Source organism: Trichosurus vulpecula, chromosome 4, assembly GCF_011100635.1.
Source record: "Trichosurus vulpecula isolate mTriVul1 chromosome 4, mTriVul1.pri, whole genome shotgun sequence".
NCBI lineage: Eukaryota > Metazoa > Chordata > Mammalia > Diprotodontia > Phalangeridae > Trichosurus > Trichosurus vulpecula.
Window position 1 is genome coordinate 68,967,147 of NC_050576.1, and position 288,358 is coordinate 69,255,504.

General features: G+C 40.8%; 1 protein-coding gene and 1 pseudogene across 1 annotated transcript; one reads left to right on the forward strand and one right to left on the reverse strand.

Annotated features, from left to right (window-relative positions):
• Nucleotides 1–4,537: 4,537 nt before the first annotated feature.
• LOC118845475 lies at nucleotides 4,538–4,929 on the forward strand (annotated as a pseudogene).
• Nucleotides 4,930–38,725: 33,796 nt separating this feature from the next.
• On the reverse strand, nucleotides 38,726–146,716 carry TNR (tenascin R). The gene is given in 23 exon segments (XM_036757525.1): nucleotides 38,726–40,697; nucleotides 41,885–42,048; nucleotides 48,117–48,278; nucleotides 49,703–49,799; nucleotides 51,803–51,954; nucleotides 73,531–73,663; nucleotides 74,306–74,436; nucleotides 77,224–77,245; nucleotides 77,247–77,326; nucleotides 77,329–77,368; nucleotides 78,045–78,184; nucleotides 86,472–86,618; nucleotides 87,917–88,036; nucleotides 89,898–90,167; nucleotides 91,272–91,535; nucleotides 93,044–93,133; nucleotides 116,283–116,468; nucleotides 122,099–122,368; nucleotides 127,989–128,139; nucleotides 132,056–132,171; nucleotides 138,284–138,547; nucleotides 143,458–143,934; nucleotides 146,218–146,716. Coding segments are annotated over 23 exon segments (4,095 nt in total). The 3' UTR covers nucleotides 38,726–40,577.
• Nucleotides 146,717–288,358: the final 141,642 nt, after the last annotated feature.

Sequence of the window (288,358 nt, forward strand, 5' to 3'; positions counted from 1 at the left end):
ATCCTCTTTGACATCTCTCATCTTTTCTGCAGTAATAATATAAGAAATGTTATCAATTGCTTTGCTAAAAATCTAGATAACTATATCTACAGCATTACCTTATCACCTTCACTCAGCTCTGCTCCCTTCTCCCAAATGGCATCTTCCTCCAGGAGACCTTCCCCAATGCTGCTCATTTTCTAATGTCTTCCCACTTGATATTGACTTGTATTTCCTTTGTGCTTCTGTTGTACATAGGTGGGTAAATGTTCTTTTCCTCAAAAGAAAATACACTCCTTGAGGGTAGGGACTATTGACTTTTTTTCCTTCTTTGTATCCCCGGCTCCTAGCTCAGTATATGCCACATAGTAGGCACTTAATAAAGATTTATTGACTGATTATTTGATTGAGCTACTAGTTTATAAACCTGCCAAAAAAGGAAAGATGGTTACTTTGTTGTGACATGTTCTTGGTGAAACCATGCCAGCCCTCTGTGATCCCTGCTTCTTTTTCTAGATATATGTTAATCATCTTTGAAATAAAAAACTCTAGAATTTTATCAGAAATTGATGTAAACTTTGGGGGCCTATTGTTTACATACTCCATTCTCTTTTAAATCGAAGCCTCTTATCACCCAATTCTATCCTCTCCTTTTCTTTATGTTCTTTAAAATAGACATTTATTAAAATGTTTATTTCAATAAATTTAAATTTCAATAAATATTAGTTTATTCCCTGCCAATCCCCCCATAGGAAAAAAAAAGGAAAAACAAAACCCTTTTGACAAATATGCATAGTCCATTGATCTAAATTCCCACTAGCCAATGTTCAAAAATGTATCTAATTCTGCGTATTTAGTCTGTCACTTCTCTGTCTGTAGGCTTACCTCATTCTTTATCATTGGTCTCTTGGGATCGTGGTTGGTTATTGCATTCATCAGAGTACTTAAGTTTTTAAAGGTTATTCAAAATTGTTGGGGAAAATAAAAACAAACAATTTTGCACTCTGGCAGAAATTAGGTTTGGACCAATGTCTCATATTACGGGAAATCTGAGCTATAAATAGCCATATGAAAAAAATGCTCCAAATCACTAATAATTAGGGAAATGAAAATTAAAGCAATTCTGAGGCCCTACCTAATATCCATCAGATTGGCAAAGTTGACAAGAAAGAAAAATGACAAATGTTACCGAAGCTGTGGGAAAATAGGCATATTTACACATTATTGGTGGAGCTGTCAGCCTGTCTAGCCATCCTGGAAAGCAATTTAGATCTATTCCCTAAAAATTACTAAGTTGTGCATACCCTTTGATTCAGGGATAAGCATACCAAGCCTATATCCTAAAGAGATCAAAGATAAAGGGAAAGGACCTGTAGGTACAAATATATTTGTAGCAGCAAAGCTGTAGAAATGAAGAGAGTGCCCATTAATCGGGGAACGACCGAACACAATATGAATATTATGGAATAGTATTGAACCATGAAAAGATGAAATGGATAGTTTCAGAGAATCCTGAAAAGACTTACATAAATTGATACAAAATAAGCAGAACCAGGAGAATAATTTATTTTTTACCTTTATTTTCTTTCAAATGCCACTGATGGTGACTCAGCAACCAAGTCTTAGAATTCTTTCAGTTAACTGGTAGGTCGTTCATCTGGCTTAGAGTGAATGCCAATGGTACCTGTTTCTCTTTGGAACAGCAACCCTGAGGGTCTTCCCCTCCCAGCTTGACTTGTTTTTTCTTCTTTGTAATTACCATATTTCCCCACGTATAAGACACTTCCACATATGAGACACACCTTAATTTTGGGGCCTGAAATTTGAAAAAAATGATGTATTACATAAAGTTATTGAACTCATTTTATTCATCATAAAATTCATACAACTCCTCACCACTGTCAAAACTCCCATCCATAAGCTTGTCCTCATCTGTGTTTGATGACAAATCACTGTCTTCATGTATTGCCTCATCCTCAGTTCCCAGCAGTGAGTGGTCCCGTTTAATCTATAATCTTCCTTTTTGTCCTCAATTAAGCTAAAACTAAGACATTCCCTCTTATTGTCCTTAGCTTTCCTCACCAACTCCTGCTTTAGCATCCCCAATTCCATTCTTATAGGAACATGCCTCACTTTTTTATTCGTCCTCTGTTACCTGCCCTTATTTCTATCTTTTCCACATCTTTTTAAAACCTAAATTATCTGGCGAGTTCTCTGGGCATCCACATTAATCTGATTACACAACTCCCTTTCGCCTCATCTCCATGTTTTTCTATGTATCTTCAGAGTGTCTTCCTTGAGAACTTCTCATCCTTCCTTGGCAAACTCCTCCCTTAGTTACCTGGCTATCCTTTCTCTGACAGCTTTGAAATCTGTTCCTTCAAAATCTAGGTTACGTGTCAGATTATATATATAGCTTTCTTCTTGTTGACTATAAATTTGCAGAGTGACTGTTTACCTCCCCTTAAGAATTCCCGGTATTTCCTCTTCATTGGTGAGATTCATAACCAAAATTTCTCCTTGTAGATTCCTCTAATTTTTTAAGGAAGTGTGTTAGATATTCTATTTTTTTGTAATGTGAATATCCTTCTTTCTTCCCCTTCTCTCCTGCTATATCATGCCTTGGTGCCAGGCTTATGAACTGTGCCCAGAACTCATCTATTTCATCTTTTGGATCATTTTAATAATAAACATCGATGACAAAATACCTTCTGTGTCTGCTTCCATTTATCTTCACCTAAATGCTCTGCACTGTACTTCCATACTCTGATTCCTGAAATTCATGAGTTATCTTCTATAATAGGCAGCCGGATGATGCAGTGAATAGAACACGACGTGGAGTCAAGAAAAACTGAGTTCAAATCCAGCCTCAGACACTTACTAGTTCTGTTACTCTATTTGCCTCAGTTCTTCATTTGCAAAATGAGCTAGAGAAGGAAATGGCAAAACCCTCCAGTATCTTTGCCAAGAAAACCCCGAAAGGGGTCATGAAGAGTAGGACACAACTGAAAATGACTGAACATCAACAACCTTCTTAGTATACAATGCTATTCCATCTCTCCCCCTGCCCTCAGCTACCCCCTTTTACTTATTATGTTTCTTTTGAGTAAAATATGCTTTTCCAGAGTCCTATTCCACTGACATGTCTCGTCACTATTTGTACTTCAGTATGAAGTCAAATAGGCCTACTTAATCTTAAGATGTCTAGCTCATCGTACAATTTACCCATACTTTGTGCATTTGTGTATAGACATCTGAGGTTGTGGGTTTTGTTACTGTCTCTTTTCTTGGATTTTTTTTTGTCTTATGAATTTTTGGGTATCTCAATTGCTACTTTTTTCTTTCTTCATTATAGCTACTGTCTAAGGTATCCAGTTTCATATCTATCTATCTATCTATCTATCTATCTGTCTGTCTATCTATCTATCTATCTATCTATCTATCTATCTGTCTGTCTTTCTACCTATGTGTGTGTATATAGATATATACATACAAAGTTTTCTCCTTTTCCCCTTTCTTTTTAGTTTAACATCCTTGTCATTAGGTTTGTGAGACTGCGGGCTAATATAATCTTACCAGTCCTTATTAGTATATTCATCCCTGGCCATCAGCCTTTCATGCCTCTGTTTTAAGCTGTGGTCCAGAAATCCAAATTCTGTGCTCTGTCACCAACTTTTTATCTAGCCATTCACTTTCCAAATCTTCCCTTCTCTGCTAAATTCCATGCTTTTGAGAGTACCACTTATGAAAACACCACCTGTGCCCCTGTGGACTTCAGTTTCTTTCCCAAGTCTCTTTAGTCTTTAACAATGCTTTTTCAGTTCCTTCTGACATTATCATGTATACCCATATGACTTACAAATGCGTGGCAGTCATCATTTTGTCACATCTTAGAAGGTTCTCTGTTATGTCTTGGAAAATACATTCCTTGGGAAGATAGCAAATTGGTCTGTTGTTGCTTCTTAGTGGCAAAAGAGTTGCCTTAGTCCCTCTCCATGAGCAGTCACTAACAACCATTGTCTCTTCTTTCTCTGACTCTTACTGGATGGGTTTTCACTTGACAGGACTGATACATCTGTATTATTGTCACTTGGAAGACAGGTGCCTGTTTCCTTGAAGCACCCACCTTTCTCCTCTTCGTGAAGTACCTCAAATGTCTTTCTTACCTCAAAGCATTCAGTGACCCTTCCTACCTTTTCTCACTTTGTAGTACTCTTCTACCTTTCCACCTCCCACTTCAGGTCAGGATTACTCTCTGCTTCTTGATATTCTTCTTTTTTTCCACTTTGAAGCTGTTTTGTTCCTACTGAATGCCTCTCCCATCCCCCATCCCCCTCCCCATTCCTCAAGTAACACTTCATGATTTGAAGAGTGGAATAGTGCTTTTCAAGCCAAAAAACAAAATGGTGGAAGAGATGAAAGGACAGAGCAGCTGAAAGTCAGGAGGACATGGATTTAGTTCCTACCTCAAGCATTTACTAGTTGTGGGACCCTAGGTAAGTCATTGAATCTCTCTGCGGTTTAGTCTCCTAGTCTGTGAAAAGAAGGATTGGAGAAAAGTGGGAAGATGGCACCCAAGGGGAAGGGCAGCTTTAGCAAAGGAGGGAAAGGAGGATCAGCTTCTGGGAGTGAGAATGCAGATAAGGAGGCTCAGGGTCCCAAAGGTGGTAGAAATGCAGTAAAGGTCCCATACATTCTGTGTGAAAAGCATGGCAGAGTCACGGAGGCCATAGAAAAACTCAAATTTGGAATGAGATTCAATGAAGTTGCCTCTTAGTACAGTGAAGATAAAGCCTGGCAAGGGGTGAGATTTGGACTGGATGACAAGAGGGTCTGTGGTAGACAGCATTTGCCTTGCCTGTCAGTGGCCTGGACAAGTCTATGCACACAGATCCTCCAGTGAAAACCAAATTTGGGTTCCATGTTATCATGGTTGAAGGGAAAAAATAAACTGTGATAAATGAATTGATTATAAAAAAAAGGGTTGGATTCCTTGACCTCTAATGCCCCTTCTATCTCTAAATCTCTGATCCTATAGACTTGGGGTTCACTGCATGAATCCCAGGGACATTGACATAGTGAGACTCCTGTACATGAGTCGAGGTGGTATATGGTATTTCCAAATATTTATGAAAATGATTTCCTTTTCCCCCTTCTCCTGGGGCAGAGTTGGGAATCTAGGATTGAGATGGCAAAGTCCAGGAGGAAAGAGGGCATTAAAAGGGCATGCTGAGCCAAAGGAGGCTCTCCTGTGAGTTTCTATCTGCTGAATTGGGAAGTGAAGGCCTGACTTCAAACCCTGCCTCAGATACTGACTGCAGGACCCTGGGGAAGTCAGCACTTACACTCTCAGCCTCAATTTCCTCACTTGTAAAATGGGGATTAATAATACCACATATCTCACAGGGTTGTCATATTAAGTGAGATAATATATGCAAAGCACAAATATTGGCTACTCTTCTTCTCTCCTTCCTCAAAATTTCCTAATAGCACTTAGTTCTCTCTTGCATCCCTATAACATCCAACTCTAGCTAACTTACCTTATAGTATACTCATTTGTGTATATGCTGCTTCCCTTTCCACTTCCCCTGCAAAATAGAAGCTCCCTGAGAACACAGGTCATGATATTTGTTATTTTTGCATCCCTAATGCCTTGAATTTAGTAATCTGCTTAATAAATATCTGTTGCTTTGTTTGTTTCGGTATTTTTGGCAACTTCGAAGCAAAGATGGAAGTCGGCCGGGGAGGAAGAGATGGGGTGTGTCATTACCCAGGAAACCTGTACAAAGAGGGTGGTGTCGAGATCCCTTGCTGTCTCCTTTTCCCTTGTTTGTGTTAATGAGTGTTCAGGTGTTTCTTTCAGGAATTATAAGCCTTAATCAATCAATCAACAGGCATTTAGTCAACCTGTTATGTTCCAGGCAGGGGTGGGGAACCTGCAGCCTGGAATCCAAACTTCTAGGTCCTCAAGTGTGACCCTTTTTGGATTCCATCAAAGGGCTGCCCTTGAGGCTGCAGGTTCCCCACTGCTGTGTTAGGCTCTAGGGGCATAAATGTAAAAGTGAGAGTCCCTGACCTCAAGGAACTTCCATTAAGTTATCTAGGGGACAGAATGTTCATAGACAAATAAATATAAGATAAAAGGAGAATGAATAGGTTTGTTTGGGAACTCCAGTGGCCTTTTTCTAATACTCCAGTTATTCAAGAAAAATATTGCAAAGGAACATCTCCCTTCCAGCCTAATGAACCTTAAATAGACTTTCTATATATGCCTAGGGAGGAGAGAGCTCCCTCAGACCTTGTACTGTATAAATACTTATTGTAAGGGCTGCTTTGGTGGTCACTATGCCTATACTTTCCTTCCTTCCCAAGGGAAGCCCAGTGTAGCCTCCAGTAGCAAAGAGATAGGGCAGGAGATTGGAGAGTATTCCGGGCGAAAATGGGCTGATGGTTCTTGACAGAAAATATGAATTTTGTGGTTTTGATGCACAAGCCACCTGGGAAGAGAATCTCATTACTGTTTATTGTAGCAGCCCAGGAGAGGAGAAGCATTTGGCTTGGACTGCGTAATGAAGAAAAGTCACCCGCAGGATCAGCACTTGGCTGGGCTCCAGCTCTGAGTCTGCTGTTCTTTATGGAAGGTCAAGAAGGGAAGACACTGGGCTGGCGGAAGGCTGCCTGGAGTGAGATTTCGAAATTGGTCTTTCTCCTCTGGAGGCTTGGCTTCAAATCTAATTAGCTAACTAATGACAGTAAATGATCGTAATTAATTGATGAATGCTAAAGTGGTTTGACTGTACAAAAGCACTGAATAAAGCCTTGAGTGCAATGAAAGGCTAGTCTAACTTTGATGACCAGCTTAATGTGAGGCCCTTATCTAGGGCCTTGGTGAGTTTTCTACTGCTGAATGCCTGGGGCTGTAGACTTTTCTGGGGGAGCTGGAATGCTAAGTGTGGGCTCTGTTTTCTCAAAGTCTCTTTCCTTGCTTTCTGGGCATAAGCCCTTCTCTCCTAACCAGGAGAGACACACTGGAGACAATGGGCTTTGGAGGGCATTACTGAGGGTTTGCTGGTAGGTTTTCAGAATTTTTAGCTTGATTGTCCTCATAAATCACAAAGATCATAGAATTTAGATCTAGAAGGATCATTAGTGAACAAATTCAATCAAACTGTCCTCTAGCATAGAGCTTGAGATTTGAACCTAAGGCTCTCTTGGCCCCAAGATTCCCTATTCTTTCCGCAGTGCCATGTTAATGGCATGCTCATTTGTACTTATCTGTACCACCGAAAGTGGGTAGTAATCATCAGGCTGGACTTCAGTTGGGAGGCCCTTCATCATATCTTGGCTACATGTCTCCGATGATGTCAACAATTAGTCAAAAAGCCTTTATTTAGGACTTAATAGGTGCCAGTCACTAAGTACTGGGAAAACAAAGAAAGAGCAAAACATGCCCTGTTTCTCAAGGAACTTATGTTCTAATGGGGGAGGCAACACATATAATATTATGTTATGTTATGTTATATGTTATGTTATACCCCACTATACCACATTACATTACATATATTATATTATATTAATTAAAAGGTATAAGCAAAATCCACACAGAATAGGTGGAAGGTAGTCTTAGAAGGGAAGGCATCCCTAGCTGAGGAGGCTGGGAAAGGCCTTCTGCAGGAGGTTATGCTGGAACTGTTGAAGGAATCCAGGGATTCTGAGAGGCAGAGATGAAGAAGGATTATGTCCCACGATTTGGGGACAAAGGCCAGTTTAAAGGATTGGAGATAGGAGACAGTGTTATGAGTGATGAATGGCAAGTGAGTCAGAATGGTAGGACAGGAAGCAGCAGTGGATAGAGCATTGGGCTTGGAGACCTGAGTTTAAATCCAGTCTCAGACATTTACTAGCTGTGTGACTCTGGGCAAGTCACTTAACTGCAGTTTGCCTCAGTTTCTTCAAATGTAAAATGGGGATGATAATAATACCTCCCCTACCTCCCAAGGTCATCATGAATTTCAAATGAGATAATATTTGTAAAAAGTGCTTAACATGGTGCCTGGCACATAGTAGGTGCCATGTAATGCTTATTCTTTCCTTCCATAGAATGCATGAAAAAGGAGAAATGTGTAAGATTGGAAAGTCTGAAAGGAGTCAGATTGTGAAGAGTTTAAATTCCAAAGAGAGGAGATGACATTTGATCTAAGAGATCATAGGAAGCCACTGGAGTTTGTTGAGTAGAGGGGTGACACCATTAGACTTGAACAGTAAGAAAATTGCCTTGTTAGCTGTGGAGAGCATGGATTGGAATGAGAAGACATTTAAGTCAAGGAGGCAGGACACTATTGTAACGGTCCAAGTGAGAGGTGGTGAAGTATGATCTAGGATAGGAGTCATCTGAATGAAGAGAAGGGGACATATAGAGATGATGTGAAGGTAAAAATGACAAGATTTGGCAGCTGATTGAATATGTATTACTAATACAAAATTAAGAAGCTGAAAACTTAGGTCACTTAAGATCATGGAGTACTTCTAGTGTTTACTGAAAAATCTTAGCACATTCCATCAGTTGGTGAAAACTTTGATTAGAACAGAAATCCTTGGGGTGCATCTGTTAAGTAATGGATTTCTGATCTCATCAAAGCTGGTACTTCCTCCAGGGATGTAAATCACAGCATTTATGCCTGCCTATTTTGTGTTACTTTTGTCCACATCAGTCCTCCAGATTGGAACCACCCAACCAACTAAGGAGCTTTCCTCTAGGCCTCTTAACATTGCATGGATTCCAGTGGGGCACATAGGCCATGCAGCTCTTACCTCTCAGTCTCTTCTTTTCCCGACCAGACATACTTTTATTCCATCATGAGACCAGGAACCTCATCATTCAGCCAGATCACCTCACCTTTAGTATTCACACCTCATCACTATCTTCTGCTTGGAGGGTAGAATGGGGAGTTCCTCCCCAAACTTCCTTTTAAGGAGGGCTCCAAGGCTCTCCCCAGGAAGCCAGCCACACTCCTTTGGATTTCTCCATCATATCCCAGAGCTGGATGCCTTCCCTTCCTCCTCCCTGCCCTTTACAACTTTTCAGCTTCCTTTCATCTATGTCTTCCCCCCATTAGATTGTAAGCACTTTGAGGGAAAGGACTGTCTTTCTTTTTCACATTTGAATCCCCAATGCTTGGCATATAGTAGGCACTTAATAAATGTCTATCACTTGACTGACTCACTCCATGATCAGCCCATCTTTTTCCCTCTTTATGATCATGTATCTCACATTTTTCTGCTTCTCCTGAGCAATTCCTTCGTTATATTGTGTTGTGGACAGCACCTATCCACCAGGAGCCTTTTCATTGTGCCTTTGGTGACCCTTGACTTGGATTCTTTCAAGAATGTGGCATTCCTTTCAAGAAATCCTCTGAATTCTTGAAGCATGGTAGTATCCCCCAAAACTGAGAAATAATTCTTTCACCAAGCAAGGGCCCCTCATGTCAGTAAAAGATCCATCTTAGGTGGATCCTTGCAGACTGACTTATTATATATGCCCCAGAAACTCCGGCTCCTCTTTCTCAAATGAGTACTTTAACTTGGCAAATAGCTTATCTGTAGGCATTAATAATAGTTGCCATTTAAATACATAGGGTTTCAAGGTTTGCAAAATGCTTCTCATGCATCTTCTCATTCAAGCCTGGAGATGTCAGATAAAGGAGCTGGGAGTATTTAGCCTGGGAAGAGAAGACTCAGGGGGCACATGATGGCTGGCTTCAAGTGTTTAAAGGGCTATTGTGGGGAAGAGGGGATAGATTTGTTCCCTTTCACCCTAGAGGGTAGAAGTCAGAGTCAGGGTTAGAAAATTTAAAGATGTGAATTTCAAGTTGATGTTAGGGGAAAAAATTGTCATAATAATTAGAGTTGTCTAGAAATGGAATAAGTAACTTAGAAGGCAGTGGGTTTCCACTCTGTTGAGTAGAGGCAGAATGACCACTCTTCGGGTAGGGGTTCCTTTTAAATATGGCTTCCACTAGATGGCTGACTCAGTCTCTTACAACTTTGAAATTCTAGGAATCATAGAGGTGCCGTGGATAGGGGACTGAGTGATTTGGAGTCAGAAAGACCTGAGTTCAAATACTGCCTGGGACACTTACTAGCCTTATGGTCCTGAGAAAGTCACTCAAGCCCTCTCAGTCCCAATTTCCTCATCTTTAAGGTCGGGGAGAGGACAGCTAGATGGCATAGTGGATACTGTGCTGGACCTGGAGTCAGGAAGACTCATCTTCATGAATTAAAATCTGACTTCAGATACTTCCTAGCTGCGTGACCCTGGGCAAGTCACTTACCACTGTTTGCCTCAGTTTCCTCATCTGTAAAATGAGCTGGAGACAGAAATGGCAAACCACACCAGTATCTTTGCCAAGAAAACACCAAATGGGCTTGTAAAGAGACATACATGACTGAAAACAACTGAACAACAACCACAAAGTGGGAGAAAGTGGTTCTCCTCTCTTCCCAGAATTATGGTGAGAATTAGATTGTACTTGCAAGCTGCTTTACAAACCTTATAGCACTATATAAAGGCTAGCTAAGACTCCTGCAGATATTTTTATCTCCATCTTGCAGATCAGGAACTGTTGTCTTCAAAAGGTTAAAAGACCTACCCAGGGTCACATAGGTAGTATGTGAATCCAGGCCTCACTCTCTTGCACACCCAGCCCTTTTCACTATCTCATGCTACCTTTCAGCAGGTGCTAGAGGATAGCCCAGATCAATCTCAGGAGATGAATATGTCATGATCAACCTTTCTCCTGTTGAACATGCCCTGAAATACCAGCGAACCTTTGAAAAACTTTAGGATGCTCCACTCACAGAGTTCACCTGGATACTTAATCTTTGTGTGATCATGAATGAATCACTCAACCTTTCAGGGTCTCAGTTTCTTTACCTGCAAAAAGAGGATGATGATATCGTACCAGAGAATCAGTGCAGCATATAAGTAGAGAACTGATCTTGAAGGCAGGAAAGAGGCAACTTTATCTCAGAGTTGGACTATGGGGGACAGAGAAGCCAGAATGCAGAATCTTAGAGCTGAAAGGGGCTCAGAGGCCATTTGGTCCAGCCTGTTCCTGGGAAGAGATCCTCTCTACAACATTCCTATCAAGTGATCATGAGACCTCTGCTTGAGGTCCTCTCCTTCGGGTAAATCGACTACTTCCTGAGTTACAAAACATATTTCTAGTTCACCAAGAGGCAGACAGCAGAGCCTTTCACAAAAATAAGGCTCATTCCCATTTCCAAGGAGGATCTCAGCTTCAGCACACCAATAATGGCAACCATAAAAGGTTTTCTTCCTTTAGGAAGTCTATGGGAATAACCTCCCCAAAGTATTGGATATTTATTACTTCTAAGCATACATCTGCTACATCTGTGTGCATCTGAGAGTGAGAACAGAACCTTCCTCAAGGCCCACTAATGGCTGTATTATGCAAAGCCAGCATGTGTGTGTCAGGAGCAGATCATATGTATGCTGGTTACCTTCCTGATATACATATTTCCCTGCTCATTCTACCAACCCTGTTTTGTTTGGAAAGTAGGTATTGCATGGTGAATATAGCACTGGATGAAAGGTCATCAGACCTGAAGTTGATTTCTACCCCAGATATCTACAGGTTGTGCAATTCTAAACCTATCTTTCAGAACCTTAGCTTCCTCATCTGGAAAACAGGTGACAGTAATATGGCATTAGCAAGTCAGTGCGGCAGAATGCTTAGAGACCTGTCTTGGAAAAAGGAAGCATTGGCTCCCAGTTCTGCTTCTGACACATGCTGGCCATGTGACCTCATTGCTCAATGTGCTAGATGACTCTTAGTCTAAGTTGACGAGAAGGTGCCACCTTGTATTGGTGTAGAGGGTGTTTCCTCACCCAAGAATATATTGTGTCAGTGAAATCTCAGGTCCAATGCAGGTTCATGCATACGACATGGAAGTTCCTAGCACATTCCAAGCACAGAAGATTCCAGAAAGGAAAGGGATGGGAGATAATCTGGAGCAGAGGTAATCTATACTGAGAAAGACTAGGCCCCTGTACTCAGAAAGGTTTTCTAGTCTATCATTGTTGTTCAGTCATTTCAACTCTTCTTAACTTCATTTGAGATTTTCTTGACAAAGATGTGGTAGAGGTTTGCTATTTTCTGTAAATTATCATTTACAGGTGAGGAAACTGAATCAAACAAGATTAAGTGATTTGCTCAGGGTCACATGGCTAGTAAGCATTTGAAGGCAGATTTGAACTCAGGAAGATGAGCCTTCCTGAGTCTGCTCCATCCACTGCACCCCCTACCTGCTTAGTCAATCATACTGCTCAGTTTTTATGGGATGAAGTTCATCCTTTTCAGAAAACCATCATTCTAATGTCTGAAGCCATGGCCCAGAAAACCAAACCCTAATTATAAAGACACACACACACACACACACACACACGCACACACACACACACACACACACACACACACGCACACACACACACGCACGCACACACACACACAAAACTATCTACATAGCTAGTACTCAATTATCCTACTTTTTCTTCCAAAGTTTCAACCTTCAACTGCCAGAAAAGTTGAAAACACTTCCCATGTCCCCGCTTCCTTTAGTTTCCTACCTAGAACTTTAAAGCTCATGAAAATACTTCCCAAATTTCTTTTGATGCTATCATCTGTCTCCCTATGAATCAGCAGAAGTGGGCAGTGGTCATTGTGTTTGCTCTGCTTTGGCAGGCTCTACGACATGTCTGAAGCTTTGCCAGGCTCTCTGCCACAAGTTTTAAAAAAAAAAACCAAGACAAAACAAAACAGAAAAACACCGTGGGAGGGAGAACAGGTGGTATAAATCAGTCCCTGAAGATATGAAAGAAAGCACGACACGGGTGTCTCATCACCTAGCCAGATTGGCCAAGTAGGGAAAAGCGATGTCAGTTTCAGGATATAATAGGAATCTGCTTTTTTTTTTAAATTGCTTTTAGCTCCCTACTTCTTACAGTAGTGTTATCTCATGAGTCTTTCCAGAACAATGGGCAGGCCATGTCCTCTCCATCTGCAGCCATCAAGTGGTAATTATTTAATTCATTTTTCCCCCTGAATAACTCTGTAAATTAATTGAATGGTAGGAGCAATAGAACACTGAGGGGAGAAATAGAACATATTCGGTATGCTTAAATGGAGTGAATAGGACCTAAGTGCTGAATTAGTCACAGCCAGACTAGCTTTGTGAAAGGTGGTGGTGCAATCTAGTAGAAAGAACATTATTGAATTGGAGGTCAGTGAGCCAGGGTTCTAGGATCATGTATTGAAAGCTGGAAGGGATCTCAGAGGCCCTTTAATTCAGCCCATTTATTTTACAGATGGAGAAACTGAGGCAGCAGAGGTTAAATACCTTTGAGGCTACAGGGGGAGTATTTGAGATGGGATTTCAGCTCAGGTCCTCTGATTTGAGACTTTTGCTTTTTCCAATGACCCCACTCTGCTTCTGGGTGACCTTAGGCAAAACCTTTCCCTTCTCTAAGACTTAGTTTCTCTACCTGCAAAATGTGGGGGTTGGACTTTTGTTGTTATTTGGTTATTTTTAGTTGTGTTCAACTCTTCGTGACCCCATTTGGGGTTTTCTTGGCAAAGATACTGGAGCAGTTTGCCATTTCCTTCTCCAGCTCATTTTACAGATGAGGAAACTGAGGAAAACAGGGTTAAATGGCTTGCCCAGGGTCACACAGCTAGTAAGTGTCTGAGGCTGGATTTGAAACGAGGGAGATGAGTCTTCCTGACTCCAGCCGGGGCACTCTATCCACTGGACTAGATAACTTCTAAGGTCTCTTCCAGCTCAAATATTCCATAAGTCTATGTCAAAGGCCAGACTTGGAGATTAAGCATTTATTATGCCCCTACTACATGCCAAGCACTCTGAAAGGTGCTAGAGATACTAAGAAAACAATAGTCTTGGCCTTCAAGGGGCTGATATTCTGCTGCAAAGACAGAAAAATAAATATAAAATATAGACAGAACAAATAGAAAGTAATTTTTGGTGAGAGGGCTAAGAACTGGGGGTGTACGGAAATGCTTCTTTTCTGAGGTAGCTCTTGTGCTGCGTGTTGAAAGAAGCTGGGCAGAGGTGAGGATGGAGAGCGCTCCAACCCCATGGGGGACAGAAGAAGTCCATAGAAAGTTCTATACAGGGAACATCAATTAGGCCAGTGTGTCCGGAACACAGTGTGTGTGAGGGGGAGTAATATGAAATCTATTTGGAAAGATAAGTTGGAGTCAAATTGTGAAAGGCTGTGAGTGCCAAACAAAAAAGTTTGTAATTTTATCCTAGGACCAATAGGAAGGTTGGGAAGCTTTTGAGCAGGTTATTGACATGGGGAGCAGCCTGTGTTTTTGGGAATATCATTGTTTAGGAACAACAGCTTTTTGGAGGATGGATTGAGGTGGGGTGAAACTGAGGCAAGAGAACCAATTAAGAGAGTGACGTGAGAGTCCAAGTGAGAGGTGAAGGAGGCCTGATCTCCAGCAGTGAAAGGGTGAGACACTGTGGAAGTGGAATCAACCAAATGTTGAAACTGATTCAATAGAATAGACGGAGAAGTAAGCAGGGAGAAAGAAGAGGAAGGAAGGCAGGGAAGGGACTTTTCAGAGCTTTTAAACTTGAACTGTAACCTACAATGGGGCAGCAAGGGGCTTTGGTCATTACATCTGAGAGTTTAGGTATTGGCCTAGTTTTAATATATCTCATTGTCCCATTAACTTCTGTTTGGTCCACTCTAATTTTCGGAGTCTGTTGCTCGGGTAAGGTTTTGTTCTTATGCTAAACTATTAATTCTTTTTCCAGTCTTCCCTTCATTTGCCATTTCCCTCTCCAGTTCATTTTACAGATGAGGAAACTGAGGCAAACAGGGTAAAGTGACATGAATATGGATCCTTTCCAGGTGACCCCTATATTTCTTGTTTAGGCTTGTTCAGAGATCTGGAGGTTCCCTTCGCATTTCTTCTCCAACGCCTGTCTCTCTGTCTCTGTCTCTCTCTCTAACTCTCTGTCTCAGTCTCTCCCTCTCTGTCTTTCTCTCTCTCTCTGTCTGTCTCTTTATCTAACTCTCTGTCTTTCTCTCCCTAACTCTGTCTCTAACTCTCTGCCTCTGTCTGTCTGTCTGTCTCTTTAACTCTCTCTGTCTCTCTGTCTCTCTCTCCCTCTCTGTCTCGGTCTCTCTCTCCTTTCTCCTTCTCCTTCCTCTTCTGTCTCTTTCTGTCTCTCCTATCTCCTTGTCCTTTCTCCTCTCTCTCTCTCTCATTCCATCTATATAAATGTTAACTCTAAAAGAATTCTTCATTTATTTCTTGTAGAAATTCTATTTGATCTTATGGTCAAGCTGTGCTTTTCTTAAAGGCTTTCCTTATGAGATGATCCTAACGTTAACAATCCTTCCTTATGAGACTGCATTCTAGAGTTACCATCTACTGTTTATTCTTGGGCATTCATGGCATCATAATAGATCATTAGCTATTTTCTTCACTCCTTCTTCTAGCTTTATTCCCTAGATTGGGACTTGGCATTAAGGTTAGGTTCTGTACATTTTTTGCAAATTTGTAGTCCTGGCCAGTTTTATCTGGGATCTTGCCACTCAGGTATTGAGTGCCAGGTTCTTCAAGGCTCATGGGAGTATTTTGAGTCAGGGAAAAGCAACTTTCAATGGGCCCTATGCAGTCTAAGTGTATGTACTTATCACTATGGAGAAGCTAGGTGGCACAACAGATAGATCACTGTCCTGTAGTTAGGAAGGCCTGAGTTCAAATTCAGCCTGAGACTAGCTGTGTGACCCTGGGCAAGTCACTTTACCCTGTTTGCCTCAGTTTCCTCATCTGTAAAATGAACTGGAGAGGGAAATGGCAAACCACTCCAGTATCTTTGTTGAGAAAACCCCAAATGGGATCACTTATAGTCAGACACAACAGCAACTTATCCATACCTTCCTGTTCTTTCCAGGATCCAGACGCCAGTTTGGATCTAGACAACATAGGTGCAGACTTGATTGCGGGTGGCACTCCAGTAGACAGTAATTGGCCCCAGACCCTGTCAGCTACCAGAAAGACTTTATAAATTCGGAACGACCATGTTGCTGGTCTATCCCTGTTTGGGGTTAGGGGCTGAGTTGCAGTCAACTATGGGGACAGAGGAGGTTGTCGAACTAATTCTGTTCTGGGCCAGCTTCCTTGGGATGAATATGGATCCTTTCCAGGTGACCCCTATATTTCTTGTTTAGGCTTGTTCAGAGATCTGGAGGTTCCATCCATGATCTTGCCCCTCTCAAAGCCCCTCTGGGAAACCCCATATTGTTGGCGCTGGTTCTGCCCCAGTCCCAGGACTACGTCTTTAACCCACTCTGGGAGACTACTTGCTGCTGGTCCAACCCTGTTTAGCCCTGAAGGTTGAGTCTGCAATCCAGCCCACCCTTGTCCCTGGTCACTTGACTATGGTTTGAATTTGACACCTTGTTCTTGAAAAATGACATGCTGATGATTTGTCTCCTCCCTAGTGGTTGGGAAATACACTAGTCTTGTATCTTTGTTGTAATAGTGGTGGTGGTGGTGACTGATGATGATGGTGATGGTGTGTGTGTGTGTGTGTGTGTGTGTGTGTGTGTGATGGGAGGTGCTACTTTCTTCTATTCTGCCATCTTGTCTGGTCTCCTGAGTTAGAGTGTTGGAATAAAATAAATTTGTGACTTGGGGTAAGTGGGTGTATTTTGTTTCTCAGAAATTCTCTTGCACTATAGTCATTTAAACTGTACAAAAGTGCCCACGTGTGCCGGACTAGAGTAAACAAGAAGGAGGAAATGAAACATAGCTCAAGGAACTGGGGTTGTGTAGCCTGGAGAAGATATGATAGCTGTCATCGAGTTTTGGGAGGGATATTGTGTGTCAGACAGATGAGACTGTTCTGCTTGGCCCTAGAGGGCGGAATGAGGATGAATGGGTGGAAGTTGTAGCAAAACAAACATTAACTCACTGAAAGAAAGATTCCCTGGCATGAGAGGTGACCAATAGTAGGTTGTGCTTCTTTGGGAGGTGATGATTTCCTTATTACTGGAGGTCTTTAGGCAGAGGCAGAGATGTTTTAGAAGGGCTTTCTGTTGGACTAGATGTCTTCTGAGATCCCTTCTCCCTCTGAGAGTCCATGATGGAGAGAGCAGGAGAAATCCAGGGATGTAACTTTTTTTTTTTTTTGAGGGAGGAAAGCAGGGCAATTGGGGTTAGGTGACTTGCCCAAGATCACACAGCTAATAAGAATGTTAATTGTCTGAGGCTGGATTTGAACTCAGGTCCTCCTGACTCCGGGGTCGGTGCTCTGCTCACTATGCTGCAGGGATGTGGCTTTTGGTAGGAAACATCCACTCCTTTTCATCCTCTCCATATTCCCCACTTACCCTTCATTAGATGACTCTATGTCTCAAGGTAACTGGCAAAAGAAACCTAGAGTCACCTATTGAAGGGTAAGCTTGAGAACCCTGGGCCTAAGATAAGTAGCCCCTGTTTGGTAAAAAAAAAAAAAAAAGGCTCAGAATACTGAGCCCTGCTCACACGTGTGTCCTGGACAAACTAACAGGACTGAAGGAGGTTGCCTGAATTTGCAATTAGGGCTAGGGGCCAGGTTTCCTTTTTCCTCTTATCACTGCAACAGATTCAATTGACTATTATTTCCAGTTCACCAAAAAGCCAACCCAACCTCTCATTCATTCTTCTACAATACTAGGAGGTAGAGGTGGGGATTGGTCCTACGTCCTGTGGCCCCTGGCATTCCTGGGGCAGCATAGTAACTGAACACAGCTGTCCATCCTACAAGATTTTAGTGACTCAGTTCCCTGGAAGGATAATCCTACAGCCCATTATCCACAGAGGGAAAAAGCAGCAAAATTAGTCAATGCAGCATTTGTCATTCAAATGAACACGCTGTGTCCCTTTTGCTCCCAATTATGGCCTGCATGGAAAGGTCAGGAGGTTTTGGGAGAAATGGAAAGCAATCAACCCTGAGGAAAGAAAAACAAAGGTGTGTTCTCAGACCAGGCACTGTTGCATGAGAACGACATATATGTGTGTGTGTGTGTGTGTGTGTGTGTGTATGTATATATATGTATATATGGATCTGTGTGTTTATAAATATATATGTATGTATATATGTGTGTGCATGTGTATATGCATATATATGTATATATGTGTGTTTATAAATATATATGTATATATACGTATATACACACACTTATATACGTATGTGTGCATTTCACTTTATTTTTTACTAACTACTTGAGTTGACTGTTACAAACACAGCCTTTCCTGATGGATATCCATATCCTGCCTGTGCTTCAAGGTTCCAGAAGTTACAGTATGGTGTCCCATTAGTCAACAGTGATAGTCCAGGCAAAGGCTAATGTCATTGTGGTTGGTAATCAGGAGTGTTTGTTGATGGAGATAAAACAACAGTCTAAGAAAGGCGGAGAGTCAAACTGGCAGATGGCCGGCCAGGCTGATCCCTCTTCCCTCGTCTGCCGAATTCTTCGCTGCCCTTCAAAGCCCAGCTCAAATACCCTTGCTGGGACCTGCCCTCATCCTTTCTACAGGTAATGAGTAGCTTTCACCCTCCAACCTTCGCTTTCTAACTTTCCAATGCACTTAACATATAATATTATATTTATTATAGTTATCTTCTTGGTCAGGATCTTATCCGTTTATTCTAGTTCTGACCCTTTTTTGCATCACAGACTCCTTTGGCAATTTTGGTCAAGCCTCAGAATAAAGCTTTTAAATCCATAAAGTAAACTACATATGATTATGAAGGAAACCAATGATACCGATATTGAGATACAAAAATATTTTTTAAAAAGTTCACATACCCCAGGCTAAGATCCCTTGCTATTAGATGGTAAGAACCATAAGAGCATATGTTGCATATGTATTTTTTGGGAGGAGGGAGGAGTAGTCCAGTTTGGGAAGAAGTATCTAGATGTGTGATTTTTATCAGGATAGGGAACTCCTAGTATAGAATTTCCCTTTGCTAATACAGATCAGGAAAGACTTCTGAAATATATGGTGTTTGTGAATCACCTTGTGGCTCTGAGAGTTTAAATGACTTGCTTAATCATGCTCACATAACCGGTTTATGCCAGAGACAGAATTTGAACCCTGGCTTCCAGTATCTGAGTATGGTTCTCTAACTACTAGATCATCCTACCTCTTGTACCTTGTGCTAGCATTTATGTGGACTTTTAAAGTTTGCATCTATTTGTTATCTTGTATGAGCCTCACAATAACAACCCTGTGCTGGGAGGTAAGAATTTTTATTTTTCACACTTTACAAATGAGAAAATGGAGCCTGAGAGAGGTTAAGTGACTTCTCCAGGGTCACACAGCTAGTAAGTACCTGAGGCAGGATTCCAACTCAAGTCTTCTTGACTCTAGGTCTAGCGCTCTGTGAATCGTGGCACCACCAGCTCTACTCATTGAAGCTTTGTATTTCCTTCGGCTCCAATCACAGACCTTTACACACAAGTCAACTCAACAAACGTAATTGCCTATCATGCGTCAGGCACTGTGTTAAGGGCTGGGGATACAAAGAAAAGCAGAAACAGCTCACAATCTAACGGAGGGGACAATATGTACACAACTGTGGACAATTAACAACGGATATCTTTTCCGTAGTGCTTTAAGGATTGAAATTTTTTTTAACAAATAATCTCTCATTTTTATCCACATAATCTTAGGAGACAATTGCTATTATTATCCCCATTTTATACATGAGGAAACTGAGGTTAAGTGACTCTGCCAGGGACACACAGCTAGTAAGTTTTTAGGACACATTTGAACTCAGGTCTTCCTAACTCCAACTCTAGCGTTCTATCCACTGCGCCACCTAGTGGCCTCTTCATATATATAGGATAAATTGGAAATAATCTTAGAGGGAAGGCAGAAGATGGGATTTTAGCTGAGACCTGAAGACAGTGAACACAGGTGATGGAGGCGAGGAGGGAGAGAATTCCAGGCCAGTGAAAACACAGAATCTGGAGATGGTATGTCATGCTACAGCCACCGAGGAGACCAGTGTCATGGATCAGAGAGTATGTGAAGACAAGCAGAGTCTGAGAAGGGGCTGGGTTATGAGGGGCTTTAAAGCCAAACAGAGGATTTTTATTTGATCCTGGAGGTCTTAGTGAACCCCTGGAGTTTATTTGAATAGAGGGGTGATATAGTCAGACCTGAGGTTTGGGAAGAGCACATTGATAGCAGATGAAGGATGGACTTCAGTGGGAAGAACCTTAAAGCAGAGGGATCAGCACACAGTAGACAGCTGACAAATGTTCATTGTGTTATATTTTTGTGGGTCAGTAATGCAGTCTTTGTATATGAAAGATGAAGTATTATTTCGTGCTTACTCAGATTTAGCTGGCAACAGGAGGACATCAGATGTCCCAGTGTAGAGATCCTGGTGAGCCCCCATTTCTAATTTCGTGTATTTGTTATATAATGATGACAACAAAGTGAACTTTCTCCTCCAAGTCCCCTTTGAAAAACTTCAGGGTCATTATTATGTCAGATACCTGGAAAGAATCTCCATTTTTTATAGGATGCTCAGTCAGTGGTAAATGCCTGTCACAAAAGTTCACATTTTGAAAAGAACATATTTCCTTTCTTTTGCGTCTAGCTTATTCTTCCTTGTGTGTACATCTCTGATCAATTCAATTCATTGTTCAGAACCCTTCCATGGCTCTGATGCTTACAGAACAAAGTCCAATCTCCTTATCCTACCATTCAAGGCCTTCCAAAATCTAATTTCAATTGACCTTTCCAGCCTTATTTCACATGGTTCCCTTTCATGACTGAAATACTCATTGGGGACCTCAGGATTGAGGGCCAAGAGGAACGAGAGCAGCCCAAATAGAAACGAAGCTGCTCTGGTTTCTCTGAAATGAAGAAGGACTCTGTGAATCCCCCTCCACTTACAACATATGTGATGTCATGGTGAAACAGTCTGTAGATTAGAATGAGCTTTCAGATAATTTTCCCAAATACTTTAGCTTAGGAAGGGAAATTTTGCTTTGCCTAAACAAATGAATGAATAAGAAATTAAAGAAGCCAACAGAAAGGCAAATAAATAGATAAAATTGTTGTTGTTGAGTTGTTTTTCAGTTGGAATGGACTTTTCACCACTCCATTTGGGATATTCTTCGCAAAGATACTAGAGTGGTTTGCCATTGCCTTCCCTAGCTCATTTTACAGATGAGGAAACTGAGGCAAACAGGGTTAAATCACTTGCCCAGGGTCACACAGCTAGTCTGAGGCCAGATTTGAACTGAGGAAGATGAGTCTTCCTGACTCTAGGCCCCACACTCTATCCACTGAGCCGCCTAACTGCCAGATAGATAAATAGATAGATAAACCAAACAATTTTGCATTGATCTGTCCATTTCTCAGAATCCCCTGTCAAAGTAATAAGAACTCGGTCTGAGCAGCTCCACTCCTCAGTTCCCTTCAGACACAGATGTTCTCTTTTCATTGAGTTTATGGGAAAAAGACAGCTAGAAGACCTGGGGTTTCTTTTCCTTCTATTCTCTGCTTTCCTTTGGGCTCACCCTGATTTCTTGTAGGCTTTGAGCCCAGGTTTATTTTTGTTATTCAGTCTAAAATGGTTCCTTTGGTGCCTGAAGGAGTCAATCAATCTCTAAGCACCTGTAGCCTGCAAAATCAGCTACCACTTTGGTTTCCAAGAAGGGCTTTTCTTGGTCTTTGTGGGTCTCTACTGTAAGGACAGAATTACTTTGGGCAGGAAAACCACAGTTAAATCATTCTTGAGGTGTTTGGAACATTCTTGGGCACCTGGCGCAGCCCATGTGACATTGCAAAAGTGAAAACAAACTTACTTGATGAACCATAAATCTGCCTACACCACCTGTTGTGACAGTCAGGTGGGAAGGAGGTAGGGTGTGAGTTTGTGATGGTTTCTGTTCCTTTTCTTTAAAAAAAAAATCAGATCAGAGGTTGAACATGCAGCTTCCAGATGACCCCTATGTTTCATTGTAGCTCTAAGGTTCTAAGCTATTTTTGCAGGGCCTGGTGGGCAGCTCTTGGGGTTTCCACCACCTGCTGCTGCCTACGCCTTTGTGGTCCAAGTCAAACAGTAGGCCCTTTGTCCCTTCTCATTTCTCTCCCTCTCATCCTCCTTAGCACCCCTGGCTTGTTTCAAGAATGACCTCAAATACCACTTCCTACAGGAGGCCATTGCTGGTCCCAGCAGATGCCAAAGCTTTCTCCTCAAAAGTTACCTTTCATCTGTTTACTATGTATCTTGTATTTTACCATCTATTTACACGCCACCCCCTCCATTAGAATGTAAGTGCCTTGAGGGCAGGAATTGTCTTTGCTTCTCTTTGTATCCCCTGTGCTTAGCACGCACCTTATAAATGCATAATAAGTGCTTGTTAATTGACCGATTACTACAAATTGTGCCCATAGGATCACAGCTCTAAAACTGGAAAGGACCTTAGAGGGCCATCACATCCAACCCACCCATTTTAGCAATGGCGAATCGAAGGACCCCCTGAGAGATTTAGACTTGCCCACGGTCATACAGATCTAGGAGGGTCAAAAGGCCGTTAGGTCAACCCTGTTGTAAGAGTATTGAGTGAGGATGGTTGGGAGGTGGTAGAGTGTTTGTAGGAGAGGTCGTGAGGGAGAGGAAGGGAGCAATTTTCTTCTTCCTCATGGACAGCTTGTCTTTTGTTTTGTTGCTTGTGAGAAGAGGTCCCAGGGGACCAAGAGGTGTGGTATGAGCTAAGTTCCTTTTTCTATCTGTGAAAGTAAGGCTGGTAAGTACAGAAAAAACAAACCAACAAATCAAATCAAAACCAACCCCCGCCCAAACCCCAAACAAGGAAACCTGACAGGCCCCCAACAACGATGCAGGGTTCTCACAACGGAAATGCTTTTCCCCTTGTAGTCCTATTGAAGTCAACGGTGGTCCTTCTACCTCCTCCCTCACCCCAGGTGAAATATGCCTTAGGTTAGACTAGAGTTCTTGGAGAGGCTCTGGAATCTGGGCTTGGGGCAGGGTACCCTCTGGACCTGATCTACCCTACTGGGGCTGGACTAGAACCAGACTGCAGTTAATTATACTAATAATATTTAGACAACACTTTAAGGTTTACAAATCGCTTTACAATCATCTCACTTGATCCACTACAATCCTATGATGTAAGTGTTATTATTATCCCCATTCTGCAGATGAGAAAACTGAGCCAAACAGAGATTAAAGTGACTTGGCCAAAGTCACACGGCTACTAAGAATCTGAGGCTGAATTTGAACTGACTCCAGGCCAACCATTCTCTTCACCATGCCACTTAGCTGTCACTTATTAAACGCAACACTTGACATATCTCATTAGATCACCATGACAACCCTATTAGGTAGATTCTATTATTAGAGAATATTGGGAAAATTGAGGCTGAGAGGGGCTATGTGACCTACCATCAACAGCCAGTAAGTATCTAAGGCAGGATTTGAACTCAGGACTTCCTGACGGTCGATATTCTCTATTCATTGCACTGCCCTGCAGTTTCACACTTGTACCACCTAGCTGTTCTTGGAAGTATATGTGTTTGTGTCTTTAATGTTGGGAGGCTGAGTAGTGGGATGAAGTTCAATTTGTGCTGCTTTAATTGGCTCATGGATTTTTCACAAACCTTGGTTCCTTTTCCCAGCTCAGTTCCCTCTCTAGCTTCACCCAGAAGGCTTAAATATGAGGTTGGCTCTAGGCAAAATATTTCAAGATCCACAAAATTTAATTTCGCTATTCATTTTTTTCTTTTCTTGTCCCTTCTCCCTCTTTTCTTCAGGCATGTATTTTTTATTTTTAAAATTTATTTAAATTTGTTTTTTTTTAAGTATTTCAAAGGATTACCACCTTACCTTCACTTTTGGAATGGAATTTAGAAATCCAAGGAGGGGGAAGCAAAAATCTAGAGAGCTAAAAGATTTGTCTAAGGTCATGTAACTCCCAGGTACCTCTCAAGTATTACCTTCGGTCTATAGCACTTTATCTAATATGCTGCCCCTTGTGGTATGGAAGTTAGGGAGTCTTCTCCAAAGGGAATTCCTCCTTCATTTGGACTTTGACCAGAAAATCCTCCAAGAAAGTAGCAAAGATCTTTGATGAGTGTGTGTTCGCTATTTTCTGCCTCTCTATATTTGTAGAGGATTGTCGAAAGTTATTTCCGCAGTTGTCTCAAGGAATCTTATATGAGATTGTACAAACCTTACATAATCTTAGAACTCTCCTTAGGCTTTGCTGGGCTTCCCAACTTTTCATCAGCATGATTCCCAACCACTTCATAGAGAACACGGGGCATAGAAGGGTTAGAATCAGAATGTGGCTCTACTGCTGTGGATGAGGATATAGATCGCTACAGAAATTCTGGCAGATTTTCACATTTGCCATCTGTTTCATTTCACATCTACTTTTTGTCTTCTTCTGGGTTTCATCCTTCAGTTGTCTTTATATCATTTAGCTCAGTGGGATCTCACCCAAAGCTTTCTACAGGCTAATTTTCTATTCCTTTTCTTTTTGTTGTTTTGTGAAATGACGATCTATTATCTTTCTCTGTCATGTTTTGTAAATGAGCTTATTTTGTAAAATGAACTTTCCCATGGCTTTTGTGTCTTTTTGCTTGACAAAGAAATTGTCCAGCATTTGCTGCCTGAGGCCATTTCTGGAATCTTCCTCATTGTGATTCTTTTATTTCTTTTTACATTGGATAAACTTTTATTCTTTGCTGATTATCACATTCTACACACAGTAGTTGTTCCAAATTTTATCTTCTCTCCTTAAGCTTCCTATATCACACACACACACACACACACACACACACACACATACACACACACACACATATACCCTTCTAGCTCTCAGTGGACAGTAATGCTCCTTCTATTTTAATGCAAAAAGAGAAGCCAGTACTCTCTCCATTCTACTACCAGCTGTCTTTGTGTGGAGACTGTATAATAGGTCCTCATCACTTCTTGTTTGGACTTTTACAAAAGCCTTTTAATTAGACTCTTGGCTTCTGGTCTCTATTCCAATCCATTCTTCACATAGCTGCCAAAATAGTAATTTTCCTATTTTACCATGTCACTACCCTTCTAAAAATCCTTTAGAGGCTCCATCTTATCTATAAGATAAAATATAAATGTCATAGTCTAGAACTCTTCTGTCTGGATTCCAATGATTTTTCCAGGTTTATTTTGATTTGTAGCCCAATTAGATTCTAAGGAACCGTAACATAATCCTCAGTCTCACAACCAAGTCAGGTCCCAGAGATTCTCTGAGGTCATTGGCTTGGGTCACTATTAATGTCCTTTCTCTTTCCTCCTACCTCCTTCCAAAATATTATAGTTGAGAATCATTGGGTCAGCCAGCCTTAAGTAGTTTTTAGAAAGGTGTAGTTACTAAGGTGGTATAGCAAGAATATTTGGTATAAAACATCCTCCCAAAAGTCTACAACACACTGTTCCACAAGTACATATGTAATCCAGGGGGAAGTGGGCTCAAGCTTAGAAAGCATGTATACCAAAAGGGGAACTCACAACTCCTGGTCACTGGAATTCCTCTCATTTGTGGGGTGCTTAAGGCATTTCTCTTAAGTATAGTCAATCTACATCCGTGTGTCCTTGGTTTCTCAGATCAGTCGGTCTGAGTTTGTGGATGGTGTATTGATGGGAAGATGGAAAATCCATCAAAATCATATGGAAGCTTCAAAACTCACTGGGGCAAAGGAGTGGGGAGAAGGAGACCCAGATTGTAGCTAGAGCTGAGGCCTCTCCTTCCCCCCCTAAGCATTTTCTTCTTAGAGATGTTAGCTCTAAATGTTTGAGTAAATCTGGTTCTAACTTGCTTATTCATTTATAGGTGATCCCCGAGGTGTGGCTGAGTTACCTCCTCTCCAAACACAATTTTTGGGCAATATTAGCCCAGTTTGATGGATGTTTTTTGAACTTAGTCTAAAGCCATTGGTTGATTGGGATGTGTTCATACTTAGTTATAGTATCAAGCCTAAAATACTGGGATGGTTTTGAAAAACAGTTACAAAAACCATTCTCATCCCCATATTCTATATTCCAACCCAATTAGCCTAAGCATTGTTACTTAATATTATCCTTCATTCTCTTGAATCACTGCCTCCAGGCAGGACATCCTCAATGCCTCCCTCTACATCTTCACTATTTAAATTCTTCTCTTCCTTTAGGTATTTTCTGTTCACCTGCTTCCTCTTTCTAGGAATGCCCCCCCAATTCCTTTAATTGAAAGTCACCTTTCTGAACTCAAATTTTCTCATAATATTTTGGTGTGGTCTCTCCTTCGATGTTACCCTATTTTTACCTTATGCCATCCTTCTTTGTATACGTGCCGTGTCTCCCTTGTTAGACCATAAACCTTTTAAGAGCAGGGACTGTCAGTTTGCATCTTTGTTCCCAGGGCCTTGCATCCAGTAGTCATGTTATAAATACATGTTGAATTGAACTTAAAGGTACTATCCCTGGAGGAAGGAGCCCTAGTAACATTATGCCCCTTGAGAAGGCTTTTTTAGTTATGTGAAGTGACCTTTCACTCAGTGTTTCAAATGTGCCCCATTATTATTTACCTTAAGACATGGCATGCAATATCCTAACTTCTTGATCTATTTCAGCTTATATTTTTCCATGATTTGCAATGCCAGTCATGAGGCAGCTAGGTGGCACAGTAGATAGAGTGCTGGGCTAGGAGACACGAAGACCTGAGTTAAAATCCCACCTCAGAATCCTTACTAGCTGTATGACCCTGGGCAAGTCATTTAACCCTTTTCTTGCCTCAGTTTCCTCTAAAATATAGGTATAAAAACAGCACCAACCTCAAAGGGTTGTTATGAGGTTCAAATGAGATAATATTTATAAAAAAATGCCACATGCTATATATAATGCTATTTTATTATTATTAACCTTTTAGTATTAATGGAATCAATTACTGTTATTATTAATAATTTAATAGCAATAATATTAACACTACACTATGATATTATTAGTTTATTATTAATCATTAATAGTATTATTAACCTATGAGTATTAACCTCTTTCTTCCATCCCATCCCTAATACCTCACAAAAAATGGCTAGCATTAAAGATTTACAAAGAAATATATCTACTATCTTGTTTGATCCTAATAATGACCCTAAGAGCTAGGTACTATTATTTGCCTCATTTTTTACTGATGAAGAAACTGGGACGGGTTAAGTGGCTTGCCTGGAGTCACAGAGCTAGTTAAGTTTCTGAGGCAGGATTTGAACTCAGGCCTTCCTGAATCCAAGCTCAGCCCTCTCTCCACTATGCCACCTAGCCATCTTCTGAAATGAGGGATTTTGCTTATTACATTTTTAGAAACTTTAATGTGAGGGTTCCAATGGGTGTAACAAGGGAATAGAAAGTGGAAAGGGTAAGATCAATGGGAGAGTAAAATAAGAAAACAAGAAAGAGTAAATCTCTTGGGGGCAGGGACAATATCACAATGAAGCTGAACAAAAGGGGGTTACCCTTTTTTGATTGGTAGGGAAAAATCAAGACTCTTAAGATCCTAAGTGAGTTTTTCAAAGTCATAGAACTAATCAGTGACAACTTAGACATCTTTGCCTTTCTAGAGATAGCGCAGCACCTTCTAGGTTTAAAATGCTCAGCAAACCATGATCAGTAATTGTGCTAATGTTGATAAGTACAGAAGTAAGGAAAAGGGTGAGTTTGCTTCTGGTAACACAGCCAAGTGACAATGATTTTGGACTTTTGTTCATAAAATTAGAAAGATGTCTAATTCTTATTTCTCTTATATCCTTACAACCTTGAGGATCTTCCCTTCCCAGATTGATGTTTTTTTTTGAGTAAGTGAGAGAGACCTTTTTTTTTTTTTTTGCCTGACTTCTTATCTAGCTTTAAGAGAGCGATCTACAGTTGTCTTGCTCTATATCTGGCCACTGGACCCAGATGACTCCAGAGAAAAAAGTGAGGCTGGTGACCTTGTACAGCCCTCCCTCACTTAAACCCAGTTCACTTGCATGTCATGACACCTCCTTCCTGATGTCATGGTCCTCTTTGAGAACGAAGGACAAACAACAATCCTTATTTCACGGATGAGGAACCTGAGGCTCTGAGAGGTTGACTTGTTCACGGTCAGCCAGGTGACCTTGGGGCAGAGCTGAGATTTGAACCAAGGTCTTCTTACCTAATGTAATAGGCTGCATCCAATTTCAAGCTGCCACATAACAGTAGTATCCTATTACTGATTGGCAGTAGAAATCACTGTTTGAATCTGTGACTGGTCATTATGGGTCACCTATTTATAGCAATCTCAGCAAAGAGATGGGCACTTTGTTTAGATTTTTTTCGGTAGTTGCACTGACTACTAATGCTGGGAACATTTTTCTTGCTTAATAAACCACTTTTAATTTTACCCGCGGTGGTTCTTGGCTCCCACAATGCAGCAACAATTAAATCTGTGTTCAGATGGCTTGTAAATGCACCCAGAGGTGTTATGCAGTGGGCAAACTACACAGACATAAGTAAGAACAGAAAGTTAGCATTTAGCTATCTCAAGGATAAACAATATTCACCGAGGTTCTCTTTTAACACTATGAAATCTCTTAGATTCTCCACTTTTATTGAGAGAATTGCTTCTGCTCCTGGAGCTATGCTTGGCTTTGACAGGCCAACTTTGAACTAATCCTGCTTGTTTTGGGGGAGGGGGAGAGCCCGCTGTATGTCACCACGTGTGTTTCCTCTCCCCCAACCCTGCCAAATTTCATGCAGTGTAACTCAAGCCTCCCTTAATCCTATCCAAGCATTCTCCTTCCATTTGTTATAGGGACTAATTAGAACTGGCTTCCTAGATTGGCTCACCCAAATCAGGTCCAAGGAATGTGACTGATTTGTTAAAGTTTCCCTCTTTGGATGCCTTGGAAATTGGTTCATTTGGGAAAGGGTGTGAAGCAGAGGGCTTGAGAAGGCAAGAAAGACCAAGTGTTCCTCTCTGCTCCTTTTTTGGGGGAGGGTAACATCCTTTCTTGTAACAGCTGTTCCTTTTCCTTTCTTCCTCTGCATGCTTCCACAGTGTTAAGAGATCTGGGAGGGCCCAAGAATAATAAATTCCTCATTTGTGGTTTATTAACAACTGCGCCTTCCTCCCGGCCATCCATCCATTTCTCTTCCTTAACAAGAGGCAGTGACAGCAAAATCTGGTCCTCTTAATTTTGGGTTCTAGGATATCTTGCCTGTTGAGAGCTTTGTCTACCACTCTTTCCTCATGCTGGCCGTTGAGAACCCATGATGATCTGGCATCTATGTTTCTTTTTGGTCTTAAGCTTTGTTCTCCCTATCCTTTTCTTGAGATGATTAATTTTTGGTTGGAGTATAAATAGCCCTCTTGGAGGTTAAGGTGAGTATTGTGGCATGGTGGATCAATTCTGTCCTTAAGGACATCTTCAGTCATGCCATCCATACTTGCCTTACTCTAGCCATCATCCCTGTTCCCTCCTCACATGAGGACTGCCTCTGCTCCTGGAGCTATCTTGGGCTTTAGTGGTCCAGCTTTGGTCTTATCTTGCTTGGTTGGGGTAGTGGAGACTCCCCTGCTCATTGAGACATCTTCAGCCATGCCACCACATGCCTTGCTCTCACCTTTTCAATTCCCTAACTACCTTTTACATATTATCTTCCTTCATTAGAAGGTGAGTTCCTTGAGGGTAGAGACAATTTAGTTGCTTTCACTTGTATCCTCAGAGCTTAAAATAATGCCTGTTCACATAATTTGCAGTTAGTACTCAGCGAATGCTCTCTCCTTTCTGTCTATGTTTCTCTTTCTCCCTGTGTCTGTCTGTCTGTTTCTCTGTACACAGAGAGGTAAAATTTCCTACAAAAGTTTCCCAAGGGAAACATTTAAGTTTGAAAAACAAACAGATCTATGAGGAGAGAAAAAAAAATAGGTTTTTACATGTTAGAGAGGGGAAAGATGTTCTCCAGTTTTCACATGGGGTTGGGGGCTTTAGGTCTAAGGTTCACATAGTGAGCTTGCTGTGAGAAACCAGTGGACCTGGAATCCATGATCTAAGGCTTTGGCCCCAGCGGGTCAATGCTAAAGCAAGGCAACAAAACTCAGCTCCAAGGAGAAAGCATTATTCAGTGGAAAATCATTGGCTGTGATGTAAGAGATCTTGGGTTCAAATTTCTTCTGTAACAATATCTGTGTGACCTTGGGAGAGTCACTTAACCTCACTGTCCCTCAGTTCCTCATCTGTAACATGAAGGTTTTTGGATTAGATGACCCCTAAATTCTTTAACTCCAGGACTCTCCTTTGAACCAAAGCAAAGGAAGTTGGGTAGGTAAAAGTATTCTCTGTCATTACCGATAGATGGCACTCGAATCCTGGAGATCAGTTTACTGCTGGATCTGGGGAATAAGGGAGAATGTGTGCGGTAAAGTGTCAGCCTGCACTATGAGACCTACTTAAAGTCAACAGTTTAGCTGATAGTGGGAGGGACAGCTTGATCATCAGTGTGGGTAAAGCTGATAGATTAAAAAAAACTATCAACAAAATTCCAAAGAAAATGACCCCCAAAGTGCAGAAATAAAGTTGGTCACAAATGTAATGGATGAGTGGGGGTGGGGCAAAGAAGAACAATGGCAAAGCCAGGGGAAAAACAGATTGAAGATTCATACAGAATGAATTTTGGCAGGAGGAAATTATAAGTCAAAAACAAGAGGTGAGACACCGAACAGAGAGGCAACACGGAGAGATCACTTGGCCCCGATGTGGGTCAAACACAAATAGGAGAAGACTGCCCATCCTTCCCCCTCTAATCCAGAAGACACAAATCAGTCCTTCAGAATCTTTTATTAACGTATAGAAAATGCATTAAAAAAGGAACTATACAGAGGCTAAGAGCAATCAGGACTAAAAATACTAGTTAACAATGGTTAACAAGCGTAGATCCCATTCTCTGAGCTACATTTCCATGGAAGGGTTGGGAGGCTGGTTTTTCTTTTCCTCCTTTTTTGTTCTCATTTTTTATTTTATTTTAGTTCATCAAAATATCCATTGATCTGAGGAGTCCACATCTCCTCCTCTTCCTTGTTCCTTCCTGCCCTTCTTTCTTTTAAGTAAAGACTGTCTCAGCATACTGTAGCTACAAAGTCAGTAAGTTGTTTTGGTTATTGTTTGTTTCTTGAAAAGGATGATAAAAGTTAAAACCCTAAACTCAAAAGTGAAGGATTCTGGGGCTCTGGTGTCTTGATGTTTATCTTCCTGGGACAGTAAAGTAAAGGACAGTATAGGTTTTGATTGCCCTGAATTCAGAGCAAATGACTCCTTCCCAGATATAACACCATGCTTGAGGCCTCTGGGTTTTGCAAGCCATTTGAGAATAAGGTAGTAGAATTCATGGGTGTGAATGACATAACGTGGGAGCTTAAAGGCTAAGTAGAGAACTCACCACTACATTTTGAATCCTATATTCCTAAGAATGGTCTGTTATCTAAGACTGGGCTTGATTGGGGGGAGGAGGAGGGTATGGCTCCAGGAAAGGGAGAGCTAAGGGGAGTAGGGGGAGGGAAGAGGTAAAGTATGACATGATTTCTCTAGTTAGACTTTATACTGAAAAAATAGAGTCTTTCAATGGCATGATTGGTACAGAGGTAGCCCTAGTTTTTACTCTCCATCACACTCCTTTGGGAGATTTAAAAAAATATTTTTTATAGTTTATAAAGGGCAAAGGGATATGATCTTTCATAGCCCATCCTCACTGTTCCCAAAGTAGGCCCACATAAGCTGAGGATGAAGATAATCATACCACTTCTGAGCTGGACCTGCCCCACCAAGAGCATCAGTGAAAAGAATTAAGTGAGAGATGAAAGGAAAGAGAACTCTTGCCTAAAAGAATTAAGAAAACTTCCCCATGGTCTGCATTCCCCATTAGTGCTCCACTTCTTTAAGTGGGAAGTCCTTTTTCTGGGGGCAAGATAGGCGGTTAATTATCTAAGAGGACAGAGGAGATGATTTCTGTATCTAATCCCTCTCAGTTCTCCATGATTCTCTGCCCCTCTCCCCTGACCCTACCCTTACCACGTGTGGACTTGGACATTTTCTTAATACTTAGGAGTGATTGTCAGGGTCTACAAAAGTTACTGGTGAGAACAGACCCCCAGGCTTACTGGTGGAGACAGAGTAGAAGGTTCTTTGAGATGACATTGGGAGATGTTAAGATGGTGGCCATTTGATTCAATTGATGCCAAGAGAATATATTCTTTGCTTTGGAAAAGGCTGATTTGGGAGTTAGAGAATCTGTTCCTTACTCTATCACTATATGGGCATCGGACAAGTAATTTTCCTTCTCTGGACTTTGTTTTCCTCATCTGTAGAATGGAGGGGGTTGACCCACATTAACTGATTTCTCTAATTTTGTTTCCAGTCATAAAGTCCTATGAATCCATGGATTTTTATAAAGAATCTCTAGACCTCTATGGTTTTCCTATCAGATATTTCTAAAATAGTGAAACACAAGTAGACATTTCTGAGAAAACGAAAATGGCGAAGTCATGTCAAAGATTGACTCTGGGAGCTACTGAGTCAGTGATTTGCTGGTGTTAATCATTTATTTGTTGGATGTGCATGTGGATCTCTGGAGCTATTTAAGGATTCTCAGATATCTTGTGTGTGTATTTCTTTTCCTCAAAAATAGCCATCTACTGAAACTCCTATATGACTGTAATTTTTCTTTGAACAAGACCTGTGATTTCACTGTGATAGAGAAGTCCTGGAGAGGAAACTCCTTCTGCCTGTGCAGGTCCCTATCCATTCTTCATCTTCTAATCTTTGATAATTGCTTGGAGGGCACAGAGATGTTAAATGCGCTGTCCAGGGTCATACAACCAGTATGGTTTAGAGATGGAGCTTGAACCCCAGACTCCCTGACTCCAAGCTTTTCCCTCTAATCATATTGCCATACTACCTCTTTGTAAACATGAATCCGATCTATTAATAGTAAACCATGGGGGAGAACCCAAGAAAATCTATGTTTAGCATCCACTGGGCTAGAGAGTGAGAGTTAGATTTATCTGAAATGGAAGCCTAGCATGTCATCAGTCAGGCCCAACCTCATGGCCCAAACAATCAAGAACTGTTTCAATTACCTTAAGCAAAGAGAAAGACTTTGTCAAAGGAACAAGAGCAGTGTTATTCAAGAGGTTATGCAATAAGCCACAATAACCTGGGGGAGGTTTTTACGTCTAGAGAGAATATGATGCTGCTCAAAGACTGTGATCTACTCAAGGACATTTGGACAGTTAGATGGGACAGATTTGATGAAGTCGCATGTTGGTTAGGGGTAGGGGAGGGGGGAATTTTAGAGAAGTAGATTGGAAACACTAAAGATAAGAGCTAGGTTTGTGTCTATCAGTAAGGGAAAGATGGGGTACTAGACAAGACTGATTGAGCTTGAAAATAGTTATTTCTTTTAAAATTTCCCCATAGAAAGAAAAATAGAGATGACAAGGCATTCTAAAGTAGGGTCTAGAGAGGAACACTGTGGGTGATTACCTCCACAGCTCTGCCACATGAATTCTGCACAACATTGGACAACCTCCTTTGATTCAGTTTCATCAGATTTAAAGTAAATAGTCTGTGGGACATTAGTATGGCACTTAAGGCTTATTCACTAATTAAAAGAATGAGGAGAGCAATTGATTTAGGATTTTAGGAATCATTTGATCTAACCCCTCATTTTGCAGATGAGGACCAGATAGGTGGAGGGACTTGTCCAAGGTCACACAGCTTATAAGCAGCAGGGCCAGAATTCAAAGTCAGGGTCTCTGATTCCAAATCTGGTATTCCTTCCATTTCTTTTTCTTCTTTCCTTCCTTTTTTCATGTGTGTGTGGGGAGGCTACTGGGGTTAAGTGACTTGCCCATGGTCACACAGCTAGTAAGTGTGAGACCAGATTTGAACTTAGGTCCTCCTGACTCCAGGGCTGGTGCGCTATACGCTGTGCCACCTAGCTGCCCCTTACTCCTCCTATTTCACACCTGAAGGCAAAAGGTGGTGAGCTAGCTGCTGACCCTGTGATTATAAATTCTATGCTCTTGACTCTTCCAGGGAGGGGGAAAGAAGAGCAGTTGATGGATGTATGCCACTAATGCTGCAGAGTAATTTTAATATGTAGATGTCTGTAGAAAGCCAGCTTTGGCTTTACATCTATTCACCAGCTTCTCATCTTTCAACTGTTCTTCAAATGTTTGAAGAACAAAGAAAGACAGAGGGGGAAAAGAGTCATGTAAGCAAATCCAGTGTGGATGAAATTAGAGTGAACCATAGCTATTTCCTGAAATAGCCTACATCAATGTCTTTGCTTGAAGCATGGTGAAGTTTTTCTTCTCTTTGGGGGAGAGTTATTTTTTTTTAAATTTCATTTGTTCTTTGAGCTTGTGTGGGTAAAGCAATGCTAAGACACATCAGTAACTATTGATGGGAATCTCATTTACATCTATATGAGGCTGGATTGTAGAGGAAATAAATGTTGCAGGAAAAAATATAGCTAGAAAGCTAGCCATAGGGCTCTTATAAAGGGGCCATGGAGACCCTACAATGTGAGCAAAATACAATAGTCTTAAATCTCTTCCAGTGCCTAGCATACAGCTCTATCCCGCACCCCCAGCTATGATTTATTTCATTGGTTTGAGGAACTCCTGGTATGAAAACTCCCTCCAAGGATACACATTAACAATTCAACTTTAACTTAAATTCTTAGAGTTTCCTGGGGCACTGAGAGGTGAAGTAACTTGCCTACAGCCATGTATCTAGTGAGCATCAGAGGAAAGCCTTGAACTTAGGTCTCCCTGACTCCTGGGCCAATCATCTATCTTCTATACTATGCTACTTCCCTTTGCACATAATAGGTATTTAATAAATGGTTAATGAATGAATGAATGGAGGCACTGAAATATGTACAAAAGGACCCTTTAATATGGTACTAAATACTTTAAATCATGGCCACCAGAATTCTGTAGTATGGCCATGTAAACCCTACAATATCGCCATAAGGCTCTTCCAGAACCTAGGACAGTTCCTTGCACATAGAATACAGGTTGAAACTACACTTGTGATTGCATTGGTATGGAGAGCTGCCAGGTATGGAAACTGACTCTTTCAGTGCAGGAAGGCCTCTTCTCTGGAACTTACAGTCCTAGAGTTTTCTAGAGCACTGAGGGTTAAGTGACTTGTCCCAGATCACATAGCCAGCACATGTCAAAGACAGGGCTTGAACTCGGGTCTTTCTGATTTTGAGGTCAACTCTATCTACTATACCACACTGCTTTTCTCAGATTCAGCATCCTGGGTACTAAATAAATAAATCAAGTGCTTACTGTTGTTCTAATAAGCAGGGTGCTAGTGATGCAGTAGTGGAAAAAAATCACTGGATTTGGAGTCAGAAGACTTGGTTTCAATGTTTGATCTGTTTCATCTTGGGTAAGACACTTAACCTCTCTTTATCTCAATATCCTCATCTCTAAAACAGGAATAGTAATACTTTCACTAGCCTCCTCCCTGGGATGCTATGTTCAGTCAAATGAGTTATTTGTGAAAGTGTTTATAAGCCTTAAAGCACTACATAGCTATTACCTGTTTTGATAAGCACAAACTTTTCAGCCGTGCTTGCTGATTGTATAGTTCCCCACAGAATACCATAAAATAGTTTTGTCCATGACCTGTGGGTACAATCAGTGTTAAATCCCTAAGAGCAAGAAACTTATTACAATTAATGGCACTATGGGTCATATGAGGTTGGATTTGGGTATTGGGGTATTGGGAACCTTGAGTGAAAAGCAGAAGAATCCCTGGTTCACAGAAGACCAGCTCAATCCCCTGAGATTCTGAAGCTGGTCATGCAGCTCAGTCAAACTAAGGCAAGGAATGGTGGAGGGTCATAGAATGTGAGAGTTGGAGAAGATCTGAGAGATCATTAAATCTAGTTCCAACACTTAAGAGGTGAAGAAAAAGGGTTTCCATGGGCTTATACAAACTGAGCTGGATTTTTTAGGCTTTGAGGATTCCCTATCAAGTTTCTAAAGAAGCCCCACCAAATGCTGATGGGAAGAAGCCCTTTTTGAGGGTGGGGATAAATCAAAGGGATTGAGAATTAGCAAGGTACCCACAATACATAAACAAACCCCGAAAAGTTCCCTAGTGTGCAGAGGAGCTCATTTTCAGGATGGGAGTTCTGCCTTCTTTCCCCTTTCTATTAGAGGCTAATTAGGGGCTTCTGGTACAATTGACTTCATATCCCAACCATTTTTTTTTCTCACCGTGGTTCCCATGTGTGGGATGTAGAGAACAAAGACAAAGCTGCATTACACAGTGGGAGTGATTGAAACATCTCCATTTTGGAGCAGTTAGCTAAGATCTATCGAAATCCTAAAATAGACCTGGCCCAAAGGGCATGGGTCCTTGTGCATGAAGTCACTGCTCTTTTCATGGACTGGATTTGAAAAAAATGGGACCATGATTAATTGGTTTTGTGTCCAGTGCCATGGAGGTAATTGTTCATGTGGCTTCTGCAAGTTATGCCTGTCTTTCAATAACTATTTTAAATTTGGATAGAACCTGTTAGTTTCCAAGTACAATGGGGGTACCAGAGTTTAAAAGCCCTTCCTACTTGCTTCTTCAGTATGATAGTGGATTGGCTCATAGGATCCTAGATCTAGAGCTAGAAAGGACCTCAGAGGCTAACTAATTCAATCCCCTCATTTTTATAGATAAGAAACTGAGGCCTATGGGGATTCAATGACTCACTTTGTGTGTGTCACTCAGGTAGTATCGGGGGTAGGATTTGAACCCAGGGCTTCTTCATATTAGAGCCAGTGCTCTTTTCACTGTACCATGTAGATTCCTACATCCCTCAGGATATTTCCCTCTTTCTCCATGTCTCAAGCTCTATTTTGTTGCTCCTTATCAAGGAATATTTATTGGCTTTCAAAATCTCTCTCTTTCTAGGTTGGCTGGAATCCAAGCCCCATTATTGCTCTTCAAAGATTCCAATGGATAGCTGGATAAAGCCAGCCTCAACTTGTGACTACATCTAGGTAGCACATCACTCTCAAAGTCTGGAGGAGAAACCCCATTGCTTCTTAGTCTTTGATTTCTCCCCTTGTGCTGTATTTGTTTTTACAGCACTGTCTCTCTACCTGTCATTAGCACCTGTCCGGTCTTGGAATGAGAATATAGCAAATTGGCAACCCTATTTTCCTAACTATTTAGTCTTTATCTGTTTATAAGAAAATTAAGACTCATTTATGTTTATTGATGTGGAGGTTAAATCAGTTCCATAACTCTGTCTCCAAAGTCAGAGTCATGTAATTCTGTAGGGGTTATAGCTGTCACATTGGTAGGTGGCCAAGGCATAATGGCAAAACACTAGTTTGGAGATCTGGGTGAAATCCTCATGTCTATCACTTCCTACCTGTGAGATCTTGAGTCAGTCACATAACCTCTCTTTGCCTCAGTATTTTCATTTGTTAAGGTGAGGGGGTTGGACCACTAAGGTCCACTTCAGCTCTAACATCTGCCAATGTCTTCTATGTCCTTTGTAAACAGTTGGAGTCCCTGGTACTGAGTAGAGCCTGAAGCAGGAGATTAGGGCATTTTAGTGGTTGATGAGCATGTTCTGGGATAAGCATGTGTTTATGAAGGCGGGTGATGAGGTAGTCAGTGTGTTTTACGATGCTATACTAGACATTTATATATTAGCACTGAGGGATAAATGGGAAAGGATGACAAAGTTCTTTAAAGGAAGGTAAACTATGGTCCCATTGTAAAGAATAACATAAGACTTTTGCAATTACTCAAAGGAAAACTATCAAATGATTATAGTGTGGTTCTATTCGTGCTATTTCTACAGCAATCTCGCTAGGTGACTCAATTCAACTGAATAGCAGGATGCTGTTCTTAGGGAACTTTCTAGACTTAAGTCTACATTCCTAACACAAGCTGATTGGGGTAAATAAATCATTTCTTTTCAGTGCTTCAGCCTTGATTCTCACCGCCCAGGCCTATAATGGACATGACCTTAAGAAATATATGAAAGAGTTAAAGTTACTTTGTTTCCTTGCTAATCGACATGACTGGTCACTAGATGGATTCATGCCTTACTTGTCAGGATCTTTCCTGAAGTCCTGTTCTCTGTCTTTGGCTCTGAGATTCACATGTGACTCCTGATTTTTACTTTTTTTTGTAAGGGAAGCATCTTTTAAAATTTTCCAATTCTTCTAAAATGGGTCATCTCTCCTATGCCAATTTCTATCCTGCCAACATCTGTAGTTCTTCCTACTGTTTTGGCCCACATACCAACCAACTTAACAGAACAGGTAGATTGGTATCATGGAATGTACACTATCTTGGGAGTTTTTGGAGACCTGGGTTATAATTCTGGCTCTGTCCCCCAATCAGATATCTAAGCTTTGGAAAATCGTTCAACATCTCTGGGCCTGTTTGCTACTCTATAAAATGAAAGTATTGAACTGGATGACCACTAAAGTCTCTTCCTGAAGAAGCTCTTTTTAAGAAAATGTACATACATATATATGTATGTGTGTATATGTGTATGTATATATATGATGGGTTGTTTGTTCATTTTTTACTAGCTTTCTGTGGAGCCTATGCTGAATTCAAGTTGGAAAGTACTAGCCTCATTTTCAGTACTGGGTGTGCCAAGGTCTTAAGAGGCACGTTAAAGGGGCCCAGGGCTCAGATTGTCACCTCACTGTATCCAAACAACAGTTTTACTTCCCCCTCAAAGAAGACACGTGTTGGGAGACATGCTAGCTAGACCCAAGGGATTGCTGTTCCTTTCTAATGACTTCATGAGCAAATTTTTAGCTCTCAGACTCAAACAGTGAATGTTGGGAAGGGTCCCAAAGTCTCTGATGTAGATCAAGCCCTAGGTGTGCAGAAAATGGAGGTGGTCAATGGACTATCACCATGAACTGAAAAAAGGAGGGAGAGAGCTGGGGAGCTGCACAAAGATCTTAGCAGCTTGTATAGAATGTAGTTGACATCTACTTTTAAAGTAGAAAAAGCTTCCAAAATAGCCACTGTGACTCCCTGTCCTCTTAGGCTTAAAAAAAGAAATCAAATGGTGATGGTGAAGATACAGCATCTAATAAAATGGGAGGTAGGCACAGTTCTCTCCTCTTCACCTTTGGATTTCTAGATGTAATTTACTCTGGCACTTTTCATTTTTCCTATCCTAAGTAAATAATAAAGGAAGGTGGAGGAAAGTTTCTCTTGAGTTCATCGACTAATGGGGTCACTCCATCCCCACCGGGACCAAGAGTCTACCACTGCTACCCCATACTGGTTGATGGAATAGCTGCCTGGTTATTCAGCAGGATTACTTTGACTTTAACTGGTTCACCCATAGTTTAGTGATATTGACTGAATACAAGACTGTGGTAGTGGGCAATTCCTCAAAAAAAAAAAGGATCAAGCATTGAGGAAACACAGGTACATGTTTTCTGTACTTACTCTGAGGAATGGAATCTCCTTATTGGTGGGGATCATATCTTACATTTTTGTTATATTGCCCAGGGCTCACAGCATGGTGCTGAGCATGTAATAGATACTCCATAGAGAATTGTCGATTGGTTGAGTTGAAGGAGAGTTTATAGTGCATTACGATGTGGCCTATGGAATCCAGTATCAGAGATTTTAAGTGTTGCGCATTTCTGAATCAGTGTCTGGGAGTGGGGATGATAAGTAGAGTTGGGAAATGCCATTGTTAGCAGATGAAGGAGAATAGGGGCTCCCTGGAAAGTCTTAAAAGAAAGAGTACCTCTTGGGTAAGAATAATAAGAGGGACAGAAGTGGAGAATTTAGAATCATTTAAAGGGAGCCTAGGTCACTAGAATAGCAAAAGGCCAACACGTTGTTGCCAGAAAAATTACGTTGAAGAGCTGTCTCATCTGTCGGCCTCCTACTTAGGGCATACTGATGTTAACAATTGGCTAATATATCAGCCAGATGGGTTGAGTTGAGGACCTGTTTCAGAGACCATCAATAACCATAACTCTCAGGTTAGGAAGATGAAGGGCATCTTGGAGAGGAGACAAGGGGAGGAGAAGAAACTCCTAACCCATCAAAATAGTAAGGGTTACTGGACTTGTCCCTGGTTTGGTCTTTCACGAACATTTTCTTTTGTCTCCTTTAGTGAGGAGTTGGGGTATGTTTAAATAGGAGGGAGACCTGGGATGAAAGGTCAGGACCTTGAAACTTCATCACCCAGGAGAGTAGAATGCTATGGCCATTATTATCCTCTCTGTACTGTCTTCCCGCTTCATTCCCACTTCCTTTATATACCCTTAGTAGGTTGCAATAGCACATAATTATTATTTCCCCCCCACCTCATTTCATATTATAAAATATAAACAAATGACAGAAAAGGTCGGTTGTTTATGGGCTCTCCTCTTCTCACAGGTGTAGGGACCGTCGTTTCCTTCCAACCATAGGTCGTTGGTTGTAAGGCCGCATCTTCATTTCCACAAAGGGGATGGAGAACTCGTGGCCTTTCCAGTGATACCAGTTGATTCCCTGTTCAGGAGAATGACAAAGGTGTCATATTCTCTCTTTACTCTCTCGTTACTCCTATAAGCCAACCCCTAGCTGGGAGAGATGAGGAATGCTGTGCTTTTAGGAGACACAAAGGGAGAAAGGAGCCCAGTATATGAATTTAGCAGGTTTTGCATTCATATAACATCTGACGGATCTTGCATTCTAGTCAAGTTCCTCATGGGATTCCCATCTTTGCATTTTGAACAGCCATGGAACTATAGGTTTCTGGCCCGAGATGGGGATACTTTATCTTTATTTGCTAGGAGTCACCTTTTTGGCTTTTAGTGCTAGTAACAGGTAGATTTTTCCAAGTGTTATGGGAGTCTGGTGCACCTGCAGATCCGATCATCTTGCTATCATGGTATTGTCATGAGGAAGGCATCAGAAAGCTGCTTCTAGGAGAACCAGGACATGTAAGGAAAGTACCTTGGAGAGACAGTCTGGAGCAAATGGAAATCTTCCATAACTGGTTCCAGGCAGCTAACCTCACATGTTAAAGAGGAAACTTTGAGTTGCTGCAAAGGGATATTCAAAAGGTCCTACCAATTTTGGTTACAATCTCTTTTTCTCAGTGCTCTGTGGGACCTTGGCAACTAATCATGGGAGAGGAGCCTATGACCTTGTGAATCTGGGAGATCCAAGGGGCCTCCTGAACATCCTATTTTTCTAGAGTTTGGGTTTGCTGCCAGCACATGACTTTGATGACAAGTTCAAGTCTCCTTTCCTCTGCATCATACTTCTTCCCTTTCCCCAGGACCTCTTGAACCCTACAGGGTACTAGCTTTCAGGGATGGCTTTACTGGTTGACTCTACCCTACTGAAGATTAGTGTCTCTTGTCAGATCTAATATGAAGTTGAAAACTCTTCCTTCTTACTCCTCTGGCTTCTACTCCTCTATCTTGCTTTCATTCTATTATTTTCACTGTATTTTTGACTTCCTGGAGATGGGATTCCATGTGGTCATTTACAAGGAAAAAAAGGATTCAGAATCATGTGCCCCTGCAAACTACAAGGCAGAGGGACTCCAGACTCTGTTGGTTAAAGGAAAACACCAATATTTAGGTGTTTAGATGGATGAAATGGTTAAACAAATTTAAAAGGGTGATTGCTTTCTAATAAAAAAAACAAACAATAAAATACCCCCTTCTCCCAACATTGGTCCTTACCTGACTGTGCCTGGACTCCCCATACTTTCCATTTAAGTTAGTTCGGTGGCAGTTCTTATACCACCAAGCTCCCTTGTAGGACATAGCACAATTGGTAACAGCGACATCATTGTCTCTGTCCTCAGTGGAGAAGGGTCGCCCTTGGTGATAAGTAAGGGAATCCCCTGCAAAGAAAGAGAAGTGAGATTTAATGGACACTTAGCACTGAAAATGTGTTCTCCTCTCACAAAGAAATTCAACCACTCAAACATTCCCATTTCACAGAGTCCATTAGCTACCCACCGTCTAAGATAGACTCCTTCATCTTACACCCCAGGGCTGACTACTTCAATGCTACTTTCTCCAGCAACCTGGGATCCCTGGCATGCTAGCCTTTCACCCAGGCTACCATGCTGATCTCCAGTACTGGATTGCCTTCATTATACATGTTTTAGCACATATCTATTTAGAGGCAGCTTGGTGTCAGACTTGGGGTCAGGAAGACTTGAGTTCAAATCCTCTCTTAGATACTTAATAGCTGTGTGATCTTGGGGAAGTCACGTAACCTCTCTCAACCTCAGTCTCCTAAGTGGTGATAATAATAGCATTTTCTTACTAGGATTATCATGAGGACAAGATGATAATATTTATAAAGTGTTTTTGCAAGCTTTAAAATGCTATATATAAGTCACTGTTCTATTATTACCTGGCCCATTACAGATTCCTACTGTACAACTTCAGTCTAGTTCTTGTAATTCTTCTTCCTCCTATCTCTAATCCTTTGCTCCTATATTCCCCTGTCAGTAGATGATTCATATCCTGCCTCACAGAGAAGACAGAGAGCATCTGGCATGAGCTGTATTCTCTCCAGCTTTAACAGAGTACTTTCCCTATGTTTTATCTTACACTCATTTCCAGTTCAGTGGAAAAGTTTTCTCTCTTCTCTGATGATCCAAATCCCATCCCTCCTCCTCTAGCACTTGAGTCCTACAATTATACTCTCTGTTTCTAGCATTTTCCATCTTTCCCACTTCAGGGGCTCCTTTATGTTCCTTTATGCTTGGTACAACAAAGATCTATTAAATGTCTACACAGACCTAGTTTTGGGGGATAGATCCAAAGATCAAAATGAAAAGACCATTGTTCTCAAGGAGTTTCCTTTCTACTCAGATGTGGGTGGGTAGAGATAATGTCCAGTAGATAAGGGAGTACAAGGACATTTGAGGAGGGAGGGAGCTCTAATAACTGGGACTAGGGCTGGGAATCAGATAAGACAACTCCTGAGCTGAGCCTTCAGGCTCTAGAGGAGCCTTGTCAGGAAGATGAAGACTGTGCTTGGTGGAGAAGAATGCATCACAGTATGGTGTGTGGCTCTTCCAACTCTACAGAGGTTGGAGATGGGATGCCAAGCACGAGGAATGGCCAGAAGTCCAGTTTCCTAGGAATATAGAGTTAGTGAAGGAAAATAATGTGAGCTGAGACTAGAAAGGTGAGTTGGAACCAGTTTATGGATAGCCTTCATAGCCAAGCTGAGGAGTTTATGTCTTATCCTAGGGGAAATTAAAGGTTTTATGGCAAGTGAGTAGCATAGATCTGACATTTCCACCTTCAAACATGATTAAATGTCCTCTACCTTAAATAATACTAACAAATAACTTTGTCCCCTACAAATAAAAGAGAACTCTTTTTGGGGCTCCTGACAACTTTCCTGGGATTGCTCACATTACTACACTATCGCTCATGGCCCCTTTCTCAGCCAGTCTAGATTTAAGGATCCGAACTGAACTTACTTTTGATCAACTGAGGGCAACATATTCCTTGAATGCAGTCTATGATGAATGCCCCCATTTCCTAACCACTCTTACCCCCTTCTTAACTTTCTGCAATCTGACTTTTATCCTTACCACTCTATAGAAATCAGTGTCATAAAGGCTACTACCAGCTCCTTGCCAAATCCAATGCCATTTTTCTCAATGCCCATTCTCTTTGAACTCTCTCTGGCATTTGTTTACTACCCACCTGCTCTTCCCTGTAAATCTCTCCTTTCTTAGCTTTCATGATATTGCATTTTTCTGACAATCTTCCAATGTCTCTTCTCCCTTTCTGTGTCCTTTGTTAACTTTCTTTTCATCTTCTACCCAAATTTTGTCCTAAGCCCTCTGTTCTATTTCTATAGAGGGCTCCTATAGCTCTGATTCCCATAACTTCAACTAACATTCCTATCTGGATGATCCCCAAATTCATATTGCTAGTTCCAACCATGCACTGGCACTCTAGTCCAACATTTCTCATAGTATATAAGATATATTTCACTTGAATGTTTCCCAATCACCTCACACTCAATATGTCCCAAATAATACTCACCCACCATATCTCCCCTGCCTAAATCGACTCTCCTTTCCAATTCCCTATTTCTGTCAATTTTCCCATCTCCTAGGATTGAAACTTTCGAATCATCTTTAATTTTGCCCTGCCTCCCCCATTCATTGCCTATATCCAATGTCACCAACTGTTGTCATTTCTTCATTTTGAATATTGCCCTGAATCTCCAGTTCCTTTCTACTATACCGTAGGTTCTCGTTGTCTTTTGTTTGCAATAGTTGTCATACCGCTTAACTGTGAACTTTGACAACGCTAGTCTCTTTCACTCCACTTCCTCTTGCAAAATCTTCACAAAGAACACTTTCATCGTGTTCCTCTTGTGTTTCATAACCTACAATAGGTCCTCTATCATTAACTGCATCGAATCCGATTTCTGATGCCTAGCTTTCAAGGTCTTTCTTGAATCTGGTCCCACAAAGGCAACATGATATAAAAGAAAGAGATTTGGAGTTAGAGGACCTGCATCTGAATCTTGGATCTATTATTTATAATGTGCGTGACCTTGGACAAGTCACATTAATTCTCTGGGTCTCAGTTTCCTCATTTACAAAACGATGAATTCTGAAGTTCCTTCTAGGTCTAAACCCTATCTGTGTTGTGTTTATCTAATCCATTTGTAATTATTTATCACTGCTTCCCAGCTCATACAATCTACTTTAGTCAGACAGGTCCCCTGACTATACACACTATATGTCATAATCATTTTTTGGCCTTTACTCATGCTGTTTGCGTCACCTGAAATGCCATTCACAATTCTCTCTGACTCTCTTATCCATCCCATTCATCAGAAACCAGTTCAATGTCCATCTTCTTTGCAAAGACTTCCTCAAATGCCCTGCTTCACATCGATGGTTCCCTTCTCTAGATTTCTAAACTTATAGTCATAAATGCATAATTTAGGACTTGTCTACTTATTTTATCCACATGTTAGGGACAGAATGGAGTCCTTGACAGCTATTGAAATGTCTGCCACAGTCAGCCTGACACCTTTCACCTTCAAATATGTTACAGTGCTTTTTATCTGAATATATATATATATATGTATATATGCTTGTTTGTATACACATATATATATATTATCCCATTTCATGTCCTTAAAAATATCATAAACGCTTTATGGTCATGGACCATGCCTCTTTATTCTTCTTTTGTTAAGTGAGTAGTAGATTGCTAAGTTCATATTAGCATTCAACCAATCTTTGTTGACAAATGGATTTATAATTTTATGTTGGACACCTATTATAGTCCTAGATGAAGACTTAAATTATTTTTAGCCTTGTGCTGAGAAGAATGGTAGGACTGAATGAACTCAGAGTGGAGGGACTAGAAGAGACATTGATAAATAGGGTGAAAACCAGTGAAAATGTTTATAAACCCATAACTGGTAAGAGTCAATCCAAAAATTAGATTGAGCAACAAGTCAAGTTAAATGAGACTGGAGTTGGAGCAAATATTAGATTCTGAAAATTGTAAGAGAGGAAGACAATGAAATCTTCTTGCCTCTAGGTCTTTAGGCTGAAGATAGACAGCCATTTGTCTGGGATTGCCTGAACACAGGCAACAGATCAAGCGACTTTTTTTTTCCTATGAAAGCACCTTCTAGCACAAGGCTAGAAGTAGGAAATTGTCTCTAATAGATCAGACTATAACCAGTAGAAATGGGTTGATAAAAACCGATCATAGCTATCTCTATATGAGATATGAGGAAAAACCAACAGAAAGTCACCTGTGTAGATGAGAAAGTTAGAGACAGACAAGTTAAGTAAAACCAAGAACTGTAAAACTCTGGTTTAAATTAGATTTGTGCATCCCCTCAAATGCTATTTTGAAGAATTGGGAAGGTTTGTGTCCTATTCCTTTCAGAGAAACAAGGACCAGGGATAGTTTATCCATAGGCATAGGATTAATCTTGAGTATTATAAAAAGGGAGTTTAGGTGGCTCCTGGTCATTCCTGGTTTAATCAGCTTCATTTTAAGACCTTAATGATAAAGATGACCTAACAACTGAAAGTAATGTGCTTCAACACCTGAATAGGGATGATCTTACAACTGAGAGTAATGTGGTGGACAGAACACTATAGGACCTGGAGTTCTCAGGCTCATTTGAGTATTGGCTCTCCTCCTTATTGGCAGTGGTGAGTCAATTTACCTCCTTAAGTTTACCTCGAATTTCCCATCTGTAAAATGGGGATAATAATTGGTATCTTGAAAAGAAGTATGGTAGAGTGGAGAGGGGGCTGGCCTTAGAGTCAGGAAAAACTGGGTTCAATTCCTCTATCTGCTCTATTCAAGTAAGTAATGTAACCAAATGCTAGTCACTTAATCTCCCTGCCCCCAGACAACTTTCTATGACTCCAAGTGACAGTGCATTAATGGAAGGAGTTTTCAAACCAAGAATTCCTCAAGTCATAGTCCTAGAATTAAAAAAATTGAATATCTCTATTATATACCTCATAGGGTTGTAGTGAAGCTCTAAAGGTGACACAGGCATCTTGGGAAGTGCCCTATAAATGCAGGTTGTGGTTAATATTATTATCAAAGCTCAGCATGTTGCCTAGTTAAGCAGAAGGGTTTGTGGCAATCTTTCAAGATAGTGTGATTGTCACTGGAAATGATCATTGATACATACACCATGACAAAGGAAATCTCAGCAGGTAAGAGGAGCAAAGAACATAGAGCAGCAAGCGCCATGACTGAAGCTATTTCAGAGTGACTGGAAGAGGGGGGGGGGTCTATGGATTTATGCTAGTGGCTCTCTCATTTATTTAACTCTGTAAAGTTTGCAAAACACCTTTCCATACATTATCTTACTTGATGCTCCTAACAAAAGATTGAGAACAGATCAGAGAGTCTGTTTGGATAAAATTAATGATATAATAACAGGAGCTTAGATCCCTGCTTGGGGTAGCTAGGTGGCACAGTGGATAGAGTTTTGGGCCTGGAGTCAGGAAGACTCCTCTTCCTGAGTTCACCCTGGGCAAGTCACTTAACCCTGTTTGCCTCAGTTTCCTCATCTGAAAAATGAGCTGGAGGAGGAAATGGCAAACCACTCCAATATCTTTGCCAAGAAAACCCCAAATGGGGTCATGAAGGGTCAGATATGACTGAAAAATGACTAAATAACAACAAAAGAGGTCCACTTAGCAGAAATATTACCAAAAACCTAGGTAGAGAAATTGGCATGCATGTACCTCAGGCAAAGGAGTGAAAACAGAAGTGAAATGTGAATATAAAGTGAGCCCATTGCACTCAGTGATGTGCCTGGCTCACAGTGAGGGCCTAGGTAATTCTCCTTGATTGACTGATTTATTTGCCTCCCTGACCTGGGGAGCTTAATTTGTACCAGTAGGACTTCTCCAAGAACAGGGGCCCCGACATACATCACCACTTATTTGGAATGAAGCCTCTATAGTCACATGTCACGTCACTAGGAAACTTCCATCCAGATAATTGTTCATTATGATAAAGGATGAGGAGCCATTTATTGAGTAAGCTGAATGATAGAAATATTATCTTGAATTCGCATGGAACTTTTTGCTTTATAAAGCACTTCTACCTATGTCATTTCATTTTATCTTTGTGACTTTTTGAGGTTAGGTGGGTACCGTCTCCTCCATTTTATAGATAAGAAAACTGAGGCACAATGATGTTAAGAGGCTTGTTCAAGGCCACATAGCTAGTTAGGGACACAACCAGCATTAGGATCCAAGCCCTCCTATCTCTTCAGCTCCACACTCTTAGTAGAGTACACTGCTTCATGCCAGGAAGAGAGTTAATCACTCATATGTGGAAATATCCACGAGCTTCATAAGCCCACCAGCTTTGCCAGGTCCCTGTGGCCCTTGGGTTCTGGATAGGGGCAAGAAAGTACCAGCAGTGCCATTGTAGTCTCCTATGCGGAGCTTGTAGAGGCTTCTGCTGTCCCCAATAGAGAACTTGTCATAATAGGCATAAGCTGCCTCTTGGCCGTCTCGCATATCTATCCGCAACTCATATCGCCCTTGGGATGTGATCTTGTGCATGTTATCCAGTCCTGCAGAGAAGAGCAAAGAATTTGAGTGAGACCTGGTCCAGAGCAGCTTGGTAAGGAGAAGGGAGAAGGAGTCCGTGTCTGTGAAACTTGGGTTGGGTGAAGAGGCAATGGCACAGCATGGGATAGAACAAGCAGCCAGACACTGTCCACCCCCCCACCCCTGCCCAGCCTGACCACCCCAATAGATTAAAAACTCTGAGGGCAGGGAAAATTTCATTTTCATTTTTTGTCTATCCTGTGCCTAATGCAATACCTTGCACATAATTGGTTTTTAATAAATGTTTCCTGAATCGAATTCCTGCTTGAGCTGCTGTAGTCAGCACCATATTGTTCAGAAGTAAATCACACTCATTGTTTTATGTGTGTTTGTCTTGCCCTGCCAGCTAGACTATAAGCTGCATGAGGGCAAAGACCCTCTTTTACTTTCTTTTTGTTTGGCTCCTTGATGAATAGTTCTTACTGCAGTCTTGCCTTATTATCTTTGCTATGCTTCGATGGTGCTTGTGTTGGGCATGTCATAAATGCCCAATAAATACTTGTTAGTTGATTGCTTGCCATTCTGTCATTCCCGTAACAACTGTCATAGGGTCATAGGATTTAGAACTGGATGAAGCCTTAGAGATCATCTAGTCCTTGGGCAAATGACAGTCTTGAGAGATGAAATGATTTTCCTAAGGCTCACAGGGATTAAGTAGCAGAAACAGTATTCACGCCTAGCTCCTTGGACTCCAATTCCAGTGCGCTTTCCATTATATGACTAAAAAGAGAGACAGAGTTTGTCAAATTTCCTCTAGACTCCTTGTCTGATTTCTGTTAAATTTCATATGTGGGCAGATTCTAATTTGGCATTGAGAGCTGACCTCATAGATTCTGTTTGTACACAGCCCCATTCTGATCCATACCTCCTGCCAGTCCTAGACCTCCAGGAAATTGCCAGTCACCTTTAATGCCTTCTTAATTTTCCCATTTCCTTCCCGAAGCAGGTAATAACATTTCTTTGTGGAGCTAAGCAAAGTGACTGGACTCATTTCTCTCGCGACCTAAGGCTGGCTGGTGCCTTGCTTCTTGGAGATGAAAGACCCCCCTGTTAACTCACTCTGCCATTTACCCCAGCTGGGCAGCTCTCTCCCTTTGTAACTTTCTCATGTCAAATCCCATCAACATAACAGACTATTCATGAGGCTAGGAAGAGATAGCACAAATGGGGGAAACACCACAATAAGATAAAAACAGATCAATAGAGAAGCCAAACAGAGTGAAAGGTAATGAGAACAATTTGGGAGCTGTCAGCTTTCTGAACAGACACTAGGAGATGGGGCAGGTAAACAGGAAGAGAGTTCCTCATAACCCGAGATGGACACAGAGAAGCAAAAGATGGACAAAATGTCAAAGTAGCACAGAAAAGAAAAGCAGGGGGTCAATACCCAGCCAAAACTCATCCTCTAAGTTTCCGAAACCAACACGGTAATCTGCCCATTTCCGGAAAAAATCTGTCAGGCCATTCTGCCGTCTCTGGAACACCTAAAAAAGCAAGGGGGAGAAATGAGAATGGGTGCTAAGGATAGGTACTAGGCAAATATCAGGCAGATTTGGGCTCTCTCTCTCTCTCTCTCTCTCTCTCTCTCTCTCTCTCTCTCTAACCAAAGAAGGCATCAATATTGGGCCTGCTATTTTCATAGATACTTTGCTGCCCTTTCTATGTCTACACTCTCTTAATAGGATTGTGGGTGATATTGGCAATCGTGCTCACTCTCTGAAGGTGGACACCAACACAGGTGTGCATAAATCCTTCAGAATGGTTAGAAGAGATGGTCCTGGCCCTATGCTTTTTTATGTAGTTAAATTGGAGTTTTTCACCAAAAGAGAGGGAATAATTCTCATCAGCTATTGACTGACACCATCATATTGGAGGCAATGTAACTGCAAATCATTCACTTTCCAAGCTGTTTAAGTGCTAATTTCATTTACCCTCCAATAAATCAGCTTCGACTTCAATTTCCAATTATGCTTTAAGAAGGAAGCACACATATGTCAGAGATATAAAAGAGAATGTCTCCCAAGAGCAGCTGTTATGAACAGAGGTACCATTTAACTCTTCAAAAACGACCCATTCTCAGCAGTTTGAAAAGGCTAGCTCTGTATGTGAGCAGTGAGTGGGGTGGGGGTGGGCGAGGTGGGTTTGGGGAGGGAGAAGGTTGGGACATAGGACTTCTCATCCCTCACTCCTTAGCTTGCCTAGGGATACCTTGGGATCAGACATTAGGAACAATCCAATTTTTTTTTTTAAAAAATTCAACCTAACCAATATTTATTAAGAACCTACTCTGTGCAAGGCACCATGTTAGGCACTTGGGACACAATGATTCAAACAAAGTCTTGCCTGTCTTCTAGCTTCAAGGAGTTGAGCTGATTCAACATAAACAGAGATAAGTACATGCCACGGAGAGTCAAAATTAAAAAAAAATAATGGCAGGGAGCAAAGCACCAAGAAATGGGGATGAACAGGGAAGGCCTCTGGAAGAGAGGCTCAAAGGAAGCTTAGAATTTTAATTGTGGTGTGAGGAAGTACAGTTTAGGCATGAGGAACCACCTGTACAAAGGCATTCATTCTGAGATAATCCACATTGTTTCAAGCGTTAGTGGAGAGTCATTCATTTTATTCTCAAGCCTGCACTAATCAGAGCCCTGGCATAGTTATCAAGAGACCCAGAAAATGAGGCTTTTCTGAATTCAAAGTCTTGAGCACTCAAGGTCCCTGAAAATTCCCAAATATTCTTGGTGAGAATCAGAGTGATAGTAGTAATGGGGATAGAGATGGTGACAAAAGCAAGGATGCTGAGGTCCTGATCCCTGATGGGTCAGCATGCCTCTGTCTGGCTCCCAACCTGACTTTACACAGCAGGACCTAGAAGAAGGAGGCTCTCCAAGAGATCATCCAACTTACTGGCATGGAAAACTTTAAAAGTGTTTCACCCCATTTCCCTGTTATAGCTAAGGCCCATGGAAGAGCTTCTATCTGGGTCTGCTAAGTACCTGGAATTCAGCTCATTTGGCTTCCTTTTATTTCGGGGGTGTTCAGGATTCAAGACCTCAGTGTCACTGGTCCAGTTACCATTTCTATCCCCATCACTACTATCAATCATGGTGGCTCCCACCAAGAATATTAGAGAATTTTCAGAGACTTATAGTGTTTAAGACTCCTCTGGAGCTTGCTTTTCTGCCTTTCCTTCTCTTCCTCCTGAATTAACCATGCTTGGGAAAGGAATAGGAGGGAAGGTAGAGAATCTCGGTTTGTCTCCCAAATTCCTGGTTCCTTCTCATGACTCTCCCACCTTTAATCTTACTTGCTTCCACATTATTCAACCTGTCTGTGTCTGGGCTATTAAACAGGGTTTCCAGGAAACTGAAGAAATGGGACAGAGTGAATTGTGGTAATGGATAGGAGGATATGGTAAAAGAAAAAAGGTGAATTTATGGAATGCTATGAATGTTGAGAGGCTCTGAGAAATCCCATAGTTACTTACAATCCAGCCGCCCCCATCTGTTGTCATATCACAGTACACCTGAACCTTCTGACTCATGTCCCCATTGATGGAGATGGTGTAAACCCCACTGAGGGTGTCTCCATTCATCAAATGCTGGGCGCAGTCCTGAGGATGAGGGAACACCCGACCCCCTGGACAGGGAGAAAGGGAGATTACCTAAGAATGGTCATTTTTCTAAATTATTTATAATAGTCCCTCCCAGCAGAGAAAAGTTAAAATGGCTTTTTGAAGGGGAGGAAATACATCTATACACATAATATATAAGTATATGTATACATGCATACATATATACATACACCAAAGCCTGGAAGCTATCACAATAAGGCAAATACCTGAATTGTGCTCTGAGAAAAAGTATATTTGATCCATGCAAGATGTGCTTTATAGTTTTATAACTGCTGATTATGGTCACTTATGTATGGGTTATAATAAATCAGTAAGCATTTCAGGCAATCAATTTGTCAACCACCTTTTGAAAGATCCTGAGGCTCCTAAGCATCCCTTTATATTGTCTTTAAAACTGCCGCTAAGATGTGCCTGAATAGGCAAACCTCTAGGGAGCAGAGTATTATGAATTAGTACAAGGGTTTGTAATCTTTTAGGGGAGAAGATCCATTTTTGGTAACATTCATATAGTAAAGTTTTTCGAAAAGCTACATTATATAGGGCATCTCAAGAGTCTCAGTGTGGTTTGAAGCTTTAAAACTTAACACATATATGTGTATCTATATATGTATATATACATAAATGTATGTATACACGTGTATTATACAGCATATGTATATTGTATAGACACATGTATACACACATATACATGTATATATATACATATATATAAAAGAGAGACAGTATAATATAGTAGCAAGTAGCTAGAATTGGAGTAACAGGACCTGGGTTCAGATCCTTGGTCTTTTGTTTATTACCTGTGTGACCTTCAACGAGTTATTTAAACTCTTTGGGCCTCAATTTTCTCACTTGTGAAATGATGGGGTTAGACTTGATGGTCTCAGAGGTCCCATTCAGCTCTAAAACATCTGTGATCCCATCGGTGTATATATTTTGGGTGTGATCTCGAATGTGATTTCATGATACATGTGTGTTTTTGGGAAGATTTAAGTCCTTAAGACCATTGGATGAAATCAGAAGATAGCATATGGGAAATATTTTTGGGATTGGCGGAAAAAATGAGATGTGCCTATGTACACAAGACAACAATTCTAGCAACACATCAGTTATGCTTCCAGAGTGCTTTAAGGAAGTATACCCCTACCAGAGGGCTGGGTGGTTTAGTCCAGAGTGTCACTCTCAACCCTCACTGCCATATTGATCATGCCATTGGACAAAATGGATCAGCCTGGAGTTGAGAGAGGATGAACTTGATATATTGCATCAGGGAGGATCTTTTGGAAGCATAGAAAAGTAACACTATGGACTCTAAAAGGGCATTTACCCTTGGGGCAAAACAGAGATGCCTCACCGGGAATTTAACAAAGGGCGTGCATTACCAATTTGTACATGTGTTTTCTGTGTGGATGCCTTGATGTTGTATCTTAAGTCTGTACCCACTTTCCCCATTGTCTCTGTGTGTATTTGTGGAGAGTGTGCCCTAGACTTTGGGGATGACATTTCTGTAATAACTATTTGTGCCATATATGTTTAGTAACTGTATCTAACTAAAAGCTAATTAACTGTGGCTGGCCAATTAATAATCAAATGTAGAACACATTGGATGGCATGGACAGTTGTTATAGATACTTACCAGTGTATTACACTGCTTCCAGAGATTTTTAAAAAATTCTCCTTTGAGCTAACTTTATTTGAACTAAATTAACGTATTTTCTATCAGTTAAATCAAAAGTTCTTCAGTCTTTCAATGACTTTTATTTTGGGTTTTTTGGGTTTTTTTGCTTATTTTTTTTCTTAATATTTTATTTTTTTCCAATTACATGTAAAGATAGTTTTCAACATTCATTTTTGTAAAATTTTGAGTTCCAAATTTTTCTCCCTCCCTCTTCTCCCCAAGACAGAAAGCAATTCCATAGAGATTTTTAAACAAACCTCATCTGTAATAGTTTATTCATTTCTATTAATTTATTTAATTCATATAGGGGTATAATCTGGTTGTAACACAACCCCTTTCTTTTGCTCTTGGTTGTCTTTTTTTCTATCCAACCTGCCTTCACACTGGCAGATCTGGGTTTCCCAGAGAAGGACCACTACCAAATAGTTATGACTCAAACTTGCTTGGGGTACTAGGAAGTTACCCTATTGTGTTTAGGTTTGTGTGTGTGGATACACTCCTTCTATTTGCCATTATAGCTCCTGAGCCCCAAACAATGTACATTTAGAATATATATTTACATAAAATTGGTCACCATGATGACTTTAGATTTTAAATGTGAAACATTTACTTAACAATAAGGCAAAGACAAGAGTAATCATCACAGTTACTCAATATAATGAAAATGCAAAAATAATAAAACAGTCTGCATATAAACCTGAGTCACATTCTTCCACTATAGTTTTCATAGGAAAAGTAGGCACATAATGATAGAAACCTAGGAGGAGGCACATGAGTGAAGAATGACATATGCCAAGGGCATTTCACAACTTTATATGACAGGTCTTGCTGTCCTTGGTTCCTTCAGCAATAACCTACACCACACAAAGCCACTGCTCTACTAGGTATTCCCCTTCTGGTCTTCATTATTCTCCTGCTGGGCAAAGTCTCTCCTTTTTCTTTTGAGTTGATGGAATAGTAAAAAGCTCTTTTAACTTACAGTTGTCTTTAACAGGGCTCTGAGAACTTGTTAAATAGCTGATAAGTAGTGACAAGGAGTTCCCTTAAGCCAGAGAACAGCAATGTTCCTCAAGTGTATTCTTTGAACAAAGCAGACAAGCTCAGTCAGCTCTTCACTCAACAGGATTCTGCTTTGTTTGATTATCTCTCATCCTCCTCTTACAGAAAATCAAAGTTCAGAGCAAAATCACTCAGATGACTCTGTGGACAATGAAGACAAGTGCAGCTGGCTCTTCACTCAACAGGATTCTGCTTTGTTCAATCAGCTCCAAACCTCTTACAGCAAAACAGATCCAAATCTGGTCTCTTTTTCTTTGTCTCTCCCTCTTGTACCGAGTAGGGCAAGAGAGAACAACTAGGCATCTCTCAGAAGTATCATCTCTTTTAAGCTGTATTTGGTGCTAGAGAGCAATAGCTCCAACTATATCAGAGTTCAGATTTCTTCCAATGACCTTCCCAGAAAGCCCCCTTTTCAGGCTTTTCTTTAGCTAATCTGCAAAGAAGTTTCTCTCTTCCAATCACCGTCTCTGAGCACAGTCGTTGAAGCCTTTTTGTTAGCTGACTCTGCCAATGGCTTCTTCATTTCCTCTAATGCCTTGAAACAGAGCCTTCCTGTGGTCAGTGACTCATCTTTTCCTTTATCAAGTAAAAGTCATGATTCACCTTTCTATCAGGTATGAAATAGAATTCTTTTTAATCCTCCAATGACATCTAAATAGTCAATTGATTTGCTATTTTGTAAGTTATAACCTCCCAAACTCTAAAAACAGTGACATGCAAATGAGCTAAGAGATCACAATGTCCTGAAGCCTCAGTAATTTCTCTGCCCTTGTTAATTTATTCGTCAGAAGTGTAGTCCTCTATCTTGTCTTTCTAAGAGCTTCTGTCTCTCATTTTCAGAGTGAACTGGGTTTAAAGTTTTGGGAAAGGAAGAAAGAAAGAAAGAAATGAAGGAAGGAAGGAAGGAAGAAAGAAGGAAAGAAAGAAAGAAAGAAGGAAAGAAAGAAAGAAAGGAAGAAGGAAAGGAAGGAAGGAAGGAAGAATGAAAGGAAGAACGGAAGGAAGGAAGAAAGGAAGAAAGGAAAAAAGGAAGGAAGAAAGGAAGAAAGGAAGGAAGAAAGGAAGGAAGGAAGAAATATAGCCAATAAACCCCAAGTTAAGTGGGCAGCTTCTGGCCATCAAAATTTACCTTCCTTTGGAGAGGAAAAGGAGAAGAGGGAGAGGGAGAGGAAGAGGATAAGCTGAGTTACCCAACTAGCTGGGTCCCCCTTCAGGCAGCTAGGTCTACTCACAGGTTGTGTTTGTCCTTCATTTTTGAAGAGGACCATGACATCAGGGAAATGATGACATGCAGTTGACTTTGATTTGAGTGAGGGAGGGCTGTAAGGTCACCAGTCTCACTTTCTCCTCCAGAGCCATCTGGATCCAGTGACCAGAAATTTATCAGGATAGGTCCCTGTCCAAGCTCTACTTAATGGCTGTATTTTGGGCCCTCCTGGCTTAGTGTGAATGTCAGTGGTAACTTTCTCTTTGGAACAGCAACCCCAAGGGTCTTCCCTTCCCAGCTTGATTTCTTTTTCTTTTTTTTTTTCTAATTAAAGGGGCCATCCCTTGACTCACTTCTTAAAGAGGCCTATTCACTGAATGGGTGTTACCTCACTCTGAGTACATGAAAAGGCCTTAGCCTACAAGGGCCAGGGTTTCCCATTGCATCCTGGGTGATCTCCAGGCATCCTGATGAATATATGGTCACTGGATCCAGATGGCTCTGGAGGAGAAAGTGAGTCTGGTGACCTTGCACAGCCCTCCCTCACTCAAATCAAAGTCGACTGCAAGTCATGTCATCATTTCCCTGATGTCATGGTCCTCTTCGAAAATGTCTCTCATTTTATCGGAGAAGCTGTTCCTTTACAAGTAAATTAAAATTGTTTTTCATATGCAAATTTTTTTGTGTGCCCCTTTTAGCAAATAAATTGCTCACATATGAAAGGAGCAGCGTGTTATATCCTTTGAAAGTCAATTTCATACTTTTTCTTCATAGAAAAGTTCTTTTACCACCCTTTTCAAAACCAAACTTCTCATAAATGAAAGAGGTGGGCCTTACTGCCATACATCAACCTTACTTAAATCAACAACATAAAGTAGTGGCTAGTATTCTTGGCTGAGGGTCAGGAAGGCTGGTTTCAAATCCTGCATTTCACACTTATTAGCTATGTGACCCTGAACAAGTCACCTAATCTCTACTTGTCTCAGGGGATTGAATAAATCCTCCAGGATTTATCTGTCAGGTAGGAGAACATTGACATCTCTAAATGCTACACTGTCAGATCCATGGAATTCTTCAGGAATTTATTTTACACAAGTTAAAATGGACATATAAAATATTTATTTCCTTCAAAGAGTCTTTATTACTTAGAATATACATTTGGTTTAAAAACTAGAGGAGGCCTCCTGAGAAGCTCCCATATGAAATTAGTCCAATGAGTTGATCAGATTATCACCTAGTCCTATACATATCTCATCTTCTCATTCCTATAGAACAGGAAGTGGATGTGGAGTAAGCATGGCAGCAGCAAGCCCTAGGGAGAATGGTTGACAAATGAGTACAGTGATTAAGGAGAGGAGATCCAAGTGTGGTGCCCCTCAGTGGAAGTTTAATGCTTTGAGCACTGCTAACAGCAGGGATTATTTCAGCTCTAGACCTGAACTGGATTCCTGTACAAGTCTAGTGCTTTATATGTTCATACTACATAAAGCATTTTTTTGTGTTGAAGCACACACATGCAAAAGACTCATTTTTCGTCCATCATTGCCATAATAATTTTAGCTCAAATTTACATATGTGTGAAAGTTTATAAAGCTTTAAAGATTAGATTATAAATCACTTGATTGTAAACGCTTTGAGGGCAGGTTCTGTTTTTACCTTCCTTTGTAATCCCGGTGTCTAGTACATTTTACGTGATTAATAAATGCTGGTTGACTTAAATATTATGAAATGTTTTATAAGTCAACACATAGTTATAGAGGACTTATTTATCCAATAGAGGGCAATGTCTTTGAGGGACTGTTTGTTTTGTCTCTGTATCCTAATTCCTTATAGGACAGTGCCTTGCACATTGGTGATTAACAAATAGATGCTGAACCCAGAGGAATTTCTACAAAACCAGAATACATGTAATTAAAGAACCAGATGCAGCTCAAGCCAGTTACCAAGGCCTGGAGCTGGAATTCTGATTCAAAAAATTTCTTTAGTGGACCAAACAGTCAAATGACTATTTTAATGTTTAGTTTTATTTTAAGAGAATTGAAATAAGGAGAGGAAGTAATTTACTACTCATCTCCCAGATTGGGTGGAAACAGTCCAATTTAGAGAACAATTGCTAATTAGTTAAAATTGGGCCTCAAGGGTTTAGCTTCAGGGCACAATATAATGCTTAGAAGGCAACTAGTACCCAACCAGAGGGACACTGAAAGATTTAGAAGCTAACATCATAAGTCATATAGAGCACTAGGTCACAAAGAAAGACTCTCATTTGAGCAATGTGAAATTTGGCTGCTTTATGAATATACTTCTTTGAAGTTTGATCCATAATTTTGTTCGTTCAGAGGTTAATGATTTGTTAATAAATAGTTTGATTTGGATAAAAGAATGTGGTTCTGTGGGCAGTTTTCAGAAGGAGAAATCAAAGTTATGAATAATCATGCAAAAAATGCTCTAAATCACTATTGATTAAAGAAATACAAATTAAAACAACTCTGAGGCACCACCTCATATCTATCAGATTGGCTAATATGACAGAAAAAGAAAATGACAAGTGTTGGAGGGGATGTCAAAATATTGGATGCTAATACAATGTTGGAATCCCAGCAAGAACAAAGAAAAAGGAAAAAGACCTATATGTACAAAAATTTTTATAGAAGCTCTTATTATGGTGGCAAAGAATTGGAAATTGAGGGGATGCCCATCAATTTGGAAATTGCTAAACCAACTGTGGTATATGATCATGATGAAATACTATTGTGCTATAATAAATGATGAGCAGGATAGTTTCAGAAAAACCTGAGAATACTTCTATGAACGGATACAAAGTGAAATGAGCAGAACCAACAGATCATTGTATACAGTAACAGCAATACTGTATGATGATCAGGTGTGGATGACTTAATTATTATGATCAAAACAATTTTTCAAGAAAATTCCAAAGGACTTAAGATGAAAAATGCTACCCATTTTCAGAAAAAAGAACTGATGAAGTTCTGAATGAATGTTCTGAAAAGAACTGAATGCATATTGAAATATTCTCTCTCTCTCTTTCTCTCTCTCTCTCTCTCTCTCTCTCTCTCTCTCTCTCTCTCTCTCTCTCTCTTTCCATCCATCCCTCCCTTCCTCCCTCTCTCCTTTCCTCCCTCCCTTTCTTTCTTTTCCTTTCTTTCTCTTTTTTCCTTCCTTCCTTCCTTCCTTCCTTCCTTCCTTCCTTCCTTCCTTCCTTCCTTCCTTCTTTTCTTCCATCCTTCCTTCCTTTCTCCTCTTTTCTCTCTTTCTTGTCTGTGTTTTCTTTTGCAACATAGCTAATATGGAAATATGTTTTGCATGACTTTACATGTATAATCTATGTCAAATTGCTTGCCTTATCAAGGAATGTGGAGGGGCAGGAAGGAGGGAAAGAACTGAAAATTTAAAAAAAATGTTAAAAATTCTTTACATGTAATTGAGACATTTGATGAAATAAATAAAAATATATTGGGGAACAATAGGGTTTTGTGTCTTTGAATAGCTTAACAAGTATAGCTACTGTTGAAAGAGATGCCAACATTGCTAATGGTCATTATAGATATCAAATATGGTCCAGCACATCAAAAAATGGTCCAGCATAGAGTTCCATGTGGCAGCAAAATCAGCACACTTTAGGTATGAAGCAGTTCAAATTAGAAAAAAAACTACAAAAAGGGACAGCCTTATGTCACAGGAAGCAGATCCCACAGCAGCTTCATTAGTTACCCTAGTATTCCTGACATAGATTATTTATTAAATATTACATGCCAGTAAGAGGGTGTCATCAGGTTCATGTCACAAGAAGCTCTGTTGAAAGAACTAGGGATATTCAACCAGGAGAAGACAGGGTTTATGGGAAACATGATAGCTCTTCTCAAGTGTTTGAAGGACTATCAAATTGAAGAATGTTTAGATTTGTTCTATTGGGTCCTAGAGCACAGAAGTGGGAGCAATGAATAGAAGCTGCAGGGACAAATTTAGGTCTGATGTCAGAAGTACTTTTTAATCATTAGAGCTAATTCACATTATGATGAGCTCCTTAGGGTGGCAGTGGGTTCGACCTCCTTGGAAATTTTCAGGCAAAGCCTGGATGAGCACTTCTTGGGTGCACTGGAGAGGAGATTTGGACCTGGAGGGGAGGGGTGGGCCTCCACATCTGCTGAGATGCCTTCTAACTTTTACATTCTGTGATTTTGTAAAAACTGTTGGTGTATAGTAAAATTCATTTAGTAATAATAATAATAAAAACTTGAAATATATCATAGGCTATGATACTTTGTCACTAAATTAGCACAATGACATGAAGCTAATCTTAATCCCACTTTGGGGCACTTTGGCACTTGGGACAACTGGAACAAATGCAGGGTGGACACTTATTTAGAATAGTTTGGGCCTGACTGAGTAGGGGTAACTAGCTGAGAGGGCTGAATATAACCTATGATCTACTCACTTGAGATTTTCTTTATGATTTTTAAATTAAGAAAACATAAAAATTGTTTCTTCTTATAAACCATTTAATTCCCATATTGAAGCAAAGATTAAAAGAAATATTGACTCCTAATTGCAAATTAAACATTCCAGTTTCCATTCATGTAAAAATTCACTTTCAGACATCTTTGGGGAAAGGATTGCCAATTTACTCTCATCTTCAGGTTACCCCAGGGCACTATCACTAGTTCTTGATTCTAGGCTACTATTCAAAGAAAATAATAATAGGAACTAGAGCTTTGATTTCCTTGGTTTAGGGAGGCAGTGTCAAACTCAAATAGGAGGAGACCATAAAAGGGTACATGAGGATCCTTGCCGAATGCTTATTGACTTAGAAAACCACATATTAGCATTATCTATGTTCTACTGTATTTTTATTTATTTTGTTAAATATTTCCCAATTATATTTTAATCTGGTTCGGGCCGCACTAGGGAGTGTTGCCGGTTGGCAAATAGGTGTTTGAACTCTCTGGACTACAAAACTCTGAGGTGAGGAAACTACTTCTATCAATGCAGGTCAGCCCCTTCTCTTAAATTTATAGTCTTCCAGAGTTTCCTAGAGCATTCCTAGAGCCACCTCCAGTTATCCTGATCTATATCTTGCCACTGGACCCAGATGGACCCCACTGCACCCAGAGGAGAAAGTGAGGCTGGTGACTTTGCACAGCCCTTCCTCACTTAAATCCAATTCACTTGCAAGTCATGGCATCACCTCCCTGATGTCATGGTCTTCTTCCAGACCAAGGACAAACAAAAACGGAGCATTTAGAGGTTGAGCAACAGCCTCTGTCTCCTTTATTTTGAGGCTAAGCTCTTTAGCAACTCTGCCACATTGCCTCTCAATTATAATAGCAATATTTATTTAGAACTTTAAAGTTTACCAAGTGCTTTTCATTTTATTTTTCATTTGATCCTGCCAACAGCCCTGTAAGGTAGTTGTCATTATTATTGCCATCTGACACATGAAGAAACTGAGGCTGAGAGAGGTTACTTGACTTGCCAGTGGCAAACCAGCTAAGCTAATAAGTGTTAGAGGCAGGATTCCTGACTTCAAGTGGAGCTCTCCATCTGCTCCACACCTCCCTGTTAATCTGTAATCACTAGTAGTTCTGAATATCTTCCTGCCAGTGCCCTCCTAGGCTCGCTATCTGTTACTTTTCTGCCACATGTTTTGAATGCCCTTTCTCAAAATGGTAGAAAATACTATCCTTTCATTTGCATATCACTCTTTATCATTAACCCAGAGTCTCTTCCCCTTTGGTGAATAGTTTCTCCACTTTACAACCTGACTTTTTAAAGAGACCAGACTGGTTTCCTATCCAAATATTTAAAAATAACCAAATAAAATGCAACAGTTTAAAAAAAAAGGATTCTGCACAAAGGGTATTGCTGAAATTTATTAAAACTATTTTTGTAGCCTTCATGTCAAGATATACATTATTTAAAGAGGATCAGAACTACCAATTGTTTTTCAGTGACAACAAACAATTACATCAATAAATTTTTCCTAAAAAACAAATGGAGAGGGAGCCATAGCTCTCTGTTTGTTGGAATAACTAACAAATATAGCTTCAAGGAGAGGAAGAAATTGGAGAGCAGGGATAAGGACCCTCATGAGTTACTGATGGCACTGATTCCCATGATGAAAAAGATTCAAGTTCTGCTTATTTGGACTGAAGAGTGTGAAATATGCCAGGTGGCTGTTTTTCCCTTATAGAATGATTAATTCCAATCAATATAGTTTATAATATTGCTGAATCTAGCATCTCAGAATTGGAACCAAAGGCCGTCTAATCAAACCCATACAGGAAGAATCTCTCAAAAGTATCCTGACGAGTAGTCATTGGTTCAGTGGAACACCTCTAGGGAAGGAAAAGCAGTACCTTTTGAAACAGTTCTAAAAGTTAGGATGTTTTGCCTGATTACAAGTCTAAAAATATCTACCCATTGCTTCCACTTTAGCCCTCTAGGACCAAATAGAACAGGTTTAATCCAACTTCCACATGACTTTCCCCTAAAAAATAAAGGCTTCTCTTTTTCAGAGTAAATCCTCAGAATAATCCTCATGTGACATAAGACCCCCTCATCATCCCTGATGTCCTCTTCTGGACAGATTGCAGTTTATCAGTGTCATTTCTAAAATACACTTGAAAAAGACCAAGGTAAAGTAAAATTATCACCTTCTTTACTCTGGATACTAGCTTTGTTTGGCTACCATATCATACTGCTGGTGTGTATTAAGTTTGTATTCCACTAAGACCCCCAGATCCTTTTTGTAATTGTGCTGTCTTATCATAGCTTTCTCATTTTTTTGCTTGTGAAGTTAATTTTTTGAATCCCAGCATACAATCTCATATTTTGTTGTTCCTGTTGTTCAGTCATGTCTGACTCTTTGTGACCCCATTTGGGATTTTCTTGGCAAAAATGCTGAAGTAGCTTGCCATTTCCTTCTCTAGCTCATTTTACAGATGAGGAAACTGAGGCAAATAGGGTGAAATGACTCACTCAGGGTCATGCAGATAGTAAGCGTCTGAGGCCAGATTTGAACTCAGGTCTTCCCAATTCCAGACCAGATGCTTTATCCACAATGACACCACCTACCTGCCCTATAAACTCACATGCATTCCTTTAAATTTCATCTTAGTAGTTTTTGGCCCATAATTCTAGCCTGTTAAGATCTATTTACATCCTGACTCTGCTGTTCATTATGATAACTATTTTTCCATGTTTCATGTTATATGCAAACGTGATAATTATGTCTTTGTTCAAGTCATTGGTGAAAATGTTGAACGATGTAGAGCTAAGAATTGGTCTCTGGACTGTCACGCCTTGAGATTTCTCTCTAGGTCAACATTGATTCGTTAATAATCTCTTTGGGTCTGGTCATTCAACTAGTTCCATATCATCCTAGCTACACTGTGATCTAGTTCACACATCTTCATCTTGTCCACATGGATAAAAAAAGACACTTGGTCAATTGACTGAACGATAACAATTTTCATTTATAAAGTACCTTAAGGTTTATAAAATGGTTTCTTTTCAACAAGCCTAGGAGGTAGGTGATACAATATTATTATCCCTGTTTTAAGAAACTGAAGCTCAGAGAAAGTAAGTGACTCGTCTGTTGTTACACAGCTAGAGCATATGAGAGAGAAATGAAACAGGCCTTTTGTTGTATATATTTTGTAGCTTGCAACATTGTTGAAATTATTAAATTGTCTCAGTTTCTTCAGAGATTCTCTAGGAATTTTAAAGTAAGTCATCACATCACCAGCAAATTGGAAAGGATCTATAGATCAATACTATTAGTGAATATCAATTCAAAAATGTTAAATAAAATCCTGGCAAAAAGATTATGGCAAGTTATACAAAAGTCATTAACTATGATCAAACTGAGTTTACACAAGAAGGGATGCAAAGATAGTTCAACATTAGGAAAACTAACATCATATTAAAACCAAAAACAAACAATACAACTCGATTGTATCAATATATGCAGAAAAGGCTTTTGACAAAGTACATTCATGCAAGTTTGGGTATCACAGTTATGTTTGTCTCATAAAAGAGTGTGGTAGAAAGGTTTCTTTCTTAATTTTTGAGAATAATTTTTGTAGTATAGGAATTAACTGTTCATTAAAAGTTAAAATTTACTTACAAATCCATTTGGACCAGGGATTTTTTGGTAGTTTCTTTACGTCTAGTTCAATTTACTTTTATGATACCAGATTATCTAATATCCTTATTTGGTATTCTAATTTGACATTTTATAATTTTTTAGATAAATCTGTATTTCTTTTGAATTCTTGGTGTTGTTGGCATACATCTGTGGATAGCAGGTTCTGAGGATTCCTTTCATTCCTTCTGCATTTGCTATGATTTCACCATGTTCATTTTTTATTCCATTCATTTGATTTTTCAACATCTTTTTATTCATACTGACTATAATTTTATCATTTTTGTCTTTTCAAGAAACAGCTTTTAGTTTTATGTATCAGTTCTATGGTCTTTTTGATTTCCAGTTTATGTCTCCTCTACCATTCAAGATCTTCTCCTTTGAGGTTATTTTAGGTTTGTGTATTTGTTGGCGTTCTCATTTAAAAAATTGCATATTCACTTCACTAATCCTCTCTTCTTTCTTTTTCTTAGTATGTGCTTGTAGGGATCACATTTTTACTCTGAGAACTGCCTCCACTGTATCTGAGAAATCTTGATTTGTTACCTCATCATTATTATTTATGTAGTTGTTAAGTATTTTTATGTTTTTTTTCTTTGCCCCACTCATCTTGGTCTATGGCTTTTGTTCTCTGAATTGATTGCTATTTTTATTACATTATAGTGAGTAAAGGACACATTTGTTGTTTCTGCCTTTTATTAGATATATTTGCAATTTTCTTGTGCCTTAATATGTGGTCTATTTTTGTAAAAGCCCCATTTAGTGCTACTAGGTATGTATAATCTCTAGTAGTCACATTCAGAAAGTTCCATAAGTTTGTTTTTAGCTCTAAAATCTTAATATGTTAATTCTATAATTTAATTTTTATTTATCTCTCTTTTAATTTGTCAAATTCTGAGGGAGAAAACATTAAAGTCTCCTATTCTTATTGTGTTATTATATTTTATATTTCGTTAATTTTTACTTGATGAATTTAGATGCTAAGTCATTTGGTACATATACATTTAACATTGATATTGGCTCACTGTCTATGTTCTTTTAATAATATAATTTTCTTTTTATCCTTAGTGATACTGTGAACTCTTACTTTTGCTTTTTTTGATAGCATAACTGCTACTTTACATCATGTGAAGCATAATAATTTTGTCCCTACACTTAGTTTTGTTTGAGCTACTTTTGATGCAACCCAGTTCCTACAGATTATCTCCTCCTCCACCTATCCCTGAAATCCCATTTAGTAATAATAACTACTAACATTTATATAGCAGTTACCACGTGCCAGAGACTGTGTTAAGGCACTTAACAAATATTATCTCATTTGATCCTCACAATCCTGGGATATAGGTCCTCTTATATCCTATTTTACCAATGAGGAAACTGAGGCAAAAAGAGGTTAAGTAACTTACCCAAGGTCATACAGCTAGTAAGTGTAGGAGGATGAGTTTGAACTCAGGTTTTTCTGATTCCAGGCCCAGAGCTCTGTGTACTATGGTGCTGCCTAGCTGACATTTGTCATCCTTTCCCTTAATTTTTTGGTTTTTCTTATTATTTCCTTATCTTTCATTTAGTTTTATTTCTTCCCCCTCTTTTCCCCTTCTTTTTCTCCTATAAGTGGTCAGTTCAGAATTTCCCTTTCTCACCCTCCTCTCCAGCTTCTTTTGTTTTTTAGCTCCCCCCTCCTGTTCCTTTTTCTAAGAATTTCTTTTTTCTTTTCACAAATTCTCTTTCTCATCTATCTTGAAATTTTATTCTCGATTCATGGTTCTATATCCTTGTTTATTCCTTCTTTGTTTTTCTCTTGGAATTAAAGTTCCTGAAGTATAAATTTTGAGCTCCCTCTTCTAACCAGTTTCTCTGTTATTGCTTTTATGGATCTTTTCCCCGTTTCCCTTTTCTTTCTTCTTTTCTGTTATGCTTTACTTTCAGGAGTTTCGATTCATGAACGAAATAATGTGGGTAGAAGCAGTAGCTCATGTTGGAAAACGCCCTGAAACTCAAGCCTTTGTCTGCAAGACCAGCATCCTTGTCACTGTTGCACACTGGAATCCACTCTCAGAATCTACAAGCAATCATGATAAGTATTCATACAAAGAAAGTTATCAGATACATGGGAAAATTAGAAGGAGTTTCCCCCTTTTGGTGCAAGATGATATCTGGGCTAGGAAAACTTTTGGAAAGAAAATATTTTAGCTAAATATAGTTATTATAGGAGTTAGGATAGAAACAACCTCCAATGAGCAGGACCCTGAAATGTCTCATGGTTAGGTGTTTCCCAAGGTAATTGTATTATTGATAGTGTTGCTTCAATCACTGGAAGAACTGTTCAGAAATGACTTTATGTAGAACATCCAGAGGGTGTTCGAAGGACAGCAGTGAGTCAGAGGAGAGAACAAAGGGGGGAGGAAACTAACCCTGTTCCCAATTTGGCCGCTAACTCCTGTTATGACCTTGGGTGAATCAGCTGTTTAATGGTACTACTTCCCCATCAATACAGGTAGAGATGGTGATTGTCCTCACTGGAGACACTGTGGTATAATGGATAGAGTGCTGGGCTTGTAGTCAGGGACATCTAGGTTCAAAGACTGCCTCAGGTATTGCTAGCTGTATTATCCTGGCAAAGTCATTTAACTTCTGAGTCTCAATTTTCTCATCTTTAAAATAGGCATAATAATGGCTTCTATTTCACAGAATTGTTTGTAAAGATCAGATAGGATCTTATATGAAAAGTGCTTTCTAAATTTAAAGTCATCTATAAATGCTAGCTATATTCCTATTATTTTAACCAAGATCATAGAAGTAATGTAGCTAACAATAACGATAGCTAGCATTTATATAGTGTTTGATAAGATAATGTAGTTATTAAGTAATATAATTAATAAAATAGCTAGCATTTATATAATGCTTACTAATGTAATCTAATTAGTGATAGAATAATAATAGCATTTATATAGTGCTAGGTTTGCAAAGTACTTTTCAAAGAATATCTCATTTGATTCTCACAACAACCCTGAGAAGTAGATGCTATCATGATCGCCATTTTACAGTTGAGGAAACTGAGGCAGACAGAAGTTAGGTACCTTGCCTGAGGGTCACACAGCTAGTAAGTGTCTGAGGTTGGATTTGAACTCAGATCCTCAGACCTCAGATCCAGTGCTCTTTCTAGTGTGCTAATGTTATCTTTGGAGCTTCCTGGGCTCTTAAGAAGAAATCAAATTAGTCAGGAGGGAGAAATGGGAAGAACAGTGGTCTGGCCATAGGTAAGAAGAAAGAAGGAAGGAAATAAATATTCATTAAGTGACTACTATGTGCCAGGTGCTGTTATCCATTTGATTCTCACAACAAGGCTGAGAAGTAGATGCTATTATGATCCCCATTTATAGTTGAGGACCCTGAGGCAGACAGAGGTTAAGTGACATGACCAGGGTCATTACAGCTAGTAAGCATCTGAGGTGAGATTTGAATTCAGGTCTTCCTAACTCCAGGCCCCAGCTGTACACCTAATTGCCCCTACAGGATAAAGTATCTAAGAATTTTAAGGCATCTCGGGATAATTTAGTCCAACCAATACACAAGAATAACCCGTAACCATCCTAGGTAAGTGTCCATCTGACCTTTCTGTGATCAACTCCAGTTAGAAGGAAGCGAGCTTTTCTCTCCCAAGGCAGCTCCCTCTACTTTTGGGCAGCTTGCCTGCTTAGGAAGTTTTCCCACATTCAACTTAAATCTGTTTCTTTTCAGCTTCCCCTCACACCTCTTCATCTTGCCTTCTAGGACCAAGCAGAACAGGTCTAGAACGTCTTTCATGTGACAGACCTTCACCTATTGGAAGACAACTACCATGTACCGACCCTCCCCCTCATCTTCTCTTCTCCAGGCTTACGTATTCTCCAGTTTTCTCAACTGATCTTTATAGAATAAAGTTCACATTCATTGAAGTTTTTGATGACAAAGGAGATGGAAGCTTTAAGTATCCAGAATTTTCTCTCAAGTGAACAGCTCAATCCCTAGTGATAGTGGACAAATATGGAGGTATCGTATTTGAGTGTCGCTCACTTTTGGGTGGATTTTGCCTATTGACACAATTACTATTCTCAATATTGTCCATCTCTCTGTCTGTGTATTTTATATATGTGAGAAGTAGATTATAAAAGTGGCTTCAATTTTATTAGCCATCAGTCTCACCCTAAGGAGAGAACAGGGTGGGAGAGATCTCTCTCCTCTCTGAAGGTGCTGAGGGGAAAAAGTGCTTTATCTTGATGAAGTCTGCTTAAGCTAGCCAGCCACGTAGGGGAGAAGGGAAACCATCACCCCTCTACCCACACATCTCCCACTCATGCTTACTCTTCCCTTTGCCTTTTAAACAAAAACTCAACTTTTCTCTTCCTAAGAGCAGAGAGATAATAATGTGAATGAATGCTCCTCTACCCTGAGGGGATCACTCTCCACACCCACTTTTCCTGACTAGGATATTTCTGCTAACTACATGAATTTTCCAGATATTTTCCAACCAGGACCCAGAGCTTACTACCTTCCTGATTGTTCATAGCTTTAAAAACAGATACCCTCGCTAAAGTGAGCCTCCTGGGCATTACAATAGTGCACCTGGGACACCATAGACAAAGGACCCGAGGGGCCCCACGTGAAGGTGGCAAGAAAGATACTTGCCCATCTCTGGGCACATCCACAACCAAATGTCTTCATTTAACCCCAAGGTCAACATAACCCATTTTTATCAGCTCCACAGGTCTCTGAAGACAGGTTTTAGCGAAAGCCTTGTTTGCTTCTTATAGCATTAAATCAGACAAAAGGAACTGCCTTGAAGATGATCATTTCACCAAGCCCTGTTGCTCTGTGGGGAATATTTGCTTCCTCATTTATATTCATGTCTTTAAAAGACAAGTAGACCTTGGATGAAATTTCAGGCGACAGTAAATTATAAATAATGTATCCATATTTTTTTTCCCTTTCCATACTACTTGTATATAATTCCCCCCTGAGTCTTGTGCAAACACTAGAGACAACAGGACAGGCAGCTATTAACATGATGGAAGGAACGAAATAGTTGTACATTGTGTGGCAGGAACACAGAAAGGGAAGACATCTTGATCAAAAGAAGTTTTTGTAATATGGTTTTTTTTCCTCCTCTTTTTCCTTTTGGAGAAAAACCCCACATTTCTTAAATCAGGCACAAAGAGTGTGCTTAAAACAAGTGTCTTATCTTTTTTTTTTCTGCTGGGAATGGGTGTAGGACCTGCCAAGTGATGGATCCTTCTCCCTCTTGGGCTCCCAATTTTAGGCTCTTTTTCCTGGGTCAGTGTTTTAGAAGGTGTTAGGATGTGCAGGCAATCTCCATTAAAACCAAGCAATGCCCAGAAACTCCATTACCCACCACTCAGAAATCTCTGACCTTTCTTACCACTCAGATCTGATGGCAACAAAGATGCACCCACTTGTCCCAATGCTGGCCCTAGGCAAGGTGGTGAAAGGAGGTGATAACTTCTCAGGCTTTGCCCTTTTCTGGTCCTTTCCTTTTCTTGATATTTTCCCTAGCCTTGCCTCAGGCACTTAGCGCTTTTGTATTCTCCTTCTTTGCCCTCTATCAAAATCTGATTTCAGAAAATAGCTGAACTAATTTGCACTATGGTGTAATGACAATCCCTTACAGGATCAGTTTTTTTGTACTCAGGGCAAGCAGCAGGAAATATGCACTCTGCTGAGTGTGGTGGGGCTGTGGTGACCCCAAGACACTAAGATGCAACTGCTGAGGTGGGGAAGGGGCAACACAGAGCTGGGCTGGGTTGGAGCTTACCCTGGATATGGGCTGCCAAAGGAGGAAACCTGCTTCTAGGTATTAAGCTCAGTTTTTTTTTTCTTTTTCTCTGCTGAAACACTGTAAGTAATATTAGCACTCTGGGACAAAATTCCTAGTCATGCCATACTACTTATAGCCTGATATTAGTGCGTTTGAGTGGGTAAGGGGCTAGGCTTCACCCCAGAAGGAGCAGCTAAATGGTTCCTGGCTTTTTTTAGCTGGCAGGTTGCAGACTTTCTCTGGATACAAAGATGTCACCAAAAAGACAGAAACATTCTGTGATATTATCATCATGGCTCATGACAACTAGATGTAGCATTACCAAGACATGAATTAAAGGCTCACACTGCATAGAGCTAGCTACGAAATTTGTGCATTTTGGGGGCTGAAATTATAAATTTGTGTCTAATAAATATGCAAATAGAGAGTTTCTTTCAAGTACTTGCCATCCATGTCTTTTTTTTTAAGGGAAATAATTCTCTTTAAGTTGTGCCTCACTTCATTAAAAATCCAAAATCACAGAATTCAAATCTCAGAACTGAAAGAGACTTCAAAGCCCCTCTAAGCCCCTTAAACCAATAAGTTAATTAACAAGCATTTATTAGGCACCCTTTGTACTATATACCAAGTACTGTGTTAGTCCTTGGGGATAAAAGTCTCTGATCTCAAGGAGCTGACATTCTTGTAAGAAAGCAATACGACACACATAGAAGTATAATTGAATATATACCAAAATGATGAACAGGTAATTATTATTTTTGGGGTGGTGGTGGTGGAGAAGAACTAGAAACTGTGAGGGTCAGGGAAGGCTTCATGTAGAAAATGGTGCTGAGCTGAACCTTGAAAGATACTAGGGACCTCTAGAGGTAGAGATGAGGAGGGTAGTTCCAGGGTGAGGGAGAACCAGGGCAAAGCATAATGGAGACAGGAGATGGGGTACAATGGAAGACGGCCACTTTGGCTGGACAGGAGAACATATGCAGGGAAGTGATGTGGAACAAGACTGCAGAGGGAGGGTTGGGATTAGATTGTGAAGGATTTTAAACATGAAGAAAAAGCAAAGGAAGAGAATGGAAGGGAAAAGAAGGGGAAGGATAGGAAAAGAAGAAAAAGGAAGGGAGGAGAATATTTGACTCTAGAGATAATATGGAGCTACTGGAGTTTGTTGAAGGGGCAGGGTAGAGAGTGACATGGTTAGACTCATGGTGCAGGAAAAACTACTTTGGCAGCTGTGGGAGGGTAGGTTGGAGTTCGGAGAGGTATGAGGTAGGAAGATCAATTGTTGGCTCTTAGAATGGTCTTGAGCAGTTAGATGCACAGAGGAAAGAGCTTAGAGTCTGAAACACTTTCTTCCTGAGTTCCAATCCACCTCAGGTACTTACTAGCTGTGTGACCTTGGGTAACTCACTTAACCCTGTATGCCTCAGTTTCCTCATCTGTAAAATGAGCTGGAGAAGGAAATGGTGAATCATTTGGTATCTTTGACAAGAAAACCCCAAATGGGGTCACAAAGAGTCACACATGACTGGAAAGCAATTGAACAAGACTTGTCAAGGAAAGGGAAGATAAGGACAGAACTAGGGTGGGAGCCATGAGAATGGATAGAACCCATGCTGAAGTCATCTTTGACTCTTCCCTTTTACATCACTTTAATCAGTAGCTACTTGCAGCTGATTGTTCCTATCTCCATGATATCTCTACTTCTTCACCCTCCTTTGCATTTCCACTATATCCACCTTGACCCAGGCACTTATTTTTACTCTTTAACAATCTTCAACATTTAACAATCTCTAAATCCCTCATAATCCCTAGGTCTGTGGCAGAGAATCTCCAAAAGTGACTTGGAATGAAGACTCTGAAGGATTATTTCCTTGTAGTGGGGGCAATGCAGGGAAGATCTTGAACCCAGAGCTCAGGCAGGATATCAGTTTTCTAGATTTTTTTTTACGCCATTTGAAAGAGTGCAGGGCTGAGCATCATTGGCTTCAGCCCCTTAAGAGAGGCAGGGCACTTACTGCATGTTACTTGGTAAACATGCTGCTACGGCTTCCAAACCGCTACTTCATGACCTAACTCTTGATCTAGACCCAATCTGAAACTGGATGTGTAATGTGGGGGCTTTTACCCACTTCTCTCTAGCAATATGAAGATGGCAACTTAAGGAAGGAAACTAGCCCAACAAGAACGATGGTGTGAATACAGTTACATGCATGCGTGCACATAAGAAGCTAAACACTCTAGATATGCATCTTGGATGTACACTAATACACATGTGCACATGCACATACGTGAATTATATGCAGCAGGTACAGGACTCAGAGCTGGACACGGTCATGATAATCTATGTCCTGGAGACTAGGACAGGACCTTCTTTTATAAATCAACCTGACTCCATAATTCTGCTGTTCCATGGCCATCTTCATGCTATGTTGCTGTGCATGCTTACTTTTCCTCTTCTTCCTCTGTTTTCCATGTCTAACTGAATAAAACAACCAAGTCAACACCATCATTTCTGGAAAGAATATGTCGATCAGTTGTCCTGTGGCCAAGGGTATGATGGTAAATGTTTAACAACCAGCTATCCATAAAAAAGTATGCACTGCATACTTTTGAGTTTAATCTGCATTGTTAATATTTTCTCCATAGTTTTCTTAAGTCTAGACCATCAAGCAAACAACAAAACAAGCCCTGGCTTGTAGCATTTGCTGATTCTCAAAGTGTAAATGCTCACACTGAAAAGTTAACAATCAGTTCTGCAGCTGGTAGGAACTGGCACCAGCACACCCTGACTATGGCCCACCTCACTATCCCCAGGGCTTCCTCAACAAAAAGACCTCTCTCAGGCTACCATTCTACTAGCTGTGTTGTGTTCCCTTGTTGGAATGTCAACTTTTTGAAGGCAAAAGATGTCTTGCTTTTTGCATTTATATCACCAGAACTCAGCACGACATTTGGTACATAAAATGCTTAATAAATTAGTTTACCATTATTTATTATTATTTGCAAGGAAGTTAGGTAATGCAATATATAGGGGACCTGAGTTCAAATCCTGTCTCAGTCACTTACTAGCTGTGTTACCCTATGCAAATCACTTGACTTCTGTTTCCCTCAGTCCTTATCTGTAAAAGATTGTTGTGAGGACAAATAAGATAGCATTTGTACGGTACTTTGCAAATTTTAAAGTTATATCAATGTTAGCTAGCTATTGCTATTCATTCATTCACTCATCTATTAATTTATAGGACATGTTTCAGCTTTGTGTGTTCCCTGAGACAGAGAGAAGAATAGATAAAAAGTCTGTGAAGGCAAGGATGTGTGGACCAGGTAGAAAGGATGGTCTTTGGTGGAATAGCCCTTTTAAATTAAATCAGAAGAGGAAAACTGGCTTCACTTGGTGTCCTTCCTCGAAGTTTGTGGCCGCAGAGGAAGACCTCTGCAGTTTACCATGTCTTTAGCCAAAGTGATCATGTTTGTAGGCAATGCTCCTGGAGGAGTGAGTGCAGAAGTAGCAGAAATAAGTTCCTTGGCAGGAAGAGGCAGCTTAGATTCCTTCAGGCATTCCACTGAGGGCCAGGACTCAGCCTAGATGATGAGGGACCATGTTGGTATTTGGGGGTGTGAGTGGGGGAGTGAATATGTGAAAGCCCAATCATTTCCTCACCTGTGGTGAAGCTAGCAGAGGTGATCACACTGTGAACAGCATCCTGGGCTGACTGCAAGAGCACTGTATATTCAGAGTTCTCTGAAAGTCCCTCCAGACGGATCCAAGTATCTTCTGCATCCACAATCAACTCCTGCACGACATCAAAAAAAAAAGAGGAGAAAAGGAAATCATGGTTCACAGAGACATGGGCAAGCTGGTATCATAAAAATCATCATGTAGTTCTACTCTGTCTGGGGGAGGGGGGTTCAGATATGTTACTCCACTTCTATCCAGTGTATATTTAAGAACAAATGCAATTTAATTTTTTCATTACTTCCTGAACCATTTAGACCATGGGGGAACCCATGCTAAGAAGGACTGTCTAGGAATCCCTTCTCTGGGATGGCTCTACCCATTCTCAAATTTTCTGTTTGGGGAACTGAATTATCTAGAACCATCTACATTGAAGATATCTACCCAAAATTTGTCACATCTCCTCTTCATTGTTTGATGTGTAGACACGAACTTTGTGACAATAATAAGAAAACTCAGGAGCTTCCCCATATGTAAAAAAAAGGGTTTGATCAGAGGATCTCTAAAGGCCTTTAAAGCTCTAAATCCTATGACCTTTTTGTTTGTGTCATGTAGCTCACCTTGGCTTGACCAAATTGGTGAAGAATGGCTGAGGCCTAGCCCTTTCCCTCTGGTATGCATTCTCCCCTAATTGTTTTGACCCTTCACTCCTGAGTGATTGGCATGATTGGACTCAGCCTTCCATTTATTCACAACTCACCTTCCGGCTTCCATCATTGGATTTATAGGTCAAGATGTAGTTCTCAATGTCTGCCATGGGAGGCTGCCAGGAAATCAGGGCACTCTGTCTGGTGACCTCACTGGCAGTCAGGTTTGTGGGTGGATCCAGAACTGTAAGAGAGAGAGAGACAGCGAGAGAGAGAGAGAGAGAGAGAGAGAGAGAGAGAGAGAGAGACAGAGAGAGAGCGAGGGGGAGAGTGAGACAGAGACAGAGAGAGACAGAGAGAGAAAGGGTTCAAGAGCAGGTAGGCCACATGCCCTCATACTGTTCATCCATTTGTCTTCTTGGCTTGTACTTGTCTTCATGAGTCTTGCTCATTCTCTGACCCTATTTTTTAATGGGCAGGGAACGAGTCTGTCTATAAGGAACCATACTTCAAAAGACATTGGATAAATGCAGTGGTTTGCTCGTGAATGCTTAACAATTGGCTCTCTAAAAAAGATTGCGCAGTATGCACTTTAGAGTTTAATCTACAGTATTGGTATATTCTCCATTGCTTTCTTAAGTCTAGACAATGAACAAAACAAAAGTCAAGCCTTGACTTGTAGTGTGTGCTGATTTTGAAGGTGTAAATGCTCATATTGAAAATTTAACAATTGACTCTCCCAAGCCATTGTAAACTAACTCCAGTACACTCGTGTCAAGTTCTCATTTTAAGGACAGTGTCCAGGCCAGCCCTGTCTTCAGTCTTCTTCTGGCTCTCCTCCTTGCTCTCTGGACCTTTTCCACCATAATAGTATGCAGGTAAGTCTCTCTTCACCCCCTCCCACATTGTCCCCCACCATCTCTCTTTTGTGTTTTGTTCCTCCATTAGAATATTCAAATCAACTCTAAAGGACTAATGAAGGAAGTTGTGTTCCAATAATCAGGGTGCTATGATGAGTCAAGCTGGAGTTTGTCGGGTAACCAAATCAGTGAGGCATGGATTCCAGGGAGTAGGTGGAAATATTCAAAATCATTGTGTTGGTGCTGCCACAGGCCCCCACAGGCACCCCTGGTACCTGCTTGGTCTTCTTTGCTTGTGTAGACTTTCTGACCTCTGGCTTGATGCCTCACCTGGATTTTGTGGTGTGCTCATACCATCTGCCCCCTAATGAACTGCCCTTGTGGCTGTGATACCTTCCTCTCCAGACCTCTGACATCCATCCGGCTCTTCTGGATCCCCAGCCTGACCCTATCTATCAGACCTTGCTGCATAAGCCCTGTCATTACAGAAGCAGCTAAAACAGATTTTTATCCTGGTTTGCTGAGAGCCGAAGCTCGCTCTCCACTGGCCCCTGTGACTCACTCAGGTATAAGTGGCAGTTTACAGTTGCTTGTTGTAACCCAGTAATTATTGGACTAGTTTCTATCCTTCAGTGCCTCATCATTCCACTGTTAGAAAAAGTCCCTAGCACCTGACCTGAGTGCCTCCAGTCTCCGAGAATTGTACTAAATCAAAAGCCAAGGAACACATCAGAGACTTGAAGCTGCAGCTCTGTCTTTAACAAGCGGCACTCAGTCAATGCTTTGCCTCTTTATGGGCTGAATCACTCTCATAGTCACTTCTCTATGTTGATGACATTTATTGTATGGTATGGTACTATTTGTGTGTTATAGCCTTACTACTAGGTTAGATTTGATTCAAGTCGACTCGACAAACATCTATTGGGTACCTACCGTGTGGCAAAACGGTGCTGGTCTTTGGGAGTACAAAGACCAAAACTGTTAGTTCTATTAGATCTGGAATTGTGTCTTATTATTTTGGTTGCTAACACAATGCTGTATAAAAACAAAATTCACAGGGTAACCAGATCCAAGGGACTCACATCACAGGTGTCTAATAACGGCCATTGGATGGATGAATGGACAAAACTAATTATGCTCAGCCCTCAAATCCTTTCAAAATATTTTTAATGTTTTTTAAATCTTAGAATCAAGATGTCCAATGACCTCTGAGCTTATGTCTTTCCATGGGTATTTGCATTCTAAATAAAGGGTCCTTGTGGGCTCATTTAAAAAATACTACTACTAATAAACACTAGCATTTCTATAGTGCTTCCGGATTTGTTAAGAGTTTTGCACGTTCTCATTCTGGTCTTCACAACAGCCTTGCGAAGTGAGTGCTATTATTATGCCTGTTTTGCAGAGGAGGAAACTGAGGCTGAGAGAGTTTATAAATGACTTGGCTAGGGATAATCTGTAAGATGCCGACTGACAGCCACAGGTGCTGCAGCCTTGGAGTGAGGCTGATGACTCTGTGCATCTTCGCCTCGCTTAAATTCAATTCATGGGGGTAAGTCAGGCATCAACCCACGATGTCAGTGATCCTCTTTGAAAAATGAAGGACGGACAACAATAACTGACAACTCAGCAAAGAAAGTTTTGTCACCAAAGTTCCTGTTACCGTTAAATAGTCAATATCGGAAACTGATAGGTTTGTCACTGAAAATGACAGTGGAGAAGAAGCATTTCATTACCATCCACTTTTGCTGCTGCTCCTTCCCAACCAGGGGACCTTTCCGTCTGACTTGCAGCTAAAAGCTTCCATGTGTTGTCTCCATTAGAATGCGAGTTCCTTAAAAGCAGGAAATGCCTTGCTTTTTTCTGTTTTTATCCCCAGCACTTAGTACAAAGCTTTGTATACACAGTAATGCCTTTTTGCATTATTCATCCGTTAATAGATTCACAAAGCTTGTAAATGTTGGAGGAAGGATTTGAGCTCAGGTATTCCTGACTCCAAGTCCAGCGCTTTAATCCTGATGCTACCCTGCTGGTCTCAGATATTTTTTTTCTTCACAATACTACCCTAAGATACCTGGACTGAAGGCCTTTAACCTAGTCTAACATATGGAACATATCATCTCTAACACAGAGATGCACCCTTTGGGACATTAGGCCAGTGATCGGGCACTTACGGGTGGTGAAGTTGGTGTTGATGGGTGCTGCTGGTGAGAGGTCCATTGGTGGCATACATGGCGATTGTGTAGTGAGTATTAGGAAGCAGGTCCACAAGCTGTACTCTTCATTGATTCCATCCACTAGGATTGTTTTCCCCGGCAACTGAAATGAGGTGCATATGGTTATGAACTGAATAAGGAATCCCAGCTCAGAAAAGGCCCACTGGAAACCAAGGCAATATTGCTAGATCATAAGAAATAAGCCTGGAGCTAGGAGGGACCTTAGGGATCACCCAGTCTACACCCCTTCACTATAGATGAGGAAACTGAACCCCACAGTGATTCAGTGACTTGCCTCTAGTCACACACACAGGTAGGATTTGAATGCAGGTCTTTTGACTTTGGGTCCAGTGTTACTTGTGGCCTTTCCCAGGCCCTCCTCCTGAGGTTGCCATCTATTTACGCTGTGTATAATTTTATATACATTGTTATTTGCATGTTGTCTGCCCCCTCAGAAGATGAACTCCTTGAGACTTGGGACTGGGTTTTTGCCTTTCCACGTGAGCACAATGTCTGGCACATAGTAGGTGCTCAGAGACTGCTTGTTGACAGACTGACTGACACTGCTTTTATGGTTTGGGTGCCTTCTGTTATATTTTACTGTGTTTTTTTGCAGGGTGGGGGGAATTAGAGAAAGGCTTCTTCCTCCTCTTGTTCTTAGATTTATCATCACTGCCTTGTGGCTTCATCTCCAAGCAGGATAGTTATCCTACATCCTTCCCCAGTGGCCCAACCCAATCCCAGGGCACACGCACATGCGCTCACACCCTCCTACTCACCCAAGTTTGGAGAAACCTACCTGTGAAGTGCGTTAGTACAAGGACGTAGTTCTCCACTTCACTCACAGGTGATTTCCACTGTAGCAGGGCTTTTGTTGGGGTGATGTTGGTGGCAACCAGATCCACGGGATTGTCCATGGCTGAAAGGGAATAGGGAATGTCAGATGAAAGAGGTAGGGGTCAGGTAGAGGGAGGGGAGGATGAAGAACAGCAGACCATTACCGGGCAGGACTCTGTTAGGCACAGATCACAGGTTTAGGGTTGGAAGGGGCATTAGAGATCACCTAGTCCAACCCCTTTGTTTTACAAATGAAGAGACTGAGTGATGTCCTCAGACACCTGAGTGACTTGCCAAAGTTACACACTTAAGAAAATGGCAGAACTAGAATATGTATCCATGTCCTCTGATGCCACAATCCTAGGCACAATCATAAAGCGGGAAGGCTCTTCTTTCACACCATGCTTTCTCCCAGAGAGCCAAAGAATGTTAGACCTGGAAGACACTGTAAAGACAATATGGGCCACCCTTTCATCCCATTTTATAGATGAGAACACTGTCTGGAGAAATAGTGACTCATCCAAAGTCACATAGCTAATTAGAGTCAGAGTACCCAAGTTTCTTGACTCTGAATCCAATGCTCTTTCCACTGTCACCCTGGTTCTCTCATTTTGCCATACCCCCTCCATTTGCTTCATGTATTCATTCCTTTTCCAGTTCATTACCTGAGCCAATAAACTAGCATTATTGAGCAGCTGTTCAATATATGAACACATAGTATAGTCCTAAATACTGGAGGGGGAATATAAAACAAATACAAGGCAACTCACCCTCCAGGAGTTTATAATCAAGTTGGAAAGAGAAGAGAGGTACTGGGAACCAGTTAAACTAAGTTTTATCTTGTTAGGAAGGAAAGCAATCTGATAAACCCCTCTTACTAAAGGAGTTAGTGATTCACTTTATTCTTCTGATTCTATTTGCATTTTAATGTCTTCAAAAAGTAGTGTCTGGAGAAAGTCAAGCTTTCAACCAAAGGAATGAACCTTGCAGGGCAGAAGTGCAGACAGCCTGCATGGCACCTGGGGCCAGGAATACTGGAGGTCAAGTGGACTTTCCCAGTACCACTCTGATCTCACTGCGAATGCGGTTACCCATTCCGTATATTCAGAAGGTCCTTCCTGCTGCTGGACATTCTTTCCCTGAACATGGAAGGCAACTTGGGAGAAGCCAGTGCTTCTTTTATTGGGCAGATAAGAGTTTGCTCACCCCAGATATGCTTCGGATTATCCCTAATCCTCAGATGGAGAGCCCTGCTCTATCAAGACTCTTCAACAGAGGCTAAGCACGTAGCCAATGTACCATCTTGCCTTATGTATCATGCTGTTGTAGTTCATCTTTTGTTTTTGAAAAGGACCAATGACATCACTGGGCAATATCCTGACTTGTGTGAAAGGATTTAAGTGAGGCAGAGTTTGCACAAAGTCATCAGCCTCACTCTCTTCCAGAGTCTTTGAAGGTCAGTGGCAAGACAGAAATCGGGACAACTAGCGATGACCTGGGATGCAGTGGATGACCTTGGCATCTTTGATGTCTGACTAAACTATAATCTCCCAATGTCTGCTTCAGCCATCTTCATGGCCATTGGAACAAATTGTTCTCATCTGCCCATCCAAATATAACATGCTATGCATGCCTTTAGGGCACCCTCCATCTCTGCTTTTTCAAATCTTTTTCTTCTTTTAAGTGTCATTTCTTTCACGAAAACTTCCTTTATCCATCCCCCTCCTCTGCCTTCTCCTTTACCACCCCCCAAGGTAGAAATTGTCTCTGCATTTTTTATATCTCCTACTCTTTTCTTTGGAGCTCTCCTGCACATTTTTCAGAATCCCAGAATTTGAAGAGAGCTCAGAGGTCATCCCAGTCTAACCCACAACTGAAAAGGATACCAACATCTCTGGCAATGGTAATCCAGTCTCTGCTAGAAGGCCAGTAATGATGGGGAAATCACTACCTCAAATAAAATTTCATATTATATACATATGTACATGCATATATACATACACATATATACATATACATGCATATATATAGACCCGAAGAGACCCCAGGTACCATCTAGTCCAACCCCATATTTTCTAGATGGGGAGAATGAGGCTTAGACAGTGATTTGCCTAAGGTCACAAAGGCAGTAAGTGGGCTGCACCGGGACTGGAACATGAACTGTCTAACTCCACATCCAAGCCTTTTCCCCCTTATCCCACACTGCCTCTCTAGTAGCTATTATCATCATTGCTCCCTGTGAAAGCTCGCTTGGATTTTGGACAGCTCCAACTGTAAGGAAATTTTTTAGCTACATTTCCTTATTTATATTCTAACTATGGTAGTCATTTGTGAGTTTGTCTTATTTCTCCTACCAGATTGTCAATTACTTAAGGGCAGGGACCATAACCTGTTCCATCTTTGCATCTCCAGTTTCTAGCATAGCACAAAGTAGGCACTTAATAAGTGTTTGCTGAATTGAATTGATTTGAATCAACCCATGCTTTTTGGGACCAATGTCTATGATTGGTCTTTCTGTACTTGAGTGTCCTGAGCTTGCATACCATTCTCATGCCCTAGATACACCTAGAATTTTAGGTTGCCCAAACACTCAGAAAATCTTAAGAGATTTTTATACATGAAATTTGTATCATTGGCTACTTCAACTGAGACCCAGGTGAGATTAAGGGTGGTAATTACAGAGAAGCTAGAGTTAGTTAGAAGCAGTATGGTACGACCCCAGAGATGTCAGACATTCCAAGTTACATTTACAGAATACTCTGTGCAGAGTCCAGATTAAATATAATTGGGAAATATTTAACAAAATAAATTTAAAAATATAATCAAATATAGGTTATATTCATTTGTGGTTTTCTAAATCAATATGCAGCCTGTCAAGGATCTTTATGTAAGGTGTAGTGGCCCTCCCCAGTTCTATTTGAGTTTGACAGCACTGGTGTGGTGGATAGAGGGCAGACCCTGTAGCCTGGAACATCTGAGTTTGAGTACCTGCCTCCAACACACTGGCTGGATGAGTCCTGGAAAGTCACTTAATCTGTCATTGTCCCAGGAAGCTTGCATTGGTGGAGATAATTTCCTCACCAAACAAAACCCGAGTACCCCCAAAACTAAAATTTTCAAGATAAGATACTTGTCTCACTATACATACCAATCTGTGTAATGCCCAAGTCACTTCCCTGAGACAAAATGTGATAAATATCCCGGAGAGGGACACATTGTTAACAGATTTAAAATTATAGACCTTATGCACCAAAAAACCAAACCATGAGCTCCCAGACGAGGCATACCTGAACCATGGTGAGGGGAGTCAGTGTTAATGGCCATTTCTGATTGGTTATCATTAAGCATCTGCTTTAGGAGCACCTGTTCTTCATAATTAATAGCCACAATAATTGTGGTGGTGGTGGTGGTGATGATGATGAGGCTAGTTCACATTTATATAAGTCTTGATGGTTTAAACAGATGGGCATGCCCATCTGAGTGATGCAGTGACGCCCACAGAATTATAAAAGGCCAAGAACAGGTATTCTTAACATGGATTCCAAGGACTAGGGATCTATGAATAGATTCCAAGATGTTTCATGAACAGAAATGGAACAATTATATCTTTATTTCATTCAATATAATATTATTATTGATTGTTAATTATTTTCATCAACCTCTAAATGAAATTTTGAATTTCCTTCAATTATTTAAAAAACATTCTGGGAAGAGGTCTATAGACCTCACCAGTCTGCCAAAGAGGTCCCTGACCCCCAAAAGTTAAGAGCCTCTAGCCTCAAGTAAGTTCTGCAGTGTAGGGTAGAGAATTTATGGAGGATTTTTGGGAGGCTATAGACAAGAACCATGGAAGATGAGGGTGCAGAGGAGTTGTATTAGGAGCCATTGGACAAAATGCACTTACTTTGATGAGCTCCGTTGAACACTGCAAGTATGTAAACTTTCTAACATTCTTAGGCAGGTTGAAGCAGCTTTCCATTGCTCACTGTGTACCAGTTCTTAGACTCAGTCACCTCCACAGTCTCTTTCAGCTCTAAATCTATGCTCTCTGTGCCATTTGGTTTACAGACACAACTAGGAACTATGCTTTAACAGAGGAAGCTAGGTATTTGTTGCTTTCCCCTCCCCATTCATTTCCAAATGAGTTGGGAATGAGAAGAGGAATTACTTGAAAGTATGGATAGAAGGATGTGGGCCTAGTGTAAGGACAGGATTAGGAAATCCTGTAGGAAGAGGACTTCTTGTTCCTATAGGAATCTTTGCATTTTCTTCCAGATGTTTTCCCTAGACTGTTGACAAAGTGAGAAGCCTTAAGGAATCCAAGAAGTCAATTTTCATTCATCTGGAAAAGCAATGTCTCTGACTTGGTGGTGGTGGTGGTTGGTGGGCACAAGAAAATTCTCCCAGATTGGGGCTAACTGAAGCGCCTGCCTGCTGAGGGAGCCCTACCCTTTTTCCATTTGCTACGATTACAGTGAAGGTGAGAAGAGGGATGGTCTAGGCTGGCCAGATTGCCTTGGGCTGCTGTTAAGGTTATTCAGAACAGGCTTAAATAATGATGCTTAGTGACCTGCATATAGGAGCATAGACCCAGAGCTGGAGACCAGCTAGTCCAACTTTCTCATTTAACAGATGATGGAACAGCAGTCCAAACAGTTTCAGTCACTTGCTTGGAGTCTCATGGGTAATATGTATCAACACGGTAGGGTTTAAATTCAGGTCCTCTGACTCCAGTGCAAGGTCTGTTTCCACTATACCATCTACCTAACAGTAGGTGCTTAATGAATGCTTATTGGATTGGTCATTTCATATATAGATCACACATTAAAACATAATATGGTATACACAGCATATAGGAATATGAGATAATAAATAGCATAGGGTACACAGTATATAAATATATGTAGCATATTGTGAAATATTACAAATGCTATAAAAGGTACTTACATAGAGCTATGCCATACAAATATTACAAAGTACTTTACAGACATCTAATCTGATCCTCACAACAATCCTGTGAGGTGAGTAGTGTCAGAATTATGCTGTCTTACCTGAGGAGGAAATAGAGATTCGGTGTGACTGACCTGTCCAAGTTAACACAACTAGCAAGTTAGGAGAAGCAATGTTGTTTGGTGGATAGAGCATAGGACCCGGACCCTGGAAGATCTAAGTTCAAATACTGCTTCGGATACTCATTAGCTGTGTGACCCTGGGCAAGTCAGTCACTTAATCACCGTGAGCCTCAGTTTCCTCATCTGTAGACTAGGATTAGTACCTGTTTTCCAGGGTGGTCTTGAGGACCAAAACAGGTAACAGCTAAAGTGCTTTGCAAATGTTTAAATTTAATTTATCTAACTAACTTTTAGATAATTTATATTTAGATAATTAATTTAGATAATATAATTATATAATAATACATTATATAATTATATTTACATAAGTATATTTATATAAATATATAATTATATTCATATTATATATAATTATATGTTGTATATACTATATGTATTATGATATAATATAATATAGTAATTATAATACTTATAATTATATAATAATATAATTTAGATAATTAATAATTATCTAATTATTTGTTCAACGAAATATTATTTATTAATTTAAAAATTAAATTTAAAAATTAAATGATTAAAGTGCTATGTAAATGTTAGCATTAATGTGAAGACAGCTAGCTCGTGGTGTTGTAGATAGAGTGTTGGACCTAGAGCGAGAAAGACGTGTTCAAAACCTCCCTCAAACACTTACTAGATGTGTGACCCTGGGTAAGTCTCTTCATCTCTGTAAGCCTCAGTGTCTTCATCTGTAACATGGAGATAATAGTAGCACTTAACCTTTCACGCTTGTTGTGAGGATTAAATGAGATAATATATTTAAAAGTGTTTTGTAAATCTTAATACATATTATAAATGCGAACTATAATGGCCATTATTAATGGTAGTAGTAGTATGATTAAGATTCGAACTCAGGATTTCTGACTACCCCCAGGGTTATTTCCATTGGACGACGTCGCCCCACTCTGGGCCAGGATGACTTAATTCTCTGTGAATCAGGGTGTGCTTACTGAGGGACCAGACAGGGAGGGCTAACGAGGTGGACTAGCTGGGCGAAGGCTGAAGAGGAAACTATGAGTCTTGCCCTTCAAGTGAGAATTTTTTTTTAAAAAAGTAGACAGACTAGCTGCTTTTCATCTCCCCGAATAATAACAGTAACAGCAACTGATGTTTATGTAGCTTTTTTAGGATTGCAAAGCACTTCGCATACATTATTTTTTTATCCTCTGCAAGATCCTGTCAAGCAAATAATTAGTGCGAACAATAAATCCTCTGAAGTGATCCACGTATTCAAATCAGTGCTATTTGAAGTTATAATTATGTAAAATATGTTAATTGGTTCAAATATAATGGAAGTATGCAGCATTAAATTGAATTGTATGAGGTTATTTGCACTAAGGGGGACTTAGCTGTATGTTCTGCAAATAACAGAGTTGGAAAGCACCCTAAAGGTTATCTGGTCCAACCTCCTCATTTTACTGTAGAGAAAACAGGTCCAGAAAAATTAAATGACTGGAAATCAACTAATAGGCATCCAAGACAGGATTTGAACTCGGATCTCTCCGAATTCCAAGTCTCATGCTCTTCCCACTACACCGTATGTGAACGAGAAAAACGCAGCTACCCTCCGAGGGATGTAGGTCACAGTTTTTAGGGGGCTTTCCCAACACAGACGGTTAGTACTGGAGTGAGTTGCCAAGGGAGACTGTGGAATTTCCTCCTCTGGAGTGCTTTAAATATAGGATGGATTCTCACCTGTCTGGGGATGATTCAGTGTTTATACAGCAACTTCCTTCCCTCAGTGAAGCTTAGAAAGGTTCCATATGCTTCATGCTTTGTAAGGGAGCACTTTCCGCATCAGAAGCTAAGACTTGGCATAAATGCCCTCTGAAATTCTTGACACTTTTAACTCCCAAGTAATGGGAAAATCAGTGAAGGTGTTAAAGAAGAGATAATGAAACATATCTCTTGCCTTTAGGCAGAGATTTGAGGGGGAGGGGGGGTCTAATAGGACTGAATACTATAGACCGCATCAGACAGGGTTTCTGTGTTGAATGTTTTTGGCTTAATTGTTTTCCTTTGTCACAAAAGAGAAGTCAACCTAGCGACAAGACTTCAAAGTGAAGGCAAAAGACAGCCGATCATTGACTTAGAGACCGCGAGGGATCTTAGAAGATACCACACCCAGGCCTCTCATTTTATAAATGAGGAAAATGGGCCCCAGAGAGTGGATTTCCCAGGGCCATGCAGTAAATACCTGAGGCAAGATTTGAACCCAGGTGTTCTTAACTCCAGATCCAGCCCGATTTCTGCTATGTCATCAATGTAACTTATTTTTAAAAATTAATTCCAGGACCTTTGAGGCAGTGAATGACTGGTACTGTGATTTTACAGAGGGACATGCGCATTTTTAAAGAAATTATGAATCGCCTAGCATTACTCAGTGTGCTGCTCAGTGTTTAACAACTGGTTCTTTGAAAAAGAAAAAGTATGCTGACACATTTTTAAGTTCAATCAACATCATTAACATCTTCTCCATCATTTTCTTAAGTCAGGATAACCATAAAAGATAAGACATGATTTGCAGCATTTGCTTATTTCTGAGGTATAAATGCTCATACTGAAAATTTAACAACTGGCTCCTGCAAGCCAGTATAAGCTGGCGCTAGTGCACTCCTGTCTCTACACTGCTGACCCAGGGTCCTGTGTTCTAAGGACAAAGGATTTTTTGTTTTGTTTTGTTTTTTGTTTGTTTTTGGCAGGGCAATTGGGGTTAAGTGACTTGCCCAAGGTCACACAGCTAGTACATGTATCAAGTGTCTGTGGTCGGATTTGAACTTCAGGGCCAGGGCTCTACTCACTAGCTGCCCCAGGGACAAAGGATTTTACTTCTTGCCTTTCCTGCTTTCTGTTACTGGGGGAACTCAGGGGCTAGGGCATAGCTGAGGAAGTAGACACCTGGGTCCAGAGCAGTGGAGGCTTAATCTGTTAATAGATTATAGCCATAGAAGGCTTTACAGTTTCTAAAGTGCTTTAGTATATGTGATCTTGTTTAAGCTTTACAATACCTATGTCTAGCAGATACTATTATCCCATTTCATGGACGAGGAAACTGAGGTTGCAGACAGATTAAATCACCTCCCCTCACCCAAGTTTCATGGTGGAGCTAGGACTAGAACCCAGATCGCCTCAATCTTAATCCAACATTCTTTTTCATTCCATTCTATTGCTGCATGTAGAATGCCGTTGGAAGGGAAGATCAACGTGTGGGGCCAGTGCCCATGGTGAGAGACATCTTACCCGTATGCACAAGCGTGCAGATGCGCTCACTCTCCTCTCGGCCTCGAACACTGTTCAGGCTGATTTCATATTCCGTGGCTGGATACAGGTTGGTGACGGTGAATTCGTTGACTGTGTTGGGCACCACTGAGCTGTCTAGTCTCCCCACTATGAAGAATGAAAACTCACTGTCAGATTTCAGCAGTGACTTCCATGTTTCCCGGAAGCCTAATGTCTAGCGTGAATGGGAGATCCAAATGCCCTTTTGGGTGTAATGAAGTTAGGGACCAAGGAGTTAGTGAGATCCAAGGTTCTTCCAACTTAAGATGTTAAAAAAAACGAAGATGCTAGTTGGTTTGTCTGTGAGATGGTGATTTCCAAACCACCTTCTCATCTCCTCCTGTGTACCAGGTCAGTATCTAAAGGTAGAGTTGCAAAAATTATCCTGGCATTTCATGGGAGGGGATGTTCTGGCAAACTCTCCATTTTCCCCCATCATGGGTATGATTATTCACTGTATTTCATCATGAACCAGACTTTGGCAAGAGCTGAACATTATGAATGTGCAGAGCTCAATGCCAACTTCCTTTGATTTATAGCTTGTCCCATGTGGCAGAGGCTAGATGGGTACCACACCAATTGTTCTAGTATAAAGACACCTCTGCTATTTCTGAAGACATCCCTTGGGGTTCTAGTTCTAGACTTTACTCCCCCACCTTAACTTCCATAGAATCATGAATCTCAGACTTGTGAGAAACTGTAAAATCAAAGAACCAGAGAATTTTTGAAATGGATTTTTGAGGTCTTCTATCACCCCCCAAATGCCCACCCTGGGCTCTATTATAAAGATGAGGCAGCTGAAGTCACCTAGTCCAGCTTCCTGCCTAAAGTTTGAATCCTGGTCCATGGTATCTCCTCTTAGCAGGGCAAATCACTTCTCAATGTCACACAATAGGGATTAGTCAGCACTGTTGGTTAACAACTTTTTTCCCCCAAGATTTTAATGAACTACATTACATTTAGTTCCAGAAGTAGGGTGGGAAGTAGGCAAGATTTTAATGGGATCCCACTGATTTTTCTACTTGAATTGCATTGAATTAAATCATCAAACTATTTAATATAATGGAACATCAGAAAAATTACTATGGAAAGGAAAAATAAAACAGGCAGGGATGAATCTGTTGCCCTCTGGTTTGTAATTACTCTTCTATAAAGATGCTTCCTCAACTCCAAAGACCATTTGAGTTGAAGGTCATAGAATTAGAGCTGAGAGAGACCTTAGAAGTCACCTAGTCCAAACCTTTTATTTACAGATGGGGAAGGTGAGGCTCAGAGACTTTTGACCTGGCCCAAGGTCACATATGAAATAAATAGCAGAGTCAACATTTGAACCTGGGTATGCCAGCATTCTTTCTCCTGGGCCATATATTAATTCTCGCTGAATAAATTAGTCACCATAGGATTACCTTGTGTGGGTCGATAGGATACTCGATAGTAGTCAAAAGATGCGATGGGAGGGCTCCAGGAGACAGTTACAGAGTCCTTGGTCACATTACTTATTACTATATCTTTAGGAGGATCGATCCCTAGAGGGTCAGGGTGAGAGGGGAAAAAAAGGCACAGGTTTTGAAAAACAAGAACAACCACCACCACCAACACCACCAAGTCCCTTTCCTTTCCTGTCCAGTCTAGGAGCCAATGATGTTTGTGGTATGAATGAATGAATCAATAAAAAAAGAAATATTTATCAAGAGCTTACAATGTTCAAAGAACTATACTAACTGGAAATAGAAGCAAGCCTCCCTGTTCTGAAAGAGTTCACATTCTAACAGGGGAAAACATGTGAGTGGTAGCATGGACAAGGGCTCAACCACATGAATGCCATCTCTGTCATCACAGGCAGACATTGGTCTAAAGCAGGGGTGGGGAACCTGTGGTCTTGAGGCCACATGTGGCCTTCTAGGTCCTTGGGTGTGGCCTTTTGACTGAGTCCAAGTTTTACAGAACAAATCCTTTTATTAAGGAGATTTGTTCTGTGAAGTTTGGATTCAGTCAAAGGGCTGCATTTGAAGACCTGGAGGGCCACATGTGGCCTTGAGGCTACAGGTTTCCCACCTGTGTTGGCAATCAAAATGGGCTCTTAGCACTCAGTTCAACCAAGTGCCCTTGAAGAATTTGGCCTTTGTTTCCTTGATTAGATTGGGAGTCCTTGGTGACCTTCTTGCCTCAGGCGAAGGCCTAGTTTACATGGGTTTGAGTGGCACATTTGGGACATCAGAGGCTTTTAGACCACATGGGTTTAAGTCACCTCTTTGTGATGATTTTAGGTCACATGGGTGAGTCACATGTGTGACTCACCCTAGACCCTGAAAAAGATATAAAACCAGGGGTTGGCTTTCTATTTTTCGGAGCTCTTACCCACAGCTGTGGTGCCGAGCATGACTTTGGGCCAGCCCTTGTTATAAGCTCTTGGGCTGAACTTAGATGTTGGTAACTATGAATTTTATTTGGTCTGTCTGTCGATGTTTGTAATTTGTTTATATTTTGCTCTGAGGTTCAGGGTGCTGGCTTTTTCCCCTGAACTAAGTGAATGGTATTTGTATGCCAGATTAAAATAAGATTGTTAACTAACCCCTCAACATTGCTTTCTTTAGAAAAGCAGATGAAAAAAACCTATGCTGGCAGCGTTCTTGTTGCTGGACTTGTGTTGGTTTTTCACCCCTACAGCAGCTGCTAGTGGGATTGTTGATACACCACCCCTGATCTAAAAAGGATCTCTCAAGGGGAGCCTTACCTAAGACTGAAGATGTGATTGAAAGCTGTACACCAGATCATGAGATCATAGATGTTAGAGTCTAAAGAGGACTTGGAGTTCTTCTAGCCTCCTTATCTTACAGATGAGGAAACTGAGGCCCAGACATGCTCCATGATTTGGTCAAGGTCACATAGGTAGTAAATAACATGACAGGGAATGTACTCTGTGGGAGGCAGCCAAATTGCATGAAGTCAAGTTGGCTTGGGATAGTGGCCAAGGAGATAAAGAGGAAGCTGGTAGGTTAACTTTAACAAGATATGACACTAGACTATGGAAACTTTAAGGTTCACAGAAGAGAAATCTTTGGATTGGGAGCAAGATAGGCAGTGTTTTGTTGCTTCTACAAAAGACTATACTCTGCTGATGTTTAGAAGAATGGAAGCTCCTTCAAGGTAGGGACATTTTTGCATTTGCCTCCTTAGCATCTAGCACAGTGATTGGTGCTTAACAGATGCTTGCTTGTTTGGTTGTGGTAGCCCTTTTGCTGCCATCTTTGGTCTAGTTTGAGAAGATTGACTAATGACTGTGGAGAGATTTCAAAGCATAAGCCCAGAGCAGATCCACTTCCCTAATTTTTTTTTTTTGTTTTTTACTTCTACTCTTCTCCTCCCCCTTCCCTCTCTTGATTTTACCTGTGGTGATGGAGCCCACAATTGGCTCAGAGGTCACCATCCCGTGAACAGCCACCAGGTTCACAATATACTCGGTGGCTGGTTGCAGACCCATCAGAATGGCATGCCTTTTGGTAGCATCCAATGAAACTTCCAAAGCCTCTTCCTCCTTATCTCGGGGATTGTAGTTCAGGAGGAGCCTGTCAGCTGGAGGGGATGGGTCACTCCAGGTGATGTTTACACTGGAGGAAGTGACATGAGAGAAGTGCAGATGGGTGATGGGTCGGAAACCTATAAACCAAAAGGAACGTTGATGTTTTAGGCACCAACAACACAGCAGATGTTCCACAGCCTTTTGCCTATTGACTAAAGTGTTCTAGAATTCTAGAAAAGCCTTACGAATAAGGACTAAGAGTTTACTGGCTTCCACACGTATTCCTCATGATTTCTATTCCCCACAGAGGAATGGGCATAGGCTCACAGGCAGGAATGATGCCAGGGTCTGATTTTATTCCTCTGGGATCTATAATTTTTAGCATTGGCTACCCCCAATGCTGATCTAGGGCAAGGTGTTTTTAGTCAAGGGAAGTACCCAGATAGGACTGGGAGAAGACTGTGAAGGTTTCCTTTTCTGTGAATCCCCTTGCTTTAGGCCAGTGTAGTATACTAGAGGATGGCTGATTACTTGGGAAGACATGAAAGGCTATTAGAAAGGATTGAAACAAAGCCAGCCTCTTTAGGCTGATACTTTTCCTAGTACTAACTTTTCTTGCTGCTTTTCTATTCTTATGCTGTGTTCTGGCATTCTCTCCTTCTCCCCCTTTCCTCCTTTTCCCTCTTCTCTCTTTCCCATTTTCTTCTCCTCTCCTTTTCCAACTTTCTACCTCTTTTCCCTTTCCTATTTCTTCCTTTTCTCTTCCCCTTCTCCTCTTTCTCCTCCCTTTCCCTTCACCTACTTTTCTCTTTCATGTAAACTACCTTCAAAAGACTCAATTTTACCTGTGAGCCCCTCTTTCTCTCTGTCTCTGTCTCTCTGTCTCTGTCTCTGTCTCTCTGTCTCTGTCTCTCCCTCTCCCCACCTTTTCCCTTTTCCTCTCCTTCTCCATTTCTATTTTCCTATTTATCTCCCCTTCCCTTTCTCATTCTCCTCTTTCTTCCTTGAAGTAAGTATTAGAATATATGTTGTCTATTTGAACTGGAAAAGCATGATGAACTTTAAAAACAGGAGAGATGTTTTGCTTCTTGGCATGGTAGAAGTATGTAGGCAGGGGCTGGAGCTCTCCCTCTCCCTCCCAGCCCTAAGACCTGTGATTCTCACACCTCTGGGATGGGATCAGTGCCAAATCACTAGCAGTCAAAACTGAGCTGAGTTAGGTGTCTCTGCAGTCTCAGTACCTGTGAAGGCATCCACTGTGGATTCCAAACTTTGCTGTCTGCCTCTCTCTGCAGTAACTGATATGATGTATTCAGTACCAGGCTCCAGGTCTGTAAGTGTATATGAGGTTCTGTCTTTGGGCACAGTGATCTCTGAGGACATTCCAGATGCAGGTGTGAAGGTGATTCTGTAGTGATCAATGGGACCACTGGCCTTGGTCCAGATGAGGGAGATGGAAGTCTCGGAGGAGGCTGTCACCATGAGGTCACGGGGACTGTCCAGATCTGTGGGCAAAAGGTGGGATCTTCATCAGACTCGGCAGAAACAGCTTATGGAATAGCAGCCGTAAGGAGCATAGCCCAGCTCTGAGCAGGGCCTGGATTTAGCCTAGGCACCCCTGGGGGCTCGAGGTAATCAGATAGGGCTGCCAGCCACCAGGATTAGCCTGTCACTGCTGACAATGATCTCACACTTTGTTAGCACCTTGCATTTTGAAAGATGGCCAGCTGCTTGCAAACAGATGGACAATCAGCTGAAAGGTATTATTAGCTCAGACACCCCTGGAATATATCCACCCCTGGGAGGAGGCTGCTTACAGATTCTCAGTCTTTTTTAGAACGTGATGAATCCTCCCTGTTCCCATTCATTTTCTTTCTGTCTCTATCTTCCTATCTGTCTCTGTCTCTGAGTAAGCTGCCTAACATACAATGGTGCTAACATCAAGTAGCAATGCGACTATTTGAGTGAATTCACTCTGGCCACCTACATTCCTCAGCCCCATCCCAATTCCAGTCACTTGGAGCCTAGGGAAGCCACAGGGATACAGGATTGGACTGAAGCAGGTTCAGGTATCCTGGGCCAGAGGACCCCTGGGTCATCTAGAGTAGTTCTGAATTCATCTCATATGGGAGGGCTTTCATAGACCAAAGGGGGGACAGAGGGTGATCTAGGAGCCCTATCCCTAATCTGGATGTGTATATCTGAGTCTCTGGGGTGGCCCTGGATTAGCCTGGTCTCTGGAAGAAGTGTCTAGACATAGGATGAGACTTCTCTTTGCAGTTTGGATTATGTAATTCTTTCAGGTTGTCTTGGTCTGGACCTGAACCTCAGTGATGATTCCAGAACCTGTTCCACTGATAGGAATTCAGGAAACTGGCAGGATCAGCTCACCATCAGGTTCACGAGACTGAAACTTAGCATGATGGGAGAAGCATAGCTCCAATACAAGATGGGTTTCATTGTGCACCTGTGCCTGTTCGAATCTCTCTCCTCTCTCTTTTGTTTTTATTTGTGACTGGTCTAAGTTCCTTGAAGGCAGGGGCTATCCCATTTTTGTTTTTGTATCACCAGTATCTACCACAATGCCTGGCACATAAGTGGTGCTTTGCAAAATCTCGTTGGATTGAATAACTCCTTTAGAACCTGGCTAACAGAGACCAGATATTTGAGGAACAGGGTTGGGACTTCACCCTGGCTGATGGACCTTAACATCACTTCATATGATAAACACATTCAAATACGTCATTGGGTTATTCCTTCTCTGTCACAACGCCCCTTCCCATACCCAACCCAGATGTTAGTAACCGAAAGTGGAAATGGATATTTGGGGGTGTTGGTTTCTGACTGACTCTCCTATAAGACAAACCTTCGCATGCCATTGGAAGCAGTCAAGTCAGCTTCAGCTGATTCTTGCATTGTGCTTATGGTCACATGAGCTGGCATCAGTACTCATCTAGCCATCTATACAAATTGATTCCCTGGTGGCGATACCTTTGTGGTTCTCCTAACTTACCGGTTCTGGCGTTCATGGTGGCCGGTACACTCTGTTGACTGCCCATGATCGCTGATATCCCAACACCATATTCTGTTCCTGGCACGAGATCTATCACCAGACACAGGAAGAGAAGGTACATCTCTTGAGAAGGCTGGGCATCTAGGGCTCTATCTTCCCTTCTTACCATCTATACTTTCTCCCTTGGTGATCTCATCAGCAGCTGTGGACTCAGCTATCACCTCTAGGCAGTCGATTCCCAAATCCACATATACAGTCTTCATCTTTCCTGAACTGCAGTTTTTTTATTCCCGTTTTCTTTCTGGAATTTCTGTAGGCATCTCAAACTCAACATGTTTAAAATGTGGAATTCATTGTATTTCCCCAGTCCCTCATCCCCAAGCCCATATCTCCAGCCCTTCCTATATTTATTGATAGTACCATCATTCTCAGTGCAGTGGAAAGAGTATTGCCTCCAGAGTTGAAAAATCCCACCTCTGATGAATACCACCTGTGTTATTGGGCAAGACACCTAGCCTCTCTGGGCTTCAAGTTCCCCATCCATAAAATGAGAAGGTTGGACGCAGTAGATGCCAAGGTCCTTCCTGCTCTATAGCTATGCTCCCATGATCCTTTGCCCTTCCAGTCACCTAGTTTCACATCTTCTAGTCATCCTTAGCTCTTCTTTCTCTTATAATCTTCCCTAGTTATTCAGTTGTCAAATCTTGTAAGTCCTGCACAATATCTCTCCCCTTCACTCACACAATCTGTATCCTAGCTTGGACCTCATCATCTCTCCCCAGAACTGTTGCAATAGCTTTCTAATCAATCTGTCTTTTTTCAGGATCTCCCCTTTCTAATCCATCTTCCAAGCAGCTGGCAAATTGATAGTCCTAAAATTTTGGTATGAACATGTCACTTTCCAACTCAAAGCTCTTCAATGGTTACCTATTCCCAATAGGAAACATCTCAGTCTATCATTAAATGCCCTTGACAGTCTGACTCCCACCTATGTTCCCTGTTTTATTTCAAATCCCTCACCTTCATGCATTCTCTGTTCTAGAAAAACAGCCTGCTAACTGTTCTCTTTAATGACATCCTACACCTTACCTCTTTGCCTTTATACACGTGGTCCCTCATGTCTGGAATGCCCTCTGTTCTCACTCTGTTTCGCAGAATTGCTAGGTTCCTTCCTTCAAGGAAAATCTCATGACTACCTCTTACACTTAGCCCTTCCCTGATCCTCTGAGTTTATTGGCATTTCCCCCTTTTGGAAATACTTGGCCTACAGTTTGTATTCATTTACTTACGTACATGGTCTACCTTTCCCCACTTTGAGGACAGGGACTGTTTCATTTTTGGTCTTTTTATCCCAAAGGACTAGCACAGTGCCTGACACACAATAGGCCCTTGATGAATATTTGCTGAATTTGATTGAAATGAATTGGTCTGTTTTTGCATATGCCTGTTTATGTAGGAGTTAATAGGACTTTTCCTTTCTCCATCCTGAACTCCCCCTCCTTTTTTTGGTTACAATTCACGAATCATCTTATTTTACTTATTTTAGAAATACACTCAGGAAGGATATTAGATGTTACCTAGGGACCTCTGCAACAGTGTTGGTCACCTAAAGGTGAAGTGAGGAATACCCAACTTATCTATAATCTGTCATAACTGGTAATTTTTTTTGGGGGGGAAGGGACTTCCTGTTGTCCTCTAATCCTTCACTGGCATGTGGAAGAGGGTCAAACTGGAGAAAGGGATCACTCGCTTGACCTGTGAATAGATTTGAGAAATGGAGTGGGTTCAAGATGAAGAAGTCTAGGTGTGGGATCAAAGTTGAATCTTTAAAGCAAACTCCCTTGAAAGCTGGGTAAGGCAGTTTAGCCTGAGACCTTCGATGTAAACTGACAACAGGGAAACTTCCAGGAGAATTATTTCCTTGAAACACATGTGATAACCATTTTGTAATGTACTCTCTTGTTTGGTAGGAAGCCATGTTGTGAAGTAGATGGGGAGGCTAGTATTATACCCATTTTACGGAGAAGATAACTGAGGCATAGAGAGATCAAATGACATACTCAAGATTCTCTGTCTGTCTCCATTCTCTCTCTCTCTCTCTCTCTCTCTCTCTCTCTCTCTCTCTCTCTCTCTCTCTCCCTTTCCCTCCCTCTCCCTCCTTTCTCTCTCCCTTTCCCTCCCTCTCCCTCCTTTCTCTCTCTCTCTCTCTCTCTCTCTCTCTCTCTCTCTCTCTCTCTTTATCTCTCTCCCTCTCTCCCTCTCCCTCCCTCTCCCTCCTCTCTTATTCTCTCTCTCTCTCTCACACACACACACACACACACACACACATACACACACACACACACACATACACTCATATACACACACTAAGCTGGGCTTAGAACTTGGGTCTTTCAATTCAGTGGTTTCTCCAACATCATAATGCTTCCATTATGGCCATTCATTGGTATGCAGGGGTGTTGAGCACCCATTGCAAAATTACCAGCTGAAGATGCGTATCAAATGCATTGGTGTGTACGTGGTGCATATGCCAGTCTTCCCTTTGGTTTTGGTTCATTGAAGAATCGTTGCGTGCCTGCTCAGACCTATGATTTATGGTGTCTGGGTGTCAGTGAAGTCCACATCTCTTGGTTTGGGTAGAGTTCCCTTTTTTGCATCAAATAAGTCTAGTGCCCTAGCATGCACACATGAAGTACAATTGTCTCTTGTCTATATGCTAGACAAGCCCCTTGGCTGCAGAAATTAGATTACCTTTGAGACATAAACTAGTTCTCTCAGGCAACTGATTGAGACCTTCAATTGCCTATAATAAAGAAGGAATTGTGAGACAGAGATGAAGGGTGACAAAGACAGCAAGGGAGATAGGAATTATATGTTACCAAACTGATCTTACATATAACATTTTCGTCTGAGTTTTCTTATTTATGAAGCTTAAATGAAACGTTCAATAATTTACAACAGAATCATCTTCTCCTAGAAAACTGCCGAGCAGAATTTAGAGTGCTCTCTTTCTGGGCTTTCTGTCTAGGGGATGGGGAAGCAGGCATAGGTTATAGGTTTGTGATTGCTGGTTTCTTTTGATTTTTGGCAGCTTTCTCCCTGTGCTACAAGTGAATTGTTGCTCTTTGCCAGCAGGTAAAACACAATTCTGCTGAAAAAGGAAATGTGCATTCCCAGCACATCCGAGGAGTATCCATAGATCAGGCCCCAAAGGACACTCTTTTGCAGGATCCCATTGGACTCACTGATGGCCTATTTAGCTTTTTACCCCACTCTCCTTTAGCCCCAAATCAGCCCAACAAATGGGAGCCCATGAAGGACTGTTCCCTTTCTTGAAGGTGACTCAGATAATTACTTGTTTGGGAAATAGATTCCATCACCTGCCAACCCCTAAGACCATCCTTTCTCCAGGTGAAAGGGACCTCAGTGGTCATTTATTCAAATCTCTACATTTAATAAATGAGAGAACTGAGGACTAAGGAGGTTAAGGAACCTGTCCAAGATCATAGAGGTAATAAACATGAGACGTGGGGACTTAGACTCCAGACCCATCAGGGGAGTCCTTCTCACCTCACCTTCCTCTTTCACACCCTTTGCTGGGAAGGTTGCAAGGCTTGCTACCACTGGGGGTGCCTTCCCTCCTGGGTCCAGGGTGCTTGACTGTGAATGCAGCTTGGATGAGAAGGCACTCACTTCCTTCCAATGAGATGGAGGGACACTGAGCCTTACTACCTGCCCTACGCTCGTACCCGGCACTGCTCAGGCACTCTTATCTGATCTACTTACATAGCCTAAGGATGCCTGGGCATTATTACCCATCTGCACCCTGAGGACTTCCCAGTATTTCTGTTTGCTCTTTTGCTAAACTGTCATTTATTTCATCATCCCCTGATTCAATGTGAGCTCCTGGAGAGCAGGGAATCTTTTTATTTGTTAGCACCTAGCATAGTGCTTGGCACATATTATATTATTACTAACTGCTTCTTCATTGATTTATTCATGCTATGTGTTCTCATTTGACCCTTACAACAACCCCATAGGGTAGATATTATAGATATTAATATCTCTCTTTTCAAATGAAGAGTTTATGGCCCAGAAAAGTGAAGTGACCATGGTCAAACATCTAGCAAGTGCCGCTGAGGGGGAATTTGAACTCAGGGCTGCCTGACTTCAAATAAAATACTTTTTTTCTTCCATGCTCCTACTCCAGCCCTCATTGATTCTTCCCTCAATATTTACAGCTGGTTCAGAGAGTCAGTAGGTGTTTGCTGAGCATCAGTGATGTCCTCAATATTCTGTTTGTAAAATTCTGGGCATAATGATGAAGACATATTCCCTTCCTAAGACACACAGGAAAAAAAAGAATAAACAAACCAACATATAAGCAATGCCAAACTGTGTGGCACGGATTATAAATGGTGGAGAAGTTAAGGAAAGCTTCCTGGAGGATGCAGGCCTTGAAGAGTGGGTGTGATTTGAAGTGGATGTGAGAAGGGAAGGCATTACAGGCAAGGGACCAACGTGAGCAAAGCAAGGAAATGGGAATGAGGCCTTGAGACAGCGAGAAGATTGATCCGGTCAGAACAGATTTCATTGTTCTGGAACTCTGGAGACTAGGAAAGAGGCATAGGAAGCCACCAATTTAGAAATAGACTGTGTTCCAAATATTTGTTTGTAAATTAGTTGTTTTGAAGGTATTTCCCACCTACCCAATTTTGTCATACATATTTTTTGCCTACCAGCATTTTTATTTTATTTTTAATTTATGGAATAAAACAAGAATTTCGATAAAATAGTATAATTTTAAGAAGATGATTGCCCATGACTATTCTTTTAAAATGCTATAAAGTTATCATGTAAATTTCTCTTTTTTCTTCTCTCCCCCACCCTAGAGACAGCTACCATAAAACACAAATGTGTATGTATGTGTATGTGTGTGTACATACATGCATATATATGCACACATATAAATATATATATATATATATATATATATATATATATATATATATATATATATATATATGAACCATTCTATACATGCTTCTATCTATCAGTTATTTCTCCAGATGCATATAGCATCTTCCTTCACATATCCTTTGTAATTAATCTGGGTATTTACAATAGTCAAAATGACTTATTCGCTCAAAGTTCTTAAAACAATATTGCTGTTACAGAATACAATGTTCTCTTGGATCTGCTCATTTCGCTCTTCATTATTTCATGCAAATCTATCCCTGTTTTTCTAAGATCATTGAGCTCATCATTTCTTATAGCACAATAGTATTCCATCACAGTCATAGATGCCAGGCCCACACACCAAAGCCTATTTGTTTTTTAAGGCTGGCATCCTGCTAATAGTGTAATAACACCCTCCTTTCACATAATGTGCCAAATAATTCTTTGGGAAATTCCATCCAGAATTCTACCCAGTTCCTCCCAAAGCTGTGGCATTGGGGACTCCTGCCTCTTACTCCCAATCTACTTGACAGTGAGAATGGGGATTTCTCAGGCTCTAAGCCACTGACAATGGCTCTATATACTGATGACAAAGGACTTCAGCAAGATATAAGCTGAGAACTGGAATATCAGTAGGGAAAGGGTCTATAGGGACTGGGTCTTCCTCAAAATAACCCACATTTATATAGTATTTTGAGGTTTACAAGGCACTTTCATCCCTTATAACAACTGAAACGGCAGTGCAAATATTATCATCCCACTTTTCAAATGAAGAATCCAAAATTGCAGGAGGTTCAATGATTTGCCCTTGGTTTTACATCTAGTAAGGACCAGGGATGTGATTCAAATACAAGTCTTTTGATTCCCAAGTTTAGTGTTATTTTCCATCATACCTTGCTTTGGCGGTTATGGTACCATGGAGAGAGCACCAGAGTGGGAGTCAAGAAGAGCTGACTTCTAATCCTGGCTCTGTAGTTAACCTGTCCAGTCTGTGGCCTTGGGCTTTGTCTTGGGCCCCTTTCTCTTCTCCTTCTATACAATTTTGTTTGGTGATCTCACCAGCTCCCACAGACTCAGTTATCATCTCTGTGCTGATGATTCTCAAATCTACCCGTCCAGCTCTAACTTCTCCTCATTCTGACATCTCCTACTGGTTATTACACGTCTTGAACAGATGTCCCGTGGACATCTTAAACTTATCATGTCCAAAACTGAACTCTGGGCTTCAGTTTTCTCATCCATACTACGAGGTGGTTAAACTAGAGGGTCTCTAAAGTCCTTTTGAGCTTTCGAGTTTATAGTTACTATTCTATGGGTCCACAAATTAGCTTTTCGGGTTGGAGTGGTGAGATCTGTCCCAGGCAACATTCTGTTAAGAGTGAAGCAGAGAAAGGAAAGAGGGAAATATCAATGGGTGGAACCACAAAGGAAAAGGGGGTGTCTGTGGCCCTAGCTGCATCAGCAATTTCTGGGGACCATTCGTATGTAAAGGTGGCATGGTGTAGTGGAGAGAATGATGAATCTGTTGTTATTAGACCTGAGTGTTAATCTCAGTCCTTCCACTACCACTTGTGTGACCTGGGACAAATTACTTTATCAGTTTCTTCATCTGAAAAATGGGAGGATTGGATTTTATTGCCTCCAAGGTCCCCTCCAGCTCTAGACTTATGAACTTAGGTTGGGAATCACATATATTACAAAGTGATTTCATCTACTGATCTTTATACATATTGGACACCTCTCTTTAAAAAAAATTGAAGTTGATTGATGTATTTTGTCTTTATAAATTTCCTAATGCATTCTTTTTTTCTTATCCCCCTCTCCAAGAACGATACCTTAAAAAGGAATCAAAAAGAAGGGAAAAAATTCAGTATAACTAGGCAACATTTCCAAAAAGTCTGATATTATATGCAATATTCAACATGCTGAGTCCTTCCCCTCTGCAAAGAAGCAAGAAAAGAAAATATGGCTTTTTCTGGGGGCTCTAGGTAACTTCTTAAATCCAAAGGCACCTTGTTTCTCAAAGCTCATCTGGGGGGTATGGGAAGGGCTTGGAAGAAATGAGATACTAAGAAATTTAAGACAATTAGATCATTGATATCCTACTTCCTAATCCAGATTATGAGATCTCCTGGGTCACTATTGTATCAAACTAGATTTAGCCTAAAGCCAAGGATTTTGGTGCTCTAACAACTTTGAAAGCTCCCATTTCCTCTCCACTTTACCCCACTCTGCCCTACAAACAACAACAAAAGAGTCTGGTGGGGATAGAAACTGACAGTGGGTGAGATGGGTCTATCCGTAGCCCCATCTGGACTTTACAGATGGAAAAATGCAGGTCTAGACATTAATAGGCAATTAATATAGGCCATTCATCTTGCTCAATACTGAACTGAAGCATTGCAGTCAGTTACACAATTCTGCGCTCCTTAGCCCACATGGTTTGGGCTAAATCTGGATTTAGAAGCTCAAATGCCATTTTAACAGCTCATCTTTGATCAGGTTGATGGGACCTCACTTTTGCCTTCTGATTACTTTCGAAAGCAGAGTTGTTCAAGGTCTGTAATTTCTTAAATTCCTTTGCTCCCACTCTCTTGCTCCACAAAATACATTTTGTTCTCCATTAGGTTATATGGCATCATCTTTGGTCCATTATTGTTAAAGGGAGAATCCAGTGTAATTCAAATGTTGCTTTATTAACTGCTAAGTCCAGAGTAAGCATTGTAAAAATATTTCACTTTTAAATGTCTTCAGTCTGAATAAAAGGAAAAATTGACCACTTAGCCATCAGTGATTGCCAGACTGACAATTTGATTATGCAAATGAGGATGGGGAGACACAAAATGAATCCATACAACTGAGGTTGCAAGAGAAACATAGTTTGGCCTTCCTCCCCCCACCAAAGAGATTCTGTGCATGAATATAGATAGCAGACCAAACAAACATCCTGGAGGAAATACACAGAGGCCAAGGATAGCCCTACCTTCATACCTGAAAGGGTTCATACAAAGGTGTTCCCCAACCTGGTACACCTGAGGGTATTGTCTTCCCAGTTTGGTCCAACTGCTTTTATCCAGATTGCGTAGTTCTGAAAACCTTCCCTACTTGATTTCCCAACTTACTTCCTCACCATCATCCTTATCCCTCCTTCCAATCTCTTCACTCCCAAAGGAGGCATGGACTCCACTCCTGGGACAGCAGACACTGATAGGCGTTGTCTTGCTAGCAATCAGTCACAACATCACTTCCTGGCCATCTCAACGTTTCCTCACTTTTCCTCCTGCTCCAACTTTTTCACTTTCTGTTTTGTGTGTTGTCTTCTCTTATTAGAATGCAAGTTTCTTGAGGGGAGGAATTAATCTTGATTGTATTTGTATCACCTGTGCTTAGTACAATGCTTGTCACATAGGAAGTGCTTAATGAGTCCATCATCTCTCTATCTCTCCCTCCCCACTCTGCCTGCTCTGGATCTCTCTTGAGTCTTGGAGGGAGTAGGGTCCTTAGCTGCCAAATTACTGTTTATACTGGTTCAAGGAGCCACTTGAGCAGATAGTGGTCCCCTGCCCACTCCACTGAGAAGTCACTACAAGTTGAATAAACAGCATACTCCTGCCCTCTCCAATTTCTGCCCTTCTGAGAAGGTGATAGGAAACAAATGTGGTTGGGAGAAAGAAAAACTGGGTAGAAGCCAGAGGGTGATGGCCAGATCTAGTGAGTAGCAAGGGGATGGAGCTGGCAGCCTTCAATAATGTTCAGCAATTTTTGTTTGATGAATTGATTGGACTCCAGTTTATTGTGGTCAAAGGTAGAGTTTCATAGCTGGCTACTACTACACCTTCACCCTCATGAAGGAATGAGCCAGCAACCCAAAGGCCATGCAATAAAAGTATAGAACTCTAGAACTAGGGGGTACTGCAGAGATGATTCAGTATGGTGTCTGAATTCCTTCTTGGATATAAAGCTAATCAACCCAGATTCAAGTGCCAGTAAACCAATAGACTCTTTTCTATGTTCCATTTGTCTCCTTTCACTTAATTCCTATACGGAATGATAGGTGTCTATATAGGTAACTGACAACAATGGATAATATTTATATAGTACTTCAATATTTGCAAAGTATTTGACAAATATTTTTGTCTACCCATGGTCCTGCAGTTAAATTTTGCCTTCATTTTAGGGCAAATCCCAGACATATGGAGCTTCCCAGGCATTTCCTCACAGGAACAAAATGGCACCTTTATGAAGGGAGAGGATTGAAGATATTGGATATGGGTTGGGCATGCTGCATAGAAGGGCAGTGTTGGGGTTAGGGGAATGTTGGGAGTGAACTGAACCTGGACAAGTTATTGGTGTGTTCACAGAAAGACTTGAAAATTGTCAGCTTTTGATATTTGAAAACGATATCCCCTGTGTTACTATCCACTGAAGATTTTGAGCCTTTGTTGTGACTTCGCATGTGATTTGGAAAAATATTTAAGTTCTCTTAGATATTTGAGAAATATTCTTTAATTACTTTCAATTGTAAGTATTACCTCTGGCACTAACATCCTCTGTGTATACTTGGTCTAATCCAGGTTCTAGCTTCAATTTTGTCTCTCTCTATCATTTCTAATTTTCACAGCACATTCAGGGCTTAGACATTAGAGCCAAATAGCAGTGGATCTACTGTCTTTGGTGAGAAATGAGTGTTATATACCCCTTTTACAGATTTTTTCATTGTTTTTGTCTTTTGTCCTATACTGATTCATCCTTTAGTACCCCCTACAGAAGAAGGACACTTAAAAATCACCACATGAACACCTGTCCAAAGAAGGTAGACATTTGGATAATTAAAATGTGTGCATTTATAAAAATCCATATTAAAAATTTTCCCTTGTGCCATTCCTCCCACTCCTGCCTGTATGTTTTAGCTTAGATGACTGCTTACTTCACCTATACCTAGTCCTGACTCTGGTTTTAGGGGTGGAAAAGAAGAGTGGCTCTGGGGATTTTACCATTCTTCTTTCCCTTTCCCCTATCCTATTGCTTGGATAGCTAGGTGGTACAATGAAAAGAGTTCTGGGTTTGGAGTGAGGAAGACTCATCTTTCTGAGTTCAAATCCAGCCTCAAACACTTACTAGCTGTGTGCCCCTGGGCAAGTCACTTAACTCCATTTACCTCAGTTTCCTCATCTGTAAAATGAGTTGGAGAAGGAAATGGCAAACTGCTCCAGTATCTTTGTCCAGAGAGCCCCAAATGAGGTCACAAAGAGTTAGACATGACTGAAATGACTGAACAAGAACAAAATCTCATTGCCTTTAATAGGCCTGCCACTCCAGACCCCTAAGGGGAAAGGAAAATCAAAGTAAGGGGCATCACAGACAAATGTGGGGTCTAGAATGGTGAATGGAAGAAGAAACACTAGAACTGCAACAGCTAGGATATGAGAGGGATTCTTATGACAACATAGTTGGTGGTGGCTGTTACCGAGTCGTCATTTGTATTTAAGAGGTAAATCAGATGAATGAAAGTAAAATACCACCCCCCCCTTATTTTGCTCAGGCTTGAAGTATAGGGTCTACTCACAGTCCTGGTCCCATTCTGACTGGAGCTTTGACCTGCTCACTTTCTGCCTTAGGATGGTTCATTCCTCTTTAGGCACCTTGATGACTCTCTGCTCCCAAGAGTTCACCATATTAATGCCAAATTGTGTAGAAACCCAATCAGCTTTACCTGCTACAGCTCTGAACTCCCAAGCTCAAGAGATATGTGAGCCTTTGCCTCCACAGGAGCTGAGATTACAGGTGTATGCCACCAGGGCCTGGCTAAGTATACGACTTTCCACCAGCCTGCCCTCAGGGAGCTTACAGTCCATTTGAGAGAACAGAATAACACACATACACACACAAAATTATGTGGAATTGCCTATAAATATTAGAGAAGCTCAGAGAAGGTGGAGGGAGTGTGTATGCTCTGTGAGTCATAAGACTCTTACTTTCCTTTGTTATGATCATGGATAGCTAAATGAAGGTAACCAATTGTAATTTGGGTAGTGGTCCTAATGGTGAGCTGGAAAGTGACAATGTTGGCCCTCGGGATGATTCCCATTGAATGAATAGGATCCAGATAGAAGGATCTATAAAGGAATGACATAGAGATGAGCCAGCAGTTTAGACTAATGTGTTAATGATTTCCCACTTAAGCAGAAAGGGCTATAGACAGAGGAACTAGAATGACTACCATTTCCTTAGGTCCAGAAGACATGGTTCTAGACTGCTAATTCTGTCCACCTGGGGTAAGAAGCTCAGATCTTAGTTTCTCGCCAGCCAGAATATGGACATACAACATTAATACATGAGGTTTAAAAGGCTGTTTGGGTTCGGGGCTTTGTCAGGAAAGCAACCCTGAGTTTTTCTCATCTACCTGGAACTCTCTTAAACAAGCAAGGCTGGTGGGAAGCTCAAGTGTAAAGTCAAACTTGGGGAAGGGTTGGAGCGCTCTGCTTTTTCCCAAGGAGGCATGGATTTTGGAGGAGTGCCAAGCTAGCTAGGCGTAACAGTAGGTGAAATTGTGACCTAAGAATGATTTGTTTTCAGTACTTCAAGGCATCTTTCCCTCACTCTTCCTAAAGGCATGTGCCATGCTGCTCTGGGATCCCCCTGCCTCCCGGTGTGAGAGCTTTGACCTGCTAACTTTCTGCCTTAGGATGGTTCACTCTTCTTTAGGCACCCTGATGATTCTCTGCTCCCAAGAGTTCACCATATCAATGCCAAAATTCGTAGAAACCCAGTCAGCTTTACTGACTGCAGCTCAGAACTCCCAAGCTCAAGAGATCTGTGAGCCTTTGCCACCACAGTAGCTGAGATTACAGGTGTATGCCACCAGTACCTGGCTAAGTACAAGACTTTCTACATAAAACATGATGCTTGCCCTCAAGGAGCTTACAATCTATTCGAGAGAACAGAGTAACACACATACACAGGGAAAATTGAAGAACACAGAACAAAGATCTGGTTAATTAATGCTAAAACTAGAGGCACCACTAGTCACCTCTCCTGGGAATGTTTGCATTCTCAAAGAAGACTTCTTTAGAGTAGGAAAGGGCTAGGTCAAAAACAACCAGTCATTACTGGTGGAATTTCAAATGCTGTGGCACCAAAATGTGAGAGATATTTGGAGGCAGAGGGTACTTCCTGGAGTCCTAATGGTCACACCACATTAGAGACCACCTCCTCTGCCTATACGGAAGACCCTGCCTGCTGTTTGTTAGTGGGTTAAGGATCTCTAGCTCCCATTCACCCCATCTATGAACTTCTGAGTTTCTCGGCCCATTCAGACTTCTGAGGACATCTCCCTGTTCTTTGGGTGTGGATAGTGTCCAAACATCAAGAAAAGCAGTCAATCGAGCCAGCTCTGCAGATTTTAAGGAAGAGGTTGGATCAACAAACCCATCTTTTTTTAAGGACCTTTTTCAGATGGAATGTTCTCCTTGCCAAAGAAATTAATGAAAAACAGGTCTCATCATTCCCAGTCCTACTGGAACATCCAGTCTCCAATCCTTTACTATAAACAAGTGTGGCTTGCTTAAGACGCCAAGCAGAAGCTGAAAAATTCCTACCTGGCTCTTCCTCTGGTTCCTTTCTTCCAGTCCCCCCATTGAAGTCTTTCCCCTGTATGAGAAGGGTTTAATGGTCTCTTCCCATCTCCTTTATGATCTTTCACTCTTCCTGGAGCCCTCTTTCCAGTTCACTAAAAGGCAGGCCACCTCCAAGTGTCCACTAGGTACCTCACTCAAGTGGCCACTTGGGGTCAGTGTTACTTCACTCAGAAAAAGGGCAAGTGAGGTCTCAGCTTGGGACCTCAGACTCCCCCTTCCCTCCCCTCGATAGCCCACAGGGCGTTGAGTCTGTTATACACAGTTTGCTGTTTGTGCAACTGGCACATCATGGGAGTGCAGACAGGGTGAAGTGAAGGAACATTAAGTGCCTTGGTCTGACTTGATTTGCCAGCTGGAGTCTGGGCGAGAATTGGGTTCCTACATGGAAAATCCTTCTTCTGTTCTGTGTCTGTGAGGAGTTCTGCTTTTTGCTTTTGTACCTTGACCTGTCTACCAATGATCCCATCTCCTACAAAGACCTTAAGCCCAGTGTGTGTGTGTGTGTGTGTGTGTGTGTGTGTGTGTGTGTGTGTATGCTTAGTCACTTTCAGTTTTGTCTGGCTCTTAATGACCCTATTTGCGGGTTTCTTGGCAAAGAAACTGGAATGGTTTGCCATTTCCTTCTCCAGCTCATTTTATGGGTGAGGAACTGAGGCAAACAAGGTAAGCCCAGGAGGAAGACCAAAAGATAACTCCTGTTCCATGGCCTTCCCCCAGAAACTAAGGGCCTTGGAATATAGCTCCTCTTCTCAAGTCCTCAAGCTAAGCTAGCAGAACCTTTCCAGGAATGTCTTTTAGTGCTTTCTCACTTTAGTAACTGTGTGCCTGAGTGTATGTGGAGAAGGTGACTCAGTTTCCTAGATAGTGGGTTTGCTGGCAACTCTTATTGGGTTTCATGGGCCTCTTCTAAAATGAAGGATGTCCTTTTGAGTCAGGGATGCTGCTGACAGGACCATGAGTGAGCCATTCACGACCTCTCAATCTATACCTACTCAGCCAATTCCTCCAGGTCACCTATCCTATCCAATAAGCATTTATGGGCAAGGCACTGGGGATAACAAAGACAAAATAGAAGAGAGCCCTGCCTCAAAGAAGGCTTCATTTTACTTGGGAGGATATTGCAAATTCTGAGATTCTTTGAAGGCAGGGACTGGATCTTTCACATTCTTCCTAAGTCCTTGGTTTTAAGAACTTCCTAAGTCCTCCCCATGGGACAGCTAGGTGGCTCAGTGGATAGGGTGCCAGGCCTGGAGTCAGGAAGGCTGTTAACCTCTCAGGTTTTGGACAAATCCACTAATTTCTCATATTGCTTGACTTCTCTTCAGTCTTTGACTCCATTAATCACCTTTTCCTCCTTGATACTGTCTTCTCTCTCAGTTTTCAGGGCATCATTCTCTCCTGGTTTTCCTCCTCCTTACATGACTACTCTCTGTCTTCTTTGCTGGCTCCTCCTCCTAAATGTAGATGTCCCTCAGGGATCTGTCCTAAGCCTTCTTCTCTTTTTCCTCTATGTTATTTCACTTGGTGATCTATTCAGCTCCCATGGATTTGATTATTAACTCTATACTGATGATTTCTCATATCTATGTTTCCTGCCCCAATCTCTCTGCTCACCTCCAGTCTCACAACTCCAATTGCCTTTTAGACATCTCCAATTGGATATCCAGTAGACACCTTAAACTCATTATGCCCCAAACAACTTATTGTTTCCTCCAAAACCTTCTTCCCCCTCCCACCTTCCCTATTATTGTGGAGGTCAAAGCCATCTTCCCTGTCCCTCAGGTTACCAGTCTAGTAATCATCCTGGACTCCTCATTCTCTCTCACTCCCTACATTCCAGCTGTTGCCAAGGCCTGCCAATTTCCCCTTTGTAACATTTCTCCAATAGCCCCCTTCTCTCCTCTGAGATTGCCACCCCTCTAGTGCAGACCCTCATTACCCCGAGCCTATATTATCACAATAACCTACTGGTGGGTCTGCCTGCTTTAAGTTGTTCCCTACTTTAGTTCTTCCTGCATTCAGCTGCCAAAGCAATTTTCCTAAAATATAAGTCCAACCATGTTGTCCCTCTATCGAGCAAGCTCCACTGGTTTCCTACAGCCTCAGGATCAAATACAAAATACTATTTGTTGCATTCAATGCCCTTCATACCATGCCCCATCCTACCTTTCCAGTGTTCTTTCACTTTCCTTTCCACTATTCTTCAATTCAGTGACACTGGCCTCCTGACTGTTGTACAAACAAGGCACTCCATCTCTTGGTTCTGGGAATTCTCTCTGGCTGTCTCCTATGCCTGGAACACTCTTTCTCCTCATCTCTGACTATTGACTTTTCTGACTTCCTTTAAGTTCCAACTAAAATCCCACTCTCTACAGGGAGCCTCCCCCAACTCCTTTTAATTCTACTGCCTCTCCTTTGTTAATTATCTCCAATTTATCCTGCATATAGCTTGTCTGCACATATTTTTTTGTGTTAGACTTTAAGCCCCTTGAGGGCAGGGACTGTGTTTTGCCTCTTTTTGTATCTCCAGGGCTTAGTACTGTGCCTGGCACACAGTCGGTGCTTAATAAATGTTTATTGGCTGATTGTCACCTACTTGCCTACAAACAGATCTCAAATGCAACTCTTTGACTGAATCCAAACTTCATAAAACAAATCCCCTTAATGAAAGGATTTGTTCTGTAAAACTTGGGCTCGGTCAAAAGGCCACACACAAGGACCTAGAAGGCCACATGTGGCCTCGACCCTGCTCTAGATTCATCAGAGAGGGGAATCTACAAAATGATGTTGGGTACTCAGGCTTCTTCTTCTGCAGATTAAAAGTATAGGTGCCTATGTGATTTTAAGGCTTTTTGTCAAGGACTGGGACAAAGGACATGTGAACAACAAACCAAAGTCAAGGTCAGAACATTAGGCGTGGGAGTCCAGGCCTTTGCCTGGAGGCTATTTACTGAGAGATGATCAGAACACAGGGATTGTGCCATTGATTTCATTCATAACCTTTTGCGGAAGCTAACATTTCCTTAGCTCTTCCAAGGGAATCTGGAGGCTCCCAAAGCTGGATCAGCGCTTCCCCTAGGGGCTAAAGACCTCTTTCCTTATTGGCCAAAGCTGGGTAAGGCAGAGAGAAATATAACCCCTTCAGAAACAAAACCATCCCTGGAGCAAACTTCTTACTGTTCTCCGCTTCTCTCTCTAAACTCTGCCCTTTCCATTCTCCTTCCCCACACCACCCCCCCTCCATGCCCAGCAGCAAGAGAATTGATAATCCTAGTAATTCTTATATTAGCAAGTAGACTGTCAGAGACCTTTCTACCCTGACTCTAATCCTTTTGTAAATCACTTAAGCTATTTGCCTTTATAAACCTCCTCATCTGTGAGCTCCTGGAGTTAATTATGTGTAGCCTTAAAAACAAAAACAAACCCACCTCCCCATGGTGATAATACAATTTCCTCCAGTATAAATCTACCCTGTTGGGAGTAGAAATTTGTAGCTGGACTAGGAGCGGGGAGGCCTGACTAGGGTTAGAATCCTACCTCTGATTTTATTTACTAGCTGTGTGACCATGGACAAATCACTTAACCTCTCTGAGGCTCAGTTTCTTCATCAATAAATGAATGAAAAAACAATTCTTAAGTGGTTATCATGCGCTAAGAGCTGAGGATCCGAACAGAAATGTAAGACAGTCCCTGCTCTCAAGGAGCTCATATTCTAATGGAGATAATTCATAGCTTTGAGACAGATGAAAAGATTCCCATGATCCTTAGGGTACAGATGAAAAACTTCTTTTCTCCATCTTGAATAAAACTCCAATTTGCCAGATGGATGGGTGGCCTCATCTAGGTATGTCTTTCCTCAAAACTTCTTCATGTCTGTCCATCCTGTGTAACTGGCATTCATCTATGCCTCAAAAGTTCTCCATAGGGGGCCCATGTAACATTCTGGAGGCAGCTGGTGGCCTTCCAGAGAGAGTGCTGGGCTTGGAGTTAGGCCTTTCACTTATGCCTTTGACATTGAGAAGCTACTAGTTGAGTAAGGGTAGTCCAACAGTTTTTTTTTATTCTTGATACTTGATTCTATCTTGCTTAGCTCATACATCTCTTGTATAATGTATTTTATACAGCTTCCCTTGTGTAATTCTTTGTTTTTAATATGTTGTATCCTGCTCACATCCACTATAGATTTCTCCATTATCCTTTGGGTGATTCTCATTTTCACTTCTTTGGAGACTATAACTTCCATGCTTTACAACATCCTAGAAAGAATATTGGTGTGAAGAAGATAGATCTTTGTTTTAGAGAGAGGCTTGGGTTCATTAAGAGAATGTTGCATTGACAGACGAATATTAGTATTAAAAAGATAGATCGTTGGTTCGGGGACAAGCTCAGGGTCGTTAAAAGAACTTTGCTACTTCCAAAGGCAAGCCAGGAAGTTCTCTTCTTCCTATTCAATTCTGAGCCCAGTTTATAAGTTAAATGCATTATTATTCAAAAGAGTTTGGCACAACCCAAGATAAACTAAGAGGGTAAAGGATGTCTATTGTCCAAACTATTGGGTGGTTGTTGTCCTTTGTGTTCAAAAAGGACCAAAATGACATCACCATGTTGGGGCCAAGGTACAGTGTAAACTGTGGCTGATCAGACTAATATGAGCTTGGAAGGTTCTACCATAGATTGGGCCCAAATAATCCATGTGAACATTTGCCATGTAGATATTTCTAAATTTGTGCATCTCATGTTTCTTTTGAGCTACTGCAATTCTGCTCTGTTCATAGAGCACAGTGCCTTCTTTGATGTGAGCATGCCATGCTGGGCAGTCCTGGGCTAGTGTCTCCCGCGTTTCACAACAGATTCCAAAGTTCTTCAGAGATCTCCAGAGTATCCTTGTATCACTTCTTCTGACTTCCGTGTGAACCTTTGCCTTGTATGAGTTGTCTGTTCAGGCAAACATATATTTGGCATTTGAACAACATGGCCAGCACACCGAAGTTTCACTCTCTGTGGCAGAGTTTGAATGCTTGGTAATTCAGCTTGAGAAAGGACCTCAGTATCTGGTACCTTATCTTGCCAGGTGATCTTCAGAATCTTCCTAAGACAATTCAAATGGAAGCAATTCAGTTTCCTGGCATGGCACTGGTATACTGTCCAGGTTTCACTGACATACAACAGTGAGGTCAGTAGACCATCAGTTTGGTAGGCAGTCTAATACCTCTTCTCTCCCACACTTTCCTTTGGAACCACCCAAATGCTGAGCTAACTCTGGCAATACATGCGTCAACCTCATCATCCATGTGTACCTCCCTGGAAAGTATTCTGCTTAGGTAAGTGAACTTATCCACAGCGTTCAAAATTTCTCCATTCGTTCATCAGAAGACTGCCTTTTGCCGTAACTGGTGGTTCCACGGATGGATAGTGTGGTGCTGGCTGGTGAAGAACCTGTTTTCTTGGTGTTGTCAGGCCAAAATTAGCAAAGTGGCAGAGAGTAAATTTGTTGCCTCTCAGCCTCAGATGCTGTATTGAGTGCAGTTGGATGAACACCCTATAGATCTTAATCACCAACATCTATCTATCTACCTATCTATGTATATGTCTGTCTGTCTGTCTATCTGTCTGTCTATCTATCTATCTATCTATCTATCTATCTATCTATGTCTATCTATCTATCTATGTCTATCTATCTATCTATCTATCTATCTATCTATCTATCTATCTATCTATCTATCTATCTATCTATCTGCCTGCCTGTCTGTCTGTCTCTGTCTATCTATCTATCTATCTATCTATCTATCTATCTATCTATCTATCTATGTCTATCTATCTATCTATCTATCTATCTATCTATCTATCTATCTATCTATCTGCCTGTCTGTCTGTCTCTGTCTATCTGTCTGTCTATCTGTCTATCTATCTATCTATCTATCTATATGTCTGTCTATCTATGTCTATCTATCATCTGTCTATCTATCTGTCTATCTGTCTGTCTATCTGTCTGTCTATCCATCTATCTATCTATCTGACTGTCTGTCTGTTTATCTGTCTATCTTTTTATCTATCTATCTATCTATCTGCCTGTCTGTCTATCTGTCTGTCTGTCTGTTTATCTATCTATCTATCTATCTATCTATCTATCTGCTTGTCTGTCTCTGTCTGTCTGTCTGTTTATCTATCTATCTATCTATCTGCCTGTCTGTCTCTGTCTGTCTGTCTGTCTATCTATCTATCTATCTCTCTATCTATCTCTAGACCTTGTACAGACATAGAAGATGAACAATGAGATAAGCTCATCTTTAAAATGTTAATAACTGTGCTACATACCTTGCTGGATTGGTGTGGGGGAAAGGGCTTTATAAAACTTACACACATACATATACAACACACACATATACACATACATATGTTATTATTTCATTTCCATTATGTTCTTCATAGGTTCATAGCTCTAGAGCTGGTTGAAGGTTGAACAACGACATTTTGCTGATGAGGAACTGAGACCTGGTGATTTATCTAGGGTCACAGAGATTCTCAGAGGACAGATTCAAACCTAGGTTTTTGACTCCAGAGGCAATAAACTTTTTGTTGTACTATGCTGCCTCCCCTTTGTCACCCCCTTTGGTTACTCACCCCTAAACCAATTATTAGACCACTTATTTGCTGTATGTCATATGCAGGTAGATTTAAAAAGGAATATGTAGGTTAATAATAATAATTCACTTTATAATACTTTAAGGTTTGCAAAGCACCTTGCTTCTCTTAATCGGGGGTGGGTAACTAGTGGTTGGTTTGGCCATTTTCCTATGTTGTTCATTATTGGACTTAAACATCTCCTTTCTCAAGTAGTCACAATCCTGAAATCTCATTCACGCCAAATCACCATGAGGCTCCATGCAATGATGAATTGCTTTTAAAACATATTTCTTCCAGCACCAATTCTAGGAGTCTCTTGTATAACTCACTTTTTCTGAATGTCTCCAAGTATCCACAAAAGCCACTTAAGGCAGCTAGTCTGTTCCCTCTGTGTTTAATTTACTTGTATTAACTTGCTTGGTCAGCATATCTTAGGTCTCCTCTCTTTTCTTTAGGAGAATGTCTGTCTGGGGAAAACATTTATTATATTTACTTTAACTGGCCTCATTTGGCAAGGTCATGGGGGAGATTTCAGCTCAAAGGAAAATGGCTTTGATTATACTATCCTTGTTTATTTTACGTGCTCGCTGCTGTCTTGTCTACCAAGACAGCAAATGCTTTTGGAGGATGCCAAGGCGTAGAGACTAGCTAAGTCAATCTTTGCAAGTCTCTTGGCAGCCTCTAGTCCACTTCTGCCATTCAGAGTGTCTCTCCCATCAAACAACACAGATGCATGTTTTCTGTCACTCACCATGATGTCATAGGATATCAGAGCTGGAAGAGAACTCAGAAGCCATTTTGGACAAATGCTTCATTTTACAGCTTTGGAAACCAAGGTCTGAAGGAGGGAAGTGATTTGTCCAAGGTCAAAGAGCACATTCATGGAAAAGCTGGAACTAAAATTCAAGTCTCTTGATTCTTAGTTCAGTGCTCTTTGAAGTACTCCATGTTTCCTTAAAATTTTTTTTAATCCAGCAGGAAATGGAAACTCTACTGAGGAAGCATGGTATGGTGGAGAGAGTGTTGGAGTAAGGAAGACCTCGATTTGCCACAGAGGGTTATTTTTTTGGATTGTAGATCTGGATTTGGAAGGGACCTTAGAGCTCCTCAAATCCAATTCATTCATTTTATAGATGAGGAAGCTAAGGACCAAAAAGGATAAGTTACTTGCCTCATTTACACCGGAAGTAAATTTCAGAGTCAGGCTTTGAACTTAGGATCTCTGACTCCATAGCCAGTGCTTTTTCTACTCTGCCACACTAATTCAATAGTTAATGCATCCAAGGCAGAGGAGACAAGGACACAGTATGTTGTTAGTCTCTCCCTCCCATTCCTACCTTCAGTGTTTAATCTTTTCTGCTTTGTGACATATCTAGGCTATTGATGGAACATGCCAGGTAGGGGTACTCTCCTTCCACTCTCACACATTGCATTTATTTATCTGTGGTGCCTAGATGACAACAGAGACGTAGTCCTAGAGATACAGGAAGAAAACTGAATCACCTGGTGGCATCCAAGCCCCAGTTCAAGCATGCTCCCTGGAAGTAGCTGGTAGAACATGATCATGATGGGGCAGAGAAAGCATAAAAGGCACAGAGGCAAAAAGAAAGAAGAAAATTTTACTTAGAGAGCTGGGACAAGTTCTCATCAACAGACTCCCTTTATTCCTTCTCACTCCACTTCCTATTCCTTCCTATTCCCACCATGGAAGCAGAGATGCCTTGATGGGGTGAACTGGTTTTGGCTATTTTCCTCAGCCTAGGGTAAGCGGGTTATTATGGTCTGAAAACATTGACAGCCTTCCCTGTAGGGATGCTTGTAGGTCTGTGTGGCATGGGGACTCTTCAATGGCAATGTTGGGGTTCTGCTTCCCATTGTCTGGTTGAGTGAGTTGCTGTATTTCCCTTGAAAGATGGCCTTTTTGGTCTAGAGTGAGAGAGAGTGCTTTTTCTGTGTTTTTCCATGAGAGCAGAGGTCCCTTATAAGGGCTTCATTAGTCTCTGTCTCTCTTTGGGAAATGGGGAAGAGGCATGAGCTGGTCAGATTACTAGAGGTGGGCACTTTGTTGTTGTTCAGTCCTTCAGTCATGTCTGACTCTTCCTGACCCCATGGACCATAGAATGCCAGACCCTTCTCTCCTCCATTATCTCTCAAAGTCTGTCCAAGTTCATATTCATTGTTTCCACCACACTGTCTATCCATCTCATTCTCTGCCATCCCTTTCTCCTTTTGCTTTCATTCTTTCCCAAAATAACACTGGGCACTAGACTAGGCTACATAGGCACTCATCGGAGAGTGTTAGAATTATCACAACCTCTGATACAAATATTCCTGGAAGAATAAGGAATGAGTTAGAGTAGAGCTTCTTAATTTGGAGTCCAAGGACCTCTCCCCCACCCAAAGAATCTTTAGTGGGTCAATGAACTTAGATAGGAAACAAAACAAAACCCTACATCCTTATCTTCACTGACATTTGGTTTCCATTGTAATTTTACATATTTTATTTTATGAATTTAAAAGCATTCTTCTGAGAAGGGGTCCATAGGCTTCACTAGACTGCTGCAGAGGTCTGAGACACACAAAAAGGCACAGATCCCCCAGCTTAGTGGGTATTATCAGGAATACTATGGCATGGACTTGGTGACACAAATCTACTACTGAGCCCTTCTGTTTTCTGTGCCTATAATCTTAGACACTTTGTAACAGATCCTGACACAGGAGACTCCCTTAGTCATATAGACGTTGTAGAGTAACGCAGAGATGTGTGAGGAAAGCCACAAACAAAAGATACCTGGAGCCACAATAAAATATTCTTCCCTGGCTCCTTATCTTTCAATTCGTTTCAATGGAGTCACTTAGCAACAGAGTAAGGAAGGCTAGATTTACACATACCAACATAGGGATTATGCTTCTCTTTGATCTTGCCTGCTGTTTTCAAGCAACCTCAGAATGGGAGAGGGGAAAGTGGTGGGGGTGGGGAGAAGGAAAGGGAATAAGCATTTATATGGTGCCTATTAGGTGCGAGGCACTTTGTCCTCACAACAACCTTGGAAGATAGGTGAGGTACTGTTATCCCCCTTTTTCAGTTGAGGAAACTGAGGCAAACAGAGGTTAAGTGACTTGCCCAGGGTCTCACAGTTAGTAAATGTCTGAAGTCACATTTGAACTCAGGTCTTCCTGAGTCTAGGCCCAGCTGCTATCTATCTGCCTTTAAAACATGGGGGAAAAGACAGGGGTTGTCCTAAGGGCTACGGGTGCTCATAGCTACTGCTTTGCTGTCCCCCGTTCAGCCATCCTGGCTTTCTTACTATGATGAGAGGATATAGGAACAACAGTAGAGTGGAAAGAATACCAGGTCTGAAGTCAGGGGATCTGTGTCCAAATTCCATTTCTGATGCATGCTGCCTGTGTGACTTTAAGCAAATGACAACCCCCCTGGGTCCAAGTTTCTTCACTTGTAAAATGAAGACGTTGGACTATATGGACCAGTTGGACTAGTTCTTTGAGGTCCTTTCCAGCTCTAAATCCATGCTCCAATCATCTCTATACACTTTCCACTGTTTATAACCCTCTTACCCAGGTTTTCATTCCCTATCCGCCAGATCAATTACTTCCCTACCCATCCTCCATCCCCAACAAATGCTGTGAAAAGAGAGTAAGTAAACTTAGCAATTGTCATCATACACAAAAATGCCCAAACAAATGGGACAGGAATTATATTGGTGAAACCCCCTCCCCCATAAAACAAGGCCTCCAGCATCTATACTAGTGGATACATCTTCTGAGAGGTACTACTTGTTCCCAATCAAATGAGCAAATTATGTAATATGCTAATACAAATTCTGGCATTAATTTTACTCATTCTTTTAAAACATTGAAAGCCTTGGATTGACCTGCCTGTTCTACACAGGAAGAGTTAGCTAATTTTAGGGAACCTTTGGGCATCCGATGACTAACAAAGATCCCAGTAGTATCCCCAGGGAGTGAAGGGCTTCAGAGGCAGGGAAGACATTACTCACTGGTAAGGGTGGCTCTGGTGGTAGGTCCGGAATTCTTAGGGGCCATCAGCTCGTGGTACTGCTCACCCGCCAGGGTGCTGTATACCACCTTGTACTCCTGAACCTCAGCCTCACTGTTGTCCCATTCGAGGTCCAGGCTGGTTGCCGAACGGGAGCCCACCCGTAAATTCTTGGGAGCATCGATCTCTGCAAAACAGCAAAACAACCATAGTGACATCATTTTATGTTTCCATGGGGCTGCAGCCTTTTGGCTACATCTGGAGTTCTATGTGTGATTTTGGGAACCTCTTTTTAGGAGAGATGTTGGCAGATTGGAGCCAGCCTGGAGAAGGGCAGCCAAGAGGGTGAGAGAACCATAGACTATATCCTACAGATAAAGGGGGTAGTGATGACTAGCCTGCAAGGGAGGTTAGAGAGGGGATATGATAGCTTTCTTTCAATATTTGAAGGGTTAGCGTATGGAAGAGAGATTAGGTTTGTTTTGCTAGCCCTAGAGGAGAGAACCATGATTAATGGGTACAAGTTGTAAAGAAACTGGAGAGACAGATATTAGTTCCACCCAAGAGAAAACAACAATAAAACATCCTAACAATGAGAGCTCATCTAAACTATCCATTTAGGCTGCCTTGGGAGGTAGTGTAAGGACCTCCTTCCCTGGAACTCTTGTAAGCTACTTGAGGGCAAGGATTTGGTATGTGTGCTTAGCGCAGTGCCTACCATATGTCATGTGCTTGTTAAACGTTGGTTGATTGCTTCTTAGGGATGTCATGGTCTAACAGTGAAGAGACTACTAGATCTGGGGTCAGAGAATGAGGGGTTGAGTCTCCACTCCATCACTTATTACTTACGGACAATCCACTTAATCTTTCTGAGACTCATTTTCCTTTTCTTTAAAGGAGTGTTGGAAGAGATGATTTTTAAGCAGAGATGTGCTGATACCAGCTCTAATTTGCTCTTCAGAGTTGATTGTCAAATTTTCATTGTGAGCATTTATACCACAGAAATTGACAAACATATATATTAGGACTTGACTGATTGTATTGACTGGCAAAACATAAGAATGTGATCAAGAAAATGTTTGTAATGCAGATTAAACTAAAATGTGTGGAGTGGTTTTGGAAAGCCCCAACCTCTTTGTCTGTTAAGCCAAACTCTGGTTTTGGTGGTTAAATAATCACCAGCCCACTCCTGCCTCTAGGATCCCCTTCCCACTTTAAATCAGTAATCCTATGATATAGCAGAGGAGATACAGCTTTGAAGAGGTAATTTGGCCCAGTGATTTCTTAAGGTCCCTTTATATCAAATGAAATTATATGTGATAATATTTTGCAAACCTTCAAGTGCTATATAAATGTTAATCATTATTCCATCTCTAATATAGGAAGTCCCGGAGCTTGTGTTTGGTATCTTAAAGTGAGGAGCCTTTAAAAAATATAACCTGGTAGAATGGCTAAACAAACTTCAGTAAGTGAATGTAATGGAATATTACTATGTTGTAAGAAATGACAAATATAAGAACATAGAGAAGCAAAGAAAGACTTAAGTCAAACCGATGCAAAGTGAAGTGCACAGAGTCCAGAGAACAATATGTATAATGACTATAACAATGTAAATAGGTATAGTTGTGAACTGATCTAACCATTCTGGAGAGCAATTTAGAACTATGTCCAAAGGGCTATAAAATAGTACATGCTCTTCACCCTAGCAATACGACTACTGAGTCTGTATCTCAAAGATATCAAAGAAAAAGGAAAAAGACCAAAAATATTTATAGCAATTCTTTTTGTGGTGGCAAGGAATTGGAAATTGAGGGGATGCCCATCAATTGGGGAATGGCTTAACAAGATGCGGTGTATGATTGTGATGGAATACCATTGTGCTATGAGAAATGATGAGCAGGATGGCTTCAGAAAAACCTGGAAAGACTTACATGAATTGATGCAAAGATTTACATGAACTGATGCAAAGCGAAGTGAGCAGAACTAGTAGAACACTGTACACAGTAACAGCAATATGGTACAATGATCAACTGGGAATGACTTTGCTATTGTCAGCAATACAAAGATCCAAGACAATTCTGAAGCACTTATAATGAAAAATGCTATTCACCTTCAGAGAAAGAACTGATAGAATCTGAATGAAGATCAAAGCATACTTTTTTAAACTTTATTTATCTTGGGTTGTTTTTTCTTGCTCTGTGTTTCCTTTCATAATATGACTAGTATGGAAATATGTTTTTCATGACTGCACATGTATAACCCTTATTGAATTGCTTGCCTTCTCAGTGGTAGGGAGAGGGTGGGAGAGAACTTGGAACTCAAAATTGTAAAAAACAAAAGTTAAAATTGTTTTTACACATGAATGGAAAGTAAAATATTAAAAGAAAAAAGAAAAGAACAGTGTAAATAGAAAGAACCACCTCAAAACAATCAAAAGTGAATGTTGAAAAATTAAAATGCACAAGTGTGGCTCTAAAGAAGAGAAATGAGAAAAAACCTCCTCCCTATTTCTTTGCAGAGATAGGAAGTCCATGGAGGTGGTACTCACACTTGAGACTTTTTGGATGTATTGATTAATTTTTGCTGGTTCTCTTTTTCTTTAAAAAGAATTATTTATTACATCAGATGGCTCTTTAGAGGAGAGAAGAGGAAGGATACTATAGAAAATTCTGAGTAAGAAAACAAAAGATGTCAATAAAAATTTATTTTAAAATTATGCTTCACAGGGAGAAATGGAGTCTCATTCTTTATAATGAAGATATCTCCCATATTAGTGTCCAAGGGCAAAAATCATGAACATCACTTACAGTCTAGAGGCATCAGCTGTCATTGGAAGAGGTGACATTCCAATACTATTAACAATAATGATATGATTATGAATTTGGTGATAAAACAATACAATATACAAATTGTACAAAACAATAGCAACACTTACATAACACTTCTATGGTCTGCAAGATGCTTTACCCATATTTACTTATTTGTCCTCCCAACAAGCCTATGAGTCAGGTTCTATGACGATCCACATTTTACAGATGAGACTGAGACACATCTCAGTTTAATGACTTGCTGACGGTGACATAGGATTAGAGTAGTTAGAGTGAGTGCCTGAGGCAGGATTTGAACTCAAGTGTTTCTGAGGTCACATCCTGTGGTCTATTTACTATACCACCTGGCTGCCTTTACTGTATCTGTCTCTCTTTTCTTGTCTCTCTCTGGCTTTCTGTCTCTCTCCCCCTATCTCTGTCAGTCTGTCTCTTTCTCTGTGTGTATCTGTATGTCTCTGTCTCTGTCTGTCTGTCTCTCTCTTACAGAGCGAGAGAGAGAGAGAGAGAGAGAGAGAGAGAGAGAGAGGGGGGGGGGGGGGAGGGAGGGAGGGAAGGGCCTCACTCTATTGCCAGGGCTCCTTCCCTCTAAGCAGTAGCTCTTAAGGTCCTGGTAGATCCAGTGTCACTCGTAGAACCCAAAGCTTCTGCCTTAACTGCCTACACAGTTGGTGTCCTCACCGCATCCAAAGCACCACCTGGGAAAGCACTCTGCCTAATCTGAATTTAAATGGAACAATGAAATGACTGGGGGCTCTTGGCCCTTACCTCCTCTTAACATGACTGGCTCCTGCTAACTAACCAGAGGCCTTGTGATGCTGCCTGTCCACAGAATGGCTCCTCACCTCGCTGTCCTCCCCTTCCCCTCCACATGACCCCCTCCAGGAGTGGGAGCATGGCCTTGCAGAGGGAATGAAGCAGCAGATGCTTAACAGCTGCCAGTCCACAGTGTAACTGGCAACAGAAAACTGTGCTGTGTTGAATGGAAGCTGCCGGAAGAGTTTCTAGGTAGCAGAATGTAATTGCTCCTGATTGGAATTTGCCTGGGCCACCAGCCAATCCCATCCCCATCTTTTCGGGCTAAACATCAAGAGTTTTCTTTTATTCGTGGCTGCTTGGTGGAGAGCTCTCTGCTGCTTTATTGCTTCTCCAACCCCTTATCTGAGAATAGCACACAGAGAAGCCGCCTTCCAAGCAAATGTCATCTTGCGATAAAGAAATGAGCATGAGACTTGGGTTGCCCATATGGGGCAAGGCAGGTGGGAGCCGAGGCCGACACTCAGGAATCAGACAGGAAATGTCATTTTCATGATCTATTCGTAGGATTATAGATTTAGAACTGGAATGGACTTCAGAGGTCATCTGCCTTGACCCCTCCCCCTGTTTATAAGACGAGGAAAGATATAAGATGAGGTCCAGAGAGATAAGATGACCTGTCCAGGAGGTAAGGCTAGCAGAGCAGGTTCTCTGGCTTCAGATCCAGCAATCTGGATTCTATTTTCTAGACACCATTCTTAAAATGGGTCTTAGGCAATGGGATAGAGAGTGGAAGGGAAGAGGGGAGATCAATGGGAAGAAATTTAGTGCTTTGTATCTAGTAAAGAAAGCTAAGTTCTGGGTTCTCTATCCTCTACTGGAAATGTCCAGCATATTCAGAAAGTACTTCAAAATTACTAAAAGATTCATCCATATGATGAATGACTGTACCAGTCCTCTACATCCAACACCTCTATACCCAAGAGAGAGTTTTAATGCGTTGCTATGGCCCTCAAAAAGTTCATCCCTTGTTAGCCAACTTTTTGCCAATGAGCCTCTCTGAACATAGGCTTAGCCTAGGAAGATGGATATATAGCTCATTGCCATATCTGAAGTCCCTCCAGCTTGAGCCTGAGATGGCTCACTCTCTGCTGGCGCAGCCCCATAGAACTCAGGATCGTCTTTGTACCATGAGTCACCAGAACAGGATTTCAGCAGAGGTCATAGGATCATAGATTTTGAGCTAGAACTTACTGTAGAGGCCATTAAGCCTCTTTGTAAAGATGAAGAAACTGAGTCAGGTAGAGGTTAAATGACTTGCCCCAAATCATAGCATTAGTAAGTTTCTGAGGCAGGATTTGAACTGAAATGCTCCTAACTCCAAGTCCACCCACAAGTCAAGTCCAACAGTACTATATCTACTAGAATCTATCTACTCTCCTTTCTAAGAAGAGGTAAATCAGCTAGTTTTTTTGTTTACTTGTTTTCTTTTTAAAATTCAACTCAATAACATGGCACTGGATGGTGGTGTGGACCTAGCTTAGAGACACTGAGATGGACACTGACATGTCAAAATCCCATAATTTTAAGATTCAGTGCTCCTTGCCCTGCTAGTCTGACCAGAAGACCTCTGTTTGATTTGTATACCTATTTTATATGCCCACGATCATGTAAAAATTTCTTGGGCAAAAATGGTTCACAAGCAGAAAATGTTTAAGAAGCCCTGTTCTATAGGAAGACTGACTTACTCAACCCCTTTTAATTCTAGTGTCATCCCTTTAGTATTTCCTATTGATCCTATGAAAAGCTTATTTGTACATATTTTCATATATTTGTTTGCAAGTTATCTCTCCCATTGGATTGTAAAACGCTTGATGGCAAGTAGTACCTTTGACCTCTTTTTTCATCACCAGCACTTAGCACAGTGCCTGACACACACTGAATTTGTAGGATGTGGGTTCATATTCTTCTTCTGATGCTTTCTACCCATTTATTCCTGGGCAAATCATTTAATCTCCCTGTACAATGAGGGGTTTGGCCTAGATATCCATTAGGGTTCCTTCTATCTCTAGATCCATTGTTCTGCCATTCCTCTTATTTTCTGTTTCTCAATATTGAGCTTGCACCTGTACTTCAGGAAAGACCTGGTAATTAATTCTTTTTTCAAGTGATCTGGTTCCCCAAACAGCCCTGCTTTCCTTTCTTCCTCAATTTTCCTCCCCATCTGTCCCCATACCTGTTGTGAAGTAAGTGATGGTGGAAGTACTTTCATTGGTCCCTCGAATGGCACTGACAGAGACTTCGTAGTGGGAGCCGGGTCTTAAGGCTTGCACAGAATACTGACTCAGAGGAGGCTGCAGCCTGAAAGTGGTTCTACCGCCCTCTCCATCGACTAGCCCGTATTTCAGGAGAATGAAATCAACTTTGGCTCGAGGTGGGGTCCACTCCACGAAGGCCACAGTGTCTGAGACATCTCGAACTAAGATCTGTGTGGGTCCATCAATGACTAGGTGAGAAACAAAATGGTGGAATAAGAATGGATAGGGAATACACATTTGATGAAAGAACATTACTAGCACAGAACCTTCATGCTGGTTATCTTTTTGCACCTTCAGGCTGCCTATGAGGTGGGTAGAATGAAGGCAGGTGTTATTCCCTGTATTTACAGATAGGGAAAGTAAGGCCCAGGAAGGGTGAGGTGGCATCCTTGAGATCTTATAGTGAGACAGTGATTAACTCAGTACTAGAATTCAGCTTTCTCTAAACCTAGTTTTTTTTCTATTAGGTTGTGATGTTTATATTCATAGTATCATAGAATTTGAGTTGGAAGGAGTCTTAGAGGTTGTCAAGTCCAATCCCCTAATTTTATAGAGGAGGAACTGAGTCTAAGAAAAGTCAAATAACTTGCCCAGGGTCACACAGATAGTCAGTGTCTTCAGCAATATTTAAACCCAAATCTTTCCGACTTTGATGCTAACTCTCTATATAGTTGCTTTGGATGTCCTGGCCCTAGGAAGGAAAGGGCATCTGTTACCTTGAGCTAGCCAATTATGTCCCTGCCTAGCAGTAAAGACAAAAGGACCATGTAATGTCCACACCTGTTTGGACCTTTGCCTAGCTCTCATCATGCCAAGAGCCTTGAGGAAATACCTATGAAGTAGCCAGCCCAATCCAAACATTCATGATTTTCAGATTGGCTGCCCGGGGGAACTTTAGCTCTGACTAGTAAATATCCCAGCTCATCTGTATAAGTCACACAGCGGTCATGATGACTAAAAGCAGGAAGAAGGCCACAGACTATGATGGATCTTTGCATTGGCTTACATGAAATATGCCATGCTGGAAAATGGTAGCCAGTGAAAGAGGTCTTTCTCTATAACACTTTACTGCTTCAAGGGCAGCTCTGGACTATCTCTGTCACTCACTTGTTTGAGCATGTTATTGGACCAGAAAGTTATCACTGCCACATAGTGAACCTTTTCCAAGTCCTTGGTCTTCACCCTGATATGTAGGGTGGTATCAAGACTCCTCTAGTGCATCTGGATCGGGCCAGGTTGGGGAGAACACATCTTGATATAAAATTATCCTAAAATAACCAGTTGGTTCCGGATTAGCACCAGTCATCCAGATCCAGGGATTTTTCTCTGGTTGGATTGAATTGGGTTGGGGGGGGCGGCAGGGTGGCAGGATAGGAAGGGTAGTGGGAAGAAAAGAGACTAGCATTTTCTAATCAATCTGAGACTTATTGTTTGGCCTGTCCTAGGCTAGTTCAGAAGCACATTGATTTACTTAGGTTGGCTACAGAATGAAATGTATCCTATAGGCAGGGGTGCGTAAGAGCCAAGTCCAATGGGGCTCAGGAGAGCAGATTGCTAAATTTTCAGTGTTAGCATTTAGATGTCTGAAATCGTCAAATGCTACAAAGCGGGGCTTGATTTATTTTTTGTTGATAGTTTAAATTTAAGAAAGTGATGGACAAAATATTAGGAATGCAGATTAAACTCAAAAGTATATCATGCATGCATTTTTTTTCAGAGAGCTGGTGAATATTTGCTAGCACGCCCCTTCCAGAAGGGTTGCATTTCTTGTATCCTACTAAACTGAGTCCTTTGGGCTCAAGTAGACTTAGTCTTGGGGCCCCTGTGACGCTGGGTTTGAACCTGTGCTTTAAGGTTTGAGACAAGCTCTCCAGTGGTTTCAGTTACCACTGACTGAAATGGAAATTGTTGGCTTGTTCTGGTGCCCCCTGAAGTGAGGACCCATTGATCACTAACATGTAGATTTTTTTAATGTCACATCCATCTCTAGCCCTGGAAGCAAGAGATTGAGACCTCTTATGTGTACTATGTAAAGTACTTTGCAACCCTTGAAGAGTTATATGAATGTCTTATGCTATCACTGGCACTACTTTGAGCTACTTTCCCTTCTTCTGCCTCATTTTCTCCATTTATAGAATGAGGGTGAGGGAAATCTGTACTGGCCACCAATCTGCCTCACAGGGGATGATCATGGGATTATAGCTTTAGATGCAGAAGGGACCTCAGAGGTCATTCAGTCCAACCCCATCATTTTATAGATGAGCAAATAGAGGCCCATGGAGTTTAAGTGACTTGCTTCAGGACACAGAGGTAGCAAGTACCAGAGGAAAGATTTGAACCCAGGTCCTCTGCCTTCAGAACTCATACTCTATCTACTGTGATATGAGTTTTAAAGTGACAGTAAACATGAGGTCCTTGGGAAGAAAAATGGTGGCATTAAGACTAAAATTATTACATGAAACTTTTGTCCTTCAACCCCTTAAATTCACAAAACCTTATTTTAACAACTAACCTTATTAGAATGAGATCATGTTGCACAGAGTTCTCTCGGCAGGTGGTCTTGTTATTTGCATTCACAAAATGTTTTGTATTGAAAAAAGGCTGCCTGAAGGTCTGATAACAGTTTAGTGCTTTGCAGGGGGTGCTTGGTACAGGTTAGAAAGTGGCAGAGGGAAACAATAAAAACACCAAAACCATTTCCTAAAGGCATCAGACCGGGTTGGCTGAGGTTTGGTTACCTCTTCAGTAGGTACCCCTCAGATCCTGTCCTTGGGGTGGCCATCTTTAAGTGAACTTGTCCTGGTCTCTTTGCAGTGATGTCACACTGCAACCCAGGAAAAATAAACCGATCTTCAATTTGACCTCATGTCTCCAACCAAATTCTCAGAAAGGACACTTGGATGGATGATTTCTTCCTCCCATTTCCCCACTACTCTCTCTTTCCTTCCTTCCTTCCTTCCTTCCTTCCTTCCTTCCTTCCTTCCTTCCTTCCTTCCTTCCTTCCCTCCTTCCTTCTTTTTTTCTCTTTTCTTTCTTTTTCTCTCTCTTTCTTTCTTTCTCTCTTTCTTTCTTTTTTCCTCCTTCCCCCTCCTTCCCTCCCTCCTTACCTCTTTCCTTCCCTCCCTCCCTCCCTCCTTCCTTCCTTCCTTCCTTCCTTCCTTCCTCCCTTCCTTCCTCTTCCTTTCTTTCTCTTCCCCTTTCTTTCTTTTTTCCTCCCTCCTCTCCTTCTCTCTCTCTTCCTTTCTTTTTTCCTTTCTCTCTCTCTTTCTCTCTTTCAGTATCTTTCAATTTGGCCAAATTTAAAATGAGTAGAAATAGCCATTTTAAAAGTAATCTTAAGGGACTTGTAAACCAAGGACAGCTAAAGAATTTGCCTGAAAGTGATCTAGGAATAAGACCAAGACAAGATTTGGCTCCATTCTCTAAGGTCTTAAAACTCCTTTAAAGAAAGGGCATATATGACTCTAATGTACATAGCTATTTTATATCTTCTCAGTCACTCAGTAAGCATTTATTAAGTGCCTATTATGCGCAGGGCTCTGTGGTAAGCACTGGGTATGGGTACAAAGAAAGAAGAAAGACAATCTCTCCTCTCAGACTCACAATCTAATGGAGGCAAGACAGCTTGCAAATAATGAAGTACAAACTATATATATATTATATAATATATATACATATATGTATACGTACATATATGTGTAGGTCTCTCTCTCTCTCTCTCTCTTTATATATATATGTATATGATAAAAAAGAAAAAAATCAACAGAAGGAGGGTACTAGATTAAGAGGGATCGTGGAAGTCTTCCTGTTGAAGGTTTGACTTGGGACTTGGGACTCTGGGACTTGAAGAAAGCAAGGGAAAATTCTTCCCATTAGGCTATGAGCTTCTTGAGAGCAGGGCATGTCTTTTGGGTTTCTTTGTACATTTGACAGTTAGCACAATGCCTGGCACTTAGTAAGTGCTTAATAAATGCTTTTTGTTGTTGTCGTTATTTGGTCTATAGTCTTCTTCAACTCCTAAAGCATTTTTTTTGCTAAACATCAGGATGGATTTTGGGGCATGAAGTCTGTAGAGTATTAGCTAAGAATGACCTATAATTGTTACCATAGTGGGTGGTAAAACAAATTGCAGCTAGGTCAGGTGTGCCTTTAGGCAAAGCCATAATAAGCTACTTTGGTGCCTTGTGCAGAAAGAATAGACCCCGGGACTTGGTTCTTAAGACAAAGACCATGATTCACTAGAGTTCATGGACAGATGCCTTGAGTCCAATGCTGGAGAAGTGGGATGTTGGTGGGAAACAGTGGAGCCATGAACAGATTGACTTGGGGTTCAGCTTGGTTGTAGGTCAGGAAGAATGGCCAACTTGGATCTTCCTATTTTAACTGATTGCTGCTAATAAGGTGCTAAGTTCAGTTGTTAATAGAACAGCACAAATACTAAAATGGCCTTTGGACCAAACCCATACTGCCCCAATCTCGTCATATTTCTATTTCTAGGGTCTAGACCATGGAACAGATTAGCTTTCTTGGGTATCGGGATTTCTCAAGTTCCTTTTGGGCTAGAAGAACCCTGGGCTAAGTCTGAATGTCAGATTCACGACTCCAAAATTCTTTGATTTGGAACTACGTTGTAAGGGTTACCCACTAATCTACACAGTTGGTCTAAGGTCATTTTATGACCCAGTTAGTTCGTGCTCTAAGGGTAAGTGACTAGGCATCGATTTGGAAAATGGAGCTAGTTCAATAGTTTAAACTTCTTTGGTGAGCTCACCTTTGGGAGACTGAGGAATGTGCACAACTAATTTTTCATGAGTGTTTGAAAAGGTCAGAGTTTCTAATGCTCTAGGCAGAAAGCCTGGATTTTATTCTATTTTCTGCTTGTAACTGGACAAACTATTTAATCTCTATGTCTCAGTTTTCCTTATCTATAAAATGGGGACAAAATAGTTAACATCAGAGTATATTTTTACCCCTTAGATAATTTTAGCTAATGTCATGTGCATGGTAAATGTCCGTCCCCCTCCCCCCCGCAAATGGAAGCCACATTTATCAAGTGGGAAAAGAGTAACTTAAAGTAGTCAAATAGGAAACCCTACCTAACTGGGCCAATATAACAGGTGGGGATGGGATGAACTTACACCAGTGAGAGAATAACGTCACTTCGTCTCCAACATCAACTAAGTCCCCACTGATCTGGTTCTAATAGTAAGTGCCTTGTTCAGTTTGACTCCATCTACCATTTCCTCCTTTTCTAAAGGGGGCAAATACTAAGCAAGCAAGTTCTTTGATGACTGAGAACAGAGCCAGGAAATGTTGGAAAGAAATCTTTTAATCTCCTAGTTTCTAACCTGTTTTTTGGAATGAGCAGGATGGAAATGGAGTCTAGTCAACACGTCAGGGAAGAAGTCTGGCCCTTAGTTTTTCATGTGTTTATTTGTTTATTTTGGACAGATCCTATGATTTCACTCAAAGAGGTAGCTCCCCATGAGGAAACTATTGCTGCTGTTGGTCAATTCCTCTGCTTCCTGTAGTTTTAAAGAGTTGCTTGCAGACTGAAAAATTGTGACTTGCCCAGTATTACATTACCATTATATGTTAGAGAGAGGACTCAACCCGGGTCTTCCTGCCTTTGTCCCTTGGATACTCTTTATACCTAACCTCCAACCTTCCTTAGTCTCTGTAGAATTTCACGAGAGTCCTTTGGGCAGGCAACAAGTTTCTATTATAAACAGAATAGTCTACATTGACATTCCTAGAATCAGCTTGTATGTTGCCAGAGGGGTAAGTCAGGGCATAGGAATAACTTACGAGTTGAGATACTGGCTGATGTTGGGGGGCTCCGTGCTTGATCTTTGAGAGCCACCACATTAACGATGTACTCCTCCCCTGGCTTTAGCCCTGTCTGGTTGAAGGATGTGACGTCACTAGGGAGTTGGGCAATCACTCCCCCTTCATTGTTCTGGGATATTTAAGAAGGAAAGAAAAAGAAATATCACTGGGAGAGATTTGTATGAGTTCAGAATATGGTAGACCAATGTCTGGTAATCTCCAACCTAGTCATGTAGATAGTTGTGTGCCTGGAGCCAATATCCATTCCCATCAGGTTTAAGTGTGATACAAACTGACTACAGCTTGTTTGAAGTTTTAATAAATGAACTGCCAATTAAAAACATATTTCTTTGCCTCTTCATGAATTAGTTGAGTTTGTCAATGGAAATTAGTCATAATGTGATATAGAATGAAATTTGCCACAGACAAAATGGTGATGTTGGGTAGCATCCACCAGGTTTTGCTGGCATTCTATCCTTAATCATAAAGAGCATGCCCTTGGCTATTTAGAGGAGATATTTCTCTCTTTCTCTCTCTCCCCCTCTCCCCCTCTCTCCCCCTCTCTCCCCCTCTCTCCCCCTCTCTCTCCTTCTCTCCACCTCACCCCCCTCAACATCTTTACAAACATACAAACATATTTCAAAGTAGAAAAGACATTCACATTTTTTTATACCAGCAGGAACTATTATTTTGCTATATCTGGCTTTTCTCTTGGAGTTAAATCAGATGTGAATCTGTCAATGTCTTGTTTCCCCTTCAGCCAGATGACTTAGAGCTTAGTGATGACGTGATTTACTCCAATGTGCTAATACAAAGTGGGAGCAGGGTGAGAACAAAGATTAAGATAGAGGGAAAAGGGAGTAGAAGAACAGATAGAAGAGGCAAAGAAGAATATATGGGACTGGATTTTCTCCTCTTTGTCCAAGAGGTGTTTCATATGTCTTTTGCTAGATATAGTGGAGATATTGTCCTCCCTGTTCCCCTTTTCTCCATTTCTCAGTCCATTCACTTTGGTGTTTGGTGGCAGCAGAAGGGTGCTAATGCTAACCTACTAACACAACCTAAGCTTCTGTAGTTGTTCCTCCTAAGCTATCTGGACCCAGGCAGTGTCATTTTTAATGCAGAAAGTACTTGGGGCTCAGAACCTCATTGTTCAGATATAGTTTCTATTTAGGGCTCTTTCCTTATTGCTCCTTGCCTGCTGAGATGGTTGCATAGGAGGGCACTGGGACCCAGAACTGCATATGTTCTTGGGGTTCCCAGTACCAGAGGAACATGTGAACCTCCACTGAGCCCCATGGGCTTATTCTTTCCTCAGGCTCACAAGTTAATTAAATGAAGGCTCACTCTGGGGAAAAATCAGTCCCTCAGGGGATATGCACCAAGACTTATTCACAACTTTCTGGGGATCTACACCCACACATCTTCACAAAACACTCACACTGACTTGCAATAACATTACATTATTTTCTCGTCTCCAACTCGCAGCATTCCGAATCAACTCAATCAATCTGCATACATAGCCTCACTCATCATTCCATACTCCAGTCTCAATACCCTTGGCTATGCAAAACTAGATGCTGAGTCTTGCATTGCCATAGCAAACAGTTGTCACCAGCACCTTCCATGCACACTTGGCTTTTTTTCAAGCCAGTCATTCCCAGAACTGAATGCAGAGAACACCCCAAATGCAACTTATGTAACTGCTCTTAAAAAGTTCATGTGACTTAAGTCTTCCAAGACGAAAATGAAAGGGTCACAATGTGAATGACAAAATGTTTATTTTTCAAGGCCACTGAATCCTGCCTTGATCCTACCCTTTTATTTAGGAATGGGCATGGAGGAAGCTGGCACAGAATTTTGTCTTTGTGTAGCAGCAGGGTGATGTGATTTCCCTCTCTTTGCAAAAGACCACTTCCTCACATTTCTTTATAGGATGGCATGCAGCCAAGTTGCCTGTTGCTTTTTTTCCTTCTTCATTCCTTAAATTTGTTTCATTGACTATCTTTTGTTTTCAAAATTCTCTCCATTTCCAATATGTCCATCTCCCTCTTTTGCCCATTAAGTTATTCCTTGTAGCAAAGAATAAAAGAGAAAAAAAGGGCAAAAAAGCAGTTTGGCAAAATCAGTCAACACATCTAATAGCATGCTCAATATTGTGCTCTCATAGTCTCCCACTTGTGCAAAGAAGGGGAAATGTGTACTTTCTCAACTCTCATCTGGGCCGATCTTGGTCACTATAGTTATACAAATACATTCCTTTAAAATTCATTTCGCATAAAATAAAATCTCATAATAAATTAATCGTTGGTCATGATGTAAACATGTTATCAACCCACCTTAGAGAGAGGCAGGATGGCCCAGTGGAAAGAACATTGAACTAGGAGTCAGGAGATTTGGGTTCTCATCTTGGCACTGATACTAACTAGCTGTGTGACAGTCCCTTACCTTCTCTGGGCTTCAGTTTTCAGGTCTGTAAAAATGAGGGGGTTACTGTACTAGGTGGTCTCTAGGGTTCTTTGTAACTCTAAAACTCAGTTTTAGAGTTTCAAAGGCACTCAAAGCTGAAATCAGGGAACTTTTGGCTAGAATGTACAATTATGCGTTAGAAATAGCTTTCGAATCAAACGGGGTGAGGATACAGTAACTTGTTTGCAAATATTCCCCAGTTTGGACAGAGGAAAAGGAGAAAGGGGATATTATTGACATTTATAAAAAACTCTAATGGATGATATCATTCTCTGAAGGTCTATAATCCTAACCTATACTACAACTCTAGACAGACTGAACACAGATGGGGAGGCTCCCCGCCCCCCACATTGGAAATCTTCAAGAAAACACTACGTAATCATTTGTTGGGAAAGGGTCTCAGGACATTATTTGGGGGCACAGGGAACCTAGATGACCAGCAGAGTACCTTCTAAATCTGAAATTCTATGATCCCAGACTTTTTCACCAAACACCAAAAACTAGAGGGTACCTCTTGGAGCTTATTAAAAGAACTATTTTATCCAATGGGCATTAGACTTATGGAACTCATTACCCCCAGATAGTGCAGGTAGAAAATATAAAAAGGTTCAAGAAAAGTTTAGCTAAATTCATGATGGAGTTCTAATGGGTTATTAAGGAAGCTAAAGATGTTGGGGTTATAGCTGTAACCTTTAGAGAATGATGTCATGGAAGATAACTATGCTACCCCACTAAGTATCCCTTGGTGTTATTGCTACATATAGAATAGAGAATGGCTGGAGTCTGACTGAATCTAACCTTTCTTGCACCCTATAGAAGAGAACCATCTTAATGAATGGTTTTGCTTTTTTGAATGACTGCACCCACTAAATCCTGGAAATTTGGGAGAAGCGGCAGCTCTATCAAATGTCTTCGGTCTTCTTCCTTTAACTCTCAGTTAGGTTGACATATGCATTTCATGCAATTGATCAGTGGAACAAGTTTAAATCTGGTCCTCTGTGCCCCAAAATGGGTTCCTCTTTCAGTTCACTCTTTCTAGACCTTGTTGTCTCTTTCATTTTGCAGAGGGGGCAACTTACCAACAATTCATCTTTATATAGCATTTTAAGGACTATGAAATTTTTTTCCTCACAGTAATACTATTTAGTGGGTAGTAAAACAATTATTACCATTTTACAGAAAGGGAAACTGAGGCTCAGAGAGGCTAAATGACTTTTCAAAAAGGACACACAAATACTTAGTGGCAGAACTGGGACAAGAGCCCAAGTCTTCTGGGTCCAAGTCCAATATTTCTTCCACAAAAACATCCTGACTAGATGTAAATATATCATTAGCACCATATTTTATTCAACCAAGAGAAATACAGCTTGGCATAGCAGAAATACCTCTGGAACAGGAGGAAGGAGACACAAATTTCACTCTTGGTTCTGCCACTAGCTAGCTATGCTAACTTTTAACCTTTCTGGGTTTTATTGCCTTTAGGCAGCAACTACTTCTACGCAACTGACCCAATTGCAGGTGTGGAGAGTTAGCCTGAGGAAGAAGGGCATCTATCAGTCTAACCAAATGGTTGTTACCTTTGGGATGAAGCTGATCTCCCACCCATCGAAGGAGAAGGAGAAGGGTTCCCACTGCACCTCCACGGTGGTCTCTGTGATAGTCTTGAATTGCAGCCCTTGAGGGGTGGAGAGATCTGGAATACAGCAATGTGAGTGACGGCTTCATGGGTAACCCTGATGAGCCCATGGATCAGTCACAGAGTATTAACTTCAGTCTCTTCTCAGCAGACTGCCCTCCACCTCATACATCCCACAGAATGTGCAGGGAAGTCTTAAGCTACCATATGGACAGAGAATCTATGCATTCAATTAAAAGCCCTTTCCTCATCGTGGACTTTGGTCTTAGCTTAATTAATATATGAATAATTGAATAGATACTCTAACAAATGATTTTCCTATACTTCCTATTGTGAAATAGTTTAATCGGTCAAGAAAAAAGTCAACTGTTGATAAGTCTTTATTTTTGTATAGTGCCTTTTTTCAAAGAAGCCCCAAATGCTTCCCCAAAGTTCTCTTTGGAGCCTTGCTCACATGCCCAGAAGGCACAGATAGGACAAGTGTGTGTCCCTATGGTATGCACAGTAACATTAAGACTTGAGGTGAGTTGGCCAAAGGTATAGAGGTAAACCAGCAGCCCAGGTAAGACTGGGTGATTTCTTTTTCATGAAATAATATGCTTTTCAACGCTAACACTGAATATTTTGTTTTATTCAGAAGAGTAAGACAAGAAGAAGGGAGCATATTCCAGTGCTTTAGGTAACAGCCAGCTTCTACAGGGGAAAATGTAAACATTAAAACAAAGATAAGAATATTTTCAAAAAGCAATTTTTATCTCTCCTTGTCCAGTGTTCTCCTTCCTTGCCTCATGTTCTTTCCTTCTCATGGATTCTTTATCTTCATTCCTCCCTTTTTCTGGTTTTTTTTTTTGCCTCTACAATTCTCTTTTCCCCTTGTATCTCTCAATCTTTCTTCAGTTTCCCTCCAGGCTTTCCCTGTGTGCCTCGCTCCCACTTACTGTGCTTAACCCAGGTGACAATTTACTTTTTAGAATGGTATTCCAATTACCCATCCTGACCTGTGGCAGCCCCTGCTTGGCTATGTTCTCCAGGGTGCTTGCCCCCATTTTGGCTGTTGCCTCCTGGGATAATTCCCTAGGAGAACTAACAGCATCTTCCTCTCTCCATTTGGGTACCTTCCCTTGCAGCTTGCCTGAGAAGGAGTGATTTTGGTTCTTAACCCTTGGAAGGCTTGAGAGTGGAGATTACATGGTTTTGCCTTTGTCACCTGGGAGCATGCTTAAGGGGATGCCCTGAGTTGGCATAACAAACCCTGGGAAGGATGGAGACTTCATCACTTTATATACTTATAGATTAGAGAGGAGACATTTGGGAGTCCTGCCAGAGTATCCAGAGTGGTGAGTCACCCATGAGCAAGGTGGAAAAAACAGCAGATGGTAACCTACCTTTGTAATGTTATCATGCAGGAGATTTTAAACTGGTTCTTGGGCACCAGAGGAATTAGTAAAAGGTCAAACACAAACAAAGATAATTATAGACAGATGTACACATAAAGTCAGCTTCCATCTGGGGGCGTCCTCTATTGTAACATTGAAGGTTATTAGTCACCCAAATGAATTATTGAATCTGTTTGTGAACTCTGGGGTGATTTTTTTCTTCTGTCTGGATGGCTCAGTTTTTAGTCCTTTATGAAGGCAGGGGGAACACATAACATTTCCAAGTCTACTTGGCCTCATGGAGCTGATCTAGGAGCAACTGGGGGTGGGGGCAGGAAGATGAAGAGAGCCAGATATAAGTTTGATATAGAAAACACTTTCTAAGCATTCGAGCCACACAAAAGGGGAATAGGCTGCCTTGAAAGGTGGCCTCAAGTTAAGCCTCAATGACGTCTCTTTGGAGAGTTTTATAGAGGGATCTTGTAAATGTACGGGTTCAACTGTGGAGGTCCCTTCCCATGTTGAGATTCTGTTCTTCTGTGAAGTCTCTTTCCTTTCTGCCTAGCCAAATGTTTCATAACCTTCAAATCCCAATTCAAATACCACCAACCTTCCATCATTACTTGATCCTCCCTTTTTCTCTTTTTTTCTGAACTCCTATTGTATTTATTAAGTATAATAATGTATACAATATTTAACTATATACTTCCTTTTTTTCTCTGATAACTATTTCATATTTCTTGGAAGAATGTAAGCTCCTGAGAGCAAGGACTGCCCCCTTTTTTTTTTCTTACTTAGTGTCCTTAGCACCCAACACAAGTCTAGTGCATTGTGGGTGATTAATAAATGCTTATTGGTTGAATGATTTATCAATATTACCTTTGTCTCTAAAACTAGATTATAAACTCCTCATGTGGCTTATACTTATATCTCTTTCAGTGTCTAAGAGTTCTGGGTATAATGAGGACCTGCAAAGGAAGAGGAGGGGAGGGGACGGAATAAGCATTTATCAAGTGCCTGCACTATATGTCAGGCACTAGACTAAGCTCTTTGTTATCTTCTTTGATCCTCACAACAACTCTGGGAGATAGGTGCTGTTATCATTCCCATTTTACAGTTGAGGAAACTGAGGTAGATGGGGGTAAGTGTCTTACTCAGTATCATAGAGCTAGTAAATGCCTAAGGCTGGATCTGAACCTAGGTCCTCATGACTCCAGGCCCATAGCTCTATCCACTGTGCCACCAGCTGCCTAATTAAGTCCTTTGGACGCTCTTGTCCCCGACCTTCAAATCTCCATCCAGCATCTTATCAACCTCTTGAAGTTAAGGACTATATTTCTATACTATATTGTACTATACTATATATACTATATACCGTACTATCTCTACTATATTGCCTTTGAAAGCTTCAGCACCTGACTCAAGGCCTTGTACGTAGCTCATGCCAAATAAACATTTAGTGAATTGCATTGAATCGTTGGGGAGTATCTGGCTAATGCCTGCCATCTAGTTTATTTTTCTGCTCCCATGATGCTGAATGTCTCTGGAAGAAAATACAAATTTCAGCTTCCTTCCCCTTCTACCCCATGAGCCTCCTACCCCCATCCAACCACTAAGTCACGTCTCTCTGCCAATTCATGGCCAAATGATTTCTCTTCCTCATTCTCCACTCTATCTCAGCCCCTTGTAATTTGGCTCTCCTCTTTCCTACTCATTTGAAATCTCTCTCTCAAAGGTCACCAATGAACTAACAATTGCCAAATTCAAAGGCCTTTTGCAGTCATGGAGTGATAAAATGATATAATATCTGAAAGAGGCCTAAGAGATCACTTAGATTAGAGGTATCTAACACTCTGGCCATGGGCCATATCTGACCCACGACATTCCTTAGCATGCTCTGAACCAGATTAAAATATAATTGGGAAATATTTAACAAAATAAATAAAAATATAGTAAGACATAGACCCAATTACTGTATAGTTTTCTGAGTTGAGATGCGGCCTGCAGGGATCCGTATGTACAGTTCATTGGCCCACATTTCTATTTGAATTTGACACCACTCATCTAGAAATTACTCTTCTTTTTACAGATGAGGAAACTGTGGCTCAGAAACATGAAGTAATTTCATGGTTACATAGTTAGTGGTGGGGCTGGCTCTTGAGGACCTTGTCTCCTTTTGCCTTCTCTGCAGCGTCATTGTCTACCTTCCTCCTAGTGGAGTCTCTCTTCTCTCTTGGCCTCAGAGACATCACAATCTCTTACTTTTCCTTCTACATCTCTAATCCATCCATTAGATCCCCATCCTCTCTGATTCCTTAAGGTGAATGTTCCTTAAAGGTCTGTCCATAACCTTTATTCTCTACACTCCCTTCTTTGGCAATTTCATTCATTCTCACACATTCAGATACTACTTCAGTTCAGACACCTCCTCAGTATCTGTCTCTTAGGCTGAACTTTCTGCTGAGCACCAGATCTACATTTCCACTTGCCAACAAGATCTCCCCATCTGGTTGTCCCACAGGAATTTCAAATTTATCATGCCCTAAATCAATCTTATTACTCTCCTTTTAATTTTTCTTCTCTTTCTGACTGACTTCACTACTTCTGCCTGTAGAAACGCTGTTCCTCTAGACTCCTGTGTTTGAAACCTTGAGGTTACTTCTGATTCTTCCCTTTCCCTCACTTCACATATTTAATCAACTATTAAGTCTTATCTATTCCCACTTCTGTAATATCTATCAGATACAAGCCATGTTCTTTATTTTACTGGCCCTCCTCCTCGTACAGGGCTCATTACCACCTATCTGAACTATTGAAAAAGCTTCCTAACTAGTATTCTCTCTCTCTGTCTCTGTCTGTCTCTCTCTCTCTATATCTCTGTATCTCTCTCTCTCTCTCTCTCTCTCCCCTTCCCTCAATATCCATCCTTCTTGTCACTTCCACAATAATTTTCTCAGTGGTCTGGACTCATCTCTTTCTCTGCTAAAAAAATCTTCAGTGGCTCCTTATTGCTTACTGAGTGAAGTTCATACTTTTTTGACTGGTTCTCTATAATCAAGAAACACACTACCTTTCCATCATTTTTTTCATATTATTCCCCTCCATTACACAGTGGGTAAAAATGGACTTTCTGCTCCATGAACATACACACTCTGAACTTTCTGGCCTCTTCCTTTCTTTGGATTGTTCCTGATGCCCAGAATGCCCTCTTCTACTTCCTTGGACCCCTCCTCAAACATTTTGCACTCTTCTCAATCATTTCACACGCCATATTGTATAACATCTTAACTGATGTTTGTATCCTCTACTAGACTGTTGTTTATATGAGGAGGAGAGCAGGAACCACATATTTTCCATCTCCCTAGTAATCGGCACCCTTATCTAGCGTGGCCTTCTGTATACTCTGTTGAGTGCATAAAAGGCAAAATATTTGTTGATGGCTAAAGCACCTTTTAATTCTTGGATTCCATGATCTAAGCAGACAAACTGATTTTGGAAATCTCCTTAAATACTTTTATATTAATGGAGATTTGTAAAGATTAGTCTTTTGTGGAAACTTCTCCCCTCAGAAGTGGGATAGTTTCAAGTATCCATGAAAAATTAGAAGGAGAAACGATTTCTGATCCCTAGCCAACCTCTCTAGTCACAACACCAAAAACAAATACCAGGGAGGAGTCAGCACATTCCTTGCTCCCTACTTCCCCTTTCAGCTTCTCTGCTTGTCATCAATCAACAAATTCTGCTCTTTTGAGGTTCCTTCTGTCCACCCACATCATACTATGCAAATTGTTGTTGCTGTCTTCGATTGGGCTCCAAGTTATTCTGCTTCCTTTCTTAAGGACTTCAACTATTGGTTCAGTCTTCCTTTCTACTTACTCAGAGACTTTGGTATTTATTCATAATGATGTTCCCCTTATAACACTCTAGGCTTTCTAGTTCATCAATTTCTTCATCTGTCATTTCTTTATTCTGACTCAGTCTGCCACAGGAATGGTACCAAAATTCTACCCTTATTTCTTCAAGCTTGACCATGACAATTCCCTGCTTACAAACATCTCAATCTATCTTCCACACACTGCCAGAATAACCTTCCTAAGACAGAGAGAGAGTTGACTGTCATTCACCATCACCATTAATTCTTCAGTAACTTCCTATTGTCCTTAGGATTAAGCACAAATTCTTTAATTCCATTCTGCTATCTGCTTCCATTTGGTGGGTGAGTTCATCCCATTCACATTCACAGTTATGACTGTCAACTGTGTAAAACTCTTTAAGTCAACATTTAATTACCTTCATAATCTGGGTTTAACTACTTTTGCAGGGTTATTTCACATTATACATTTTTTACATACTCCATGCTCTTTCTATACTTGACTACTAGTTCTTCCTCAAATTTGACATTCCATTTACTACCTGTGTGCTTCTCAAGTTATGTCCTCCATGACTTGAAATTAATACTGTCCTCATCTAGCTTTTTCAGAATAGCCACTTACTTTTAAGGCTCAGCTCAGGTGTCACCTCTTGCATGAGTCCATCTCTGATCCCAATTGTTAGTGCTCTCTCCTTCAAATTACCTTATTTTCCCTAATTTTTGTATATTCCCCCGCTCCATTAGGATGTAAGCTCCTTGAGGGCAGGAATAGTTTCATTTGTGCCTTTGTATCTTCTATGCCTAGCACAACCCCCTATACAGAATAGGATCTTAATAAATGAATTGAATTGAACTCTTGAAACAATATAATTATTAGTTCTTTTGCACAGAAAAATGGAGAGGAAGAGAATATAATACATACGAGTGGCCACCTTGGCTATAGCAGGGAGGCTGAGGGTGTCGCTAATGACAGCAAAGACACTTATGTTGTAGGTAAGTCCCGGCTCCAGCTCCTTGATGGTGATGGCACTCCAGTCCCCGGGCACCCGTTGCTGGAGCTGAAGACCTCCCAGGACCGTTGGCTGGTAAGAGATCACATATTCTGTCACTGCCATCGGCCCGTCCCATTCCAGCTCAATGGACCTGTCGCTGATTGCGGCTACACGCAGGTCCTCGGGAGGGGCAACTGCCAGGAGGCAATACATAGACAATAGGAGGTCAGGGGATTGCTTCCCCTATCCCAGATCCAACTTCATTCCTCTATCCTCAACATATATGTCATGACATGTAGTGGTCTTACTGACTATCCATGAGTGTCTACCTTGGGTGAAGAAGAATGTAAACCAGTTGAGATCAAGATTCCTGCCTTCTCTACATTCTGCACTCCCACCTCCATGATGCCTAAAGGCTGTGTGCCATCTTGGGTGTTTACTGAAAACTGATTGATATTGATTATATCTGGAAAATTTTGACCCCAGGTCACTCTGGCTACTGATAACCTACTTTGGTCTCTGGATTTTGAGTGGTTGTCTAGCTGTCCTTTGTCTTTTCAGTTCAGCACTCGGTGATGCCTACAGGCCACCAGAGGGTCTGATGAAGGCAAATTACTTGCCCTTTCAGCAGCACATGCATCCTAAAAGGGTCATATTTCAAATTAATAAGAGATATTATTGGTCACTTGCTTTGTGATTATTAATTTTTAGTCCTGGTTTCTCCCTCGCACTCATCCTCAACTGCTGTCTAAAGATTAATGTTTCTTGAAGCATCCATGTACTATACTAATGAGGAATTAACACCAGCCCCCTTAAAGAAACACAAAAAAGAATTAAGAACCTAACTAGGATTGCAAACTCCAGCAGCCCACAGAATAAGCCAAAAATGAAAAATCAGTATTCAAAGGGCTGTAATGAACAATTGAAGCTTCTAAATGTAAATGGCGGGTTATTACTTTAATTAGTCTAATGACCCTCTGGTTTTTTCCTTTCTTCTCTGGAAGATTTCACATTGTCAGGACCTTCCATCCACTCTGTTTTTGTAGACATATATCCTTAAAGTAATTTGCATTAGCAGATCATCTAACCTCGGATCCCTTGACTTCCCTAAGGTAGAAGAGAGGTATGAATATTTTTAGCTTTATTTTAAGGTCCTTAGTAATGAAGTTGCTTAGGTTTCTTTTCCTCAAACTCATTCTTTCTGTAGAAGGGTATAGCTTTGTTTCCTTACCCTAATCTAGAATGAATAGAGAATATACCTATTTATGTACTATTCTCTCCCATTAGAATGGAAGCTCCTTGAGGGTATGGGCTTTTTTCACTTTTCCTTTGTAGGACCCAGTGCTTAGTGAAGTACCTGGCACACATTAAATGCTTAATACACATTTGTTGAGTGTTTAACTGTAAGAGCTAATGGGGACATTGTCTGTTTCACAACAATGAAAAGAGACAGTCACTGCAGCGTTGGCTACTCTCACACATACCCCCCAATCATTTGCATTGACAGAATGAGGGTCTCTTTATCTAACCTCATACCCCATTAGCTTCTCTAAGGTAGAAGAGAGATACAAATAGTTTCAGCTTTATTTTAGGGTGCCGAATAATTAAACTGCTTGGATTCTTTTCCTCCAAGCCATTCTTTTATGTACAGTTATCTCTTTCATATCGTTGTGGTTGGGAGGAAATCCGCATAAAATTTTTTGGCTCTCTCTTTGTACCAGAGAAGCAGTCTGATTTTTTTCTTTGTCTTTTAAGGGATGTTTACAATGCCTTATTGTAAGGTTTGGGTTAAGTATTTGGTGGTAGGATCTGTGCTGTCTGCTAGCCTTTGTGTGTTATCTGTGGCTTCTGAAAAACTCCTCCTAAAATTCCCATTTAATTTCTTATGCTGAGCCATGATATATTGAAACCGCAATAGGGAAAGTCATGATGTGGAAGGCACAACTGTAGAAGGGCCTAGCTTTGCTTCCTAGCCTAGATCAATGGAGAATAAAGTCTTCGACCATGTCCCAAGGTCCCAACAAAGAGCTGTCAGTAGCCTGGAGGCAAAGGACCTAGACACAATCCAGGCAGCTCTAGAGGCTGAGCCTGGACTAGAATGCTCTGGAATATGCTTTGCTTAAAGAGTGCTTTCTGACTGGAGAACGATTCATGGTCTCCTAATGGATTTGTTGTCTAGGCCTCTGCTCTTCTATTGGAGGCCTGGTGGCTTTAGTTATAAGACAGATAAGGCCCTCCTCATCAGGAGGACTTTCCTCTTCTGGCAGTATTCTAATGAGAGCACTAGTACAATATTTGTTTGGTTATTTGATCCTTTTTAAAAATCGATATTTCATTCGATTAGGAGTAAACAACCAAAGGCATGATAATAAATTAAATAATTGAAGTTAAAACATCTTAATGAACCTAAATAGGGCTTTAAAATTATAACAGATTTATGTAGCATTTTAGGGTGTACAAAATCCTCTCTTCAAATTAACTCTTTGAGATCGGTAAGGAACACGATTCAGCTCTTATTCTTTATATTTCTCTCCATCAGGAAGGATATATATCAACAGGAACAGGCCAAAAGGGAATGGGACCTCTCTGTGACTATTCCTTTTCCTAGGATAAGGTCATTGGTTATGTTGAGGAATGAACAAACATCCCTCCTCATATGTTGTCTAGAATCCTTCCCATTATGTTAAGGTAGGGGTTATCAGCAAAGCCATAATTGTACCTGGAAAAAATTCAGGGGCGTGGGGTTGGGAAGTGGCACAGCAGTAATGAAGAGCACAGTATGATTGCAGGTAGAGGGATCTCTTACTTCTGTGGAGGTTAGAAGGGAAGATGGCTGTGAGTGGCATGGACAGGAATGAGAGCCTGAAGGTTTGGGGTGGTGCTGGTTGTTTTCTGTGCACCTAGGAGGAGGGAGGACCTACCTTGAGGTGGCTGCTATAGGACTTTTTGGGGTAATGAAGTGGGGGCCTTCCCCCTGGATATCAGTGTCCATTTACCCTGTGCTAGTCATAGCTTTGGGTCACAAGTCAGGCATTTTCCCCAACGCATCAGAATGTTAAGTGTTTCTTTCTGTTTATCTCCTAAAGTCAATCTCAGCCTGCCACTACAGACTGAGCACTAGATGGCAGGGGTCAGTAGTTTTATCTAAATTTGAAAGTTTAAAAAAAATGCATCAGCAGTAATCAGTGATTTTATAAGAGTAGGCTGAGCACTGGCTAAATGATTTAGATAATTTTTCCACTGTGAAACAATCAGATCATCCCCAGTAAGTCACTAGCAGTTTGTCAGAACTGGAGATTGGGTCCTGAGATGTACAGTGTCATGAGAGCATCATCATCACATAAACTTATGTTTATGTTTATAAGCTGCTCCCAATTTTGTGGGGGGAGTTGGTTTTTATTTTTTTAAGACTAGGTCTTCTTATCTTGCCCAGGCTGGAAATGCAGAAGCTACTTATGGGTCAGTCCCACCACAGATAATCACGGGAGCTTTGACCCCCTCCATTTTTGACCTGGGCCAGTTAGGCCTCTCCTTAGGCAACCTGGCAGCCTTTTGCTCTCAGGGGTTTTCCATATTGAGGCTGAACTCAGCGCAGACACTCGATTGGCATATCCCACTGGAGCTCAGGACTCTTGAACCCTAGAGATCTCCAAGTCTCAGGCCCCCAGTCACTGGGATTACAAGCGTGAACCATACTAGGTGGCCCCCACTGTGCTGCAGCAACATCTGGTAAAAAATGAGTCATGATCTTTTGACATTTTTCTTTTGTCTTATTCTACTAAGTACCAAATAGTAAATTGCTACTAGTTATGCTAGCTATTTTTTTGCATACTTTTTTTTTTTCTAAATAAACTTTGCCTTTCCTTAACGTAAACTCACAGTAAGAGACAGCATGGAGTAGAAGAAAGTTGGCCTTGGAGTCAGGAAGACCTGAGTTCTATGTACCTCTCATACATAATGGCTCTGTGACCTTGACTAAATCACTTAAACTCTCAGTGACCTGGGCCAGGGGTCTCCAAATTTTCTTGATTGTACAACCTTGTTATTATTTTTTTCTTGATGAGCATAGTTTTGGTACGGGATGGAGAGGAATATTCCTAATTACATTGGGTAGTTACTGGCATTTGGGTTAGGTTGTAAATACCTGATGGGCCAATCGGTAAGAGAGAGAAAAGGCTGGGAGCTTGTACATCTGTGGGAGGGAATGAAGTAGGGGGATCTTGGGGTGTATCGGGCAAAGGGTATATGTGGTTATGTTGGAGGTAAGTCCCATGATTGGCTATTGCAGGGAGGGTGTGATGCTACTAAATTCCCTTCGTCTGACTGGCTGATCACATGCCCCTCTGAGTTGAACTAAAACTCTCCAGGGGGCTTAACACCCAATTTTGGAGACCACTGTTCTAAATAACTCTCTTTGACTTTAAAATTATAGGGCAGTTGCTTATATTCAGTGGTAAAGAAAGCTTTTTTACTGGGAGTTTTGTCCACCAAAGAAATCAACCCCCCCCCCTTAAGTTCACAGGTTAAGGTATAATTATATAAATTAATGATATCTTGCTCATGATGACTAAGCTTAGATACATAAGAGTTTAAAACTAGTTTTTTTTCTCCTAATTACATTTCAAAATGGGTGCCACTGGGAAGATTTGAGGACAATGACAAGATAGCATGGGAGATATTTAAGGGCAGGTAGAGTGTCTCAAATCAGATATAGGCAGCTACCTATTCTGCCCATGTTTAGGCAAAGCCTTGTTAAAAAAATAATCTCCATTACATGTCCCCCAAGGACAGTGTTATGACAAGGCTCCAGTATGTTATCGTTATTACTAATGGTTTTTCTCCCTGGTTTCAGATGTGATGGTCTTTTGTTTCAGGTAGTCCTTGACCAGTTCTGCTTTCTACCCTTTTCAGTGTTTGATCTGCCTTCTCAACATGGCAACCAACTTTCTCCCATTGAGTGTAAATGAGCTCTAGATGTGAATTTCTTCTGCTGGAAAACCATCACCCTAGTAAAGACGGAGATCATTTTTGGAAATGGCGCCTCAATGAGCCTACACCCCTCTTTCCCATTCCAGCCCATCCTCTCTGAGTCTCCTCTTCCTACCTGCTGAGCAGTCAGGACCCTGGTACCCTTCCTCACAGAAGCAGAGCCCATCCTGGCAGTGCCCTCGCCCACTGCAGGCATTCAGGCACCGGCGCTGGCCACAGTCTTCCCCAACATAGCCCTCCTGGCAGAAGCAGGTGCCATTGGAGCATCTCCCCTTCCCCGAGCAGTCCCCGGGACACCTCAGCTCACTGCAGTCTTCTCCCGTGTAAGCCTCTTCACAGACACACTCGCCATCAACACAGAGTCCTCGGGAGCTGCAATCTGTTGGGCACCGGAGCTCTGAGCAGTCATCACCGCTATAGTCACTGTCGCATATGCACTGGCCTTCCACACACACCCCCCGGCTGGAGCAGCCCATAGGGCAATAGGGCTCTGAGCAATTCTTCCCAAACCAGCCTTCATTGCAGATGCAACCGCAGGACTCCAGGCTGAAATTTCCATGGCCACTGCAGTGCGGTATATAATCCAGTTGACCTGGAATGATCAGGAAACAGGTCAGAAGGAGATAGTGGCTGCTCTAATGAAATGCTACCTAGGAGAGGGTGGAGCGAGTAGCCTCTACGCACTCCATCACCAAATAATAGCATTTATCCCTCTGAGAGTAAATTATCATCATATTCCAGGGGAGGGGATGGCAGCTGTGCTCATGACTATGTTTTACTCTCCTGCTCTATCCATCCTTGCATAACTGCCATTGCATATGGCACTCATGGCTTGCTGTGATGGCTCTGGCGGACATGACTTAGCACTCGCCTTTCACTGTGGGAGGCAGCCTGATGAATGGGAGAATCTGTGGGATTTGGAGCTAGAAGACTTGGGGTTGTTGGGAGCTGAGGGCAGTTGAATTTCAGCTCTGGCACTTTCTAGCTGTGGGAGCTAAGGAACTTTTCCTTTTTGAGACTCAGTTTCTTAATCTCTGAAATGGGGAAATAACACTTGATTATCTAGCTCTTAGCACAGCACCTGTGTTAATCATCACATTGTAGGTGATCAATAAATGTCTATTGACTGTCTATATCACTTTAAGAAGTGATTCATAAACCTTACTAGTACCTGACAATACATGTTTGTTGACTTAATCACATCAGTGTGAGTTGCGATGAAGACGATGAAGATGATAATGATCATGGTCCAAAGTTAGATAGAGATAGACTTGGAGCTGGAGGAACCTTAGTTGGCTTGAGCCAGCTTTAATACACTTGTAAGAACCAATGGATAAATTTTCAGTGTGAGTATTTATACATCATTTTTCTCTCCTCTCCTAAGGCTCTTACCCTGGCTTCCTTCAAAGCTCACTCAGGTGTTGCCCCCTATTTGGGACCTTCCCTGATCCATCCAGTTGTTAATGTTTTCTCCCTCCTCCAAAGATACTGCATTTACTTACCTGAGTACATGTATTTTCCCAGTAGATTATGAGCTCCTTGAGGGCAAGGTGTATTCTTTCTTTGTATCCCAAGCACCTAGTATAGTGAATTGTATTTTTGGAGGGAGTAGGAATGGAATCTATACCTGGGATTTCATCCATGTGGACAAATCTCATTGAGGGTCACATAGCCAGAACATGTCAGAGGCAGGTCATAAACCTCAGTTTTCCTAACTCCAAGGCTAGTTCTCTACCCACCATACCTTAGTACACCTCTTGCACATATTTAGTGTTTAATAAATGCTTACTGAATTTTTCTGATTTTATTTTTTAAAAATATGACCCAAATGAGGAGTTACTAAGAAGCGTAGGATTAGAAATCTTGGATTGGGTTTATTCTTTCCTACATTTCTGATTCTTTATTTGGGTTCTTAGTTTGGGAGTGGGAGAATGAAGTGAGAAAAAAACATAAAATATTTCACTACCGAGAAAACTATCAGCAGCCAGCTACAGAATCTCAAGATGAGCTTGCCTGCAATCCCTCTGGACTTGTGTGCCATTCAGACACTATTAAAATTTTATCCCTTCTGCTTTCCACTTTCATCCCCAAGAAAGCTTCTGTGTTATCTGATCACGCAGCAATCAAAGCTTGGACCAAAATAAGAAAATAATTCCCCCCGTTATTACCAGAGGAGGCCCCTTCTGGACAGGGCAGAGACCCACTCTGTGTGAGGACAGCTGAAAGTGAACTTTGGAAAGGAACTGGATTCCCCCTATCATCAGACAGAGGAAGGTCTCTTGGGTCAGAGTTAAGAAGGTGTCACTTGGCAGAAGTGTGACTGCATGGCGGGGGTGGGGTGGGGTAGAGTGTTTCCCCTGAGCTTGGAGCCTTTTAGGGCAGAATGAGCTGGAGTGGGAGAGAGGACTTCAATTCCCTTCTCAATGGAGATCTCCTCTGGGCCCATGATGACTCTCATTTATAGAGATGAGAGAAAGCCTTAGACTGAATGAACACAGTGACTGAATTCTCTAGTCCCCAGGTTAACATGGTTAGATATCAATCCAACAGCCTGTGAAAACCAAAGATGAATGAAGACAGACATCAAATCCCCCACTTGCCACAGAAGATGCGCTGCTGAGCCAATGTACCATTACCTGACTCATCCTTCCGAAATCAGGTTAATGTATTGCAAATGGACTAAGCAATGTAGAAATTCCCTGAACTGAATCCCCTGGGATGGGCTACATTTAGATCTTAGAGATGTATTAACAGAGTGCTATACACTTAGAGCACGCTTCCCCCCTGGCACTTTGAAGAAATGCGGGATTTCATCCTTAGTGCTTAATTCACTCTCCAGCTTCTCCCCACCAAGATCTCATGCATCCCATGCTACCTGTGGCTGCATTTTCCTGGCAGCAGTTGGAGGTGCATTGGTCTCGAAGCAGAGACACTTCCCTCTCCAGCATTTCAATCCGACTTAGAAGTTCCTGCATGAGCTGGGCAGAGGAGGAACATTTGCAGGCCTGTTTGGGAAGGTTGATCCTGTGGGTGAAGGTGACCTGGCTCTCACTGTCCGAGGTGTGGTCCATGTATTCTGTCACCCTCTCATCTTCTGCACTTACTTCCTGTTCTGCTGAAGCCTCCAGACCAGAGGAACAGAGGCTGTCCAGGGGTACATTGATGTTATACACATGGTTGAAGACCATGGGATGCTCTTTGCTGGATGCACTGTAGTTGACAAATCCCCCTTCCTCATCCACTGCCTGTCTTCTGACCCTTTCTGTTGTCACCTCCAGCTGACACTCTGAAGGTTTGAGGACAGAACCCAGAAGGATCAAGTTGACCCCAATGAGCATGTTCTTCAGCACCACTGTTTCACCATCAACTCCCATTTTTCTGGAGATGGGGGAGATTCTTGAAGGCCAGCCTGCAGAGGATTGCACGGTATGATAGGAATCTGGAAGAAAAAACAAACGAGAAAACCTCTGAGATATGAATCCTGACTACACCAATGGCAGACAGTGGTGAAAAGACCCAGGGACAGGAAGAAGGAAAAACCTGTGAATTTTCAAGGGCAGAAAGGGAAAATGCTTTCTAGGTAGCCCAGAAGGCCAATGTCTAGGCATCAAGAGTCAACATAAAAATAACTTGACCTCCTAAAGTAACCATTTAGTTTTCCCAAAGGACTTGTCCAAAAAATTCTGCATTTGAGTCCAGCTCCGTGGTGTGAAGGTGGGTCCAGCCAAGGACATAAACCCTTGTGGGTGACTTTGTGAAAGGGCTTTGTAATGACAATACAGTGGCTTGCTTCAGTTCTCATTGAGGCATTGAATTAATGGCAAGATGTAGCCATGGCTATGCCAAGCCTATCTTACAGGGTGGTAGAAAAAGGATTTGGGATGACAGATTTCTTCAGCCTGGAGACATGTTCACAACTAATATTGCAATCCATGTATGGCTAAGGTGAGAACTAAGGAGTTTCCTGAGGCATCTAGAGGTTAAGACTGGTTTAGGGACCCATGACTAGTTTCAAGAAGTGCCAGATGCCAGAATCTGAACCTAAGCCTCTGATTTTAAGTCCAGCACTCAATCCACAGTGCCATATTGCTTCAGCATAAATATGATTAAAGGAACAAATCAACAGAAATCTATTTTTTCTCCCTCCCATCTCATTGAAAAAACCCCAACAAACAAATATATTCCTTGTAACAAATATGCATAGTGAAGCAAAACAAATTCCCTCAATGGCTGTATACAAAAATTTATTATGTCTCATTCTGCACCCTAAATCCATCGCCTCTCTATAATGGATAGCATGTTTCATCATCGGTCCTTCGAAATCATGAATGGTCATCACATCGATCACAGCTTGAAGCTTTCAAAGTTGTCCAGTGTCATTATATAAACTGTTCTTCTGGTCCTACTCACTTCATTCTTCATCAATTTATAAAAATCCTCACAATTGTTCATTTTTATAAATTAATGTGATAGTGTAAATTGTTCTTTTGGAAAATAGATTTCTGCTAAATTTTTAAAAAATACGTGGTGCATGTATGTGCTATAGATATTAAATGTTGCACTTTCAGACAAGATCACTGTATTATTAATTTTACTTAACTGTTTTACAGTATTATAAGAAACCTTTCATGAAGTGGGAGTAATCTTTAAATGTCTGTAATGCAAAAACAAAACACATCAATGAAACTTTAAAAAGGAACAAATCCCAGTGACTTCAACGGAATTTGTCAGTAAAGGATTCCTACCAGTTCTGTTCGGTTCAAGATACCATTAGAATAATCAACTAGGTAGATAATACAGTTCCAGATAATCATGCTTGCGTTTAATCCATGGGCACATTTGCTATTATCTAGGACTGTGTGAACTGAATTTTCTTTTGATCTTTCCATGAATATCATCATTGTGCCACCTGCCCAGAGGACCTTTATCAGAAGTCTTGTATAAATTAATGAAATAATGGATCAAATCCTTTGCCAGTTAACTGATCATTAAAGACCATAGAAGACATTACAGTCACAATGAAGCAAATAGGTTCTATGAGTGTTATACAATCTGGTTCTGTCACCACATCTTGAGAGAGTGAGAGAGCTCATGAAAATCAATGCCTAAAATAGTGCCAGGCAATTCCAAGGCTAAAGAATTGTGGAACCACTCCCTTTGGCAACACATATAATAATGATGATAATAATAATAAAAAGAATTGTGGAACTAAAGGTAAGTCCCCATGGAGGGGGGGCGGTAATAAGAAGACAAAGGGGAAAAAAGTCAGTTTTTTTTTCTCTAGAACTTTGATGGCAGGAGTGTGAACTTAATAGAAGAGTGAGAGTAGAGTTTGTCTATAGCAGACATAAAGCTACCATGAGCATTAAACTAAATAATCCAGAGGAACCAGGATTGGTTGTTAAATGGTGGCATTAGAAAGATCCCTGAGTCAGTAGTGTGGCATAAGATGCTAGAGTCAGGAAGACTTGGGATTCAAACCCAAGCCTTCAATGACACCTATTTTAATACTACTACTTACTACCACTATTGTCTTGGGTAAGCCATTGGGCATGTCCATGCCTCAGTTTCCTCATCTATTAAGGGAAAGGATTGAACTAGATGACATTTTCTCTGAGGTCCTCAAAATCTATGGATACGTCATAGATGACCTTTCTAATCTTGTGAGGAAGAGAAGCGGTTTATACTCCTGGCCTCTACTTATCTTCTATCACTCATAGGAGCGCAGAATTAAAGCAGGAAGGAGCAATAAAGACCATTAAATCCAACCCCCCTAGGTGTAGAGATAAGGAAACTGAGGCAAGGAGAGGTTAAATAACTAGTCATTAGATAATTGCCCCCAAATGCTTTTATTGACCTTCATTTCACTCTCCCTGAGTGAAATTTCCTATGCTTTAGATTCAAGGAGTTTAAGCTTTTCCTTAGCCTGAGGGTTGGTGTCATTATGGAAAGTCGGAAGGTAGTACTTATTGTAATATCCCTCTTAGATTATCCTGTCTTGCTTTTGTACTCCTCTCAATTTCTGAAGGGAATTGCAGAATACTATGTTCCTTATAATAGAATGAATTCTCAGCTCTCTCTCTTTGTAACACTATTAAATCATTAAGAAGCTGCAGATGCCTTAATCATATTCAGCAGGGTCATCCCTAGAGCAACTTGTGAAATAACCTCTTTCAGCACCCCTCTTACACCCAGCATCCCTTGTTGTCATTGAAGCTGTGTCTGACACAACTGGGGTTTTCTTGGCAAAGATACTGGAGTGGTTTGCCATTTCCTTCTCCACCTCATTTTATAGATGAGGAAACTGAGGCAAACGGGGTTCACGTGACTCGCCCAGGGTCACACAGCTAGGAAGTGACTGGAACTAGATTTGAACTCAGGGAGAGGAGTCTTCCTGACTTCAGACCAGGCACTCAATCCATTGGGCCACCTAGCGGCCTCAGCATCCCTTACCTTCCCACTTTTCACTCATTCTATGAAATAATCACTCTTCAGCTCCCTTCAGACAGCTGCCTATCAAAATCTCTTTCAGAGGCAGCCAAATGGGGCAGTGGATAATGCGGTGGAATTGGAATTAGAAAGACCTGAGTTCAAATCTAGCCTCAGATGTGTATTTGCTGCATGACCCTGGGCAAGTCCCATCTCCTCTGTGCCTCAATTTCCTTTTCTGTAAAGTGGACACAATAATATCACCTACTTCCCAGGATTGTTGTTAGGATAAAATGAGATAATATGTATGGCATTTTGCAATGCTTAAAGTGCTATATAAATGCTAGCTAGCTATTATTTATTATTAATTATTATTTTATTATTATATCACAAAACAGTCCCTTTGTCACCAGCATATTATTATTTTATTTATTATTATTATTATTTTTTTTTCAAGAAAGGCTCCAATATTCATTTACACCCTAGTGTATATGTTAACCAGTATAAATAGTCATTTTTGATCATTTCTGTACCATACCACCTCTACTCAGACTATCAGTCAGTTAAAAAACATTGGCTAAGCAGCTATGCTGTGTCAAGCATTGTGCTAAATGCTGGGGAAACAAAAGCAGGCAGAAGGTAGTTCCCACCCTCAAGGAACTCAGAATCTAATGGATCACTACTTCTTCCCAAAGGAGCATGGGACTCTGCCTCTGGAACCACTCTGGGTTCTGAGAGGTGAGCTTCTGCCTTATATTGCCTGGAACCAGGCTTCCATACCACTTTCTAGCCCTGACCACTGCTGTCATGACCCAGGCTGCACCCTCTCTTTCCAGTTCCCCTCTGTGTTGTCTTCTCCCATTAGAGTATTAGCTGCTTGAGGGCAGGGATTGTCTTACTTATTTGTATTTGTATCCCTAGTGCTTAACACAGTGTTTGGCTTATAGTAAGTGCTTAATAAATGCTCTATCACCTATTTTTCTGTCTACATATCTATCAATCTATCAGTCTATGTATCTATCTATCATCTATCTATGGATCTGTTATTCTGTCTCTACATATCTATCAGTGTGTCAATCTATCATTTTGGAAGATAAGGAGTGCTATTTTTTGGGCTGGGGGGAAGTGGGTCTTCCCTAGTTTGACAGAAATCTCAGCCTGCATAAAGACCACACCTACTCTAATGCTGATTAAGGCTGGCCCAGGTAAACCTTTTGGTTATCAGTCTGCCCAGACTATATTGCTCATTGTTTCTGGTCCCTTTCCCTTATCACAAAACAGTCCCTTTGTCAGCAGCATATCTTTAGCTCCCCAGGCTCTCTCCAGTCACTGCCGGAAAAGCTAGAAAGCTTCTTTCCCCAAAGAAATGAGCAGCCTTGGGGAGATTATTGGCTTCCAGTCCTTGGCTTGGCTTCTCAGCCTTGCTTGTTTTCTCTTAGGACAGACAGTTACATGCAATGTTTCCCAAATCATCCTGGAGATCAATGGGGAGGCAATTTATAGACCCCAGTCCAAAAGGTACTATGGGGAAAAAAATCAACTTGTGACTGTATGGTAGCATTAACATGCCCTTGTTGCCTCATCTCTGATTTCCCCACACCCATATTAAACATGTTTTCCATCCTCACCTTCATATTCTGGCTGCCCCACTCCCCATATTGGGAATATTTTCCATCCTCACCTCCACGTCTTGGCTTTCCCAGTTTCCTTCAAGACTCAATTCAAATCCCACCTCCTTGCAAGAGATCTTTCCTGGCCTCCCTCTCTGGTTTCCCCTTTGCTCCTATTTTCCCTTTGAGATTACCTTACATTTGCATTGTATATATCTTGTATGTACAATTTTTTCTATGTTGTCTCTCCCATTAGAATGTAAGCTCCTTGAGAGCAGGACCCTATTTTTGCCTTTCTTTTTATCTTTATTGAACTTAGCACAGTGCCTGATGCTTAGGAATGGCTTAATAAATGCTTGCTGATTGAATTCTAATAAGCCAAATGTGGGGAGGGGGGAGGCAGGGATGTGATGCCTGAGTCATCAGCTAGTCCACTAGGAGGTGGGAACTGCTGGACCATGAAGAGGTTGTCTATTGCTTTTTGCACAGGAGAGATGTTGTAAAGGTGGAGATGACAACAGTTGGCAAAAGATTGAATATATGTCATGAATATGAGTGAGAAGTGAGGGATGACACCCAGGTTGTGAGCCTGAGTGACTAGGATGACAGTGGTGCCCCAACAGTAATGAGAGTGTTTCAAAGAAGGAAGGATTAGGAGGGAAAGGTAATGAGTTCAGTTTTGTACATGATGAATTTAAGATGTCTGTAGCAATCCAGTTCTAGATGTTAAAGAGACAATTGGAAATGTGAGACTAAAGATCTGAAGAGAGGTTAAGGATGAATAAGTAGGTTGGGAAATCATCTACATAGAACTGATAATTGAATCCCTGGGAGACGATAAAATTGCCTAGCTAGAGAGTAAAAAGGGAGAATAAAAGAGGTCTCAAGACAAAGCCTTACGTGATGTCCCATGGTTAGCATGAGATCTTTCAAAGGAGACTGAGAAGGATTGGTCAGCCAGGTAGAGCAGAACCAGGAGAGAGCAGTGTCATGAAAACCTGGAGAAAATGTTAAGAAGAAGGTGATTGCCAGTGGCAAAGCCTGCAGAAAGGCTAAGAAGGATGGGGATTCAGAAAAGATCATTAAATTTGGTAACTAAGAGATCATCGGAAGCTTGATGAGAACGGTTTTGGTTTAATGATAAGGTCAGAAGCCAGGCTGTAAAGAGTTAAAAAGAGAGTGAGTGAGAGAAGAGGAAGAACTGATTGTAGATGCATTATTTTTACTAAACTGTTCCCTCTTCCCTTAAAAAAAAAAGATAAGGAATGGACCTCTGGGAAGGGGAAGGAGGGAGGGAGGGAGGGAGGGAGAGAAAGAGAGAGAGAGAGAGAGAGAGAGAGAGAGAGAGAGAGAGAGAGAGAGAGAGAGAGAGAGAGAGAGAGAGAGAGAGAGGAAAATGTAAGTGACATAAAAACAAAAAAATCTTAATAAAAACATTTAAAGCAAGAATTAGGGATGTTTAGCCTGGGGAGAAGGTGAGAAGAGAGGGGCATATGAAGCAGTTCCAGGTATTTGAAAGGTTGTCATACGTGAGGTACTGTGCTGAGCATTGGGAATACAAAGCCAAATGTGTAACAGCCCCTGCCCTCAAGGAGTTTACATTCTAATCAAGAAGACAACCTGCACACAGACTATTAATAAGCTCTTACAGAGCTTACTTTATTGTTTCATCCTTTTTCTTGTGCCCCCCCCAGGACCTAGTACAGTGCTGCAACACATAGTAGAGACTTAAATGCTTGTTGATCAATTGCCATCAGTTTATACATAACATATATAAAATGAATGGAAAGAAGTTTAGGGGTAGGGTATGCTGGTAGTTGGGATTGGTGGGGGTGGGGCACAGGTATTGTTTGAGCTGAGTCTTAAAGGAAGCCAGGGATTCTATGAGGCAAAAGGGAGGAGGGAGAGAGTTCCAGGCAGGGAGATAGGTGTACAAAGCACAGAGACAGGAGATGTAGCCTCAGTAGAGCAAGTCAGCCTGTTCTCCTGGGATACAGTGTGTGGAGAGGAGTAAAACATAAGATGAGTGGAAAGGTAAGAAGGCCCAGGTTATGAATATGAATAATATATAGTATAATAATATATTATTAAATGAATATAAATAATATATTATTAAATTCCAAAAAGAGGATTTTATATATGATCCTGGAGGCAATAGGGAATCTTTGGAGTTTGAGAGGTGGGTGTGTGTGTGTGTGTGTGTGTGTGACATAATCTCAAATCTCCATTTTAGGAAAATCACTTTGGCCACTATGGATGTTGAGACAAGATTAGACTTGCTTGGCTTGACCCTAAAATATAGCCTAGAGGAGCACTGGAAGAAAACTGTAGTGAAGCTGGACCTGGTGACACATGCATGTGGTCTGGTCTACTGGGGATGCTAAGGCTGGTGGATCAACCATTTCAGAAGCTCTGAACCACAGTAGGTTCTAAAGTTGAGCGGGTGTCTACACTAAGTCTGGAGCTTAGTTTAACAAGCCCCAGAATAGAGAGGAAGAGGGAGAGAAATTAGGCTCCTTAAGGACAGATGAACTGGCCCAGGCAGGTGATGGAGAACTACTAATCTAGTGCCTGGAACATAGTAGGTCCTTAATAAATGCTTATTGCATTAATTCTGTCCAATCATCCAGGTCAAAGCTTCTGTTCCAAGCAGCAGGGGGATGGGCCCTGTGAGTGGCCACTGAATTCTAGGCTGAGAAGACAAAATGAAAAAAAAATTGTAGAGGCAAATTCTGAATATAAGAAAAAAATTCCCAAAACTTAGAGTTCTCCAAAAGCAGACAGAAGGCCATCAGAGGCAGTGCATCCCCCTACCATGAAGGCTTTCAGATGAATCCTTGTCTAGAAAGTTGTAGAAGGAATGTATTCCTGTTCAGGTAGGATTTGGACCAGAATGATCTTTGAGATCTCTCTTACCTCTTCTGGGATTTGGTGAAAATAGTAGACACTTTATGTTTGCAGACTTAACAGTGTTCTCTGTGAAAGGAGGGGATCAGATTGAGCAGCTGCTAATCTCCTTCTGAAAAACAGTCCTACGACTCCCTTCATTCACTGGATGCTTCAAACCAACTATCCTAATCTCGGAACATGGAGGCCTCTTCTTTTTTCATGCTGGATTTGCCTGGAGCAAATTTACCAATCAAATGTGAATTTGACTTTACATACATACATACACACACATACATGTATATATATATATATACACATACACTCTGACTTTAACCTTTGCAGTTCACTTCATTTCAATTAAAACATTTAGTAGGCGCGTACTATCTGATGCCACTGTGTCAAGTCCTCAGGCAGGGTGGGGGCGGGGAGGAGGCTAAAAAGATAAATAAGGCAGCTGTGGTTTAATGTCCTGTTGGGAATGGTCCTGTGATTATATTATGTGGGGAATAAGCAAACTCCTACAAATGGATGTCAGCACTTTCCCTTCAGCTTGCGCTCTTAAAGCAGTATTTCTCAAACTGTGATTGAGGTATTTCTGGGGGTCCCTGAGACCCTTTCAGGGGGTCTACAAGGTCGAAATTATTTTCATAATAATACTAAAATGTTTTTGTTTTCTACTAGGGTATCAATAGATATGATCCACATAAACAGAAGTTCTTTAGGGGGGTGGTCCTTAATAATTTTTAAAAATATAAAAGTGTCCTGAGATCAAATATCTGAGAACTTCTGGCTAGAGTTACCTCAAGTAGACCCTTGTGAAATTCATTGACTTGTCCAGGGTCACACAGCCAGCAAGTATGAGACACAATTGGAACCAAGGTTTTCCTGGCCCAGAGACCACCCATTTAACCACTGCTTGATACTACTGCCTCCAATGCAATGTAATGATCATAAAACTCAGAATTAAAACATCTGAATTTAAATCCTAGCTCTGTAATTTACTAGCTGTGTGACCATGGGCAAGTCAATTAACCCCATTGAAACCTCATCTCTAAAATAAAGATAATAACATGGTCCCTGCCTATCTTCTAGTGTTGTGATGAAAATGAAGACAGAAACTTTGTCACTCCTAAGTCTTTTCTCTCCCAAACTAAACATTCCTAATTATTTTTTAAAAATCATTTTATTATTTATTTAATATTTTAGTTTTCAACATGGATTTCCACAAGATTTTGAGTTACAAATTTTCTCCCCATTTCTACCCTCCCCTCACTCCAAAATGGCAAATATTCTGATTGCCCTACTCCCCAGTCAGCTCTTCTGTCACCCCACTCCCCCCAACTCCTTTCCCCTTGCTTTCTTGTAGGGCAGGATAGATTTCTATGCCCCATTCCCTATATATCTTATTTCTCAGTTGCATGCAAAAACAACTTTTTCTTTTGAGCATCTGATTTTAAAACTTTGAGTTCCAAATTCTCTCCCCTCTTCCCTTCCCACCCACTCTCCCTAAGAAGGCAAACAGTTCAACATAGGCCACACATGAATCATTATGTAAAACACTTCCACAATACTCATGTTGTGAAAGACTATATTTCCCTCCATCCTCTCCTGCCCCTCTTTATTCAATTTTCTCCCTTGACCCTGTCCTTTTTCAAAAGGGTTTGCTTTTGATTACCTCCTCCCCCTATCTGCCCTCCCTTCTATCATCCCCCCCTTTTTTATTCCCTTCCCCCTACTTTCCTGTGGGGTAAGATACCCAATTGAGTGTGTATATTATTCCCTCCTCAAGTCAAATTCGATGAGAGCAAGATTCCCTCATTCACCCTCACCTACCCCCTCTTCCCTTCCAACAAAACTGCTTTTTCTTGCCACTTTAATGTGAGATAATTTACCCCATTCTCTCTCTCCCTTTCTCCCTCTCTCAATATGTTTCTTTCTCATCCCTTAATTTTATTTTATTTTTTTAGATATCATCCCTTCATATTCAACTCACGTTGTGCCCCCTGTCTATACACACACACACACACACACACATATGTGTTTGGGTGTGTATATATATATATATGTGTATATTCCCTTCAACTACTCTAATACTGAGAAAGGTCTCATGAATTACACACATCATCTTTCCATGTAGGAATGTAAGCAAAACAGTTCAACTTTAGTAAGTTCCTTATGATTTCTCTTTCTTGTTTACCTTTTCATGCTTCTCTTGATTCTTATATTTGAAAGTCAAATTTTCTATTCAGCTCTGGTCTTTTCACCGAGAAAGCTTGAAAGTCCTCTATTTTATTGAAAATCCATATTTTGCCTTGGAGCACTATACTCAGTTTTCCTGGGTAGGTAGGTGATTCTTGGTTTTAGTCCTAACTCCTTTGACCTCCAGAATATCATATTCCAAACTCTTCAATCCCTTAATGTAGAAGCTGCTAGATCTTGTGTTATCCTAATTGTTTTTCCACAATGCTCAAATTGTTTCTTTCTGGCTGCTTGCAGTATTTTCTCCTTGACCTAGGAACTCTGGAATTTGGTGACAGTACTCCTAGGAGTTTTCTTTTTGGGATCTTTTTCAAGAGGCAACTGGTGGATTGTTTCAATTTCTATTTTACCCTCTGGCTCTAGAATACCAGGGTAGTTTTCCTTGATAATTTCTTGAAAGATGATGTCTAAGCTCTTTTTTTGATCATGGCTTTCAGGTAGTCCAATAATTTTTAAATTATCTCTCCTGGATCTATTCTCCAGGTCAGTGTTTTTTTCCCATGAGATATTTCACAGTGTCTTCCATTTTTTCATTACTTTGCTTCTGTTTTATAATGTCTTGATTTCTCATAAAGTCACTAGTTTCTACTTGCTCCAATCTAATTTTTAAGGTGGTATTTTCTTTAGTGGTCTTTCAGACCTCCTTTCCCATTTGCGTAATTCTGCCTTTCAAAGCATTCTTCTCCTCATTGACTTTTTGGAGCTCTTTCACAATTTGGGTTAGTCTATTTTTTAAGGTGTTGCTTTCTTCAGTATTTTTTTTGGGTCTCCTTTAGCGAGTTGTTGACTTGTTTTTCATGGTTTTCTTGCACCTCTCTCATTTCTCTTCCCAATTTTTCCTCTATTTCTCTTACTTGCTTTTCCAAATCCTTTTTGAGCTCTTCCATGGCCTGAGACCAATTCATATTTTTCTTGAGGCTTCTGATGTAGACTCTTTGACTTTGTTGACTTCTTCTGGCTGTATGTTTTGATCTTCTTTGTTACCAAAAAGGATTCTAGAGTCTGAGTCTGAGTCTGCATCCTTTTTTGCTGCCTGGCCATATTCCCAGCCAATTACTTGACCTTTGAGCTTTTTGCCAGGGTATGACTGCTTATAGAGTAGAGAGTGCTTTGTCCCAAGCTTTAGGGGCTGCGTTGCTGTTTTCAGAGCTACTTCTACTCCACTGTCACTGCAAGCTCTGCCACAGCAGTGCTTCTCCTCCCCCCCAAGAACCACCAACCAGGATTGCAACCCAGATCCAAGCAGGGCAAAGCAAGCCCTGCACTCCTGTTCTGGTTTGCCACTTGATTCCTCCCACCATGTAAGCCAGTGATTCCGGAAACACCTGACGCTGGAGCTCTGGAAGCAGTCACAGGAGCTTCTGTGCACTACCTCCACAACCCCCAGGGCTGGGGCCAGACTGCTTTCTAACCACATCTAGCAGTTTTCCCCCTAACCTGCTCTGTGGTCTATGGCATTTGTGGGTTGAGAAGTCTGGTAACTGACACAGTTCAATGATTCATGGCCCTACCCTGCTCCAGTAGATTCCCGATCTAGTCTGTCCTGGTGCGGCCCATGCTGGGCTGTGCTCCACTCCCAGCACCATGCAATAGACCTTTCCCAGTGACCCTCCAGGCCATCCTGGGCTAGAGGCCTGCTTCCTTCTGCTATTTCGTGGGTTCTGCAGCTCTAGAATTTATTCAGAGCCATTTTTATGGGTGTTTGAAGGGATTTGGGGGAGAACTTAAACAAGTCCCTGCTTTCCAGCCACCACCTTGGCACCACCCCATCAACATTCCTAATTCTTGCAACCAACACTCATACAGCTTAGTACTCAGTTCTCTCACCATCTTGGTGACCCACCACTGGATATACTCTAGTTTGTCACACTACTTCCTAGAATATACTTCAAGAAAATGAATGCAGTTGTCTAGGTGTGGTTTGACCAGGGCAGGACATAGCAGAACAATCATCTCCATCATCCCAGATATAGCTTATACCAGCGTAGCATAAAATCTTATTTGTTTCTTGGGGTTTTTGTTTGGCTGCCGTGACACTCTGTTGACATACATTGAGTTTACAATCCTAACCCTACCTCCCCTCAACCAGCAGGAGCTGTCTCTCCCATCTTTGAACTCCTACAATGTTTTCTAGCTTTTTTTTTTAATATATTTAGCTTTTCTGCCTTTCTTCAAAGAAAAGTTAAAGTACCCTCTTAGGCAAGAGGACTTTCCCAGTCATCCTGGGAAGTCACAAACTGTGGCAGAGGGCACATCAAGATTGAAATACTTTTAGGTAAGGGCCCAAGCATGTGTCCTTGAGAGCAGGTACTGGGTTTCTTATCTTTCTTTGTATCCCCACTGTTTAGCTCAATGCTTGGCACCTAGTGAGAGCTTAATAAATACTTGTTGATTTAATGTAAAAAAAATGCAACATCTGTAGTGCTCTGTTCCCATGGTGTTCCACCTCTGCCGTGATCAAGGTGTCTCCTTATATCTTGTCTTTGAAGTCAAGCTTGGCAATAGTAATTTCACAGCATTCGGTTTCAGTTGTTTCATTCTCTTTGTTCTTCCCTTTACATTATTGAAGTTATTACATATATTGTTTCTTGGTTCTGCTTGCTTCACTTTGTGTGTCAATTCATATATGTTCCCATTTATCTGTATAGTCATTGTATTCATCAAAGGACAGCAATATGCTATCATAGTCATGTACCGCAACTTATTTAGCCATTCTCCAGCGATGAGCATCCACTTTATTTCCAATTCTTTGCTACTACAAAAATACTGTCATAGGTATTTTGGTATATACGGGGCCTTTATTTCTATCTCTGACCTCCTTAGAGCTATGTGCTTAGCAGTAGAATCTCTAGGTCAAGGGGTAAGAGACATTTCAGTCACTTTCTTCACATACTTCTAAATGGCTTTCCAGAATTGGTGGACCAAGTCAGAGGTCCATGAACAATATGTTACTATGCCTGTCTTTCCACAACCCTTCCAACATTGACTATTTCCAACTTTTGTCATCATTGCTGCATATTAGATGAAATCTCAGCATTATGTGTGCCACAGCCAGTCAACCAATGAGTTTATAACACTGATTGAGTACCAACTATATGCTATGCGCTTTATGAGAACTAATAAGGGAGAAACAAATGAAATGTAGGACATAGTACCTGCTCTCAGGGAGTTTCCAATCTGGTTTGGGTGACACACTTAGAAATCAAAATGACTTAAGACATTTTTGAACTAACTCAATCCTCTCCCTTGTGAGACACAATGTTCACTGAATACTTTTGGAAGGTGCTCCTGCCTCTACCACAGTCAGGAGTGGACAGATGCCAGAAGCTAAATTAAAGAGTATTTGTCTTTAATAAGCCCATCCCTGGAGGGATCTATCTGCTCTTTATCTCTTCTGCCTTGAGTATGAGGGCTGTGATATTACAACTAACAGTATAGAGATTTAAGTCTTCAGAGTTAACCCAAGTCTCAGACTTGGGAATAACTACTCTGCCAAATGAAACATCTTCTCTTCCCCTTTTTTTGAGACACGGGATCCATAAGGTACTCCCCTCCTAAACCCTTCTCCTCCTCTAAGGATTCTTGATCCAGGAATCAGGTTAGGAGAACTGAGCTGCCTTAAGAAATAAAATGGTAGTGGGAGAAGTGGTGGTGGCTGGTGAATAAAGGGAAGCAAGAAAAAAGAGAGAAGAGTTAATAGAGAAGCAATAGAAACTAGCACCAAGCTGGACAGATAAACTACCTATTATTCTACAGGTAGAGAGAGAGAAGATATAAAATTGAGTGATAGGTAGAATGGATAGATAATGTATACAGAGTAGCAATGGGACACTAACAGTTGTGAGTATGACAGATGGCTAATGACCCCACAAATGAGAATATAAGAGAGTTGCAGTAATTCGATAGATTGATACTGGAGAAATCTGCACATTCCCATTGATTCACTGCCTCCAATCTCAGCTTCCTTATCAATATAATTATCATAGCAGGCCCAGAGAGGTAGCTCTAGGTAGTTTATAGGAGGTGGATAACAGAATTTTCTTTAATTCTGACTTAATGCAATGTTAATGAGGTGCATGAGCAGCTCTGGGTAGGCAGAGGGGTTCTGTGGAAAAATGAGTATGGCATCTCCCTAGTTTTCCTGTTTACCACTTATGGGGCTATCAGGCTGGCTACCCATTTCTCTTTCCCCCACATGTTCTTTCTTTGACTTTATAGAGTCTTTTTTTTTGGTATGCCTTTCTAATGAAGAACTTTCCAAAGGTGATGGGGAAATGTTATAGGAACCATTATTCTTTTTATTTTCCTTCTAATCTTCGTCAATTTAACAAGCATTTATGAATTATCCACTGTATGAAGTCAGACATTGTCCTGGGTACTTTTTTTGTTGTTCTGTTATTTTCAGTCATGTCCAACTCTTTGTGACTCCATTTGGAGTTTTCTTGGCAAAGATATTGTAGTGGTTTGCCATTTCCTTTTTCAGCTCATTTTACAGATGAGGAAACTGAGGCAAACAGAGGTAACCCAGCTAGTAAGTGTCTGAGGTCAGATTTGAACTCAGCAAGATGAGTCTTCTTGACTCCAGGCCCAGCACTGTGCCACTTAGTTGCCCCTTGGAGGGAAGATACGAAGTTTGGTTAAGATATGATTCCAGCTTTAAAGCTATGACCTTATTATAATATCTGATATCTACGATATCATCATTATTGTTGTTATTATTTCTCTGTGCACCTATAGAAAAATCCTGGCATTGAAACACCCACCACCAATACAGATCAACAGTTGATAGAAGAATAGATTGAAAGCTGGAAGGGATTTCAGAGGCCTTCTAGTCCAAATCAAGATGCCAAGACCCATTGGTGGTAGTGATTTGTCTAAGGAATCATAGCTAAGCATCAGCATTGGGATTAGAATGGAGTTCTTCTGAATCTAGAGCCAGTGCCTTTTCTACTACCATGTTGCCTTTCACTTGTAGTTATTTATTAACTTGGAGTTTGTAGTTTTAAAGAATAATATTCACTATATCTTTGCCTAAGTACAAACAGAAAGAGAGAAAAGAAGAGGAGGATGGGTAAAGGTTAAACAGGAGAGAAGAAAGCAATCAATCTGCCAGCTTTTACCGAGTACTCACCATGTCCAAGGCATACATATTACTAAACACAATGTAAGCATATGTATATGTGGGCAGAAGGGTGGGGAGGGTATAGAACAGATAGAAAATGGCCTCTGCTCCAAAGGAGTGCATAATACACTTAGGAAGAGGCAATATCAACCACATCAGAAATTCAGTGCTATAAACCAGAATCTGTTCAGCATCAATTGATCAGTACAGTACATGCTCTAAGCTTAGGAGAGTCAGAGGATACTGTAGGCTGAGAGTAAGCAGCGAAAACTTCATGATTTTTTTTTTTGGGCAAAACCCTTAAATCAAAATGTTTGTTTTTCTCTTATGGTACTCAGCATACTGTATCTTGATTACATTTGTGTAGGGCCTGAGGAATTTTGATTGTTGGTGGGAGGTAGGTAAAAGTCACGAGCTCTACTTGTTCCAGTGGGCCCCCTTTTAGTCTTGTTCTGTTTCTCTTTGGAACAACAACCCTGAGGGTCTTCCCCTCCCAGCTTGATTTCTTCCTTTTTTTTTTTAATTAAAGGGGGCCATCCCTTGACTCACTTCTTAAAGAGGCCTATTCTCTGAATGGGCGTCACCTCACTCTAAGTGAGTACATGAAAAGGCCTTAGCCCAAAATGGCCAGGGTCTCCCATTGCATCCTGCACCATCTCCAGTCATCCTGATGAATATCTGCTCATTGGATCCAGATGGCTCTGGAGGAGAAAATGAGGCTGGTGGCCTTGCACAGCCCTCCCTAACTCAAATCAAAGTCACCTGCAAGTCATATCATCATTTCCCTGATGTCATGGTCCTCTTGAAAAATGAAGGACAAACACAACCTGTACTTGAATATTGCATAGCAATGTGGGATATTGTTGGGGGCAGGGTGGAAGGCTTGGAGGAAGGAATCTCTTGGCATTGGATCTACCTAGGTTCTTTGCTTTTTCTAAGTGAATTCCAGGGAATGATTGGATAAGGACTCAGGCTAGCGGCCCAGGGATATAGTAGGAGTTAAAAGGAATTTTGGATCATAAAACTCAGATAAGATACTCCATCTTTCAGTTCTGGGTATTTTCTCTGATTGTCCCCCATGCCTGGAATGCTTTTGCTCTTTATCGCCATCTACTGGCTTCCCTGGCTCCCTTTAAATCTCAACTAAAATCATGTATTCTACAGGAAGCCTTTCCCAACTCCTCTTAATTCTAGTGCTTTCTCTCTGTCAATTATTTTCTATATGTTTCCTATTAATTAGAGCCTGTATGTAGTTTTTTGTGCATATTTGCTTGCTTATTGTCTCCCTCATTAGATTGTGAGCTCTTTGAGGGCAGAGACTTTTTTTTTTTTTGTATCCCCAGTGTTTAGCTGAGTACCTGGCACATAACTGATGCTTAATAAATGTTGACTGGCTGACTGAGATAAGAGCTTAGACTTAAGGGAACCCAAGTGGCAGGAAAAAAGGAGTTCAAAAGACAGACTTAAAACGCCTCAGAGCTTCTTTACCCCAAACTGGGTGCAGCTAACTAAGGTTTGCTTCACAAAAGAGCTGCAGACATCCTCTGTGACTGTTGAGCTGGAAAGCATAATGTAATACTGTGAAATCACCAAAATGCCTTAATCATATACCACAACATTTCTAGGGAAAATTAGGAAAGTGTCATATATCAGCTGAGAAATAATGGGTAGCAGCAAAAAGCAGCTGCAACTCAGTGAAGAAGTTACATTTCAGTTGCCAGTCAGTCATCAAGCAGCATCAGCAGCTCACCAGAGAAACCTAGCAAAGAGTGGCATGATAAAGGACTTTGGTGGATCTGTAGCATCATAAGAGTAATTTTTCCTTATTGTATTTCTTAGCCACATGTATTGTCTATACATTTTCCCTTTAGTGCATGTTCTTTGGCCTCATATGTTCTCTTTACATATGTCCAACATGCATGTTCACTGGTCACAGAAGTTTCATGTGTATATCCCCTTTTATGTGGTAGAAAATCGCACTTTAGGAAGAATGTACCCCAGTGAATATAGAAGAATCTTCCTTGTCACTTTAAATGCCTTTCACTTTGAATTAAAGTGTTCTCTGGTTGGCACATTTAATGTAGTTACATTAGTCGGGGCTCACAAGATATGCTTTTTAGTGGATACTGAATCACAAAGTGTTTTGTTTTCTGGGGGCATAGGAGCTACATGAGTACTTACCCTTCTCCTCTACCTCAAGCACTTTATGGGCAGGGACTGAGTCTTACCTGTCCCAAAGCATTTAGCACACTGCCTTGTATGCTATGAATATTCTCTAGATATTTGTTGAATGAATGAATGAATTGCTCAATCAACAAGATGGGACTTGATGTAGATGCTTGAAGGATCGAAAAGGACAGGCAATTATAGTCAGTAGAAACACTGCTGGGAGCAAATGCAGAGGTTGCAAAAGAAAGCTTGGAGTCTGAAGGAGGAGGGCAAGAAAAGGAGACAGAGAATGTGAGAGAAGGACTAGAAGACTGAAGAGACAGATAAAGAGATGGCAGCTACCCAAATAATAGTCAGGCTTATCTTTTCCCCCTGCAGTACTCACTATGCCAAGGTCTCTGGATAATTTGCTAATGTTAGACAAAGAATTGATTTCAGAATCTGAGGAGGGGATGGAAGAGATGGCCATGGACCAAGAAGAGCTCAGGAGAAAGAGAGAAGTGAAAAAGAAAAATGACTGAGCAGAGTTATCAAAGTTGTAGAGAAGTAAAGGGAGCAGAGGGTACCTTGGAGAGGGGCTGCCTCCAGGAATACAGGCAGACAATGTTCATTGAAATGACTCATGTCTTCAGTCAACCTTTGCCCCAGCTTCCGCACCATGGTGATTTCTAAACTAGAGCCAATTCTCAGGAAAATGACACTCACTTTTTCCCTCCTTTCATTTCTTCAAATCAGAATTAGTTTAAAAATAGTTTCCTCCCTGCTGCTGGGATGCTCCGTCATTTGGAGAAGGAGGGTAATTATGAAAGACGAGGGTGTAATGTGATTACTGCCGGCCCCATTGTGTCAGCAGAGACGGCGTCAGGGTTGCCTTGTGAATTCAGATCCCTCTCATTTCCATCAGCACTGGCCCTTTATTGGGCCTGTCAGGTTTCTGAAAAGAACCGGAGGGCAAGAAAACTCCCTATAGACAGGACTCGGTGGCCAAACTTGAAGCTGTCAGGACAGAAAATGCCATGGGAGGACAGGATGAGCCAGGCTGAGACACCACAAACTGACCCCACCTAACCTTTTATAACCTTTCAGCAACTGGTTTCACCTTGGGGTCCACTTCTGCAGGAGGCACTTATAATAGAAATGAATTAGAATTCATTGAGTCCTAGAGTGTCAGAGCTGAAAAAGACCTTAGAGATGGTGAATTCCATCCCCTTTGTTTTACAGGTAAGGAAATAGCCCCAGAGAGAAGGAAAGGACTTGCCCAAAATCACATAGGGAGTTAATGTCAGAGCTGGGACGGGAGCCTGTAACTTCTACCTCACTGAGATAACCACCATCAATTTACATCCATAGATTTACCCAGTTTATCCTAGAATTATTTAAGTGATAAAGATTTGGTTGATGGGAAAGAATACAGGGTCTTGGCGAGATGTAGTTTTTATTCCTGGCTCTTCCAATAAATGGCACCGTGACTTGTGCAAGTCACTTAGAATCATAGGATGGTCGTTTAGAGTTGTATGAGACCATCCATAGCATCCAGTGCAACCCCCTCATTTTACAAGTAAGGTAAGTGAAGCCCAGAGATGTTCAGTGATTGGCCCGAGGTTTCACAGGTAGTAAGTGGCATAATTGTCTTTCTAACTTGAACCTTCTGACTCCAAATTGTATGTTCCTCATTCTACCATGTCATCCCTTTGGATTTCAGCTTTCTTATTCGTAAAAAGAAACTACTGGATTGGATAGGCTCTAAAATCCTTTCCAGATTCTCCTGACCCTCCCTACATTTTAATCTATGAAGTTGTTTGAAAAGAAAGCCATAGAGAAGGACAGCTTCAACAAAAGGGACCTTCAAGGTCACCTAGTTCAAAGATACTCATTTCACAGATGAGGAAATTGAGGCAACTCCAATAGTTATTGGTAGAGCTGAGATGGTAATTGTAACTGGAACCTGTCTCTTGGCATATATACACACACATAGAATATACATGATACATATATAGGATGTATATAAAATACATATATAGAATATAAAATACACATATAGTATATATGTGTATGTATATATGTATGTATCTCCACACACACATAATATAGAATATTCCACTATTCTTTCTAGTAAGAAAGTTCGAGAAATGGAGCTTCTATAGCCTGGCTTGACAGGTAACCTTAATCTTTCATGCCAAAAACATTATTCAAATTGGACCTAAATCTTTCATGTATTCATTTAAGCCTGTTGCATTTATTTACTCTTCAACATAGAGGATGCTGGGTAGCACAGTGGATAGAGTGCTGGACTTGGAGTCAGGAAGAACTGAGTTCAAACTCAACCTTAGACACTTACTAGCTGCATGACCCAGGTAAATCATCTCACCTCTGTCTGCGTCAGTTTCCCCAATTGTAGAATGAAGATTATAATAGCATCTACCTCTTAAGGTTGTTGTGAGGATAAAAGGAGATAATATTTGTTTTGTAAAGTACTTAGCAAGCACCTGGTATATCACAGGTACATACTAAATCCTTGTCTTCTTCCTTCCATCAGTGAACATAGAGAATAGCAGCTGACCATCTTTGCATATATTTACAGAGTCTTTAAGGAATTGCTGCTCAGTCTACCAGGCAGCTAAGTGGTGCAGTGTATAGAGCCCTGGACCAGAAGTCGGGAAAACTCACTTTCATTTTTAATTTTTATTTAATTTTTATTTTTTTTTGGAGGGGGGAAGGCAGGGCAATTGGGGTTAAGTGACTTGCCCAAGGTCACACAGGTAGCAAGTGTGTCAAGTGTCTGAGGCCAGATTTGAACTCAGGTCTTCCTGACCCCAGGCCCAGTGCTCTACTCACTGTACCACCTAGCTGCCCACAAACTCACTTTCAAATCCAATCTCAGAGTAATAATAATTGAAGAATTATTGACCCAGGTTTCCTTTCATTCTTCAATTTTCTTTTTTCCTCCAGTACTTTTCTCTGTGAGCGCCATGTTTTTGGTTTTATGGAGTCAGATTCAGTAGTTGGCTATTTTCTTTGTCTTTTTAATACTCTGCCCTTTCCCATACTTGATTATATCTCCCACACCCCTAAAATCTAATGATGAATGTTAGTGACCTTTAGCACCTTCCCCTTCCCCAACTTGTTGTTTCTCCAAATATCAGCATTAATAACAACCAGCACAGCTCCAGTCAGTATATATGGGTGTTTGTGACTATTGTGTATTCTGATGGCTTCTACACTGGTCATGGATCCTTCATCTTTCAAATCCCTTCCTGCACCCCACCCTCCTACTTTGCACTGTTGATATCAGAACAAATTACTTACTTTACATTTATTTTAGTGAATTAGCAACCAAGGTAGGTTGCAATAAAGCCATATTTTGCTATTCCCCACAAATCATCCCTATATATATCTACAAACACCCCAAATATCTAACTTAGAAGAGCCATAGGAATAGCTGGGTTTGCCAATCCTTACAATTTTGCATCATACAAAGATGCCCCCACCCAAAGTAGCACTCCTTCCTGGAATATGCTCTTCTCTTCTTTTCATCAATCCAAATTTTACCTATCCTTTAGGATCCAGCTTAAATCTGATCCTCCTGGGGATTTTTTTTTTGCCGAAAACTCATACTTATAATGATCTCTTCTTTTGCACATGTAATCAATGACTTCTAATTTAGTACTTAGTTATTTGCTGGATTATATTTTTCTGTGCCAATAATGACTTGCTAAAAAGGATTGGCATAAAAGACATCAAGAACATGTATGACCAGAAAGGGAGGTCATGTAGTGAGAATGGGGGCCGAGAGAGGTATGATCCAAGTGCTTCACTTGTAATCCACCTGGGCTTGGGTACCACCTACAAAGGCATTGGAGATAGGGGATAATGAAAAAAGTCAAAGGGTGGGTTTAAAAAATAACATCTGGCATTTATAAAGCACTTTAAAGATGCTAAAGCAGCTTTACATGTCGTCTCATTTAAGCCTCCCAACTACCCTGTGAGGTAAGTGCTAGTCTTAGCCTCTTTTCACAGATGAGAAAACTGAGGCAGACCATAGGTCACTTGACTTGCTTAGAGTCACACAGCTAGTAAGTTCCTAAGTTGAGGACTCTATCTACCAAGCAACCTAGCAGAATGAAATCTGAAGAGAGATTGATTCACTGGTGCCTTGTTTGGAGGTACCTATTCATTCCTCCTCTCTAGTCAGTGCCATTTATGCACTGTAGGAGAAAATCTCCTCTCCCTTGGTGAGGGGAAGACAGAAACAGAAAGAGACAGAGGGAGAAAGAGAGGGGAGGTGTGTGTGTGTGTGTGTGAGAGAGAGAGAGAGAGAGAGAGAGAGAGAGAGAGAGAGAGAGAGATGGATAGGTGGACAGACAGCAGACAGACAGACACAGAGAGGCAGAGAGAGTGGATTGAGAGGGGAAAAGGAGGGGAGAGAGACAGAGAGAGAAAGGGACAGAGAAGAGAAGAGAAAGAGACAGAGAGAGAGAGAAGAGAGATACAGACAGAAAGAGACAGATTGAGACAGAGAGAGAAGAGACAGACAGACAGAGACAGAGTGGAGAGAGAGATAGAGACAGAGTGACAGAGTCAGAGAGAGACAGAGAGAAACACTTGTTAAGCACTTACTAGGTATCAGGTACTAATGCTAAACACAAATGAATACAAATATAAGGAAAAAGATAGTCCTTGCCCTCAAAGAGCTTCCATTCTAGTGGGGAAGACAATAGGAGGTTCAAAGGCTAGGAGACTGAGTGACTGATCAGTCAGCTTGGTACCACACTGCCTGATGAAGGATGCATAGAGCATCAGGCCTGCTTGGGGCTCCTGAGACATACTGACTGGATGTGGATCTGCTGAGAGATTTTGCTCTGAGTAAGCGATACTGGGGTAAATGCCTGCTAGTTCCCAATGGGAGAAAGAATTATTCTCTTGGGCACTGGCTTGCCTAATGAAATGGGGTGACTGCCTAGTCTAGAAATGATTTGTGGATTGAAATGAGATGCCTGTGCTGAATGTTTTGATGTATTTGTTTTTATTTTTTCCTGATATTATGATTCAAAAAAACCCCTATCCAAGCTATGCCTTGGAGAATATGCTCAAATGGAATATTGCAGAGAGGGGACAGAGTACAAAGTTTTCCTAGGGCATGTATGGGCTACAGCCCCAGCAGTGTGATAGGACAGATCTATACTAGACATTTTTTTATAGTGCTCATTTATATTGCCAGGGATATTTTTTTTTAAAAAGTTAAGCTTCTGCACTTTGAATTCTCATCCTTTTACCTCCCCCATTCCCATTTTAACAACAAAAAATGACCCTGTCCATTCACTTTTCCCTTGATACAATGCCATGGGATAAAAACAGAGTTAACAACACTATGTAGAAGGCCTTGGAGAGTCTTTGAGAAGTTGTAGTCTCTTTTTGGTCTCCCACACACATAATTCTACAAGTTTTGCTCTTCATGGAAGACTCTTTGCCTCTCTGCTCAGTAGACTGAGGAGTCAAGCATTGCCAGCCACAAAAAGACAGAAATGAGGAGAGAGGCAGCCAGCTCTTGGAGAGTTAGAGAGCTTGTCAATTATTCCAGGGGGAACTTGGATGTTGGGTGGAGTACATGTCATCAAGGGTGACCACTTCCTTGATAACACTTGACTTTTACTACTGAATAGGGCCAATGTCCCAACCTCCTTTTCTTTTCCTTCTTCCCTCTCATCCATGAAATATTAAAAGATCTAGAGCAGGGATTTTTAACCTGAGATCCACAAAAGGAGTCTGTGGTTAGATTTCAGGGGGTCTTTGAATTTAGTTGGGCAAAAAAATTACATCTTTGTTTTTACTAAACTCTAACTCAACTGATCACTTCCTTTACTTAGAAATATAGGAAACAAACCACAGCATTATTGCTTTGGCCAGCAATTGAAATCACAGATATTTTCACTTCCTATTACAGTATGTTGCAGACATCTTGAGATATCATTTACACTTATCACTACTTCAAAATTACTATAGTTATTAGACTTGCCACTAGATTGCACATGATTGCAGTCTTCTTGTCTCCATGCCATATTTCAATATAATTGGTTTCTTTTGTAACCCCATGTCTTTCCTCACTTAAAAAGATTATTCTGAGAAAGGGTCTGTCCTGAGGTTTTCACAGACTGTCATAGGAATCCATGACATACACGAAAAAAGTGAAGAATTGCTGATATGAATGAAGGAAGGCATCCAGCCTGTTGAGTAAATGGTCTATAGAAGATGTATGAAAGCACATAGACAAGAACTGCATGTGATGAGAAGGCATGGAGGGCCATTGGAAGGAGTATTCATGGAACATGGGTCTATTGAAATATCAAAGCTTGGTTCTCTCTCATTGTTTCATGTGTAAATACCTTGTCTTTCAAACTGAATTATGAGCTCCATGAATGAGTCAGTCAATATACATTTATTAAGCACCTACTTTGTGTGTGTCACTGTGCTAAGCACAGGGGTACAAGGAAAGGCAAAAGACAATCCCTGCTCTCAAGGAGTTCTCAGTCTAATGGGGAAGACAACACACATACAACTATGTACTAACATGCTATATACAGGATAAATTGGAGACAATCAACAGAGGAAAGACAATAGAATTAAGAGAGATTGGGAAGGCCTTCCTGTAGAAGGTGGGATTTTAACTGGGGCTGGAAGGAAATCAGGAGGCAGAGATGAGTAATCTTTACCTATTGGTAGTCTTACAATTCCAGAGCATTTCTCTTCCTCAGAGATCCTGGTATTTTTTTGCTTTTTAAGCAACTCACTTTGGAGTGGGGTTGAGTAGATGATAGATAATCAACTTGTGGGCACCAAACAGTTTCATACAATTTGTGAGTCTCTGGGATGAGTGAGGTGCCTAAGTCTATGCTTGGTACAAAGCCTAAGACTTTGATACTCTTAACAAATTTTAATAATAATAGCTAAAATTTATATAACATTTTAAGATTTACAAAGTGCTTTACACATACTATCTGATTGGATTTTTTGTAGCAACCCTGTGAAATAGATAGTAATATTATTGTCATTTTACAGATGGGAAACTGAAACAGAGTTTAAGACCAAAGTTGCATAGATATTAAATATCTGAGGTGGGGTTAGAACTGAGGTCTTCTCATCTTCCCAATTCCAAGGCCAGCATGCTAGTCATTGAACATTCTCACCTTTCTTGCCTTTTTTGCAGCTTTGATACTACTGATTCCACTCCTCTCTTAGGTATATTCTTCCCTCTAAGTTTCATGACACTGCTCTCTCTTGGTTCTCCTTCTGCCTGTCTGACCATTCCTTCTCAGTCTTCTCTGAAGGATCTTAATCCAGGTAATGCCCACTAACCTTGAGTATTTCCCAAGGCTGTGGATCATAGTCTCTTCTACGTCTATACTCCCTCCCTAGATGATCTCATTAACTTTCCATGGGCTCACTTAGCATGTCCACAGAGATGATTCTCAGATCTATATATCCAGACCTAATCTCTCTCCTGAATTCATCTTTTAATATCAACTGCGTTTTGTGTATCTCAAATCGGATGCCTCATAGACATTTGTCCTGTCTTCCCAATTCTCCCTACTTCCTAATATTCCTATCATTCCTACCAGCAGACTTCTAGTCACCTAGTCTTGCAAACTCAGTTTCATCCACAATACTTCTCTCATAGTCACTCACATATTATCTGTTGCTAAGTCTTGTTTCTAACCTTCACAATGTTTCTTCCATACATTCCCTTCTCTTCACTTACACAGCTACCACTCTGGTGTGGGCTCTCACTACCTCACACTGGGACTTTTGCAATAGCCTTTTGGTTGGTCTTCCTGCCTCAAGTCTCTCCCCATGCCAACTCACTTCAAAGTGATCTTCCCAAGTCAAAGTTTGACCATTTCTTCTCCTTTCCCCAATTAAAAAAAACTCCTATGGCTCCCTATTACTTGCAGGATCAAATGTAAAATTCTGTGTTTGGCATTTAAAACCCTTCACGATATGGCCCTTTCCCACCTTTCTAGTCTTCTTATATTTTGCTGTACTTGCAGGTATTCTATGACCAGCCTATGCTGGCCTTCTCATTAACCCTCAAACAAGACTCTTCATCTCTCTGTTGTGGATCTTTTATGGCTGTCCCACCATTCCTGGAATGCTTTCCCACCTTGTATTTACCTCTTGGCTTCCCTGACTTCTTTCAAGATTCAGATATTTCCCTTCTCTAGGAGCCCTTTGATGATCCCCCTACTCCTTCTTGCTACCCTTCCCTCTGAGATTGTCTTCCATTTATACCATATATATCTTACATATACATATACATCTGTCTCCACCTTTAGAATGTGAACTCTTTGCAGACAGGGATTGTTTTACCTTTTTGTATGTGGGTTTCGCCAGAGTTTAGCCAGTAACTGGAACGTAGAATAAATGCTTGTTAACTGATGGACTAATTATAGGTGAAAATGTGCTGTTTTGTTGTTCATGTTATAAACTAGTTTATGTGTACAATTCTAATAATATGGCATTAAAATACTTATAAATCTTTCTCTCTATTATGTCACTTCATTCTTCCCTGTCTCCAGAAGAGTGCTCAGTCCCATCTGGAGTTTAAGGATGGAAAAATGATCCAGACAGAGATTCACTGGTAATTATTAGATACCATGCATATAGCCTCAGATGGAACCAGCCTGGGCTCCTCTACATTCAGCTCCACTCTTTGCCTCAGGAGGTAAAGCCTCTGGGAGGTGAAGAAGTCTTCCATGATTAAAAGTTCATACTAACGATATGTTTTTCTTAAAATATGAAATATGAAAAGAAATCAACTGTATCAGTGATAAAGCAATTTCTTTTACTTTTTCTCCAATTTTTTTCTACCCTCCTCTTTTTTTCCAAGAAAATTCCATACCTATAGTTGCCTTGATCCATCATTTATGGATTCTTTCATCATACATCAGTCCCCAAAGTGTTTTGTGGTCAGATCAGTTTGGAATTTTGTCCTACCCCTTAACCCATATGGATTAGTGATTTTTTTTGTTGTAAAGGGTTATGGAGCTTTTGGAGGAGTGGAGGACGTTGATGCACATGTTTGAGGAGGAATATGCCACCCATAGTTGTAATGAACAGTTACGGTGCCCATGATGAACTTTGTAGTACAGTTCCAGGGCAAGGAAGGGTGAAAAGACCTTGGACCTTCTGCCCAAGGCTCCATGGCAGGGGAGAATGGGGCTTTCAAATCCCCATGATCACTGTCAGTGAGGCTGACCTCAGGGATAGCTTCAGGCTGGAAAGGAGCTCACCTGGGTTGTGGCCATTGGGTAGCGGCAAAAGGGAAGGAGGAAATACCATCTGGTAGCTTATTGCTTTATTTAATTATTCTTGCTAACTAGGTGCTTACTTCAGTTATTTCTATCTGCTGGAGGATCACAAGTGCTGACAGCACCCTCTAAATTTCAGTTTCAAAGCCCCCAGCTCCTGGAAACTTACAGATTGAATTGGCCCCCAGAGATGAGAACTTTAGTTTGAAGCTCAAACGGCTTTTTACTTTTGTCTCTGATCTGACTGCAGGTATTTAGTTGATGAGACCTCACTTTTACTCTTCTGATTACCCTTGAAAGCAGAGTTCTTTAAGGCCTATAATTTTAAAAATTCTTTTCCTTCCATGCCTTTGCTCTACAAAATACATTTTGTTCTCTATTAGGTTATACAGCACCATCTTTGGTCCATTATTATTAAAGAGAGAATGCTATGTAATTCAAATGTTGTTTTATTAACTGTTAAATGTAGAGCAAGTATTGCAAAAAATAGCTGGCTTTTATATGTCTTCAGTCTCAATAAAGGGAAGAATTGACCATTTGGTCATAAGTGGTTGCCATGCTGACAGTATAATATTGCAAATCACAAAGTCAAAGGTTGAAGACGAGTCCAACCAACAGATTCTTTATGTAGATGCATATGCACAAATTAAAATTTGACAAGATCCACATATACTTGGGTGGCTTTGTCTTTGCCCCTGAAGTGACTCATACAAGGATTTTTCGAACCTTAGCAGACCTGAGGCCATCATTCTCTTACCTAAGCCCAACTAATGTTCCCCTCAGATCTGTAAACACTAGGTGCTTGGCTTTATATCTACTTCCTGGTCTCCTTCAACCTTTTAAAGAAAACCTCTACCAATGTTTCTTAATTCTTGTGACTTTCCTCTGTTGGTTATTTCCAATTTATCCTGTAGATAGCACGTTTACACGTAGTTATTTGCATATTTTCTCCCCTATGTGAACTCCTTGAGATGTGAGGCTGCTATTTATCTTTTTTTGTATCCCCAGCCCTTGGGATATTGTCTGGAGTGTAGTGGGTGCTTAATAATATCCACTGACTGTCTTACTATTTCTGTCTATTACATCTAGTCTACAGCTGACACCTTGAAAGGGAAGGTATTTAAAGGGAAAGGGAAGACTCAAGCAAATTCTGACAAAGCAAACACAATCATGAATAATTCCATGATCATTTGGGAAGAAGAAAGATAAAGAAAAAGAAGAAAAAGAGAAAAAGAGAAGGAAAAGTCAACTAAAGAGACTAATGTCATTTTGCAGGAAGGTTTCTGATGAGTTCAAATTTTAAGGCTATGCCAAAAAAATGGAAATAGTAACATGTAACCAAGGAGGAACACAAAAGAGTAGTGTCAGGAAGGTTAAAACTTGGAGCTATACCTTGAAAAAATGCCCAGTGAAATAACATAACCTTTTAACATTATGCATTGGGCAAGAGTAGGTAAGTAGAAGATGGGGCCACAGCAGGCAGAGCTCTGGGCCTAGTCAAGAAGACCTGAGTTCAAATCTGACCTCAGAGACTACTAGCTGTGTGGCCCTGAGCAAGTTACTTAGCTTCTTTTTGCCTCAGTTTCCTCAACTATAAAATAGGGATCATGATAGCAACTCCCTCCAGCGTTGTTGTGAGGATCATATAGATAATATTTGAAAGTGTTTATTTAGTTCAGTGTCTGGCAATAGTAGTTACTTAATAAATGCTCGAATAACAGTTAAGGAAAAGTAGTTTTTTAGCTTTGATGAAAGGCATTCTGCATTGAAGCCTAAATCCTTCCTCACAAGTACTGTGGCTACTAAGTTTATAGGATATTGTTCTCATTTGTGTATGGAGGCCAAAAATGCTTCTGCTATTTGATATTTACCTGTGTTGGGATACCCTGGGATGGCTCTGTGAGGCAAGGAATCTGGCTAGTGCTAATCCTAGCATTCTTGAAGAAGGAAGATTTATAAAAGCAGAGACAGCGTTATGTAGGGGTTACTGTGAGAGAGGGCAATGAACTGGGGATGTGGTTAGTGTAAGTGTGGGACAAGTAAGATTTCCATATCATCTTGGAACCCAAGAGTCCTGGCAGAATACCAGTGACCCCAATGCCCGAGCTGAAATGAAAACCTGTCAGCCAGTCAACCAGCATTTACAAAACTCCCACTATAGGTCAGGTACTGTGATAAACCCTGAGTTTACGAAGAAAGGCAAAAAAGACTGGTCTCAAGGAAGCTTCAGCAGGTACCCTGGCCACCGAGAGCAGGAGAAAAATCCAGCCTTGTGGGCTCAGACGGAAGTTTTCCAGTTGCAAATGAAGGCACACTACACTGAAGCTTAAATCCTCTCCTTCCAAATGTGAGTCTATAAGAGATTGTATATATCTGTATATGGATGCTAATAACTGTTTCTATTAGGGCACAGTGGATAGAGTGCTGGACCTGGAGTCAGGAAGTCCTGAGTTCAAACCCAGCCTAAGACACTTACTAGCTGTGTGACCCTTGGAAAAAATCACTTAACCGTTATCTGCCTCAGTCTTCTCATCTATAAAATGGGGCTAATAATAGCACCTACCTCTCAGGGAGGTTGTAAGGATCGAATGAGATAATATTTGCAGAATGTTTTACAGACCTTAAAGCAGTATATAAATGCTGGCTCTTAATGTTTACCTTGCAATGCTGTCCTTATTAAATATGTTCTTATTTGACTTATGGTTCCTGCTTAGCCTAATATGAATAGCCACTGAATACCTAGACCTGACTACAGGTCCCAGTCTGTTCTGGAAGACATGATAGAGCTTTATGGGGAAACTCTGATTATGCATCATACCCCAAATTCTATCCAGTCAACGTGTGAATTCAGAATTTAGTGGCATATGTGTTACAACAGGAAAGGGTGGAGAAAGGTTATGTAGCAGTGTAATTGATCATTCCTGAAAATTTGCTAAAATACCTTATTAACTAGATGATTTATGAGTGTTTAGTAAAGGAAATGGTGATCAGCAGGAGTCAGCATGGGTTCACTAGAACAAGTTATATCTTGTCAATCTAATTCTCTTTTCTGATGTGGTTTTTGACAGGAACACAGTAAACATTTTCTTCCCTAGGTTTTGGCAAGGCATTTGGCAAAGTGAATCTTTGTGAATGAGATGGGGAAATGTAGGCTGGGTGACTGTAGAATGAGGAGGATTCCTAATGGTTGAATGACCACATGTCTGTATTAGTGAGTGATGGAACAATAAGAATGTAGAGAAAATCTCATTTGGAGAACCATTGGGTTCAATCTTTGACTTGGTTCTTTTTAAGAATGTTATCAAGGACTTTGATAAAGACATCCATCAAAGCATGTATTATGAGCACAAGTTGTTGTGGAATTAAGAGGGGAAATTGAAGAAAAAGATGGGACTAAAAGCTTAAAGGGGATTCAGGTACCCATGAGAAGTAAAAGATAAATAAAATAGCTATCCTTTATATAGAGCCTTAAGATTTGCTAATTGTTTTACATATATTCTCTCATTTGATGCTCATAATAACCCTGTGAGTTGGGGTTATTATCCCCATTTACAGAAAAAGAAAGTGAGGTTGAGATAGGTTATACAACTTGTCCGTGGTCATACAAGTGGTAATTGTCTTTTTTTGTCAGGATTTACACTCAGGTCTTCCTTACTTCAAGTCAGTACTGTATCTACTATACTGCCTGCAGTAGTTGACATTTATACAGAGCTCTAAGGATTTATATGTGTTATCTCATTTGATCCTCACTGTGAGGTAAATGCTATTATTAGCCACAATTTACGAATGAGGAAACCAAGGCTGAAACAGGCTAAGAGATTTACCCAGGGTCACATGGCTAGTGAATATTTGAAGCAGAAATCAAGTCTTCCTAACTCTAAGCCTGGCCCTCCATCTGCTATGCCACTTGGGCACAGGTCCGGTTTTTGTCAATTTGGAGGCTGGGACACTGGTCTGGGAGCAGTCATTGAAGCTGTATAGAAGATGAGCTCATGATCACAGTGAGACTAGTTTTGCTACATGTTTCAGTGAAATTGAACATGAGAGTCATGGGTTTGTGGAATGTTTCACATAAATGTAATTTCAGCGTTTATATCAATCAATAAACATTTATTAAACACCTACTATGTGCCAGGCACTATGCTAAGTAGTGGGGATACAAAAAGAAGTAAAAGACAGTACCTAGTAGGAAAGACAACAAACTATGTACAGGATAAGTAAGACTTGTCCAAGATCACTCAATTGAAAAGCAGCCAAGCCAAGACTGGTACCCTGGTTTACAGATGCTCCATCCAATACCCTTTCCATGGCACCGCAGCTAAAATGGAGAGTATTATTGTCCAGCTAGCTTATATGTGGTTGGTAGTAGTTGGGTAGTTAGCATTTTGTTACTGAACTGAAGACTATCTTACTTTCTACAATATGGCCAGGCCATCACTGAGCAGAGAGGTAAGCAGCAGTTTCAGATAAGCCAGTCTAGCTGAAACAGCAATGCACCCTGAGGGAGAGCTTGGAGGCAGCATGTGCCAGCAAGTCAACCCATGACCACCATCTCCCTCAGACTCTGCTAGAGAGAGCTCAAGACCCTGAATCCAAGAGCCTTGGGAATAAGAGTGTTCCTCAAACCATGAGACCTGCTTTCAGCTCAGCCCCTGCAGTCAATCATTGAAGGGAAGAATCATTATGGAGAAGGGATCTATCTACCTTCCACCCTACACCATCAGCTGCCGCAGGATAAGCACAAGAGTCCTAGGAGGGGCAGTACTTCTCAGACTACTGTTTCTGCTTCCAGCCCAGCTCTCACAGTCATCATCAGGGAAAATAACTCATGTGAGAAGGGGCCAGTCATCCCCACCAACTGCCAATCAACTGCCACCCACCTATCAGACAAGCCAATGTATTTTAAGCAGTAGGGAATGCTGAAGGAGATATGAGGGGTAGCATGTGTCATAAAAGTCAACCACCACGACCACTTTGACCATCATCCCCCCTCAGACCCTGATGGAGACAGCCAAGGACCCTGGCAATACTTCCAGTCCACTGTTTGAAACCATCATTCTAGGAAGCAACCCTTGTTGAGATGCAGTCTGGCAATGACTTCTTCAGTAGCCATAGCTAGTGAAGAATCATAAAAGAAAGTTCTTGCCACCAAAGTCCTTGGCACCTTCAAATAATTCAACTGGTATAATTTATCAGCAGAAATAACATTAAAGAAGATGCATTATCATCTGCTTTGCTGCTCTGCCCTAATGACCATGGGACCTGTCTGTCTAACTCGTGGTTTCCATATGTGTTGCTTTTCCCCCATTAGACTATAGGTTCCTGGAGAACAGGAACTATCTTATTTTTCTGTTTTTATTCTCAGGGCTTTGTGCATAGTAAACACTTAATAAATGCCTTGTTCATTCATTCATTCATTTATTCCTATGCAAAGAGTATGTGTGAGGGGTGGGCAAGGGGTCTTTTTGTTGGTTTCCTTCCTCAGTTTCATGCTCATGCTAGGGTTGGGCCCAATAGGTTTTGAATTTGCCTAGCAACTGTGGTGACTCTGGATTCTTTCTTCAGCTTTCTAATGGGAAAACTGATCCTTTTGGTCCTGGTTTGTGTTTGCAAGCAGGATTCCAGTAGGGGAAATCATTACAAAAGTGGTCCCCCTACAGAGTGAGACGCCAGCTAGATTCACTAAACAGATAACCCAGAAAAAGTCATTGTTGTTCAATTATCTGACTCTTTGTGACCCTGTGGACCATACTGTTCATGGGGTTTTCTTGGCAAAGATACTGGTTTGACATTTCCTTCTCCAGTGGATTAAGGCAAACAGAGATTACAGAGATTAAATGACTTGCCCAGGGTCGCACAGCTAGTAAGTTTCTGAAGCCAAATTTGAACTCAGGTCTTCCCAATTCCAGAGCCAGTGTTCTAGCCACTGAGTCATCTTGCCGCCTCTCCAGAACAAGACAGGTATTTTTAAAAAAAGTGACTAAAGGGAACATATTTGGAGATAATGATGAGATGACACAATAGGTCTGGAGCTCTCCTCTGATGTTTGATGCTGTCACAGAGGTGGCCCCCAGGTCTCCAAATCAATTCCAGTGGAGTACGAGCTATGGCAGGACTCAGAAAGATAGAAAGGTTTGGGGGTCAGGATCCAGGAATGTATCACACGTCTCCTTGAAAACAGGGGTTGGTTTTTTGTTTTTATTTCTATCCCCAGTACTCAGCCCAGTTGGCATGTAGGGGGTGCATTAGTAAATGCTACTCGACTAACTGACTGTGTTTATTAAGACTCATCATCACAGGGTCAGAGAGTGATGAATTTTTAGCAACTTTCAGAAGTCACTGACCAAAGCATGAGAGGGCAGCTAACCTACATCAGTGGAAAGAATTGCCACACTGGCGAAATTAAAATCCTCAGATCCTTGAAGGGTTGACTAATAAAAACTGGCTTTGTATGGTCCTTTGAAACTTGCAAGACTTTATATATGTTGTATTACATTTGAGCCTCATGAGATTCTGGTGAGGCAGGTCCTGCAGGCAGGTATTTCACCCATTTTATGGATAAAGAAACTGAGGCTCAAACAGAACAAATGGCTTGCCCAACCTCACCTACCTAAAGAACATTGAAGACAGGGTGTTTAGACCCAAATCTTCCTGACTTTAAGTCCAATACTCTATAAACTGCAATTTGCTACACAATTACATTTCCCTCTTCAATAACTCACAAGGCTATCATTATATCTCTGTGGATAAATCACTTCCCTATTTTAGGACTTGGTTTCCATATTAAATGGAAGATTAGATTTGACAAGTTTGGAGATTCCTCCCAGGTTTAACATTCTGTTGCTCCTTGAGTATTTTTGGTGGATAGGAGTGGACCTCAGGACAAATTGCCCTATTTAGCAATAGACAGAGCCTATTGTTAGGAGATTAAATATACTGTGGATCTTCTCCCCCACCAGCCTTTCTCATTGATTGCTGTAGGATCTCAGGCCCTTTCTCTTTTTTGATTACTAATGCCTGTCACATTGTTTTTTTTCCTTATTGACCTTGGCACCTGTCAGCCCTGTCCATATCCCCTAATTGTCTCTGCATGCAGGGTGTCCATCTTCCCTAGATGAGTTGGGCTTCTTTTGACTCCTCAGCCCTTGTCAGGCATATTGATTCACTTGGCTCTTCTCAGAATTTAAGAGGTGATCTATGGCTTTCTTTGCCCTTGGATGGAGGAGACTGGCCATGTGCCAAGTCTTATAGGGACTCCTAAGGCTTAGGCTCAAGGTGCTAAGCTCAGGTAGATTTTTAGAATTGATGAGAGTCAAAGGGTTTTGGGGGCCACATGCTTTCCCCTTCCCTATCAAAGAGGCCTTTTAAATCCTAGTCAGCTACTATTTTTTTGTTCTGACTTTAAAAAGAGGGGGAGTCATGTTTCAAAGCATTTGATTCTTTGCCACCTGTCTCATGCTATCTCTGAGTCCTAATATTGATCCACTGGCATTCTGATCTTGGTTTATACCTTATTACCCCATTTCTGGATCTTTTTGATTCTAGTTTGACATGTCCTCAGTTCAAAGTATTGAGTCATGACCTTAGTCTGGTCATTTGTCAGGATCTCTACTGCCTTGTCTCTTTCTGCCCATCCCTCATAGGCTGCTCCAAACCTGCGATTTTGTACCTATTTTACCTCTGGTTCAGGTGGAATGTATCTTTACCTGAAACCCTTCCCTAGATATAATGTCCTTCATTCAATCAGAAGGCTGTTCTTGACATAGTTGTTCCAAGCACACAACTGTAGTACTACCAACCTGTACATCAGGTGTGGTGGTGGCTTACAGTCAACAAAAACGGAAACATTCTTCATCTGTCCATACCACAGAGGTGTACAATGGAACCCAGTCATGAACCTTTTCTTTTCCTAGTAGGGATGCCCCATCCTTATTCAAGAAAAGTGATTTCAGGGAGGCTAAGTGGGTAATTATCTCTGCTAAGGATGCTCTCTTGGACTACTAATTCATCTGTAAAATGAAGAGGTTGGACTAAATAAACTATAAGGTCCCTTTCACTTCTAATAGTCTATAACTCACAAACTTCAGTGGGAGCCTTCCTGACACAGTTCCTTGACCACACAGGTACAGATGAAAGCCATTCTTCCATACTAACTGGCCACCAAACACCAGTGACTGACTTCTGGACAGCAGAAGTTAAACACATTACATCAGCAGGGACCCTGGGCCTCAGAAAGAGTCACCCAGAGTTCTCCCTATAGTTACACTGAGCACCAGGAAAAGTACCAGGGGATGGATTCCACTAAGGCAGGGGTTCTTAAATCTTTTCCGTGGTCTGGATCCCTCTGGCAATCTGGTGAAGCTTATGGACCTCTTATCAAAGTAATGTTTTTAGGTGCATAAATGAAATACATAGGATTACAAAAGAAATTAATTCTATTGAGAGTTGTTGAAATATTTAAATTTATGAAAACTAAAAATGTTAAATTATCAGATGGAAAATTTTTAAAAAGAAATATCATTTTTCACAGACTCCAGTTAAGAATTCCTGTTCTAGATTAAAGGAACCAGGAAGGATCCCCCAAAAGAGACCTTCAAACAAGATACACTGAAGCAAGGAGCCCATTAATCAGCACCCCAAACAATAACAAGGATATAACAGGCTTTTCTCTTCCTTGACTGTGAAGGAAGCACAGTTGGGAATTTCCAAAATGAGCGTGAAATGCTTCAGCAAAAATGGCCTGTTGTTTACAAGATAGGAAAAAGGGCTCTTTAGTTAATAACAAGAATACTCATGGTACTCTAAGATGAGCAAAATATGTTCCTTATAACAATTTTATGAGGTAGATAATGGAAACACTATCAAGAAAATTTTATTGATAAGAGAAATGAGCCTCAGAGAGGTTCAGTGACTTCCCTGAAGTCACACAACTTCTCAGTGGTGGAGGTGGGATTCCAACCCAGGTCCCTTGGATCTAAATCCTCATTGACTCTCTTTCATGGCTCTTTCCATTATACCTTATGATGGTTATGGATAGGCGGTGAAACAGGAAGATTGGTGTAAAACCTGCATTTTTATCCAATGCAAGAACTAACTGAGCAGCCAGGAGAGGCATCTGGACAATTAAGAATACACTGAAATGAATTTCTGGTGACTCCAGTCTGAGCAGGGTCTCTCCATGATGCCTCCTGGGGCTGAGAGTTACAGCAATCATTATCTTCTCTTCCAGGAGGGCTGTATTCAGAATAGTCACCTGGAGCTGAAAAGCTATTTGGCTCCTTTCCAGGCTCCCAGAGCCTCCAGGCCCTTCCAAGTCTCTGTGCCTATCTTCTCTAATTAACCCCACCTGATTTCTCCCATGTCCCTCCTCTCCGTCATCTGCAACTTGTTTATCCCTTTTGTCCTGGACATCTACGCATTTGAACTTGTGTATGAGTTACCTCATGTTGATTCTCTGGTTATTTCAGTTAAGTTGTGAGGTTCTTGACAGTAAGGGTATCAGAACTTGAGACTATTTACCAGGAAATAGAACCCAGGACAGGGACCTGTGAGTCAGGGATTGAGAAATCCAGGTAGGAAGGGGTTCCGGGGAGGTAGTGGGGATAAGCAGGATCGTTTGTTGTTCAGAATCAGAATCAGAAACTAAGAGTTTACCAGCTTGAGTCATGTTAGAAGGATTCTGAATCTGGAATTCAGGCACCAGGATCATTACCAGGAGAAAAGGAAGTATCCACTCTAGAACCCGACCCGAAAGTCGACTAAGGAATGTAAGACATAGAAGTCAGAATGCCAGGGCTGTGCAAACTCCCCTTAAGAGGAGACTGTCTTCTTCCTTGAGTATTCGTCGATGAAAGAGACACAGAATACTGGAGCCATAGCATAAGACAAGAGCCTCATTAGCTTACTTGGTTTTTAGATCGATTCTCATTAGTGGACATCAACTCTTTAAATCTCCCCAGCTCAGGCTAACAGTCTGCTGACTTTCTGATCACTCTCGAAGATACATCAATTATCAGGGGTCTCCTCCAGAGATGACTGTTCTCTCTGGACACAATATTTCTCCTGAGTGGTAGTTGGTATCAGAGATACTGACCAAGAAGAAGACATATAAACTCATGCCAATAGTGAAGAATTCATTGAAAATCATCTCCTTGAGAATATAGTAATAGAACTCATTGGAGTCTAAAGTCTTACAAAAGTGTTGTCTACTGTAGAAATTACACAAAAATTTTCCCTTCCCTAGCATTATGGAAAAAATATGTAAATATAGTGGTAGACTGAAAGAGGGGAGAGATATGCCATGGTGATCAGATCACCAGCATCAGATGCTGCTTTGATGCTGGTTAAAATAGACACAGCCCAATTGTGGCTGAGCAGGTATGATGATTAATATTGGAAGCATGGATTCCAGATGCATTGTAAATATCTTTCTTCTGGCTGTCACCTGGCTCAATAGTACCAAACTATTCTCTATGGACAGTTGCTGATTGGTATCTCTTGTCTGGTCTGTTCCCATAAGCCCCAGGTTAGCTCTGTTGGAAAACTGCCTGTAACCTCTTAACAACTAGCAGGTCTCAGGCTTTCTACTTTTTTTAAGACAGACACTAGCAATGACCCAGTTCCCTGAGCATGGACTAGAAGTTTGGCCGAAAGTCCACATCTGGCTCCTGGGCTTCAAAACCCAGTTAGAATCAAGCACTAAGACCAAAAGGTGTAGTCAAGAAATCCAAAAGGAGATGGGAAGTAGGCAGATCTTCAGAAGAAGATCATGTTTTCTATTTCTGTGTTTACTATGCTCCTAAACTCTGGGAATACAAATACAAACAAGAAGAAAGATAGTCCAAGCCCTCAAAGAGCTTACATTGAAATGGGGAAGACAGAACACAAAAGGAAAAGAAAAGCAGTGGGGGATGGGAGAAAAGGTATCCAACCTGGGGACATGATGGAGAAGCCAGGAGGAGGGAAGCCTAGTAGGAAATGAAGAAATTGCTGGTATTGGTCACTCTCTGTTAGACAGATAATACACAGGAGGCACTGAAGGTTTTGGAATCTAGCACTCTTAATCTGTTCAGACAGGAAAGAGAGCTTCAAAGGGGTTGATACTAAGCTTCATTCCAGTCTTGTCTTCTCTAACACAGTATTGATAACAGAAGCACCACAAACTCTTACAGCATTCCCTAATCACCTTTCTCACAGGGGCTAGAGAGAAGGGGGGGCAACTACCCCTATGTCTCAATGGGGTCAATCTAGACAGGCACAACTTGTGCATCTCCTAAATCCCTTCAAGCCTCAATGGGGGCTGGTTGAGGCAAACACAGATTCCCCCCTCCCAAGCCTTGATGGGGGCCAGTCAAGGCACGCAGCATTCCAGCTTGTGCATTCAACCATAAAGGTTCTCCAACTCACTGACCAATGGCCACCTTTTTTATGGGGCATCAGACAAAGAAGGCATATTGCCAGCAATAGCCTCACAAGTTTACATCACCTCATCCCTGTATCTTACTGTGCAGTCGCAGTGGATGTTTACAGTTTTGGAACAAATGTTTATATCATTTATCCTTATATAATGCTGCACAAGTGTGATGGAGATGTTTTGAACCATAAGCCTGGGAACTCATATCTAATACCTGGGAAACAGAGATTGTTATGACCACGGTTCCTGGGAAACTGAACTCTAAGAAATGATAACAAAAATCCACTTCACCCACACTAAAATCTACCTCACTTACACTAAAATTCACCTTACTGACACTCTCATTAAATGGAGATCCTGGGAAGACATATTTAGTTAGTGAGAGGGGCGCAGGAATGAGGGTATTTTAGAGATATGAGTTCCAAGACTGAAGCTATCTACCAGATTGAAGAAGTTGCTGGGTCATGATGATGAAGTCTTGAGAAGTATAAGCCTATTGAGAAATGAAGACCTCATCTTGGCCAGTGCTTTTCCCTCAATAAAGATTGACTGGATGCCTAAAATTTTCACACAGAATCTCCTAGCCACCCTGCCTGTCCTCATGAAACAGGCAGATTTGGCAATTCAGGAGATTGTATTAGGTGTTGATTCTTATTGGAACCTGAGGGAGGCATTTAATGAATTACTGATTCTCTGTATTAGGAGTGAAAATGCCCTGTGGTGAGCTACAGCAATGCTGTTTGTTGGGCAGGTTTCAGGTTGGAGCAGATGCTGGGCATCTAGGAATTCTCAATGTCTATTTGTATATTACTATGTTCTCTTCAGTCATTGGATAAAATTAGAAAATCTTTAGGTCTCAGTCTCTCTACCTACAACCCAGATATTTAAAAAAAAATAGCAGAAAAGTAGTTGGTGGCTGGGGATCCAATCCAGCCTGGTGCCATGCCCTCCCACTCTGTGACCTCCAGAGGAAGACATTGTTGGAGGCTTGCTGAGATAATTGTAGACCTACCTTGGGAAAAGTGCAGCTGTTGTAGTTTTCTAATTTAATTACCATGAGGGCAGAAGTGTTTGGAGCTCTGGATTCACCGACTAATATGGAGAAGTAACTCCACTGAAGATCGCAGTAGATAAAATTAGTAACACAAGGTCCAATTTGCCTTCCAGGGGGAGCCAACCAAAGCTCCAGATAGCTTTGATGTTCGGTCTGCTTGGCTGCCTCCATCAACCAGGGCCCCACAAAGCTAAGGATGAGTTCAAGTTAACTCAGGTCAAACTGCTGGTACAGCAGCTACCTTCTGCTATAGTACTTACTCATCCTTGGCTTACAAAGATCGATGAATAGGCTGTGGGGATGCCCTCTTTTCCTTGCTTTCCCATGACATCAGGCAAAAAGCCCATCACTTTCAGGGGTTCTGAGCAGAGCTTCAGAGTCTCAGCATTGATTCAGACCACCTCTGAATCTCTCTAGCCAGCTGATGCAGGCTAATAATCTTGTAGCCTTGACTGGTGTGTGTGTGTGTGTGCGCGTGTGTGTGTGCTTACTTCTGGGCTCCACTAACAGAAAGATGGACAGTCTCAGATTAAGTGCTAAGGAAGGCAAAATTGAGCCCAGGGCTGGCCCCAGTTTTTCCAGATGTGGGCAATTCTTGCCCTTTAGAAGCTGCAATTTGTTAGGTCCCACTGACCTACCATCAACCAGTGCAGCAGAGGCAGGGTAGGATTTGTGTTAGCAGAAACTATGGCACAAAAGCCTCCCCACTCCACTAGCTTTGAGGTTAAGGGCAAAGAAATTTCACCTTCTAGTTCATTTTTAGAGCTGGTATGTATTAATAAGATGTCAGTGGTAAACCAGGGTAAATTCACACCTTGTCATCTCAGTTTTTTTCCTCCTTTCTATCTCTTCATGGGAGTTAGAAACAAATTGGATTAAGAAGGAATCTCTCCTTTTCCTCCTGCTGTTTCCCTATAGAAGGTGCTGTGGATAGAACCCTGGGCCTGGAGTCAGGAAAACTCATCTTCATGAGTTCAAATCTGGCCTCAGATATTTACTAGCTGCATGACCCTGGGCAAATCACTTAACCCTGTTTGACTCAGTTTCCTCATCTGTAAAATGAGCTGGAGAAGGAAATGGCAAAATCCCAAATGGGGTCACAGTTGGACATGACTGAACAACAATTATAGCTGTCCAAAAGAGGAATGGCCTGCCTCAATGGAAATCTTCAGGGAAAGGCTGGACAACCTTGTGGGGGACATTGTAGAGAGGATTTTTGGTCAGGCAAAGGTTATCTTAAATGGCCCTGGTGGGGATGGGGGCTGTTCCTTCAACTCTGAAATTCTGTTATGTATTATTCTTATTCATTAGAATAATTTAATTGAATATTCAAGAATAGAGCACAATCATATTACCTAAATTTGGACACAAAGCAAATGAATTGGGATTGGTTGAAATAATGAGACACACTTCTGGGTCAATGTATATCAAGAAAAGGTTTTGAGCAGAGAGTTTGTCAGACTTTGAGAGCACTTTAAGGAGACAGAGCCCTTGTGCCTGTACCAGAGTACAGCAAGAGGGCAGTGGGATGGGTATGGAGAGTATGTGCAGTGAGAGTATCATTCTTACCCTCTCCCCCAGCATTGATTATGTCACTAGGGGGTTTACATCATTAATAACAGTACAAACAGTCAGGAGCTGAGAGAGGACAAACTGGATATATTGAAGAAAGGAAGATTTAGGGCTCTACAAGGGCACCTGTGCTTGGAACCCATCGGAGAGAGCTATTCATAAGGAGAACTCCAAGAGGATGCCGTTAAGGGAGAAAAGACTCTGAATTTTTCTTTGGCAGGATACGTTTGAGCCCACTGTGTTCAGGGACCCTGTGTGTAATTGTGGAAGAGTATGTCCCTGGTTTAAGGAAACCAACAATACTACCTTAGGAAGTAATAAATATCCATTTCTAAATGTTAATTGACTTTGGTTGGTAATCAATGGAGAGCACGCTGGATGGGGACTTGTGAGTAACATTACTAGAAAACCCAACCCCTTAATGTTACATCCTTTACAGACCCCTGAGAAGAGAAATAGCCAGTCAATTTCTGGGGACCCAACCTTACCATTCAAGTGGGAAATGAGAGGCTGAGTTCTGAGAGAGTTTCACACTGAGAAATAGAGAAATCTTGTTTGACATCGCTAAGTAGTGGAGTTTCGAGGTATGGTCAGAGAAAGAGTTTGGCAAATATCCACTATTATTCTTTATTCTCAAAGGAGGCATGCATCAGTATTCTGAGGTCACTAGGCATGTCTTGTGATGTAGTTGAGGGGGACATGGTGCAGTTCTGTCATTGTATTGGTTTGGAGAAGTGTGAAAAATCCTTCCACTGATGCATATTAGCAGCTGGTCTGTAACTTAGAGCTGGGTCAGGCACTGAGAAGTTAAATGCATGGAATTAATCTCTTAAGTAGAATTCTTTAGATTGCCTCCCCTCCCAGCATTTCCATTACCAATCTTAGGTGAAAGTCCTCTACTACCTGCTTTAGGGTTAAGAGAATATAGGGACAAAGTTGTTTCCTGATGAGGAGTTGGTTGGTTGGTTGTTGTCCTTTGTTCTCTAAGAGGACCAAAATGACATCACTATGCTGGGGTAAGGTACAGTATGTTTGACTATGGTTGATGAGGAGTTGCTGATCCAATGAAGGACCCTCTGTAATTTAGGGGAAAATGCCATTTTCTATGAAGAGAAGGAAAGCTTTGTTTTAGCTCAACTCCAACTAATTTAGTGGCTCCCTAGGGTCCAATTTGGGCATTCTTGTTTTGCATTTATATGTTTGAACTGGGGTAGATTATTTGACCTCATCATCTGGTATCTCTCATATGGGTACCTATTCCAGGAATTGAATATTTCACAGTTCCCTACAGATCCAAGGCAGCAGCTTGGTGTTTTGCATAATCATCTGTGTGACATTCAGTCTCGGACATCCTCAACTTGCTGAAATAGACATTTAGGAATGAAAAGTGACCTTATACAATAACTTGCATGCAGTAGGTACTTAATAATGCTTGCTGGTTAAAATACATTGGAAAAAGATTCTGAACTCCTCTTGATGTTTGGGGCCTTAAATAGAAGAGTTTGGTTAATATCTACAATAAATGTATCTATACAAAATGTGACAATTGCCCACCCATCCATCCATCGATCTATTATTCATCTAAAATTACTGATTGAAAACTCTGATATAAGATAGAGAAAATGAGCAAGCCATAATTGAATTTCCAAAGAGGTGGAAAAAGCTCAACAACCCCAGATGAGATAAATTTCCCAGTGAATTCTCTCAAATATTTAAAGACCAGTTGATACTTATGTTAACAAAATGGCATTCAAAATTAAACTCCTTTTATAAGTAAGGATGATCCTTATATCTAAACTAGGAAGGATAAAGGAGAGAAAGAGAACTAAAACTAATCTCACTAATGAATATTAATGCAAATTTTAAATACTATGTTGACAGAGATTACAGAAATACATCTAAAATTATTCATTATGATAATGCTGGATTTCTACCAGGGATACAAGGATTGTTCAATATTAATAAAAAATAGCACAATAATTTTTAAAAATCACATCATTATATCAGCAGATGAAGAAAGAATCTTTGATAAAGTACAGTTTTAAAATCCTAAAAATTATTGATATGGAAGAGTCTTTTTAAATAAAAACACAATTATGCATCTAAAACCAAGAGCCAGGATTATTTGCAATTGCAAGACTCTGGAAAGTTTTACTAAAAAATGCAGGTGTAAGGCAAGGACACCATTTTTCTTTACTATTATGTGATATAGAACTAGAAATACTGGCTATAGCAGTAGGATGAGAAAAAAGAAATTAAGGGAATAAATTTCAGCAAAGAGGAAGCAAAATTATCCCCAATCACAGATAATATCAAGGTTAGCTTAGAAAACCCCAGAGAGTTAGCAAAGAAAATAACTGAGATGATTGGTAGCTTCAATAAAGTAGAGGGGTAGGAAATACATCCACAGTAATCATTGACATTTCAATGTATTACTAAGAAAACCAAGAGAAAATGAAAGAAATAGTAATTCCATTAAAATAACTACAGAATAAAAAAACCCACTCAGGTAATCTACTAAAACATACCTAGTACTTACATGAATACAATTACAAGGAAGGAAATAAGCACCCTATTAAGCACCTATTATGTGCCAGGCATTTTTCAAATATCTCACTAAATCTTCACAACAACTCTGAGAACTAGCTACTATTTTTATTCCCATTTTATAGTTGAAGAAACTGAGGCAGACAGAGGTTAATTGCTCAGGTGAGGCTAAATTTGAACTCAGATCTTTCTGACTCCAGGCTCAGCTATCTACTGTGCCATCTAGCTGACTCACAAAACAATCTTTACAGAAAAAAATAAAGACAAATAATTAGAAAGACAATAATTGTTTGTGCTTATTCTATATTAACATAATAAAAATTATGATACTAATAAATTACTTTATCAATTTAGTACCATATCAACCAACAAGAATCTACTAAACAGTCACTATGTTCTAGGTATGGAACTAGGTGTTTGGAGCACAAAATGAGACACTGCTTGCCCTAAATGAATATATGTTATAATGGGGTTGTACAGAATTTTCATAGATAAGTAAAGATAGGACATATAACAATTAAATAGAAAGTGATTAGGGAGGTGCCAATAAATTGAGGAAGAGGGAAAGGCCTTTTAAAGAACGTAAGATTTGAGTTGAGCCTTGAAGGACACTATGCATTCCAAAAAGATAGAATAAAGGAATGAGGGCACTTCAGGTGTGTAGGACAACCTGCCAAGATCTGGAGGAAGGGGAGAGGATGCTTTGTTCCAAGAATAGTAACTAGGCCAATTTGACTGGAACACAAAGAATGTGGGAAGAATGATGTGTAGTCACCTAGGAAAGATAGGTGGGAGCCAGATTGTGAAGTTTTAAATGTGAAAATCAAGTGTTTGCATGTTGTCTTTGAAAGAATAAGGAGTCAATGAGGCTTCTTTAGCAGGGAGCAACATGGTTAGACTTGCGTTTTAGGAATATTACTTTTTTGACCTTGGGAAAATAGATTAATGAGGTGGAGAGACCAAATCCAGGGAGATCAGTTTAGAGGCTATTTCAGTGGTCCGAGAAAGAGATGATGACTAATGTGGGTGTTATGTGAGCAGCCAGAAGACAATAGATGTGAGGGAATTTGAAGGAATAGAAGTAACAAGGATAAGCAACTGATTGGATATGGTTGAATGAATGAGAATGAAAATTTGACAATAACTTTTTGGTTACGAATCTGCATAATAGGAAGAATGGCGGTGCTCTTGCAAGAAACAGGGTGGTTGGGATGAGGGATTGGCTTTAGGGGGAAAAATAGTGAGATTTGTTTGTACATGTTGAAATTGAAATGCCTATGAGGAATCCAGGTAGAGATTTCTAGTAGGTAGTTAGAGATGCTGGATAAGAATTCAAGAGAGAGATGAAGAGTGGATAGATAGATTTGGCAGTCAGGCTCTAGAGAAGGAAATGGCAAACCACTCTAATATCTTTGCAAGAAAACCTAACGGACAATATTAATGTCTATGGTCCATGGGGTCATGAATAGTCAGACACGACTCAGCAACAACAGCAACAACATGACCACCACTACCACAATCACTGCTACTGCCACCAACACCACCACTACTGCCACCAAAAGTACAATTACCACTACCACCACCACCACCACCACCACCACCACCAGACCTACCAGCACCAGCACCACTACCACTACCACCACCACCACCACCAGCACTACCAGCACCAGTACCACTACCACTACCACCACCACCACCACCATCACCACTACTGCCACCACTACCAGCACCAGTACCACTACCACTACCACCACCACCACTGCTACTACCACCAGCTCCTAAAGATGGTAATCAAATCTAAGGGAAACTGATGAGATTATTAAGCAAGAGCATGTAGAGAGAGAAAAAGAAAAGGCCCAGGACGAAACCCTGGGTATACCTTTGCCCAGGAGGCAGATGTCAGTTGATGACCCTGAAAAGGAGACCAAGAAGGATAAGTTAGATGGATAGGACAAAGAGAGTATCACAAAAACCCAGGGAAGAGGGAGTGTCTAGAAGTCAAATGTCAACAACAATGTCAAATGCCTAAGAGGAGACTGAGCTCACAGTGATGATGGATGGACTCAATTTTTTTAAAATTTATTTTTATTTTCAGTTTACAACAGACGGTTCTACAAAATTTTGAGTTCCAGATTTTCTCCTCTCCCTTCCCCCTCCCTCCCCAAGACGGCATAGAATCTCGTATAACTACCACGAATGACTTCGCATTGAATTAATTTATACACTAGTCAAGTTACGGAGAAGAATTACGACCAATGGAATGAATAATGAGAAAGAAGAAACAGAACCAAAAAAAAAAAAACAATTCAAAAACAAAAACAAAAAAGAAGAGAAAAAGGCAAGCATGAAGTGTGCCTCAATCTGCATTCAAACTTCATAGTTCTTTCTCTGGATGTAGATAGCATTCTCCATCGTGAGTCCTTTGGAGTTGTGCCTGCACCTTGTGTTACTGAGAGGAGCGAAGTCTGTCAGGGTTGGTCCTCATGCAATCCATACATCTGTGGTTGTGTACAGTGTTCTCCTGGCTCTGCTCCCCTCACTCAGCATTATGTCGTGTAGGTTTTTCCAGGTTGTTATGAGGTCCGTATCATCACCATTTCTTATGGCACAATAGTATTCCATTACCTTCATATACCACAGCTTGTTCAGCCATTCCCCAATTGATGGGCATCCCTTTGATTTCCAATTCTTGGCTACCACAAAAAGAGCCACTATAAATATCCTTGTACATGTGGGAGACTCAATTTTTTTTCATTCAGGTATGAGGCATAGCTCTTTGTTGGAAGGGAAGGGGCAGAGAATCTTGTAGGAAACTTGAGAACTGAAACAATGAGAAATATAGCAATAGCTGATTCATAGTTGTGCTAGACAACTAGATAAAATAATAATAAATTTCATTTGAAGGAACAAAAGATCTAGAATTTCAAAGGAAATAACCAATGAGTAAAAATGAGGAGTCAGTATGACCAGATATCAAACTATATTGTAAAGTAGTGATCATCAAAACTATTTGGCTAGTTAAAAAAAGAATAGAAAAGTACATCAGTGGAATAATGCCATATAGAGCGATCAAGCAAGACTCAGAAAGAATTAAAAATAGAAGTCCAGTGTTCCAAGAACAAAAGGGAAAGAACTCTTGAGAAGACTAGAAAGCAGTTTGCAGAAAACAACAACAAATGGTTAGAGCCATGCCTTCCGCAATATAACACAACAAACTCCAAATGGATTCATGATCAAAATAGAAAAGGTTACATCATAAAAAATTGGAGAACAGAAGGAGATATCTTTCAGAACTATGCTTAGAGGGATGTTTCATAAATAAACAAGGGCTGGAAGTGATCACAAGTGATAAAGTACACAACTTTGAGTACATAAAATTAAAAAAAAAACTCTTCTATGAAAAATTAATGAAATAAAATCAACAAACTTTTATTAAGTGCTTATTATAGCATTTGCTTAGAACAATGATAAGCCCTGGTGATACAAAGAAAAAAGTGAAACAATCCCTACTCTCGAAGGGCTTACATTCTAATGGGGGAGATAAGATGTGAATATACAGAAAACACACACATAGTTAGAAGATAACTTGGAGGGCTGGCTTCATGTAGAAGTTGGCACTTGAGCTGAGTTGGAGGTTGCTGGGGAGGGAGGATTTCATTCCAAGCATGGAGGATAGTCAATGTAGAGATATGGAGATGTGAGATGGGCTGCTACGTGTAAAGGAAAGCAAAAAGGCCAGTTCGACTATAACACAGAGTGTATAGAAGAGAAGAATGTATAAGAAGACTGGAAATATGGTAAAAGGCCAGGTTGTGAAGATTTTTAAATGCCAACAGGGAAGTTTATTTTTGATCCTACAGGTAACAAGGGAACATTAGAGTTTTTGAGTAGGGGGATGACATGTTCAGATCTTGCTTTAGGAAAATCGTTTGGTGGGGAGAACTTTGTGGAGAATAAATTGGAGTGGGGAAAGACTTGAGGAAGAGACACCAATGGAGAGATATTTACTATAAAAATCTTGATGTGAGGTGATGAGGGCCTGAACTAAGGTAGTAACTGTGTGAGGAGAGATAAAGAGATGTATCTAAGAGACTTTGTGAAGGAAAAAAAAATCACCACAGTAAGAATATCTTGTTGATTAGGTAAAACATCTTTACAAAAAATACCTTAGATAAATACCTGATACCCAGGATATACATGAAATTGTCACAAATATATAAGACTAAGAGCCATTCCACAATAGGTAAGTAGTCAAAAGATATAGATTTTCAAAAGAAAAATTACAAACCATCAACAGCCATATGAGAAATTGCTTCAAATCATTAATTATAGAAATGGAAATTAAAACAACTCTGAAGCTTCACCTCACATTGATTAAATTACCAAATGTGTTAAAAGATGGATACAGTGGTGGAGGGACCCTGAGAAGCCTGTGGAAAGGGGATGATACTAATGTGTGTTTGGTAGAGCTGTTAACTAGTTCAACTATTCTGGTAAATAATTAGGAATTATGCAAGAAATAATACTGAATACCTCGTGTTCTTTGACCCAGAAATTTTATGACAGAGCATCTACCCCTGGGAAGCTAATAACAGAAAGAAAGGTCCTAAACATACCAAATTTCTCAGCAGTGCTTTTTATGGTAGTAAAAACAAACAAGTAGCAATGATAACAAATCAACCTGAAAACAAAGTGAATGTTCATTAATTGGGAAATAATTGAATAAATTGTGGCATATGAATGTAAAAGAGTATGATTGGACTACGAAAAATTTTTTGTATATGAGAAATTCAGAAAAACATGGAAAGGCTTGTATGAACCAAGACAGAAGGAAGAAAAGTATCATCAGGAGAACAATGAATGCAGTGATATTAATGAATACAAAGCTAGGTGAAATTTGAGGTTGGATTCAATGTTGTAATGGGGGTCTTGAGCATATACCAAGTGCCACAGATGGTGTCTTCCATGTGGAGACTCCATTTTAGGCACTGTGTGCATATACAAGACTCCTATTATAATGCCATGAGTATTATCTGGTGCAGTGGATAGAGGTACTGAGCCTGGAGTTAGGAAAACCCGATTTCAAACCGGGCCTCCTGGGCAGGTCACCTAAGCTCTGTTTGCCTCAGTTTCCTCATCTGTACAACTAGGATGATAACAATAACATCTACCTCCTAGGGTAACTGTAAGGATCAAGTGAGATAATTGTAGAATGCTTAGCGCAGTACCTAGCACATAGTAAATTTTATATAAATGTTAACTATGATTAGGTATTGTTAGTTCCAGAGGAACAGGTGATAAATCATAACATTCTCCTCTTACAAGAGATGGGGGAGTGGGATGCTATGAATGTTGAATGTTCTATAAATTGACAGTCATGGGGATTGCATTATTTAGTTTTGCTCTTTGTCAAAATTGAAGATTCTTAGGGGTAGTTGTAGGCAGGGTTGAGCTGGGGAGAGGGGAGAATGTTCCAAAATTAGAGTGTGGTAAAAATAAAAAAATCAAAATATGGGTTATGTATTATGTATATATACATATGTACATATATATGTGAAATGTATGCGTATATGTATACATGTGTATATGTATATGCGTATGTGTGTACGCAAGTCTTCAGAAAAAAATCAGTCATTTTTCAGTCATTTCCAACTTTTCATTACCCTATTTAGGGTTTCCTTAGCGAAGATACTGGAGCAGTTTTAACATTTCCTTCTCCAGCTCATTTTACAGATGAGGAAACTGAGGCAAACAGGGTTAAGTGGCTTGCCTAGGGTCACATAACTAGTAAGTGTCTGATGCCAGATTTGAACACAAGATGACGAGTCCGCCTGACTCCAGGTCTGGTACTCTATGCACTATGGCACCACCTAGCTGCCCCAATATATGTGTCTTCACCCACATAACCATATACATCATTGCCCTCCTGTAGAGTCTTATATTGGTGGCTGAGGAGGCCATAGAAGACACACTATCAGTTGGAGAATGTCCCCCAAATTTGCAGTACGTGAATGTAATGGACTGTACTGTATAAGAAGTAATTAATATGAAAGATTTCTAAGATTTCTCTAAACCTTAGAGAACTTATATGGTGCAATGAACAGTGAAGTAAGCAGAAACCAAGAAAACCAAATACATAATGATAACAGTGAAATGGAAAGAACAAAAAATTCCAAATTGAATATTGTGTAATTTTAAGGACCAGGGTCATCCCTGAAGAAGAGATGAGAAAATGGACCTTCTTCCCTTCTTTGAAGAGGCAAAGCCTCTGAGAGCACCGTGCTATATTCTGTCAGACCTAGATGTACACATAGCACAGAAGTGCTCTGGAGCTTCCTTACCATTAACCCACACTCCAGAAATGCTTATCCTGACAAATTCAATAGATGTTTTGTTGAACTGTTTTCTCCCCTTCTTTAAAATTATTATTATTTTCTCTCAAGGGATGACTGGATGGGTAAAAAAAGGAGAAGGATATATTTGGAAATGAAGGTGGTATAAAAGCTAAGGATAATAATAAACACTGATTTTTAACATGCTACTACCCTTCCAGAGCTCAAAATCTAACAGAGGAGAGATGGTCTGGACTCATAATTCCACTGTTGTAATAATTTCCTGGAGAGGAAAGCCCATCTACTAGTGCCCATAGACACTTGTTCTGCAATTTCCAGTTTTAGAAAGTTATCTGGGGCATTGAAAGGTTTAGAGATGTCCGGAATATCAGGGGCAGTACTCAGATCCAAGTCTCTCTGGCTCCTAGGCTGGCTCTCTACTGTTCTGCCTGGTTGCATCTCCATGGGGGAGTTATCATATGTAAAACAGTTTAATAAATCAGTCAAACATTTATTAGGCACTTACTATGTGCTGGGCATTTAATTAGCATATGCATTAATTATTTTGTTCCCTTAAAATTTATCAAGTGATCACCAAGCGTTTGGTATTTTAGTCAGTATCACAGGATTGTTTTCGGTCATTTCAGTTGTGTTTGACTCTTTGTGACCTCGTCTGGGTTTTTTTTTTTGACAAAAATACCAGAGTCATTTGCCATTTCCTTCTCTAGCTCATTTTCCAGATGAGGAAACTGAGGCAAACAGGGTTAAGTGAATTACCCAGGGTCACACAACTAGTAAGCATCTGAGGCCACATTTGAATTCAAGAAGATAAGTCTTCCTGACTCCAGGCTGGGCACTCTATCCACTGGATAATTTTCTTCCCCATATCACAGGATAGTAGTATATAAAAATGAAAAGTAGTCCTTTTTTTAGGAGGCTCCTCATTAGGGAATACCCCCAAATCTCTTTCATATTCTCTATTAATACTTGCCAGCTGGGTACCTTTTTGCCTCACCACCAGCACACCTTTCTCTATACCTGCTATGAACATATGGAACTGACCCAGGGAAAGAGAATGTTAACAACTCTTAGTTGGTTCAGTAAGAAGGCTTGAGCATCCTGAGTTCCCAAGTGCTTGGCTCTGCAACACGTGGTCTGCAGGAAGAGCTGTGGACTGTGCCCTATTCTATCCTCCATTCGGCTGCCCCTGCATTGGCACAACCCCAGAGCTTCTGCGAGTTTGGGGTCTTGAGCATGTGCTGAGTTACTGAAGGTCTAGGTCCATTGTACTAAAGCCCAGTCTAAACATTCGGAAGTCTGTTGAGATGAAGCATTGTATTCAGAAGCTGTCTTCCACTCTCCAGAAGCCTGGACAAGACCACTATTTATGAGACATCTTCAGACACTGAGGATAAGAGAGGCCCCTTCATCAGGCGGATTTGGCTGCCTCTGCTGTATCTACATTCACAAAGTAATTTACAGTTCCCTTGGAAACATGAAAGAGTTTTCCTCTAAATTTAGAATGTTCATTCTGAGAGGTTGTAATGAGCTCAAAGAACATTCAGAAGGAAGGGCAGCAATGAAAAGGCTCAGGATAGCTAACCCACACACTCATACACAGTGTGTCAGGGAAATCAGTTACCCCTTGGAAGAAGAAGGGAGACATCTCTCTCCTATCCCCATCACTCACTCACACACACACACACACACACACACACACACACACACACACACACCCCTCTTACAAATGATATCCTTTCAAGGAGATCCTTGCGAGGATACACCTAGCAAGAATCATTCCCACATCTACTCTGTGGGACTGGTGATTTTCCCATTTTCCTAAAGCACAGGGCCAACGTCACTCATCATGGCTACCAAGGTACATTGGTAGTCTGACTCAGGTCACATTTAAGGCCTCCAGGACCTGAAAGGTTTCTGTGGCCATGCCTCTGTGGGTATGGCAAAAGTCATGTGACCGCGATATATACTATTTTCCTTTGATAGACTGTAAGCTTCTTGAGGGCAGGAACTGTTTCCTTTTTGTTTTTTTATGTCCAGTACCTACCATAGTACCTGACATATAGTAGACCCTTAATATATGTTTACTGCTTGATCCTTAGGCTTTTGCTTTGCATAAACACTTGATTTTTTTTAAAAAACAGTTATACCAAAATTTAATAAAATTACCATCTGTTATCTCTTACTCTGTCCTAAAAGCTATCTCATTTTTATGGGATAAGAGAATTAGCAAAGGAATCTCTCAAAATTAAACCAGCTAAGATTTTTAATATTGGTCCGTATGTTTTTTTTCCAGGCAGGTCTTGGTAGACTTTGAAATAAGCAACTTTTTTTCCAGAGAAAGAAAAGGGAAGAGCTGGTTAAGAAGACAGTATCTGAACTAGGATTTGTATTTCTAGACCATGGTTCAAAATATAGAAAAAGCTTTCTCACCTTAAGAGATGGAGTGCACTGAAACAAAATATCTGTTGAACAGATTTGCTAGGAGTCTTTCATGTCTAATCAAAAGGGCCTTAAACTTGAAAAGAAAGGAGAAAGAAAACTGTATAGCCACCAGGCTAGATACCCCAGGGAGCAGCTATGAAGTAGGAAGAAAAATAGCGGTAGAGACATGTAGTAATTCAGAGGAAACACAGGGTAGGAAAGGAAACTGCAATAAAACCTAGGGTCTCAAAGGTCTATATACCAATGCAAAATATATGAGCAACAAGCAAGATGAATTAGAGATTTTAATGCAATGAGGTAAATTTGATCGCACAGATGTTAATGACATTTGGTGGGAGGAGAACCATGAATGCAACCTGACTCTGGAAAAATTTTCCTTGTTCTAAAGGACCAGGCAGGGTAAAGAGAGATAGGTGTCGAATAGTACTAACAAAAGTGATATAATCAGGAGAGAATCCAGGAGGCAAGGAGGGAATCCTAGTGGAGAACATGTGGATAAACATCAATGAAGGCAGAAATGGAAGTGTTGGTGTCATTGGAGTAGATTATAGAAAATCTGGGAAGTTAGAGAAATAGATGAGGAATTTGGGAAACAAAACACAAATTGCACGGATGGATGCATGATGCTAGAGTGGGGTTCTTAACCTGTGACACCATGAGCTTTCAAAAAATATATTGGCAAATATCTCAGTATAATTGGTTTCCTTTTACTCTTATGTATTTTATTTTATGCATCTAAAAACATTATTCTAAGGTGTCCATAGGTTTCACTAGATATCAGAAGGGTCCATGACACAAAAAAAGCTTAAGGACCCTTGATTTATAATGATGGGGGACTTCAGTTATACAGATATCTGATAGAGATCCCTTTCTGTCTAAGGCAGAGCAGCTAACAATTTCTTGACTTGTCTTGATAATTTTAACCTTAAAAGATTCAAGAACTGATCAAAGGAATTTCTATTTTGAGTCTGATTCTCTTCAACAAACTGGTTACTGGGGTGGGAATGATGGGGACCTTTGGGAAAAGTGACTACTTAATCTTAAAATTTGTTAAAAAAAAGCAGAAAACAAAAAATCCAGAAGTGGATGTAAACAAACCAGGCAATTTTGTTACCATCTGTTATATTTAAGACGTTTTAAAACATATAAACCATAGAAAATAATCTTGTTGGTTTTTTTTGTACGTTGTAATGTTTGTCCTGGTTGATGATTGTTAAGTTCATGATAAAAAAGATAAAAAAGAATTAGTGACAGTGGAGGAGAGGAAAATGAGATATAGTCTTACATGTGTCCTCAATTTTAAGAAAGTAGATTTGAAATGGGTTAAAGAGGGGATGTTCATCAATTGGGGAATGGTGGAACAAGTTGTGGTATATGACTGTGATAGAACACTATTGTGCTATAAGAAATGACTAGCTGGATGCTTTCAGAAAAACCTGGAAAAACTTATATGAACTGGTGCATAATGAAGTGAGCAGAACCAGAAAACAATTTACCTAGCAACGGCAATATAGTATGATGGTCAACTGTGAATGACTTAGCTATTTTCAGCAATACAATGATGCAAGACAATTTCAAAGGACTTAGGATGAAAAATGCTATTCATCTCCAGAGAATCAACTTATGGAGTCTCAACGCAGATCGAAGTACGCTTTTTTAAAACTTTCTTTCTTTTTCTTTTTTTTGTCTGTGTTTTCTTTTACAACATGGCTGACATGGAAATATGCTTTGCCTGACTGCACATGTATAATCTATATCGAATTGCTTGCCTTTTCAAGGAGTGAGAAAAGGGAGGAAAGGAGGGAGAAAATTTGGAACTCAAAATGTTAAAAAAGAAGAATGTAAAAATTGTTTTTATGTGTAATTGGAAAAAATAAAATATTAAGATTTCCAAAAAGGAAAGGTTTGAAGAAAGGGTAAGAAGGTTGTATGATATAAAATTTTACAGAGAAAGTTAGAAGGAAAGGCGGAAAGATGAGAATCTTAACTTTCACATGTGCTAGCTGTTTTTGCCAAGGGCAAGTCACCGGTTCCTTAAACCTCAGTTTTCCTCATCTGTGAAAGAGGCATAAGAAAGTTTTCACTATTTACTTTACAAGGTGGCTATAAGGTTTTAAAAAAAATGTCCAAGCCCTCTAGAAATGTCGGTTATCCTGTATCTATGACAAGAGCTTGTATGAGCAGGCTATTTGTGTGGTCAGTAGAAAGAGCATTGAATTTGGAGCCAGAGAAACTCGGCTTATATCTCTTATGCTATTTATCTTCTATGTGACCCTGGGCAATTAACTCATCCCCTCTTGGTCTCATTTTGCTTATCAGGGAAACGAAGAGGCTAGACTGGGTGATCTCTGGGTTGCACACAGCACTCCAACTCTTTGTTCTATAATGGTGAGTTTTTAATGGTGAGTTTTAAGCCAGCGTGGTGGGCAGGGTATAGGGAAGTGTTTTGAGGCAAAGGGGCCTTTCTGGTGCACATCCCCCCTCCCCATCCCACCATAGCACCAAGGCAGATGCTTATTCTCCTCCCTTTCTCTGGAAATCTGTCCCTGTGGAGGCAGTGAACAATTACACTCTGCCTAACCAGCTGGTGATTCTAAACTACTCACTTCACAAAGTGGGCACTTGCATCTTTGAGCCAGTGTATAGAAAGAAGCATGAGAAAGGGCAGCTGGGTAGGCAGAAATAGATACAGTGCTGGAACTGGAGTCCAGAAGACCCAAGTTCAAATCCAGCCTTGGACACTTACTAGCGATGTGACCCTGGCAAAGTCACTTAACATCTGTCTGCCTCAGTTCTTTCATTTGTAAAATGGGGATCATCACACCAAATTTTCAGGGTTATCTGGAGGAAAAATTAGATAATATTCATACAGCCTGTTGAAAATCTTGAGGCACTATATAAATGCTAATTCCTATTATTTTTTTTAAATTAGGACTTAAAGGATATTAAAGAAGTAAAAAAGCTGTTGGTCAGTCAAGGGAAGAAAATAATGTAACATCTTGGCAAGAGGGAGGAGAAATGAGCTGGAAACCCTCTTGATTTTGAAGTCACTTTTCTGTTTTTTTGTTTGTTAGTTTTATTTTGGTTTTGTTTTTCCCCCCTGCTCCCTGGAGCAGGCTAGTGTGAATTTACAGTGGGGCAAAACCTGTTCTTGTCGTGGACGACTGATTTCCTTGGACTCCTGGGATGTTTACCAGATTCTGTAAATGCCAATTCATTCATACTCACTGAACTGGAAGGCCTGCAGCAGGTGTGGGAGGTGAGCAGGGCACTCTGTTTTAGCTTGCCTCATTGGCTGACTTGCTTTTTTTAATACCTTACTTTTGAGCTCGCGCATGTGTGTGTGTGTGTGTGTGTGTGTGTGTGTGTGTGTATGTGAATTCTTTTTCCTCTCCTGTCCTCTTTAATCCTTTTGCACAATTCCTTGGGCTTGTAAAACATTTAGTGCCTGCCGTGTAAAGCAAACCAATAAATTAGAACTAGACGATCCCATCGGTCTAACTTAGCACCACAGAAACAAGAGGAAAGTGAATGAAGATAGAATGGCCCTAGGGTCAGGCTTGAGGAGAAAGGGTTTTAAGTCAGGAAAGAAGTGAGAAGGGTTGAAATAACCATAGTGGAATTACAGTTCAGAGATGAGAGAGAACCCCCAGCCTGCCAATGGCTGGTAGTGCAGAGAGTGAAAAGCTTTTCAAGAGTATATTATCTGGGGGCAGCCAGGCGGCCCAGTGGATAGAGCACCAACCCTGTAGTCAGGAGGACCTGAGTTCAAATGTGAAAGAAATTCTAAAAGAAAAAAAAGAGTACATTACCTGGGATATTAGAATGCCGGGGTCATAACAAAGTTAAGATGAGCAGTCTCAGACTGGTTAGGATCCCAGGACTATGAAAGCTATAGGTTAAGACGATGTAGCATAAAAAGCAGCATGATCAATGAGACAAAAAGCTGGTCTCGGAGTCAGAAGGAGCTGGGTTCAAGTCTTGCCTCAAACACACACTGGCTGGGTGACCGTAGGCAAATCAATCAATCTCTGAGTACTCAAGGCAACTCTCTAAGACTTCCAGTTGCAGAGAGAATGTGGCAACCTGCACTGGTAAAGGGAGTTTCCTCACCTGGGAATTCACTACACTAACAGAAAGCAGTTCTCGTCCCTGTCTTTACGCTATGAAGTGACCTCCCCTTTCTGGGACTCAGTTTCCTCACCTGCAGAATTTGGAGTAATGTCGGTGGTGCTTAGAGGTCAGATGGGGTGATTTCTAAGGTTGTTTCCAGCTCTCTATTTCATGATCTTAAAGATAAGGAAATCAGGGCCCAGAGAGGTTAACAAACTCTCCTCCTTGGCTCCCCAGCACATTGGTGGCACAGTGAGGGATGAAGACCTACTTCCGTAAAAGAGCTGAGGAAGTGGGGAGAAACCTTTGATGAGAGTTTTTCTCCCATTATGCTTGTACCCTAAGCTATTAGCCTTTACCTGTCCAAATGTTAATTTGTTAATTAATTAATTAACAAAATTCAACAGAGAGCTAAGCTGGAGACCACCCCTACCACTACCACTTCCTACATTCATTCGAACCCGACTGAATAGATTTCTAAAAATAGGCATCAAAATATCATAAAGATGTAAGAAACGTGGGAAAAGGAGACACTTGAGATCCTCCCTCCCACCTCCAAATCAGGCTGTCATGACACTATTCCAAGTGGTAAATTTCCACTGGTGGGAGGTGAGGGGCTAAATGTTTCCAGGTCCATCGCTTTCTCTAGCTTATGGACCTTCCTGTGATATAATCATGACTTTCTCACTGTGGAAAGATAGCTTTGTTTTAAAAGGCTGTAATAAGCATGCAATGAGTTGTGAAGATAGGAATATATTCACCCATGTATATTTACGGACACATTCCCGCAGGCAGTTTGTAGCTACATCGACCACTAACTCTATAGTATAATTTTTCAATAATATTACATGGTTTAATGAAAGTAATCTAGAAAAGCTTTTTTAAAATTTTATTTTAAAGCACACATTCACTGAATGGCTTTAAATCACCTTACAAAATAAAAGCTTTGCCCTTTTGGCTAAGACCAAGTTCCTTCCTCTTAAACCGCTTATTTCAGTGTCATTTTGCTGCTTTTTTTTTAAATAAAACATGAATTTTCTGACTTTTCAAAGGTACAACCCTGGAAACCTGTGGTGCCTTCCTCTGAATTCCTAGGATATACCTCAGGCTAGAGACAACAAAGAATACAATGATGAGATCATTTGTTCATTCATTCATTTATATGTCCGTTCATTTAACAAGCATTTATGAAGTCCCACTTGTGTTTAGAACACTATGCTGGCTATACAGGTAAAATAAAGCTGGCTTTCCACGCTATTTCCACGCTATTTTTATCCCCGTCTTACAGCTGAAGAAACTGGGACAAACAGAGGTTAACTGAGTTGTCCAGGATCGCACAGCTAGTAAATATCTAAGGCTGCATGGGAGCTCAGGTCTTCTAGACTATCCACAAGGAGGGACATGTAGCTGCCATGAAGGTGTTGTTGTTGAGGCGTTTCCAGCTCTTTGTGACCCCACTTGGGGTTTTCTTGGCAAAGATACTGGAGAAGTTTGTCATTTCCTTCTCCAGCCCATTTTATAGGTAAGGAAACTGAGGCAAACAGGGTTAAGTGACTTGCCCACAGTCACACAGCTTAATAAGTGTCTGAGGCCAGATTTGAACCCAGGAAGATGAGTCTTCCTGCCCAGAATCAGGCACTCTATACACTGCACCACTCAGCTGCATGTGCCATGAAGGTATGCCATTTGATTTCCTACAAAGACTTTGCCTCTTACTCTCTCGGCCGAAAGTTCCTGATGCTCCGTGAATGGGGGGGGGAGGGATGATCAGTTGTAGAATGAGGGGGTGTGCCATGCAAATATGGTGACCTAAATTGAACAAAAGATTCCAGATGTGGTCTTTACCGGGCAAAATACAGCAGGATTCTCATTTCACTATCCCTCTATTAATACAACCTATTAGGGCAGCTAGTGCAGTGGATAGAGCGTCGAGCCTGGGGTCAGGAGGACAAATCTGGCCTCAGACACTCACTAGCTATGTGACCCTGGGCAAGTCATTAACCCCTGTTTGTCTCAGTTCCCAATCTATAAAATAGGCACATACTGGAGAAGGAAATGGCAAACCACTCCATTATCTTTGCCAAGAGAATCCCCTGGACAACATCCGTGGGGTCATGTAGAGTTGGATACAACTGAACAAGTTTTATTATTATAAATTTTTTTGCCTCAAACTGTTGAGCTATGCAAAGTTTTAGTGAACTGAAAGCTCTGCATCTATTTCCAGGTATTGTTACTTAGCCTTGTATTGCCCATTTAAATATGAATATAAATATGGAGTGCTTATTTCTACTACTTGTATTTGAAGTTTTGAATGAAGGAGCATTTAAGCATTTACTATATGCCAAGCACTGTGGAAAGCATTGGGGATGAAAAGAGAGCCTGATGCAGCCTCTGCTCCCAAATTGCTCTCACTCTAATTGGAGGAGACAACACGTAAAAGAAAATTAGGCTCCAGGGCAGATAGAAATGACCAGAAGGCCTGAGGGTGCAGCTGTCGGGTAGATGGCAAAGCCCAGGGGTTCTTCACTTAAGTCAGCAGGTCAGAACGCAGTGCTGGAAGTCTGTAGAGTGGAGAGTCAGGGCCCATGCTAAGTAAGGCCTGATGATCTTCCACCCAACTGGAAGGGACCAAGTATGTGACTCCCATCATATCCCCAAGCCATGTAGGTGGTCAGCACACCCAAGCAGCTTCTGGGACAGCACAGGACTAGGGGAAAAGGGCTCTGTGTGTGTGTGTGTGTGTGTGCCTTCGTCTTCTGGTCACCTGTCTCACTAGGATTCTAGGATTGGCTGGGGGAAGGGTAAGGAGGAAAGCCCAAAGGGGGAAGGGCACTGCCCATTAAATCCATTAACATGCTATCCATTACAGAGAGGTGATAGATTTAGGGGCAGGGTAAGACCTATAAATTTTTGTATACAGCCATTGAGGAAATTTGTTTTGCTTGACTCTGCATATTTGTTACAAGAAATTTCTAGTTTTTTTTTCCTCTCCCAGAGGTTGGGGGGTGGGAGAGAGAAAATAGATTTCCTTTAATTAAAAAAAAAGAGAGAGAGACAAGTTGGGAGGGAGTTACAGATGAGAAATGTTGCATGCACGTTCAGGTGAGGCAACTGTATTGTTAGGTTTACTTAATTAGTTTACTTTGTTACAAGAGACCTTTTAGGAAGTGGGAGTAATCTGTAAATGTTTGTAATGAAAAAACAAAACACATCAATAAAACTTAAAAAAAATGCCCCAAACCTAACGGTCGTTAGAGTACGCCTATCATTGTAGGCTAAGATCCTTTTAAATTTAAATCCTGCCATCCATTCAGTAAAAATACAATCATTAACTACCCGTTACATGTAGAACACTAGACTTGATATTCTGGCAGATGCAAAGTTTAGATAAAATATTTTTCTTGGACAGTTTGGTGACACAGTGCATAGAGCCCTGGGCCGAGAACCAGGAAGGCCTCCTTTCAAATCTAGCCTCAGACCTGTACTAGCTGTGTGACCCTCAGTTTCTTTCATCTATACAGTGAGAATGATAACAGCCCCTACCCCCTAAGGGGTGGGGAACCTGTGGTTTCGAAGGCACATGTAGCCTTCCAGGTCCTCGAGTGCAGTCTTTTGACTGAGTCCGAATTTTACAGAACAAATCCTTTTATCGAGGGGATTTGTTCTGTGAAGTTTGGATTCAGTCAAAGGCCTGCACTTGAGGACCTAGAGGGCCACGTGTGACCTTAAGGCCACGGGTTCCCCACCCCATCCCAGAGTGTTGTAAGGATCAAATGAAATAATAATTGCAAAACACTTAGTGTGCCTGGCACATAGTAGGTGCTATATAAATGTTAGCTGTTTATTGCCGTTGCTGTTCCTGCTGTTAAGGTTTTTTATAGTTGAATAGGGTACGAACACTGGACACTGGGCTACATAATATTACATGATAAGTGTATTAAATGAGAGCAAAAAAAGTGCCACAGAACACCCCAAAGCAAGGGTTATTACTGACAGAGAGGCCGCAGGAAGCTGCAAGGAGGGTTTGTTATTTGGGATGGACTTACAGGAAAGAAATAATTTCAATAGGTAAAGACAGTAGTAGGTTATCCCAGTCATACGAAACAGCATCAGCAAAGATAGAAGTTGTAATCCTTGTTCACTCATGACCAAGTCTTTGTGACCCCATTTGGGGTTTTCTTGGCAAAGATACTGGAGTGGTTTGCCATTTCCTTCTCCAGCTCTTTTTACAGATGAGGAAGCTGAGGCAAACAAGGTTAAGTGATTTGCCCAGGGTCACACAGCTAGTAAGTGTTTGAGGCCAGATTTGAACTTGCGTCTTCTTGACTCCAGCTCTATCTACTTCACCACATAACTGCCCTTTAAGATAGAAGTAGGAACATGAGAGTATTGGAACGGAGTGTAGAATTGATGAAATGGAGTAAAATGAGAAAAGACTTGAAAGGTAAGTGAAGTCAGATTTTGGAAGTCCTTAAATGCTGGGCAAAGGAGTTTGAACTTTATGTGGAAGGCATTTTTAGGGAGTCATTGAAGATTTTTGAGCAGCGGAGTGACATCACCAGGTCTATATATAATGAAGATGGCTTTATCAATGATGTGAAGAGAGAGTTGGAAAATAAAATGATAAAAGATGGGCACAACTGGTAGGAAGAGAGTGGAATAAGTAAGGCAGGTGGTGATGATGGCCTCTACCAATATGGTGGCAGTGAAAATGAGAGAAGGAAATGGTTGAAAGATGTCACAGTGGTGGAATTGAGAGAACGTGGTATTTCCTTCCTTACTATAAATATGTCAAGATTTCTATAATCTTTATAACATACGCACACAGACATACACACAAGTAACTTTCATTTGAGCCGGTCATTGTTCCCAGATATTAGCCTATATTTCTGTTCCCTTTCATTTCCAAATTCCCACAAAGCATTCTGGGACAGCCATGTGGCACCACAGTGGATACAGCACTGGGCTGGGAATCAGAAAACTCAACTTCCTGAGTTCAAATCTGACCCAAGACGCTCACTAGCTGTGACCCTGGGCAAGTCACTTAACCCTGTTTGCTTCGGTTTCCTCATGTATAAAATGAGCTGGAGAAGGAAATGGCAAACCATTCCAGCATCTTTGCCAAGAAAATCCCAAATGGGGTAACAAAGAGTCAGACATATCAAGAATCAGACTGAATGTGAGAGTACGTGTGGTATAGATTCAAGAAAACCTGAGTTCAAATCCTGCCTCAGATGCTTAATAGCTCTAGGGCCCAGGGCAAGTTAGTAACATTTTCAGAGCTTCAGTTTTCCCATGTGTAAAATGAAAATAAAAGCATCTGCCTCATAGGATTGTTATGAGGCTCCAATGAGATAATGCACGTAAAGTGCTTTGCAAACCTTAAATGCTATGTAAATTGCTAGCTATAATTGATAGTTTCAATGATACCATTTTCTAAGCACATATTCACTTCTAAGCCCCTTACAAGTCTGGCTTCTAATACCACAATTCAATTGAAATTATTCTTTCCACAGTTAACAATGATGCCTTAAAAGTGAAATCTGATGGTTTTTAATCTGAGATTTTTGACACTGCTGCCCACCTCCTCTTCCTTCTCATGAATACTTTCCTTTCCCTTGGTTTCTATGTGACATCTCTCTTCTCTTTCTCTTCTTTGTCTTTTCTTTCTTGATCATTTTCTCTCTTTTCTGTCCACACACCCATCCCTCCCCACCAAATTTGAATGTATCTCTGGGCCCTGCCATGGGCTGGCTTTGCTTCTAAACTCCTCAAGAGGAGGGGTTGTTTCGTTTTTTTCTATGCACTTAGCCTAGAAGCTGGTGCACAGTATGTGTTTAATACATGCTTATTGATTTCTTCTCTTTCTGTGCTCTCCCTTATTGATCTTATCAGTTCCCTTGTGTTCAATTATCATGTTTATGTGAAGGACTCCAAATCTATATGTCTAGTTCTCATTTCTTCCCTGAACTCTCACCCCAAATCACCATCTGTCTACTGGACCCCTCCACCTAGATGTCTCATCAGCATCTCTAATTCAACACATCCAAAAGAAGATTCGTTACCTTTTCCCCTAAAATTGTCCCTCCTCCAAACTTCCATATATCTGTTGAGGACACAATTGCCCTCCCAGTAACCTATGTTCGTAACCTTGAAGGTAGCCTATTTAAGCTTTGATTTTTAGTAAGTTTTTAATAGTGTCAAGCATAAATTTGTTTTGTGGCAATTTCCACTTGGCACCTCCAGACCTGTGGCTTCAAGTTTGTCAAGAGTCAATAAATAGTCAAAAAAACATTTATTAACTGCCTAGTATGTGGCAGTATGGGGTAGCACTACGGATAGAGTACAGGGCCTGGAGTCAGGAAGACTCAACTTTCTGAGTCCAAATTTAGCCTTAGACATTTCCTAGCTGTGTGACCCTGGGCAAGTCACTTAACCCTGCTTGCCTCAAGTTCCTCATCTGTAAAATGAGCTGGAGGAGGAAATGGCAAACCGCTCCAGTATCTTTGCCAAGAAATCCCCAAATGGGGTCACAGAAAGTTGGACACAACTGAAAAATGACAACATAAAAAGTATGTGCCAGACTCTGTGCTAAATGGTGGGGATACAAAAAAGGCAAAAGATATTCCCTGTCCCCCAGGAGCTTGCAGTCTACTGGAAGAAGGCAATACATAAAAAGAATGAAAAGTGGGCTGGGTGGATTTGAGGGAGGGTACCTGATGTTGGCTAGTCTTGGTAATTATGAGTTCTAGAATTTCTGATGAGGCCAGACAATACAGTTTTAATCACCTTTCCAGGTGAAAACCCTTAAAATACTTAATTATTCCTTGTTCTTTCCTCGAATGGGATAAAACCAATACCCTCCACCATGCTGGTAGTTGTCTTCTGGATGCTTTCCAACTGAGCAATGTCTTGCCTAAAATGTGATGTCCAGGCCTGAATACAATACTCCAGAAGTGATCTGACCAGGATAGAGTAGAATGGGACTAGAGAACAGTGCCTGGCACACAGTAGGTGCTTAATAAATGCTTGTGGCATTGAATTCTATTATTGCCTCTTTATTCCTGGACATTATGCCTCTGTTGATGTACTGTAATACTAAGTAACTTTCTTAGCTGCCATATAACACTGCTGACTTGTATTGAACTTGCAATTCACTGAAATTTCCAGATCTATTGCACATGAATTACTGTCTAACCGTACCCCCTGAATCTTGTATTTATGAGGCTGATTTTTAAAAAATGAGCATAGATCTTTATATTTTTCCCTAATAAATTTCATCCAATCTATCTGACCCAATGTTCCAGCCTCTCATATTTTTTAAATAAACTCTGCCTGTATCATCTTGTGCACTATCAATTGATTGATCACTCAATCAAACATTTATTAAGCACTTTCTATATGCTAGGGATACAAAAAGAGGCAAAAGACAGTCCCTGCCCTCAAGGAGCTTATATTCTAAAAGCACTAGCTAGCCTTCCTATTTCTGTATAATCTGTAAACTCAATAAACATTGTGTATACCTTTGGCCACACTACTGATAAAACTGTTAAACAGGATTAGACTAACTCCAGACTCATGGGAGTGCTTTATTGGAGTTCTTCCTCCAAGCTGACATTAAACCGTTAAAAGATGCATTTCCAATGCACTCATTCAACTGGCTCCAAATCTATCTCATTGTTTCTAGCTTAAATCTCTGCATCTTTTCCCACAAGAATAATTTGAACCTTTATTATTATTATTATTTTTTTTTACCAAATTTAGGTAGACTATAAAACTAGGTAAAAACTGGATTAAAACAATCTAGGTAAACTATAAAGCATTCCCCTGTTTTGCCAGTTTAGAAACGTTGGTCGATAAGGAAATCAGGATAAGCTGGCACAACTGGATCTAAATAAAACCATGCAACTCTTGGTGATTATCTCTAGTAATTGTTCAATAAATGTCCTATTAGTAATAATAAAGACTCTATTCTCTTCTCCCTTTTATGACAGGGAAGCATTTTCCTTCTCAATGCTGTGGGACCTTTCTTGTTCTCTATGAGCCTTCAGAGATCCTAGCTAGGGATCTTTGCGCCTGTGGCAAGTAGCATGTGAGGTACCTTCAGGTGTGGGGAGGTGAGTGTACCTTACCCTGTGGGAGAAACAGATAAGCAGCGGAAGTGAATCATTTGATAGCTTCCTTTTAAACTAATTGTTCTTGATGACTAGGTAGTTCTTTCTTCACATTTGGCATACAAGAAGTCTGATTACTTAGGGTGGTGGGGTTGGGGATGGGGGTGGGATGGCAACTTTTAATAGGAGGCAGGTGCTCTGGGAAGAATATTGAAATGAGTCTTGAATTCAACCACTCTCCAAAAGTCTTATTATGACCAAGTGGGAAAGGCTCACCTAATCCAATTCCTCGATTTTACAACAGGAAGAAAAAGATCCCAGAGTGAAACAGTCTGTTGAGTTTTAGTGATCACTAACTAGCTCCCTTTCTAAATGTCCATAAACCTTCCCTTTAATGATGAATTCCAGAATTTTGCCAAGATTCAGAGTAAAACCCCAGGTCTATAAATTTAAACATTACACTTATCCTCATTTTGAAACTGGGATGTTTCAAAACTTCCAGTCCAGTGGCACCTGACCCATCCAATTTTTTTTTTAAAGTTAACTCTTAAAGAGCAGTTCAGCTGTTGGCCTCTACAGAGACTTCAAAGAACAGGCTGGCTACTACCACCTGCCTAAGGATGTGAATCTTGTCTGTTATATTACTCATCTCAGTTGGCCTCAAACAGCCAAGGAATGGTTAATAATTTTTAGGCATTTCTGAATAGTAATTACAGTGCATATTTAAGGAAGACATAATGACATCTCTGACTTTGAATTATTCTCCTTTCTGAAATGGAGCACCAATATCTACCAAACAGTCTAGGAGGGATGAAATCTATAGCTCCCAGAACTGATAGAAAATTCCTGGAGGTTAATAATTCATGTGCAGTCTGTGATTGCAGTTGTACATTATATCTGTTTCCATTAGATGTCCTCTTTTATTGAGTTTTCACAGTGCACATAAGGAACCTCTGTTTGAAATAAGCCACTTGCTTTTAAAAGCGGGTTCTAGATGACATAATTTCATTTGCATTATTCTGGGGAGCCCACAGTGCCTGTGTTTTGGGTTTTTTATATCTTCTCACACTGATGTCTGAGAACATCTGTTGGATCTCCATCTGAAATTCTTCTTCTCTGACACCCAGAGGAGGATGCCTCTTCCTTTTTCATGTAGGAATTGGCCATGTCCTCTTCCTCAGCCCAGAACCTGTTCATACTGAAAGGAAGGTATCTAATTCAAGGCCCCAGAAGCCACCCTAGGTACTTTTAACTAGATTATTTGAAGCCTTCCTTCTTAGTTTCTGTATATATATATATAAATATATATACACACACACATATGTATATATGTATATGTATGCATGTACATACATGCACACACATATATATACACATACATGTGTGTATATACACACATATACATGAATATATATATGTAATGCGTGTGTATGCATGTATGTACGTATATGGAGATCCTTTTGTGACCTCTCATTAAAGGTGGCATGTTTTTATGGTTAGCCCAACTGCACATGGATAAGAATCTGGCTTCTTTCCTCAGCTTTCTAGTTGACTCTTTGGGTTAGAATCTGGTAGAGACATACCTGGCTGGAACTGTACCTGGGGAAATTAAGTTGGAAGGTCTGGGGAGTGGTGAAGAGGACCTATGTGGCTGCTGTGGAAGATGTGTGATAGTGTAGAAAATTCCTCTTTGGGTTACACTGGAGAAGTCTGGTAGGTTCCCCAGAGTCATGTCGTTCATTAGGGTTAGAGGTGAAGGACAGCCCTCTCAGAAGGTTGCCAAGGTGTTGTGATCCTGGGGATAACAGCTGGGTCTAGTTGTAGCCAAAGCTTTCAGAGGTCCTCAAAGCAAACAAGGAAGAAGCAGACAAACCCCATCCAGATGTCAGCACTCTGGTGCTAGACCCTGTGTGTCCCAGCATAGTTATGGCTTTGGAAGCTGAACTCAGTTGCTTTCTCTGAGACCCCTCCATCTGCATGTGCTAATGGGTATCACTTGTATTTTGTGTTATCTATTTACTTCCAGCATAAGATATAACTCCTCTGTCATTTAAAGCCCTTTATAGCCTATTCCCAAGCTATTTTTACAGCCTTATTGTGCATTTACTTCCCTCATGTCTGCTGAGGTCCAGCCAAACCTACCTTCTTGGTGTGTCTCATACACAGACCTCCCTTTTCCCTGGCTTTCCTCCATGCCTGGAATACACTCCCACTCAGCTCTGTCTCTCAGAATCCCATTTCCAACCAGGTTCACCTCTGGCAGGAAGGAGGCCTTTCCTGATCCCCTCAGCCACTACAAACTTCCCTCCAAAATCACCTTGCATCCAAATAATATTAATAGTGATAGCTAATGTGTGCCAGACACTGGGCTGAGCATTTTACAATTATCATCTCATTTGGTCTTCACAATGACCCTGAGAAGCAGGTGCTATTATGGTCCCCATTTAAGAGACGAGGAAATTGAGGCAGAGGTTAAATGACTTGCCTCGTATCATACAGGGAGTAAACATCTAAGGCTGGATTTTATGGAATGCCGCTGAGCATGACCAGAGGGAGAGCAAGCATTCACCTCCTGAGGAGAAGCAGCCTCTGGAAGGTTTCCCTCTCCCTCAGTTCACTTGACCCGACTTTGGCTCAAGGGCTGGCTTTGGTGCCTCACTTAGCCTGCTTCAAATGATGCTGGCCATCGTTTCCTGAAGCAAAGGGAAGAATCACATGGATTCACTTGCCCTGGACTCATGAAGGAACAAAGAATTTTGGAGCAAGGTCAGAACTCAAGAGAGCCTTTGAAGATCAAAGGTACATTCACTTGGTGCCCTGTATAAAGGCCATGTGGGAAGATCCCAAACACTCAAAGATGGGGAACTTTTTACTGTTGTAGTAGTAACATCTTTTCTTCCTTCCTCTTCGCACAGAGATGTTTAACTCCCCTCTTTTCATTACTTTTAATTCTGTGTTCTCCTGTTTTTATTTTGTGTTGTAGTTACAATATATTTGTAGCAACTCCTCCAGGGCTACTTCCTAACTCCCGTTCATACTATTGTGCCAGGAACCCAGAAGGTGGCTGACTACTTCTCTCCTCAGCATTAAAAGGGTAATTTTGAGGGATGAGAGTAGTTTTCTTTAATGATATTACTCATGAGCCTCCCTCCTTCAGTTGCTGTTGAGTTATTTTCAGGTGCGTATGACTCTTTGTGACACCATTTGGGGTTTTCTTGGGAAAGATACTGGAATGATTTTCCATTTCCTTCACCAGCGTGTCCCCATTTTACAGATGAGGAAATTGAGGCAAACAGGGTTAAGCGACTTGCCCAGGGTCACACAACCAGTAAGTGTCTGAAGCTGGATTTGAACTCAGGATGAGTCTTCCTGACTCTTGGTCTGGCTCTCTATCCACTACAGCGCCACCTAGCTGTTCCTATCGAATGTGCCCTGATATGAATTAACTGGCTGATCTCTCCACAAAGAGATATTCACTGCTTTCTAACAAGGACAGAAATATGGAAATATTCCTCAGATGTTTAGAATGCATTCTCCTATAAATATATACCAAGTCCAGAAGAAAGTAGACTCAGCCTCATGAAACACATGTTACAAAAATGTAAGTCGCTTCCTGGTTGGATGGAAGTTCTTTTCTCCCTTTGCGGAGTTCTTAGTGAATTTCCTTTAGGTATTGTTTACTTCTGGGCTTCTTATAGATTCCAAAAATTGCCTTTCCATAGTAGAAGTTCCGTAGCTTATCCTTGGCTCCTGAGGCAGATACTTCTGTCAATCACTTTTGTTCTATGGACCTTGCTAGGACTCTGATATGTTTATCTTTCAACCTTCTAAAGTTTATAAGGTCATTCTCTGGTTGGGGAGCGAGGTGGGAGATAGAGACTCTTTCCATCCCAGCTGCTCCCCAAGTGAATCCCTCTTAAGAGCAAAGCTGAATCTAGGCAGAATCCCAGACTCTTAACAGGCTTGCTATTTTTATTCAAGCCTGATAAGGTGTGACTGGCTCTCCCCAACCAACCACAAGACCTGTCCTATGGGGCATCATTTGCTTTCATCCAATGGCTCAAAAACACTATACTCCTTTGGCTTAATAGTTGCACCTAGTTTGGACTTCTGATTGGTTGATTCAAGTGAGAGGTCCAAGTCCTCTCTTTTCTAATTTTTGGGGTGGGGGTATAGAATACCCCTCTGCTATATTTATTATATGGTTTTGGTGATTTGTTTTGTATGCCCTCTGACAGACTGAATGCTCTACCCAGGCTTAATCTTGTAAATCCTCCAGTACCTCTCAGGTTTACTGCACTTTTACTTTTGTTTTAAAATAAGATGATATTTATAAAGTGCTTTACAAATCATAAAGCACCATATAAATTCTAGCTATTAATGATAATAATAAATTGTAATTAATTATGGAGGCACCCAAGTGGTACAATAGATAGAGTTGGACCTACAGTCAGAATGACTTGAGTTCAAATGTGACCTTAATAGGAAGCAGAGACTATTGGCTGCCCTTCTACCTGTCAGCCTGTCTGCCTGTCCAGCTGGGGCCCAGTACTAGCAGACCAAAGGAAGTCCTTCCTGCCAATATTTCCTCCCCTCTTCCCCATCCTGGTTATGTTTTGATCCCTGGGGAAGAGAGACTAGAATTACTACTCTTCTCTAATCCTGAAGCCCATACTTGCCTTCCTGGTGGTGGTACACCAGGCTTCTCTAGGCTTCCACCCCTTGCCTACTGGACACGGCCACTCACAACCATTGGTTGACTAGGGAGCCACCAATTATAACCCATCCAGCAAAGACTAAATTCACCTGGCCTTTGTATTTGCCACACCATTATACCCTCTGGCCCTATCACTATGCCCTCTGAAGCCCTGGGCATACCCTTAGGATACCAACATACCCTTAGGAGCCCTGTGTCTTGCCATCTGAATTACAGCTATACACTAAGGACCATGCACCCTTCCATCTTCCCTACAGTTGAATCCTCCCATGAGTGTTTATATTAGGAAGGCAGAATTTATGATTTCAAAGAGAATCTCATATGTGCCTAAAAGGTCCGGAACCGCAAGATACAAGGAATTCTCTAGGCAGAAGGCAGGAGAACTAAAGCTTGTATTTACACTCCACAATAACAAGCCCACAAACCAGCGTCCCCATTTTGATATTTTCATCAAAAGCTTCCAGGCCCAATAAGTTCGCCTTATAAGGGTAACCAAAAGGCCACAGAGAAGTGAGATAGTATAAGGCAAAATCGTATACATGCTTCCCCTCTACGGTAAGAAGATTACCCACTAGCCTCTAGTCAGCTCTGCTACCCGCAGCTCAGCTTCGGCTGTAGGTGTCTCTGGCTCCAACCGGAAAAGGAAAGGAGGATCTTCAAGCTGTCCTCTCCCCTCTTATAGAGTTTTTGACATCATCAAGCACCGCCTGAACAACCAGGGCCGATTGGTTCTTGACTTGGCCCCTCCCCCAGCGTAGACCACGTTAACACACCTCCCCTCAGCCAGCGCCATGACTCATCACACAGGAAGCTCTGGTCCTGCCCCGGAAGAGCAAGCCCCAGCGTCCAGGGAAGCTCAACGAGGCGAGCTGAGTCATTCAAAGAAAACAAAGTCCATTCTGGCTACGGTGTTTCCTTTATCAATTGAAATATAAGCTTCTTGGGGTAGGAACTGTTTTATTTTTATCTTTGCCTTCTCAGCACATAGTAATTGCATAATAAATGCTTTTTTTATTCATTTGTTCATGGTTGCAAATGGGTTGCCTAGAATGGAACTATGAGTAGACAGAAGAAGAAAGATGTGAGAGATTTAAAAGTAGGATATACAGAGCTTGGCAGGTAATTTGATATGTGTGGTTAAGAGGGAGGATAAAAAATGACTCTCTCCTCTTAAGGATAACAGTGCTGTCAAATGGAATAAGGATATTGGTAAGAGGGATAGGTCGGAGGGTGGAGATAATGTATTCCGTTTGGAACATATTGAGTTTTGAAGTGCCAAGGGAATTGGAAAGATAGATGCCCAGTGGTAAGTTGAAGGTATAAGAGTTTTATTCAAGGGTGAGGTTAGGAATGGATATATAGACTTTGGAGTCATCTGAATAGAACTGATAATTCAACTCATGGGAGTGGCTGAGATCACTGTTGTGAAGATAAGAGTTTTGGGGGCCGCTCAGACTTTGGAGAGACTGAAGATGAGAGGGAGGGAGAATGATGAAAGGATAAGTTCTTAAAGGATATAGCGATGATTGGGATCAAGTTAAGCTGATTGGTAATTTTCAGGGTGAGCTTTTATACCTCGGAACTCATCAAAGGCAACAAATCAGAGCAGGATTTTTTAAATTGTCTAAATTTAAGAAAGTGATGGGAAAAATGTTAATGGTGCAGATTGAATTTAAGTGTGTCCTGAAATTAAGGATATCTATAGACATATGAAAAAATGCTCTAAATCACTATTGATTAGAGAAATGCAAATCAAAACAACTCTTAGGTACCACATCTCACCTGTCAGATTGGCTAACTTGACAAAACAGGAAAATTGTAAATGCTGGAGAAGATGTGGGAAAATTGGAACACTAATGCATTATTGATGGAGTTGTGAACTGATCCAACTATTCTGGAGAGCAATTTGGAACTATGCCCAAAGGGCTATAAAAATGTGCATACCCTTTGACCCGGCAATACCACTTCTAGGGCTGTATCCCAAAGAGACCTTACAAGTGGGAAAAGGACCCATATGTACAAAAATATTTATAGCAGCTCTTTTTGTGGTGGCAAAGAATTGGAAATCAGGGGATGCCCATCAATTGGGAAATGCTTAAACAAGTTATGGTACATGAATGTAATGGAATACTATTGTGCTATAAGAAATGAGGAGCAGAAAGACTTCATAATAACCTGGAAAGAGTTATATGAACTGATGCTGAGTGTGGGGAGCAGAACCAGGAGAATATTATGCACAATTACAGACACATTGTATCTGTGATTACTAACTTCGATAGACTGGGTTCATCCTCTCAGAAAGGAGCAAAGGAGAAGAGAAGAGAAGTGACGATGTAGTGAGTGAAGTTTTGAGGTGTGGAGGAATGAAGACAAGAGATCCCATGATGGAAGGTTTTGCTTTCTCAGTAAAACAGGAAGTAAGGTCATCTCCCAGGAGAGGAAGGACCAAGGGCATCTATTGGGGCTTGAAGAAAAAAGGTTTGGAACAGCCACATTAGGGATTGGGTTAAGAAGTCTATCAAGGATGAAAACAAGAATTTATATGGAGCTGTGGGAACTCAGATAACATGAATTTACAACTGTATGATTTGGAGCAAATAATTTCACTCTTTGGGTATCAGTTTCCTCATTTGTAAAATTATGGGATTGGCCATGATGATCTCTCAAGTCTTTTCCCATTTTAGCCATCTATGAATATTAGGGTTGTTTGGTGACCAGCCCCACCTTGGACTGCCAGAGGATCAGGTCGGATGACACCTGAAGTGACTTTGCTTGAGAGTCTTAGCCTCTGTTGTTATGATTATTCTATGGATGCTGCCATGTACAGTGATCACTATAAGGTTTTTGTATCAGCAGACATGTAGCCTTGGAAAGGGTCAGGGCTGCCTCTTTCTGACAATGCATGAGAGCACCAGAAACTGAAAGAGATGTGATTTTAAGAATTATTCTCAGGGACAGGGTCTGATGGCCTCCATGCAAAATATGGAGCCTTATGCAAAATAGATATGATCCCGGGTCTCTGGACAGGGATAGGAGGTGTTTGTTGTTCTGTTCCTTCCACTAAAAAGTACAAAAAAGCACAGGTCCCTCAGCCTGGCCCTCCAGGAATCTGTCTTTCAAAGGATAAAACAAAATCAATTATGGAAAGTTCATTGTAAATTATTGTATACTTTATCAGTATGGGCATAGTAAAACGTGTAATATATTATTATATTATATTATTAACACCATATACAATGTATTATAATATATTAATACAATATACAACGTATTATTAATTTAATATTTGTTGTTGTTGAGTTGTTTTCAGTTGTGTCCAACTCTTTGTGACCCCTTTTAGGGTTTTCTTGGCAAAGATAGTGGAGTGGTTTGCCATTTCCTTCTCCAACTCATTTTACAGATGAGGCAAACGGAGGCAAATGGGGTTAAGTGACTTGCCCAGGGTCATATAGCTAGTAAGTATCTGGGGCCAGAGGGCCAGCACACTAGGCCCTGTATCACCTAGCTGTCCATTAATATCATATACAATATTATTGTGTATAATATATTTTTAATATAATATACAATGACAATGAAGATGATGACATTGCTGTATCTTTTTCTTTTTGTTTCTTCCTTGCTGCTCTCCAATTCATGGGCTCTCCAGCATACTGTGCGGCCTGGCATTCCATTTAGAGGATGTTACATTCTGTACTTGCAGAGACTGCTAAATTAACAGCCCTGGGGACAGGGATAATCACTCCTGCCACCCACCTCTCTGTGAAGGGATTTGTGAGGATTAATGAGAAAAGCGACAGAAGGCCCTGGGTTCCAAGAAAAGATGGCATTGGAGAATGGAGAAGTTTTATTAGCACATCACAGGAAGCAAGGAAATCCTTTTGCAGGTGATGGCTTTGGGATTCTCCCTGACCTGGATTAAATTTGATGGTTAAATGAAGCTTCATTTCTCTGTTTATTATTGGTCAGCTAGAAAGGTCACATACCTTTCTAGTGCAGTGCAACACTGTCATCTCATTCTGTTTTCTCTTAATTGGAAACTAGTAGATGCATCTGTTCTTCCTCCCTCATAATCCAAACAGTCAATTATTTATTTGTATGTTTTGTCAGATGCAAATTATGGATTCACAGAACCTTAGTGATGGAAAGGACTTTTGAGATCATCTTGATGCAAATCAAAATACTTTAGTGTTAGAATCCAATGGTCTGGCTTGGAATTCCAGACCTGTACCTAATGACCAGTGTGACTTTGGGACAGTCACCTAACCCATCTGGAGTTCAGGTAGTAATGTAGTACAGAGGAAAACACTGGCTCTTGAGTCAGAAGATGGCACTTCCTACCTGTGTGATGTTGGCTGAGTCACTTAATTTCACTGAGTCTCAAGATCTTCATGTCTAAACTAGATGGCCTCTGAGGTCCACTTTTAGCTCTAGAATCTGTGGTCCTATGATCTGAACAAAAAGGCATTGGAATGCCTTTCTCTAACGTCCCTTTCATGCAAGTAAGTACCTATTATCCAGTCTAGTCTCTGAATTCTTTCTTGGCTAGACCGATGTTATGCCCCACGATTTATAGATAGCTCTCTCTTTATAGCCCTCACACCTAAATACCAGCTTCCACAGTAAAAAAAAAAAAAAACTATCTGCAGGTTGGTCTCCCAGATTGAATAGCTATGAAGAGAACCTCCAAAACTCAACCAATTGGGAGAATTTTACTGATGATACAATGACTCAAAACCTAAAGGAAATGTTATTTCCAGATTTTTGAAAAAAGGTAATATTAATTAAAAGAGAATATAATAGTCTAGTATACAAGGAAAGGAAAATCCCTAGCAGGAAGAGAATAGAAGATTAATTAAAAATAATAATAGATGGTGTATACATTACAATACCTTTTTTTCCCCTTTCAGTAACCTGCTTATTGGCACCTGGAAACGGAGGGTTTTTGTTTGTTTGTTTGCCTTCTTCTTGGGAATAGGAAGGAACATACTTTTACTGAATTCATTTAAATCCATCAATTTGTCAAGTGTTTATTAAGACTTACTATGTGATTATTCAAAATAATTACAAGAGCTATAAAATATTTGGGACTATGTCTACCATGATGCATCCAAGAACTGTGTGAATACAACTATAAAACATTCTTTGCGCAGATAAAGCAGACTTAAATAATTGGAGAAACATTAAATGCTCATGGGTAGGTTGAGTCAGTATAATAAAAATGACATTGCTACTTAAATTAATCTCCTTATTCAGTTCTCTACCAATATAACTACCAAAGGAATATTTTCTAAAGCTATAAAAATAATAATGAAATTCGTATGTAGGAACAAAAGGTATAAATCTCAAGGGTAACAATGGAAAAAAGTAGGAAGGAAAGGGATCTATCAATACCGTATCTCAAACTTTGAAAGTGAGGCTGGTGACTTTGCACAGCCCTTCCTCACTCAAATCCAGTTCAATTGCAAGTCACATCATCATCTTTCTGATGTCATGGTTGTTTTGGAGAACAAAGAACAAACCACATCTCAAAATTTATTACAAAGCAGTAATCATCAAAATGATCTGGCACTGGTTAAAAAATAGAGAGGTTGGACAATGGAACAGTTTCATATCTCCAACTAACTTTTAGATGCCTCAAACTGGATGTCCTATAGACATCTTAAACTCAACATATCCAAAACTGAACTCATTATCTTTCCATTCAAATCATTCTAGCTTCTATATTATTGTTCAGGGTACTACCACTGTCCTAGGCATCCAGACTCAAAACCTAGGTGTTATCTGAAACTCTTTGCTCTCTCTTACCCCTCTATATCCTGTCAGTGGTCAAGTCCTCTCATTTCTACCTTTGTAATATCTCTTGTGTCTACCTCTTCTCTCCTCTGACACTATAGCCACCCTTCTGCAAGCCCTCATCACATTCCACCTGGTCTATTGTCTGCTGCCTGATCTCCCTTTTCCAGATCTTTCCTCACTCCTAATTATCCTTTATTCTGCTATCAAAGTGATTTTCCCAAAGCACAGGTCTGACTCTATTATCCCTCCTTTCAATAAACTCCACGTTCTCCCAATTAGCTCCTGGTCCAATTCTATAATCTTCTGGTTGCCTTTCAAAAAACCCTTCATAATATGGCCCCATACTACCTTTGTAGTCTTCTTACCCCATCTGCCACTCCACATAGTCTATGATCTGGTGACACTGATTTTGCTGTACCTTGTATGTGGTGATCCATTTTTTTATTCCTTTCACATTCACTGGTTGTCCTCCACACTTGAAATATGCCTTCCCACCTAAACTCCACCTCCTGGCTTCCTTGGATTCCTTCAAGTATCAGCTAGAGTTCTACAAGAAGCCTTTCCCTATTCTCCATAATCTTAGTACTTTCTCTCTGAAACTATCCTTCCCCCAATATATCATTTATAGTTATGTTTACATGTAGAATTTTTTTTGCATGTTGCTTTCCCAATTAGACTGTAAGCTGTTTGAGAGCAGGGCCTGTTTTTGCCTTTCCTTGTATGCCCCAGTGCTTAGCTCAGTTCTGGGAATGTAGGAGGTACTTAATAAGTTCTGTTTGACTGACTAACAACATACAGAAGCAAATGGAAGCATATTGTCAATAAACCTAAAGACCCCACTTACTGGGGGAAAGACATATAATTCAACAGAGTTTGCTGGGAAAACTGGAAAGCAGTTTGTCAGAGATTAACTTTACATTAACAACTCATACCATATACCAAGATAAGCCCCATATGCATATATAATCTATATCACAAACAAATTATTGGAGCAAGGAAGAAATTATCCTTCAGTTCCTCAGAAAGGGAAAGGCTTCCTGACTAACCAAGTGATAAAGAGTATCACATAAGAGAAAATGGACAATTTTGATTCTATGAAATTAGGTTTTTGCAAAATCACAAATCTAATATAGTTAACATTAGGAGGGAAGTAGGCAAATGGGGGAAAAAACTTTGCAACAAGTTTCTCTAATAAAGGTCTGATATCCAAAAAATATAAGGAAGTTATTCAAATTTATAAAACTAATAGCTATTCCCCAGAAGATAAGGAATCAAAGGATATGAATAACAAATTTTCAAGGGAAGAAATGGAAGTTATCAACGGTTATATGAAAAATTGTATAAATCACTTATAATTAGAGAAATTCAAATTAAAGCCATTCTATCTCACACCCATCAGATGCAAAGATAACAACAGAGGAAATTACAAATGTTAGAGAGGCTGTGGGAAAAGGGGGGACACTAGAGCATAATTGGTGGAGCTGTGAATTAGCACAGTCATTTCGGAAAGGAATTTAAAAAATACCCCCAAAGTGACCAAACTTGCATTCCCTTTGCCCCAGCCTTGCTAGCGCTAGGCCCATACCCCTAAAGAGATCGAAGAAAGTGAAAAATTACTTATATGTGCAAAAATATTGATAGCAGCTCTTTTCATTTGCTGCCGCAAACTGAAAATGAAGGGGGTGCCATCCTCCTGGTAATCAAACAAATGATGGTATATGAATGTAATGGAATATAATTTGCATATATTATCTCATTTGATCCTAACAACAGTCCTGTGAGTCAGGTGCTACTATTATTCCATTTTACAAAGGAGAAAATAGAGGGTAGGATAAAAAGTGATTCTTAATAAGGGTCACCCAACCCAGTAAGTGTCCAAGGCAAGATTGGGACTCAGTTCTTCCTGACTCCAAGTCCAAAACTCTAATCACTATATGGTTATCCCTTCCACATCACGGCTTTCCCCATCCAGGTTTTAGTATCTGGTGGGACAGCATAAGAAGTTAAATGGGAATTTTGGGGGAGTTTTTCAGAAGATTGCAGATGAGATGCCAAGGCCAGCAGATGACACAGAAAAAATTTAGAAACTCTGAAATGCATAAAACATGTATACAGTATTGTATAAGGTTGACACATTTTATCTTTTAATACCACAATAATTTAGATTTCTTCTCTGGTATGAAGGGAGGACCAAAAATTTTTACATGGATTTTCTAGGTTGTGAGGGCACCATGCCCATAAAGCCCTGCGATGTGGAAGGGATAACTGTATAATCTATTTACCCCTACACAAGTAGTTCATTCAGGGATTGGGATTTGAACCGGGTCTTGGCCTTACAAACTGAGAAATCTCTGAATTGCCTCATATTATTTCCCTTTCACTTGTCAGAGAGAGAGAGGTAAGTTTCCCATTACTTCTCTTTGAACAGAAAAAGAAGAGAGTAGTCCACCTACTTCCTACACAGAATGTTTCTTGGAGAGTCAAGCCAGGGCATTACTTGGACAGTGCAGACAGGTGGGGAAGTGGGGAAGACTTGTTTAGTAGCCCCCCAAAGTATGTTTATCTCCCAAGGGAGGTCTAAACTGGAGAAGGGTTAATACTATAAGTCTTGGTGGGGTTGGGGGAGAGAGTTGAGCAGAAATTGGAGAACAATTTATGTGACAAGTCATATAAACATTGTATGATAACATATCAGTAGCTTATAAGACAAGTCATATAAACAACAATTATAGAGAAAAAACAACTCTGAAGGACCTTAGAATTCTGATCAATGAAACACCTCTTAACAGAGAGGTGATGAACTTAAAACTCAGAGAAAGACATACATTTTCAACAAGGCCAGTTTGGGAAGTTGGCTTGCTAGACTATGCATGGTTATGATGAGAATTTTTCCCCCCATGTATTGGTAATTAAGGTAGGACTGTTTTCTCTTTTAGAATGCTAAAGTAATCAAGTGCCTTTGATTAAGTCTTGCTAGGTGCTAAGCCCCAGGCCCACACCCTTTTGCTGATTAGGTCTGAAGCCTTTGGGCCCTAAGAAGGGTATATAAATGGCAGCTCTTGTTGCTGGTCTGGTTGGGTCTTTCACAGCCACAGTAGCTGTAAGTAGTGTTGTTGCTACATCCCAATGGGGGGAAGTAGGAATAACAGATTATAAATGCATGTGAAATTTAAAAATAATTTTTTAAAGCACCCACTTTGTGCCAGGATCTTCAGTGTAGGAAATATAAACTCCAAAGTAAGATGATCCTTTCTCCCAAGGAGCTTATAGTCTATTTCTCTCTCTCTTTCTCTCTCTCTCTCTCTCTCTCTCTCTCTCTCTCTCTCTCCCCCCGTATGTGTGTGTGTGTGTGTGTGTGTGTGTGTGTGTGCTAACAGGTAAATACACAAAATTATAGAGTTAGGGACTGGACCTGTAATTTCAGGGATAAAGGGAACTCCCGAAGGCGATAACTCCCTCTATCAATGCAGATCTGCATCTTCCCTTCAACTGCTTATCTTAGAGAGTTTCCTAGAGCTAGATTAAAATGTAATTGGGAAATATTTAACAAAATAAGTAAACCTTCAATAGAACTTAGATAATGGTAGTATGTGGTTTTTAAGCCAACATGCCGTCTCAGGAATCATTATGTATTGTGTTCCCCTTCCTCTGTTTTTATTTGAGTTTGACTCCACTGTCCTAGAGCACTAAGAGGCTAAGGAACTTGCTTATGGTCATATAGTCAGTCTATGTCAGAGACAGACTTGAACCCAGATCCCTGGCTTCAAAGCCAGGTCTCTAACCACTACACTAGACTTCTATATACAACGTAAACAGACAGTGATGTGGACAAGGAGTAGTAACTGGTGGGAATAAAAGAAAATAACAAATAGGCAAATAATAAAGCTAGCATACACACATAAATTATTTTAAGGTTTACAAGGATTTTACATATTCAACCAACAAACATTTATTAAGTGCCTATTATCTGCTGGGCATTGTGCTTAGTGTTAAGGACACAAAGAAAGGCTAAAATGGGAACAAACAGTCCTTTTCGAGGAGCTCAGTCTGAAGGAGGAGTCTCACAACAACCCTATGATGTGGTGCTATTACTGTTCTCATTTTACAGATAAGGAAACTGAGGCCAAAAGAAGCTCAGGGTCACACAGCTAGGAAGTATCTCAGGCAGGGTTTGAACTCAGGACCTCCCGACTTCAAGCCCAGGGCTCCATCTACCGTGTCACCACTGTGTGTGGGGCAGAGGGATTACTTTGTAAGAGAATACGTGGAAGGAAGAGGAAGGAGGAGAAAGAGGAGGCCAAGAATGTTTTTACAAGAAACCTAACAATGTTCCAGAAGGCAAAAGTAACTGCTATGGAGGGAAGTTACTAGAGAGACAGATTTAGGTTTAATGTAAGGAAAGACCTCCAGACAATGGAAAGATCACTAGTCCCTCCCCAGAGTTCTTCCCACTCTTACTTGAAGGGGCTTCATGATTCCACTAAGTGCTCCCTTTCTCCCCAGAAATGTTTGTGCTTTTCACAGTGAGGAGGTGGGGCAGGTGTGCTGGGGACTGCCAAGTGCTTCCTGGGAAGCTTTTCTTCAAAAGTTTGCGAACAGGTTCACTGGCCAAAGAGGACGCATCTTTGTGGCCATCTTTTCTTTTTTCTCTCACTTTTTGCATGCTGTTAGTGCCTCCACCACCCCCAGCCCCTCCCCACCAGCCAAATCTAATCTCTAAGGTCCCTTCCAGCTCTAGACTTCTATGAGACTTTGATTTAAATGCCTTAGTTGGAATTAGGGTATTATGTACCTTTCCCTTGGATGCTGACATGTTTAAAGAGGACAGGCAAGGAGGGAAAACCCAAAGTATAAACCTATATTAGAAGGACTTCAGGCAGGTGGCCCTGGGGAGGGAAAGCTGTCTGTTAGAAAGAAGTGCCTCCCAGACTTCAGAAAAACCTGGAAAGACTTACGTGAACTGATGCTGAGTGAAGTGATCAAAACCAACAGCCACAGTGTGCAATGACTGACTTTGATAGACTTAGCCCTTCTCAGCAATGCAAGGACCTAAAACAATTCCCAAAGACTCAGGTTGGAAAATGCCATCAATATCCTGAAAAGGAAATATGGAGTCTGAATGCAGATTGAAGCAGATTATTTTCTCGTTTTGTTTTATGTTTTTCTTTCTCATGGTTACTCCCATTCATTCTAATTCTTCTATACAACATGACTAATGGGAAAATATGTTTAATAGGAATGTATATGTAGAGCCTATATCAGATTGCATGCTGTCTTGGGGAGGGGGAGAAAATTAAAAACTTATGAAAGTGAATGTTGAAAGTTAAAATAAATAAATTAACTTACTAATAAAAAAGAAAGAAGTGCTTCCCCAGTATGCACAAAACTAATGCTCCTCACCCCTGTCTCCCCAAGGTAACTTCACCTTCCTTCCATGGAAGCCCCGACCATGGAAAATACTTACTGACATGCAGTAGGGGGTGTAATATCAATGAAGTTGGGATTTTTTTTTACTGTTTTAGGATGATAAATTAATTAAGTGTCTTTGATTGAGCCTTACTAGGTTCAAATGCCCGGGCCCAAATCCCTAATTACTAGACGCTAAGCCTATGTGGGTGTGAAGCCCTCAGGGTCCTAAGGGGAGTTGCTAGGACCAGAGCCAATAGTATGGGCCTGAGTTCTGTTCACTCAGATGACGTTTGATGACATCCAAAGATTGTATAAAAAGAGAGAACAGAGCTATTTACTAGAGGCTCTCACTCCTGGAGGTGCAGGACTCTGGGCAGCCGCTCTAAGAGCCTCCCAGCTCACCCAGATATTGATGGCTTCTTGATAACTATGAATTGTATTTGGTCTGTTTATAAATGTGTGTTTGTAATTTGTTTGTATTTGCTCTGAAGTTCAGGGTGCTAGCTTTTCACCCTGAACTAAGTGAATGATATTTGTATGTTGGATTGAAATAAGATTGCTAACCCGTTAACCTTGCTTTCCTTAGTAAAGCAGATCAAAAGAATCTGTGCTGGCAGTGTTCTTGTTGTTGGGCTTGTGTTGGTCTTTCACCCCCACAGCAGCTGCTAGCCAGATTGTTGCAACAGGGGGACATGCCCACTCTAACCAGGCTCCCTCCCCATTTTTACTGAGCCCAGGTAATTCAGCAGTGGCTGAAGCTATCTGCTCCAGGCTTGGCAGGACTGTAGTTCTTACTGATGAAAGAGAAATCAAGCCAAGCTTGAAAAATGACTTAGCATTTTTAAAGTTATAGAGACATAGAGTAATGGCTTCTCTCCTTCTCTATAACACCCAGCAGTGACTTAAGGGCAACTCCACGAAGGTATTACAGTTGGGATTGTTTTGCACTTATATCTGCCTCCCAGCTGAGAGCTTAACAGCTGGCAGATAATATTTTAAGTCCAAATGTAAATATCTCAGGAAGGAGCTGTTCCCTAGTGTTCCCTAGGGTGTGGCCAATGGGAATATTCACCCCAAGCCCATGCTTTCATTGTATCATTGATTTAGAACTGGAAGGAACCCTAGCAATCATCTAGTCCAGGGGTTCTTGACCTTTATTGTGTTCTGGACCCTGTTGGAAACCTGGCAATGCCTAGGGACCCTGTTCAGAACAATGTTTGTAAATGCTTAAAATAAAAAAAATAGGATTACAAACAAAACCCATCCTATTGAAGTGCAGTTTTTATGTATGTATGTGTATTATACATACATATATTTAAAAAGTTTTGTGTATAAAATAAAAATACATGTATATGTACATATATGCATGTATACACACATAGACACACAAACACACACATACATAGAGATGACAGACCCTAGGTTAAAAACACCTGAATTCTAGTCTAAAGCCCTCCTTTTACATATGATAAAGAAGACCCATAGGGGTGAAATGACCTGCACTAGGTTCTATAGCTTATAAAGAACAGAGCCAGGCTTTGAATCCAAGTCCTAGGATTCCAAACCCAGCAAATACTCTTTCCACTGGACTACACTGCCTCCTTTGTGGGGCCCACAGTCATTACAGAAGAGGCAGAGGTAGCAGCTAGTAGCTGAGAAGATATTCTCCCACCCCAGCTTCTTTGCAGTCATGGGGGGAGCACGTGTTTGTATCATAGCATAGAATGTCAGAATTTTGTAGCTAAGGTTACAAAATCCTTGGGGTTAGCATGGCATTCCTTCCCTCCCCTTTTAGAATATTGTAATTGGAAAGGGCCATAGAGTTCATCTATTCTGGATCCCTCATTTTTTAGATAAACAAACATAAGCCCAGGAAAGTTAATTGACTTACCAAGGTCACATAACTACATAGTTTCAGAGCTGAGAATAGGATCTAGGTTCCCTGAATTCCATTCTAGGGTGCCCTTTGCTTTATTTACTTCATGTCTTGTTGCCTGCCATCTTTAGCATGTATGCCGTTAATTGTCTATCTTTGGGTTAAAGCATAGTTCATAGAATAGGGATTCTTAACCTGAGATCTCATCTTGGCTTACAAAAAATACATATTTTTTGATAACTATATTTCAATAGAATTGATTTTCTTTGTAATACTATGTACTTTATTTTCTGTATTCAAAAACATTATTCTGAGAAGGGTGTCCATAGACTTTACCAGATTGCCAAAGGCATCCATGAAACCTCAAAAAAGGATAAAAACCTTTGTTCCAGAAGGATGTTAAAAGGCAAATGTACTACTCTGGGAAGAGTAACACATTAAACTACTACCCCTCCCCTGTTATCCTATCAACACAGATTAGTTTGTACATTCTAAAAAGTACTCAACACAAAATAGATAAATGTTAATAGGGAAGGAATCAATGTGAGAAAGGTATTGAGTGGTGAAGTGGGCAGAAGGCAAGTATAGGTGCCCCAGGTAGGCAAGGGGTAACTATTGATGACCCAAGAACCTCTATGTATTTGGATGGCAGTGAGGGTCCCCCTCCTCAAATCATTTCCAATATCTCTATAAAATACTATTTTAGCATCCAAAACAGTGGGGCAAAAAAGGGAAGAAAGGTCTGGAAAGAGGTGCAATCTAGGAATCTTTTAAATAATGATAATAACAACAATTTATTTATATAGCATTTTAACGTCTGTAAGGTGCTTTACGAATGATGTCATTTCATCCTCACAACAATTCTGGGAGGTAAAAACTATTATAACCCCCATTTTATAGATAAAGAAACTGAGGCAGACAGAGACTAAATTACTTGCCAAGAGTCACACAGCTAGTAAGTGGCTGTGGCGTGATTTGAATTCAGGTCTTTTAGACTCTAAATTCAGCACTCTATCCACCTTGCTGCTAGCCTAGGACCACCAATACTGTCCAATAAAACTCTTAAGATCTAGAGTAAAGAATCCCTATTTTCCTTGTTAACACCTCGGACCTTATTGTGGGGGTTCTCTGACTCTTCACCTCTCTCTTGGAATCTACCTCTCTTTCAAAGACCAGGTCAAATGTCAGGAGGTTGATTTTTCCAGTGTAGAAATAGCCTTTTCCTTTTCTTGATACCATCTAGCACTTTGTGTCCCTTTTATACTATTACTACATTCTATTCTGTAGGATGGTCTTTATTTATTTATTACATTCAGAGAGGAAGCATGGAGGAATGGATTAAGTACTGTCCCCAGGAAGACTTGTGTTCCAAAGGCCTCTGACACAAGACTGGCTGGGAGCCCAGGCCTAGTTATTTAACCTCTTAGTGCTGTAGCCAACTCTCTAATAGAGAAAGTATTGATCTCCATTGGCTGAGCAAGTCCCTCACTGGGAACTTCCTACAGAGATGAAATCACTTGGGTTGGTGGGAAAAAAGTATATTTGCATATATTCTCTACATATGGAATATATAAAATATAATTATGCATCTATTCTATCTATATATACATTCTAAAAGATTTCATATGTGACTGTGTCATATTTCTTTCTGCAAATAGTGAGCTCCATGAGGACAAGGACTGCATGATAATTGTTCTAAATTTCACTCAGCATCTAACATAGTGACTTGCATAGAGTGAGCCCTAAGTAAGTGGTTGTTGAAAAAGTCAACGAATGAATGAGAAAGAGAATGTATAAAATACAGTCCTGACTCCCCATCTTGCTCAGTATCCTGAAGGATCGATACGTCCCGCCTGCTTGGCTATTTACATTCTGCTTGCTCCTGCTTTTCTTATCCTCCACAAAGTAGGCACTTAACAAATGTTTATTGATTGACTTACTCCAGGGGAATCAGGAAAGAAAAGATGGTAGCCATAGAAAGACCTTGCTTCAAGAAACTTACTTTTTAAGGACTTTAAGTCTTTTCCCTAGTGACTATTAGGATGTATTCATTCATTCATTTAATCATCTATCTGCTTACAGTATGCAATAAATAGAGCTAGGTCCCAAGGGAGAAACAACAAAAAAGTTACTTATGGTCCCCACCCTTGAGATGTTTATAGTTTACTAGGGGAGATAAAACATGCACACAGAATTAATAGAATGCAAATCAGAATACATCAAATGAATAAAAGGAATACAAAGCAATAGACGATGAGGTTAGGGAGAGATCACTTCCAACTAAGGGAGGAAAGGAGCATTGGATGGAGCCTTGAAGGACTGGTAAATTGATGCCTTCCATCTCAATATCAGGCTTCCATCACAGATTGTTTAATGATGCCAAGTATGAAACAAATTGGAACAATGATCTATTGCCGCAACTGAACAAAATTAATTGTGCGAGATTTTACAAGTTTTGAAAACTGCCCCAAGACTAAACTGAACTGTATGGCTCATCTACCACTCAACTATTTTTTTCTCAATGTCACAGAATCATAGAATGCTGGAAATGTAAGGGACTTTAGAGATCATCTAATCCATCCCTCTTATTTTACAGATGAAAAAACAGAAGCTTAGATGAGGAAATTAAGTTCCAAGTGATTTGTTCAAGATCGAGCAGCTATTTAGTGGCAGAATTGGGGCCAGAACTTTCCAGAACTCTTGTAGTAACACAAGAATGCTTCAATAGGCTTCTAAACAGGGTTGGGGGGCAGTGAGGTGGCTCAGTGGATAGAGCACCAAGCCTAGAGTCAGGAAGACTCATCTTCCTGAGTTCACATCTAGCCTGAGACACTTAATAGCCATGCAGCCCTGGGCAAGTCACTTAACCCTGTTTGCCTGAGTTTCCTCGTCTGTAAAATGAGCTTGGAGAAGGAGATGCCAAATCATTTCAGTATCTTTGCAAAGAAAACCCCAAATGAGGTCACAAAGAGTCAGACGTGGCTGAAACGACTGAACAACAAAAACAGGATTGATCTTCTCAATGGGCACCTGATTATATTTTCTAGGGAATGCCATCCTGTAGAGTAATACAAAGATTTTGGATAACCAGGGGTTTTTTTACTGTAATTTCTTTTCAGATTCTTAAATGTTTGCATTTAAGGCAAATTGCTAGAACCACCAATTCTGCAGAAATGCTTGTCATAATCAGTGCTTTATAAAATGTCTTTCTTTCTTTCTTTTAGAAGTGTACTGCAAGGGGAAAATGTGAACTGGGGATCCAAAGTATTTAAGTTAGAATTTCTGCCCCCACTGAGTGAGACTGCCACTATATTTCAAGTATCAATGTAGATTTAAAAATACATTTTCTCTGAAAAGAAGTATTTTGACATAATTCTGAGGGTATGCATATCCAAGGGAAAGAGCAAAACATCAATGAATGATAAACGCTTTAGTACGTATAAAGCTCTTCTCTGGTGCCTCCTTGGGCTGCAGAAACGCCTCTGAGTTCTCATTAGCTTTAAGAGTAGAGGTGTGTGTATGTATATGTGTGTGTGTGTGTGTGTGTGTTGGGGGGATTAAACATTTATTAAGCACCTACTGTGTGCCAGGCACTGTGCTAAGAGCTTTCCAATTAGTATCTCATTTGATCCTCACAACAACCTTAGGAGGCAGGTGCTATTATTTCTTCTCACTTTATTGTTGAGGAAACTGAGTCAGAGAGCTGTTAAGTGATTTGCCCAGAGTCACACAGATAGTAAATATTGAAGACTGGATTTGAACTTGATTCTTCATGACCCCAGGCCCCAAGCTCTATCCACTGTGCCACCTACACACTGAAACTATTTTCCACAGACCAGCCTAGCTAAGCATGGAGATGCTTATAGCTAAAGACCGGCCATAAGAGTATGATTTTTTGGGGGAGCGGTGGCGATCTAAAATCACCAAATGGACAAAGACACAAAGCATCGCTTGGCACTAAGCTGTCCCTTTTTATTCCTGTAGTGATGGTAGAAGGAAGGAGGCAGCAGGTGGTAAGAATTACAGTTCTGAAATGAACTCCAAACAACAGTCTTATTTTTATGGTGATCTGTTTTCATTGGGGATGATTGGAGAACCACCCTTTTTTTGCCTGAAGCATTTTATGAGTCAATGTCAGTGGCATTTAGGAAGATAAAGACGGGATAAGTGCCTGGATCTTGCCAAATTCATATAGAAGAAATCTGTAGTAAGATTATAGGATCACAGGTCTAGAGGTGAAAGGGGAATAGTCAGGACTATGCTGGAGCCAGCTCCAACTCACTCATAGAGCTGATTGTTAAATTTTAATTGTGAGTATTTATACCTCAGAAACCAGCAAACCCAACGGCTACAAATCAGGGCTTGATTTATTATTGTGTTGATCATCTAGATTTAATACACTGCCACCATCCTACTGCAGGTTCTCATCACTTCATGCCTGGACTATTGCCGCAGTCCACCATCTTCAAGTTTTTACTACTTGTAGTAGTAGTACAAGTTTAAAGTTAATGCTTCTGAAATAGGAAAGACTGCTAACGATTTATCGACCGGAGATGGAAGAATCATTATTCCAGCAGTTAGAAACAGGATTGGAATGGACCCCACTGGGAAACTGAAAGAAATCCCAGCAGACTGGTTACTTGAGAAGTTGACCCATTAAAATCCAATCTTACTCCAATCCATTCTTCCCTCAGCTATTAAGCTGACCTTCTTAAAGGGCATATCTGACCGGGTCACCCCCCCCCATTCAATAACCCTAGTGGCTCCCTATTGCCTCCAGGATCAGATATAAAACATTCTTCTTGGCTTCTAAAGCCCTTCATAACCTGGTTTCCTTCTGCCTCTCTAGGCTTTTTCCACCTCACTCACCTCCACATCCAGTGACACTGGCTCCCTGGGTGTTTCTTGCACACAACAACTGGCTGTCCCCCATTCCTGGAATATTTCCCCTCCCTCATAGCTCTGCTTCTCTGGCTTCCTTTAAGCCTCAGTTGGAGTTCTACCTCCAAGAAGCCTTCCCCAATTCTCCTTAATCTTAGTGCCTTTTCTCTCTCTGCCTCTCTTTGTCTTGGATATATCCTGTTTGTACATGGCTGTTTACGTGTGGTCTGTCTCGTTAGCTTGTCACCATCTTCAGAATAGGGATTCTACTTCCTTCTCTCTTTGTAATGAGAGCACTTAGCAATGTGTGGAAAACAGTAGGTGATTAATAACTGCAAGTTGATTGATTGAAAAGAAAATGGAGTACCTATGATTTCATTAGGTTAGGGAACTCCTGGTATGGAAACTTCCTCTATAAATGTAAATCACAAGCACTTTCTCACTTAGTAGCTTATAGGACCATAGATTTATAGCTGAACACATAGTGATTTTTCATAAGCCCTGGTCTGACTATGTCATCCCTCTTCCCTACTCAATAAAGTCTAATGACTTCCTATGGCCTCCAGGATCAAATACAAAATCCTCTGTTTGGCATTCAAAACCTTTCATAATCCTACCCACTCCTCTCTTTTGTGTCTTCTTATACCTTATTTCCTGACACCTGCTCTTTGATCCAGTGACACTGGCCTCCCGACTGATCCCCAAGCTCCATCTCTTAGCTCTTCCCTCCTTAACTCTGCCTACTAGCTTCCCTGCCTTCCTTTAAGAGCTAATTAAAATCCTGTCTTCTACAGGAAGCCTTCTCCAACTCCTCTTAATTTCAGTGCCTTCCCTCTATTAATTATTTCCTAGTTACCCTGTCTATAGCTAGTGTTGTGTATATTTATTTGCATGTTGTTTCCCCTTTTGGATTTCAAGCTTCTTGGGGGTATAGACTGCCTTTTGCCTCTTATTTATATCCCCACCACTTAGCGCAGTGCCTTTACCTGGCACATAGTATGCATTTAATAAATATTTATTGACTGACTAACTAGAAGGAACCTTAAGGTTCATCCAACCTCTTCACTTTATAAATGAGGAAACTGAGACCTATAGAGATGAAATGAGTTATCTAAGATTCAAGAAACATGAAGTAGCAGAGCTGAGGTTTGAGCCTCGATCCTCTAGGGAATTAGAACACATTGGCACCTACATATTAAGTGACATGGCCAGGGTCACTCAGTTAATGTCAGAGGTAAGATTTAAATTTGTGTCTTTCGAACCCAAAAGCCAACAGTCCGTGGCTTATGCACACTACTTTTAATTCCTGGCTGTTCCACTAACTTTCTGGTGACCTAGAGGAAGTCATTTTTCTCTTTGAGCTACGGTTTCCTCATCTATAATATGAAGGGGTTGGACAAGGTGATCTCAAAGGTGCCTTACAACTCTAACCAGTCCACAATTCTATGGAGGATGTTCTTTAGCAGGGGATGATATTTCAGAAAGTTGAAATGGTGCTTTTGTAGATAAAGAGAAAAACTGAGGGTGAGGGTAAGGAGGGGAAAACTAAGTAAGCACTTGGATTTTAATTGGTCAACTTCTCAAGTAATCAGTCTGTTGGGATTTCTTTCAGTTTCCCAGTGGGGTCCATTCCAATCCTACTTCTAACTGCTGGAATAATGATTCTTCCATTTCTTTGAGTCCTAACTAAAGTCTTTAGGCTCTGGTGGATAAATTGTCAGAAGTCCTTCCCATTTCGGAAGCATTAACTTTAAATCCTGTTAAGGTTGCTCATATATTAAAAATAAAACTTCTATTAACTTTTCCCTTGTCAGTGCTATCAGAGATAAATTAATTTTTAACACTTCTATAAAGGAAAAGGAGAATAGTAAGCTTTTATAGCTACCATATTCTTCTTTCTGTTTCTGGTACCAAGGAAATCCTGGCCAGATGGCTTTCTAGCAGGATCTGTCCACATACCACTATTCATACAGTGTAGGAAGGGATGCCTTTCTGCCCAGGTCTTCTTTAGCTCTATTGGGTACTGGCCTGGTCCATAGGCGCTCTAAGACTGATTGTTAAGTAAGGACCCCATCCTGTTTGGTGATCTTCAATTTCAATTGTAGAAATATTCATTAAGCCTTATTTTGTACACAGAGCTTTGTAATAGGGGAGATAAGAAGGATAAATAAAACATTGTCCCTGTACTATGGAACTCATTATTTAGTACAGAAACATACCTTATCCACAGGGCCACGACCAGCTACTTTGGTACTTGGGGCACCATGACTTGCTCCTGGAGCGAACAACATGAAACAAGTTCCCAAATTGACTTTGTTTCAGCACATGAAAGTAATAGGTGGAATAATTAATGCCAATTCTGTCGAAGAACAGGTTGAATTAGTTACTATGATGGCTTCTGTACTGCTAAAGGACCATCGCAATAGCCTTCTAAGAAGTTTCCCTGTAAGAGTTCTCTCCCCATTATCTGCTAACGGGGTTTTCCTAAAGTGCAGTTCTAACCATGTCCCCCTCCCCCACTCAATAAATTCCAGTGGCTCTCTGTCACCTTCTGGATGAAAAAGGAAATGCTCTGTTTGGCATTTCAAGTCCTCTACAACCTGGTCCTATCCTGCTTTTCACCTTCTCAAACTTTATTCCCCATTGACACCCTCTATGATCTAGCTATGCTGGCCCATGACATTCCATCTCTCAACTCCATGCATGAGGGACAACCAGTGTCAACGCTGGACATCTCCCTTATCTAGAATACCTCCTTAGCTCTAACTCCTAATTTCCCTGGCTTCCTTCAAGACTCACTTGAAATCCCCCTTTCTGCAGGAGGCCTTACCTTAACTTCTGCATGCCTCCACCCCACCCCACCCACCACTAGCTTTACTTTGAGATCACTTTCCATTTGCTGTGTATATATAGGAAACTGAGAAGGAATATTCAGAAATTTAAGAGAACCAGGAAAGAGTGCTGCCATGAAAAACCATGGAGGAGAGGATGCTGAAGAAGTAGGGATAGGAAGTACTGCAGAGCCCAATCTGATCATGCAATTAATGGATCCGAGGAATGAAGGAAAGGTTTATATGGGAAAGGTTTAAGAATTAAATGTGGAGTAAGAAAATGGAAACAACCAGCTCTAGGCAGTTTTTGTTTTGCCCTAGGAATTTGGCTTTGAAAAAGACAAGAGACAGTATGATAGCTTCAGGGGACTACAGAGTCAAGTGAAAGTTGTTTTTTTCTTTTAATGATGAGTGAGATCTGGGTATGTTTTAAAACAGTGGGGAGGTGAAGGAACCAGTTAAGAAGAAGAGATTGGAAATTAAAAAATAGGGTATGATTGCAGGGCCAAACTTCTGAAGAAGATGAGAGGGCACAAGCAGAGGTTTGGCATGCAAGAAAAGCTGATAATTTCAATTAACTATTGTTGTTTGGTTCTTTTTTCAATCATATCTGACTCTTCGTGACCCCATTTGGGAATTTCTTGGGAAAGATACTGGAGTGGTTTGCCATTTTCTTACCCTGCTCTTTTTATACATGAGGAAACTGAGGCAAAGAGGGTTAAGTGACTTGCCCAGGGTCACATACCTAGTAAGCGTCTGAAGCCAGATTTGAACTCAGGGAGATGAGACTTCCTGTCTTCAGGATCAGCTCTCTATCCAGATGGCCTATAATTAATAAATAATGTCAATTAATAAATAATAAAAATTAAATAAAAATAAAATAATATAAAAATAAAATAAAACAATAAAAAATAAAATAAAAATAAAATTAAAAAAAACACTTTGCCTTCTAATAAAACTGGCTTGCTCTTTAGCATAGAGCTTATCCATCTCCTATCTCTATGCTTTGCATAGGATGGCTTTATGCCTTGAATACTCTCCATCTTCACCTCTAACTCAGAATCCCTAGTTTCCTTCCAAGCTCATCAAGTGCCTTCTCCTACAGAAGGTCTCCCCTGATTTGCCCCAGTTGCCAGTGTTCTCATTCCTCAGAAATTACTTTTTTTGACCATACATGTATTTTGCATTTACTGATGTGCTTATATGTTAGTTTCCCTCATAGAGTGTAAGCTTCTTGAGGACAGGACTGTTTCACTTTTGTCTTTGTATCCCTGTACCTAGAACAGTGCCTGGCATGTAGTAGGCACTAAGTAAGTGGTAGTTCATTGATTTACTGCATAGATACAAAATGATGTATGGTAAACACATAGATAAATTGCAAATTAAATACTCCATGAGATCCAAACAGGGAAGAACTATTTCTGATGAGGAGGAATTAGAGAAGCCTTTTGGCAAGAAAAAGTTTTTGAGCTAGGTCTTGGGTAAACAAGTAGAGATGAAGGAGAGGGTTGGATTGGGGAGGGAATTCCAGAAAGGGGTGGATAGAGGATTTGACTAAGTATATATGGATGACCCAGTTTAGTCATAACTTAGGGCACATAGGAGTACTGACTGTAAGAAAAACTAGAAAGAGAAGAAAGTCTCAGTTCATAGAGAGACTTCAGAGCCAGGCTGAAGAATCGGAACCTTATCCATTAAGCAAGAATGAATCATTGAAGATTTTGTGCAGAACTATTCATGACAAAGAATAGGCAAGTCTATGAGTTGTTTGGTGGAACTGATAAGATAAGTAAGTCAAGGACTGGAAGTAAATACAGATATAAAAAGAGCAAGATGGAGCAGGTGAATGTGAGTGTATTGTGGTGAAGCTAGTGGGCTTGGGAGCCCACTGAGGGGATACCTCTGTTGAAATCCCACATCAAATATGTGTGAGCTTCCTAGCACGGGAAAGTTGCTTAACTTTTCTGAACCTGGCTTTTCTTGTCTGTAAACTGGGGATCTAAATCAACCAATCAATAAGGAAATATTAGGTGTGCTAGGCAGTAAGTAGGTGATAGGGATAGAGAGACAAAAAGGAAACAATTCTTTTCCTCAAATGGTTTGCATTTAATCAGTGGGGACTATATGTACATGTGTAAGTACGCAATATGTGTATATATACACATATAATAAATGTGTTTATATATAATGCTTAGCAGTGGTGTCAAACTCAAAAAGAAACAGATCCCCTGTTGGCCTTAGAAAAACACAAATTAACACTATCTATGTTATACTGTATTTTATTTTGTTAAATATTTCTCAATTACTTCAATTTCTCAATTCTCAATTTTAATCTGGTTTTGGCTGCACTTGGGAATTTTGTGGGCTGTGAGTTTTACACATCTGGTTTATAGTACATGCATATACATATGTATATATGTGTATATATAAGTATTTAGAGCCTATATATTTAAAGTTTTTAATACTTTATAATATAAACTATTTAAAAGAATACATATATACACATATATACACTTAAATATATATAAACATTAAAAAGGATATATACACATGTACGTGTGTATGTATATATGTATATGTATGTATACATGTGTATGTATTTGTGTGTGTATGTACATATAGATACATACATCTTTTTAAAGGTTTGCAAAGCACCTGTACATACATGATCTTATTTTAGCCTCAGAACAACCCTGTTAGATTGAGAGTGCCTCCCCACTACCAATTTTATATATGTACACACACATATACATACATATACACACATAAAAATGGTAGGGGGAGGCATGTGTTTATAAAGTTGGTTAGGAGTGTTATACATGTGTGTATCTGTACATACATACATACATACACACAAGCATGTATATACATACATAAATTATTGGAGGCACTCTTAACACAGCAGAGTTGTTATGAGGCTATGACATAATAATGTATGTACAAGTGCTTTGCAAACTTTTAAAAGGCTGCATAAATGTCAGACATCCTATGTAGAGTAGGAGTAAATCAGAGGTATCCTCAAGATTTTGAAAGATAGTAACGACTGCTGGCAGAAATCAGGAAATCAGAGGAAGAAGCTGGTTCTGGATTAGAAATAAAAGATAAGGAGCCCAGCTTTGATCTGTTTCTTGCCTCTTGACTGTTTCTGACAGTGTCAAGCCGCTCTATTTGGGGTCACGCAGCTAATGCTTTTCTGTCATGAATCCCCAGGTTGCAACCAGCTCCACAATTTTGTTCTGTTTTGGGAAAATGTTCCTTTTGATGCGAAGCCATAGAGGACCCACGAAGGTTTCAAGTACTTCCCTAAATGTGAGCCTCTGTCTCAAGACATCTGTCTTGGTGGGAATGGGGTTGTAGCTCTCTGAGATGGATTGATGGATCAATTCAACAAATGTTTATTGAGTGCAGGATGTACCAAGCATAATTCACACCAATTCACCAAACATTTATTAAGATTGCAATGTGTTCAAGGAGCTAAATTGTGGTTGGGAGATAGTGGTGTGCTTAGCGTTAGGGAGATCTGGGTTCAAACCCCACCTCTGACACTTACTAGTGATGTGATCCTGGGAAAGTCATTTAACCTCTGTGTACCTCAGGAAACTCCCTGGCATTTATACTTTACGCCTTACATGTTCAAATATGTATAGATGGCAAGAGTTTCTACAGTTGGTATTCCCTTCCTTCCTTCCCCATTCCCTCCTTTCCTTCTTTCTTTTCTTCCTTCACTCCTCCTTCCTCTTTCCCTCCTCCTTTCTCTCCCTTCTTCTTTTCCTTCCTTCCTCACTTCCTCCTTCCCTCCTTCCTTCTTTTCCTCCCTCCTTTTCCTTTTTTCCTTTCCTCCCTCCTTTCCTTCCTTCCTTCCTTCCTTCCTCCCTTCCTCCCTCCCTTACTGTTTTGCCCAGGCTGCATGGTTCTGATTTTATTACTGATTGGCATGGAAGCTCTGGCTTGCTCTATTTTCAACCCCGGGGCCTTTTCACCCCTCATTTGGCAGTCTGGTGCTCCCCTTTCCTGCCCCACCTCTGAAGGATCACCGTATTGGTGCCACTCTTAGTGTAGACAATCAACAGCTTTAGCCCTACTGCTGCTCAGAACACCTGAGTTCATGTAATCTACCCCCCTCAGGGTCCTCAGTAGCAGGGACTAGAGGTATGAGCCACCATACTTTTAACTTGCTTGCTAAGTCAGCAAGCAGGGGATTCTTTACCTTTTTTGTGTTATGGACCCCTTGGCAGTCTGATGAAGACTGTGGATGCAAAATAATGGGTCTCAGAACAAAGTTTTTAAATGTAAAAAAAATACATATTTATAAAAGAAGCCAAAGGTTAATGAAAATAAAGATGTATTTTTCACTATCCAAGTTTATGCCTATCCTGACATTTATCCATAAACCATTTAGGGTTCTATGGACCTCAGGATAAGAACCCCTTGGGCAAAGCATTTTCCTAGGCACTAGGGGTATGATGGCAAAATGAAAAATTGTCTCTGATTTCAAGAAGCTTGTATTCTATAAGGAGAGGCTCCTGTTTTTGAAAACTGCAGTTTCACTGGAGAAAAACACATACACACACAGGAAGTTGACTGATGATACAAGTCATGGTATAATTAGATGAATGATAGATACACTAAGTACATGGGGTCTCAGATCTGGGGGTGTCCTATCAGCAGGATAAGAATATTCAGAACCATAAATGACCTTTGAGATCATCCTCTGAATCCCCTCATATTACAGATGAGGAACTAGAATAGTTAAGTGACTTGCCTAAGATCACACAAGCAGACAGTGTCAGAACCAGGACTAGAAGTCGCATCTTTGGACCCTGATCCTTTCCTCTTTCTATTACATCACACTGCCCCTCTAGGACCTAAGCAAGGCCTTGAAGAATGGGTGGAATTTGGATAGAGAGGTTTGTTTGATTGCTCAGAAGAAAAATCTCTCTGCCAGTGATACAGACTCCATCCATAACCTTTCCTACCACTCACAAATATGTGTCACTGCTCCCAGAGGAATCTAGTAAGAGAGTGCTTGTCAGTTCAGAGCCCATATATTCCAACTATTAAAAGAACAACACTGCCATATGTCTGCTGGCTTGACAAGAAGTCAGTAGCATCATCTTTGTGTAGGAGGCTAAATGAATATGGTTTCCTAAGTTCTTCCCGGTAACTGAGTAGGGTCCAGAGGTCAGGCCCTACATCTTACCACCTGAATATTAAATTTCTAGGTCCTCAAGATGAATCCTTTAGAACACATCTGACAAGAGGTCATTGCTCATCTGTTTGAAGTCCTCCAGTAGTATGGAATGCAATATCTCTTAAAGGAATCCATTCCATTTTCGAACGCCTCTTGTTGTTAGGATGCCTTTCCTCACATTGTGCTTAAATCTATTATTCTACAACCTCTACAGCTGCTCTCTCATGACAAAAAAGCACATCTCATTCTTCTTCATGTCAGTCCTTCGAATAATTTCTTAACAAAGCTATCATGCCTTTGGTTTTTGAAAATTAGGAATACATTTGCTCAGATCCAGTCTTGCAGAGCCTAACCTCTTCATCGTTTTTCAAAGATCATTGATGGAGCCTCAGCAAAAGCATCTGACAGTTCTTTTTAGTACTTGGGGGTGGTGGTGGAGTTTATTTGGGTCAGGTGACTGGAGCTCATTGTGGGCAGCTTTTTATCTCCTCCCTTTTGGGTTTCAAGTCCCTTTAAAATAATTTTTCTGCTAGCCTTCCCAGTTGGAAGATACCTCTCCTTGGTATAAAATACAGAAGTTTAGTAGTTTTTCTTTCTCTCTACCATCTATTGCCATCATCTGAGACCCCCCCCGCCCCCAAAATCCAATAGTTTGGTTTTTTTGATCTTCTGCCTGTCCATGACATAGGTCACTCTGTTGCCCTTGATGTTCATCTCCAGCCTCATCCCATTCAGGGACTGAGTACTCCTGACACTATTCTGTGTCAATTGTATTATTTTCATTAAATCATTCCTGTTTGGAGAACGTTGTGCACAGCCACAGATATGTGGATTCCGTGAGGACCAACCCTGACATACTGCGCTTCTCTCAGCAACCTAAAGGGGCAAGGACAAATCCAGGGGACTCACGATGGAGAATGCTATCTTCATTCAGAGAAAGAACTGCGAAGTTTGAATACAGACTGAGGCACACTACATGCTCGCCTTTTCTGCTTCTCTTTTGTTTTTGGTTTTGGGTTTTTTTTTTTTTGTTGTTTTTTTTTTTTTGGTTCTGTTTCTTCTTTCTTATGATTCATTCCATTGGTCAAAATTCTTCTCCACGACTTGAATAGAGCATAAATTAATTCAATGCGAAGTTATACATGACAGTTATATGAGACTTCATGCCGTCTTGGGGAGGGAGGGGAGAGGGAGGGGAGAAAAACTGGAACTCAAAACTATGTAGAACCGTGTGTGGTAAACTAAAAATAAATAAAGGAAAAAAAAATTATTTTACATTTTTGAAGGTGGTTTAAAATTAACCTTCCTTTGAATTAAAACATTGTTAATTTCTTTATAATTTTGTCATTACTTTAATTTTATAATACATATGTAATAAATGTTACTATATTTGAGGCAAAAAAAAAAATCATTCCTGTTTGTTCCTTGCATTAGCGTCTTTTAAAATTAAAATTGTTTAAGATGTATTCACACCAGACTCATCAGGCATCTTTTCCTTTCCTTCTTCATTAAGAGAAGTTAGAGTCATGTTGTCAGAGTCTTGCTCACGAGAGAATCCCATCCTTCTTGGGATGACTTTCTGTGTAGAGATTTTGACAGGTGTTCCCAATTGTGCGACCTTTGAAATATACTCTTGGAAAATCTTGAGAAGATGTAAGATAATGCCAGATGAAGTAACAGTGTATGTTTTCACCCAGATGCTCCAAGTCAACCTCCAAGATCTAGTCAGCTTAAGAATATCCACTGAGTTTGTGCATGATCCTGGCCCTTTGCCCAAGATCCCTCTTACTATCTTCCTTCCCCCATTTAGCTGAACTTTAGCATCTTTACCAGAGAGTATGGAAGCAGAAGGAAAGCAGGGGAATTCTATTCAGCTCACTGCCCCATGATGGTAGATTGGGCAGCATGTTTTTGAAAAAAGAGATTGAAATGTTGGGTATAAATGAACTTTTTGCATTATATCTGGGTTGCCATCTGTCCAAGTTGTCCTTCACTCCTTTGAACATGGACAATGAAGAACTGTGTAGACATGACTCCTCTTTACAGATATAGAAAATTGAAGCATAGTCAGGGTAAATGATTTAGTTTAGGTGGATTCATTTCAATGACAGTTTGACATGATGACAGGCAGAAGAATAGAAATTCTTAAGAGTTCTAGTCAGTTGAAAGGGGACTAGATTTGCGGTCAGAGGAACCAAGTGCAAATCCAGCATCTCCACTTACTATCTGTGTGATATCTGTGGTCTGGGGAATCCATGGACCAGTCACACAAGCATTATACTCACACTACCTCTGTCCTTCCCCAGGCTTCATTTTTCTCCTGTCCCCCAATCTCTGGCAATAAGGTGGTCTTTCTCTTTGCCAAAACTGACCTCTCCATGTGTGCCCTTGATCTCATCTTTAGCAGATTGAAACCTCTCTCTCTCTCTCTCTCTCTCTCTCTCTCTCTCTCTCTCTCTCTCTCTCTCCCTCCCTCTCTCTCTCTCTGTCATCTTCAACCTCTCCCTATCTACTAGCTTATTTCCTACTGCTTTGGTCTTTCCCCAACTATACTTTACGATTCTCAAATTATTATCCAGGATCTCAATTCCCTTTTCCAACCAAACTCCTAGAAAAATCTATCTATGCTCTGTGCTTCCACTTCATATCCTTTCACTTACTTCTTAACCCTTTGTAATCTGGTGTCTGACCTCGTCACTCAACTGAAACCGCTCTCTCCAAAAATTTCTTAATTGCCAAACTAATGGTCCTTTTTTCATTTCTTTCCTTGACTTATCTTCTCTATTTGATACTAATGACCATCCTCTCCTCCCTAATACTTTTGCTCTCTGGGTTCAAGTGAAACTGCTCCCTCTTGGTTTTCTTCCTATGTTCTAACCACTCCATCTCAGTCCTCTTTGCTGATTCATCTTCTGTATCTCATTCCCTAACTGTGGGTATTCCCTAAAGCTCTGTCTTCTGTCTCTATACTCTGGTATGACTTTATCATCTCTATGCCAGGGATTCAGAGATCTGTATAACCAGTCCCAGTCTCTTCTCTGACCATCATTCCAACATCATGATCTGCTAATTGGACATTTCAAAATGGATGTCCCTGACATACCTTAAGCTTAACTTGTCCAAAAAGAAAACTTACGATCTTTCCCCTCAAACCCACACCTCTTACAAACTTATTTCTTCTGAAGGCATCATCATACTTCTACTCACCCAGGTTCATGTCATGTCATGCTCAACTCCTAGCTCTCCTTCACCCGTATATCCAATTAGGTGCTAAATCTTGTTATTTCTACCTATATTCATTTTTTTGAATCTGGCCCCTTCTTTATGCTCACTCAGCTAATGCCTTAGTGCAAGACCTTATCATCTTTTGGCAAGATTATTAATTGGTCTCCATGCCTCAAGCCTTTCTCCAATCTATGTTGATGCCAAAGTGATTTCCCTTAAGTGGAGATCTGACCACATCATGAGCTTATTTAGTCAATTCTAGCAACTCCATACAGCCTCAAGTATAACATAGAAACTCCTCTGTTATCTTTACCTTTTTTCTCTGTTTAGTTTTTAAAGACTTTTACAATTTGATGCAACCTCCAGCTCCATTGTACAGGACACCTACTTTTGAATTCTGCAATCCAGTCAAATGGCCCTCTTTCTTACACAAGGTACTCCATCTACTGTCTCCTTACTTTGCCTTGGCCATTTCCCCATGCCTGGAATGCATTCCCCACACACTTCCATCTACAGGATCCTTATCTTCCTTAGAGACACAACTCAGATACCCCTGTCTATGTGAAGACTTTCTTAGTCCCTTCAACTGCTAATGCCCTCTCCCTCTGTATATATTTATATTTATTTTCCTTTCTGTCTACCTATCATTTATTCTTATTGTCTCCCCTATTAGAATGTAAGCTCTTTAGGTGGTAGGGCTTGTTTTGTTCTTTGTTGTACTAGTATCCCCAGTGGTTAGCATAGTACCTAGAAAATAGTAGGTATTAATAAATATTTGTTGATTAATTCACATTTGTGAGACCTTGGGCAAGTCACTTCTCTCTGGGCCTGAGTTTGTAAAATGAAGGAGTGAGACTAGCTGGACTCTAAGTTCTAAATCGATTATCCTATATCACAAAGAAATGAAAACTTCTCCCTCCAAGCTAACTGAGATGCTTGTAGAGTCTCTAGAATCTTATTACCCCTTACAGGGGACTCTTGAATTTTTATGCAATTCAATAAAATTTTATTAAGTATTTACTGTTCTAGGTATCATATTAAGCACAACTCCTGCCTTCAAGGAGCTTACAATCTAATAGGAGGACAATACACAAAAGAACCTGGAAAGAGGGTGTGTGTGTGTGTGTGTGTGTGTGTGTCTATGTGAAAGAGAGAGAGAGACAGAGACAGAGACAGAGACAGAATGAGGCAGAGAGACAGAGAGAGAGAGACAGAGAGACAGAGACACAGAGACAGAGAGAAGCAGAGAGACAGAGACAGAAGGAGGGAGGGAGGGAGAGAGAGAGAGAGAGAGAGAGAGAGAGAGAGAGAGAGAGAGAGAGAGAGAGAGAGAGAGCGAGCACTGAGCAGGGACCTGGTGGAAGCATCTTATTCTGTGTAACTGAAACCAAGCAGAACTACAAATGAATAGTGGAGTAAGGTGAACTTCCAAAGTCCAATTTTGACCATTGATAAAGGAAAGCTTTGGGACGAGTTTAGTACTCCACCCTCTAGCCCTCCAGTCAGAGGGAAGGGGAGGCTGAGGGAGATGAGGTGTCTGAGTATCCAAAGCTACGTTAGCAGCATGTGAAAAGATTCCTTGTATAGTCCAAATGTGACTACAAGCTAAGAATCCTAGCCCAAATCTGAACAGCGCTGGGCACATAACCCAAATCATAATATTTCACTTATGGTGGATGATATGATAGAAACACATCCGAGCATCACTTGCCTCTTACCCTGAAGGAAAACATTTTGGGATACAAAGTGGTTACCACCCTGTGGCTCTGGATAGAGGACTGACCAGGGCTCTCAGGCTATGGTTCCAGATACCTTGTAATTTTCACCTTCAGGATAGGGGAAGTATGCATAAGCTTTAGCATAGCCTTTTCCCTACACTAAGAAGCTTGCTCGCTTCAGGCAATAGATATCTCTGACTTCAGACCTCAGACTGAGAAGGTACTGCATGAGTAATGCCCAGAAAGATTCTATAAATGGTTTCTTTCATCTCCTATTGAAACGAAAGAACAAGCGAGGGAGCGGGGAAATGAATTGTATTCCTACTGCAGAGACTTCATTTGATAAATAATGTATATAGAGTTTGCAGTAATAACTGCTCTTTTCCGATTCAGCGTGTGAGGGTGAGTTTTGACATATAGTCTGTGGATTCCTAACAGGCAGTGAATGATTGGAGCCAGATCGGGCCTTATGAAAGGAAAGGTAGATAGTTACTGTGCACTATTGGGTCAGCAAGGTTAATCTGGCTTTTTTGCCTGAGTTGGGGAGCATCTGCAATTGAACAGATATATAGGAGGAGAAGCAGGAGACAGATGCGTGATTGCCCTCTTCCTGGGCTCTTAGGAATGACTGGGAGGATGTTAATACACACTGTAAATGCCCATAGGCTAAGCAACAGACAGAGGGAGGTCAAGGTGGCTCCAGAATCCTGCTGTTTGGAGCCTTATGCTAACTCTGTTTCAACTCGGGTTCAAAGCTCGAACAAGAGATACTCCTGTATAGGATGCTGGGAAGAAAGTGGAGATTGGCGTTCTTATTAGGTTCCCTTAGAAAGCCGTGGGACATCACTTCTTAGAATTAGGAGATATCTCAGCCAGAAAGGACTTTGGAGATAGTCTAGTTTAACTTCTTCACTTTATAATGAGGAAATCAAGGCCAGAGAAGGGAAGAAGTTGTCCAATATCACTCAGTTTACCCAGCTGACATGAGAACTCAGATCCCTTTTTAGTCAGTCTATGAGTTTTTCACTACATTCTATTTCTACTGAGATAGGGGAATTATCACGATGTAAGAATTCTTTCTGGATTTCCTTCAGTTTTACCCTTTAACCCTTGGATTCTGGAGATAGGTGATAAAGAGAATTCGAGGACTGGTGTTATGATGATCAATTATGGCTTTTTCAGATCATGATTTATTGTTTAACCCAGAGTACAGAGAAATGTCTCAGACATTAAAGTTAGTGATAGTGTTGCTACTCATTTCACAGAATTTTGGAGCTGGAGAAGACCTTGGAGACCATTTAGTATAGTAGTTCTTAACCTAGGGTCCATGAACTTCTTTTAAAAAATGTTTTTGATATGTGTATTTCAGTACCGTTGGTTTCCTTTGTAATCTGCTGCATTTTATTTTGTGCATTTAAAAGCATCATTCTGAAGAGTGATACATAGGCTTCGCCAGATTGCCAAAGGAGTCCATAAATACAAAATGGTTAAGAACCCCTGATTCTAGTCCAATCTCATTTTAAATACAAGGAGATGACATGGTTTCCTGTTAGCCAGAACATGGCACAAAAGTCAATGGGCTTGGTTAGTGATAGGTATGTACAATTAAGGCAGGAATGAAACACCAGGACAATAGAAGGCAGTGATCTTGCCTTTTTTGCTTAGCTTTTGTCATTGCTCTAATTCATTGGCACGCCAATCTTGGGAACGAGCTAGGCTTTGTCATCTTAGCCTCCACACAGCCCCTGTGGAGTTGGGGGAGACAAAAGTGCATGAAAATAGGGTTTAGAGATAGAGGATAACAATTGGGGTTGTAGGAAGAGTTAAAAGGATTTCCAAACCCTAAGTAAAATACAATAGCTATGTGGGACCATGGACTTTGAGTCAATCTGGGTATAGTTAGTTAAAAAAATAGATAATCTTAGCCCGAAATGTTCTTTTAGCTTATGTTTCCTACCTGGTTCAGTCTAAAGGCTCAAAGCCTTTGGCCTTATATTAAAAGAACTACAGCTTCTCTTTTGACAGCGAGGCTATTTGCTGGCCACTGGGTCCCAGTAGAGGATGATAGAGAAAGCAACAGTTGGTCCTGAAGATGATTGACTAGCTGAAGCCCAGCAGAGAGTAGCCTGGTGATCAAGAGACAAAGGAAGACACTCTGCCTAGCAGACATAATGTTCACATTGAGGAATGGAGACCCTCACAATGCTCAGCAAAGAGGAAAAGGAAGAAGCATGATGTGATCATCAGGAAACATTGGTAGCTTTGCAGTGTTGGAGGTTCCCAATGTGTGCCATAGTCAACACACTATGTTCTCTGTGTGTGTTCATCACTCTGCACATCTACCTAGTGGTGTGTTAGCACGAGGGAGACAGTACCACACTTATGGCCATGGGAAATCTTGTTTAGCCACTTTGCTATGCTATTAGTTTTTTGTTTTTGGTTGAAAACTAATGCATAGTTTGGCTGACATAAAATAAGCATGCGCGCATGTGTGTGTGTGTGTGTGTGTGTGTGTAAGTCTTGAACTGTGGTTTTGAGTGGATGTAAGCCCCTTGGGGCAGGGATTGTATTTTGCTTCTTTTTATATCCCCACCACTTAGTATAGTGTTTGGCACTGTAATAGTAATTAAGGTGGGACTTTTTGCTGTTGACCTTTACTGATTCTGGCCTTCGTTTGAACGGAGCAGATAAAGTGGGATGTTTTTGTATTTCTCAGCACTGAGACAATTAGTAGTCATTGATTTGTATCTAATGTGATACTGGGGGTGGGGAACTTTTTCATGCCCAGTCTGGGTGAGGTTGGGGCCCTCAGGATCCTGAACTGAATATATAAGCACAGAGGCTGGCATTCTCTCTGGGAGCTCTGAGCCACAGCAGGAATGTGCGTGACTCTGGGCCAGCGGTTGTAATGAGCTCCCTGGCTGAATACTTAGATGTTGATAACTATGAATTGCATTTGATCTGTAATTCAGGGTGCTGGTTTTTTCCCCTGGACTAAGTAAATGATATTTGTACGCTGGATTAAAGTAAGATTGTTAACCCCTTAACGTTGCTTTCCTTAGTAAAGCAGATCAAAAGGACCTGGGCTTGCAGCGTTCTGTGAGCTGGTTGTTGTTGGTTTTACACCCCCACAGCAGCTGCTAGCTGGATGGTTGAAACTGGCACATAGTAGGCATTTAAGTTTGCTGATCGTCTCTTTTTGTATTCCCACCACTTAGTACAGTATATGGAACATAGTAGGCATTTAAGTTTACTGATTTGAATTGGATCCACAGGGTACCTTGACCTGGGGGTCAGTATATGAGGGAGATGCTCCAAATGCTACACAGTCAAGAGGGAAGTGAGGCCTGGGTAGGCTAAGGGTCTTGTCCAAGATCACACAGTTGGCTAGTGACAGAACAGGAAGGGGAAGGATGAGAACCCAAGTTTCCTGGCTCATGGAATAGTGCTGTTTTTCCATTCTATCAGCTTGCCTCACTTGTGAAGATGTCACTAAGCAGAGATGTCTTCTCAGCAGGGAACTGTTTCCATGTCTCATGGGCTCAGCTGATTAAAAAAAAAAGTTTTCACACAGCAGATTCTAATATGTTGCCAAAACTGAAGGTTTTAGTAAAACTGGAATCAAGAAAAAATTGCCTAGTAGAGGTCTTCAGGGGATCTGCTTTAATAAATAGACATGAATGGTTTATTTTCAACTTCTATTCTCCCTCTCCTGCTACCATAAAATTTAATTAGGGAGCAACAAAAAAAGGCAGCTAGGTGGTATGGTGGATAGAGCACAGGGCCTGGAGTCAGGAAGACTTTTCTTTCTGAGTCAAATCTGGCCTCAGACACTAGCTGTGTGACCCTGGACAAGTCACTTAGCCCTATTCACCTCAATTTCCTCATCTGTAAAATGGACTTTCCTTGTCCTTCAATCTAAGCACAAAGTCCCATTTTAAGTAATTCCATTAAATTCAATGCCACAGGTGCATATTTATTGCCCACAATTATGATAGACACAGGGGATACAGACAGAAACAATAAATCTTCACTAACTTCAAGCAACTTGGGTTCTACTTAGAATAGTAAATAACATAGTTGGGATTTGAACTCGGGGACTGTAACCCCCAAATCCAGAGCTTCTTCTGCTCTATCGTGGAGCCACCCATTGCCCTGGATAGAAATAAAAAGCCCAACTGGTTTCACAGAATTTTAGAGCTAGAAGGGTCTTTAGAGATTAGCTAGTCCAACATATAATTTTAGGAGAGCAAACTGAAGCTCAGAGAGCCCAGGATCACTAAGAAGTTAGTGGTATGGATCAGATTAGGATCTAGGTCCAGTCTTTGAATCACCAGAGCTAAGCAGAATGCCTAGAACCTAGGTGGTACTTAATATGTGTTAGTTTCTTAATAAATATTGTTGATTGACTGGCTGACTGTCAACTGAGTACTACATCAGTAGTTTTCAGCCTTTTCAATTATGAAGACTGATTTTTAACATCCCGTGCCCTCCTCCCCCCAAAATTAGAGAGTAAATTATAGATGTATTTCCATTATTTACTTCCTCCTTTCCTCTCTCTCTCTCTCTGTCTCTCTCTCTCTCTCTCTCTCTCTCTCTCTGTCTCTCTCTCTCTCTCTCTCTCACTCTCTCTGTCTCTCTGTCTCTCTCTCTCCCTTCCTTTCTCCCTCCCTTCCTCCCTTCCCCCCTTTCTCCCTGCCAGTTCACTCTGAAGCTCATTGATTGGACCACAATAGGTCCCTGCCCAAGCTCCACTTAATGGCTGTATTTTGGGCCCTCTTTCCTTACAGCAAAGGTAAATGGTAACTGTTTCTCTTTGGAACGGTAGACCCTGAGGGACTTCCCCTCCCAGCTTGATTTTTTTTTCCAATTTAAGGGGCCATCCCTTGACTCACTTCTTAAAGAGGCCTATTCCCTGAATGGGAGTCACCTCACTCTGATTCCATAAAAAGGCCTTAGCCTAAAAGGGCCGGAGTCTCCCAATGCATCCTGGGCCATCTCCAGTCATCCTGATGAATATCAGGCCACTGGACCCAGATGGCTCTGGAGGAGAAAGTGAGGCTGGTGACCTTGCAAAGCCCTCCCTCACTCAAATCAAAGTCAACTGTAAGTCACGTCATCATTTCTCTGATGTCATGGTTCTTTTCAAAAACAAAGGACAAATACAATTTTGTTAATATTAAATAGAGATCAAAATGATGATGCTTGGTGTATATATAAATTTATGAATCCTTACAATAATGCCACAAATCATGGGTTGGAAACTATGATGTAAACTTTGATACAAAGGAGTTTGTCAGTTGTTCACTAGATCATAGATTTGCAGCTGGGATTGGTCTTCTAGCCCAACCTACATATTTTATAGAAGAGGAGACTGAGTTTCAGAGAGGGAAAGTGACTTGGCCAAGGTCACACAGCTTGTTAGTAGCAGAACCAGGCTCCAAGCCCAAGCCCTTTGACCCCTAGCTTCCAGTCTTTCCTACCACACTTTGTTATTTCCTGTTATCAAGTATTAGTGGTTTGTGACAGGTTCAATCCTCATTTTCCAAAGTCCCAACCTTTTCACCAGATTCAGTATTTCCTACTGAGTCACTTCAGGTAAAAATCATAGTACTTATCATCAGTCTGTTATTCCTGGTCCTGGAAAGGTCAAGCAGGAAAAGCCTGCGAGTCCCAGAAAATTGCTCCTCCTTTGGTATTTGCATTTTGTTGGTGCTTTTGTATCCAACGCCGCTTACCGGCTGACCTGAAGCTAGTGGCTACAGCTGCAATTTGCCCAGAAAAGGCCTTGGAAGGTACCTTATCATTTAGTACCCAGCAAGATGTAATTTACCTTACAGGAGGGAGAATTGTTCTCTCAACAGAATATCCAACTTACTGTAACTCACCTTTAGATTCAGAAAATCCAATGGAAAGGTGAGGAGGTGTCTGCAAAGTTTTTAATAGTAGATGCACTTCCCGTATTATCAGATAGCAGTGTTGCCGAACAAAATGAAGATTCTATCAAAAGCCCCTTAATTGATGCTCTACCAAAATAATCTCCAACAATTCATAGCAAAAATAATAGAAAACATATTTGCTAGGTTTCTCTTAAGCTTTTCCCTTTTTCCCCATTTGTGCCCATCTTATACTTTAACTTTTCCTGCCTTCTGGAGTATCTCTTGAGAAATCTTTTTTTCCTCCTCTATCTCTTCTAGTACTTGGTATTTTTGCTTAGACTTTCTTCTTCCTTTCAATTTTTAGTTGATTCATTTTTTCTGATAGATTTTCTTTTCACTTCTCCAGATTTGGAAAGGTTTTGGCCTGAGGGTCTTTCAATGAAGCCCATTATTTTATTCTTTCATGCCCCAGGTTCAGGAATGTGTTCCCCTTCTTCCCTTTCCCCTTCCTCCCTCCCTTTTCCTTCTTTCCTTTTTTCCTTCCTTTGTTCATTTTCTTCCTTCCTCTCTTCCTTCCTCTTTCCTTCCCCATCCCTCCCTCCTTCCCTTCCCTCTTCCTCCCTCCTTCCCTCCCTCCTTCCTCCTTCTTTCCCTCCCTCCCTCCCTTCCTCCCTCCCTCCCTCCTTCCTTCCTTCCTTCCTTCCTTCCTTCCTTCCTTCCTTCTTCCTTTCTTCAATCCTTTGGCTTCAGGTTCCTTTCCTTTCCATTCATTCCTTATCCCTCTCCATGCTTTGGATGAAAAGGCCCTCACTGCTGCCCAACTTAGTGCATTTGGAATAGACGGTTTTGATTTATGTCAACCATGATAAGGGCAACCAAAGGAATAGGACACACAAATTATAAGGCTGAACTGAGTCAAGGGACAGGGTCCCTCCTGCTTCTCATGAGCAGTGGAAACATTTTGACAGATGGAGAAGAAGAAAATCCAAATGTTCTGCTTAGTTCAAGCTAGCTGTCACTGACTGTGGGATAAAGATGCTCAGGCCCAGGGTAGTCAGTTTCCAGACACACACTATTATTATGCACAATTTAATAATATACACATGCATTCTCCAGAGCTCTCATTTGGCAGAGGCAGTCTGAGCTTTCTAATTTTTGTGTATTTGGATTCTGCAATAAAACAAGCATTTCAATATTTGGGTTCACTGCAAACTAGCTCTGGAATGATAATGATAATTAAATGCGGAGATGCCACAGGTGCATTGAAAACACTCTTTCTATATTATCAAGGCTCTTTCTGAAAAGTATAGCTATGGAAGGAAGAGGACATGACTTACATGTCCTGGAAGGAAGGATTATGTTGATCCACAGGTGCTATCAGGTAGAGATACCCTACATTTTTCTATCATTTGCTCTGCTTGGTCTCTATTCCACGGAACTGTAAGCCACCCCCATGGTAAGCTGATCACCTGAAATCTCATCACCATGTAGATTGACTCAGCTTTTGAATGATATTCAACACCTCCTCAGTTCCCTCAGTTACCTCTCCCCTCTGATCACAGGACTGGAGAGTGGAGCAATAAACTCCCAAAGCTCTCTCTTACAGAGGGCTCAGAACTTTCCAGGTAACTCTTCATTTTATATTAGAGGCTCTGCTTGGTTTCAACTCCAAGGAACATCATGCCCCTGCACTGGGTATCCCTTAATGCTTTCCCCTTTTCAGCTACCTGTACCCCTTAATGCTGTTCTCTTTTCAGCTTCCCTTCATTAGATTGTAAACTCCTTGAGGGCAGGGAAATATCCCCTGAGATCAGCACATTTCCTGGCATATGGTAGGTGGTCAATAAATGTTTATTGAATTCAATTGAATAGAGATGAACCAGTAAGGGTCAGAGAAAGAACAGATGAGTAGCAATGGTTGGTGGCCTCTTTATCAGGAATACTGAGGTAGCTACTTGCAACACCGAGGTTATACATTTGAGACATGTAGAGAATCTCCTAGACCTTGTCAAACTGGATAATTACTACCTGCTTTGGGTGATCTACATAGATACAAAAGTTACTATTAAATGGAATCTAGAAAATAAGGCGAATGGTCACAAAGTCTTGGGAAAGAAACTAAAGACCTTAAGACACAAAGGTGATTTTTTCATCACTACTGACACTTGAAGGCAATGGATTTTGAAGGGAAGAGTCTATCTGGGAAGTGAATATTTGATTGAGATGATGATGTCTGAGAATTGAATTTACTTTGTAGACCATGACTACTGTAAACTGGAGCAGAAAAAGAAGTGGTTTTCCATTGGATATTCTATTGGATATCTGGGAAGAAAGAGGAGATAGATGAAGAGTTTGAGAAATATATTACAAGCCAAGCACAGAGGGATAATATATTAATAGTGATAGAGGTCTTCAATTACTCAGATATTTGCTGGCACTTTCTCCCCCACCAAAACTAATTGGTACTCATGATTTCTTGACTTCCTTGAATAAAAACTTCATCCTTCAAAAGATAGATTTTTGGATGAGGTTCTTCCTAGAAAGTAGGAACTAGCTCCTGGGATAGAAATGAAGGGAACTTGGGGCAAAGATACTGTCACATCTTGGTGTAAGTGACTATTTAAGGCAATTACCCTGGCAATTCTCTTGTCTGGGGCATAACTGTGTTCAGATTTCCAAGACAGTTACTTTGATGTGAGTTCTGAGATAGCTGTTGCTCATTTTGAATGTGACAAGCTATAAGTATACTGTCGTGATACGGGCACCTTAATGATTCTATGATTATAGAAAAAATGTAATCTATATGATTATAGACCTCAGAGGAGAATCAGGTTACCAATAATTCACAGAAACAACCCAGAATCTGAATTAAGAAAGATAAAAGGAGGGAGAGAGAGAGAGAGAGAGAGAGAGAGAGAGAGAGAGACAGAGACAGAGAGAGACAGAGACAGAGAGAGACAGAGAGAGAGAGAGAGAGAGAGAGAGAGAGAGAGAGAGAGAGAGAGAGACAGAGACAGAGAGAGACAGAGACAGAGAGAGACAGAGAGAGAGAGAGAGAGAGAGAGAGAGAGAGAGAGAGAGAGAGAGAGAGAGAGAGAAAGAGAGAGAGAGAGAGAGAGAGAGAAAGTGTGAACCAATAGATTTCAGAATTGCACCAGCTAAGCTCTAAGTTAAAAGTTTTACTGGCTATAATGGTTGCTGTTGGAGAATAAGTCTAGCTGAGCAGGATAACAGTTTGGAAGCAGAGTATCAGAGAAGCTGCCCAGCAGATTGGCTAGTTTGGCTGGGACAGTGAGGGGACCACGCTCAAGTACAGTGTGGGTCAACTCAGCTTTGCAGTGAAAGCATTTGTTCAACACAAAAATTACATTCCTAAGAACATTACAATTTCAGAGTTGTTAGTTAGCCTGACAACATGGGTTTTACTTGCTCATATCCCTGCTTGGCATATTTCCATAAGTGCGCTCTCTCTCTCTCTCTCTCTCTCTCTCTCCCTCTCTCTCTCTCTCTCTCTCCCTCTCTCCCCTGAATAAATTAGAAGGAAAGTAATCCATATTTATGTGCAGATCGTGATATATTTATTATCCCTATATTTGCTTTAATATATGAGCACTTCTTTTGCCTTATTACGTAAATAATTATGTCTAAGATCTAAAAGTATCATTATTATGAATGGTTACTTTAATGTAGATGGAAGTACAGTGCTGGGACTCTGAAAGTGGTGAGTAGAGAGAGTGTACTCTCCCCATCCCAATGGGGTTATTTTCCCAAGATGCTGAGTATTTAACCGTGAGGTGGTAACATTATCTGGGAACCCAGGCTAGATATGAAGCCAAATTGGAACAGGAGAACAAGTCTAGAAAATGAGTGGGCCATATGACCTGCATGATATTATGGAGTTCTACAATATGGAGCATACTATGCACACGTTACATTGAAATTTGTGACAGAGAAGGAAGAGAAAGTTATCAAGAGTCTCATAGGAACTTTAGATGATAAGAGAACAAATTTGAAATGTTCATAAAAATTATAGGGAGGATCCCCTGGCCTAAAATTATGCAAGAAAAGTCAACATAAGAGGTACAGGAAATTTTCAAGAATAAAATTTTGCACACCTAGAGGAACAACTCCAATGGGGAGGAAAATGAGCTATTAAAATGGGGAGAGATCAATGTGGGGAACCAGCTTAGCCTTTAAAAAGACAAGTACAAAATATGGAAGCTGGAAACAAGGTAAGGTCAATTAACAGAAGACAAATATCGAAGTATGAAATAGTCCCATAAGAATAGTGTTGAGTGCAAAAGCTCAGAATGAAACAAAGTCAGAAAAGAAAGCTAAGGATAATAAAAGAGAGGTTCTCTTTGAAACATAATTGATATATTTCATTTCTATAGTATCTGTCCTTTTAGCTGTACTCCTCTTGCATCCCTTATATTAATAATGAAAAAATAAAGTTTAACAAAACTAACCAGCATATTGAAAAATTCTGATATTCTATGCTGAGATACAAACACATGCTCCCCCACATCTGCAAAGAAGCTGGGATAGGAGAATGTATTCTCATATTTCTAATTTGGGGCCTAGCTCAGTTACCACAATTTCACAGGACTCACAGTTTTGATCATTTTTTTGCTCTTCCTATTGAAATTGCTGTGGTCACTGTGTGCATAACATTTTCCTGGTTCTCCTTATTTCAACTTGTATCAGTTCAAATGAGGCTGTCTGTGCTTGTATGTGTTTACCATATTTATCTTTGATTCCAGTACTCTAATAATCCATTACACTCATTATGACCACAATTTGTTTAGCCATTCTCCAATTAATGGTCATCTACTCTGTTAGAAAGAGAGAGGAGAAGTTAAGCTGTAGTGGGGAAAAACAGATGTTCGATGCCAGGATAAGACCAGTACTTAAGGGGGATGGGACAATGATATTGTATAATGGTGGGAAGGCAGAGATGCTCAATTTTTAGTTTACATCTCCTTTCTCTGTGATGGAGAATAATCTTTGGATTGGAAATAGCAAAATAAAAATGGTTCACAGGGAACTGATATATTTTTTAATTTATTTAACATATTTAGTTTTCAGCATTGATTTTCACAAGAGTTTGAATTACAAATTTTCCCCCCATTTCTACCCTCCCACCCACTCCAAGATGGCGTATATTCTGGTTGCCCTGTTCCCCAGTCAGCGCTCCCCTCTGACACCCCACTCCCCTCCCATCCCCCTTTCCCTTCTTTTCTTGTAGGGCAAGATAAATTTTTACGCCCCATTGCCTGTGTATCTTATTTTCTTGTTGCATGCAAAAACATTTTTGTTTGTTTTTGAACATCTGTTTTTAAAACTTTGAGTTCCAAATTCTCTCCCCTCTTCCCCTTCCACCCACCCTCCCTAAGAAGTCAAGCAATTCAACACAGGCCACATGTGTATCATTATGTATAACCCTTCCACAATACTCATGTTGTGAAAGACTAACTATATTTTGCTCCTTCCCAACCCATCACCCTTTATTGAATTTTCTCCCTTGACCCTGTCCACTTTCGAAAGTGTTTGTTTTTGATTACCTCCACCCCCATCAGCCCTCCCCTCCATCATCCCCCCCATTTATTTTTATCTTCTTCCCTCTTCTTTCCTGTGGGGTAAGATTCCCCATTGAGTATGTATGGTATTCCCTGCTTAGGCCAAATCTGATGAGAGCAATGTTCACTCATTCCCCCTCATCCGCCCTCTCCCCTCCTCCCACAGAACTACTTGCTCTTGCCTCCTTTATGTGAGATAATCCACCCCATTCTATCTCTCCTTATCTCCCTCTCTCAGTATGTTCCTCTCTCATCCCTTAATTTGATTTTATTTCTTTTAGATATCTTCCCTTCATCTTCAGCTCACCCTGTGTCTGCTCTCTCTCTCTCTCTCTCTGTATATATATGTATATATATGTATACATATATATATACATATATATATATATAAGAAATATATACACACAGATATATACATACATACACATTCACCCATATATATACATAAACATAGGGAACTGATATTTAAGTAAATTTGTTGTTATTCAATTCTTTGTCATGTCTGACTCTTTGTGACCCCATTTGGCATTTTCTAGGGAAAGATATTAGGATGGTTTGCCATTTCCTTCTCCAACTCACTATTTTTAACAGATGAGGATTGAGGCAAACAGGGTTAATTGACTTGCCCAGGGTCACACAACCAGTAAGTATCTAAGGCCAAATTTGAACTCAAGTCTTCCTGACTCCAGGCCCATTGCTGTATCCCTTTATATAAATAAATGAGAGAAAAGTCAGCTTCCATCCAGGAGTTAAAGATAAGATGCATAGATAAATCACATCCTTGGGTATAGAAAAAAGCACAAAACTGGTATTTGATTTTTGACCTTTTGCTTTTTGAAACATAGAAAAGGGCAAAGAGTATTATAGATGGGCAAAAATCCTGATTTCAAAAAAAGAGGAGAAGAGAATCTTTCAGACATCGGTTGGTGAGTTTGTCCTATTATTTTTAGAAAAATTATAGATTGTGTTGAAGCGATAGTTAATAATCACATATGAAAAGGAAGTGGTGCTGACAAAGAGCTAGTCTGGCCTCTTCAAGAACAGGTCATGTCAGGCTAACTGCATTTCCTTTCTATCAGGGTTACTAAACTGATAGGTCAACAGAATCCTATAGATATAGTTTACCTAGATTTACCAAATATTTTTAAAACGTCTTTCTTACTGCTGTAATGAACAATACAGAGGGAAATAGATTCAGAACTATCGCAATAGTCAGACCCAAGTAGTTACTAATAATTTGATGTCAACTTTGAAGGAGAGTTCCAGCAGAGTATCTAGGGATGCTGCTGGTGCTGACTACAATAATAATAACTCTTTCAAAGTTTATCTCATAGTATGTATTGGAGGAGGGAGGGGTGACTCACCAAAGTAAAGGAATCCTAGCCAGTGATACACAGTGGGTGTTTCAAAGGTCCTAAGACATTTATCATATGGCAAAACCCTAAAATTCTGGTGAATCAAACTTGGTAATACCATTGATTAGGTTATCACCTCAGTCAGTGTGATGCAACTGGAAGACCTGAGTTCAAATCCCACCTCAGATGCTTATTAGCTGTGTGATTCTGGATAAGTTACTTAATCACTGTCAGTTTTAGTTTCCTCGTCTGTAATAATGGGGATAATAAGAGTAACTATCTCTAGGTGTATTGTGAGTATAAAATGAGCTAATTTATAAAGTGTTTTGCTAACCTTAAAAATGCAAATCTTTATTATAAGCACTGCATAAGTCTGCAAACTGGCCTTACTCAAAACAGTCATGATAATCATCTTGGCAGGGAACACAATGGAATGAGTGGTGCCTCATTTGGTACAAGGAGGTAAGATTCACCTGCCCCAGAACAAATCAGAAATACCAGTTCTATGGTACTGGTATCATGGTTGTTGTAAGGATCAAATGAGATAATATTTGTAAAGCACTTAGCATAGAGCCTGGCACATAATAGGTACCTGATAAATGTTTACTCCCGTTTTCCTTCCCCCACTGCTGGAAATAGTTTAGTTTAGATGGTGTTGATCACTAAAGTGGGCAAACTATGAAATGGGCTGAAAACATGTATATATTCATTATGCTCAAGGGCTTTATTAGAAACAAATTGTACCAGCTATGGGCAAGGGCTCCATACTGCTTTCTGTCAATGGAACCCTGAGCTCCAAGTTGTGAAACAATGTACTGGTGAATAATCAATGCATTACAGGATAATCATAAGCAAACAATCAAACTGCACCCCTAAAGTTAAATTAGATAAAATGTAAGATAGCAATTGAGAAGGCACTAAAATCTGAAGAGGGAAGAGTCGAAGAACCTGAAATCATTGAAAAATCTTCACTTAATGCAAACCTCACAAAATATACTTAAAAACCAATGACAAAAATAGCACTGATATCACAAGGGATATTGAAAAGGAGATGAGCATACTTTGGCTGGAATTCCAAAAAGCACTTTTTAAGTCTGTGTGTATCAATCAAATTATACCAATTATTAAAAAATAAAATATCTTTCTGAAAGTTGGTATCTGCTATAACAATCATCAATGATTGCATGCTCCCACAGTATTTGATAAAAAGTATAAAAAGATTTCAGGAACTTCAGATAGTAGTATATGCAGTGGTTGTTTGATACGCTTGGCATATTCTGTCTCCTATCTCTTCCTCTGGGTGCCTTGTTGTTTTGGCTAGGCTGACTTATCTTCCCTGTAGGTTACAGCTGGCATTTGGCAGGGATGGCTGACCCCTTCTGGGCCCATGCTCCAAAATGACTGTGAGGACTGAACTAGAAGCAGGACCAGTGGTCTGGGTGGAGGTGCTGCAACCCCCAGAACCCCTGCAACTTTTTTCCCTATTGGGACCAGTTGGCCAATAACCTACTGGTGGTGATGGGGTGAGAATGGAGAAGACCAGCAGTAATATCAATGATGGTTGTAGGGGCTGGGGTGGATGCAGGTATGATAACCTGGAGGGTACTATATTCCCAAGGCTCTTGGGTCAGGGTCTTTGCCTGTCTTCATCAAGGTCTGAGAGGAGATGGGGGTCAAAGTGGTAAACTTCCATGTCCTGTGGCCAACCTGGTAGTGAGCACCTCCAAACTCAATTCAGACTGGGCTTCAGATAACAGATATTCAATGTGTCATCAGGCTCATACTTAGCAGTTTCACAGGAAGGCTCTATAGGAAACTCCTTTTTGATAAATAAGAAAACTATAGTTCAGGTTCCTCAATCTCATGAAAAGGGTGGACTGGATGATCTCAGGTTCCTTCCAGCTCTAAAACAATGCCCTATTAGGCTTCCACACTCTCCTTTGGTGGCTTTTATTTGTAATGCAGACACAACGGTAACATGGCCATTGTTGTTCGCCTGTTTCAGTTGTGTTCAACTCTTCATGACCCCATTTGGGATTTTCTTGGCAAAGATACTGGAGTGGTTTGCCATTTCCTTCTCCATCTCATTTTACAGATGAGGAAACTGAGGCAAACAGGGTTAAGTGACTTGCCCAGGGTCACACAGCCAGTAAGTATCTGAGGTCAGATTTGACTCCAGGCCTGGAACTCTATCCACTGTGTCACCTAGCTACCCAAAAACATGGCCATGGCATCTCTGAGACAGGAGATTTAATCAGTTCAGAGGCTACAGCAATCCTCACTCAGTCAAGCCAGATGACTCATTTAAATAAGGGGATAAATGTTACAATATGTAATTATAAGCTTTTTCATTGATAAAGCAATTGCTTCCAGAGAAAGAAGAGCCATACCGAGGGCCCTCAGCTCTGGATGTGTAGAGACCTGTGACTCTATCTCAGAGTTCTATAAATCTTCCCCACCCTACCCTGTAGTATGGTCTACCCCCTGGGCTTCTGGTAGCATCAATAGACTTTTGTGACACTCACATGCCAACCTTGGCAAGCTACTTCGGCATAGGACATGCATTTGGTGGCAAATAGCTCTTCTGTTAACTCAGTGAAAAAAGTCAGTAATTTTAAGTATTCATGGAATGACCACTGGCTTTGGAGTCAGGGGACTTGGGCTCCCATCCTGGCCCTGCTACCTACCACCTATTTGACTCAGGGGAAGTCACTAGTTCTCTCTGGGCCTCAGCATCTATACTTATGAAATGAAAGGATTGATCTGGATGACTTTTATGGTTCTTTCTAGCTCTAAATCTGTGACCCATTAATTTGCTCTTAATAAGCTTCTTGAGAGCAAGAAATGTTTCATTTTTGTCTCTGTGTACTCAGCACCCAGAACTGTTCCTGGTACATAGTAGGTGATTAATAAATGCAAGTTGACTCATCAGCAATCTTCCAGAGAGAGATTTGAACTCTTGTCTCTCCTGACTCCAAGCTCACCACCCTTCCTATTTCACCACATTGCTTTGATAAGCACTGTCTAAACTGTACCTCTTCTAGACTCCCAATTTAATTCTTTTCTCATTCCACTGAAAGATCAATCATATGTTTTCAAATGACTCAAAGACGCAAAATATCATGGAAAGGTTTAGTGGTAACGCGACTAGATCATTATTTTTTTCAAGCCACCGGAGAAGGAGTGTTCCATTCAGTCAGTGACATGGACTGAATGATGGTAAATATCCTGCAAGTCTGATCCAGCCAGCATTTTCACTGAAAATCTGCTGGGCTTGGATAAAAGGCTTTGTGTTCCAGTATTTGTGGTCTGCCCTTGCTAAGCATATACACAAAAGAACAACTGAAATGAAGAATTATAATAACCACAATTGAACTCAGCACCTCTAAAATGAGGGACAGAGACTTCTGGCTCCTCCTGCCAAGTCATAGATTCACCTTTGTCATGGGAACTTCCATTCTTCATGAACTGAATATCAAGAATAATCATTGAAAGAAACATAAACAACCTTGAAGCAAGGCCAAATAGCCATCAATGAAATCTGTAAGTAGTACTGAATTCAGAGACCCTACAAGTGGCACGATGGATAACACACTGGGCTTAGAATCAGGAAGACCTGACTTCAAATCTTCTTACAGACATTTACTAGCTGGGTGACCTTGGGCAAGTCACTTTAACTCCTGTTTGCCTCAGTTTCCTTAACTGTAAAATGATGGGGTTGGATTTGATGTCCTTTAATGTCTAAGTTCATGGTCCTACATATTAGAGAGGTGAAAGAATCATTTCACAGGATGATGAAAAGGAGTGGGGGGAAAATGTGACCTAGACATGACAGTGTGAGGTTTTTGTTCAGAAAGATCTATCTGTCCCAGGGGAAAATAACCCAGCACAGAGGCCATCCACTAACTTGGGCAAATGTTAGATGACACAGAACAAAAATCCTTGGTGATAGTTTTCATGGGTCTGAGAAAATGCTTTGTACAGGAGAGGAGAGAAGTAAGCAATATTTCACAGAAAGCCCAAGTCATTTCACAATGAAAGAAAAGCTTTATTTTAACAATCCTCTACTGCTTTATTTACAGTAACAAAAAACCTCCCCCACACTCATTATTAACAGATAACCTTGTTTTCCCATTGTCTTTCCTCTTTCTAGATGGCTTAATTTTTCTTAATGTGTACAGTGCCACTGAAAAGCCTGTGAAAATGAAGGCTATTCTTCAAGTATGGGATTTGAGAAATGCAATCACCAGCTTGTTGCCAGAAGTAGGTCTACCTTCCTGGCAATAGGAGAGTTAAAAGGGGGCTCAGTTACTTTTAAGCCCTTGATAATCCCTTATATGTCTATAGCACATTATTGTTTGTAATATGTTAGGAATGTAACCTGTCTTTAGGCCTTTATTGTTGTGATGTCACTTACATAGCTCATTTATTCTTTACAACATGACCACACCTGTTTTAGAGATGAAGAAAATGAGGTTTAGAGCATTAAACGGCTTTTCTAAAGCCACGGTTAATAAACAACAGAGCATCTGGTCCTATTCCATAGCCAACTTTTTAGCAAGGGCTTGGCATTGCTCTGGAGCTTTCTTTTCTTCCTTCCTTCCTTCCGTCCTTCCTTCCTTCCTTCCTTCCTCTCTCCCTCTCTCTCTCTCTCTCTCTCTCTCTCTCTCTCTCTCTCGCTCTCTCTCTCTCTCACTCTCTCCCCCTCCCTCTCTCCCTTCCTTATTTCCTTCTTTCTTTCCCCAAAATTTGATAGCTTTTGTTTTTATAGAAAATTTGATTCTGAATATATCCCTTCCCATTCCCTTATAAAGAAAGGCACTCTTTGTTACAAAGAAAAAAAGGAAAAAAACACTTTAGAAAAATTAACTAACATTTCAATTGTGTCTAACAGTATATATGATGTTACATATTCATAGGCCCCAACCTCTGGGAAAAAAGGGGAGAGAAGTATATTTTCTCATTTCTTCTCTGGATTCAAAGTTGGTCATTTCATAATTTTATAACATTGTTTCATTTGCCCTGGAGTCTTTACTTAAATGGAATAGATGGCTGTGTTCTAATGTACTATTGACCAGTGAGAAAACTACATCAGCATGCTCTGGCCAGGTAAACGGGACCTGTGTCAACCCGGAATTGTTTGGGTGAATGGTAAGGGAGCCCCACTCGTCTCATATTGGAAGCCTGGGCTCTTTTACTCCCCATTACTGCCTCAGGCAAGTAGGGGTGTGGGGGGGATTTTGTTGGTGGGAGAATGTGGAGGAGCAGTGGAACAGACCTGTTAGTAAGGGAGGAGACAGAAGGAGGGAGAAGGGTAATAATTAGAAGAATAGAAGATTTCGTATTAGCAACTGATTTAAAAAGACACTTTCAGATCACAGTTCAGATGGATTCCAAGGTACCATAGTGCAGCAGTGTCTATGCCTAGGCATTTATCTGCACTTTTGATAGCAATATCTAGCTTTGCTCTGTCCTCCGCTTGGTGCTAAAGAAGGGACATTTCCCTGATTTCAAGGGGAGAGGACCTGTCCAGGGTCCTGAAGTTCTGAGTAGTATTATGGCAAAACTGTAATAAAAAACAAAACTGAACAAAAAGTTTGTATCAAAGGGGAGATGAAGTATGTATGAGAGGGGATAAAAGTCCTGAGTCCTGCAAAGGAGGCTCTGAGTCCCAAGACCTGACATATGATTTATAGGCCTAGAATATTAGATTAGACTTGACATGGTAACATTAAATTTGATTTATGACTTCATTTTAATTGAGATTTTACTGATTTATTATTCATTGCAGAGAGAATGCAGAAGCCCCCAAGTTCCCAAATGCTTCAGGCTTTCAATATCCAGGGAGCTCACTGTTCAGTCCCTTCCCTTACTTTCAGAGAATCGTGCACTTTCAGAGTTAGAGGGCACCTCAGGGGCCCATTGAGTTCAACTCATCGCTGAGCAAGAATCCCTCCACAATACACTGGCCAAGGGGTCGTCCAGGTCATCCTCCATAGAAAGGAACCCATGACCTCCCAAGGCAACCTATTCCATTTTTGAAGGGTTTTAAACATTAGGCAGTTGTTCTTTATATCAAGCCTAAATGTGCTTCTTTGGAATTTCTACCCATTTCTCTGACTCTGCCTCTTGGAGTCGAACAAAACAAATCTATTTCTTCTTCTATGTAATGGCATTTCAAATACTTGAAGACTGTTATCACATTGCCAATAACTCTCCTTTTCTTTGGGCTAAACATCCCCAGTTTTCTCAAGTTCTCATTTGGCATGTTTTCAAGTCCTCATCCTCAGGGTCTTCCTTCTCTGGAAGTCTTCCAACTTGTTAATGTTCTTCTTGAAAAGCAGTACTGAGTACAAAACTCTAGATGTGATCTGACTAGGGCAGAGTACAGTGGCACTAGTCCCTCCCTAGTTCTGAATACTGTGCCCCTAGTCATGTAACCCAAGATCAGCTTGGCTGCCAGATCACACTGCCGACCAATATCGAGTTTTCTGTTTTTAAGAGCCCTGAGGATGTTTACCAGAAAAAAATTTAAAAGCTAGGGGCAAGCTGGTTCCCCAAATAGATTTTTATATTTCTCTCTACAGGGTCAGCTCTCCTCAGAACTATGAAGTAGGAGCAGTTTGTTCTCTGAATCATCCTCTCTATTCTTTGCCTTTGCCCCACTTTGAGTTGAGACTGTCCATTTTCACTGTAGAGGCAACCAGGGCTCACAAACATCCTGATGTCTGAAAGTGACCTTATAAGTTCACACTAAGACAAGTTTTTAAACTGGGGTCTGTGAACCCCTTAAAGCTCTGTGGATAGACTATGGAGGGTCTATGAATTGGGATGGGAAAATTACATCTTCACTGTAATTGTTTTTCTTTATAATCTTATGTATTTAATTATATGAATTTCAAAACATTATTCTGAGAAGGAGTCCATAGGCTTTTCTTTCCAGATTGTCAAAAGAGTCCAGGGTGTGAACAAAAAGGGATGAATCCTTACTCTAAGATGTTAGTGACTTGAAGTGTCATTGGTTTTAGAAGTGTTTTTTAAAAGAAGCCATAGAGCCATAATTAGTAATTCCTGCATGAAGAAGGAAGGAAACTAGCATTTATTATGCACTTACTATATGCCAGGCACTGTGCTAAGTGCTTTTAGCTCATTTGATCCTCACGACAACCTTGGGAAGTAGATGCTATTTATCATTTCCATTTTACAGTTGAGGGAACTGTACTAATGTAAGTGGGGCCTTAGGGATAGAATGAAGAAGAACTTAGGGATTAGTCACATTAGAGAGCAACAAAGAAAGATAAAGGCTAGAACTGGAGTTCTCTAATTTTTGTTTGTCCCTTCTGCAATCTGGTAAAGCTCAGGGACCTCTTTTCAAAATAAAGTCTTTAAATACATAAAACAATATACAGGATTACAAAGACAACCAGTTACAGTGATCAACATATTCTGTTAAAGTTGCTAGGCCCCAGCTTAAGTAACCCTGCTTTAAGAGTTCCATATCAGTGGTATTGTGGACCCAGGTAAAATGGGCCAACATGAAAGAATAGAGGAATTAGCCTTTTCCACAACTTCTTGGTCATGAGTCCAGAAAAACTAAACTAGATCATGAAGTTACCCTCTCTGGAGATTGCCAGTAAGAGAAAAACCTCAGTCCTGATTTAGATCTTTATCTACCTGAGGGCAGGGATAAGAGCTCAATGAACTGTTAAGGCCCCTGCCAACTGTAGGGTTCCATCAGGGCATCATTACATTGTGGGACAAGGATCTGCTGGTCAGAAGTGGGACAAATTATTTGTAGTGTGAAGCAGAAGATAGGAAAAGTGTGCCCTTCTGGTTTTGACAGTTACATCCCTTGTGTGGTATTAATCACTGGAGGATGCTTTGAGACTTGGCTTATTACATATAAATATCGACATGCTATGGTGAGTGGAATTTTCTAACATTAAAATAGGTACCACAACTAGGGCCTACGATTTCCTCAGTGTGTCTCTTATACCATTGCCAATTATGGCCCATCTCTAACATGCAGACTTAGCTAGGCAGTGCAGTAGATGGAATACTGCATCTGAAGTCAGACCTCAGTTCAAAGCTGGCTTTGGAAACTTACTAATTGTGTGACTCTGGAAAAGTTAATTAACCTTTCTCTATCTCAGTTTCCTCAACCATAAAACGAGGGATAGCGATGAAGCACTGGCCTCCCAGGATTATTATGGGGATGAAATAAAATGATATTTGTAAAGTGCTTGGCACAGTGCCTGGCATGTAGTAGGCACTTAATAAATGTTTATTTTCTTCTTTCCTTCATAGTTGCCTGATTCTTAGAGAGGTTAAGTGACAGCTTAAGTCTATTAACAAAGTCTATTAAGTCTATTGATAAAAATAGTATTTTAAAAATGCCCCCCTTGAAAACGTCCAGTGTATTATACCCTGGGCAACCATCTACCTTGCCCATCACTAACCTTGGCTTTATGTGTTGTGTCTCATAGAGGTTGCTGTTATTGGTTTGATATATCTATATGTGTATATATGTATATATTATTAATGAAACAGAGGGAAGTAAGTATAAAACTATGAAGTAAGATTGAACTTAATAATTGTTCTCAGTAATGAACTAATTTATATCAGTATTTCTCTTTCTCTGTACTCAGAGATACAAAGGTGAATCATGGTTTTGGGAAAGTCAAGGATTTTGTATCCTAGACACTTCCAGTCACCATGACAGCAGATTCTTGTTGTGATAGGGTTTAATAATTTTGCAATAGCTGTACCACTTTCAGGTTGGCAAAGCACTTTCTGTACTTTATCTTTGATCCTTACAGAACTTCTGGGAGTTAATATATGGCAGCTATTATAATCCCCATTTTACAGATAATCATAATTGACATTGATACAGTGCTCTAAGGTTTGCAGAAGGCTTTATTTGATCCTCCCAGCCATGCTGTGATGTAGGTCCTGCAGGTTTTATTATTGCCATTTCATAGATTTGGACAGAAAGGTTAAGTTACTTGGCCGTGTCACTTAGCTAGTAGACATCAGAGTTGAAATTCAAACTTTGGTCACTCCTGACTTCAAGTCCAGAGATCACTCATTATCTTGTGAGCTCCTTGAGAGCAGGGACTGTCATTTGCTTCTTTTCATATCCCCAGGGCTAAGCACAGTGCCTGGCACATGGTAGGCATTTAATAAATGTTTATTAACTGAGTGATTCTCCAATACCCCATCTCACATGCTCCTATGGAATAGGTAAGGATGCTCAATTGAAAGAATCGAGTAATCAATGAACGTTTATTAAGTGCCTACCAAGTACCAGGCACTATCCTAAGTGCTGAGCATACAAAAAGAAGCAAAAAGATAGTCCTTGCCCTCAATGAGCTCTCAATCTAATGGGAAAAAGAAAGGGTTTTGGAAAGCGTAAGAGGATATAGTTTCCTATTTCAAGAAGGGCCAATTTCCTGATCTTCCCTTCAAATCAGGACTCTGCTGCCACCACCACTTTGATCCATCTCACCTTGGTATCTTTTGTACTAGCAATGGAAATCTCTAGCTTGGGAAGATCACTTTGAGTCAGAGATTAGGAGAAGGAGGGTAAAGTAGCCTTTCTGGTTGGGGCAGAGGTGGGCAATTTGTTTTTTCAAGGAAATGTGTAAATTGTCACCAGCTCTGGAAGAGTTCCTTGTTTTGGCAAGGTGGGCCTAGTTTGGCATTTAAACCCTGTTTCCTGCTTATGTATTCTAGTATGTATGCAGACTCCATTGGATTTTGTTTATGGAACCAGACTTCAGCTGGGTGGCACAACAGAGAGAACGCTGGGCCTGAAGATAGAAAGATCTGAGTTTACATTTGACCTTATATCCTTCCTAGCTGTGTGACACTGGATAAATCATTTCATCTTTGTTTGCCTCAGTCTCCCCAACTGTACCATGGGGATAATAATAGCACCTACCTCCCAGGGCTGTCGATGAGGATCAAATGAGATATTTGTAAAGTTATTAGCTCCGTGTCTGGCATATAGTGAGCATTTAATAAATGCTTGCTTCTTTCCTTTCTTTCTTAATAGACCTCTGTACTCTGGTCATTAATTATTAACCAAAACCATAACCCTGATGACGCTACTGGCTTTGTTGAAGTCCAGCTCAGGTGTTATGTTAACCTCCTCCATCCAATCTTTCTTGAAACCTCTAGATTCAAGTGATTTCTCCCTTCTCAGATTTTTTGTGGTATTCTGCCTGGACTTATCGCTCATGCTAAACACATTCTCCCATGAATCAGAGTTATCTATGTATACGTTCTCCCTCTCCCCATGCTGCCCCTCAAAAGATTGGAAGCTCCTTAAAAATAGGATTGGTGTTGCATCGGCCATTGTATCTAGAAAGCTCAGTGAGGTATTTTATAAGTTGTTTGATCTTGCACATTTATTTTGTCCAGACCTGTGATTTCATTCACATGCTCCTGGTGCTGAAAGTCTCTCTGCTACTGTTCCCAAAGGGTTATAAAACTATGTACATTCTTTGATCCAGCAATACTACTTCTAGGTCTGTATCCCAAAGAGATGATAAAAATGGGAAAATGACCTACACGTACAAAAATATTTATAGCAGCTCTTTTCCTGGTGGCAAAGAATTGGAAATTTAGGGAATGCCCATCTTTTGGGGAATGGCTGAACAAGTTGTGGAATATGAAGGTAACAGAATACTATTATGTTATAAGAAATGATGAGCAGGAGGACATCAGAAAAACCTGGAAAGACTTACTTGAACTGATACTGAGTGAGGTGAGCAGAACCAGGAAAACATTGGACGTGATAACTGCAATATTGTGTGATGACTAACTTTGATAGACTTAGTTCTTCTCCACAATGCAAGGTTCTAAGACAACTCAAAATGACTAGTGATGGAAAATGTTATCCACATTCAAAGAAAGTACTATGGAATCTGAATGCAGATCGAAGCACACTATTTTCCCTTTTTTTTCTTTCTTGTGTTTTTTCCCTTTGGTTCTAATTCCTCTTTACAACATGATTAATGTGGAAAAAAAAATAAAGTTCCTCCACCAATTCATATCAGCCACCATTTTGTAGCTTCTAGTATTTGACAATTGTTTGGAGCACAGAGTTTAAGTGACTTGCCTTTGGTCACACAGCCAGTATGACTTAGATGCAGTACTTGAACTCATTCAAGTTCCTGATTCCATAGTCTTTTATCTACTCATCATACTGTACTGTGCTGCTAGGCTCTTATTACATTTGTTGAATTGAATGTTTACTGAGAGATAGCATGGCATTGTGGTTAGGGAACTGGACATGGGCTTAGGAAGACCTGAATAGCAATCGTGCTTCAGAGGCTAATTAGCCATGTCATCCTGGGCAAGTCATTTAAACTCTCTGTGCCTCAGTTTCCTCATCTATAAAATGAGAGGTTCAGTCTTGATGGCTTCCAACATGCTTTCCAGCTGTAAATCCACAATCTTATGATCCCATGTAATACTCTGGGGAAAGGCAGCATGACATAGAGGCTAGGGAGTCAGGAAGACCTGGATTCAAGTGCCATTTCTGAGAATATAAATTGCAGAGCAAGTGCTGATATGTAACCATAGAGAGAGCTTTCTCACCTGGGCATTCTCTATAGCAATGAAATTATTGGGTCAATAGATTTAGAGCTGGAATGGATTTTGGAGGGTATTGAATCCAGTTTTATAGATGTGTAAAATGAGACTCAGACAAGTTAAGTGACTTAGGATCACCTGGCTAGGAAGTGTGATGCAGGATTCTAACTTGGGTCTAGCATGTTATCCACTGAGTGACCTATCTGTACCTCCAAAAACAAAATCCACTGAAAGACCATTTTTCAACAGTTCGTTCTGGCTGAACTAAAATAGAGTGATATAGATTTCTCCTAAGCCAAAGGATGCTCTGGACTTCATATACTTTCTTAGTTTCTGTTGTAGCCATATTGGATCAAGTAGCCCCTCAGGTGAGGACCCCCAAGATTGATACCCATCAAGAAAAAAGGAGTTGAGAACAAAGCTAGAGGCAGCATCCATCCATCTCTCTCTCTCTCTCTCTCTCTCTCTCTCTCTCTCTCTCTCTCTCTCTGAAAAGAAGTCTTGAGATTCAGAGCTAGACGAATCCTCCCTGTTCCGGAATCTGTTCCCTCATCCTATTGGTTAGTCATCATAGCTATTGGAGGTATAAGCTTGAATCACTTTGCCTTTGATTTCCCTTTCCCCTTTTATGAGTAAGCAGGCTAGCTGAGCGGGAGAAAGAGCCTTCTGTAACACACAATCTGTACTGGGAGATCAATAGCAGCTTAACACAAGTTTTTGTCTAATATTCGTGTTGGCAGGCCTTTGTAATAAAAATGCTGGTTTTAATGAAGTACATTAAAATGAGGAGATTCATAGCTTGGCTGTGAGCTTTCATCACTACTGCCTCCCCCTGAGCTGTCAGAGTGAGCACAAGCCCATTCTGTGGGAGGGAGGCAGAGGGATGTCATTTTGGGTACCACCAAACCACCTCCCCGCAAAAATTCTGCACCATTGCTGGTGAGGGCCATGTTATCAGGACATCTATTTCAATTGAATTCACTTCATTTCTTTAGTAGAATGTCTGGAGGAAGTGTCTTTGCAAAATGTTTCACAATGAAAGATAGTAGGAAATGAGTAAATATTCTGATGTCCCATTACAGGGAGGAAAGAAGACACTGGAGGCCTGGGATTACATAAGTGGATGCTTTGAGAGAAGTTAAGGGATCCACAAACATAAAAGGTCAACCCCCAATGACTAACTTCTATAGAAAGTACGGAGGACAATGAGCCATTTGGGAAAGGAAAAGTCTAGAAATCATATCTTAACAGCAGTGCTTAGAGGAGCTGAGAGCGCTGAACTTCAAGAAGAAATAACTTAGGGCACACATGACAAGTGTCTTAAAAATTTATGGAATAATTAATTTGTGTTATTCAAGAGAGAATTGTGAGCTGTGTGTACAGAGAGAGGTAGAATGGGGGTAGCAGAGGTAGGTCACTGGATTTGGGATCAGGAAGACCTATGTGTAAAGCCTGACTCAGACAGGATTTGTGCGTGTGACCTTGGGCAAGTCTTTTAATCCTTCTGGGACTCAGTTTCCTTATCTGTAAAAGGAGGGGACAGACAAAATCTAAGATGTCTTTCAGTTCAAATCGTTGACCTTCTTAGTTTATAGGAAAGCGGACTTCAGCTGAACATAAAAAAGAGTAATTTCTAGTAATTAGCACTATTCAGTAATGGAATACATCACCTTGAGAGGTAGCCAGATAGCACCACTTGTGACTGCAAGCGTGCACACAAAGTCTGAGAAACCATTTTAGATTGTGTCTTTTACTATTCATGTGATCATAGATCTAGAGATGTAAGGGGCCTCAGGGGACATCTAGCAAGTGATATGCTCAAGGTTACAAAGGTAGTAACCATCAGGGATGGGGCTTCAGCTCAGCCAGAATCAGTGTTCTTTCCACTGGACAATTCTGCCTTCTATTGCTAGGTGGCACAGTGGATAGAGCACTGGGTCTCGAGTTAGGACGTCCTGAGCTCAAATCCAGCCTCAGACACTTACTAGCTGGGCAACCCTGGGCAAGTTACTTAACCTCTGTTTGCCTCAGTTTCCTCATCTGTAAAATGGGGAAAATAAAGCACCTTCCTCCAAGGAATGATGTGAGAATCAAATGAGGTAAATATAAGGTGATTATCATAGTTTCTGGCACATGAAGCTGGTTATAAATGTTAGCTATTATTATTATTATTCAACATTTTTAACATCTCCTGATATTTAAGAACTGCAGAGCATTGGAGTTGGAAAAGACCTCAGAGTCCACCAAATCCAACCCATACGTGGCCAGAAATATTCTATGATACCTCCCAGGAGGGGTCATCTAGCATTGGCTTAAAGACTTCCTGGGTGAGGAAACCAAGTGCCCCTCCAAACTGTCATGTATTTGTGCATTCTATATATTGATACTTTTATTTGTACATATGTTCTAGTAGAATATAAACGCCTGAGGGCAGACACTGTTTCATTTTTGTCTTTGTGTACACCAGCACTCATTGCTACACCTGATACATTGGAGCACCTTCAGGAGTGTATGCCAATTGATCGATTGATTGCAACCCTGTACAACTCTGTACTTTTCTGAAGTTGCTGAAACTTTAGCTTTGGTGGCTCCCTGAGGTCAAGGATTACTTTTGTTCTTGCTTGTATTCCAAGCACTCAGCACAGTGCCTAGCACAAAGTACGTGCTTAAAAAATGCTTGTTTACTGACTGTCTTGCTACACCCCTCACTTGTCATGTTTTCCCAGGTTCTCCTTGATCTAAAATCACCACTGATATCAACATAAAACGTTTACTTTTTGGTTCTTGGAATACAAAGGGGTATAAATCATGGTCCCTGCCCTAAAGGGCCTAAAATCAAATTTCAGGAAGGGGTTCTACCCCAAAGGATAAAAAGTGTATGAAGCAATCTAAGTCACATGCTAAATCAGTTGAGAGGCAGCTAGGTAATACAGTGGAAAGAGTGCTGGATCTGGAGTCAGGAAGACCTGAGTTCAAATCGAGCCTGAGATACTTACTAGCTATGTGACCCTGAGCAAGTCACTTAACCATGTTTGCCTCAGTTTCCTCATGTGTAAAAATGAGTTGGAGAAGGATATGGCAAATCACTCCAGGATCTCAGCCAAGAAAACCTCAAATGAGGTCATGAAGAATCATACATGACTGAAATGACTGAACAACGAATCAGTGGTGTAGGCAGTGAACCTCAAAGGAGTGATGGCATAGAGATGTTCGGGGTGGTCATGGGAAGTTTCATGGAGCATCCAAGCATGGAGATGACTCTTGAAGGATGGGTAGAACTTATTCTAGTCCTAACCTCTTTCCTGGTCTCTAATATCTCATCACCAGTCAACTACAAGACACTTTGAAATGGCTGTCCTGTAGGCATCTTAAACTCAACATGTCTAAAGCTGGACTATATCTTTTCCTCCACACCCTCCCATCTTACAAACTTCCGTATTGCTGTCAAGGGCACCCTGATCTTCCCATTCACCCAGGTTTGCAATCTTGGTGCCACTTTCCAATCCTCCCTCACATTCACCCCACATAGCCAAGATTTTGCCAAGTCTTGTCATTTTACCCCCTATTCCTTCCCTATATATGCCCCCTTTATAGTTTCCACCCTTTTGCAGGCTCTCATCACCTTCTGCCTGGTCTATTGCACTAACCTGCCCATTGGCCTTCCTGTCTCAATTTTCTCCCCATCCTCCACTCAGTTGCCAAATTGATCTTCCTAAAGTGCAGGTACAACTATGTTACCTGTCTACTCAATAACTTCATTGGCTCCCTATTACCTCCAGGATGACATGTAAGTTTTGCTGGCTTTTGAAGCCCTTCTCAACCTGGGCCCTTCCTTCTTTGCCAGTCTTACATTTATTCTCTTCTAAGTACTCTATGAACTGCATTGGCCTTCTTGCTATTCCTGGACCATGAGACTCCTGTTCCTGACCCTGGGTTTTCTATTGCTTATCCCTCATGCCTGGAATGTTCTCCCTCTTCCCCTTGGTCTCCTGGTTTCCCTGTTTTTCTTCCAGACTCAGCTAAAATCTCACCGTCTGCAGGAGGCTTTACCCAGTCCCCTCTCTACCTCCCAATGGCTACAGGCTTCCTTCTGAGATTCACCCTCTCTGTATCTTCATGTATCTACATAGTTGTTTATATCATCTTCCTTGTTAGAATGTGAGCTTCTTGAGGTCAGGGACTGTGTTTTTAACATTTCTTTGTAGCCTTAGAGATCAGCACAGTTCCTAGAATACAGTAAGTGCTTAATAAATGCTTATTGCTGTTGTTATTATTACTGGAGCAGAGAGAGGCAATAAGTATTTTTTAGGTACCTGCTTTGTGTATTGGGACTCCAAATTCCAATGAACTTTTGGGTGGGTTAATCTGGCCATATTAACCCTCTGTCCATCAACAAAAGCACCTCTATTTCTTCTTCTCTTAGTTCTCCTACTCTGGTTCTTCTCACAGAGATCTTCAGAATTCTTGGCACGAATCTAGCATTTTACAATAATTAACTACCCCCACAAAAGAGTCTCCTGGGAGGCAAGTGAATAGACTAGGCTCACATACTGACAAAAAAGAGGTAATAGAATTAGAGCCTGAAGGGACCTAGGAGACCACCTAATCCAATACCCCTATTTTACAAGGAAGGAAACCGAGGCCTAGAGAGGTCAAGGGGCATGGTCACATTCCTTTGGGCAGCCAGTGGCGGAGCCAGCACATTAGCCCAGCTATTCCAACAAACCCCAGCGCTCTTTCTACTGTAACATTTTGCCTCATGATTGTCCTGAAGCCACCCAGAATTTCCATGGCCGAGCCAGGGCTTTGGTGTAAGGCATTTCCCACTGGCATTTCCTGCTTCCTCAGTTGCTTCATTGCAAGAAGGCAATGGAAGCAGTGCTCAAATGAACCTGTCTCTATCCCCAGTAAGAGGAACCTCGCTCTTGTGCATTTAAATTATTTGTGAACTACCAAAATGCAGAGAATGTAAGAACGTTAAACTAAGCATAAATCACCCAACAGGTCAGCATTTCTTTCTTCATCTGAGCATCTGTCTGTTGCATCTGCAGTCTCCGGCACAGCGGTTCTGAAGTCGGAGTAGAAGGGACTGAACAACAGGGTGACAGCAGATGTTATCATAATGGTTTAGGCTATATATCTGCAGCTAAGAGAATATTGAGAATCACTATGTGATCTGCAGTGGAAACTGATGGGGAGAGCTTCTGACAAATACAAAGGTGGACACACTTGAGGTAACTTCAGTTTCTTCAGTCCCTATGGACTTCTGGGGACCATCTCCAGTCATCTTGATAAATGTCTTGCCACTGGACTGCCATGATTCTGGGGGAGAGAATGGGGCTGATGGCTTGCACAGCTCTGCCTTGCTTAAATGCAATTCACTTGAAAACCAAGACATCACCCTCCTGATGTCATTGGTCCTCTGGCTTTCACTGTTTGGCCAATAATAGGCCCTAGCCCAAGCTTCACTTTCTCATTGTTTGGGGTCTGATGGCTCAGAGTGAGTATAAATAGCAATTGTTTTCTGTTGTGGCCAGAAATTCTGAGATCTTCCTCTCCCAGATTGATTCTTTTGGGAAGGCAAGCTAGGCCATCTTTTGTCTCAATTTTAGTCTAGTCTTTAATCACTGAACAGGTGTTGCCTCAGACAAACCGAGACCTGGGAAAGACTTTAACTTTAAAAGGCCACAGTCTCCCCCTACTTCCTGGGAGATTGTCAGTTGTCTTGACTTTTGTCTTGCCACTGGACTCTGAGGACTCTGGAGGAGAGAATGAGGCTCTGCCTCATGTAAATCCAATTCACTTACAAGTCAAGATACTACCCTCCTGATGTCGTTGGTCTTCTTCCAGAATTAAGGATGAACAAGAATGGATTTCTGACCCTGGAACATCCCTTCATCACTGCAGCCTCCTTCTCCCATTGGTGAGTTCCTTTAGGAACCTCCATTTTGAGGAAGGGCCCAGGGCCAGCACCTTTCACTCCTTTCCTGGCTCTGCTTTGGACTCCCTGGACTTTTCCAGCCTGCCTCTGAATGGGAATCTTCACCTTTTGCTTTTCCTCTCCTTTTCATGCATTGCCTTCCTCCATTAGAACGTAAGCTCCTTGAGGGCAGGGGCTTTTTGTTTCTATTTGTATCTCAGTGCTAACTATAGTGCCTAGTGCATAGTAAATACTTAATAAATGTTTGATGACTTCATCCACCCCTCCATCCACAAATATTAATTTAGCATCAGCATTGTACTATATGAGGTCTTAGGGCAGATATAAATTTAGACAAAGAAACGTTCCCACTCTCATTCCCCTTTATGAGGGAACAAAAACATATAGATAATTATAATTCATAATAATCATCAATGTTAAGCACCCTAGAAACATGTCTTCAAAAATACTATTTGGGGCCCAAGCCAGCTGTGAACAACTGTTTGGAGGAGTATGGTGTTGAAGAAGAATCACATTTAAAGTTGTAGTAATAGATTTAGAGCTGGTAGGGACCTTAGAAGGCAGTCAACCAGCAGTTATGAAGCACCCACTACGTGTCAGGCATTGTGTTAATCATTGGGGATATGAAGAAAGACAAAAGATAGTTCTTGCTGTCCAGGAACTTATAATCTAATATAGTCTAGTCTACATATTACAGATGAGGAAACTGAGGCACAGAGTTGAACGAATTTGCTGGAGGTCACATAGGCAGCAAGTAGCAGAATTTGTATTCAAACTAAGGCCCTCTGACTCTAAAGCTATCCCTGGCATTGTAAAGGTACAATACAAGTAGGATCTAAGGATGAAAGCTGCAGAGAAGCAGGATTTGGGGTCAAGATAAGGGAAACAATTCCCAATGATTGTTGCTGGTGGTGGTATTGAGTCATTTTTCAGCCGTGTCTGACTCTTCATGGAAATATTTGGGGTTTTCTTGGCAAAGATACTGGAGTGATTTATCATTTTCTTCTCCAGCTCATTTTACAGATTAGGAAACTGAGGCAAACAGGGTTAAGTGACTTGCCCAGGGTCACACAGCTAGTAAGTGTCTGAGGTCAGGTTTGAACTCAGGAAGATGAGTCCTCTTGACTTCAGGTCTGGTGCTCTATTCACCTAGCTGCACAATAGAAAGGTTGGCCTTCATGAATAAAGAGTACCCAAATGTTTTTATATTTTTGTACGAAATACCAGCAAAAGCACAAGTGGAACTCTGCAAGGATAAATGAGGTAATAATAGCTACGAATCACTTTGAATTGTTGGGTAGAAAGGCACCATATAAATTGGGACATGTTATTATGCATATAATGTATATATAGATATTGTATATCTATTTGCAGTGAACCCCACTTATGCCATTCCTACTAAAAACATTTTCTTTTCTGGATCCTTTTCAAGGGGAGATACTCCAGTTTTATATATTCCATGTACACTTTGAGAAACCTGCTTAGAATATTTTTGCTGATGAATTTTCTGAGATGTAAGGTTTGTCATTTTGAAGACCTGTTCTCATGTAACCCCACTGGAAGCAGGCTGCCTTTAACTCCTCATTGTGATTCCATCTACATTCAAACTCTTCGGCATCATCTGCTTATCTGGGGCATTAACCAATTTCTCATTCATTTGTATTGTTTGGAGAATGCTGGGCATAGTCTTTGGCCAATATGTGGGGAATCTGTTCCATGCCCAGTGGAGGGCATTGCCTAATGAAGACGGACAAGCTCAGCACAGCAGAAACAGTAGAAATGAGAGGAAGAGAGAGGACACTGCTGACATGGACAGCAGGACAAGAAATTTGAGTTTCAGGAGGAACTGGAAAACTGGGAGGAAGAATATTTATCAGGAAAGAAGGTGAGGTGCACATCCATATGGAGGGCCCAGTTCTGCCCAGAGGATGTTGGTTTGCCCCCCAGATCTGGCACGCCTAAAGCCTGAGGGTGGTCTGGTTTTGGTTTTTTAGCATACACTGAATGAAAAAGATTGAGAGAATAGTGACAATAAGCATGAGCCAAGGCATCCTTATTGTAATCTAAAGACATTTTAAAATTCTTTCAAAACAAATATGCTTTCTATGGTAACTTTACAATTTTTTTTCAGTGTAGTGGTGTAAATTGAGAGCTGGCTTTGGATTAAGGAAGATCAGAGACTGAGTCCTGTCTCTGACAGATATTAGCTGTGTGACCCTGGGCCAATCATACCCCATATAACTTGCAGAGCAAGTATTGATCTTTATTAGGGGCTTACCATACCAATGAAGGAGTCAGCTAAGTGGCACAGTAGATAAAGTGCTAGCCGTGGAGTCAGGAAGACCTGAGTTCAAATACAGCCTCAGGCATTTACTAGCTGTGTTACCCTGGTCAATTCACTTAACCTTGTTTGCCTCAGTTTTCTCATCTGTAAAATGAGCTGAAGAAGAAAATGTCAAACCATTCTAGTACCTTCGCCAAAAAAACCCCAAGTGGGGTCATGAAGAGTTGGACACAACTGAAATGACTGAATAACATAACAATTAAATCACAGGTTTAGTCAAAATTTAAAAAAATTTCAGTAGATTCCCATATTTTTCAAAGTTATATCATTTTACAAATAGTCAACAAATATGTGTGTATGCATGCATATATGTATATGTGGGTGTGCCTGCGAATGTGTATATATACACAGGTATACACGTGTGTGTGTGTGTGTGTGTGTGTGTGTGTGTGTGTGTGTGTGAATAAAGAGATGACTTCATTATAGGGAAAATTTGGGTCTGAGTACTGCCTCTGACACTCTGGCTATGTGACTTTGAGCAAGCCATGTAACGTCATCTATAAGACTAAAAGTTGCAGAGCAGGTATTGATTGGCATTGGAAAAGGGAATTTCCTTATTCTTATATTGATGAAATCTCAAGTTGGGTAAAAAAAATCAGTGACTTCTTGTATTATTTTTCTGTCAAAACCATCTAATTTTAGAAGTGGAGTCCATAGAATGAATCTCTCTCTCTCTCTCTCTCTCTCTCTCTCTCTCTCTCTCTCTCTCTCTCTCTCCCTCTCATCTCTTTCTCTCTCCTCTCAATCTCTCTCCCTTAATGTCTCTGTCTCTCAATCTCTCTCCCCCTTTCTCCTTTACTCTCCCTCTGTCTTTGTCTCTCTCCCTTCCCCCTCCCTCCATTTTCACCCATATGTGTGTATATCTGTGTGTATGCATCTATCTCCATCCATCCACCCACCCACCCATCCATCCATCCATCCATCCATCCGTGTATGTGTGTATGTATGTGTGTATGTATGTATGTATGTATGTACCTACCTACCTACCTATATATCTAGCCATCTACACACACATACACAAATGGAGGGGTTTTTATATCTGAACTAATACAAAATTTATGCAATCCCTCTCTAAAGAGAAACATCATAGGAAAGTGAATAATAGATAGTGTTGGGGTTGGAGTCAGAGTCTCTGCTCTTGCCTCTAACACTTACTAGCTGTGGAACAATGTGCAAATCACTTAAACTATTGGAGCCTCAGTTTCCTCATCTGTAAAATGGAGTATGATGCCTGTGAGACCTGGTTCATAGGGTTTCTGTAAGGTTCAAATGAAATATTGTATATAGAATAATTTACAAAGTTTCAAACTCTTGATAAATGTCTGATATCATTTTTTATGGAGAGTCAACTCTTTGTTCTATGTATGTGAGGATTCTCCATAGCAAATCCTTAATCCCAGACTGCTATGCTCCCCCCTGCCACCCAGGCCACTTTTCAACTGCCTTCTTTTGCTGTTCTTTTGTGTGGGCGCAGGACATGTGGTTTTATTTTAATATTGCTCTAAGCCAAATACAATTGGGTTAAATCTGCTGCAAAAAGGGTCACATAATTCATTTGAAAGCCAAAAATAAATTATTTTTTTGGATTATATGTTATTGCTGTCTTGGATTATCTACTCCACTGGTTCTCCTCATTCATGTGGATAATTGAGAAATTTACACATACATCCCCACCAAGCATGTGGACCACCAGTAAACACAAATGCACTTACAGCCAGTGTGTACCTATCTCTTTATATGTCTGCACAGTCTGATATAAATGGAAAGAAAACAATGGGTGGGGGAGGGGATGGAGTCTGCTGATCTGTGGGGAATGAGCTGAGAAAAAGAGCAGGAAGCAATTGAGAACATAGATGGGGGTCTAATCCAAACACTGATTCACTGTCTGACCTTGTGCAAGTCATTTAACCTTGGTATACTTCCATTTATCCATCTTATTGTGTACTTAGTAAACATTCAATTACATTTTAAGAGTGGTTCAGGAGGGAGGGCAGATCCACCCAATCCCACAACTTTGTCTTCATATCCACTGAGAAAAGCTTTTCTTTGGGGTGGGGGGGCCACATTCCTTTTATTCCAATAAACCTGGAATTAACGCTTTCCTTTACAGCATCAACTGGGATTCATGAGAAAGTCTGAATCAAGTTCACTGATACCACAAAATTTCTCACACACTAGACACTAAGTACAAAAAAGAAATTCTTCTTTATGCGAAGACACAGCTACTGACCCTTTGTCAGTGGGTTATGCTCTCTTGGCTTTATGACTAGAAGAAATGATGCTGAAGCCATCAACATTCGTGTCCTATTCCACTTTTGGCCTATTCCACTTTTGACCAATAACACACATTTTCTCTTCTTTGTTTTTCATTTTTATCAATATATTTTGTTTTGCTATCACTTTCATTTCAAATATAGTCCTCTTCTTCCCCGACCCAGAGAGCTATCCCTTGTAACATTATAAGAAAAAGAAGGAAAAAAGTCATTTCAGCAAAACTAGCAACTCATTAATTGAGATAGCACCATGTACAGTATTCCACAGTCATAGTCTTCCATTCTCCAAAGGGAGGAAGGATTTTTAAAAATCTCTTCTGTAGGGATAAGTTCAACGATTCTAATTACACTGTGTTCAGTTTGGGATTTTGGTTGTTTTGGATTGTGATTGTTCTTTCTATTTGCATTTTTTGAAGTCATACTGTTTTCTTGGGTCAATAAATAGCATACACATTTCTATCTAGAAAGTTGGCTATGATAAGAGGTCCAATTTGTGTTGTAATGGCAAAAACAATGGATTTGGATTTGCTAGAACTGGTTTGAATCCTGATGCTTCCGCCTATCAGATGGGAAAAGTCACCAAAGCTCTACTGGCCTCAGTTTCTTCATCTATAAAATGAAGTAGTTGGGCTAAATGAGCTTTAATATTTCTTTTAACTCTCTTCACTATGAATAATCTGGATATTGAACACTGTTTTTCTTTTATTAAAACCAAATGGCTTAGATGGTGATCAAACACAGGACCTTGGGTTCTTAGCACCAAGACTGAATTAACCAGCTACAGAAAAAAAAATGGGTATGATAACTCTGTTTTGGTGGATCCATGCTCTGCATGTACTTGTCTATGTTTTCCTGTAAATCCTTCACTCAAAATTATGAGGGGCATTCTGAGGATCGGTGGTTTCTAAAGCAGGGCTTTTCAATAAGTATGAAATCAATTGTGTCCATGGCATGTCCTCAAGGAGTACCCAGTTGGAAGGCAGGAATATGGATCCCATAGCACTCTTCCTACACTAGCCAATCATAGGACTTGAATTCAACACAACCACACTATCCCCTTTACCCATTTCCACGATTATTTCGCTTCCTTCAGCTGGTCTCCTACGGCTGTGTAAGTTTTCACCTTCTCTTTGCTCATGATACTGGCCCTAACACCTTGATCATTCTAAGCTGCCATGTAGGCACCATTTAGATTTTGGTAGGAGAGAGTGAGATCCACAGGATGAGCAAATATGGATACTTTGGGATCTGCATTGCAGATCTTATTACATTATCTCCCTCTCTCCCCCTAAAACCTGCCACTCCTCTTCCTAACTTATTTCAATCAAGGGTACCACCATCTTTCTAGTTTCTAAGGATTTTAACCTCTTCATCATGCTTCACTTGTCCCTCTACTCTACTTGTTCTCTGCCCTTCAAAGTTAGCAAACCTAATTGAGCTTTCTCGGTTCTCATCCTTCATGACTTTTCTGCAGCTTTTGAAACTACTAACCATCCTTTCCTCATGGATGGCTACTTTTTATGCTTTGGGTTCCTGAAAAATATGTAAGTATGTAACCTATGAAAAGTCTTATATCTGAACACTTGAAAAACTGGACTTGGAGTCAGGAAGGCCTGAGTTCAAATCCTGACTCAATCCTGACTTAGCAACTGTATGATCTTGGTCAAGTTTGGTCAAGTTATCTAACTTCTTTGTTTCCACAATTACAAAATGAGAGGGTTTGACTCAGTGACCTCAGAGGTCTCTTCCAGATCTCCCTCTATGAGCCTATGATTCTAATATATTTTAAAATGCTCCAAATGAAGTGTTTCAGTAGGTTTGGAATCCATAAAATATAAAAATAATATTTTAAATTGTGTTATTATATATTTATATTTATTTGTATAGTCATTATAATATGTTCAAATTATATTATTAAAATAGCTTTTAAATTAGATTATAAGAATATCTGCTTGATATAAGAGAAGATAGAATTTTATTAGTTAGATGTCATCAAAAATCTTTGTATAATTGATGGAATTGATTGAAAAAAATGATTTAGTTAGTGGCCTACAATACAGTTCTTCTATTTGTAGCTTACATATCTTTTTGAGCTATGACAATCATTAAAAGCAAGCATCATTTTAATTGAACAAAGAATCAGACCTTCATATCACTATATCACAAAATATTAATCCAAGATTTAAAAAAAATAGCAAAGTTTGTATAATCAATCATATTGTTCTCACTAAAATATTGTTAATTAATAATAAAGTTAATAATGGTGGCAGTAAATATTTAATTTTATCTCATCATTTTAAATTTCTGTTCTTATATAAATGTATAATGTATACAATTGTTAGCTCAGTAGTACATGAATATAATATACAAATAAGTAAATATACATGCATTTGGGAAAGTTACTTAAATCATTCATAGAGGTGAATCATCCAAAGTCAGGATACCATGGCTCTCAATTGCTTGACATGATGTGGGTTTTCCCTGGTCATCCCTCACTCTCAAGATCATGAATTGAGAACTAGAATAGACCTCAGAGGTCATCTAGTTCAACCCATTCATTTTATAGATAGGGAAATTGAGGCCTATAAATGTTAAGTAATTTGCCCAAGGTCACATGCCTGGTAGTTACCAGACACAGGACTGGAGGAAAGGTCCTTTGACTAATAACCCACACAGGAGAAACCAGGTGGATGACAAATGCCTCTTGTCTAGACTGTGATATGCAATTAGAAGAACAGCAAATTGAACTGGTACATTGGTAGCTATATATTATAGACAGACGCTGCCAATGGACAGTCATGTGGGCCCAGGACTGAACAGAAGGAAGAGAATGGCTAGATTTCATTTGGGATATTTTGCAGACCTTTCAACAACCCTAAACTTCATTCTGAAATTAAAAAAAAAAACCTCATCATTCTAACATCAACATTCTTTGGGTGATGCTATTTAGCTATGAATAATAGAACATCCCTATCTCTGGGATGATCAAAATTGTAGGTCACCCAAAAGACAAAAGGAGAGACACATGGTGGGAATAAATGTTGTAGTCTATTATTAGTGACAAATGGTATATAAGAAATAGTGTAAAAGTTTTCAACCAAAAGGTGAAAAGAAATGAGCTGAACATGTAACAAGAGTGAGCAATAATAGACTGACACTTCATGTAATACACTCATATCTACCTAAGGTTAAGAGACCAGTGAGAAGGCCCTCAGAAAATTGGGTGGATCCCTATTGGATATTCGTGGGAGGCTACCATTAAGAAGCAATCATGATGAGAAGGAATGGATTGGTTGCAATCTCATGCCAATGGACGGTTTACCCATGTCAGAGAGATCATGGATCTATTGAAGCATTAGAAAAACCATTTTATCTGGTTCATTTCCAATTTTGGGAATCAACAGTTCTGACATTCCTCCCAGTATAAGCCTATATTTCAATAATGAAGACAGAAATCCAGAAGCCATACTCAGCCTGGGAAATTCACTGATTAGATGATCAGCTCCTAAAGAAAGAGTAGACGGTACTGAAGGCAGTGATCTGTCCTTTAGTGCAGCAGACACTTGACAGAAGGTTCAGATGAAACCCTACCTGAGGATGCATAGGAAAAGGAGGTGCCAGACACACTGGGATAGACAAGTGGAAACTTACAGAACATGGGAAGGGGGAAAATTATGTATTTTTGCTAGTGCTAGGGTGGCTTTCTCATCAGCTGGTTTCCCTTATCTCTAAAGACTGTATTTCTTGTCGAGTTGTTTCAGTCATGCCTAAGTCTTTTGACCCCATTCAGGGTTTTCTTGGCAAAGACATTAGAATGGCTTACCATTTCCTTCCCCATCTCATTTTACAGATGAGGAAACTGAGGCAAACAGGTTTAAGTGACTTGCCCAGGGTCACACAAGCTGCTAAGTGCCTGAGGCCATATTTGAACTCAGATCCTACTGATTCTAGGGTCAGTGCTCTATCCACTGTGCCACGAGATACCCTAAAGACTATATAGCCTGTAAGAATCAGTTCTATCTCCACTTCATCCCATTAGGTTTATATAGACTGAAAAACCTGGTTGTACACTCCAGTTGGAAGGCTTGCAACACAGTGCTAATTAGGCTGTTGCTTTCTTGAAGGGATGGAATTCTATCACTTTTTTTGATGTGAACTAGATTAATGGAACCATGCCTTATCTGTCTTCAATTCAATTCAAGAAAAATTTATGAACCCTCTTGGTTTCATAACCAGTGCAAAGCACTAAGGTTCTAGGGATAAAAAGAAAAGAGTCAAATAGTTATTGCTTTCAAAAATCGGGGAATCTGATGTGTACCTACATAATTACAACACAAAGTAGAGTATAAAAGGGACAAGGGCAAGATCAAGAAAAGAATTGTAGGAATATCTGGGGGAGGGAGATGGGAAACACTAATAGGTGGCAAGATAAAGTAAGGCTTTAGGGAGGAAGTGGCATCTCATTTGAGCCTTGAAGGAAGGTGAAGAAACTGAAAAGTTGAGGTGAGAAAGCCGTGCATTCTGGGTATGGAAGATAGCTTATAAACAAAGTATAAGCATATATACACAAAGGAGAAGGTGGCAGAGCAAGGATGGTAGAGTGCAGGCTGAGATCCAGCTGCACTCTCCCAATATTCTTCTCCAAACAACTTTAACATAATGCCTCAAATTAAATTTTGGAGTAGCAGAGTCAACAAAAGTTCACAGAGAGACATTTTTCCATCCTAAGACAACTTAGGAGCCTAGTAGGAGTGTAGTAGGGAATTGGAGCCAGCTGCAACAGCAGCAGCAGCAGCAGCAGCAGTTTCAGGAGTTCTCAGCCCAGAGACAGTAAAGGGGTTGGATGACTGGTCAGCAGAAATTGTAGGGGACCCTTTGCTAGCATTGGGTGCAGTTGCACTGATTGGCAATTCTATTGCCTATACACAGTTCTAGATCACAATTGTAGAGTGGAGAGGAGTGCTTGTGGTTGGTTACAAGGAAGCAGGGATCCTGAATACAGGGCCAAGAGGAGCACTAGTACTTGTGTCTGTAGGGGAGCAGGTGTTCTTCCTGGGTAAAGAACAGACAGCAAATCAGGAGTAGTGACCACACCTCTCACAGGTTAACACCACCTTGGAAGCACCAAAAACTTACAGACCCCCAGAACTAGTTCCAAAAATAGCAGCACAAACAGCCTGAAGTTTGGGACAGTGCCTTCCTACCCCAAGGTGAGCAGAGCCCAACTTTAACATAAAGTTCAAAGGGAAGAATAGGCTGGGAAAGTGAGCAAACAACAACAAAAAAAGAACTTGACATAAAAAGTTACTATGGTGCCAGGGAAGACCCAAGACATAAACTTAGAAGACAACAATGTGAAAACAACAAGCAAAGACTCAAAGAAAAATACCAATTGAACCCAAGGCCAGCGAGAATCCCTGGAAGAGTTAAAGAGATAAAAGTGGTAGCAGAAAAATTGGGAAAAGAAATGAGAGTGATGCAAGAAAATTATGAAAAGAGAATTAATGGTTTAAATAAAAGTGGCACAAAAAATACTGAAGAAAATAATGCCTTAAAAACAGAATCAACTGATGGAAAAATAGGTACAAAAATTCACTGAAGAAATGAACTCTAAAAGGCAGAAGCAGCTAAATGGGAAAAGAGGTACAAAAACTCACTGAAGGAAAAATTCCTTAAAAATTAGAATTGGGCAAGTGAAAGCTAATTACTCCATGAGACTTCAAGAAATAATAAATTAAAGTCAAAAGAATGAGAAAATGGAAGAGAATGTGAAATATCTTATTAAAAAAAAACTGATTTGGAAAAAAAGATTGAGGAGAGATAATTTAAGAATTATTGGATTTCCTGAAAGCCATGACCAAAAAGAGCTAGACATCATATTTCAAGAAATTATGAAGGAAACCTTGATATCTTAGATCTAGAGGGTAAATAGCAATTGAAAGAATATGCCAATCACTTCCTGGAAGAGATCCCAAAATGAAAACTTCCAGGTCTGTTATAGCCAAATTCCAGAGTTCCCAGGTCAAGAAGAAAATATTGCAAGCAACCAGAAAGAAACAATTCAAATATCATGGAGCCATAGTCAGGATTACACAAGATTTAGCAGCTTCCATGTTAAAGGAGCAGAAGGCTTGGAATATGATATTCCAGAGGGCAAAGGAACTAGGATTATAACCAAAAATGGCCTACCCAGCAAAACTGAGTATAATCATTTTTAGATGGGGAAACCAAGGCAGAGAGAAGTTTAGGGACTTGAAAATTAGTATGTGTTAAAAGCAGGATTCACACCTTATCCTTCCTGACTCCAAATCCAGGATTATATACGTTATGCTACACCCCCTTCCAATTTCTGTCCTATGAACATAGCCAGAGAAAGAAGTCAGGGAGAAACTCTTCCTGGAGTTTGTCCTGGGGGCATTTGCAGCATTTGCTTGTATAGAAGAAACTTTATCTTGCTGAAAGTAATAAAACAAGGTTAATTTTATCTATATTTGTTCTAAGCTCCTAATGCACAATAGGAGGCAATTAATGACCATCTGACTCGTGTCTTATTAAATTTAAAAAGATAAAGCGAACTGCTTGAGGTATGAGCTTGTAAGATGTCACTGAATAATGAAGGAAATGCCAATTAGAGTTTACTGAGCAAAGAATAGAAAAGCCTTGAGATTAGTTCACTGTTGAGCACACTAAGAAATATCTTTTCTAGTTCATTGTGCAATAAGAACAACCTTGGTCTGTGGGCAAACAGATTGGATGAAGTAACATAACTGCTCCAGCTGCAAATCTTCACATTGGTGGGAGCAAATTTCACTGGAATTTCTCTGAGGTTCTGCAGCATTTGGATAAATGTCCTACCAGTTTTGATTGCCATCTGAGTGTGTAGTGTGTGTGTGTGTGTGTGTGTGTGTGTGTGTGTGTGTGTGTTTGAGAGAGACAGACAGAGAGAGAGACAGAGACAGAGAGAGAGAGATAGACAGACAGGCAGAAAGACAGAGACACATGATGGCTTAAA